Here is a 288358-nt window from a genome sequence, read left to right as displayed (position 1 = left end):
AAAAATTAAAAAATCATATGGGGAATATATGAAGTACGCAAGTGATACATCAAATCAAAATCCTAAATTACTTTTATTCTAAGATAAGAAAGATCTAATGATGCTAAAGGTACTTTTTTGAGGGTGAAGAAGGGCAGGGCATGTTTTCCTCTCTACATGACTGAAAAGGCTAGAAAGTTAAGTGGACTCATTCCAGAAGAATAAATCCCTGCCCATGGGGTAGGTGCTGACTTTGCAATGAGATTTCAGAAGCATTCAGAAGCCTTCTTCTGCTTCCTGAAACAATATTTTTGTGTGACATGTTTTCACTTTAGTGTATAAGTAATTATGTACCAAAGGAGAGGAAACAGCTTCTTGCTTACTATGCAACATTTTCAGGAGGCCTGAAGTGTTAGGAAAGCTTTAGAGCTCACTTTTGTCATCATTTTTCTTTTACACCAGGGTAAAGTTCAAGTAGTGTAGTAGCTTGACAGCTAAGGCAATACTATCCAAATTAGTAGAGACACAAGCATTTGGAAAGTAAAAAAAAAAAATTACTGTTTGAAATCCTTGAACACAGTACCTAATTGTTTTTGAAACCTATGATTTTTCAGAAGGATTATATTTTCTCAAGCTCTAGTATCTCATTTCTTCATTTAGTATATAACAATGCACAATTGATAACTTCCAATAAGACATGGAAACAAAGCAGAAAAACTATAATAATCATATGTGAAAACACTGCCTGTACAATGGTACAGGGGAAACAGTGCATTCTTTTCCAGTCATGTTGTTCAGAAGTTGGCTTATATGATTTATTTGGACTGAGTTCAAACTGGAATCTTTTGAGAGGTGTGTTTTAGCATTGATTCCTAGTGGCTTTTTAATATTTTTCTGCATTTGAAATTGGATTAGAATAGCAACTAGAAGGAAATTGCCTGTGTTGTCCAGTCTTTTCTCAAGTCTTGGTTTGTAATGATTGCTGTAGATTTCAAGAGTGTATAGTCAGAACTTTTATTAATCAGTGGTCTTTACAGGTCTTATAGTCAGAGATCAATTACTCAGAAGTAAAGTGCAAAAGCTATGCAGTGCCCTAATGACTTTTCCTGACTGATATTTGACTGTTATCAATAATCTAATTAAATTAAAGGCTCTTTGTGTTGCATTAAAAGAATTCACTTGTTTGGTTTGGTTGGTTGGTTGATTTTTTTTTATAGGGTTTTTTCTTGTTTGTTTCTCAGATTCAAATAAAACTATACAGACACATGGCACTTCATTTTTAACAAGTTACATCTCATGAAACATAGAAGTTGTGGAAGAAAAATCTTAGCAAAAAGTTCTGCAGGATGACAGTTGAGTAAGGTAGACACATAAAATTTAGAAATGCAAAAATACAAATTTGCTAATGTAGGAAACCCTCTGATATTTCTAGCAGCTTCTCTGGAAATGAGATCTAGCTTGATTTATTTTTTCAAAGGGACTTCTGTCAAAATTTTAATTTTATGTATAAAAATTGTGCTTTTTTCTGGTGCTTTTTTGGGGAAAAATTCTTACTTCATTTATTTCAAAATATTATTTATCACTGATGTCTTCTTTTGCTGGATACTAAAATGTAGCATGGAAAGCAAACATGCATTTTTAAGGGACTAATTAATCATACAAATAATATCAGAACCTCTCACTTTTGTTCTCTTACCTTCTCTGTTCAAATAGCTGTATGCTCCCTAACCTCCACCTTGGCTGACTGAAAAACTGTCCTCTTCAACTGTCATCAGTGAGCTCTCCATCACTAGACATCATCCGTATATTTTTTTTTTTTTTAACACTTCTTTTTTTCTTGTGTTTCTCCTTGGTGATTGCTTTTATGAGTAAGTGACTTGTTTACATTTATTCTTCGTGACTGTTAGAAATTGCTGTCATCAGGCAACATCAGACTTTAAATATTTAAAAGGAATACATTGTCGGTGCAATTGTTGTGAAATATCAATTAAATCTATAGGTTGCCCATATTACACTCAATGAATGAAAAAGTTGATCATTCCTTATGTGAGGAACACCCAGATAAACTCAGTATATTACCCTCTTCAAAGACAAATAATAGGAAATAATAATTATTCAGCTCTGTTAAAATCCACCAAAAATATGTGTGAAGCTGTGTACCAGGTTAATCTGTGTCAAGGGATGACAATTGAAAGACATCATCTTGCAGGAGGTCTTCCACATCTTCTCTTTGAAATTTATAGATCCTATGGAGGTATTTTTGAGGTTGGAATGAGGGAAGAAGCAGACATAAAAATAAAACATTTTTAGCAGTTCCTAGTATATTGCTATAGTCACTATTTGCTTTATTTATGAGCCTATCAGACCCAAATGCATACTCACTCTTACCTGTGACAAACTGGCAAGTGGGATATAAAAATGAAAGATTTTTTCCCTTAGCTGGTGGCAAAGGAATCATTGATCCTCCCTAAACTGACATTAATCTTAGAAAGGCAGTGAGAGGTTTGTAGGTCTTTCATGGAGGCTGAAGGCGGTAAATTGGAAAACAAACAAAAACAAAGATCCTTTTGTCCATATTCCTTATTGTTTGGAGTATTTTATAACACTGTGGTCACCAGTTGATTATAACTTCTGTTTCATTAAAGTTTCATGCTTGGAGTATGCCTATGCACTGTTTAAAATAGTTTAATCAGTAGCCTACAACACAACTGATTAGAAAACTAGACTTCTTTTGCTCCTTGTATCGCTCATAGAAACACTCTGATGATGAAGTTTTAGAAAATCCTCTGAAATATTCAATACAACAATCTCTAGTGAGAAATTCAAAAATAGTGACAGATATTATCTTATTTTATTAACAGATCAGGTAATTGAAAAGAGCATGAAAGTGCATGGAGGTAATTGGGTTTTTAGCTTTCTGAAATCAAAGTAGCAGGGCTTGGGAGCATGATATAGAGATATTTTGGGGAGTAGACTGGATGCTTTGATTGGCATATCATCTAAATTCCTCCTCCTGCATTTCCCAATGTTTAGTTCTGCATGAAAATTTCATATAACCTGTGATGGCTGCTTTGTTGGTGTGAAGAAGCATCTGGATTGGTAAAACTGGATTTGGATTCCAGTTAGGACATAGTCTTTGTATGTAGGCCATTTTTCTAAAAGAGATATTCAGAAATGTTAATGTTTCAAAATTTTGAAAATTAGTTTCTACATGGTTGATACTTCCATATGAAACAGTAAATGCACAGACCTTGCTTTTAGCACAAAAAAAAAAAGAAAAAAAAAGAAAAAAAAAGGGAAAAAAGTAGAATTTGGCAGGAGCAAATGTAATCATTCTATATGCTCTTGCCTCTACAGTAAAAACAAGCCCCCCTCTGCCAGCTCCCCAGATCTGCCACATGGACATAAACACACTTTTCAGTGTTGCAGCTTTCTTTCTCTCTGATTAGTTAAATGTGTAGGGAGAAACCTCTTGTTATTGTGTAACTTGAGAGCAATCTCTAAACCTCATGTTTTTCTCTGGTGTAGACCAATGTAATGTTTTACTGCTATTTATCTGTTGTTATCTGTCCTCTAGTACTCCGGATAACTCATGCCGGTGCATGTAAAAGTGGCTATATAATATATAGCTGTGCTTTTTTCATCATTCTGGAAGCATTCATCAGCCATCTCACAGGCTGTTGTCATTGTTAGAAAAGGTAAAGTGTTCCTGAGTAAACTCTGGACACGCTAGCTTTGTGTCAAAAAGAGTGGAAAACAGCTGAGTTAAAAAAAAAATGTCTTTCATTCCTTCCACTGTTCATCTTTGGCCCTGCTTTTCAGCAGTATGTCCACTTGATTGTAGATTTACCTACATTGCTAAAGTCTTGCTGATCTTTTATAAATGCATACTTTTAGTTTTTGAAGTGTTTGAATCTGTAGTTGCTGTGAAATAAAAACTATCACCAGCTGTGAAGATTTAGCTATCTTTGTATTTTTGAGTGTCGCTTAAGAATAGGATTTAGTTTCCTTTGTATGGCAGGTCCTGAAACAGAGGGAGACGGTATCTCAACTTGAAGCTGAACTACTTCGAGGTTCTATGATGGTTGATTAAAGGGAGCCAAAACTCGAATCATTCCTGCATTCAGTTTTGCAAACAGAATCAAGTAGTTTTCAGAAAAGTTAAAGTTCACCAATTTACTCTCTTTTAAAGAGAGAGAAGGTAGACATAGAGCCCCATCTTTGAATGACATATAAAATTTAACTTCAGGGTTGATAAACGTTGAATGTTACTGGCTTTGGCTTAATCCAGTACCTCAGGAAGAATATCTATGAACAAATATATTTGTAATTTTTTTTCACATTTGAATTTTCCATTTTCCTCATCTCTCAGACTAATCTAGTGATTAAAGTGTATGCTACAATGGGTTTAAATTATGAGCTGAAATTGAAATAATAAACTGCATGATTATACAGTAAATTATATTTGAAACTATGTAATGTACGTTGTAAGGTGTCAAGTCATGTAATCCCAATTATGAATGTAATATATCTAGCCATATAGTAACAACAGGACTAGATAAAGAAAAAATCTTAATTATAGCATGCTTATTCAATGATGTACAGAGGCTCCATTAACTCTGGAAGTGTACATATTAATAGTTTCCATTGTTCATACATTAACTAAATATTTTGATGCCGGAGGAATTACATTCTTCTGACTTACTAAGTTGGAGACAATTTTTAGTAGTGTTTTCTTTCAATTATGAAGCACATATAATGTTCCAAATTTGATCTGCAACTTCTGTAGAGAAAGGAAGATGTGAAGATCAGTCCTGTATAGCTGAAAATATACTTGATACTAGAATTTAATGGATGAAGACATATATAACGGTGTATTTTCACATCTTTTATTTATATAGTTTTACGAAGGTATTCCCATCAGCCTGCTGTGTTTGTTTCCCATATATTTACATACACTCTTTCTCAAATAATGTAAAACTGCATGGAAAAAAATTGCTAAATTATTTTTGAGAGACAGAAACTGAAAGAGAGAGAAAAGGGTGATGGAAGTTATGCTTTTGTCTAAAGTATTAAATTACAACCAAAGAAATTAAAAAGTGCTTAGTGTTCCCCTTAGATGGATTGTATATATTTTACACAGCTGCGTGGTTCAAGGCCATATCAATGGAGAAGGCCATAGTGCCTTTCCACAGAGAAGGAAAATGTCTATGTGAGATGCTAGCTTGCTGCTTATTCTTATTAAAAATATCCATGTGGCTTATAAATCAAGGAAGCCTCTGTCCTGATATTTTTCAAGTCTTCCAGTTTTGACTCGAAACGTCTTGTCAACTCAGTTTCATTTCTGTCCTGTACTCTGAAAATGCCTCTGTGCTCTCCTGGTTTAGCATACATGTCTTCCCAGTGAATTTGTAATTTGTCTTCCCTGCTATTACTGTAAACTGAAATTGTTGGTGGGTGTTGTTTTTTTTTTCCCCACTTGGCTATTCTTTTAGACATCACCAGGAGTCCTCTGTTTTAGTCATTTATCTTCCACTGCCTTTATTTTAGGTGACAGAGATCATAAATAGTTCCCAGAAACAGATTTCTATTTGCAAGTGGTTAACTTTTATCTTTATCATGGTGATCATGATCTCATAGTATTTTGGTGACAGTTCATCTTTCTGCCACAATGCAGTCTTATCACCTTCATGAAAAACCTGTATTAGCTTTTTCTACACTGCATGAGCTACAGTAGCGTAGGAATCCATGAAAGTTATTCTATTTCCTATTTCTTCTTTCAATATGTAGCAGTGTCCTGACTTGGACTGCTTGTTTTAGTGAGCGCTATTTGGTTGTTGGTTTTGGTTTTTGTTGGTTTGTTTGTTTGGGTTTTTTTCCCTGGACTTCCCTCTGAATTCTCCATGTCTTTTTGTTTCATGTCACTTTTCTTATAGCAACTTTAATTCCCAGTTGCATTAAAAATGGAACCTTATTCCATATACATCATTGTGGACACACAGATTCCTAGTTCTCCTATATATTTGCATATTTTGTGCTCCTGGGACTGTTAATTAATAGACCATGCAACAAGAGCAAAACAGCACCTCATGGAAATACAGCAGTCAAAGAAAAATAATCAATTACATATTCTGTGCTGTGAAAGGCTGCTCATGACACACTTTTGAAAGGGAAGAGAGGCAAAGTTAATTTACTGAATAATATATTGCAAGTATGAGAGAACAGAACCAATCATTAAAATGAATTGCATAGTCATTTTAAGTGTGTGAGATACAGTGGCAGGCAAAGCTTTACAAGCAGTTATTTGTCATTGTGCAGAGACACAAGCATACATGACAAAGATCAGGCAATAACAGTGAGCAATCTTTGCCTTGAGGCAAAGGCCACCTGCATGTCCATCGACTGTTGGCTTCTCCCAGGATAATACAATGCCAGGTGCTCAGGAAGAGCCCCGGGAATGTTTTTCTTCTCAGAAATAAAATGCTTCTCAGTTCTGTAGTCTGCAGTGAACATCCTGAAAGTACTGCCTTGAAGAAGAGGGAGGTGTGCAATTCTGAGAAGCTAATTAGGTTTTGGGCCAGGGTTAGTTTGAGTATATAAAAAATGGATAAAAGAATTAATAAATAGGTGGTGGAGAGGAAGTTTAGCATATTAAATGATAATAGAATTTAGCACATTTCTGTATTCGTAAAACAAGTGTGTTCTGTGGGAGAAGGTGTTTTATCAATGTTTTTATACCCCGGGGGAGGGGGTGGAGAAGGGGGCGGGCAATAGGTGCTTATAGTAAAATAGATCTACAGTCCTCTAATAAAATAATGATGTTCTCTGCTCATACTGGACAGCGTTTCATGCCTTATCAGACAGACAGAGTCTGGAGAAAAAGCGGAAACAACTCAATATGCATCTGTGAAACAAACCTGTGTCAGAGGTACTTCCCAAGGACAGTCACGACTTGAACATGTATAATACAACGATCCTTCCTTAGTGCTAGCTTTTGGTTTCAGTACTTCTGCACTACCTTCCTTTTTTTTTAGGCATTAAAAAAAGTCTGATTATTAATAAGCAGAAAATATATTAGAATTAAAGAATGCTTAGGGTTTGGCAATGTGAATACTCTGAAACTGTTCTGTTAGATATGTCATTTATGTGAATCACATAACATAATTAGAGTGAATTTCCATGCCATGAATCGATTTCATTCTCTTTTTCTGGACTGTAGCTGGAACTCTAGATAGGTATAACTGGTTATTTTGAAACAGTAATTATTTTGTCTATTTTGGAATATTGCAAACCAAGATTTTCAAGGGAAAAAAATCTTTTTAATTGATGAGTTGAAAAGTTGTCCAGACTTGCCCGTGTGTCTTGGATGTTTCTGAAAAAAAAATAAATAATAATGAGAGGACTATTTGAGGTACTGTATGTTGGAAATTACTAGTTTTATAGCAATGAGACCCAGAAAAGACAGAACAGACATCTAGGGTGACTTAGTGTAAATTTGGCAGACAAAACAGTTCTGGGTGCCTTGCTGTGTGATACCTCTGTTCTTGTCATAGATGAGTTGCTACAGCAACCTTGACCTTCCTGATAATCTTTAAATGGTCCAGGTCATTAGAGCTCAGCCAGTAGTCCCACTGTCTTTTAAGTCAAGTGCATTTGATTGCTTTTTCAAATAGAAAGTGTTTTTAAGGTACTTTTAAAGGTATTTATCGGTGGCACATTTTTAAATTATGGTAATTTTCCATAGATATTGCTCACATTGATACAAAGATACATCAGGTTTTGGCTTAAAACATGACAGTTTCTTTTACCAAGACCTTAAAAAGAATGAAGTATTCAAAAATCACAGAAATATATTCCTTTATTTGATGTAGTCTTCTAAAAGAAAATGAGAGATTGTTATTGATTATTGCTTTGTAGCTTTCTGTGGGACTTCTAATTGCAAAAGCTTATGTTAAACATTTCCAAGAAATTCATATAACAAACAGCCCTAGTTTATATTGGCTTTCTGTAATATTTTTTTAGAGGATTTAGACAGTAATAAAATTCAGGTCTTCTTTGTTTCAGAGAAAATAAAGATATCTCTTCTAAATAAAGCTAATAGTTTTGAGATATTATTTTCATAGGTGTAATGACATCTAATCATCGGCTAGGCATCATGTTATGTGCTATATGGACAGAACAAAGTCTTTATTCCTAAAGACAGAGAAACTGAGAGCATGTGGAAGAGAAATCCATATAAGTAGGGCTAATATCACGGGGAAAGTGCAAGGATTAGAGGAGGAGAGCAGATGAGAAATCTTATCTGTGTGTTATATGGCTTAAGAAAAAAATACAGTAGAAGAAAAGGGACAGAAGCTGAGTAGAAGTGAAGGAAAAGGTTAATACATGTAATTAATTCATGTCTGGAAGAAACATGCAAAATCCATTGCAGGGTGACAAGTGGAGGGTGCACTTGAAGAGGTGGTTTTTGAAGAGAGCTTATGGCTATGGGGAATCACTTTAAATTGGGTAACATATTGCTCAGCCAGAAATACAACAGAAACAAAGAAAGCAAATGTCTAAAGGGTGAAGCCAACTGAACAGCAGGAATTGGGACAAAGATGTCTTGCAGCATAACAGCAAAAGCAGCAGATATTGTTGGGGAGAGACATTCAGTGGTTGATAGATAAGATACTGGTCGCAAAAGAGTTAAAAAAAAAAGGGAGGGGGGACGACCACATGAACTATGGAATGACAAGCTCATCAGGGGAGTGGAGCAGGTAGAAGGTGGCTGAGAGATACAGCGAACCACCTTTGATGAGCAAAAGTCATGGAAAGTGACTGAGACGTGTGACAGTGAGATGGAAGGAACAGATAGGTCACACTGAAATAGGTGAGGAGCAAAAAGCAGAGTAGAAGCTAAATTAATTAAAAGTGAAGTCAGAAAAGCAGTATGGTGAGATGCTCTGGTGGGATGACCACATGGTTGACATTTGGCAGAGGTGGAGATGCCAAACCTTGATAAGTATGGGGTATGATAACCGGGCCTCAGGACTTGCTTTGTCCAGAATCCCCTGGCTTCCTGCTGGCTTGAAGTACAAGTTCTATGAGCCACCACAGCCTGCCCACCCCATGGAAACCCCAATAGAGTAAGGATGATGGAAAAAGATGAGTATGTAGTAGTTGACAGCAGTATACAGGAAGAAGAAGAAGAAAGGAGAGCTAAAGAACTTAAAAAAAAAAACCATAAAAATGAGAAAAGGAAGACAAAGTAAAAACTGAAAATGACACCAGCTTGTCTAGAGAACTACGGTCTGACCCCTAGGCACCCAGCAAGAGAAGATGACAATAAATTATTAATTAAATGAGATAATAATGCATATAAATTAATGAATTTCATAATGGGGACTGCAATTATTTAAGAAATTGTTTTTAACATAGGTGATCTGCTCTGACATGAACAGATCAGTTTATTCAGTCATTTTAAACAGCTATAATGTAGGAAGCACAGGTGTGAATTCCTTTTCTAGCTCTTTTTCTTCTTTTTAGTTACAGAGCTGATTGCAATAGCTTTTGTAAACTTGGCTTCCTCAACAAAGTATTTCAAGTTCTCTGTAATCATGTTGAACACAAGATTAATCATTTTCCTATAGTAAGATGTTACATTGAATATAATTTAATTCTGGTTGTTTACTGCATAGTTTGCTTTTGAATGTTTGCATGTAAGCAATTTCTCCTTCTAAAGTTCATAGGTAATAAAGTAGTTCTGATTTCTTTGAGCTTCGAAAGGTGGAAGTCAGCCTGATTGAATGAATTGGGACTCAGATGCTCTGCAGCCCAACAGCAAACCCAGCAGTTATTGTGGGGAAAAGACATTCAGTGGATGAATGGTAGAATTCAGCTGTGCAAAAGAACATACACTGCGTGGGGTATTTAAAGAGTTTTAACTTCTATCTTGCCATATGCCAACCTCCTAATCCTATTGGTATATCACATGAGCTATGCTGCTGCTACTAATCCTTTCAGTAAGAAAATTGAGCTACTCTTGTAAAGTCTGAGAAAACTAGTAGTTTTCACCATCATATGGATTTTCTGGAAGCACCATGACTGCATCCAAATGTTGAAACAAATTCCAAACAAGAAAATCAAATCCAAGTGCTTTCAATTCACTCTCTTAAAGCATTTAAGGCTATATAATGTATGCACATGTATAAGTAGATATTTTAGTTTCAGTTTGGAATGATTAAATAGTCTCAAAGAGAAGACTAGAGCATAAATAAATCACTGAAGCATATGCTTAACATAAGCATGCATATTGTCCTTAAGGAAGTGGCATTTGGGAATGCAAGTACGTATTAAATCCCACTCCTGTATCTTCCTTTTTATTCTCTCTCTCTCAAACTGACACTGGGTTAATAATCGGTTCTTACTAACCAAGGTTAGGACTCAATTGTATGTATCTATATTCCTGATTCTCAGATGAAGAGGTGAATGAAAGGGAAGTAAAATTACTTTCCCACTTTAATACAGGATACGTATGGACTGCAGTGTAAATTGAACACAAACTGGATGAAAGCACATCTGCAGGAAGATGGCAGTGAAAATCACCACCAAATTCTCTTTTTGTGTTTTATTCTTTCTTCAATTACATATAAATAACATGGGGTAGAGTCTTGGGGTAGTCAACAGAACTGTAGCAAAATGTTGTCCAAGTCCCAAATGTCCCAGATGGTTTCATTTACCATTCTAAATAAAAATGAAAACAGTTGTTAGCCCAGAATTTTCAACTCAGAAAGCTCATCTAAAAAGGAAAGTGAGAAGTGAAAAGATGGGAATTGAAGTTCAATTTCTTTGCAGATTTAGCCCAGAAAGAATAATTCTGTTTAAGAATAGCTTAGTGACACTCCAAATTTATGTCTTAATAGAATACATGCAGCTATGAAAAGGACAAAGAAAGGGATTATTTTTCCCACTGAAAATTTGATTTTATTTTTTAGTGGGAATAGGAATAAAGACATATGCATTGTATCTCCAGATAATTTCTTTAGGTTTGCACTTATTAAATGCAAATAATGATACTGTAATGACTAAAAGTTTCTGAAATAATCTTAGAAGCTGTCATCTTTAGACTGGATTCTTTTGATTGGCAGTATAGTTCTGGAAATAATATTAAGTTTACATATCTATTTTGGGAGATATGTTGTTTAAGCTGTTTGACAGGATTGTTTGGAGTATGTGTAAATCATGGTACTTGCTTTTACTTGTTGAATGATACTCTAAGTGCCAACTGATTTGAAAAGATTTCCTATTGCTGAACATGGTTTTTAGTATTAGAATGTTGTATTCATAGTGGTTTAAGGATATTGGGTAAGGTTGAGTGCACAGAGGCAACATCTTTTTTAAGACTGCTGTTGGAAGAAGTGGGTGAGGAAGAAGTGAGTAAGCTTTTCCATCCAACAACATGAACCGGCTTATTCAGCTTGTGTTCTGACTTCCTACAGACCTTGTTTATGAAAATATTAATCTGATGTTTCCTACAGGAATCATCTAGATACAGGTGGTTCTTTTTGTGGTACAAATAAACCAGACTCTTCATATTCGCTCCCCTTTGGTCTGGCTTTGTCACAGGTGTGAGTACCTTGGTGGCACTTCATGAGTATCAGAATTACACCAGCAGTAGCATGCCATGGGGCAGCTCCGGATCAGGAACATGCAAAAGCATGGGTAAAGGGTGGTTGCAGCTAGCTTGATGTGTGTTGCATTGTGTTGCACTGTTTGCCAAAAGTATGTGCTATTTACTGGTTTTTCTTCTGTGGCTTGTGTTGAATGAAGTATTGGGGATTCCTTGCTTCTGAAATTCCATCAGAGATTTAGGTCCCATCATTTCCATGACCACTATGGGGCTTATGTGTGTGAAGCATATACTGAATCTGACTCACATTCACAATTAATTCAAAGTGGATGGCTGCCACACATTTACCTGAAGCATAATAAGAATTTTTTTTCAGAATAGGTTTTAGATTTCGTTGTATTTTGTGTAAAGTGTTAAGTACTTGATTGCAAGTTGTGTTCAAGTGTCTGGAATGGATATTTTCTCTTTCGGAAGGTGTTGCTCTGTGGAATAAAACCACGTAATGAATTCTGCTCATTTACTGGGAAGTCATTATTCGCATCAAAGAAAGTAAACTTTAAATCTGTTACCAATGCCATAGGTTCTAGAGGGGTGATGAACTGTGACACAAGGCTCTGAATAACTTTAAGCTTAACAGCTGTGAAATTGCCTGAAAACACATTTATTTGCATATAAAAAAATAGAAGCCTTCGGATATGAATGAGATACTTCTACTATGAAAAGAAATTTCTACAAAAAGCATTAAAAAGAAAAGACACTCTGCAGAGACATTTATGAAGACATTGGAAGTGTTATCATACTCATTGGGCTGGATTGTCTCACTTACTGATTACTTGATTTACCTGGTAAGGATAATTGCTGGATTTTATGTAGGAAAACCATTGAGGTTCAATAACAGAGTGTCATTTCACTGGCTTTCAAAACAACATTATGTAAATACACAGTAATGAGTTCACACCAGGAGATTCAATGATGTTTTTTTCCTTGATCGTGTGCCTTGTCTAAATTTGAACTCCAGATTTGTTGTTGGCTTGACATGTTCTTGATAAACAAGTATTGGGACTTAATGAGCAAGTATGAAGGGTGTAATATCATAGGAGAAACAACATAAGAATATCAAAATGATTCTAATGGACAGCGAAGTCTTTGCAGCATAAATTTAACATCTTGCACGAAGAGTCTCTGTAGGTAGAATGATAATGCTCTTTGATGGTCTAACAGTTTCTCCTCCTCAGGGATACCTAGTAAAGGAATCTCTGAAATGTTTTGTATCAACCTTTTTTCATACCTCTTGTCAGTTTTAGATGGTTCTTTTCTGTTTAGTTAAATGAATTTCACTTTTGACATATACTCTAAAGTGTAGTTCTACTCCATAAAAATGACACTATTGGGTCCTATATTTATTTTACTTCAGCAACTAAATGTCAAGTATATTTACTGTTGAAAGCCTTACTTGATAAATCCCATATCTGAAAACTCAGGCTAGATTGTAATAGCTGCATGGGTTTTGTTCTTTTTTTGTCCATTTTCACTGATGCAGGGAAAGTTCTGCAAGAGAAATTATGCTGCTGGGCTTGCAGAAGTATAGCTGACCAGAAGTCATTGGACAGCTGTTTTGGTGATGCCCAAAAAGGAAAATAAGTCAGTTTTCTTTCCCTTATCTGGGACAACTATATATGGGGTTTTGTCATTTAAGCTGAGATATGGCTGATTGTCCGCAAGGATCGAAACTGTCCTGTCATTTGTTATAGTCTGTTAGAAGCCTTGTGGACAAGTATTCCTTCAGCTGCAGAACTGTGTCCAGACTCTGGATGTTACTTGCTGCTGAGGCCAATTTGTTGTAGACAGAAATCAACTATATCTCAAGCTGTGCGCTCTGCGGTATAATGCTAAGGTGTGTTTTCTAACTAGTTTTGCTAAAAAAAAAAAAAAAAAAAAAGATCTGGACCTTCTAGATCATCACTATCTTGTGGACCCTGAAACTCAGCACACACAGACTTTATAAACATTTTATAGAGCAGTCACATTTTAATTGTTGTTAAAGAGCAAAAAACGCACAGAAAAGAAAGGGAAGAACAATCAACACATACTGACACGCAAAACTGTCCCTCCCACGTCATTCAGAGAAGCCTTGGGTTTTGGCCATTCCATTTGTGGGACTAGTCCTTTCATGCTTTCTTTACCTTCCCAGTCTTGTTTTCAGGCTCTCATCTGTTCTAAAAACACCAGCCTCTCAAAAAAAGCTATACATATTAGGTGGTCTTCATGTTTGGCTTCAAATCTACAGTGTATGATTTGCTACTTGTATCGCCAGCCCAGATTGGGAACATTGGTTCCTGATGGTCCTGGACTGAAACAAACACACTTTCTTTCTGGTCGTTCCATTTGGAGAGATGGCTACTAGAATTAGTGATTCTGGGTCATTGCATTCGTTTACCAACCCAGAATACCCCAGCCTATTATAGAGATCAAAAGGCAGAAGTGAAGCCAAAGTAAAATTAAAACAAATATTCAGAAAGCAAAATGTGGATGCATTTTAAGTCCACTTTAAATGAAGTTAAAGCAGCTCAGATTTCTGTTCAGGCTGAATTCTGTTACTTTTGCATGTAGTTGTACAGTATATGCTGAAGCTGTGTGGTCACAAATTTGCTGCTGTTGGTGCTTTTGCTGCCTTGGTTAAAGAATGAAACTAGCCACAATAATTTAGTCACTTATGCAGAAATTATATATTCAAAGAAATATTTATAAGCATGCTACATCTTCTAGTAATTAAAAAAAAGTATAGCATGTTTTCCTTAACAATTATAATGTATTGTAATAAGAACAGATGTTTTTTAATGAACATACTGTGTTTTAATGTGTTTGAAAAAGCCATGCAACATCTACTTGTACTTGAATGTTTTTTTAAGGAGCTATGTTCGTTGGGGTTTTATAGCATACTTCCTACTTTTGTTTGAGTGACATGTACATTTTGGGGTTTCCCACATTTTACTTTATTTCTCAGTAGCAAAGCCTGATTTTTTAAAAGTCTGCAATCAAAACGTTCTTGATATTTTATCTTCCTGTGTTTTAAAAGTGTGTGTCAACATACAGCAGCTGCTGCCACATAAATTTCACTCTGAATAGTACATAATTGCAAATGAAATTAAAAGCAACAGGTCATATAAAAGTTTAGATTGCAACCCTTTCGAGAGGGTGTGACATTTTCATGCCCTTGTCTTCAGCAGACAGATTAATTTGGTGATTTGTAAGACTAAATATTCCTTCAAATTAATTCACTTTGTTAGGGACAATCTGTCTTTAAAACAGTTGGATTAAAAAAACCCAAAAGAATTCTGACCTAAAAATTAGATTAAAAAATAACCAGGTTGGCAGAGGAAAAGGTCACTGTGTTGAGTAAGCATTCCTGAAATGTAACAAGAAAAGAACATCAGTTTTTTCTTATCTAGGAGTAGCAAACTAAAACCAAACAAACAATAAAACCCACCAAAACCCCAAAAAATAGAAAATGAAAAGAAACCCAATAAACTGAAGTGTCCCAGCATATCTGAAACCCGGAAGAGTTTGACTGAAAGCAGGAAAACAAAGCTGCATGTTGAAGTTTTAAGTTAGCATCCTATTCTAAGATGATTCCTGCTACTTCTCTGACAAAAGCTGTATCCTGAGGTCACTGACTGGTCCCTATGACCCCTCCTGATGACCTGACTGGCCCTGGGCACTGCACTGCCATTGCTGTGTCTCCTAGGGATCATTAAGGGATCATTACGTGCAGCTGGGAGCCTTCTCATCCAGCCTGCCCAGCCTCTGCGGGCACTTCAGGGTGCCCTGAACATCCCCTGTCCTCCCCAGGACCTTCATGGGCAGCTTGAACCCCCTCCCACCCTCATGTTTCCCATGCCATGTCCTATTTCCAGTTTTGGTGCCTCTATGTCTGCTGGAATACCCCCTGTAACACCTCCTCCTGAGCAAGCTGGGGGCTGTGAAACACAGGAGGACACACCTGGCTGGATGGGACGGCCAGGTGGCACTAATAAGCCTTAATAGGGAAGACCAGGTGGCACAAATAAGCCTTAACGGCCCTGATGAGTCTTACCTGGGTCCTCCCCATCCCCATGGACTCAGGAGCCTATTTAGCTCAGCTGTGAGGGGGGCCCCCAACCCCTGTCTGTTACACTGTGCTGAGCTGGCTCTTGCTACATCTTGAGAAAAGGGGTTTCAGTTGTGGATAGTAAATACAGAGAAGTGGTAAGTCCTGGCATTTATTCTATCTGATATACTTCCTGATTTTAGTGCTTTTCAAGTTAGGTTGACTGCACTGATCTTGGTAACTTCCATCAACTTCTGTATTTTGGGAGAGTTTCTATCGACTTCTGGAAGGTTCACTGAAAGAGAGGTTAAGCTTTTCAGAAGATGAACCTTAAAGAGCAAAATCAGGCTGCTTAGGTGAAAATATTTTGATTAAATATTCAGAACTATGGGAGTGTATCTGAGGGTTTTTTATTTGTATTGGTTATTCAAGTAAAAAATGATAAATATGCACTGGTTTCTGTGAGATTCCTCATACAACTGATTATTTGATATTTTCTATATTTGTCCTTGCTTGGGGTGGAGGTGAGAGGTGGAAAGCTTGTTCAGCAACTTGCGAAGCTCAATGTATTTTCTGATCTCATATCCCCTTAGCAAATATCCTGTGAGAGCAATTTGTTGTTGGGCCAGGTAATATAACAAGCTATTAAACCAGGCTATTAGCTATAGAATAGTTACAGATTGGTAGCATTGCCAGGGGCACACAGAATTCGTATTTTCACGTTCAGAAAGGCAACAAAATTTGTGGTTATTAATAAAAAACTTACTTAATGTCCACCAAAAAACTAGCAAGTAATTCTCTACCAGTGTCTGTACAGTTCTTTTCTTACTCCTCCTTTGCTTGGGTTTTCTAGTCTTCTCTTTCCAATATGAAGTCCTTTGTGTACTTGCCAAAATTGTATTAAAAATGTATGTTAAATTTGATAGCAAATATACTTTAGAGAACAATTGCCAGCGAAGCTGCCATGTAATAAAAATTCTTGTGACCTTACTGCTTTGTGAAAAAGGTAGTTGGTAAGAATTGGTTAGTGATGTCACTGATCATTTAATATCTACTCATGATACCGCTGGAATTAGCTGGAGGTCTTAGATTGTTTCCCCCAAACACCTAGGCCTATCAGAGGGTAGCAATTCCAAATATGATCATCTTAGAGAAGATTTTACTATCTCAGTGAAAAGTTCACCTATAAATGGTGCTGTATCATTATGTAGATCTCTTTAAGAGTATCTAGAGTAATGTAAGACTAGATGTTGTAAAGGAAGATACCTACAGTATTTGGCAGTGTATTACCTAATATCTGGCTCCATGCTTATTTGAAAGGAATCCAGAAATCAGCATGCTTCTTTGTGCAGCATGAGGAAGGGGCGGGGGGTGGGGAATGCTGGTTAATGACGGAAGAAATACCTAGAAATTGCCAGAAATCCACTATATACTTTATTTCTGTCTTAGAAATTATTCCATGGCTACATAAGATTTATATAAACTACAGAGAATAAACCTTTGTGTTAGAAATGGATAAATAAATGCCTCAGAAGAGGTCCTATGTGCATAGCACATCTTCCTTTAACACTTCAGCATCATTAACTGCTTCTTTATTTGAAATTCTTTGACTACATTTTGAGTTTGAACTTGACTCTGTAATGTTCAATTATTCTAGTGTACATGGAGATTTTCCACAATGGTAAAGTTTTCCCTCCGTTTAGTACTTGGAAATCTTAGAGATTTTTCCTTTAAAACTGAGTTTACCACACAGTTTGTGACTACAACTACAGGAAGCTATTCTCCAGTTGCTATATAGTTGTTGCTATACATATCTTGTTGGAAGGAGCCCTTGGTAAAGCATACCCTACTCAAGCATCTTACATGTTAAACAGTCACTATGTGTATAGTAAGCATCTGAGTTTTGGATTCTGTGGTTCCTTTTGAATGGTCCATCCATACAAAACTTTTTATCAATCTGCTGTGCATAAACATTCTGTTTCCTCTATGAATTATTTGGAATATTTTCAAATGTCCCTTGGAACACTTATTTCCCCTCGTCATCATTACATATAAACATAAAGGCTTTCTCTATGATTTCTGGCTGAGGGGATATGTGGATGCATGGCTTTCTTCCAAAATGAATGTATGTTTGTTTAAATCCAAACAGGATCAGATTTAGAAGCCAGAGATTGGAATAATGTAGTTGCCCTATAATTGAAGGATGTAAAAGTAATTAATTTCTCATATTTTCTTTTCTTTCATGGTATTTTCTATATCTAATATATTGTCAAAGTTGCTGAAATAGAGATTAAACTATATATCCTATGTGAGGGATCATTTGAGTTTTATACAGAAATATTTTTAGCTGTTGGTCTAATTGTTACGTGAAGGCTCCTCCGAAAACTGGCAAGCAGCAGTAAACCTGTCTCTTCTTCAAATTAAACCAGCTTTAAGCAGAGACCTAAGTTTTTCTTTTCATATCAGTTAACTGTGATTTATAGCTAAGGTGTGGCTTTGCTAAAGCAACAATATTTATTCATCACCTGGATGAATAGAAAGGTAAAATTTCTGTCAGTCAAGGCAATCTCCTCTGAGTGCTTCTTTCCAGGCATGTTTCGGTAGAGACAAGGCAGGCAAGACAACTTTCTCCCCCTTCTCTCCCCTATGCTTCTTAAAAGCATTTTTTTAATGCGCTTCATTAGGTTTTTGTGTTGTGTTTTTTGTTGTTTTTTTTTTTTAAATAGTAGGAGTTGCTAAATTTTAACCTTTGTTACGAGGATGTTCAGTGCTGTCTCTTAAATGTACTTCAATTCATGGAATTCTCCTGTTCAGTCCTGGTAGTTTGTTCACCCTTAGGTGGCACAAGGAAGTGCAAATGTGTCATGTTTCTTTGCCATCTATTAAGAGTAATAGCATTTGCCTCTTTACAGTGAAGAGAAACATGGGACATGTGTAGTAGTCGTAAACTTGTTTCAAGGTATTTCCACAATGAATACATTAAAAGTGTGCCCCTATTTGTACACTTACAAAATTGCTTATTCAGTGTTAAGAAGGCAAATCTTGCTGTAATATTGTAGGTTGTCATGCGAAAATAATGATCATCAGTGTAAAAATTTAATTCCTTCATATTGCAGCTCCTTCCCAGGAAACTTTATTATATGTGAATTGAGTTATAGTATGATGTTAAACTATAGTTTATACACAGTAAAGTGATACAGAGAACAGGCATTATACCACCCATGCTTTTAATGCCACATAATGAATGACATATTTCTCATGGGGGTGAGGAGGAGGGAGGCCAGTTGTTTTAAAGCACTGAATCCTGATCCCATTAAAAACACTGGGAGTCTTGCTATTGACTTTGTTCATTCCAAGATCTGGATTATGAACAGTGGTAATTATTCAACTATTGAACAATAGCAAAATTATTTTCAGAATAAATAAAAAAACCCACACCAAAACCATCACCCAACAAAGCAACAATAAGAAAAAGCCCCAAACAGACAAAAAGATCACCCCAAAATACCCTTCAGTAATATTCTTCTATATGTATTCTGTTTCTTAACAATATAAATATTTATCACTCCCTACCCGCCCCTGGATTTGGACCTGAAAATATATGTATTCAAAGGCTATCCTAACAGATCTACGCATTTGTAATTACAGTTGGGCAGAAAACAGAACCACCCATCTCATTCTGTAAGCAAGGTGTAGATATCTTTCTTTATACAGGTAAAATACCGTCTCACCTCCTAAGTCAATGAAAAGATGGTATAAAGATTCTTTATGGCCTATGCCGGTGAAGATCTAAGACCCTACTTAACAAGGGGGCTTGAGTTTTAAAGAAACATGAATTTAAACAAATGAGCAGCTCCGTAGGTAGAAAATGAGACCGAATGCTTGCTTGTGGTAACCAGCATGATTACACATATGTTGTTGTAGTGAATTGTGGTGAAAATGTCTCTTGCAAAAATCAGTTTAAATCTCATTTCCCCTTCTGGTTTTATGCCTTTGTTAGTATTTTTCTCTTACCAGGTTGTGGTAGATCTAACTGAGCTCTGCTACTTTAGAAGTAGATGTAGGTTAGAGGTATCAGTTGAAAGACTTTAGAAAGAACGAGCTGCTGAATTAAGGCAATTCTGTATGCCCCCTGTATGCTTTGGGAAAACAATTGTATTAAAAGTTGTAAGAAAGAAAAGGGGGGGGGGGGAAATCCATGAAGAATTTGAAGGTTAGTAGAATGCTTCCATTCTTCATTATGATGAAAAATTTTGGAGGTCTTTGGGTTTTTTTAATGTAGAAATGCCGTGACTATGATTATAAAATTTTCTTCAATATTGATATGCAGGATGCAGCTTCAGGTTGTGTTATGAATTTACCAAACACAAAATAGTTTTTGTGAGTAAAAATGTTTCAAGAAACTTTGTTTTTCTTATTGTACAACTGTTAGGCTGGGAGAGCTCTTTTGAAATGTTTCTATGTTTCCCAAGGTTTCTAAGACTCCGCTAGTTTCTTAGGAAATCTAGGTCTTGGAAACTTCCAAACGTGAACTTCTAGTTTCTTTCATCTTTCCAGTTTTTCTAAATAATTTGGTTGGCTACTTCAAAGTAAGCTTTCCTTCTTCTTTATATATCTTACACACACACCCACCCCCGTAACTTTCTGCTTTGTTATATTTTTTTTTTCCCTCCAGAATAGTAGTGTTTTGGAGAATAAAAATGATAACTTTCCAGGCACACAGATACAGTGCCTCTGGTGTAATGTTATGTGTTTTCTAATAATTATAAACAGTTATAAAGAAGTTCCAAGGTTATCAAACTTGTTACTTGCAGTTATGTCCTGTGTAGTGTTGTGAGGTGAAGATGGTAGTTACTGCTACTGTTATATTATTGCAAAGGCTTTCTCTCTTAAGACTGAAGATTTCATAAAGAGGCATGCTGGTTTGTGTAAAGTAAAAAATAAATGGAATCTTTCAATGAAAACTGAACTCCAGCCCATTAAAAGAATGAGATTCTATTTTATGCAATTCAAAGAGATGGATGATGAAATTGTTAGGGAGGGGGGAAAAACATTGATGTTGAAGCCTGTATTAATTAATTTGGAATAATTCAGCATTGGTTGTAGAGTTTGTGTAAACAGAATTTTGCTGCAGATTACATGTAAAAATCTGACTTGATTATAGACAGTTTGATTTTCAGAAAGTTTGGTGAAGTTTATTTTCTAGTATCAAACTTCTTGCAATTGGCAGGCTTGAAAACTTTTGATAGCTTTTTTTACAGGCACAAGTATGCAGTTATTCCTTATATGTGGAATACACATGATATTTATCCCTTTTAAACAATATAGTGGTTTTGTTTCACATAAAATTCAGAGTTGGTAATGAGTGCCAACATGACTATTTATGCTCTGTTTGAAGTAGGATTTAATTTAGGGGTGTTTATCATTCTGTTGTTTTATTGGGTTTGGGGTTTTGGTTGGTTTTTTTTTTAATCTTTGCTGCTTATTCTTTTTGTACAAAGATTAACCAAATTGGAAACTTCAATTTAAGAGAAGTACAAGATTTTGGGACATTGTATGCATACTGGTTATAAAAATTATTCCAGAGAACTAAGGCGAGATGAACAAAATATGCTTGCTTTATTTGAAATCTCAGGGCAGGTTAGTCAACAGATCAATTCTAACATAAAATTACAGTGACTTTGAGTTAAATAATTCAGAAGCAAATATGGAAGGTTCTAATTTTGGCTGAAAAAAATGTGTTGACTGTCATTTAAGTTTTAAAAACTTTTCTATTTAGATGAGTAAAAAGGGAAAAATTAAATTATTTTTGCTGTCTGCTATAATTTTTGCTTCATATGGAATAGTTGAATAACTGGATTAGAGCTCAAATGCTTAAGAAAAATAATGCAAAAGGTAATTGTAATCTCAGAAAAATGAAAGTTGTGCTTTGAATGACTTTGTGTGCATATTGGTTTATCTTTTCATTCTGGGACAGTCTAGCAGTGCATCTAGATTATCTATGCATCTCTCCTGTGATATGATTAAATAATGTTTCTCTGTAGCTGTGTGTTCCTTACCTTCTGTTGACTTTTTTTGCTTTACGGTTTAACTGCCATAATTTTCTGATTGTCAGCTTCCTTTGTGCAGACTTTCAGTTTTCAAAATATGGTTCAGTAACTTTGTACTTTATGTTTGGGCTAATTTTTCTTTCTGTCATAAGTTTTACGCATGAATTTCAGCAAATTGTTCTTTCATAGTGTGCTTTTTCTGCAACTTATTTTCATAGTATTAACAGGTTTTGTGTGATCTCTTTTTTATGTTACAGTAAGTTATTCTGTAGTCAGTTCTGTGGTTCTCATTACCGTTCCTTCATTTAACCAGCTAGTCTATAACAGTTGAGACCATGTCAGAACAGCCTTTTCTTCTGTGTACCTTTAACCTGTTTGAGCATCGCTTACGTTATTTAAAATGCAAAGAAATTGGTTTTAGACATAATGCCTGGAGACTGTATTTTTTCAGTTTGAATCATCACAGTAACCACCACTATATTGAAATAGCCCAACTTCCTTCACTAGTCAATATGCAACAACCTTCTCCTGGTCAGGTAGTCAGTAATACCCTGACTTCCACATTTTCATTCTTATAGCTCTGGGATTTGCAGTTTATGATCTAGAATAGCTTTCTTCCCATTAGCAAGCCGTAACAGTAGATGTGTATTTAAGAACTGCAATTGATTTCCATTTTTTTTCCCTCAGTCTCTTAATTATTTGCATTGCTGAACTACATAATGAAAATCAGAACATTAATGTATTTTCTGTATGTGAACACTGCTTTTCATTAAGTTTTATGGAAATTTAATGCAACTTATGGACTTTCACATCCAAATTTTAATGTTGACATTTTTCACTTTCATTTTGCATACTGTACTTCAAGTACCCAGAAAATATAAAAGGCTAGAGATGAATTTCAAAAGCAAACTGAAAAAGTTTGTGGACCTATAAATGTTCATGTGCCACCAGCAGTTCCTTTACAGTCAGCAGTATTCATTCCTTTTTAGAATGATGGCATCATTACCTTTGTTGAAGACACTTTTTGGCAATAAGAAATCCAAGCTGTTTAGAAATGTAACAGAATAATAATTTGAAGACATGGAAGATACCTACATGTGCATCTCTTGTTCATAGTAGAATTTTTTTCTACTGAAGTACTGTACCAACAGTATACAATATACGTTCACAGCTTACGTAAAGCCCTCTGAAATCTACAATTGCAAATAATTTGCTTCTAAGACACAATATTATTTCATCGTTACCTGTTATTTTTTTCTATTCAAGGTGGGGAAACTCTGCAGGACTTAGCAAAAATCTAATACAATTTGTGATCATTTTTTCCCATTTCACTTAAAAAAACCCAAAACAACAACAAAACAAACACAAAACATTTGAACCCCCCCGAAAGATAAAATTTGGTTCCAAAGATCTTGCCATACTTCCTTGTGCAGTGTTAAACCAGTGAAATTCACTTCATGGAATGTAGTGGCCGTTAAATTTTATGGGAGTTCAAGATGTGAATAGGCCAATCCATGAGGAAAAACTGGAAGGAGATTCTGAGCCAGAATTTGTTTGGAGAACGTAGTGCTAGAGTAGTACTAATATATCCATTCCTTCTTGTTCTGCTTGTTGAGGTATCCACTGTTCAATAGTGGGATAAGGAGGTCTCTAGCCTCACAGAGTAGGGCTTTCCTATGTTATATTATTCATTCATCCTACAGCCTTTTCATGTCCGTGCATGTAGAGAGGTACGGTGGACCTCCAGCACTGCCTTGCTGCTCCCACTGACCTATTCTCTGCAAACATGTATACTTTAATCATTTCCTAAATAATGGTCATTGAATCATAGAATGGCTTGATCAGAAGGGACCTTCAAAGACCTAGTCCAACCCCCTGCCATGGTCAGGCATGTCTTTCACTAGACCAGGTTGCTCAAAGCCCTGTCCTTCAGTTCTGTTAATTATTTAAACTTCTTTCTGTGTTGCAATTTTTTGTCTCCCTGAGAAGATACTATGTACAAATTCAAAAGGAAAGAGAAGAACTGTAATCTTCTTGCTCTGTAATATTTTTATGCATCATCTTGTTTACTGCTAGCGACAGCCTCTCCAAAAAGGTAAATAAGAATCCCCCTAAGTGGAGGCTGTAATTAGTTTAAGCAAATGTCAGCAGATCTTACGAACTCTTAGTTCATAATTAGTTGATTCACCTTCTGAACCATTTCGCAGCCTTTTGAGGCTTTTATCAAGCCGCTGTCATATTTGGCTGAAAATTGAGAAAAGTAGAAGGTCTTCTAAAAGATGCAGGGCTTGAAAGAAGGAAAACCTTTTAAGTTTAATGTAATTTCACTGAGCTCTGTGCAGTTAAAACCATAGCCACATTTGGATGTTAGTATAGCAATTCTTAAAAAAAGATTCATAATATTGTTCTCAATGTTATAGTATCTTTGCTGTATTATTTTCAGACCGTGCAGGACCCACCCTTTGAACACACCTGCAGTATAAACAGGCAGATTAACAAAGTGATGTGGGACACAGGAAAAGTAATTTGAATCTTTAAACTCAAAACTAGTAAGGATGACTTCATTTGGGGGGTTTGGTTTTGTGAGTTTTTTTTGGCTGTGTGGGAAAAAGATGTAGAATGCAAGGGTTTATAGACTGTGTGTCTTCACAGGTATTTCTGTTTTTATCTTTATGTATATTTAGACATTGTCACTTCTGGCACTTCCTAGGTCTGTACCAATATTTGAAGAAAGCAATGAACTGCAAGGGGAGGTGTTGCATACATAGTGATGAAAGGTGGGGGACTGATCTCACGTTGCTTCAGCAGTAAAGCAATCACATTGAGAACTGTGCTGTCTTGCTGGAGTATTATGGTAACAAGGATATATATAAGCATTTTTAGAACAGCCTTGAATAGAAACTTTAAAGTAAAGGGCATTGAAATGCGATCAAAGCTGGACAATCACTTTTTACAAGCACTGTCTTCTTCAGTACTTAACCACTGGAATAGAATAATAACCAGAGGCTTCCGCCCAGTTCAATAGGTGCTTGCTTTTGTGAAAAATACCTTTTTCTGTCCTTTTAAAACATTTCTGTATCTTCCCACACAAGCAAATACTGTAAAATACAGACTTTCTCCTAGAAGACCACCTTTCAAATGGCTCAAGGTCATTATTAGGGGAATGCTAATGCTTACTGTCTGGTTTTTGCCAGATGTTTTTCTTCCAGGCACAGATATTACTTTGTGAAGAATATTCTTGAAAATTCTGATATTTTTTGGTGGTTATATGTTTTTTTTTTTTTCAGAAAGGAAAACTATGCTTTTCATTTATGCTGGTTGATGGGCTGTTCTTGGAATAAAACTCTATAATGACCTTTCTTTTGCAACTTCCTTTTCCAGGCTGCAGAACTTCTTGACCCTTTGTGTTTATACACCAGATTCATGTAGAAACAGTTGTTTAATGTACTGTCTAGAATTAATGCTTCCTCCTGATGGAATATGTGAATTAAAGTAATCAGGGGTCACTGGCATCATTTGTATGATTATGTTTTAGTGCAAGCTAAAGATATAAGCTATACTGGTCAACTGCAATTTTGGGGGTTTTTTTATGGCAAAGTTGGCGTTGTTTTTTATTATTGCTATTAATGTAATAAAACTGTGAGCAAAGCTTTGCTCCTTTAAATCTGATTTTAAAAAAAATATATATTTTTGCTGTGTCACAGGAAACGTATTGCTTAGAGTAAATTATTTGGATGAACGCATTTGGACAAAATGAAAATCAAATCGCTCATTTTCTAGGCATCTATTGGCAATAAACTGACTTTAGAGGTTCTAGACCATTTAGAATTTTTTTCATTACTTTTTATTTTTTGGTACACTTCTACTTTCAGATTTCAGTTATAGCTGTCACGATCAAAACAAAACAAGAGGCTTATTTTTAAGATTATTATCCCACCTTCTCCCCGCTCTTTAAATCAGAAAGACCAAGAAATCTCTTGGTCCTATTCTTGTCAGGATCCAAGGCCTTTTATATAGAAAATTGGAAGTAAGGATCTGAAGTGTTGTATGCTGTTTATATGACTAGAACATCCAGACTAAATTCACCAACGAATCAAATAGTCATAAGGAACATGAAACTGGTATAGCTTGAATTTCTTCTGTGTGGCTCAAGTCCAGCAAACCAGTCCTACCACTTAATTGTAAAACTTGAAAGATTTTTCATACCAGATCATTCTTGTGATGTGTTACGTCTGCAGATCAGAAATGTAGTAATGTATCAAAAGAACTAAGAGTATGCTAAGTTTTTTTCAAGGTAATTTGTATGTTGCCTTTAGCAATGAAAAGTCTTCTGATAACAGTCAAGCTATGCAAGCCAAGCATGGATTCGGACAGTACATGAGACTATACTTGGATTTTCTAGAATTCATAAAATCCTATAAATGGATTAAGTAACTGACTACTGCATTCCAGTAAGAGTTTAATTATGGTACATCCTTTTATATATACATTTATATAGGTGAATATTTTTGTTAATTTTGCTCATACTACTTAAATTGTATCTGAAGTCTAAGTGTTTCTTTGAGGTGAAAACGTGGAATCTCTTAGCAACATAGAGCAACAGAAGTAGTGTTGAGTGTAGAAAATGAAAGGCTGTATTTGAAAGTGTGCTGGAATAGGAGTAGTCAGGAAGCTGCTGACCTGCGCTGGATTGGGCCAGTGTCAGCAGCAGTTTAGGGCCTCTGGTTTTAGCAGTCAAGCAAAAGATAGTGCCTGCAGCATGCTCTTACCCGCTGATGATGCAGTGACATACTGGTTTGGTTCAGGGAGAAAGTAATTATCTGCAGCATTTTCTCATGCATTTCCATCTGAATAATTAGTTGATGAAATCCAAGGACAAGTGGTAGGAGGCTTTGAGGACTGCAAACCACGTGCGTAAACAGAGGAGTGACTCTTCTGTCTTTGCAATTTAGTTAATTAGTGTTTTCTATATGTAGTTTGGCGATAGGAAAAATGACATCTATTAGGTATTTAAGTCTTACATTTCCAGAGGCAGAAAAGCAGTCTGTGTGTCTTGCCCACTCTCTCTTTTATTCCCTAATAAATAGGATTTACAAAAAGGTTTATATTAGTCGTGCTGATATAGAAAGTCAGGTTGTCTCTTTGTTGCTAATTTGGAGTAGGAAGGCACAAGTAATACAGACACCGTATTTCCCCAAATGTATGAACATACAAGACGATGTGCCTGATCACATACTCCTAGATTGATGGAGAGGGCTAGAAAGAAGCAGCACCATCTACTGACTAAACCACATCACTACCGATCCGAATCGGACCTACACACTACAACACAATCCGGGTGTTCTAACCATGTGAACGTAATTACCAGACCTCCCTGGTTTATTGGTTAACTACATAACAATAATAATAGCTTTGGTTATGGGTTCTTAGTATATCTTCCTTTATAATCTTCTTCTTTTTTTTTTTTTTTTTTAAAGTGACCCTCTTTTAATTTCATACAGATTTAAAAGCTGGTCTTGTCAGCTCCCTGCCAATTCAGTTGATGATGAGGACTTCTAAATAGCTACTTGTTAATGTTATGTGTAGATTCTGGGTTAGTGGCATTGCTTGAGGAACAGAAAACTGCTGTAGTACTTCACATAAATAAGTGTTAGGGTGACAGGTCAGGTAGAAAGCTGAAGTTTCAGATCCTCAAAGGTATTTATGCACCTAATGAATATGTTGGAAACGGGAGTTAGATGACTTTGGGGAAATGGCCTCGCATAGGGCAAGTTCTCTTTGGCTTTGGAGGGCTTCAGCAGTAAGCACAGATTTGGCCTGCTGTGATTAGCCAGTAAAGCTGAATTGTGTGATCTGTGCAAAGCTTTATTCTTTTGTGTGTGGATGAATGCAGGTTGATTCTTGTTGAAATTTTTTTAAGGATATTTCTCTTTAAAGTGTTTTACAGTTGTATTTACTTCTATAGCCCATTACTACAAGGGGTTTACTGCAAGACAAAGTCCTGTTGTCGTAGTTTAGAATTTCCACTCATGCTGCTAAAAATGTTCAGATCCGGGAAGGTAATAAGGATAAGACTATTTTATTCCCTCCCACCCCCACCCTGATAAACATCTCATCTAAAATAGAGGCACAATATGCTTTAATCCAGGAGGTGCCTGAAAAAAATTTGGCAACAATAGTTTTAAGTCTTTCTTACAAAGTATTTTAAACTTCATAATCTGCCACAGGTGGTCTGCTCTTCTTTTTGAAGGTCTTGTGTAAAAGACACAAAACACTATCTTCTGCTTGATGCTCAATTTAATGCTCAATTTACAGTTTAGTAAGATACAGGAATTACGATGATGTTTGATGTGGGCGTAGAAATTTTTGGTGAGTCTTCCCAAATTAATAACATTTAGTCATAAACTGTAGTTCTGGATTTTTTTTTAAATCCAAATTGTTTTATCTGCCCCTTTAAAAGTGTACCATAACTAAATTGATATTTTAAAAATAGCTCCAGATCTGGAGGAAAAGGAAACAAGATGAGTTATAACTGGGAATTTGAAATTGTGAGAATATCAATGTCTTGCAGTGTTAATATTGAATATTAGTAGCTAGACTTTTTAAATATTCAGTTTCCAAATACTGTACCTGAATTGTGGTTCAGCTTTAAATATTTTATGGGCAGATTTGTTGAAATGATTCCTGCTGAGTTGCTTAGTTACCTGATTTCATGGGTGGAATGTGTTAAGAAATCAAAGTGGGAAAAACTCCAAGTGCAAGTAATTGATTCCTGGTTGTTACATCACTAAAATATTTTTATGTACAGTGGATTGCTTTCCCTTTTGTGTGATTGATAACTGTTTATCTCTGTTAAACAGAAAGTTTGAGCCACTGGAGACTGTCTTCTGGCACACAATTCTCTAGCCTGAAATAAAGACTTGCTTTGGAAGCACTGAATCCCTCAAGGAGTAGCATTAGTGGGCTTCATCTCTTTCAGTAGATTTGAGGCTGCCCTCAATTCACAATACAGCTAACGTCTTAAAATTTGAGAATTCTTTTTGTATACTGTCATGTCCTAACTGATTAACGTGGTGGACCTCTAAAGAGGTAATATTTCTCTTTTTTGGCCCATTCTAAATTTTAAAAAAGAAAAAAATATTAAAAATGAAGTCTGAAATTGGATTAGAGTCTATTAGGCCAAATAATGGCAGATACAGCTATGGGGCTGAGAAAAAATAAGTGGTGACTAGTTGGTATCTGTGATATGCCTAAATATCTTTGTGCTGTGATTGAAATAGAAACATGCAAATATTCTGTCAGAAGTGTCTGTGTGCGTGTGACTTGCTGGTACTTGCTTAAATGTTGTTATTTTCAGACTTTAATAATATTTTCCCATCCCGGTTCCTGAATTCACAATGACAGTTTTTCTAAGTTAGTCTCAAGGGAGTATTAAATTTATTCCTGTCCCGAATATCTGAATTGGAATTACTGGACTTTCAGTACTCCCTGGAGAAGCTTTAATTATCCTTGAAGAAACATTAATGATGAAGATCATCTCTTCACCCTGGGACAGGGGGAAAGAACCGTTTTGGTGCTTCATAAACCTTTTAGAATCCACTGGCACTAGCACTAATTGTTCATAAAATACCTTCTGTGACATTGGCCAAAAAACATAGATGATGACTACCCGCTCATCATACCCCACAGGTTATTTGCTAAGATTACATTGCTTTAAGCTTCTGTATTTTTTGAGCTCTAGTTGCAAAACTTTCATTCAGAGTAATTTTTTCATTAAAAGTTGTTTGGAGGGGGTGGGGGTGGGCTGTATTGTGGTTTTGTTTATTTGTTTTTTACATGCAATTAAAATTAGCATATATCTCAAAAGCTGTAAAATTACTTCAGGGGATTAAATTTTCAAGCAATTGGAAATTCTCTGTGTTCAATATTTGCAAGTTTAAATTTGAGCTTGGCTTTTAATCTCAGAAGTCTAAACAAAACCCAGTATTTGAACACTTTAGGAACATTTGTACTTGGTCTCTAGAACAAGTTATTTGCAAACCCAAATACTGGAAGTTGAAATCCAAACATTTTCCTTGGTTTCTTTGCTCCTTATGCTTTCCTCTTAAAGTGCTAAATAGATTCAGACATTCCTCAAGCTGCAGCCTGGGCTTTGCTGAAAGCATTGGGAGATTTAACAAACTTTCAACAGATCACTCTCCAGCTTTTGGTATATAAATAAGATGCTGCTTAGTTCTTGTGGTTTACTGTTTTGATATAATAATTCAGGAAAAATTACTTGATCGCCTCTCGAATTAAATGCTCTTACTAGAAATTGCGAAAGCCTGAGAAGTTCTAAACTAGTAGGCAGTTTGTTAAACATCAAATCATAAAATCACTACAGGAGTTCAGGTTCTTCCTTGATCACTAATTGAAAGAATACTTAGAAGTTATTTGTAATTAGCCTGTGTCCCTTGTTATTTCAGTATTATGTGGACAATCGAAACAGAAGTAATATGTTTGATGATGTAAAGAAAGCTTGAACTCTCTGAGTATAACAACTTCCCAGTAATATTTTCTCTGAGAACTTTCTCAAAAAGTGGCGTATCATTTCAGTAACCAATCCAGTATTGAAGTGGATGTATTATAACTTATTTATATACCTGGCACCTATATACTTCATTGAAATGTGCATGGGAAATACTGCTGACTTAGGAAGAGGTGACTGTGGTTTAGATTGAGCTAGACTATTTGTTCTTCTATTTTCTGATTGATGGACTGTAAAACACAAATTCACAATAACTAGAAGTGATTATCAGGTAGAAGATTTTACACAATTAGGGAAGAAATTACATTATTCATATAATAACATTAATCATTACTAGATACTATGCCAAAACAGCAGTGATGATCATTTACTCTGAAGATGATATTAACACTTCAGTGAGTAAAAACTTGTAGAGTTGTGTGAGTCTTCTGACAGCAGACACAGTTCCTTACTTTAAAGTGAAATGTGCCACATTGTTGAAAATATATATTGTAATTTTCAAATTCCACGGTGTTTATACCTTTATTCATTTCCTGACAGTTGGTCAAGTTCTGAGGTTCAGTCTGGCAAGAGATTTGTCTGAAAAAATAGCTACAGTATTTAGTCTTCTCCCTGTACCAGTGCAGGATCTCATTTCTCCAGCTTAAGTTATGTGATCTTTGGCTCTGTGAACTAAGCTCTACTTTCCTTCGGATCGGTGAAGGAATCCTGTTCTATTATGTCAAATGTTGTGGACAAGGACAACTCTTGGCATGGAGTCAGATTGCATTTTTATCTGAATATTTCAGGCAAATGCATGACCAGGAAAAAAAAGAATTGAAGATGATAAACGGTGTTTTGAGAGAATATCACTTAGTAAGACAAACCCTGATAAAATGTTGCCTTAGTATATTTTATAGATAAAATGATTCAGTTGATCTTTATAGAACAGGCGAATATATATAACATTATTAGTTTTATTTCAAACACACAAGATACTTCAGTTAGTCTATCTGTCTTCCACTTCTTAAAGTGCTTTTTTACGTGATACTTGATAGCTATTTTGAGTCTTTGAGTCCATGATCCCAGTTTCTACTTAATGTATCTATGCATAAAGCAGGGACAGGACGTACTATGAACAAAAAATGGAAATCGATACAGTCTAGCATTATTCAACATTACAGCATGTATTAATCTACCCGTCTGAGTTTTAGTTGAACCCAGATAGCTGCTAATACCATTATTCATTCAGATTTTTAACAGTGTTCTGTCTCTGGTTTGCAGGAGTAGTTTCTTTTAAACATTAATCTCATTACTAAAAATTGCTGTGAAATGCCAGATTTGAATAACTGACACAGAATAGATATTGCCATTACTTTCCTTGTCACCCAAAGCACAAAAAAAAATTTGAATGAACAGTGTAGAACTGTGCACCATTTTGAGTATCACTGAGTGGCACTCTTTTGCATTAAGGCAACTTTGGAGGGAGAACAATGATAAGGTTTAACCATAAATAAATAAATTCTTATTTCATTAGTGCCTCTGGAGCAACTTTCATTGACTCCAGTAGGAGTAAGAGTAGGCTTCAAAACTGGAGTGAGCTTGTCTAAAGACTGACCTGTATTCTGAAAATTGAATGACTGCTGTTTTTTCCTGATTGTTCCTGCCTTGCCTACCTGTGATGGAAAGTAGAAATGCTAGAATGCTCTGCTGTGAAAGGAGTTAATCTCGTAGGTATTATGGTCCTGAACAAAAGCTAGAATTACTTAAAAGCATATTTGCACAAATGGTGTGGTTAATTTTACAGATTGCAGGGTCAGATGAGTAAGGGAAGTGTTCTTTATTGCATCTCACTCTCTCTCTTTCTTGGCGTCTTTCCATAATGTTATCTATATACTTAATAAGTTTTATACTTCTAGTCTGAATAAGCCAAGTAATGCTGTTCTCCACCATCTCCCTCCTGAGTGCAGATATCCTTAAAACACCACGCTGCTACTACCATTTCATTGAACAGATTTCTGTGCAAGATGAATCAAAGCGATTCCTAGTTCTCCATTTCATGCCAAACAGAATCAGACCAAAGTAAAAATACTATAGTCATAATTTGACAATTGAGTATTTTTGCCTTTGATTTAAATGTTCATGCATATAGTTAATGTTCATTGTTGAAGTACGTTATGATTGTCAAAGTATATTTGGTGACCAGGAAAAAATAAATTGTTGCTCTTGTAACATCATAAAACTGCAAATTCTGACATTGAGAAAAAATGCAATTAAAATTGCAACACCACCACCACCACCCCCCAACTATTGCCATTATAACACCTCATTTATTTGAAATTATGTCCACAGTCTTTTGCAGAAATACTTCTGAGACAAATATATAAGAAAAGTGTCATAAAATATTTCTAAGCTACTATATACAAACTAGGTACTTAATATTATCCCATCGTACTGTTGAAAGAACTGGGGCACAAAGAAGTCCAAGTGACTTGTCCGTGCTGTTATCTTGGAAAAGATTAATAATAGGTTCTGAGTAGGGGCTTAAAATGCTGTTATATAGCCTAAGTAAACGCACAGACAGGATGGGCAGTCACTTGGTGCAATTAATAAATGTACATAATATTGAACACCTTCATATGGTCATACTGAAGATTAGATCAAAAGTTAATTCTGGTGCCTTGAGATTAATGTACTGCCTCAAACAAATCTTTTGTTTCTTGTACTAAGTGCAAGGCTCAGCAGAATGAGAGAAAATCCATCAAGACAGCCTATAACTTAATTTACCCAAGTACTCTGAGTTGCAGAACTAAAATTTTATTTTCTGCCCAAAAAGAGATCATGCACCTAAGCCTGCTCTATTTTATTAGAATATTCTCTGAAATGAATTCTGGAGCAGAAACGCAATTTTTAAATGATGTTTTATGAAACCTGTTTTTTCTTGAGTCTAGATGGGAAATGAAACTGATGGTTACTTTTTCCTAAAGCGACTGACTGAGGCACTTTGGGGGTCCAAAACTTGATGAAGGCCAGGGTAGTCAGCATCAAGATTTCATTACTGCTCTGAAAAGTGTTACTTTTGGGATCTTCCAATTTCGCCTGGAAATACAGTGCTGTAGGAGGATTTCTGAAAAAGTGGTAGGAACACAAAGCAAATTACACAGTTTTTTCTGTAGGAACACAAAGCAAAATACACAGTCTTTTCTGTAAGTGTTTTTGTATGGAGTATATCCTTTTAATCAATATAAAAGTATAAATACTTTCTTCCATTTTAAAAACAGTTTGTGTTATGGGTAAACATCTTGGTGGAGACAATTTTTAACCACGTTCATGCACTTTTGTAAAATGAATGTGTAATAAAGATTCACAGAAGTACAAAAATAACATATTGTGCTGCATTAATCAACTGATGATACTTGTAGTTCCCCCTCCCCAGACTAGACTATGTAAGCACCATTCAGTTAGGAGGCTGTTGGCATATGCGCTTTAACAATGTTAAAAAGAAATATATTTTGATAAAACTGAGACATTCCTAGTATTTAATAATTCTCCAAGACTTGGGGCACACATGTTCTGGGTTGCTTGAAAGGGAGATAAGCGCCAACCCTTTTGATTAGGAGCTTTCCTGCATTAACTCCCGTAATTGTACTGTTTTAAGAATCTGTTGTGATATTAAGATTGTTTATTATTCTGTGTTGTTGCTTAAATGTAGACATCTTGAATAAACTAGACATCTTTAAGCATCTGATGGGTGGGTGGCATTGACTGAGGATTTTAAAATTCTGTGTATTTTTGGCACCAAAGTTACCTTGTAGATTTAACACTGGTTTTGTACAGGAGCCTAAAGTGACAAAGCCTATGAATAATTTACAAAGCTGTACAGTACAACAGAAGGATAAAAAGTTATGCCTCCAGTCAGTATACATCATTCCTCTGTTTATCTAATGAGACAGAGCTATCTAAAAATGTGCAATCATGAAATTATTCTCTCACAAATGCATATGCATTATTCCTACTTAGCTATCACCTGATGTACACCTTCCAAAGGATATACTTAGATACTTTTTTTCAAAGCCTGATGATAGAGAGTAGACTTTCTTTGGATGAATAGATAAGACTTCTCTTAATCTTAGATAAGATGAATAGATAAGACGGTTATTATTTCCCCTTGGACTAGAGATGTTTGGGTCAAGTTCAGCTTTCTCTGGTTAGTCAGACGCTGCTTACTGCTGAAGAGCTTATCAAGGCAGATCATCTTAAATGGTCTGACAGCTTTCTCTTCCAGGTGCCATGCTCATCATAACTTTCTAACCTTTGACTAATGCCCTGTAACACTTTACTATACTCTTCAAGTATGTCTTACGAGAGTAACTACATTGAACAGACCAGTCACTGCTCTCTCGTTCAGTGACAGACCTGGAAACTCCTGCATTCAGCTAACTGCGATGCTGTGCAACGGGACAGTTAATGTGCTGTTTTGGATGGATGTCTGCATATTTAGCCGTGTTTCAGTCTGTCATGAAGATGAGCACAGAGACCTATTACTTCTGCAAACCAGAAAGGAGATGCCTTTGGCTGAAGCAATGGACAGCTCAGAGCCCCTGTGTTAGTTTTCCAAGTTACCTTAGCTAGGTGCATAGAAGACCTAAAATGCTGAGGAAATCCCTTCTTAGCCTACCTATGTGCACTGGTTTTAGTCTGCAGTTTAGTGTAAATATTTTTATTAGTCTCTTGCACATACTTTTTGGAACAAAAATATCTCATCCTTTCCAAAATCCTCTTGACTTACTGTTTCTGCAACATTCAATATTGAATATTTCACAGTCAGTATACATTAAACATTCAGTGTGCACTTCAAGTTCTCTTTGCAATAAGACTAGTCATTTTAAGAACTAATTTATGTAATGTAGCACTTGCCTACCATTATAATCCAAAATAAAGCTTCATCCACATTTGGCAGAACATGTTTTTTGTGGGAGGGACAATGGCAAAGACCTAAAGAAATCTAAACATCGAAACAAGAGGTAAAACAAAGAAATGCAATTCGTTAATAAGAAACCACTTGGGGCATCAGTTAGTCTAATTCCCTTCTGCTTTAGACAGTTGTAATCCCAAAGGAAGCTTTCCCTGGCTGCATTTTAGCAGAAGGCTCTTATTTTCACTATGAGGAAGTGGTCTTTAAAAATATCCTTAATTAGGTCAGGACTGACTGAGGTTTCTTTAACACAGACTACAAATGTCTGTCTTTTTTTTTCTTTTTTTTTTTTTTTTACTTTTTTATTATTGTCAATCTGTTTATTGAAATCAGTTACATAAAACCTGATGATTTGGAGATTGGTCTCTTACTCTACCAACTCTACTAAGTCATAGTTGTTTTGTCCCCTTTAGCTTTCACCTTTTCTGAAAGAAATTTTCCTTAGCTTTGGGAATTGTCAGTATATCAGTAACAATCAGCAGCATAAGGTATCTTTTGTAGCTCAGAAATACGCAATTCTGCAACAGCCAAAACATCATGATCTTTTTAAAAGTGAAGATGGCATTTCTACTGGACTTACTTTGATTCCCAGGACTTATGTTTGCAGACTACTTACTTAGATTCAAGTACAATTCTGTGTTTGCAAATACAAATGCTTATAATTTTGCAAGTAAAAGGTTTTAAGTTATCTTCCAGAAAGTAAGGAGTAAACAACAACCAGGACATTTTTGAGCAAAAAGGGGGAGTGGTAGTGTGTAAATTCTGTTGCAAATCATTCCTTAGCTTCCACTTCTCCACAAACCCAAGCTCCTAAATACAATTCCTTAAAATGTCCCCAAGTACATTTTGCTTGATGCAGATTTGCTGCCTTTTGTGGACATGAGGTAAACTGACAACAGGGGTGTCTTACTGTGTTTCCATTGCTAGACGAGCTTCCTGGTCAAACGAAACACTTATGAAAAAGCTTTAAAATCAGTCTTTAAGTTACAAGAATGGAAAGAGTTATCCTGTATTCATATGAAGACAGTTCAGCCATAATCTTTGGAATCATTTTTGGCTGCTTCACTTCCCACCTTGGGACATATCGCAGCTGGAGTTCTGGCACTCCTAAAGGTACTCTTTCTCCATGCTTTTCAGACTATTTAATGCTTCTATTCTTTCTCTGCAGGGTGTAGCAGTTCTGATACCACAATGACCTAAAGGTTATCATAAAGTAACTCCGATACCAGTGACAACTCTGGCACACACTTTCCTGAGAGACTTTTATATCCATACCTCTGATAGCTAGATCTTGTATTTCTTTTGACTCTGGAGCAAGCTGGATTTTTGTTATGACAATGTCTTCCTTAGTTTTTTTGTTCAGATACAAAATAAACAGAAACACACAGATACTGCAAATGAGTCCTAGAACTAAATATTCAGGGCTACAATACTTTTTTGTGGTTGGTTTACCTTGTCATTGGCTCCTCTTATGTTCAATCTGCACTTCATTTGGCTTTGGCAAAGACTTCATAAATCAGTTATAAATATGTTGCATCAAGCTCTTGACCTCTGTTTACCAGGTTTCTTCAGAAGTTGTATGAGACTTAGAGAAACCATAGTGACAAGTCACTGCTTAGCGAACATATTTGCCCAACTCCTAAGGGTTTCTAGTTTTTTCTAGGGTATTTCCTGGTTGTTGTTTTTTTTAATTTTAAACTGTTTAATTTGCAGTGGCAGTAGTACCACCCTTTGTTAATTAACATGTTGTTTGTTGGTAAAATTATACAGTATGTGACATTTATTTCTGCCTCTAGGAAAAAACTGAAATGACAAAACAAGCATTCAGATTACTTCTAAATGCTAAATTGAGTCATTGGTAATTAAATGAATGCTTAGACATTAGCGACCAGCTAATATGATGTCCTGCATTTGCTGTAGTAAATGCTGATGTCTTTCCAAAGGGAATGTAAAAATCTGTTGTGTACCTTCACAAAAGTGATAAGATTTTGTGGGTATAAGAGTACATAATTTAGGATTTGTATCAAACTGCACAAAGAAAATGCTGAAGAATGGGATCAGGAAAAAACAAAACCAACCAAACGCCAAACTCGCAGCTAGGTTCTTAATTCTTTCAGGAGATCCTACTGATGTATTTGCAGCTTTAGGCACGTAAGTCTTACCCTGTTACCTTTCACAACTATGCTACTGTGGACAGTCTGTGTAAGAATCTGGTTTTCCATTAACTTTTTGGGTTTTTTAGGTTCTACCTCCTTAAGTATCATCTGTAATTGAGCTTGGAAAAGCTGTAACTCTTTTAAAATGGAATGTTAAAGTTATTTTTGAACCCTAGTTCACTTATGGCCACAAACTCCCGGTAGACAGATGTGAGTTAGTTATTCTTAGTTTTCAGTTACTTCTTTTTGATTGGCTGTTCCTCTAGAAACTGAAGTTCTGATTTTCTCTGATTCTGGAAAAATCTACTTGTATTTGACTTTTCCTCAGTATGTTTCAATAGTTGTAATTCATCAACCAATTTTCTAAGTGTTTCCTATGTGCCCTCATACGTTGCATAAATTACCTAAATTGCAAGGACTTGTATGTGATCATAAATTCCTGCAATCAGTACAGCAAAGGAATATTTTAAGGAACTCCCACTCCAGGCTATAATTTTATGTCTGAATTTCTTACAGAAAAACATTTATAACTGACCCGTTTTGTCTCCAGCTGTTGCCCATAATACAAGATACCTAGATTTACAAAATGCCTTGTAGATGATGTCTTTGAAAGTTTTTTTAAATTATCCACAATCATTTTTCAAAAATGTCATCCCTCATTAAATATTACTCATTTCCCCTGTGCACAATATATTTCTGCTTCAATAACATGTCACCTTTTTTAAAGACAGCTTTCCTGTTAGTGGGAGAATACACAAGATGCAGGAGTGTCGTCATACTTTCATTTAGGATAGAACAGGCCAAATCAATCAGATCACAAGGTCTTTTTATCAGTCTTTTTGCTTCCCAGTATGGATGAAGAAGCTCAAATTGAATTGGCATAGTACATGTGGCTCTGACCCCTCATCTGAAATATGAGGAACATAGAACTGAGTGCTTGGAAAGCTAAGTCAGAAAGCATTTTGTCTCCCAGAAGGCTCTCCCATAGGACAGCCTTTGCAGCATGTAGGTTAGTTTTTGCTTTGGAGTTTTTTCCAACTCTGAGTCTTTTTACTTTGCTGGGGGTTGGTTATGGATAGACTCCATGTATGGTAACACTTGCTCTTTGATGAAATGTCCAGGTACTAAAAAAAATAATAAATCTTCAAGCTAACAAGACAGTTTATTTCATTAGAGGATTATTTTCCCCTTAATTTCAATGAGATCAGGTTATGGCCTTTTTAAAAAGCATGCCATTTCCATAGTTGCAAGTTTAAATCACATTTGATGCCATTACCTTTGTGTATGCATCTACAAAAATATCTTGATTATTTTTTTTTTAGACAGTTTCAAACAGTATCCGAGGGCAAGCTAAAAATATTTTATTTTCCAAATGCTGTAGTTCTCAAAAGCTGTCTTTCTTCTCTTGACTGTCTGTCTAGAATTTATATTCTTGAACCAGACTATTTTTTTTTCCCTTATCAAAGAGCAGAAGGCAATAATGTAGCACTAAACTGGTTGGGATTTAGTTAGTGACAAACCAACAGAGGTACTTCTGTCCTTGTCATTATATACCTGAACACTTTGGGGGGGGGGAAAAATGTTGAAAGTTTTATGGGCTGCATAGTGCATTCTTTGCTATAAAGTTTCATAGGATTGTTGCAGTGATTAAATCACAGTCATAAAAAGCACGTTTGTCAATAGTTGTATTGTGACTAATTTTTCATAAATGGGGTCCACTGTGGAACTGTGGGCAGTAACATGCTGTATTTCACTAAGTGAAAGAACATAAAGACTTCCTTGTTACAAAATACTAAAAGCTTCGCTTTACAACTACCAGATTAAAGTTGCAAGTCATTCATAGTGTACATAAGAAGCAGAGGATAATTAAGAGGTTTTTAATGGTGGATCTAACAAATTTAAGCAGACATGCAAATAGGCAGACGTGTTTATGTACCTCTAGGTACTGTTAAAAGATAACAAACTAAACTCTTCAGTATGAATTTCTTCCCACACATTTTACTATAAAATCTTTTACCTGTAGACTTACTTCCTACAATAATATCATAGTTTGCTGAACCTTCAGGTTAAAAAAGTCAGTTCAGGATTTTTCAAGGCCTTTATTCAAATAATTTGGACAAGAGTTATTTTATTAAGTTTATGTTAGTATAAATTTACTTGATTTGTAAGTTTGGATCAGATTCTTAACCATTTTAGACTATGAAGTGCAGTCTCTATGATTACTGTTTTGGGCCTGTTTCCATTAAGTTTCTTCTGATTAAAATTCTAAAATGAGTAAATTGATCAGAACCTGTTATTTTTAGTCTTACTGCAGTCGTGCTGAAAACACGAGGATCTGTTTCTTGGTGGACAGAAGTCTGTTTTATAATGACATTTTTGAAAATATTGCAATGCACTAATAATGTCAAACCATTTCTTAAAAAAAGTCTGTTCTGCAGGTCTCTACTAAAGTGAATAAATTATAAATTATATATATATAATAAATTATAAATTAATAATTAGTATTTTCCACTGATGGTGCTTTTCAGAAGTTATTCCACAGTCCTCTTACAAAGAACACTTTCTTCATAATTGCCAAGTAGAGTTTTCAAGAAATAGTATTGTTTTGGTTTTGATCAACAGTGGTCCAAGAATAATGTATTCAATTGAAATGTTTGACCTATTTGAATTGCTTTGAAAGTGATAGCACTAAATGAAAGACAAGTTGTAGGTGAGGCTGGAATTAAAACTGAATAGGAATTGAGACTCCTGTACAGGAAAACACAGTTCCAGTCTGACATGAATTTTATATGGAGATAAGTATGTCTCTGCATACATGCACACCTAGGTTTATATTATTTTCTGTTATTTATAGATAAAACATACAGAATGTAATTACAATAGACCAAGTTTATGTAAATATTATGTACTCTCTTAGTATGATAACGTATGATTGATCTTTGGATTTTTTTTTATTTTCATGCGTAATGCTATTTCCATATATTACAAGTTTTTCACAGCCAGAATAGGATATTTGTCTTTTTCTTTTTTTAAGTTTGTGTTGAGTCAACTGAAATAGAAGTATTTTGGACTGCTGAGCTTGTTCTGATAAGCTTAGTTCCATGATTTAATTACCTAATAGGCATGAGAGTAATTGACTACTTATTTCTCATAGACCCTTTCATCATAACCTTCTTGTGGAATTCTTTTACTGTAAGAAACCCTTGACTTTAAAAAAAAAAAAAAAAAAAAATCAAAACAACCTCATTTGTTCATAAGGAAGAATAAAATGCTTATGAGGTATATCCATTGACAACATGTATCAACAGTCCTGGCTAACCAGGGAGGTCCCAGCTGTCTGGAAGTCAGCAAATGTGACACCCATCTACAAGAAGGGCAGGAAGGAGGATGCAGGAAACTACAGGCCTGTCAGCCTGACTTTGGTGTTGGGGAAGGTTATGGATCACCTTGACTGCCATCACATGGCACATGCAGGACAACCAGGGAATCAGGCCATATCAGCATGGGTTTAGGAAAGTCAAGTCCTACTTGATGAACCTGATCTTCTATGACAAGATGACCTGCCTTGCAGAAAGAGGGCAAAAAAGAGGGAAAGGCTTGTGGGTCTTGTCTACCTGGACCTTAGTGAGGTCTTTTGACACCATCTCCCATAGCATCCTCCCAGAGAAACTGGCTGCTCATGGCTGGGACAGGTGTAGTCTATGCTGGGTTAAAAGCTGGCTGGACTGTCGAGCCAAAGAGTGGTGGTGGATGGAGTCACATCCGGCTGGTGACTGGTCAGTGGTGTTCCCCAGGGACCAGGGCTGGCACCACTTCTGTTCAATATCTTTATCAGTAATCTTGATGGGGGAATTTGAGTGCAGCCTCGATTTGCAGATGACACCCAGCTGGGAGGGAGTGTTGATGTGCTTGAGGGTAGGAAGGGCCCACAGAGGGTTCTGGATATGCTGGACTGATGGGCTGAGGCCAGTTGTATGTTTTCTTTAGGAAAGTTGTGTTGATGTGTGACAAAGCCAATACTGGGTAGAAACTCAAATGTCTCATGTTAAACTCCCAGGCTTGGTATAGAAATATAGTATGTCAGGAGAGCTAAATGCCTCAAAATAAATTTTGAATAAGATAACAGAAAACAAAATAAATGTCCTTTAATAAAATATGAATATAATCATGAAGTACAGAAAAGAACCCAGGTTCTCAGCTAGGCTTATTGATCCCAGGATTTAGTTATTTCCAGACGAGAAGCAGGGTGGTGAGAGGAAGGGTGTTGAAGTCGCTGTCTGGTCTGTGAGGCTAGATAGAAGAAGGCAGTAATTTTGCCAGCCATCCCAATGTAAACTGGTCTGCTGTTCAGGCCTAAATTCATTCTCTCTGTCAATGTTCATTCTGTTGCAGTTTGGGTTGTTCAGCTATTTTATGACACTTCTATAGCAGTTCAAGCAATCTGATTAATCTCCTTGTGCTTCTTATACATACAGCTTTCACAATAATATGCAGTACTTTATAAACTGAACTTTTTGGACTCAAGTTTTTGGAAGATGTAAATGAAATTTTGGTTTAAAGTTTTTTTTTAGTGCATTTTGCCTACTTGGTCAATATATTAAACTCTTTAATACAAACTTACTCATTTTGGCCATTGATGTTTTAGACACAGACAATTTAGATTTTTATTTACTGTGGGGTTTTCTTTTATTTCTAGTCATCATGGTTCCTTAAAGACTCTGAAAGGACTGAACATGTTCTGAGTGACTAGCTGCAGCAGTACTAGCTGCAGGTACTACAATGAGGTCATATGTTTATTTTTAATGTTAATATAAAGTCTGTTACCTCAGAAATTCTGTGTATGAACTTCTGTACTTTTTTTCTTGTGTTATGGAGACATAAGATAACCTTGGCACAAACGTTTCTCAATTTTACAGTCCTGTACTCTGTTGTGGTTTTTATATTCCATTGCTTTCTATCCCAGTACAAGACTTTATCGACTGGAGTTCTTTTGAGTCAGCATTACGGTCTTCAAGAATAGCCATTAATTGCTTTTACAATAACATCTAAAATGACAATCTTACACTTTTTAGAGATAAGTGTAAGAGAAGTGCTAAGTAAAACTTGTATCCATAAATTTATATTATTCAAATAAATTGGAGGAATAATATGAAGTAAGTAGAATGTAAGGCTGAATGGAGCATGCAACAGATGGGAAGAATCAACTGTATGAGTACAAGATGGGAAATGACTAGCAAGGCTGCGGTACTGTTGAAGGAGGATAAAATGGGTACAATGAACATAAATATGAACGTAAGCCAAAAATTTAACTATTTCCAAAATAGCAGACACTTTCCTGTATATAAGGATATGAATTGGTCAGGAATAGTTTTGAAAATTATGATCCTGCTTTGGTACACCTCAAAGATCCTTTCAGGTTTATTTTCCATTTTTCAAAAGTTTTATTTTTAAAATGTCACAAAGCAACACAAACTCTTCTTTGCACCACAAACACACTTTCATAAAGTACCCGTTGCATGAGTGCTACAGGTCAGTAAACCAAACTGTTCCTTCTTACCCCATAGCCTTGCTATTTGTGCTACAGTGATTTCAAATGGCATGTTCATCTTAAACTAAAGCTTCTCAAATTTATTATGTTTGTCTCTGTTATGAATTAAATTGATGAAAAATTTTTGATCAGGAAGAAATATGCTCCAGGTCAGATCAACAGGAACTGTAGGGTACAATACTTTTAAGGTTTCTCTAAAAATATTGGAGAATGTTGGTTTGGTGGTTGTTGTTTTTTTTTTTTTTTTACTTCTGATGTTATAGAATGTCTTTAGCTGTTTGGGACTAAAAGCATCTATTGCCTCTTTGCCTAAAACTAGAGGGGACTGAACTTAACGATCAAGTAATTCTCCTCTCTAGTTATATGTCCTTCTTCTGGCACAGCTCATCAAGTTTATGGCTTTGCATTATTCACAGTCTGTGGCATTAATTATTTTTTGTCAAAGAAATGAAGACTGATTTCCTCAAGTATTACTGAAGTTCTTGAGCGCATAGGCAATTTAAAAGCTTAATCAGTCATGTTTTGAGTTTTTTGTGGGGACTGGAACTTTTCCAAGAATACGCTACTGTCTCCAGATACCTTTGTGTTCCCATGGTTTCTCCAGCTTATGCATTGCAGTCATCAAGGCTGCTTCTTCTGCGTTTTTTCTATTTTGGATTTATGAAAATGATCACTACACTCTTTCTATAGTATTAGTCTTTTGAGATCACTATGGCATATATAGCACATCCTGCTGTTCTTACTTGCAGCACCTAGAACTATCCTTTCTGGAGTTCTCTCTTCAAGTCTTTCTCTGCTTAATCTCATAGTCATATTCACATTCACCTGCATCTTCGTTATAGCCATATTTTGGTTCCTTTCTTATGATTGTGGTTTCTAGTTATACAATTTTCAAGTTTTCTAGTGCTCTAAAAATACCTTAAAAGACAACTATCACCCAAAATGCATTGGGGAATATTGAGAACACATGTGCGAATGCCTTCTAGCTTAGATCCCAAAGGCAACTAGGCTGAAGAAATATCTCATTTCCACTAGCTGTGCTCAGGTCTAGGTGCAGAGCCCCATGATCTTTGTGAGGATCTGTTCAGCCTTGGCAAAACTGATGCAGTATCTGAGCCTGTCAGGGGACTCAATTAAAGAACCTGTACAGGAGGCTTTAAAAAGCCCAGCCAAGCAGGCTATCTAGGAAGGCAATTGTGACTGTGGAAATATAAGCTTCCCAGAAGTTCTGTCAGGGATGAGTAAGACTTTCATTGAACTACACTACTATGAACATGCCTGTATCACTGATTTCATTATGATTACAAGAAATTCCCAGAATATCAGAACCATGTTTAGGAATTGTTAGGGGTGGATTTACATGACAGTCGCATTAAAAAACAAATCAAACAAACAAAAAAAAAAAACCCAACAACAACAACAACCAAACCCAACAAATCTACAAACCTCTGTACAGTGTTATCTTCCTGTCATGCTAAAATATGAGATATGTATCTTTCACGGTTTCTTACAAATGCTCTATAATATATAGTTATTCTGGACTGAAAGAAATATATTCATGTTAGGAGGGTGAAAAACAGTTTAGCTCTATGTGTTATGGGCATACAAGCAATATAAGTTCAAAAAATAATGAATTTGTCAATTTTTGCCCCCAAAGAAATGAATCGAAACCCAGGAATGTTATTTATAGTTACATTTTTTTTGTATTATGATTGCTAAGTATGTCTATATAAATATATATATTTTTTTTTATCGGGAGGTTTAGATTGAATATTAGGAAAAAATTCTTCACTGAAAGGGTGGTCAGGCATTGCAACAGGCTACCCAGGGAGCCGTGCTTAGTGACATGATGGACTTGGCAGTGCTGGGTTAATGGTTGGACTTAATGATGTTAAAGGTCTTTTCCAACCTAAATGATTCTATGATTCTGTGACTGTTGTTAGCATAAGAGTGACTGATATGGTACTTAATCAGTTGTCTAAGAATTAATGGATATAAATAATTATCATATCTAAGCTCCACCCATTTCTTCACTTTTTCTGTGCCTTCATACAGCCTGGGCTGTGATATATATCAGAAAGGATGATTTAATCAGCTAAAACCCACTAGTACTGCCTGCCTTTTGTTGTATTTGTCTCAAGAATTTTGGTACTTTTCCATGAGTGACTGTGGAAATGCTACACATAATCTAAAGGTCTTTGTTAACTTGAAGTCAATATTGCAAGTAATTTTTAGCAACACTGAATAATGTGGTGGTGGTGGTGGTGGTTTGTTTTTTTTTTTTTTAAAAAAGGATATTTTACTAACAGCAGGAACTTTGTTGTGTACATAGAGAAAAGGTATCAGTATAAAATCATTATTTTTGGTCAGTTGTGATCTACACTTGATTTTCATGTTGACGCATGAATGATGCAGAAATCATATTGACTTAAGGGGATTGATCAAATATGGTTATTACATGATTTTTTTGTTCTGGACAGGAGAAGGTGGGACACAGGGTAGTTCAGGAATTCCATTCCACTTCACTGTTCCTGTGATTTAATTAAAAAACACACAGGCATATATTTCATAAAGGTGCTGGATTCTAGGCTTTTCGAGGGTGGGGTTAGAGTAGTGTACATATTTCTGTGTCCAGAATTTCTTTTGATAATTCTTTTGATTCATCTAGAATCAAATGAATTTCTATCAGTTTATAGAACTGAGGTTTGGAGGCTGTCAGACTTCATTGTCTGCTCAGGCAAAAAATGTGACCTGAGAAACTGGTACTAAGCCCCCTGCCCCCAACCAACTAATTTGTTGGTAAATTGCCAGCCATTGTTGTGCGTGCAGTTACTAATGCATTAAATCTCAAAGGAAGTGACATTCTCTTCCAGTACACCAAGTGAACCTCTTCAGGAAGATCTATAAAGAACAAGGCACCCGCTTGCTGTTTCCAAACACTTCCCCTAAAACTGTCTCTGTCTCTAATATCTCTGTTCTTAAAATGAAGATAACCTTGCAAAATACTTTCCAAAGTTGAGTCTGCAAACTAAAATGCGAGCACAATAAGGAACACCAAAATCCAGGAGCTCAGTAGAGACGTTGGTTTATGGCACGCCCTGGTATTCCTCTCCCACACTAACTTCTGTTTATTCTGTAGGCTATAAAATAACTTTTTCACCTACTGATCACCCTCCTCCTCTCTTACTGACACCACCTTTCTTCGTTCCCTTTAACATTCTCTTTACTTCATCGGTACCAATTACCTTTCTTCACAGAGATAGTCTAATGAACATGTAGCTAACTAAACTCGGAAGAATTGTTTTGAACATACATTTAGTTCTTTCAGATGTACAGAAGTGCTGGTGTCTTTGAAAGTTGTCCATTATTTTTTCAGCTATACCAGCTGGTCTGGAAAAAGATATTTCCTCCGCCCGCAAACACTGTTATTGCATTACCAACTTGCAATTTTAACCTCGTAAACTGATGACAATTAAAATAAGATGACATGTCCACAGAACTCGCAATGAGGTACATTGTTAGCATAGTACCCTTGCCTATTTGATCTTCCATCTGTTTGCCAAGCAAGAAACACTAACTTTTAACATGTGATTTTTTTTTTCCATGTGTTGAATATACAAATATGAAATTTTTTCATATATACATATTTTTTACTCATTTGCTGTCAGATAGTTTAGGTTCTTTTCTAAATTGCAGCCACAGAACTTTCTTTGATATGAAAAAGAAATGGGTCTGTAAATCTTTGAAAGATTTCCCAAAGCTCCTTTGATATTTGAACTGGAAATCTGAGATTTAAGAAACTTTGTTGGAACATTTGGGGTTTTTCCTGATATCCCCAACTGCAGAATCTCTCTGCAGAGATTCTGTGAATAGCAATTATCTGTTCTTCATCTGTGCTCCTAGTGACCCACATGTGTATCTAGCAATACTTGGCATAACTGAATTGCACAAATACACTGAAAGAGAACTTGATAAAAATCTTTGAGTGCCCAAAACCTGCTTTGGATCCATGTTGTAATGCTTGCAAAGCTTTAACCGTTGCATGCAGTAAGAATACATAGGTATTAGCTATTCTTAGGTTATGTTTTTTATCTGTAGATCTCAGTGCTTTACAAAGATATTCTGCTACCCTGTCTGATAAGGAACCGAGCTACAGAGAGACATCATGAGCTCATATTCAGCCCAGCTGTTCAGTGGCAGAATGAATTCTGAAATGCAAGTCTCTTAGTCCTGTACTCTAAACTTGGCCGTGCTCTCTCCTTGGTAGTGTGTTGCCAATGTCCAATGAACACACACCCCCTTAGAATTCATTGTACTTCCAAATATTTAATTTCCATTGGGTTGAAGATATAAGTAGCTGATTTAGATTTCCAGAGACAATGGGTCTTGTAATGGAAGCGTCAACAGTCTGTAAACTAGAGAAGAGCTGCAGTTGATAGTCTGTGGTTCAAGTAAACCTGCCATATAATATATGTATTTTTTCATGAAATATATGATATATGAAAATAAGATTAATAGGTCTAACATGTTATAGTAAATATTTTTTTTTAAAGGAAGAAGGGCTACTGAATCCAACAGGAGAGCATAGACAAAAGAAATTCGTAACACATAGCAGGAGGTGGTTGGAAAAAGCTTGCTTTGGGAGATGATTCTATTCTGTGAACATCAGTGTGTTTGAGTTATGCGTTGGGGAGTTCACTGGTGGCATCACCTTATATTTATGTTTTCCTCTGCCTTGATTTCATGGTCAGCACCAGAAATGCTAAAGAATTTTTCATCACCCACTTATCTGTTTGGTTGGGGCTTTTTGTTGTTGTTTTTGGGTTGGGGTGGTGGTGTGGGAATTCGTCTTTCAGGATGATGTAATTTCTGGCTTTGGATCTTTTGTGTCGATAGGATGTGTTACATCACAGGAGCATTTTCTTTCAATGTTTATGATTTTATTGCTACTGTTATCTGGGCAACTATTTATGTAATTCAATCCTTTTCTTACCAATGTTGATTGAAGTTTTAATTACTATATTGCTATAAAAATGCTTTTTTAAAAGAGGATGGAATGATTGAATAAATAATAGGTGTTTTTAAAGCTTGGTGAATGTTTTTATAAATGATATAAACAATTTCTTTTACTTCAGAAGTTGCCTTTTGTGTTCTTCCTGGAAAAATGTCCAGCTTGGGAACCGGTAAAAAAAGGAGTTCTGCATGCAAAATTGATTTTGTATTAATGTTTGCCCTGAATTTTTATCCTGGCCATTCTTGAAAGCTCCTTACAACTTTCAGAGTTCAGCTACTGAAAACACAGGAGCTTTATCACATGTCTTAGAGGAATAAAAATGCAGGGTGAGCAAGTCGAAGCAACAGCCGATCTACAGGTGTTAAACAATTAAAGAACTAAGATATGCTGATAAGAAAATGCTGAATAGCTAACTCTAAATAGCGAAGATGCTGAAAAGATGAATTCAGTTTGATTATTGTTCATTAATATTTTAGCCATATTTGGTCAAGTTAGAGGCAGGTCAAGGCAGATGCAAGAGAGTCAGCAAATGTAGAATCGGTGAGAGGTGACTGAATAAATTACCAAGATGCTGAAATGTGGGTTGGGATCAAGGTTTTAAATTAAGACAAACCCTTGAAAAGAGATTGTTTTGTGAGTTTGGAAGGAGCATAGAAGAACTTGTGCAGGTTTTTTTGGGGGGGGGGTTGGTGTTTGTGGTTTGGGTTTTTGTTTCTTTGGGGGGGGCAGTGTGTTGGGGGCATGTGGGCTTTTAGTTTTGGTTTGTTTTTGTTTTTTTTTTTAGAGCTAAACTTTTACTCTGTGATAAAAGGTTACAGCCACGGTGACCATGGGCACAGTGGCGGTGGGACAACAGCAAGGCAAAGTGGTGGGTACTGGGGTAAGGTGCAACTAGTGGGGCTGGCACAAGCACTAGAGGGGAGCACCAGGGAACATGTCCCCTCCTCCCCTGCCATGGAAATCTGGAAGTTCTTGAAGGCAGGGGCTGGTGAGGGAGACAGTCAGGTGTAACTGGAGGAGATGTGACCTAGAAATTGCTGGTGCTCCCAGTTTGCAGCAGTGATTTTCCTTACGGGTAAATGAAGCCTCATGCTGGGCTTGATGAAACTGGTTCTGTTTAATCTACTCTTGGGAGTTTTCAGGGATTCCCAAGATAGCTCTTGAGTCATGTGGGATAAAGGGAGAGCTTTTTTAAGAACATATTTACTCTCCAGTATTGGAAGGAATCCTGAGTTTAAATATTTCAAGAAGCTTGGGTCTTTCCTTAGCAAACCTCCTCCCCAAAATAGAGCGAGCGTGGAAGATGAGTTTCTGTCAACATTTGATCCTGAAAGATCCATTCAAGAGCAGCCTAAGTTTAAAACCTGTTCTGCCTGTGTTACCCAGGGTGCTGGCAATACTCTTCTAGATTTTTTTTTTTCTTTTTGTAGCCTCTGTGCTGTTCTACACATACATCTTGTCCCATGATTTTCCAGCTTCAGTTTTTGCCTCAGTTAAGCCCCCAAGGAACCTTAACAGAGCTTCTCTCTCTCCCTCTGTTTCTCTCAGCATTGCAGTGTTTCTTTCATAATATGTATGATGATAGTCTCATCATGTCAAGAACCAAATATTTCTATGGTTCTTGAAATGTATTGGAAATGAAAACTTTCTGTACTGTCAGTGTAAAAATATGCTGAAGACATGCATGACTGAACAGGCAAATGTAATTGAGCTACTTGGAAGTTTAATATTGGAGATGCATTGTATTGACTGACAGTAGTATGAATGGTGAACAGACCTCTGCAAACATCTACTGTCATTACTCTTCACTACTTCCTAAGAGAAAGGAAGTTGAGAACAGTGCTACAGAACCATAAAAAATCATCTTAAAGTGTCTCGCAAGCTCTTTCCTTTGTCTAATAGGACAGCAATTATCTCCAGATCTTTTTCTAAACAGGCTTCAAAGACAGCATGGACCAATCTGTGTTTGAAAAGCCTTATTCTTACTGTAGGTAGAGGGGAATTATTGTTGCAATGGAATTATTCCGTTCAAATAGATAGAGAAAGTTTCTATTTTGTTTAAGAAAACCTGACTGTGACTACGGGAGGGTGGGTGGGAAAGGAGATAGATATGCAAAATTGACTAATAGCTGGATCTATAGTAAGACAAAGGTCTAAAAATGGGATAGATATATTTGAAAGTGCAACTCTCAAATTCTCTGTTTACCCTCCCAGTCACCAAAGGTTTTATTGCAGATTGTTTTGCAATGTTATTTGCTAGGCATCTGAGGGCACTCTGCCTTTGCCTGAACAGCAGTGTCCTCTGTCTTGGCAGTGAAGAACAACTAAATATTTAGCTTATGAGGAAAAGATCTTTTGGGACTTTCCTCAATCTTTTAATTGGTAGTGGTATCCAGAAGGTATTTAATGCAAACTTCCAATGTTAGGTGATCACCTGAACCTTGAAGAGCTATTGATCTCAATACAATTAATGTCTCCCTCTGAAGAAAGGGCACCCTAGATCTCTGTCTCCAGCAAACGCATTGTAATTGATAGATCACCCTCCCTTCCCTTTCTCTCTGCTTATTCTTTGTGCTTCAGCTCAACTTTAGAAGCCCAATGTTTCCAGGAGGGACTGAGGGTGCCTCCAGAAGACATAGAGCTTCCTGGTTAGAAGCTTCCTGAGAAGTGAGGGATGAGGATTTGAATACTTGCAAACCAAGCAAGGAATTGAAACCAACATCTCTCTGCCATCCTAAACAAATACTTCAATTGCAAGCTCTTGTGTAAAAGGGTAGGCGTCATTCTTGCCAGTCATCTTTTGAAAGAGATGTATTCCCCTGTTACTGCATTTATATAATACATTAAAAATGGATTTAAGCTTCCAGCTCCTGTGTTTGGGAAGGTGAATCCTATAGCCCAATAAAGTTATCAAGCACCTGATGACCATGAGATTCTGGGCACGGCACCTTGATGTTTCTTATTGGCTAGTTTTGTTGGCCTCTGCTCTGTGAGCAGACTCTTCTAAGGGGTCTAATAATCTTGTAAATCAGATTAGACGCGTACTTGAGGCACCGATTTACTATGTGGGCTGGGACCTTAAAATCAGGTGTTGCATAGCCAAACAATGCATTGCACATGTCACCTTATAGATAATTCCCAAGACTTCAAATAGCTTCATAGAAGCAGAAGGAAAGAAAAATTTTAAAATGCCACCTACAATATCTTCCAGTGAGCATGAGGATATTCTGCAGTACTTAATGCAGTCTTCTAAACTGCCATTTTAAAATGAGCTCCTTATCGGAAAAGCGAAAAGAAATCTTGTGAAATTCTTTTGTTTGTTAGGAAAGCCCACTTGGGGTGGGGGGGAGTGGGAGGGAAGAGATTTTCCTCCAGCCATTACAGCTCCATCAAATGCAATATTACACCAGTAATGATTGTTATGCCTAATAGTCATGGACAGCAACTTTATTCATCCCAGAAAGTACACAAAGAAACGCAGCACTGCAGTCCTTAAGATACGAAGCTTTCTCTGTTAAATTTGCCATGGATGGTTGGATTCATCAGTTTGCATGAGTCTTTGACTGATAGATCATGCTTGATGCTTTAGGCAAACACACACTAATTAGTAGAACAAATAGAAAACCCTGAGGATGCCCATGCTTAATGACATTGTCCATATTCTAAACTGTCTCTACAACAAATTATTCATTTCACGGCTGTAGGCAGTGCAAGTTAATTTATCTGTATCAGTGCTAAGTTGAAGCATTCACTTTTAACAAGGCACACTGTATTATACCTTTTTAGGAAACTTTCCAACACTTCAGCTTTTAAACAAAAAAGAAACTGGAAGTAAGAGGCCAGGCTAATTCAAGGATAAAAAAGCAAGAGGTATAGAATCTATTATAAGTTTAAAGAGTCAATAGATGCTGATGAATTGGTTAACTTTTAATTAGTTTGGTACCAACCAAAAAATTGTGAAGATGACTTAAAATTAAATCCTTGGAGGAGCATTGAGTTAGAACCCAGAACTCTGGCTCAGAACAAAGAAAGGTTGTGCAGAAGTGCATGTGCGATTCCTGCTATGAATGCTGCAGTCAGGTAATTGCTTTTCAATCAATCTCAGCAAAAGAAATTAGAAGTCAGATATGGAGAAAGAGGCAAATTCACAGCCACCTTATACCAGTATGGTTATAGTTGTCACTTTCAGCTGAGTATTGGTTTGCTTCACTGATATATTTGACTTCAGAACCTTGATAAAGTGAACCTTATTTTCATAAAATGAATGAGATGAACATAGTGAGTGGTCAAACGATACCCAAGAGTCTATGATGTAGCTGAACTTAGTTTTAAGTAAGCTGAACTCAGAATTAAGTAGTCATTTAATGAACATGGGTCTTCGGAAGCATGAAAGTAAATATCCAAGCCAATTCAAAGCTTCAGTAGCAAAAGCAGACAATATTATTGCCTGCATGCTGGCAGGTTGGAGGTGAGCGATGTGGATTGAGTGGAGGCAGATGACCTGGCAGATTACACTGGAAAGCTAAGGATTGCTCTTTCTGCCACGTTCAGCAGGAGAGGAATAAAAAAAAGCAACTTGTGTTGGAAAGACCATTTATACTCGCATAGCTGAACGCTTTTCTCAGCAGTGGAAGTCTCTACAGTCAGGCACGCTCTCCAGGTGGTCTGGCAGAAGCAGCATAGATGGTACCACGGCCACTGTTGCAGGTGCCTGAGCAGGCATGTACTTAAGGATTGGATGCTACTGTTCAGTGTGGTTATAAAAGCTTTGACTGCAACCTCTTCACAAGCATATGGATGGACACTGTCAATAACTCCATGTCTGCAAAAAACCTCATCCACCTGTTAATGCTATCTTTACTGAACGTATATTTTGAGGATGTGATGGTTTACATTCTTTACAAACATGTAACAGACCAAAATATAGACAAGTTTACAGTAGCAAAGCTCTTGGCAAGGAAGGCAAGGAACATTCCAGAAAGTAAAACGTTCAGCATCCTCACAGAGACCTTGAAGAAACACCTTTATTTGGCACACAACACTGCTAAATGACTTCCAAAGCTAAGTTTGGAACCCAAAAATTTGCAAATCTGATACTAGCAAATGCCTAGGTAGGTAACAGAAGAGTTTCAAGGCACTGGTTGTTTCCCATATTTCCTTGGAAGCTGTGCTTAAATGCAGTTGTATTCATCAATCTACTATTCTTGCTCCAGAAAAAATGGTTGGAAAGGATTTGTGCCGTCTTGCACACTTGGCATCTTGAAAGTGTTCAGGTCCTGATCGAGGACATACCTTTCCAACTTTTCCCTCCACTTACAAAGCAGTGGAGGGAGAGAGAGAAGAGCAGCATTTAGGGATCAAAACTGGAGTTAGGGAGCTTGTGGGTCTGGGTTCACTTTTTTCTCCCACTGCTGTAAACTTCTTTTGTGGATTTAGACAAGACATTTAGTGTTATTGTGCCTTAGCGTGCTTTATAGAACTGTGAAATAACTAGACCTGTGCTCTCCTTGCTTTCTCCTGTTTGTATCTGCTCGGAATTTTCCAAGTGTGGGAGCAGACCTCCTGTGTTCGCTCAGGTGAACTGTGCTCTCAGCTGTCGTGTGTGCAGGGTGTGCTCGCATGTGCGCGTACGTAGCCTCCATCGCTGAGACGCACAGTTGCAGGCTGATGTAGAAATGAATCTCCTGTTTCCAGCACATCCACCTCTCCGCATCTCTCTCTGTGGTACCCGAGAAGCTGCAGCCGATGCTCCTTGCTTGTCAAGTGTGCGGAGAGCAAGAGGTTGTCTTGGTCAGTTTGTGCTGATTTAGTTGATATTGTTTATTATGCGTGCTGGTTTGAAGAAAGATGGGGGGTGGGGTGGGGGTGGCGCGGCAAATTCTTTGCGCCCTGTTATCCCTACAGTAACTATAGACTTCGGCAGGAATGCGGGTGATTAATTTCAGGTCTGCGGGCTCAGCCCGAGCGGCAGCAGCCCTCCCCGCCGCTGCGCTGGATGGCTGGGAGACAGCCGCGTCCCCCCTGCTCCGCTCCGCCAAACCCTGCGAATTCAGCTCGGCTAAGTAAACACCGCCGAGCCGCTAATCACCCGCTCTGAAACAAAACAGCACTTCACTTCGGGAGCTGGGCAAGACCAGACTTCCCTCCCTCCCTCCTCCCCTCCCTCCTCTCCCGCCCCCTCCCTGCGTTTCCCCTCCCTCTCCCCGGCAGCCGCCGAGCCGGTCCCTCCGACCCGGCAGCCTCATGCTGGGGGCCGCCGCCGGCCGGGGCTGACCGAGGCCGCCCGCCCGCGCTGCCCGCCCCTGCCCGGCCCGGCCCCGCTCCGCTCCGCTCGCCGCCGGGCACCGCCGCCGGGCTCCCGGGCACCGCCGCCGCCCCGACCATAAAAAGTTGTGCGGAGCGCCGAGGATGGGAGCGCATCTGCAGCCGCTGGCCCTGCGGCTTCTGGCGTTGACTTTCCCCTTGGTGGCGAAGGGTTTTTCTGACGAAACCTTGGAGAAAGCCGCGAAATCCGAGGGATATTGCAGCCGGATCCTGCGAGCCCAAGGCACCAGGAGGGAAGGGTACAATGAATTTAGTCTCAGGGTGGAGGGCGATCCAGAATTTTACAAGCCTGGAAACAGTTACCGGGGTAAGTTGGCCATCCTAACGCATCCCATGCTAACGATAATGGTCAGGACAAGTGTCTCTGAAACTGGAACGTGTCTCTGCCTGTCATCTCCTGTATCCCTTTTGGCGTGTGTGTGTGTGTGTGTGTGACTGCGTGGGTTAAGGCAGGGTAATATACTCCCACGCATTACTTTATTGGGGATGCTTTCATGACAAGTGAGAGGGAGTTGGATTTCACAGTATCACTTTACTCCCAAACACTAACTCGGTATTAAGAGGAATTTCCTTTCTTTTATGATGCCTCTCTACCAGCTCAGCACTAGCACAAGATCACAAGTTGATGTGATACAAAACACACTCTACCCCCGTTCACCTACTTCTATAGGATTTCTTCCTATCCCTTTAAATATAACAGAGTGAATAGGAGATGCTTTAACATTCAGCAGGAAGGAGAGGAAACTCGCAGCTAATTGTTCTTGCCCTGAAATATGAATGCTAATATAATGAGTTAGCATATGGGCAAACAGTGATGCAGCACGCTGCCAACTTCCCACATTTTCCACTTATGTTTATCCCACCCCCCCTATTTTTTTCTGGGGAAATGAACAGATGGTTCAAGCAGGAAAGAGGCAGAGGTGGTGCTGGTGACCACTATAAATAAGAGATGGAGGCATTTGCTCTTCGCTGAGCATTTCACATACAACCCTTGAAATTAACTTCCAAAGCTCATTTCAGTGTATTTTTCTAATTAATAGACAAAGACAGTTTTTGGTCACTTTTCCTGCCTCACCTTATAATGCCTTTGAAAACAAATCTTCTTGGAGTATATTGTTGACTTTGTATTTTAAAAGCACTTGAAAACAATTTAGACCTTTTTGGGTACCGTAACTAATGTACTTTATAGACATCACTTTGGGAAACAAATTTTGAGTTCCTTCTGAGTGTTTCTTCTGACCTTCCTTAGATTCAGTGTAAAGAGCAATGTTTTCCCATTGTATGAACATAGGAATCTTGGTATAGATAGGGAGCAAAAAGTGTTCACATAGCATAGTCATGTTCTCTTAAAAGTTGAAAAAATACATCTACAGCAGTGATTAACCAGCTTTGAGCACCAGCCTGTAACTTTGCGTGATTTTTGATTATTTTTTTTCCCCAACAATTGATTTATTTCAATGTGATATGAGGAAAATGTTTCCCACAAATTGCTTAACTGTTCCAGACATTAGGATTAGTACCTTGAGTCTGAAAGCTTTCATGTTGCATGTCAGTTTGATGCGTCTACTAAGCAGGATAAAGATAAGTGCTACGATCTTTGAGAGGGACAAATGTGAGTGTTCTTAAAGTGTTGGAATTTACTTCTGTTAAAGCATTATTGGATGTTTCAGTCACCTGTCAAAGAAGTTTCTCTTGCATGGAAATGTAGAGGGAAAGAAACTCCCAGGTGAATTAGCAGAAGTAATTTTCTGCAGATATTAGGTCTCGGCATTAGGAATTCTATTAATAAAATCAAATTAGTATATTGTAACTTCTTGGAAGTGAGAAAATTACAGCTAACAGTGAAAAGTTAAAAGGTAGACCAAAATATGTGCCCAGGTTTTTGGTACTTAAGACTGAAGTATTCAGGTGGCATGTAAGCTTGTCTAGATAGTCCCTTAAGGACGCGTCCTGAATGGTTGGAAGAACATTAGCAAATGTTGCTGTAGCATATACATTATCTATGGCAATAGTTAAAAATAACAGCATTACAGAAAGTTTCAAGAGCTCATTTTTAAGGGAATTTCTGCAGTACAACTGGAACTTTATTACTGTTTTATACAAAGGCTAGAAAATCCAACTAATGATAAATAAATGCATGATTATGACAGGTCTGTAGGGGTTTTTGTCTGTAAATTACTAGATGTAGAACACCACAGAAGATCTGCACAACCTCCATTGCATTGGAGCCAAATGTGCCTGTTTCCATGGCCCCTGCTTGATTTAATGCAATCTGGATCCTTGGCACATTCCCTGCTGGGCTCCTGGAATAAGCTAGTATTTATGCCATGTGGATAACACAGGAATTAACTGTCCATACAAATGCTGTACTCTACCAAATCGATGGTATAGAGGCATCCATTTATGTTTGTGACTCTTGATCATTGGTTGATGTGATGGCCACATAAGACCCTCAAGCTGCAATGCCTGGAGGAAACATTGCAGCACTCTAACCTTGTGGGAATTGGAAGACCACAGTTCACAGCTGCCCCTTGTGTTTGGGAAAATTTTTATGGCTTTCCTGAAGTTACCTTTGTATCAGACAGGGATCTGTTTGCCCTAAGGGCAAATCCTGGGTGAATTTGTGTGTATGGAAGCCTTGGTTTTCCACCTCTCTGGAGCTGTGATAGAGGAGAATGGCCCTGAGCACCAAATAATGTGTTTGAATTGACCTCCTCCAGTCTGCAAACACTGTCAGCAGTAAGGAAGGATGCATTTTCCTGTCTTAGACAATTAAAAATGAGGTAGCAGCAGGGCTGAGGAGCCATCCTCCTTTCCTCCCTCATGTCTAACAAAGCAACTATGGTTATGGGCTTTGTGGTGCCCCAGGGGCAGGTGACATGACTGATTTCTAGTATCTTATTTGTGAGCTCTGATCCTGTAGCCTGCAAGTGGCCTTTATCTGCCTGGTTGTTCAGGCTGCGGTATTGTCGCCTCTCCTGTTACGGAGCAGGCAGCCAAATGCATGTGGGGCAGCTCTTCCCGTAGCACCAGGTCTGTAGGCACACCATCCTGGGGTTGAGGTCCTCTCCTACCTGCTGGTTAACTTAGACCTTGGTGTAGTTGCTCTTGCTTCCACTGAAGGTCAAAGTTCCCATTGCATTCAAAGGGCACAAATGAGCCTTACGTTTAGGTGGTGTTATGGGGTAATGATCCTTGAAAGTACTCAGCCTAGCTTTATTGATCTTTACAGTTAGATTAATGATTGTATTAACGAGGTAAGTTTCATCCTATTAAAAATATAAATGGAATTGCTTTAAAAAAGCAATAGTATGTCCATTTCACGTGCTAATGGACACAGTTGCCTCCATAACATCATGACATTGTTATTCTCATGAAGAAAATGAAGATTTGATTAGTATAGTCCATAGATTAACCTTCTGTGTGGATGCTTTTTCCATTTTTAATGGAACTTCTACTTGTAGGTCTGTTTACATTCTCAGTTTTCAAGGAAAAGCTCATTTAATATTACACACTCCATTGCATTGGTTTGGGGACTTGTTCTCTAAGGAATGTTGAATCTTTTGCTTTCCATTTCTTTCTTTCCCCCAACATGCAAACACTCTTTTCTATACTTCAGAAACCAACCCTCATTCTGTAAGTATTTTAGCGATTCTTATGCTTCACACTTTATGGAAAAAAGTAGATATTAAAAGTGTATTTGTTGGTACTTGTGCCGTGTACAACACAGGATGTGCTGTAGTGTAGGATGAGGAAAGTCAGATTTCCTGCCTGAAACCAAAGAAGCAATTGCTTTGATCACCCCACCTTTAGCTGGGTATACTGGGGAAGGAGGAGTGTGCTGGTGGTGTGTGCCAAAGTGCGACTTGTGAGGTAATCACAGATTTGCTGGAGGGGATGGAAACAGGCAAAAGTGACTGTTGATACGTAATCTTCCTTTTAAAGTAAAATCCCTAACTTTGAGGCTTGCACTGAGACGTAAGTGATCTTTACAAGAAATTCATATTGTTCAGTGAGCATTAATTAATGTGAAGGCATTGTGCGCGATACTCAGCTGTTCTTTAAAAAGGCAGAGTTTTAACACAAGGAAGAGAACTCTCAACTCTTATTACGCAATGAGGAGCTGCTCTCTTGTGAAAACCAGATGTAGTCCCACAGCTTCCCAGTGCTGCCCGTGCAATGCTGACACACATCAGCCCAGAGCCAGTGACTGCAGAACCATTGCCATCACAGGGCTGTGCATTTAGGAGTGCTTCAAATAAAGCCTGGCACTGCAGTGTTACCGTAGCACACTGGATAGTTCAGGGAACTGACAGACAGCTTTTCGGCTCAGGTATTTGTTCTGGTCTAGCTCAGAGGTGACCAAACACGCATTCCTCTTGGTATCCTTGAGCTGAGGTTGCATGGGCACAGAAATCCCCCAAGCATGGTCTGCTCCTGTGGGTCATCACCCTCCCGGCCCCTCACTTGTATCGGGGTGTCCCCGCCACGGGCAGAAGTGCTCCTGGGGCTGCACAGTGCAGCTGCTCAGAGACTGGACCCAGCTGAACTATCCGGTTGGGATTTTTTTTGTTTGTTTTGTTTTACTTTTCAGCTGGATGTGTTCCCTTGTTCAATTGAGTGCACAGCTGTGTGGATACGGCTGCTCTAGGAGCAGTGCAGGGTGGGGGAGGCCAGGATCACTCCTGTTGGAGGAAGCATGGATTTATGCTGGGTTAAAATGACTCTGCAACCACAGCATGAGTATTGCTAACCCCAGGCATTCAAAAACTATGAGTCAGGCTTTGGAATTACCATCCTCTTTATTTTTTCTTTTTCACCCCCCCCCCCCCCCCCCTTCTCTGATGACTTTTTTAGCATTTCAGATGTTCTCTATTTTATAGGTAGGTGTTTGTTTATAAGTTTGAAAACTGTTTTCATCTGTAAATTTGTAGGAAAACGATGAAAACTGTTGAGTCAATTCACAGCTGAATTCTCCATTTGCTTGTATAAGTATATCTGGTGTAACCTTTTGCTCAGTGATTCAGAGTTTTGAATTAAGTACAATATATGGAAAAATTTGTTGCATGCAAAAACTTTATGGCAGTTAGTTTCTAAGAATCAGCGTTCATATAATGTGTTCACCCTGGTTGAGTCCACCAGCATGCTGTTCTAAATTACTGCAACTGAGAGGTTGGCTATGGATTTTCATTTAGATAGAGCTGCAAGAGCTTGCAAAATTGGACTAATAATCCGAATTATTGGGCAGATAATGAGTTAATGAATTGGAACAATACTTAAAACTGTAACCAGAAATTTTAACCTTATTATGCTACTCCTCAGTTCCTGTATATAAAATGTGAACATTTTTCTCCCTCAAAATTATAAAGTTTAGCTTCACAGTAAAGTTCCATGGAATGAAGAGCATGGGAAATCTTAAAACTTGGGGGACTTGCTATTATGCCAATCCCTGCTCTAGATTTGCACCGGTGTTTGCAGGTATCTAGGTCTAAACATGGAACTTCCAATTTTAAAGTTTTTGTGTATCTCTCCCATCCTCCTTTTTCACGTACAGTCATAAAAGTTATGTATTTGCACAAACACCACAGGTTTTAGACCCAAATATGGCTGCATAATGCTAGAAGTCTTCAAATATCTTATTTTGTGGTTTTCCACTACTGAATTTCTAGATCAAAGGCCTCTCCCTATGTTCCAAATTAACTCTGGGCATATTTTGAAATCCGTATCTTTTAAGGGCCATCTGTAATTTTTAGTAATGTGATGCAACCCCTCATGGCCTGTATGGGTAAGATGGAGTCTCTTGTGAACACTCTCCGTGAAGCAGCATTGATAGGTGCAGTTTGCTCAGGAAAACTCTGCGTGGTCTTCAGTTTTTATTGTGCCAGTCAGGGTTTGAGAGTGTGACAATGGTGTATTACAAGCAGTGCTGACTGCATTATGCTTAAAGTAAAAGCTACTTAACAGTATTATGCTTAAAGTAAAAGCTACTTAACAGTTTTCTGTCTCTTTTTCAATAAAAATTATTTTTCCTTTAATTAAATTTACCTCTATTACAGAAAAGGATTCCTATAAGGTGTTGAAAAGGGTTCAGCTATTTTAAACCTCCCTCAAAAGTCATGTCTCAAAGCTCTGCATCATTCCATCTTTCTGATAGTGTTCAAAAGAGCCATAGCTGGTGGAAATCAAGTGTTGCTGGGTGGTGCTTAGCTACTGATGATGGTAAATAGAAAAATCATACAAAAGTATTTTGCACTTGCAGAAAATGAGGGATGTGATCTTGATACTGAGCATGGTAAAATCAGGTTATTCTGCAATACGTTATTTGTTCTTTGCAGGTGGATCCAACGATGCCTTCCTGGGTCAGGGCTGGTGGGTGACGAAGGGTGTTTTGCTGATGTCTAGGATGCTTTGACGATCAGAGCTGGCAGCAAAATCTTTAGAGGTCACCTTTAGCCATGAATTTAACTTTGTGTCCTGTTCTGCCTGAGGTTGAGGGAGAAGAAGGATAGTTTCAGAGCGATGGTCTCCACCAGCTGGAGTACTACATTGAGTGTAGCGGAGCTGAGGCAGGCAATATGGTCATCTTGCTTTATTGTTAAAGAAACCTTCCATGTACTAAAATGCCTAGATTTCTGTCTATGCTCAGAGCAGAACAAAAGCTGAACCCAAACACGTGTCCCCAAACGCAAAGCATCATCAAAATAATCCTGCTGTGGATCTGTGCAGATTAGCAATCTCCTTTAAAAACAAACAAAAGCAACCCAAAAGATATGCCAAAAAATTGTGTGTGTGTGTAGGAGCTGAGCTGAGATATTTCACATCACATCATGCCAGTGTTTTCCAGTTTATGCAGAAACTTGGACTGAACAGTTCTGGTGTTCCGGCTGGCTCTGCTGTATGTTGTTAGTGCTCTGGTTTTTGTTAATACCAACTTAAAACACACACCTTTCAAGTTGAACTGTAAAATGATAAGCAAGTGGCTGATTTCACAATTAATATTATGTTTTCATTATTTCTCTTTTCATTATATCTTAGTGACGCTTTCTGCTGCCACTCCTGCTTACTTTCGAGGGTTCACATTGATCGCTCTCAAGGAAGGAAAAGAAGGTGACAAAGAAGAAGACCATGCAGGAACTTTTCAGGTGAGAGAGCCTTCCCTGACCTGTACCTCTAGGAGTATTTCTTAATCTATGCTTGGCTCAATGGGACATTTTATATGCACACATAATGCAGACTATGCTTAAGTGTAAGCATTGTGGATGCTGACATGAGAACAACATAGCATATTTTATATTCCATGCAACCTCTTCAAGAGGTCGAGGCTTTTGTACCTTGACTTCAGCTTGTTTTCACACGTTCATAAAGTTAAACATGAGCATCAATTACTTGGACTAGAGCCTAGGACACCTGAATTTGTTATTCAAAGTGAATATAAAAATAGTTTTTTTCACATTTTGCTTTTTTTATTTCTTTACCTAGATAGTTTTGTCCATTCAGATGTAGATTATGACTCTGGAAAGTGTTTGCCACAGCTGTAACGACTGTTTTATCAGTCATAAATTACATTCTGTTTTATTGATGCTTAGTAGTACTTTGCTTAACAAACACATTCAGTGGGCTGAAATGTTTATCGTTACTTAAAGGATCAGAATCCAGAATGGTGATTCACAAAATCATATTTCCAGCTATTTGAAGATCACATTTCAGAAAAGGAGTTCTGGAAGTTGAGAATACACATCAGATTTATGAAAGTAGGTAGAAATTACGTAGGTCTGTTGTTCGTTGATTCTCCAATGAGGTATTGTTTGCTCTTTGACTTTGCAAACTTAGAAATATTGTTGAATCATACAGATTATAATTTACAGGATGGGTAATAATATTGATGCTAATTTTAATAATGATTTAGAGATGATTTCACTTGCTTCAGAACAGCATTTATATATTTTTTTCAAGGGAAATACTCAAAAGTTCTTGTTTTGGTCATCTACAAGGAGACAGAAACAAACATAATCCTACCATCTTTTCCTGAAGCATCTTCTGTTCTTTGTATATAGCAAGCGTGATGCACAAACTCAATACCTATTTGCCCTGTTTTCCTACGTAGTTTTGCCTAGAGGCCTCTTTCTGCATTTCACACATTTTGTAAGAAAACTTTTCACGTTATTTGTAAGAATAAGTGACTTATTTGATGTTGGAGTGACTCATGTCTTCCTTAAAATGAAATGATTTTCTAATGTTTTGAAAGAAATCTGTTTAATATGGACAGTTGTGGTGGTGTGTTTTTTTTTTTTTTAAGAATAAGCTAGCATCAGCTACTGTTAAGAAGTAGAAATGATGGTGCTTCATCTATTTTAAAATAAACTTGTCAGCATTCATTTCTGTATCTCAGTAGTTAATGTCACTATAGCTGTGGGTAATGGGGAGGAAGTCTGAGTTTTGCCGTTATGGCCAGGTATATGTCTAACTGAGAATGCAGTGAGCTCACTAAGCTTTACTGAGGTAGAGAGGAAGTTTGAAGTCAGCAGAGTGGGGTGCAAATGGAAACTATATAGATCAAAAAAAAAAACCCCAATGGATCTCAGTGGAAGGAAGATTGATTAATTAGCTTTATTGTATGGATTGCAGTCTGAAATCTGTACTCTAATTGTCAGATTAAAGTTTCAAATTTTATGCATAGCTAAATTTGTATTTCTGTGGCACAAACAGTACTCATTGTGCTCATCCCTCATTAGCACAATTAAAGTTCATTCAGATAGTGCTTGCCAGTTCTGCCTGTGTTGATATAGATTTAAGATTCTTATTTAAGTATCCAGCAAATGCTTACAATGAGAAATATTGATGTCTCTTGTATCATGGCTAGGCACTAGTAACTAGAGAGGGGAAAAAGATGGTTAGTTCAAGGGTTTGCACTGTTTTATTATTATAATGTGAACATCCTAATGGTGTCTAAACAGCTGTGCAGAGTAAGAAAAAACTTGCGTGTACAACAACTTGCATGCCACTCATAGTTACGTATTGCCTGTGCTCAGATGGAGTTTATGTTATTCAATGAATTACCTAGTGGAACAGAACTCAGTGACAATTCCTTAATAGTGGCAAGACACTAAAATGCTACTTCTGGACTACTAGCATAAGCCTTTGCTTCCATAAGGAGACATATATACTGTTAAATAACAGTCAAAACAAAGCATGTGAATGCACTGTATGAAGCAAAGTGCTTCATGTAATGCAAGACTTTGCAGTACAGCCAGGATAGAAAGAAATGAAAGTTGATCAAATAAGACATATGCTTTCCCTCCATGCCTCAGAGATTGTAAAACATCATATTTTCAAGCCTGTGAGTGCCACTTTCAAATCGTGTAGTATGGGTTGCAATGTCTTTCATGGGGAAAACCTGAATCCACACTGCAATCGGGTCAAGATCCAATTGGGGCTGTGGCTTCTGTTTTTCACAGCTATCAAGCCTGATCAACAGGTGTAATGCCTCAAAGTACTGTAGAGGGGCATGTGCTAGGGCAGCAAGGTGTTAAATGAGGACTAACATCTTGGTGACTGATACGAAATAGTACGCTCAGGCTGGAAAAACATAGTTTTCAGCAGGTTGAGTGCTGCACCCCATTGCAAGGGATGAATGTGCAGTAAGCAGCTGCCGTGAGTTTGCCCTGCAGGGGCTTTGCTCTGCCTTTTACAGCCTCCTCATGGCTCATTTACTCTTGTCTGACTCTGCAAGTCAGCAGGTACGGTCAATCTTCATTAATCATTAAGTTTCAGGGTCTTGATCCTATAAATAGTACAGCTGTTAAAATTCTTGGTTGGACAGGTATTTTTTCTGTACTTTTTTCAGTTAACTTTATGCTTGCTATGGAGTAAGAGACCTTCAGAGAAGTGTCATTTGGACTCCACCATTCTAAACCAGTTTTCTCAGAGGGAAACAGAGACTTTTAAATCTGATTTTACTGTTTGTCTATTTAATGCAGCCAAACTTTTTTTCTTCGTCCTTGTAACACACCCAGGGCACAATTTGGCTTTACAATAAAGAAATCACACTGTCTCCCACAAACATGCAAGCATATGTTAAATAGCTAAATTAAATGTGGTTGGGGAATTAAAGATGCCAAATTCAGTCATAGAAGTTTGGGGATATAATAATAGGTCTCTTACGTATGCCAGTGGTAATTGAACAACTCAGGGGTGCAGTGCAGCACTGAAAGCTTCAGATATCATGTCCCACTGGCCTCTTTACACAAGCCATTCCCAGCCACTGTGCAGACTGCTGATCCTTCTCTTTTGTAACGTTTAGTAAAAGTCTGCAAATTGTTGGAAGGCAAATCATACTCAAGGGCAACAATCAAGCACTGATTGACTATAGGCCAGTGTCTGTACAGGCCATTTTAATCAACATAGGTATGCAATGTAATAGACTTAGTCTGGTAAATAATGTGGAATAATCGAAATTTAGTGCTGAACCTCATCTATTTTCCTTGTTCTTTGAGGAAGAAAAAAATTTTCCAAGAAAATTTTTGGTGAATGTTTTCTGAATCTGTTCTGAAGATACATACAACAACAACAAAAAAATAATCTAAGTGGCCTGTTGAAACACTTCAATAGATTATATTTTATAGAAAAATTAAGTAAAACTTCACAGATCTCTTTTGTCTAAACTGAGTCTTCATAAATAGTGGTTAAATTGTTCTCTTACCAGATTATATTCCAAAAGTAGGAATTCTCGTGATTTATTATGAGACATTTATTCTGAAGTTTCCCTTATTCTCTTTCCAATTCCACACACTCTCTGTTCCTTATTGAAATTTTCATATTTTCATTGTAGGCTGTATTATTTCAATTTTGCATTTCTGCAGCTAAATTGACTGTAGTCTTATTTACATTCCCCAGAATTGTATACAGTAGTCAGTCAGGACCCTCAGCATAAAATCATATAGAATTTGGATACAGTAATCCTTTGGAGTATCATAATTGCTTCCCTTGTCTTCATGCAGAAATCCTCTAAGCGTATGCAGCTTTTCTTTATTGTAGAAGCATCTCAGTATTTTACAAGAACTCTACAATAAACTCCTAAATCTTTTCCTGCAAATGTTGCTGCCTACATTGTGATTTCTCATTTTCTCTCTCTGCGTTTTATTCTTTCTAAGTGTAGAGCTTTGTTCAGTTCATCAAGAAAGTTCTGAACTACAATCCTATCCTTAAAAGTGCTCAGCACTCCTCCAAAAATAAGTGTTCTTTATGGACTTTGTAAAATACATGCTTGACAACAGCCAATATAAAATATTGTGTGCGAATGTGACCTGCTTTTCTAATCTTATACAGCGATAAACTGAGTCATAAAGTCTCAAAATTGGACTTTCTCTGTATTGTTTTGGTGTGATCAGCTGTCAGATTATGTCTGCTACCTTTGTGATAGTTTAGTGTTAAATGCATTCATTGTAGTAGTGATCTTGGAGGTGTACTTTTGACATTCTTTGCTCTAGTATGAATCAAAAAATCCTTAGTTTAGGTCACTGAATGTAACGACCCACCAGTGCAAAACCAAAGTAGGAACATAAGTAGGAAAGAATGAAGGTTTCATTAAAACTATGGCATTTATAAAAGCTAGGGATGTGTGCTGAATTTAAGGAAAATTGAAATAAGTAACTAGCTAAGTAAGGTAAGCGGTCCTTTTATTCTAAGTCCTCCTCTAGGTTTACTCTGAAACAGTAGCCCCAAACACTGGCTTTGTTTTTGAAGACATGCTGACTGGTGACCAGTTCTTTTGATGTTTAGGTGACTGATGTGCTTAGCAAAGCTTTTAGATTAAAAGGTATTTTTACAAGCTCTTCGAAAAGCAGTTCCTTAGTTGCTGTATTCCAGCATTTTTTAAGAATCCTACATGTTCTTAAGCAATTGATATACTGTATTTTGAAAGAAGCAGCCTCTAAAAGGCTATTAGCCATGTCTTGTGACTTATTAGTTCTTATATTTATAAGCAAAGTTCGTTTATGTTTTCTTTTTTAAAAATTGACTGCAATTCTTTATTAAGCTTTTTATATTAAAAAATTAAGCTATGCTTATGTAATCTTGATGTTGCACTCAACTGGTATGTTTTCTTTTAACCTTGTATCCCAATATAAGCACATCAAACTACTTAGTAAACAGCTTATTCTGAGATGTATGAAACGGTGTAGTTTTAACAAGTGTTCAGAACTATCAAGTATTTTGTGCATGCTTGCATGCTTTACATTCCCTTTCCCAGCATCTTATCACTGAAACTGGGTCTGTCATCTCACTACTTATAAGCATGTGGAAATAATGCATTTTTACTCTGATTTGATGTGAAATGTTCAATTACCGATGGTCCGTGAGTCAGAGGGAATGAATGTCCAGATCATCATGAAACCACATAGTTTAGGTTTTTCAGTCAAGCTTCCTCACACTAGTGAATGAAAACAATGTTTCTATCTAATTAAACTTACAAATTTTAAAAATTCTTCAGGGTTTTCATAAAGGAGGGCTGGGTCATTACAAAGTAGGAAACAATCTAGTGACATATGATGTGAGGGGAAAAAAATGAAGAATGGATACTAACTACTTGTGTCTTTAAACCTAGTAATTATGTGGCTATGACATTATATACCTACTTCACATTTATCAAAATGAAAAGAATTCAAATCTGTCTATGTTGGTTTCAAAGAGAGACAGATGCTGTACCCCCCAAATCGGGGAAAATGCAGTTGCATCCAAACCCCGAAGTGAAAATTCTTTCTCTGAAGTATTGACCAGCAGTTGTATCATCAGGAGATAAATCAATGTTAAATAGCTGTACGCAGTCATTAACTTCATAATCCAAAGAAATAATTACAGAACTCTGTTAAATATGAAAGAACTGGAATATGCCAGCTATATGATTTGGAGACCAAGAGGGTAGAGATATTTCTCAGACTGTAAAATTTAAGTCTCCTGGTCTCTTGCATTTGCAAGAGTATGACTGAATTTTCTTTCTGTAAGAATCATTGCATATATTATTTCTGTAAGAATCATTGCATTTCTAGACAGCAAAAAGTAAAATTTTGTAATGGTTAAAACAAACTCTAGTTCACCTTTCCTGTAGGGTGGAATTGGTTGTACTTGTTGAAAATGTTCACACGTTTTTCTAGAACTCTGTGACTTCCATTATGATGATGCTCTGGGATTAAATATGAGCTTTAAAAAAAGGGAAAAGGTATCTGCCACAACCAGTTCTAGCATTAATTGCAAAATGTGACCAGATTGAACGAGATTAAATACAAAATTGCCAGTATAGTGCAGAAACCTTGACCTGAAGCACTTATTGGCAAGGTTTTGGTTAAAAATTGTCTCAGGAGGTAGTTATGTCTTGCTTCAGACAGTGAAAGATAGTAATGCAAAAGAAGAGGAGTGAGCACCAGGAACTCACAGATGAGAAACAGCTCTGTGATAGTGATTATTTACTTCTGGTGAGGCTATAAAAAAGGAAACAAAACCCTGACCATATAAGGTTTTTTGCATCCTTCCTTTATGTTTATTTTGTTTGTTCTGGTTTGGACTTTTGTTATGAATGAGGCAAAAAAAAAAAAAAAGTATTTTAATATTGCCCACTTTTTGCACATACTAAATATTGGCTTGTTATAGCTTGGGAACTCTGTCAAGCCATTGTATGCATAGTTGCTCTGTCTTTTAGAATTGATTATTGAAATCATAAAATCACACAGCCAAAACCAGAAAATACGGGAAATTTCTGAATATTGCTTTGTTGTGTATTTTATTAAAGTGCATCTTTGAAGTACTAGCTAATACACATTTATGAAAAGGAAATAAATATGAAATTGTACTGGCTTGCAATGTAACAGTTAACTACTGAAGGAAAATGGGTTTCAGTTTCTTAGCCTAGGCTCTTGCTGCTTTTGACAGCTTGCTTATCTCAACTCTGCAAGTTTTCATGTAGCTTCCTGGTTTATTGTGTAATAGGGAAAGAGCTATGAGGCTTTCTGTGAAAGCCCTCTGAGATTTATGTGGCCCTGAATCCTCCATCATGAACACTGGGAGGATGAGACTCAACAGGTACAAGCTGAAACAGAGCAGGGTAAGACTATATATAAGGAATTTTTTTCTATGAGGACAGTCTGGCAGTGGCAGAGATTGCCCAGAGAAGACTACGCAGTCTCCACTTTCGGAAGTTTTGAAGATGCCTGGATACAAATCTTTGTGTTTCTAGTAATGTGTTTTGATCATTAGTTATGAATAGATGCCAACACATACAATACTTCCCAGTCTGTAGTACATACACAGTCCGCAACGGTTATGCTCAGTCTGTGGGGTGAGACATGTACAAACATTCTTTTACATGGACATTTGAATCAATATGAACAAGTTTATAACCATTGATTTCATATTGATAAAACTTGCCTATATATACCTTCCTGATAAATATTCATATCCTGAGCACTCAGACCAGAGACCTCTTTCCCTCAGCCCCCCCTTTGATAGACCATAATCACGGTTATGGAAGATGAAGATTGATTGTGCAACCCTGACTCCCTCTCAGCCAGCTTAATTTGAAATATGCTGGAGTGTCTTTTGTAAGTATTTTCTTGCTACATCACTACTATCACTTTTAAAACTTTAAATTCTTATTTTATTTTATTTATTTGGCTTTAGTTTACCTTCTGCTTTTTTTTTTTCCCTTTGCTTTTTTCCTGTCTCTCTGCTTGGCTATGGGAAAGATTATCTAACCATGTTGTTTGTAGTCCTCTTTCTTTGTTTAATCTAATCTTGTTTTCTTCTGCTTGGTTTTTTTTTTTTTCTTCTTTTTTTTTTCCTGAGGTCTTGGGGAAATGGACTTTCTTGAGAATTACTTCAAATGATTATTGTGTCACAGTAAGTGCTTATGCTTTCAGGAAAGGGTTAAGCCTAAACCTACATTTCATTTGTTGATGCTTCAAGTTCTTTTTTTTGTTAAAAAAAACAAATGCAAAACAAACAAACAAAAAACCCCCAAACAATCAATCAATCAAACAACCCCCCCTAAAAACCCCCAAACCAAAACCAGGAAGCATGCCTCTTGAGATATGTTAGCTAAAACTCCAGGCTCCTTTCCAGATCCAAGGCTTATTAGAGTCAGATTATCTCAAGTTTAACTTCTGCCCTGCCTTGCAGTCTGCCAGTGCATGCAGCCTACCTATGCAGTGCCTGACTACATCATGGTTAAGATATCAAAACTGCTTAATTAAATCTGTTAAAAAAGAATATCTACTGGTTTATTCTGTTCCTTAGATTAGCACTAAACTGCAAGACACTCTGATCCTAAGAGGCTTCTGAAGAGGCTTATCAGAATTTTTTTTCCTAAAATTTGGCACTGACACTTAACAGATCAGCTTTGCTCTGTGGGAAGAAGTAGAGAAATGAAGTGATGCTGGAAGCACTGTCCTTTTTTGCCTTGGAGATTCCAGTCTGCTCTTCAGACACATCAGTGCCGGGAGTCCCCTTCTGGGCATTTTGGGACTTGGGACCATTTGACGCCTTACAAGGGTTCTCTGTTCAGGTCTTGCTTCCAGACTTGAGGCTGGATTTGCATTTGCAATTATTTCATTCAGAGCTAAAGTCAGATTCTGGAAGTGCAGATCCCACAAACTCTCTTTTATCAATCAGGCGAAGCTGCATATTGTTCCCCTGGGCAGTATTTAAGAAGACACATGTATCTCAGTGACTCCAAAGGAATATGTTTCAAATATCCCTTTTCTCCAGCCCAAGTAATCTACCCAACTCATTGTTATTCCAGTGTCAGATAGTTTTTCTTCAGATGTCGACTCACCTGGGTGGTGTGAAATTTAGCAAAGACATTTAACCCTCGGGCAACAGCCAGCTGCTTTACAGTTACCATAGGGTAACTGTCATGGGTTATAACTCTAGATGTATGTAGGCCCCAGGTTCATTGAAATATCTGTTCAGCATCTCTTTCTTCATTCATAACGTTGCCATTGGCTTTCCTTTCTAGATTTCCCTTTTGGTCTCATTATTTACTAGCTTCGTCTAAGGCACAAGGCACTCACCAGTTTGTCTAGATTCTTTGTGTGTCTACTGAGAAAGATCAGCACTCTCACCTCATTAACTCCTATTATCCTTTAATACTCCAAGAATTACCTCTGATGTAACTATTTACCATTCTGCAGAATCAGAAAACCTTCAGTGTGTCAGTTCCAATCAACAGGACATTAGCAAGTGTCTGTACTTTGCACTTCCCCTTTATATCGAGTTACAAAGCTTTTACCAGCTATCACTGCCTGCGATCCTAACTACAACAGCCATGGGTCTGCACCACCACGCTACTCCCACAACAACACAGGGCTTTAAAAGGGAGGGTTGTCCTGGGGAAACAGGCTTATTCTGCCACTTCTCTCCAAATGAGCACTGCCAGCTGCTAGGCTGCAACGACTAGCCTGTAGAAGTGCAGAACTATGTTTGTACTTGAGTCTTTTCTCATAATGTGCTTTCTTTTCCCTTCATATTATTTGGGGAGGTGTGGGTAAAGGTGAGGATGAAGTCTGAGGCTCAACTTGACAGTTTCTCCAGCCTATATGAACTTTTCTACTACTTAAGAAAATCTTGCTGTCAATCCTCTGGACTTTTGAGGAATGTACACATATGCCAAGTAGAAAGTGTCCCAATTAAATTTAAATAGTTGTCTTTGGTTCTTTTTTCCTCCTTCTCCAGTATCTTCAGAGAGGTTCTGTTGATTTCAAAATGGCATGGATCTTTTAAATTCAGGAGTTTACCTACTTGACTCATTCATGAATAGCTGTTGTAGGGAAAATCCTTCATCCAGGTTTTATAGTCAAGTAAGGCAAGTCCTCATCACAACTCATTGCTGAATTAATTGCTGCCAGGTTAAATGTACTGTTTGCTATGCCAGTTGTCTTGAGAACTACTTTCTGAATTCAGAAGGCAATTCTGCATTACCAAAGTGACAATATATTTAGTTTTCATTATTCTAGACCTCATGCATACCCTTCTCAGACCTAAATGCAGTCCACCCTGACAGTACTCCTCCTTTACAACTGTTCCCTTTCTAGTGATGGTAGAGACCTCTCGGTGTTTGTTAAGGGATACTATTTCAACTTCCATTGCTGTCCTGAACAGTTGTAATTGATTATTCTCTTTGCTGTGATAGCCCTTTCTCATGACCTAACAACCCAGGATCATTAGTCATCTGATCACAGTGTATTTATTCTACACCAGAATGATGCAAGACGTGTTCAGGGAAATGATGATCTTTTTATTCTGGTGTGTTCAACATTTGCTTTTTGGTGCTTTATCCTAACACACCTTCTTAGGTGTTCTTAGTCATTTAACTTCATGCAGTCATGAATAAAAATCCATAGTGATGTCTTCAGAATGATACATAAGGACTCATATAACTGAAAAATACACTGTCTCATCTTAAACACATCAGATGTTTTGCTCCAATGCTAGGTAGTGTTTACTCAAGAGACTTCGTAGACATGTTTTGGATTAGGATGTTTGATTTTCTTTAGTCTGTTTTCTCTGAAAACTGCAAGGTAAGGCTAGGCTGTAGCTTTAAGAACTCTTCTTTCGCTTATCTGGTTGAGACTTTTTGGAGTCCCAGGCCAAAAAGCTATATAATGTTGCTTTTCCTCTCACACCTGCTTTTGCAGAACTCCAAGAACTTGTTTCATTCAGCACGATGCTGGATTGCTTCAGTGTAAAGTGACCTTGTCCAACCCTGGTTTGTGAAGTCTGGGGTTATAAAATCACTAGCTGAAAGTACTTGTATAGAAGAATCTCTTCATACATAGGGACCAAATTCAGTCATCAGAATTTCTCCTGGTGTGTCACCCCACATCCTGATTTTTCTCCGGTTGCTTGCTATCCACCTTAGCCTCTACTGAATGATCACCTGAATGCTATCGATTTCTATCAACATAAAGCCCTGACAGAGACTGCTCATCTGCTACATAACTGTAATTTTTTACTGAGGCACTGCCCCAATGAAAAGTCTCACCAGTGAGACTTGCATTCAGTCCCCTCTGTTCTCCTGTGACCTTCCTGTTAACTACTTAGACTGATCCCAGTCTGCCCCCTGCATCTCAGGCTGTGTGGATTTCCTGGCTGTGGTCATCACTGCTATGAGTAATGCTTTTATGGATGATTTCTCATCTGAGAAGTTATTCTTTGACAGAATTGCTCTGGTACATGTGCGGGACTGTCATCTTAATTGGCAGACAAAGCCAGGAGATCAGGTTATCTCTGCCTTCCCCTTTCCCTGACTTGCTTCTTTAGTTCTGAGACCTTCCTTAAAATAAGGACAGCCCTTGCTTTCTATGTTGGCTGAGCCAGGTCCTTTCCTCAACCTCTCATTTTTATAGGGAGACACCAGGAGACAGCCATAAATAGGTATGGTGTCACCACAGCCCACTTCTGAGTCAGGTTACTTCTCAGTAATGGATGTTTCTATCCTAGATGGCATCAGGACAGTGACTGACTTATAGGAGCTTGAATTACTAATCAAGCACTACAGATTCAAGGATATATCTAGAAATAATACACCACTTGCCGGTATAGATATGCAGTTTTGTTTTCTGAAGTGATTCTTGATTCCTGCCTCAAGTAGTTGTGCATGTAGAAGGACCTATTGCGGGGAATCACCCACAGTGGAAATCTACATATCAACAATCACTGAAAGGGGTCAGAAAAGTTACTTGTGAGTAATTACATTTCTCAGAGGTGGGTTGCCTATTTTTTTAAACTATTTGTCTCCAGCCATCCCCCCTTCTGCTCTGTCTCCCTTTTCAGTTGCTGTGAGAAAAACTGAAAATCATGTGTTACACTTTGCTTTTCTCATGGCTGTGTAAGGGGCAGGATACGAATGTACCCTACACATACTGTGAAAACAGAATTTTCTGGCTTAGGTACTTCTGATTTCGATTGATATAGGCAAGTGAGGATATAATGAATACCTATATAGGCATGACATTTCAAGAAGCTATTGTACTGGTAACCCAATGAACCTTCGATACAGAAGAGTTTTATTTTACTACATAAATTCTCAAGCAATATTTGCTGGACAAGATTTTGTATTTTTAATGCATAGTTACTTTTGATTATTAAAACAGTAGCATATTAAATTAATTTTCACATGAAAATAAATCAAGAATAACAAAGAAATTCCTGATCCAGTTGCACAAAAGCTAGCATTTGGCTCCTGCGAATGCTTTTCATGGTACTCTGTAATTAGAAAGGGAAATTCCCTGCTGGTATAGAGCTACCATTTTGTTTCCTGTTCCCTGCATTGTCACTGTGGGTAGGGTCATTATGCAATTGCTGGCAAGCTCATCCTACCAGACTGCTTACTAATTTGTAGGCTGTAGGTGTAAATTGAAAAGCCTTCATCCTGCTTCTGTTTACTTCACAAATTGAACTGGGCTCCAATTATTCTCATCTATGTGAATCGAGGCACTGTTGTTGCTCTTGCCTCTTTTTTTTTTTTTTTTTTTTCTCCTTGCGGGTGGTCATAGCTCACTTGGACCTGCATTTCTTTTCAAAAGAAACATTTAAAAGAATGAGTATGTAAGAAGTAGTTTACTGTTCTATAATGATTATATATCTCAATACAGTCAGTAGTGTAGTAGACGTTCCTTAGGGCTTTACCAGTGTTTATTCATGATTTGCCAGACATATATCTCCTAGAACTTATTTAATCTTTTTTTTTTTAATTCCAACTGCATGAGTAAAGCTGACTCTGCTTTTATGGGATGCTTAATTATACCTGATGTTGCTCATTTTAGGCTGTTTGTCACAAACTTATTTTAGCTAACCTGCTTTTTAAAGAGGAGAAAAACGGAGGAGGAGGGGACGTAACGTAGCTAACAAATGCTGAGAATGGAGAAGTACTTTATACTACAACATCTCTTTAGCAATAGGTCATTTTGATAGGAAAATTAGCTACTTGTTTTATACTGTTAATAGAAGACTGCTTTCTGGGAGCTTCAGGGAGGTATTTCAAATGGTACCTAAGACAGTGGTTTGCCTCTTACTGGTGGCCCTTCTGCTCTTGCCTCTCTGTACATGATAGTGTGGGAATCACAGATGTAGGAATAAAGCAAGAACCTGCAACTAGTAAATTATTCTCTACACTAATCCTATCTGTTAAGAAAATGTGCCCACACATTGTGATAAGCCCCAGTATTATTAAGATAGTCATAAATGTTTTCTGTATTTGCTGCATGCATAAGAGCAGTGGATTTTTTGGCTATGTCAAGTTTCTTGGCTTTCTTTGAGATTCTTTCAGTAACCTAGTTTTATTATCCGTAACGGTTATACAGACTACTTATATGAATTAGAATTGGGTTATGATATATTTAGGCAGTGGGCTTATATAATAGCCTTGGCTTCAGTGGGTTCCAAACAATAATTTGGAAGTTTTTCTTAAGAGGTTGTGTAAGATTTTTCTAAAGGATGAAAAAGACCTATATGCTCCCTAATCGACACTCTATATATCTTTGTATATCTGTATTTCTTTGAATTCATCTGGTCCTCATCAGCTCATCTGATTACAGTAGCTGCAAAATGTATATAACCCACATAGTAAACAACCAGCTTTGCATGTGGTGCAGAAAGAACATGGCGTACACCACAAAGTGTTCTTAGGTTACTGAACCCGTTTGCCTCTTAACTGCTGACTGTGAAAGAGATTTGGCCTTTCTCTTTGGGAGTAACAAATCTGATATGTTTTGGAAGGCTGGTCTTGGGATATGGCCATTTCTGTTTGGTTTTTTACATCCATACATTTCATAAGAAAAGTTTATGCCTGAGCCAAAGAAACCAGAATGACATAAATATGGGAAGGAGCGTTACAAGATTAAAAATCTGGTAAACATATAAAAGCAGGATAAAGTGTTGAATTCACTGCTGTTAAGATAGTTGACTCTTGTATACATACCTCTTGTACGAATTCAGAGAAACCATGACTAAATTATTTTTCCAATTAAATTTACTGAATCTTGTCCTAATAATTTTCTGTTGTCAGTGCTACCAGATATGCATTTACATTTATAGATAAAATACAGGTTTCAAACGTGCTCTTATATTGCCTTTCTGCTGAAGATTCTGATGTTTTTACATAAATTAAGTTCCATAAATAGTTTTGTAGAATGTGTGTTTAGTATATCCACTTTACAGAAGAATAAATGTTGAAGCAACTTACTCGAGATTACGTATCACACTAGAGCCATGATTAAACTTCAGGAGTTTTGCTCTTCACGTGCAATGTTTGCCTCCCAGGTCAGGAATGTTTAAATAGTCATCTGTCATCTTACGTGTAAATAGTGTCCATGTGTAGAATAACAAATGTTCGTAAAATGTATAACATTCCAAATGTAAGTGTAAAATATAACATGGAGATTTTAAAATATGGGAACACAGTCTAGTTCTGTCTGTATTGTGGGGTCCCTAAAAACAATTCCAGTAACGGTAGCTGTTGTGCTGGCATGTATCAGAAAGATAAGAGAGTCCTTCCTTGTACAGGATTAAAATGACCAAAACCCCTCCAAATACTCTCTTAGCACTCTAGGCTTAATCACTTAAACCACTAAATGGCTTTGGATCCATACTATGCTTTAGTTCTTCCTGTTGCTGGCAGAAAAAATAGAAACAGCAGCATTAACATGTATTTTGGATTAGTAAACTGGGTGGTGTAATGCCTACTGAGCTCTGTGTAATATTGGAAGTATTGTGTATTTTATAAAAAAGTTAAAATAATCCCAGAAGTAATAAGCATCTCATCGATTAAATAAGATTCCTGGCCTTTAACTTTAATACTTCTCTAATTACATGGTTCATGTTCTGGAGATAAGTTGTCATTTTATCAAGTGTTTGTATCTCCTGAAAATTAGTTTTTCCTTTATGTGGTTGAATTTCTGACCATCAGAAGTTGTCTGTCTTTTGGGGGTTTTTTTGAGCCATTTTTTTTTTTATGCTTTGGTAAAGTTGTTTTACAGTTTCATACCTCATAGCATTGTTTTCTTAAGTACTTGTGCAAAATTTGTAAAATTAGTCTGCAAGAGATATAAAAGCACTGAAAAATAACTGATCTGGAGTGCTGAGCTTGAGCTTTATACAGCTTTTGATTGAAATTTATTGAGAATAATTCAGAATAGCATTGAAACTACCAAATGTAAGTCTCTGAATAAACACTGGTGTGACTGGTTGTCCATAACTACTGAGATAATTTCCTGTATCACCAAAATTCAGCTTTAGAAGTGAAAGACGGCATGAGACCTCTCACAAGTTAGAGGTGACCTGCTGGGCAATATTTAGTTTCTGCAGTGAAAATCTACCTTATTTCTAGTGCTTCCATACTCCTGTTCTGCAAATGGTTACATAGACAGGTTAGACTATTTGTGTCACTTCTGTTGAAATTACATGATTTTGGGTATATTGTGTTGTCAGATAAAAGCTTTCGAAGTGGTGTACTTCAGATTCTCACACAGGGGTCTAGAAGAAAGGGACAGCTGTTTATTCCTATATACCAACACCTCATCGGTTTGAGAAGAAGGTATTGTCTAGAGTTGGATTTGGTGCTGCACTTAATTTTTTCATTATACTTAATTTTTATGGGACCCTCTCCCAAATATGTATGAAGTCACATGACTGAAAGAAGCTTTGTTCAAGGTTGGAAAAACTACCCATAACAGATTAAGTGTAGTAAACAAAGATGCGGAAGTGCAAAGAAACATTGTGCAATATATATATATATAAAATGAGAAACAGAAATTCATTGTCTGCATACTTTGTAAAATCTTGTAACAGCCTAGGTTGGAAGGGACCTTGAAAGATCATCTGGTCCAGTGTTTTGTGGGAATGGGAGCTTGGATAAGATCATCTAGCACCTTGTCCAACCCCATCTTGAAAACTTCCAGTGATGGGGACTCTACCATATCCTTGGGGAGGTTGTTCCACTGATGGGTTGTTCTCAGTGTAATTTTTTTTTTTCTTTTATCAAGATGAAACCCTTCCCAGTACAGTTTTGTAGCCATTGCCTCTAGTCTTCACCGTGAGGCTCCTTGTGAAGACAGAGCTTCTGTGCTATCTGTAGCTGCTCTTTTAAGTAGTGGAATACTGTGGTGAGGTATTCCCTGCACCTTCTCTTCTCCAGGGGGAGAGTTCTCCAGCCCTTTGATCATCTTTGTGGCCTTCCTTTGGACCTTCTCTCGTCCGTCTGCTTTGTTCTTCAAGTAGGGAGCAAAATCAGATACATTATTCCAGGAGTGGCCTGAGAAACCCCGAGTGGAGTGGTGGGATCGTGTCTCTGTCAGTAATGCCCCTGCAGATGCAGTCCAGATCCAGTTAGTCTCTGCTGCTGCAGTGGTGCCCTGCTGCCTCATGTTCAGCTTGTCCATCAGGACCCCCAGGTCCCTTTCAGCAGGACTGCTCCCCAACCACACAGGTCTTGGGCTGTGCTGGGCTCTCTGGTTATGTCATCCCAGGTGCAGGATGCACTTGGCTTTGTTAATCTTCATACAGTCCTTGCTTGTCCACTATTCCAGCCTGGCCAGGTCTCTAAGGCAGGGGTCCTCAAACTTTTTAAACAGGGGGCTGGCGTGTGGATCAAGTGGTAGGCAGTCATCTGTGGCTGCTTGGTTTACCTCCCAACCCCCGGCGGGGGTGTGTGTCTGTAAATACTGGGGGCCGGACTGAGGACCCTGGGGGGCTGTATCTGGCCCGTGGGCCGTAGTTTGAGGACCCCTGCTCTAAGGTGTCTCTCCCCATGGATGGGTCTGCCTCACTGCCCAGTTTAACGTTACTAGCAAATTGGTGTGGATGCTTTCAATCCCGTCATCCAGATAATTTATAAAGGTACTGAACAGTGCATAGCTCAGTATTGATACTTGTCACTGTGTATGTTCCATACGACGTGAGTCTCAAATAATTTTGTCTGCCACTAAGAAAAAAACTGTAGAAGTGTATATTATAAAACTTGTTGGAACATCATTTTGCAATTTAACAACTCCTAATGCAAAACCTGTGAAAGTGTCTTGGTTGTCTTCATTTTCTTGTTCAAAGTCTCCAGGGAAGTATCAAAGGACCTGAGCCTGATGTCTCCCCTTAGCTAGAAGCTCTCATCATTGACATCTATTAAAATACAGCTAGGGTTGTAAAGTGAAAGTAAAGCAGGTGTAAGCCCATGTGCTATGTTCCCACCTCACGACTAGAATCACCCATGTAAATTAAGCCCTTCAGCAGGGTCATAAATAGCATATGTCATGCATAAGATGAGCACGAGAGCGCTGTGGTTCTCGTGTGCCTGTGCCTATCTGCTTCCAGTTGCGGTATGCTGCCGTTTAAACTCTCTCTAGTCCCTGTTCTTCCATGTCCATTTCCATGGAAGTATCTGAATCTCTCTTTGAAAAGCATGAAGGAGAGCATGTACAGGTGGGGTTTAGCTACTTGGGGCCTCCTTTTTGTCAGTATTTTCAGGTGGCTCTTGGAAGTGCAGTAGAAGGGCATCATCTCCTTTAGTCCGTGGAAAACTGGTTGCCAAAGGGAAAGCGAACACTGTTTGCTTCATGCGTAACACCTTTGCTGCTGCCTTTTGCCTCGTAATTATTGCATCTCTTCATATTTGAAAGACCAAGATAATGTGGGGGCTGAATGGAAACTAAGGTTTCAGGATTTCACAGACTCACGTGTAATACCTGCTATTTATAGTAATTGGTATTTATCTTGTGACTATCTGACTATCGGTAGCACACGAACAATAGTACAGTGAGTGTATTGAAGAGATGTTTTGATCAGCAGCAGACAGTGTAGGGAGTTTTGTCTGCTTTGTAATTAATGTTACTGTTTTCTTCTGTTGCTACTATATGAAAGGCATACCCAAACAATACAGGAATATTTATTGACCCCAATTAGGGCTAGTAGTAAAAAGGACTACACAGAAGGGTCTTTTAAACAATGCAAAAAAAAAAAAAAATTAAACTGGTTGAAATGAGAAATTTTCCCTGTCAAAATATGCTACAGTGCTAACTAGTTAAACAAATCACTTGGAAATTTTCGGTAGAAAGGTCATCAGCACTTTATATGCAGATAAAACTGAAGTATACTGTTCCTTTTATTACACTATATACAACAGAAAATGTATTGAAGCAGCAGTTGAGATGGTGACAAATCAAAACATTTAATTTCAGAATGGATTGTTTTGAATACACTTAAAGTTCTCCAAATATTTTTAAATTATTATTTCAATAAAATGGCATATTTCCAGAGGAAAAAAATATTTTGACAAAATTGTATTTTGAAACTGGAAATAGTGTAAATAACATTTTTCCTACTACTTGTAGTTAGTGGTAGGAGTTCTAAAGCCTAAATTTCAGTGTAGCAAGAAATACTACCAAATCAATTAGAAACTTAGTTTATTTTAAGGTGTACCTTTGGAACAATAGAACGTCTAGGGTTGTTTTTTTGGGTTTGTTTTTCTTTTAATCTATTGCATTTGAAGTGGGTTTGCTAAGGCCATGAAGGAAAATGTTGGCAATAAAGCCAGCATAAATGTAGGTTTTGCTTGTTTAATTCACATTATAATTTATTCCGTTCTTCACATTCTTGCTTCCATAGATATTTGCCTGTTTTGCAGTGATAGAATATTACAAAAAGGTTGTTGATGCTACAGATCTGCAATTTTAAATTTTCCTTGCTTATGTGTCAAATTGATTTGGAAATGAATTTTCTGGTTTCTTAATGAATATCACAAAAAGCTGGGTTTTTTTCCTCAAAGAAAATTTACTTACCTCCCTCTTGGTCTATGACTACACATATTGAATTTCTATTTGCTATAATGAAATTTCAAATGAAACAGCTTTATAGTCTTGAAATACATATTCATTGGGATTAAATCCCTTTGAGGTTGAGATAAATTTGTGTTGTTTCTAAAGGTATTGTGTTGTCACATGTATGTATGGTAAGATGGGAGTACAAATTTTTAATTGGCAAGTCTATTTACACGCATAAAGTTGACACACATGAAGAAAGCTTATATTTCAAAACAAAACGTGCCAAACCATCAGGAGATTAAAACTTGATCTAGTGCGCATATATATATATATAATATATATATGGTTTCTCACGCATGCCTTCTTCACCTTGGTCTTAATGTGGTTTTGTCCTTCAGAAATTGGATGTCCCCTATGCGATTTTTCTTGGAAATGTACTTAGAATGTACAAATAATTTCAGAAGCAGATTTATCAAATTCAGTGCCTTTAATAATTTGGTTTGAAAAAATGTTGCATGCCAAGTACTCAACAAAATTCATGGTCCGTGCAGTAATACAGAACTAAGAGAACATTTTATTCAATACGTTGCTTGAAGCAAAATGTAATCAGTGTATCCACCAAAGATTGAAGAACCACTTCATGTGGCTCATGTCGTGGCTGGAGTAGTATTTTAGGCCCTAATGCAACAGCACAGTTAGAGCTTTTTATGTTTTACAAATGTTTTTGTAGCTTTAAAAATTAAATAAATAGTGATGTTTGCCTTGGAAGATACCACTTCTTTTGTTAGCTTTATTCCTCTAATCATAATAGTGTAAAACTTCTTCAATCTCATGCATAGAAGGAAGCCTTCTCATTGAGGCATACTTAAGACTGCCACACCAGGCTTGGTGAGGGAGAGCTGCATTGAACAAACCACATCTTTACCACTGTACCTGCCTTGGAGTTAATACAAAAGCAAGATACTGCTATGTATGTGTATAATTTCGTTTTTTAAACCTGGCAAAGTTTGTTAGTCCTTATAGTTTAATCTGTGTGCAAGTATAAATTGATGGAGTTCCATCTCAGTTTACAGCTCATTTTTTTGAGTACTTCAATTGATGGAGCTATGAAGAATTTTTTTTTATAAGCTTTTACCAAAATTCATTGTTATTCTGTTTTTTCAGAATCCCTTTCTGCATGTTTATTTCCTTTAAGAAGGTCGGACAACTCTCCAGCAAACATCTTCTACCATAATGAAATATATTGCTATGTTCGAGAGAATATAGAACTTCTCTGGAAAAAAGCAAAACAAAACACAAACAACCCTTGTACTTTTCTTTCCTGATACTCATGTCATTGTTTTGTTCCCAAAATAAACATTTTGTTCAAGGCAGTGTTCAGAAAAAGTGTCCAAACCATGCTTTAATATAGATGTAGTTTTAATAGTTGGCATGGTGAGGTTTTTGTTTAGTCACACCACTTAACCCACTTGGACTTCAGTCAGTGTTCGAAGAGAGCCTACCAAAGTCTTGAAAAGAAATCTGAAGTTTGCCTACAAGACTCTTCTTTTTGACAGACTATGGCTTTGCTATTGACTGACCACAGCGTGTCTTTCTGAAGCAGAATCCTCTCACGCTGGAAGCGAGAAAGTGTAACACTTTTTGATTTCCTTGAAACTCTCAGCAAGCAGGTTTAATTTGCCAGAAGGGTACTCTAGGTAATATGAAATTAGGCTTTATAGAAAACCTGGGCACAGAGGCAGGCAGAGGAATTGCTCATGAATAGACTATATTATCTATGATGCCCTCTAAGTAAGGAAAGAATTTGAGAATCTGTGCATGAGTAGTTCATCAGCATATCAAAAGTAAGAGGAGCCGTAACCTGGATTATTATCTCTTGACTCTGCCTAACATGCAGGCACACACTCAGACACACACAAAGAACTTGGTGGCTTTATAATCACTTACAACTACTGTCAGTGCTGACAAAACCTTCCTGACTTTCTGCAGCTCTTCTGTACGAACAGTATCCCTGATCCGACAGCTGGTGCAAATTGTTAAGAAAAAGATTTGAGAGCTCTTTTAAGGAGGTAAATGCCACCTTAATTTTATCTACATAAAGCCTGTAGTTCCAGATCACCAGTATTTTTGCTCTAAATGTGGTTTTAGCAGTGGATTAATTCTCTCTGAAATATATTATGTTCTGTTCACAGTCATCTGAAGACTACGGGAATTTGTGTGGAATCTGCTTGAACTAGGTTGGGTTGTATATTTTGGCACTGAGATACTCACGAAGAACGTGAATAGCACATGTGCCAGAGCTGTTGATGCTTCAAAGCTCCAACACCAAGCAGGACAATAATGCTATTAAAAAGATGTATTTTCTGTAATCCTTAAATCCCTTCTTAATTTGAATGAGGAGCTCCAAGTGAGGTAGCTATTCTTGGCAGTATATTCATAATGCTGAATAGTGTAATATTTTTTGAAACGAAGGATAAACGAAAAGCCTGAACAAACTAAGCAACTGAGAAATGCTGATCGAGTAAAATGTGCAGACTCACATTTTACTAAGTATTTCAAATTACTTTCGTCAGTTCTGGTGTACTTAATTGCAGAACAGGCATTTCCTTTGTACTTTACCTTCAAATGTTACGTTGTATTGTAGAAAAGTGTTGCATCTATATTATCATTGATTACATTAGTATGGAAGGCCCATCTAGGTTGAAGCCCATGTTGCACTTTGTACTCCACAAAGTCGTTGTCAGAAGAGGTGGCCCTATGGCTGACAGCGCTCTGACAAATTCAAGGGAAAGGCTGAGGAGGAAGGCAGGCTGGAACTGTCACTGCAGGGAGAACCTGGGACATGGAAAGCTGCCTTCAATAGAAGAGCTATATACGTCATTTGACCAGTCGCTATAAAATTTCTTCCTTACCTGACGTTTTATGTGTGTCAACTCAAATTTAACGTTCCTTTTCCTTTGATCGCCTGGTCTTGCAACTGCGTTCTTATCCAGGATGTTGTTCCCGAAATAGAAATGGTAGATCCTGAGTTTTAAATTGAATTGACAGTGAACCTGGAGTTCCTTGCCACAGAAATGTAAATGAGAAGTTCACCTGTGAGCAGAAGATAAGGTCTAGGTCTTCTGTGCTAGTCTACGGCATATATTTCTCTGGCATTCACATTACTTGTGCATTGTTTATTACAGTGCTAAAGATATTGGCAATATATAGTTGTGGCAACTGTACGTGAAGGATCATAATCTTATTGAAAGATAATCATGTAATCAATTTCAAAGGGAAGAGCTACACCTCAGTCACTTCACTGAAATGAAGTAATTAGTAGGTAACGACTCTCACTCAGTCCACGTGGTCTGTTCTGATATGAAGATCAGATTTTCTTGACTGTTCTTAGTTAAGCTTTCTAGAACAGATGGTAAGAATGGTAGATTTGGGACCAGATCGTGCTTTCTCTCTCAAGTATTGTTACATTATGAACAATAGTGAGAATGTCAGGGTTTTGTTTATTTACATATCTCAACTGTTTGAGTGCTTAAAGCTTATTTTTTTTGGTGAACAGAAGTTCTGGACCACTGAATTTAAAATACATTATTGGCTGGACTTGAGTGGTGACTAGAGGTCCTTACTAATGAAATATCTATTAGCCACACTAAAGGTACAAGCTTTCAAGCATTTATAGATGGTATTTTTGTGCAAAAGCATCGGCAGGAGCTCAGGCAGGTGAATGGTTGGTTCAGAAACTAAGGAAGATCACAGTACTAAAATGAAAAGTTTCATAGAGTTTTGAAAAATTATTAAGAATGTGCTTAATTCTTAATTTGCATATAGCAAAAATGTAAATGTTGACTTTTAGCTGAAGAAATGTGCTCACAGCAATATATAGGCCTTCAGCTTTCCACAAGGATGTCCATAAACGTACATCTAATTTATCCTGGATTCAGTCCTGCAAGGTACTGAGCACTCTGCCTCTGACTTGTTAATGAGCTTAAGTTGCATGATTAGCATAAGACCTGGATGTTGTTTTAGGTTCATATTTATAAATTTGTTTTGTGCTGAGACAGGATGAATTAGAATGAATTCTTTACCATATGGATTTGAATAATGTGAAGGGGGTGGGAAAAAAATTTTTTATGCATTGTTAGTTTGGTGGTTTATGTGCATGTGCCTCTGCATGCGTGAGTGGCCCACCATGTCAACCAGGGATTAATCTTTTATTCACTAAAAATTGCCTGGATTTTCAGTGCTGCCAGATGCAGCACCATGTGCATATATATATATATGCATGTATATATATATGTATCTGTGTATGTATATATGTAAAAGCTGCAGTAACAGGGCCAAAGTGCCCATGCTGACTTAAACATCAATTCTGGATAGTGACATGCTATACAATATTATCGATCAGCCCTATTGAAGGGGACACACAAGGCCACGTTTGGGGAGGAAGCTGGGAAGTCTCTTTGTCCCCTTTCAAGTGAGTTCATTTGTTTGTGAGAGTCAGAAATAAATGAAGTAGGAGTTTTGTTACTTGTTTTTAACTGAACATTTAAAAAAGTTCAAAGTTAGCACTCGGAACGTATGATCTCAGCCATGGGCTAGCAAACCAATGCTAGATGGGGTTCTCAATATTTTGGGGAAACTTTTCAGTCTCATGTCTCTCCTAGAAAGAAACACCAGTATATTGATCCTTTTAATGGAATATATCAGTTTTCACTATATTTTATTTGGAAAACTTTCCATTCAGAATAATTTCCAGTTAGAAGAAGAGGTCCATCACAAGTGACAAAAGGCTTTCAGTCTGGGTGGAGGGAAGGTTCAAGTGTCTGAGTCATTAGAACAGAGATTGCACTAGGGAGTTCTGCAGCCCTAAAGAGGGCTTCTCCATGCAGCAACAGTCTATTTCAGGACAGAGTTCTCACAGTCTCTTCCTCTGGGATCCCTCTGCTTTGTAAAACTAGTAAAACACTTCACTAGGCCAGCAAGGAAGAGGCTGGCATTGCAACTTGGAAAGTCATCAAAATAAACAGAGCAGAGATCGGAACACGCATCAGTGCTTTCATTACCTGACTGTCAAACTAGTTTTTCCCCTTAATTCACCGAGCTGTGATGCAGAATGGATCAGAAAAGAGACTGGCTGAAGGTTACTCGTTTTGTAAAAGCTCACACTTGACAGTGAACTGCCTGATTCAGAATGGATACATGACTGTCTTCCACATCAGAAGTAGTCTTCAGTGGTGATCTCAGAGCATGCTCTACTAGGATCTCTCTCAGCTTTTGCAGGATAAATAACTAAATAAGGCTTGTCTTCTAATCTCAATGTGCAGCTAAATGAAAATACAAACATTTTTTGCTAAGCAAGGTTCTATCTTGTAGCAGTATTTAAATTTCCATTTTAAATTAATCTTGCTACAGTCCCCTGATAATGTTGAAAAAGCACTCCTGTGTAAAAGATGCAACTGTCAAGCTGGAGCTCTGCCAGGTTGGTTTTTGTTCTGCTTCCTGGATTCTGTGGGCAATGCACCCAGCTGGGAGATCTTTGACCGAATTTGGCTGTTCTTTTTTACAAAAGTGAGACAAAAGGTTGGTACACAGCGGGCCATCCCAACTTTATGGCTTCTATGGATTTCCCGAACTTGAATTTCTAATTGATTCTCTAAGCCACTTTTCCATCTAATTTGAGTTACTGGCATGTCACAGAGCAGGCTAAAGATCTGTCATCTCATACTTAATCTCCTCCTAAGCAACTCTTGTTTATGAAGTTAAGAGACCAATTTAAGGTGTAACAAACTGCTAAAGATAATAAGTACGTTTTTATAGAGGATTTAATATATTGTTTTGAAAAGGGAGCTGAGGAACAGATTACGCTATAGTGATTTGAGAGAGGTTGGTCAGCGTTAAGTCATGCCTTCCAATCAAGCCTTGTATCCACGCTGCCTTATTTTCTTCCACTTTCTTTTATGACACTGTGAAAACATTTCTTTGCCTTTCAACCTTTCAATACCTTTTATCTATCTAGAAAATCAGATTAAAATGGGCTCTGAAATACTAGCTAATTGCATTATATATAACTAAATAAAATGATAGCAAATATATTTAGGAGATATGGCAACAGTGGTTTTTGGTTTTTTTCTCTTTCCAAAGAAATTTATATACTATAATCTTAAATGGAAGGGTACTAACTGTGGTGACTGCATAAGAAATATACAAAATCCTTCAGCTTTTACTGCTTTCAAGGACTGTTACCTAAAAATCCTTGATTGTGAGGTTGATTTTTATATAACACTTCCTTTGGCAAGCAACATTTCTCCCAGGCTGAAAGTGCTTGAGACACCACTTATCAAAAGTTATTTTTTTCCTGTGAAAATTTCTTATCAGATTGAAATAGCAGTTATTTTTTGCCAAATAAATAATGTTCATACTGAAAAAGTTTGACAACATAAAACTGAGTATAAAATAATGCCTCTGCAGAAGTATTACACAACAAATCCTGCACATATCTTTGTTGAAGTTGATTGTGGTTATAGTCTTACCTGAATGGACTATGGCAGTTTTGTAATTTTGGAAGAACCATTTGCACTCTGATTTTGCATTTACAAGGAGGAGAGAAACAAGAAATCCATGAAAGCTAGTGAGAAGCCGAAGTGGTTGTGCTCTGTTTTTTAAATTTTTTGTTGTTGTTGGATTTGATTTGCTACAGGTGCTATTTTGGGTTGGCCTTGGCTCAGGTGAAGGGAACTGCAGCTAGAGAACTGCTCTGATTAATGCTGCCTATTCCTGGGGGGCCAGTAAAGCATGGCCACAGCATAGCCTTGCTGGGTGTCACCATCATCCTCACTGGTAATTATTCTGTTTTAGGGCTGCAGTAGGACAGTTTTGCTTCCTAATTCTTGGAACGGAGTTTTGAAAGTGATGTTTCTTCATTTTCATCTGACTAAGTGTTCATAAAATCTATCCCTTTTTCACATTTTTTTCATGCTTCCAAATATAAAGTATATTTAGACCGTAAGTGACTCCTGATTTCATTGAAAAGCACGTTCAGTCTTTTAGGTACTTCCTGAATATAATGAAAAAAAACCCCACCACGAAACCACAAGTTAATGTGCTTGAACTGTTCAGCATGGAGTCTGCCCTCAGTAAATTTACTCTAGACTTAGGTCTAACTTGATTAAATTATATATCAAGGTGAGCCAAATGTCCTGTTTCTTTGAAACATAAGTTTTTGATTTTGCCCAGAATCCTCATACATCATTTCACATGTAAAAGGAGTTGTGTAGACTAAGCACAAGGTATGAAGAATAAAGCTATTTGTCATGCGAGGCACAGAGTGACTCATTGCTTTTGTACAAAAACGTCACAAGAAGTTCCTTTACACAATTTACTTGTGCTGATGTGCCTGATCCTGCGACTCATTTGTTTGCTGTAATGCTTATGCCGGGGTGCGCTCTTGGGCAAGAGTTAGCTGGTGTATTTTGGATCACTGTGTGCCAAGGTGTGTAAAGCAACTTTGGTCTTCAGAATAATTTCTGATGAGGCTTGTTGGATAATATTGGGTGTGTTAAGAAGCTAGAAACTTAGAAGAGGTTTCATAAGGTGATGCTATTTTCCTGATGGAACTTAATATTTACTTAACAGCCTTTTAAACTTGAAATGAGGATTTTTCTTAGCCAAAATAGCTACTTTTTAAAGAAAGTTATAGATATAACCCAGTGAGATCCACAGTGATGAGAACAGTGAGCTTTCAGTGCCTAATATAGTTTATCTGTTTGAGATTGTAAAAGTGTTATTTTATCTGGGAAAAGCTGGATTATCTGGCAAAAATACTAGTTGTATAGTCTGGTAAAGTAGCTTGAATTAATTTACCCAACTGTTTTCATGGAAATAGTAATGTTACAGTCCACAAGAAAAAATCATGAGAAACGAAGATTAAACTTTGGACCTCGTAGTCCACTCTTAGTGACTACTTAGATGAAAACTGTATCAATTCATAACAATCGATGTTCATTCATCTCTCGGACAGCTTTTACTTAATTGCACATTTTCACTGTACAAGCATAACCCTGCGTAAGCCTTAATAATTCAACATTTTACAACATTGTTAACTATGGTTCAAACTCAAGAAAAATATACAATATAACATTTTAAATTTATAACAATAACTTAACAGCATTTAATCTGTATCTGTCAATATACAACTTTTCATATATACTGAATTAAGTATAGAAGAAATTGCAGTTTTAAGCTTTCCGTAGACAGTCTCCTAGGCAGGAAAGGCTGTTTAGTGTAAAAAGCTCCCAGTCTAGTGCTTTATCTTTAATGCCCTTCAGGTTCTCTTCACGTTGAACTACTTTCTTTCTGCTTTTGTTTGAATTGCACCTTAGAATAGACCCTGCTGTCTGTCCTACAACAGGTGTAATGTAGCTCTTAGGTCTGTTTAGCATGAAGATCAATATGAAGTACAGTATGACTGTAAGATTCTTGCTAGCAAAAATTTTTGGGACACTGTAATGCATAAGATTCTCATACAAGACTCTCTCAGTAGCTTTTTTTCCTTTTGATCATCCAACACAGCCTTTTTTGCAAGGAACACACTTTGCAAATTGTTTGTTTTAAAGAAGGAAAAGATAGTTGGACAGAATTCAAATACATTTCTTAGAACATCTCATGCACAAATCAATTGTTTAGGGGTTTGGTGTCGTGTCCCGTCCCCCCGTCCCGTCCCCCCCCCCCGCTTTTTGGAAGGTGATTTAGAAATCCTTCATTGTTTTCCTCTTCTTTTGCTAATATACATTGAAGACTTGATCTGACTGTCTGGTATTACACCTTGTAGAATTGGAAGGGTCCTTTACCTGCCCCCACCCCATGATTCCAACTACCTCGTGCATGGGATGTAAAACAAGCAGGTAGATGGATGCACAGAGAGGCAGGTAGGTGGTGAGGCATGTAACTTGTGCTGATACTGCTTTCACAGAATTTACCATCATGTTATCTGATGCATTTAATCTTTAATTCATAAAATCTGTGATCAGGTAATAATTCAAGAAGTAAACTTGTTTTCCAGTTGCAACATTGTAGGACATCTATGTAAAGTTTGCGCTAGAAGTTACCAGAACATAGTGATAATCTACAAGTGCATTTTAGCAATGCCTTTGTTGAATAGATATGCTCACGTTTCTCCAGTGCTCCAAGGTATGGCTCGTTATCAGACAACTTCAGTCTTCTGGTGTGGTGTTAAAGGTGACAAATCTTACTGAGAGCCCAGCAGTGCTTGGTGGTACTACACAGCTTTGAATCATAGTCTGCATCAGATTGGTTGCTGACACTGCAAAAAAAGTCGCAGTTTTGATTCTTCTGATTCTAAGCCCAGACTCTGAAGAAACTACTGTGTCCTTTAGTCAAACAAATTGGTTACATGAAGCATATCTTTGAGGTAGTTTTTGTTTTTAAACTGACTTTGTACATCATTAGTTTTTCATTCCATATAATAAATAATCTGTTCTAGAATAATTCCTAAAGGCCAAGTATTATTGCCATTATGCAGACTCAATTTTTATAATGGAAAGTTTCCTCAAAGAGAAGATAGTTTTGCAACATTCTGGAAGTCAGACTCCATATTACCTCTTCCAGAGAAGAAAACTGCCCACAAAATTGCTTATCTTGTGAACTTTGTGTGGGGTTTTTGTTTCATTGTTTTTTAAATTCAGTTGTTCCAGTAGAACACAGCTGTTTCAGTGGGTGGAAAGTGATAATGACCCCATGGAAGGGGAAGTGGTGCTGAAGAACCTAGCCAGTGGTTTAAACTAAGGAAGTAGACACCAGGCAGTAGAGGATTTACGTAACTTCATCTCCTTTTGTACTTGATCCTTTCTTTGTGTTGTGTAGCATTTTTACTTTTTTTTTTTTTCCTTAAATATGTATACAAAATTAACAACAGACAGGACAATTGCCTGGTTTCCTTTATTTGACTAAGTGTGTAGAAATCAGAAACAGACAGGAAGCTCTGTCACTCAGCATGAAATGTTCCAATTCTGAGAAAAGAAAACCACTTGTTCATGTGTTTAACAACTAAGCAGTTATCCAGTCCTACTTTTCAGGAACAGACAAAAATCATCCTCAATCTCATCAGTGTCTGGAATATGCAAAGAATGCACAACTGAGCCTGGAGGTGGTAAATTCTCCCTTGTAATGTCCTTACTTCCATGTTTCTAGATTTACCCAAGTTCAGATGAGTTCTACTTTCTGTGATACTCATTCAAATCTGGGTTAACTCTTGAGTCTTGTTCAGGATTTACACTAGTTCCCCTGAAGGAATAAATTAGTCCAATAATATTACAATCATAATGGGAAAAAAACCCTAAAATAACCACAAAACCCACACAGAAACTAAACAGAACGTTAAGAATTAATGCCATTGCATTTGTGAATTCGAAAGAATTAGCCACATAGAGATCCCCTCTCTGAGATCTCAGATTCTTTGGCCAAGTGCTTATTTTAATTTTTAGGATTTTTGTCCAACATGTTGTTAATTTACTGGCCTATTCCTGAAAGTGTAAGGCTTCCCATTACAGATAACCTGGGGTTTAGAAGCTATAATTTTACAAATGCTACATTTTAATCCGTGTTTCTTTTTCTTGCCAATTATTTCCTTCATGCCTATGTGGTCTGACTTGATTCCAGAAGAAAATTCAGGATTATATTATTTTTAGAGATTATGTATTTGCGTGCATGCGCACGCCCCGCCCCCCCCCCCCCCCCCCCCCAGTTGGCCAGAGTACATTTGCTTTCTCCAGTGTTATGTGTGAGTGCAATAATACCGTCCAGCACTCTAAAATACCATGGAATACTATTGTATATGTAGTGAATCCATTCTGCATTGCCCATAAGAACTTTTTATAAAGACTCAAACCCCCATAGATATGGAAGAAAACCCATCTTTCCAACAAATATATTTGAGATGGGTTTATATTTATCTGAAGTCCTAGAATCTGGATAACTCCTCTGAATTTTATAAAATATCTTATAATAACTTTTTATTTAATCCTCTCAGATCAGTGGGCATTTGAGCTTTTCCAAGTAGTTTAGATGTTCTTTATTCTGTCAGCATTGGGAGTCTTTATTAAGAAAGCTTCTGTCTAATTTTTCTTCAAAGGAACTCTCTTTGAAGGACCTTATTCTTTTATGGTCAGGTTTTCCCAGGAGATACTTACTGCGTAAGTCTTCTTGCTTTGATGGTTAGTGATGCAGGAAATCATGATGTAGCCTTGAGGTTCAACCACTTCCTGTTCTTCCAGGACTATGTTCTAAAACACAACCAGAACTTTAAAATTATTTCATTAGAGACATCTGCGTATCTTGAGAACATTCATAACTTGCTAGGTTGCAGAAATTGTGTAGGCTATTTTGCAGTTTTCATCTGGGAAGAGAATATGGAACTAGTGAAACTTGTACAGTCATTTGCATTATTTCAATTTTTCTGGAAAAGCTGTCTTTTTTTAAGAACTTTCAGATGACGTTCTGAGGGCCCTTGTAATGGGAATTATCATGCTTTGATATAACGTACAATAACATTTTATTTTGTATGAGATAGTATTTTTTTTTCACTCAAAAACTTCCACCAGAATTAGGTTTTGATTGAAAATGAATTACTGAGAGATACGGATAAAAGGTCAATCAATATGGTCCTGAATATTGGGACAAGTAAACAGGTTTTTATCTTTACTTTACTGTTGCAGGAATAAGGCAGAAAGAATAAATACAGTTGATAGCCAAGATGGAATTGTAGACTAGGGATTTCTTGATTCAAATTAAATATATTATACTGCATCAAGTGAAAGGAGAAACTGTGGAGTGTGAGCTTAAGCCTACAGTAGATCCCATGCTTCCCATTAATAAAAATCTAGTGAAGTAGCAGCCGTACATATTGTGTTTAGTTACACAGATTCTACAAAGCATTAAAAAAGTTGAAAAATATTAATGGGTTTAGATTAACCTTTACCCTATTGCCCTGCTAAATATAGTTTCCCAGCACTCCTCTGGGCCAGTGTCCCTTTATTTTGCCATGGAAAACCAGAAATGTTTGTTGGCTCATCTAAAAATATTTGGGAATGCTGGCAGTATCACTGGGTGAGACAACACGTATGTCTGCTCACTAAAGTAGATCTGGTCAAACTTTAGATATTGCCACTTTTTCAGAATGTAAAATAGGGTGGGGTTTTTGTCAAAGTACTTGTTTAAAGTTCCATTTACTGCCAGAAGATTATTTTCTTAAATTGTAATCTGGTAAAACTGTGTGAGTTATTAGTACCAGAATTCTGAAAAATCTCCTTCAGAGTTGGGTCTTGTTATAAATTGATAAATACAACTTCTTTCTCAAAATGGTAAGGTTTGTAATTCATTGGCTAAATATGGACCCAACGTAGTGTGAATTGTGGCTTCATTGAATAAAAGCAGACCACTGAATAATTTTGAAGAGAAATGTAGCAATATCATAGCATTGCCTGTTTCCAAATAAAATTTGGCAGCTTCTCATGAATTTTTTTTTTTTGAGATCTGATAAACAGAAGGTTTAAAGTATGATCCATGAAGTACATATGTAGTGAGAAAGCTATTTGGTCACAGACACTTTTGAGTAAAATCCTTAGAACACCACAGGTACCAAAGCAGCCTATCTCATTTCGTATTGACATAAACCACTTAAACCCTTCTGTTAAATATCAATCAATCAGAAAAGCAAAAATGTGTGCAGATTGGACTAAATAATGGTCTCTGAATTATAGATTATTATGATTCACGTACTACCTCTTTTGACCTGGACGTTCTTTTGATACCCTAAGAGTAGTACTGTTTAAAGAAAGGTTATCTTAAAAAGCTAACAAAAAAGTAAACAGACTGACTCCCCTTTTTCTTTAACATGTTCCATCTTCCTAACCAGTTCAAATAATATATTAAAAAGTAGAATTAAGCATCTTTTATTATTTTCAGTTCATTAATATTTATAGGAAGTTCCAGTAATCAGGATCTACCAAAAAGGTTATTTGCAGACATGCTCAGAAAAGACAAACTTCTGTTCACCTAGAACTGAATTATTCTTCTGTCTTTGTTTTGTGGGCTTGATGCTTTCATTTCAGTGAGTGATCTGCATGTTACAAATACGTTTACAAAAGTAATGCTGAGCTAAGCAGAGAATATTCTAAGTAATCCTAGTGAAGGAAAACATGAGCTGACAAAACATATTTGAGAGGTATTGGCTATGTCTGTCCTTATATTGCTACATTCTTCTTTTTATGCTTCCTTAGATCATAGATGAGGAAGAAACACAGTTCATGAGTAATTGTCCTGTTGCTGTTACCGAGAGCACGCCTAGAAGAAGGACACGCATTCAAGTGTTTTGGACGGCTCCTCCTACTGGTACAGGCTGTGTAATTCTGAAGTAAGTATTTTAAGGTATATTAAACTAACCATTAAAGTTCAGTTACTAATAAATCTAGTATTTATTAGATTAGGAACTATTGGAGTTCTTAAATGCTTTTTTCTCCTTTGACACGCTTGACCAAGGATAGTTCTACTTGAACAGTTACATGCTGGGGACTTGAAAGACCAGATTTTCAAAAGTTACCCCAAGCCTTCGGTAACTGTTGGCTTGGTAACCCTAATTGGACTTGGTAGGCTATCAGGCATTTATTTCGCTTAAGCATATAAAAATACTGAATCTTTAAGATCGAAATTGCATCCATCTGGTTGAGATTCAAGTAAAAAACATGCTCTTAGTTGAGGTGAATACTAAGAATGTTCTGTAGAGTCAGGATTTTCTAAATGGAGATTCATCAGTAAAACCAGATATATTTTTTTAGGGGTGAGTGCTTTCATTTTAGAGCTGGTGATCCTTTACTGATGTTGTCCTATTATTTCTACAATCTGTTTCTAAAGCGTGCGTATTCATGCTTTTTAAGCAATAGACAAAGCTACCATTATGTAGGTGCACTTCTCTTTAGGGCCACTTACTGACTGTAGAAACTTTAGGTCACTTCTTGCTATGAAGAGTATCAGAGGGAAATGCCAGAGAACCAGAAGAGTCCTGTCTCTTAAGATTTTGCTTGTCATATTTAATAGGACAGATTAGTGAAACATGCATGGACAAGTCTGATGTCTTTGCTTGCTTTGAATCTGTCTGGGATAAGCTTTTGCAATTGCTAAGATGTGCCCTGCAGTAGACCAAAGAATTTCAAAGAATCTTATCAGTACTGAGGATGCCTTTAGAGGCACAAACCACTTCTAGACTTTTAAGGAGATGCTTGTGTAAAGGTTGTGCTGAAGTTCAGACAAATGTGTTATTAAAATTGCAACTGATTTCTGAAATCAGTTAGGCTACAAATGTAGCCTATGTACTATGTAGAAATGTAGTTAGGCTACAAAATCGCTACCAGCAAAACTGGTCCATGGCTGCTCTCCTCTCACTCTGTGGTTCGCTTTCTTCTTTTGCCGATTGCCACAAAAGGTAACGACCCTTTTCTTCCAGGTCTGTGAGGCTGACCTACCCCAGCCCTGACACTGGCTGAGGAACAGTCTCAAGTCTTTGGCAGTGAGCTTCTGCTGCTGCCTCTCAGTATCAGCGAAATAATTTTGTTTAAATTATGTGTTTTAATATGTACGGAAGCAGTTCAACAATACACTTGCAGTCTTAAGCTCAGGAGAGACAAGTGTACATTGGACTGCAGGAAAACTGTGAAACCTGCTGCTTCCTGGATGGTGAGACACATTGTGTGTTGAAGTTTGAGAGTTCCTTGAGCAATCAAGAAGATTTTTTCTGGTGTTGCTGGGCTCTGTTTATCAGTAAAGCTATTTACTTTTCTCCTCTGGACTGCCTCCCTCTTAGCTGTGTTGCAAATACTACTTAAGGCACTTACTGTGTATATAGATACAGTATACAGTATAATAATAATAATGTGATGATGTTTTGCACACGCTTTTAAAGACACAAGGTTTAAACTTTAATCCAATAATGATATGCAACAATAGAAGTTGATGGATTATTTTTTTCCTTATTACTGTCTTAAGCAGAATTGCCATCACCCCCAAAAATGAAACAATATTTTTCTCACTGCAACTTAAACATCTGTGGCTGAAGTTGATTCAGGGGCCTGCCTGGGTCTTGTCAGCAAAGGAATGTAGTAAAGTACCACCAAATGCAGGAACCTTGATAAATGTTTCTTCTCCCTCCTCTCAGCTGATCAAGTCACGCTGGATGTTCAACACACTCTTATTTTTACACTGTGAATACTCACATTATTGCAGAAGACTCAAGAGAGTCTGTAAAAATTAAGACAGAACTGCAGTTCTTATGTTAATATGGACAAAAGTATGGAATTGTTGCTGTCTTAAAGAATGTGAAGAATAAATCAGTGGCATAAAACCTTCTCGGACTGCCGGATGACAACAAAACAATGAAGTGTCCATATAGAGTTTAGCTGACTGGCAGCAGTTCCCATAATCTGTTTGGGCAGCTAAAAGAACGTCTTAGAAATTGAAGTTCATAGGGAAAAGAAAAAATTTTGGGGGTATGACCATCTATTTACACTGCATTGTGGGTATTCTAGGTGTGTATGTGCTGGTGAAAGTGAAAGTTGTAAGGTACTTTCCAGTAAAAATTATGTGAAAAATACAAACTTGCCTCTCAGTGGCTGCTTTATTGACCCCAGAGGGTAACTGGTCCGCTCCCCAGGACAGTTCAAAAAAAGAATGAAACAGTGACCCTCATTAGGAATTGCTGATGCCAGAAATTAACATCATAATGTGGTGTTTGTGCTGCAGTGCAGCCCTCAATGGCAGCATACGTGGCAATCACTGGTGTGGTTCTGGCAGGAACAACATTTACATTTTTTCTTTTGTATGTAAAGCTTTGACCACATCTAAATTAATAGTTTACAGTCAGCATCCTTTATAAACCTCCCTTATGGTCAGCTCCCATAGAATAGCATAGAAATGTTGGATGCAATCTTTAAGTGTTATGTCATTTGTGAAAGCTGTAATGATATGATAAAAACAGAAGTCTAAAAGCAGTTAGTATTTTAAATATTTAAGTCCAAAGTCATGGAAAAATTCTGAAACCTTGAACTTTGGAGGAAACAAAAGCCTTCTGTATTTTTCTTTTTTTTCTGTGTGTAATAGTGTGCAAATAGTTTTTTATTATCAGTATGTATCTATTTCAATCCTTGGAGACTGTCTGGTCATTTTCTTTCAGAATTTCCAAAACAGAATGGCAGTATTTTGGAGCTTGTCCTGAATCATAAGGATATACTTAATCCTTTTCATTATGTTCTTGTCTACTGACTTCAATATACAGAAAAGTTAAATGTAGTCGCAAGTTAAACATAGCTGATCTGTAAAATCTTGTTATTGTTTCAGTGCCAAATATTTGGGTTATTTTTAAACTTATAATTGTATAATTAAGTATAGAGGCTTCCAGGAAGTTTTTCCTGGACTAATGGTGAGGGGTTTTGGACATTTATTTTTTCCATGGTTTGTGAAGTCTGATACCTTTTGATATAAACACCTGATTGCACACATTTGGCTAGGAGTCTTCTCAGTGCTTTCTAGGAATAGTTCATGTGATCGATTTGGTTTTGATAAGCATAAACTGACACAGAGAAATGGTAATCTGTAGCTCTAGGGTTCAGTAAGGGATGCTAAGTAAGTCTTTTGGCATCAGCACACATGTGTAATGCTGGCTTCTTCTGTGACCGCAAAATTCAAAGTTTAGGAGAACAAATGTGAATTCAACTTATCATTCCTACTTTGCTTTCTAAAACATCTTTCTGTGTGAAAGTTTAGAATTGGGGAAGGAAAAAAAAAAAGAGGGAAATGGATTAACATATGATGTTGCACTGTAATTGCTTAGTCGAGAATAATTCATCCATTCTCTTCATTCCCACTAAGTGATGACAGTGAAATAGCCTAAAGGTTCAGATCCTTCCAGACTCTTTATTGAAACTGCCAGCGTACAGAATGCGCTTCAGGAATGCAAGCAATTGCTGAGGCTCTGTTTGTCCAAACATTTAAGCCTATGCCCCAGTCTCACTGAAGACATAAGACGGAATACTGCTTAGATGGTACACGCTGCTTGGGAGACCCTCAGTCTTTACGCCCTCTTCCTATTTGCCTGATGTCTGCTAGGAACACTGTATAGCTAAATCCAATTATAGGAAGGTACACAGACTCCAGCGTTACCAGCTGTTAAAATGATTTCTGCAGAGGGATTAAATGGAGAAACAGCGTGTCACTTTGGGGATGGCCCCAGATACTGCAAGACAATTTTAAGCACCTTGATTTTTAGAATGACCTAATGGAAATAGAATGCATTGTCAGCTGTGAGATAGCCCAGTCAGCCTCACCACAGCATTAGGTGCTTGACTAGAAAGTTTTGCTGTGTGGAACAAAGTTATTATAACAACATAAATCAACAGAATGCGCTCGGATCTTAGCAACCAGGATTCGCTTGGCTGCCTCAGCATCTGTGCTAGCTTCAGAAGCTCCCCAGATATCAGCATGAGCAGGGAAGTGCTTACAATAATATTTTTCCTGTTTGTATGGTTAGAAATACCTATTTAGACCATTCCGAGCTTTCATGCTGTGCACAGTCTACTTGTTTCTGTGTTCACAATGCAACATTTAGTCTTTCTATCCCTGTATATTTTCCCTTATTTCTTGTGATTGATTGGACGCCAAGGTGCTATGTGGAAATATGGGAGAAGCAGGTCATTTCCTTCATCTCCTGATAAAAGTTTCTGTTCTAAAACTTATTTACTAGATTTTTGGGATTTTCAGAATGCATTGGCTCTCTAGTATCTCTAAAACCTACTGTTAAAACGTTCTTGAGATATTTATAATTATTTTTGCTATGTGCAATTTCTATAAAAATAATCATATAGACAATTGAGCAGTGGCAGAGCCTAGTGGCATTTATATAATCACATGGAAGTAAAGAAATTTTCTGTAAAAAAAAAAAAAAAAAAAGGCTAAAAGAGATTTATCTAGTTCAACAAGGACAGTCTTAAATATGGATTTGAATTCCTGATTTGCACCATTGATAGAGAAAAGATAATAAAAGTTTATCAAAAGTTTCTTGGCAGTGATGGAGAATCACCTCTTTTAGGCTGCTTTTAGCCCCAGATTTCCAGGTTCAACTGGTTAGTTGTGTTCTTCAAGATAGTGTCTCTGTTCAGTGTGCTACTGAGCAGGTAGGTAAAGGTCTGATGTGTGATGGAAAATACAGAACAAATAGTTTTCTGCAAACACTTTTAGAATTCTGTAATATAAAACAAGAGTGAAGAAAATTTTGAAAATTGTCTTAGCTTGTCACATTAAAATTTCATGGTAGGGAGAATCTTGTTAATATCCAAGTTGATTAAATCTGTCAGCTGGTGTAGATTTCATGAAGAAGCAAGTATTGCTAGATGGTAATTATCTTTTCCTCCTTTGGCATTTGGTGGTTTTTGCTGAGCCTGAGATTAGTTGTTACTGTAGTAAATGATGGCCACATACAGACAAGTTATATTCAATTTACCATTTAGAAAAGAAGCCACAGTTCTCTGGTTGGCTCATGGAATAATTGGCTTCTCAGGCAATGGACGGGACTTGTATGGGAAATGTAACAAAAGTTCTTGCTGCCAAGTTATTTATTTCTGCTATACATCTAATCCTTAAACAACCACCAAATTAAAGTCTGGTATCTGTAAACGGTGTTTATTACTACTTGCAGAAATTCACTGTACTCGTCATGATGTCTCTGCTGATTGTTTCTGAAAATGTTTTCTGAGCCATCTCCAGGGAAATATTTTATAATTCCAGGAAAAGTGTGAAACTTATTGTTTCTCTTCATATTTAATTATCTTCATGATTGTAATTACAATGGGCTTTGTTCGTATGTAGTCAGAAGGTAGAGGAATTTTAAAGAATTTGTGGTCTTCCAAATAAAAAACTATGATATATTTAGTATATCAGGTATCTATTGGCAAAATCTTTTAGGTAGTTGTATTATTGTAGCAAGGCTATCACACCTATGAGGAAAACTTCTAGTACATGCGTCTACACCTTGGATACAATAGTTTCCAGCCTCCATGCAGATACTGGAAGTACTCTTGCTCTTCAGCCTTCAGCGCTCTGAGAGCGACTGAACTCCAGCTAGAGCTTTTTGAACACGTGCTGTTTGATTCCATGTAACTTCAAGCATTATATTTATTCAAGTCACTTGGCATCTCACTCAGAGTAAACACTACACTGAAATGTGATGTTGGAAAAACTAAAAGAGGAACCAAATGTCACAAAAATCCATGAGTTCCTAACTACATTTACATACTGAAACTGTCTTGATACACAGCCAGATCTCTTCTCTCTACATTCAAACTCACGATGAGATCCAGCCAGGCAGTCCTTAGGCCAGAAACAGAGCACAAGGCGTTTGGAAAACAAAACCCCAAAACCCACAAAACACAAGGGCAGCTCCATGGTGTGTAAATTAATACATGACCAACTCAGTAACACTGTCTCAAGAAAAGTGTTTCTGACCATTTCAAATTTGGCATTTCTGATAATGAAATGTGTTTCAGAATTAATGTTTCTTACTAAAAGTGTTGATGTTATGATTCTCTATCACAAAGACAAGTTGCACAAATTTACTCCTACCAGAAAGAAGTTCCAGTTGTTAACGAGCTACAGAGTGGGCCTGCGTCTGTAGCTTCCACACACACAAAGGAGTCTGACTGTGCTGCTTCTGAAATTATTGCCAGTCATATAAAAGGAACATCTGATAGATGATCACAGAGTTGAACTTAAAAGAAAAAAAAAGGTGTATCTTAGTTACCACTGAGGTATTTGTGTGTTACTTTTCAGGCTTGTCCCAGATTTCTTGTCAGTATCGATGAGGTGGCAGAAGGAGGAGTGGGGCAAGTTTGTACGTTATTCAGGTTGCTAGGCTAAGGTGATTAAGCAGTATAAGTACATTCTTTGCTTCTCTCTCATACTCTCACCGCCAAAACATTTTCTTTTCTTTTTTTAGGCTGTAATTTCCCAATATGTGCATTTTTCCTTGATTTTCTGGGATAATTACCTGAGTAATATGTAGCTCAAGTCTTTTTCTATATGCTTAATTGGTTGTTTCTTTAAATGCTTTACATGGGATGTATTCTTTAAATGCATCCTATTTGTTACAAAACATGAAATATGATGATTTTACATGCTCCTTTAGGACTCCTGAATACTTGTGCGTTCTTGAAAAAGAGATTTGTGGATTTGTGCTTATTGCAAAATACCGCTATTTTGAAGCAGATGAGCTACTAGTACATAGTGGAAGATCTATGAGGAGTTCACTGTAAAATTGTTCCTCTAAATATTCAAAGTTAAAAAACAAACACCCCCCCACCCCCTGCTTGTTTGAATTGGATATAAGCTTGTTATTCAGTCTTTTCCATTTCTCCTTTCAGTCTTGTGCAATTGTCCAGCTACTTACATCAACAACTCTACCTGGCTTTTATTAGAATACCAATACATGGTCAGAGCACAGTTATAAAGCATTTACTGAAAGATTTCCATTATGGCTAAATATAATGGCCAAGGAAAAATAGAGAACAATCTACCTTCCTTGCCTAGCAAGAGCTCTCAGTAACAATATGCTGTTTATGGAACAATAGAACATAACTGTTCTCATATTATAAATAGCTATTTTCATTTTCTTAGTAGTATTAATGTCTTCTGCATGCAGAGAAATGATCAAAATTCCTATACAAATAACTTAAAAATAAAAAAATCCTTGTCTTCCAGTTAACTACCGCATGACAAGAGCAGTAGCTTCTGAACTTCATTTTTGATAGAGATAATAGCAGTATAGCTTAATATTTCTTTGTACGCAGCTTAAAATATTTTTTGTAGACGCTTTATGCATTTCTACACAATTAAGATAGCAATCTGAGATATCTCTAGAAATCCTAACATTCCTTAGAACAAATACAACCCTTCATGTATAGAAAATGTAGTAATTTTCCATATACAGTTCTTTCAACCTGCTTTAATTTTCCCCCATTCTTCACTTTTAGGATTTGGTGTGACAGCATTATGCAGAGCTTTAAATGGCTAGGGACATAGATTGGAAGCGAGTAGATTTGGGTTCATTCTTGTCTTTCATACTGGGTTATCATATACAGCTCAACTCATTTCTCAGTGCCTCTGTTCTCTCAAAAGCAACTAGAGGCCTGTGACTCTTCATAAAACACTGCAAGACAGAAAAGATTGTGTTAGCATTGCACTATTCTAATTCCTTAAAGACAATGTCAATGTTTTCTTTGTCCAGCTATTTTAAAATCATTTCTTACAAAATAAAAGGACAAAAAAAATAAACTTTGCAATGTAACCAACAGTCCTATATTTAATTTTTAGGCTAAAAATCTACAGTTTACTTGTATTAAGAAGGAAGAACATCCTTCTGCATTTCTATACAGCTTCTATATTTATAGCAGTTCTAATATTAGATTGCAAAAATTGACATTTGCATTTTAATATATATAGTAGCAGCCCCCCGGATCTACTGATGAAACACATCTACATCTAAACCAAAAATCCATTTCACTTTCTTTTTCTCACAGATTTAATATTGTTCCTTTAACTTCACAGTGGAAGCACATGAATTTGGAGTGTTGTAAATGGATTTTCTTGTAATTTTGTGTTCTTCTAAATAATCTTTTTTACAGCACAATTAATATAGTAATCCTATAAAATCTAGCTAGATTCATTCATATGCTGTTTTGTTTGCAAAGTTGTCATGTTGCAAAGCAGCTTAATCATTTTGCTACTGAGAGATGGGTCTGTTCCTTAAGGAGTGCAAAGCAATGGAAACACAATGAAAAAAAGAAAAGAGTAAGGAGAGGATGATGGTCTTTCCTCTAGTGATAGGGGGAATCTAGTTATGGCTTTATTATGAAGGATATTTTTCACTGTTTCACACTGTACCTTGAAAATGCCTACGATAATTTAATATTTGAAAAAATCAGTGTTATGGCACATTTTGTGATAAATGCAAGTAACGTGCAGTTACTTTCATTGGTCCATATGGTTGGTTTTTTTGCACAAATAGTTGCATTTTTGTAAAACAAGTTCTACAAAAGTAAAAATAAAAAAAAGGTATCTTTATGTGCAACGTGGTAGGAATGCAGGCATTAAAAAAGTACAGCACACTCCTAAGACACTGATAAAAGTTCTTTTTTTGTTCATCATTGAATTTTCTCCACATTTTCTTGGGAAAAACTGCAACTAAGAATAATAATTAAAGTGAACAGCTGACAGAAGCTCAAACACAGAATTTACCAGAAGTCAACTGTATTCTCATTTGGTACTTAGCAAAAATATATGGAATATTTAAAGCTTTCAGATTTATTTCTTACCAATTATACATGCTGATTTTCTTTAGCATAGAGAAGCTATTGCAAATGATGTTAGAAGGGACTCTGGTGAAATACTGAAGTCTTTTACTGTCTGACAGCAGTATGACAATAGGATGAACTATAGTTGAGTTTCCCCTGTACGCCTCGATTCTTCTTAAAGGTGGAGCCTTGGCAGTCCCAGTAAGGAAGTAGTGCCGGTACTAACCTGTCGTTGCTACTGGTCTGCTAAAATGATTCCTCTGATGCCCTTTATTCTCAGGTGCTGTAAAGAGTGATTACATCTATTTACATATCCTGGAGAGAAAATGCAGAAGGATTTAAGATGTCTAAGGAGGAAAGTTCTCTGAAGTATCTTGCACTGAAATCTGATTTTGTCTGAATTTTGCTCCCAGTAAGTGGGGGAAATAAAACAGTAAAAATATGTATTTCTGACTAAGTCTCTGGTAGGGTCTGTATTTTCATAAATTTCAAGTAGTGTGATGAAAAAAAACCACCTCTATAATTTTCTTGTTGTTTGCTGTTTGTAAATGAAAATCATTGTTAATTTCGGAGCCTGACAGCTGTAGAACGTTTGCCAATAGGCAGCAGCTGTCAGTAGCACTCCAGTTTATTTTGCAAACAGATGTTTAATTTGACTTCAATGCCATTGTCAATTTTTGAGGGGAAACACAGAGAGGAAAGGAATAGAAATAATCATGATAGTCATAATTTGATTTCCTTTCAAAACATAAAGAGGAGTCACTATTAATGACATCAAAAGTGTTTTCATTTTTTATTACTGAATGTTTTAAATCAGTTTTTTTTTTTTTATAACGGCATGTACTGAAATTAAGCTTTCTCAATGCATGGTAACTCATGTTAAGGAAGTGTCAGGAACTGAAGGCATTATTTTAATGTAGTATGCTACATTTTATAATACACATTTATTTATGAATCAAAATGTAATACTCTTTGTACAGTTTACAGATAGAGTTTTTTGTCTCTATATTAAAGCCATGGTACCAGTGAGCCCACGGTCATAAAAAAAACATAATGTTGTTTACTGGAGTATAATAGTATTCTCATTTCACATCAACGGAAGTGAAGGGCAAGTTTGGTCCAGTAATGATGAAATGAGATAATGAAAAAGCTAAGTAACATAATGTAGTTCACTTTTAATTTTAAAAATTTAATTTTAAAAACCAATGATTTTATCCAGTATGTGCCCAGTGACTGGAGGCTTTAATAAAACATGCTGTTATAATATCTTGGCAAGATCCTCCGTTATTCAGAATGTCTAGAGAACCAGATGAGAGTTGAAATTAGCAGTGTATGGTCTTAGTCCTATAAAACTTTGGCAGTTCTTACATGTTACAAGGTCTAATTTAAATTAGTCATAAAGGTGGCACATCCTACTGGTCATTTACTCCTTTGCAGTACAATCTGTTCAGGTATTTCAAGATGGTGTTTCTATGAGGCTATGTAAGCAAACCTGCAGTTAAATTTAAGAAGCTATACTGGCTATGCCTTTTGTATGAAATTTTCTATGAAAGCAAATTTTTTCTAGCATGCTGAGTTTAGTATTTGCTGAAACGTCTGCATGTCCACAAAAAACCTAGAACGGCTCTACACAGCACAGTTTACAGTTAAAAGTTCAAGTGCAGCTATATTTCACTACGAAAGGCAAATGGCTGAATTAAAGTGTCTGATTCTGCCATCTTTACTTATATTGAACAGTATTTAAATTCTCATGTGGATTGAAATATATTAACTGGAGTCTGAATGATACATTATATCAATAAAGGTCTCAGAACCTGAACATGGTATTTATCTTGATTCTTTTTTTTTTTTCAGTTGAAGTACCACAAAATCAATTCTGATCTGTTTCCTTAAAGGAGCAGCTCCATGTGTTGTTACAATTCTTTAGAAATTATGAAAGAAAAAAACCCAAAAAACCTAGAAAAGGAATTGTTCTTTATGTAAACTGTTGAATTGATTCTTGTCTTTCTACTTACCTGTTTGGCACTTGTTTGAAGGGATTTTTAAAAGGATTGAAATATTAGATTCAACCAATAATTGAGCAGGCCATTCCTTTCTTTTCCTTGCAGTAATTAGATACCCACTTTTTCTATCTTTTCTATGTCATTAGACATGCATTAGGTACCTTTGCTATATGAACAGCAGTAGTCTGAATGCTTTTTGCTCCACTTTCCTGAAGAGATGGATTTGTTGCTCAGTCAGTTCACTGCTTCAGCAGAATGTGGTTTAAAGCCTTGCAATGCGTCAGAAAGCACACTTGATTTCTTTAACGGTTTCTGAGGTTTCATTTGCTGCAGAAAGGAGAGGCTTGTAGGGGCCTGTGTCTAGAGAAGGAATTGGCTCTGTTCGTTAGGATAATGAGATTGATGCTCGCTCACTGCACAGACTGTATGTAGCCTGGTGATAACCTTAATATGTACCAACAACTCATTTAAGTTCTACAGATTACCTATCATGTTTCTTCCCATAGATTTCTCTGGAAACGGCATATATGGTTGTTCTGTACGTAGAAAAAAGGGTGTGCTCTCTCGTGATACAATTACCTTGCAGTTGTTCGCTGAGGTAGATATGAGACAAGGAACTTGTATCCAAAAATAGAAAAAAGTTCCACACTGCAGAGAGGATGCCATGTATTGAGGTACCACCATTTCATGAAGGTTCATAAAGAAATTGTCTAGTTCGCCAGAGTTAATTTAGATAACAAATACTAATGAACAAGCATTTATCTAATTTCTCTGAATAAATTGTGGGCAAAACTTTGTTTTCAATTCAGTGAAGAATCACAAATAGCTTGCCAGTTTTATAGTAGTAGTAGTCTGTATTTCTGCCACACACAGTTCTACTCACAAAGTACTAAATACGTTCTGGCAAGTAAATGAAATAAACTCATAAAGAGGCGGCAAATTTCAGAGATAATCAGATGTGTGTTTTCTTCATTTTCTTTATCAGTAAGCCACTTGGCTCAGCAAGAATTAAGTTTTAAGTGCTGTCCTTATAATTTTCTAGTTTTCTAGTGGCTACTTGTGCATCAGAAGAAATTCAGGCTCTGATTCTTTTCTGATTATGTGAAACTGAAGTTGGTAATTGATTTCAGTAGGTCAGTCCTCAGTAGACTGTCATCTCACAGTCAACAGCAGCATAAGATTGCAAGGCACATCTAGATTTTCAAAATACCCTCAACATCATTGCATCTGGTAATTGTATGTTTTTGATTTTCAAAGCATGTATTTTTTGTCTCATTTTCTGTGTAAATGTTTGGTGGGGGCAAACGACTGCCTTCTATAAAAGGCAAAGTCAGGTAGATATACCTTTATAATTTTGTCTTAAAATCAGGAGATTTTTCCTTGTTGCTTCAGTTTTGAAACTAAACCAACTATTGGAAAAGTTTAAATTGCGCTGCTTGGGTGCCAATCTCAAAATCATAATCGATTCACCTATTTCCTATACACATATCGGAAGGAGCACCCCTGCTTGTCTCTACAGTGTCTGATCCCTTGCTCTGTTTCCTCCTGTATCTCTAATCGCACTTGGTGTATGTCAGTTTACCTACTTTAAAACATCTTCCCCTCAGTTTCTAATGAAGTATCTAATTAACTGCACTTTTTGTTCCAAATAAAACTGGTAGGGCTGGATTCCAGTTCCTAGTCTATGCCTGCTTCTCAAAGCTGCTAATAAGGAAGGGTAATTTATCATCTTAATCCTTTCCATTACTACTTACTACTGTTCACAATGTGCCTTTAAGAGTTCTATTCATGTGCTCTGCTTGCCCTGATGAGTGAGGGAGATACAGACTGTGTAGCTTTTGCTTAATCCCTGGTCCTTTAAGCATAGTTGTAATCACATCCTCCGTGAAATGATGACCTTTGTCTGGGCCAACAAGACTGCAGGAGCCCCACAGAGACAAAAGGCTTTTTGTGATAAGACACGAGGAAACGGCCTCAAGTTATGCCAGGGGAGGTTTAGGTTGGATATTGGGGAAAATGCCTTCACCAAAAGGGTTGTCAAGCACTGGCACAGGCTGCTCAGGGAAGCGCTTGAGTCACCATCCCTGGAGGTGTTTAAAAGACATGTGGTTGTGGCGCTTTAGGGACATGGTTTAGTGGTGGACTTGGCAGTGTTACGTTAATTGTTGGACTCGGTGATCTTAAAGGTCTTCTCCAACCTAAACGATTCTATGATACTGATGGGTTTTTTTTTCCCTCTCCTTGTTGCTGGATGTTGTTTTATAGAAAAGGCTTCAAACCACCTTGAGGAGGAATCGGTCACTTCCAAGTAGTTTCATTACCCCAGACTGTTCTGGAGAGCTAATGTATATAGTCTATATGAAATCACATCCACAGTCTGACAACTCACTGCTGCAGCACAGATATGACTAGACTTTTTCTTGCCCTTCCTATGCATCTCTTGGACAATTTTTTGTCCGTTTCCTAACACCTGTTTCTGTACCTTTCAACATGGCTATTTCCGTAACCCTAGGAGTGTTTTTCTTTCATGTAGCGAGTTTAGCGATTATTCTTTCTCCATTTACTTTCTTAACCCTTTTGTTTCTGCTGTGCCCTAGTAACAGCCATTACTGTTTACTTATATGTCGCAGGGCTGCTGCTGCTTCTTTAGCTGCTGAATCTCCCTTACCATCCCTTTCAGCTTCCTAATCCTTATCCCTTTGAGCCTTTAGATGCCTAATTCACAACTGATCCCTATGGCCATTCCCATGCTTATAAATCTCTTCTGCACCAACCCTTATTCAAAAATATATGTCACCCAGTCTTCACCTTCTCCTAACCTAGTCAAACCTCCAATATTGTATTCCCTTCACAGAATAATCTGAATCAGGTAAAATCACAACCTACCTAGCCTTTTGTTGTCTTTAAACCTAAAGAATTACTGTAGTCTGTTTGCGGGGCTGAGCTGCTTAGAGCGCTCCTGGTACATTACCCTGTCCGGGGTCAAGGCATGCATGCCCTGGGCACCGTTTCCATCTGTACACTTTGAAATTTCACCAGTGAGCCAAAGGTGATTTGTGCTGTAACTTTGTCCTGAAATCATTCAAAATCTTCCTCAATCCCATGTGTAGGTGTTATTTGCGAATGACCGGGCGCTGACATTCTGCTCCCATATTGATTAGGGCACAATAATAGAGAACAGGTTACTGAAAGTTTCTGAGGCTTACCTGTGGTTCGTTAATATTAATGTCCAGAGAGCAATAGAAGTATTGGAACTAGTGCTTCTTGTCAGCGATGCTGGCGGAGTATACTTTAGGAGTCATCTTACTTGCATCACGATAGGGGCAGTACCTGTGAATATTTCACTTGTGTTGTCCGAGCAGCTGCTAAGCATTCCCAGACATAGACTGAAGGGCACAGCTCTGGTATAGGTGTTTTTATCTATTGGTAGGTTACTGGGGCTGGCTTGGTTTTTTATCTGTTGTAGCAAAACTTCTACCAGTGCTACTGGTGTGGCAACTAATCTGACACAAGAAGGTTGTACGAATTTGGCATTTCTAGGGATGAAGCAGGAAGAGCAAAACCCCTGCTGTACAGATTCCCTGCTACGCAATTCTCTAAAATATCTGTGTACCAAAGCTTTGCAACAATATTTGTACAAATTCTTACTGCAACTAATTTTTGCAACCAGAACAATTCTATGAACTGTAGGCGCTACCATAACACTGTCTTCAGCCACAAACTTGTTGCCGCAGATACAGAACAAAGAGTAAGAGGAGAAGCTTGGTGAAAACCTCTCTAATGATGTAGATTTCATGATTTAATTTGATCATTCTTTTATAATTATGTGTTGCATGAGCAGAGTGGTGTTTCAGCTATTTCTCAAATGCAATTTGAATGTACCTTCTTCCCATGATCTGTTCCTTCAGAATGAGGGAAGTAGAAAAGATACAATCCCAACCCTTTTATCTTTACTGGTCCTTTCTTTTCTTTCGTTTCTCTGCACATGTGTCTTTCAGTGTAAACAACCAGTATCTCCTGGCATTAGCTGTCCGAATATTCAGTAGGCTGCCATCTCAGCTGCCAGCGAAAGCTCTTAGAAAAGCCCAAGTAGAATAGGTTCAGTTGTTATAGGTGTTAATTCTTGAAAGCTGAAACGTGTGTCTTGGCTGCACTACAGAAATGGCAGATCTCTTCTTCTGATGCTTCCAGTTCCGGTGGATTTGTGGTATCAGACTTAACCTCAAATACTAAAGGTTCTGCATCAAAATTAACCTTCCCTAAGCAGGTACGTTCATAATATTAAGGTCTCTTTTAAGAAGTAGTATTAAGCATTTTAATATCAAGTTAGCTAAGTTTCAGTGAATGTTAATTTGTTTTGTTAATTGTGGTGATTTAACCTTCAGGCTTCTGTCAACTCAAGTGAGGTGAAGATTTTTTGGGGTTTGAAAACATCAAATACATTATTCCAGTTTGGTTTCCTGCTACTGAATACCCAGTAATTAGTATTTTACCAGTGGGTAGACCTGGTTAGGATGTTGCTCTTGACATACAATTTTTGTCTGTACAAGCAATAATTTACTCATTAAAACGTGACATCAGTATATTGCTAGTTGACACCTCTTCCAAAACAGTAGTTGAAGAATGACAGCTCTGATATATATTTTTTTTTAATCTACGAATTCTCTTCCTTTGTTCCCAAATCCTCTAAGACTATTAACAATTTAGAACAATTTTTCCAAAGTTTTGGGGAATATTTTCAAACTTCATTGACTGGACACTCTTGCTGATATTTAACTTTTACTTTTTTTCCTTTTTTAATACAATATACAAAAAATGTTTGTTGGTTGTGGTTGGTTTGTTGTTTTTTTTTTTCCAATCCCCTCTACCTGGAGTAGGGGAAGGTGGCTCAAGAGGGGAAGGTTATGTGCGTAGGATATAAAGATTAAAATAGGTGTTGTAAAAGGGCAAATATGTTGTGGGGTTTTTTTTACTGTGTCATGGATGTCTGCACTTTCTGTGTAATAATGGCAAAACCAAGAGAGTTCAAGTAGTGGCAGCAAGGAGTTTGGGAACTAGTGAAGAGTAGCATGTGTGGAGGGTCTGAAACATGGCCTTTGCCTGTGTGTTTTGTTTTTTGCACATCCTGGCATAGCAGGTTATGCAGACTCAGAATGAAAATGGGGGCATGGTTGCGTCTTTCTTTTCTTGTTTCTCTTAACACCTGGAGGAATCAAGTCTTTGAGTTCCCTGTGCCAGTGGGCGAGTGTAACACAAGTTGCATAGGTCTTCTAAGTCTTCTTTTTATTTTTTCATTTTTATTTTAGGATTTCTTAGTTAATACGCAAATGATTTGTATCAGTTCTTATTGCAAGTTAGCTCAGTGAATACAGCTATCGGGTAATATGACATTGGGCTCACTAGCTTGATAAAAACTGTACTTCCACCTTTGCTAGATTGTCTCCATCTACTGTACAAAACCAGTACTTAGAACAACAAAATAAATATGTCCTCCAACCATCTAGTCCTATACCATCTTTTTAGACTTTTTTTACAGTATAACTTACAATGTATAATTTTGAAACTCAAGGAGATGGTACTTGCTACAAAAAATGGTGGCTAGCAAAATACCAGGTGAAGACACACCCCATGAATAGCAGTGGGCTTTCAGCAATGGGACATTTTCTCAGGAGTCCTAGAAAACGATTTCTTTCATCTTTTTATCTTTTGGTAGCTTTTTTTTTGGGGGGTGGTGGTGGTGGTTTACTTTTATTTTTGGGGGGTTGTAGTCTGTGGGGTTTTTTTTTCTCCCCTGAATAATGGGTGTAGTGTACATGTCAGAAACTATTTTGTCAGTATGAGTTTTTATCCTGAAGATTTTAGATTTAATATTTATGTGTTGTGGTTATTCAAGCAAAGAACAGAGAGATTTTCTGAGGACAAACACAAGATAGCAGCATATATAATTGTGTTTTCCCTTAGAGCTTTTTGTTGTATTATATATGATGGCCAAATCAGTCCTGAAGTCAGTGAGCTTCCATGTATGCGTGTGATGGTAGACCTGAGTGTGATATGAAGGATAATCAAAAGGATTTTCCTGTGGGCTTTCTCTCGATTATATTTTCTGACAGTATGGATGAAATGTTGAAAAACTAAACTAAAGCAGGATATTCTGGTGTATATCTATGCACTGAATACTTTAGAAGTGTGCAGTTTTTATTGTTTTCCTTCTGACTAACCTATTAGAGAAAAGGCACTTGTCCTGTGCAGAGATGTAAATGATGAAGTATGGCAACGTTGATAAACTTCATATCAATATTACTGTGTTTTGTTCAATGTCAGATATAAAGTCTGGTTGGTTTGCTCAAACAGTGTTAACAACATACTTTAAAACAAATGAATGAACAAAACCAACCAAAAGACAACAAAAAAATGCACCATCTGTGTTAGCTCCTAAGGCATCAAGAAATAAATGATTTCATGCAAGTTTTTAATAGTACTGACCGTTTTCAGTGATGGCTGATGACAGAATTAGATTCTGGTGTAGACAGAGTTTGCTCTTTGTTGAGACTGAGCATATTCTACTAGTTGAAAATTATTTTGAAGAAGGTAGTTGTCAAATACCCTACCAGTGTAAAAATTGCTGGGCATCGAATGGCTAAGGGGTTGTATATGCTTTCAGAAGAATTTTAATTGATTTTTAATAAGAGTCTCCTAAATATTAGAGAGAGAAGTAAATGTTGGTAAGCTTCTGGGAGTCTGCACATTTCCTGACCTTGTAAGTACTTGACAGAAACATAGGGTTGTTTTTTTTTTTAAGGCAACACAGAAGAAAAAAAAAAGAGAACATCCTAAATGATGTGTTACAATTACAAAATCCACTAGCATCAACAAAACTACAGAAGATATAAATAAGTGGTTTTCACCTCACTTTCTAGTGCTAAGGTAAATGATATTTTTAGAATTTTTTTCACTCCAAAAGACAAAAAAATAAAAAAAAAAGCAAAGAAACAACATCCTATTAAGTATATTTGTTCTCAGTACCTTTCTGGGTGGGGCAGGGGGGGAGCAATGTAAAATAATGGAGTTAATTCAGTAAGGCATGGAATAAGTACAGAAAATAATTTTGTTGGCTGGAAGGACAGGGCAAGTTTAACTCACAAATAATATAGAGCGGAAAAGGTTTCTTATCTGCAGTCCAGTAGTTTATGATTATTTCTCAATTTCCAGGGGAAACTTAGGGTATCCTCACTAGCTCTGGCAAGATCTGTTTTATTAAAATGTAACTAATATTGTACTTAATGGTTTTGATGTAAGCTTAAAAAATGTCATAGGAACAATTCTTAAAGATCCTCTTCCTTACTACTTTTGTCACATCATTACACCCACAGAAGCAATTTAAAATAAGAGTATTTCTGTTGATGCTATGATTTGACAAAAAGAGTCAGGAAGATGAGCTAAAGCTGTTTCTATGGAAGAAAGAAAAAAACCCAACCAACCAACTCTGTTTCTGGTATGACTTGGAGCATTCCCAAGGCTACTCTGGATTTTTATGTTTTATGACATTTCCTGTTCGTTAATTTCACAAATGCAGTTTATGTGACTTTGGTAGAGCTCTTCACAGCAGGATGGTACAATCATTGTGCTGGAGAGGGACCTCCTCATTCCAGGGAAGTCTTTCAGGGCAGGTCTCGCTCCCATTATGCTTAGATGTGGTCTGACCAAACCGAGACAGGACAGAGACTCTGAGCTGCTTGTATCTGACATGCAACATTCTGAAGTAGCATTGCCCAAACAAATACTACAAGAACTACTAGATAGTCCTTGATTTTGTTGAGAACTACAAACAAAAATAATAAATAATGCTGTTAGGAGTTGTGTGTGTGTGTGGTTTGTTGTTTGTTTGGTTTTTTTTAGGTGTATATATGATGTAACATACAGTTTTGCTCCTTAGTTTGGTGATGGAAAAGCTTTAACACAAACCCAGAAGCATCACTTCGAAGAAAATGGGAAACGAGGAGATTTTTTGAGTTGTATTAATTTCCTTTTTCTTTTTATTCCATGGTATGCTAATAGTCAAAGAGAGAAACAAGTCAATTAAAGATCCACTGGCGTGTTAAAATGTAGGAGAAAGCAATCAGATCTCCCCTTCCCATTAAGTTTAGATAGCACTGGATGTTGAGAGTAGTGGGAAAGATTTATGCTGACTAAGAAAGCGTAACCTTGTGTAAATTCTTAAAAGCTTTCTTATCTTTCTGTGAAAGTTAGCCATTCCATTTTTAAGCTGTTTGTATAAGCCTCAAAACCAAAGAAAAGAATCTTTAGTTCAAATCAGAACTTCTACAGAGGAATAAAAATTATGTCCAAAAAATAAATAATAAGGGAGCAAAAGTCAGTGGTAAAACCTTGGCAAATATATTGATCAGGTGCTTTGGTCTGTGTTCAATCTAGAAGCTGATTATTAATAAAATTAATTTCTTTAAATTAATTTAATACTTTGTCTGAATATCTGTAAAGTTGTGTGCCTGCTTTCAGTATTTATGCAGCCATCTAATATATCAATCCTGTTCGACTTGGAATCAGTAACAAAACTCTCATTTAGATTATTGGCTCCATATATAATTTCAAACACAGCTGAAGAGAGAATGACTCAGAGATCTGTGCAGCTTTTGTTGTTAGAAAAGGAACTGTTCCCTTGACATTTTACACTGATGAGCTAACTGCAGCAAAAAGAATAATGTAAGTACACTTCAGGTTTCAGGCTTTCTACATTTTGTTTCTAAAATAACTGCTTTTTAAATAAATACTCACAATATCTTTGTTATCTGCAGATTTGGGAGCTCCTTTATAAACCAGCAGATTTCTTGTTTGTTTGGATTTTCTAAATTTTGTTTGGTTTTGAGTAAGCTTTGGAAAACCTGTTCTTTAAAATTATATTGAAAGCACAGGATCATAGAATAATTTAGGTCGGAAGGGACCTCTGGAAGTAATTTTGTCCACCTGCGTGCTTGAAGGGGGTGTTGTTACAACAGGTAGATTGAGTAGGTTTCTGAGGCATGGATTTGGTCAAGTTTTGGGTATCTCTGGGGTGGAGATTGCACAAACTGTCTAGGCAGCCTGTTCAAGTGTCTGATTACTTCAACCATCCTCATGGTGGGAAAGATTTTCCTTGTATCTGCACAGCATTTCTTGTGTCCCCACTTGGCTGTTGCCCTGCATCCTACCACCATGCACTTCTGAGAAATATCTGCCTCTACTTTTTCTGTATCTTTCTGATAGGTAGTTGAAAACAACAAGCAGTAAGATACTTTGCATTTTCTTCCTTAGACTGAGCAAACCTAGTTTTCTCAGCCTCTCCTCAGACATCAGGGGCTCCATTCCTCTGCTTATCTTGGTGGCCCTTCACTGGTCTCCTTCTAGTAATGCAATGTCTGTCTTTAACTGGGCAGCCCCAAACTGGCTGTAATACTCCAGATGTGGTCTCACAAGTACCAAATAGAGGAGAAGAAACCACGTTCCTTGATCAAATTGCTACACTTTTGCTGAAACCAGTGGCTGCCATGGTAGCAATGACATGCTGCTGGCTCATGGTCAGCTTGTCCACCAGGACCTTCAAGATGTCTTCTGCAGAGCAGCTCTCTGGCTGGCAGGTGCCCGTTACGGTACTGCTGTAACTGCATTATTCCATCCTATGTGTGCAAGATTTTGCGTTTGACTTCTCATGGGGTTTATGCCAACCCATTTCTCAAGTCTATCAGGAATCTCCCTGTGTAAATAGTAGCCTTACCCTCCAACATGTCAACTGTTTCTCCAGTTTAGTATCATCTGCAAACTTATTGAGGTTTCATTCCACCCCCTCATCCAGGACATCAATGAAGATGCTGTTAGCCTTAGTATGAATCCTGGAATACAGCTGCTGGTATCTGGCCAGCATATAAGAAATTAAAGCATCTTGATGCTATGTGAGTTGTGACAATGCATATACATTTCAGCTCCGTTTGCTGTTACTTTGCATTTTATTAACCATACTACATGATTGTTTTCCAATTTTATGGTACAGTGTTTGAAAAAACGTGATTGATGGTGTATCAAGAATTGTACATATCTCATTGAGTCTGTGTGAAAGTATTGGTTCTCAGTTGCAGCATAGCATCCAAAAGGTCTTTAAATTTGTCTTTGGTTTTCAAAGCAAAGCTGGTAAAAACTATGGTAGCATACCGCTGTCACAGGGTGGGCATTGGGCTCTCATTCTTGCTAGTAATTGTTTTGTTTGTGTGGTTTGGTTTATCTTTCCTACTTGTTTCTTGTTAGAAACCCTAAAAAGGATTTCTCTGAAAGCTTCCATTCTGCTTCTCACATACTTGGTCAGTCTCTTCTGGCACCATTTAAATTGTCCCATGACAGTTCTCATATTAATAAAAGACAGATTTAACTAACTCTGGGTTTCATTCACTTTCTATTATTTGCTACAAGCTTTTATTTATCCCTATTGTGAACACTCCCTTATTAAGATAAGGCCTGGGAGTTCCCCTTCCTCAAATACTGGCAGATAATGCCCTTGCTTTTTGTAAAAGTCAGTCTTGCTCTTCTCTGTTTCATGCTTTTTTTTCCCACAGCTTTGGTTGTATTGTCCTTTTCCACATTTTTCTTTAGAAGATGCCACCCCTATTATGAACGAGAGTGAGCTGTGGCTTCTGCAACCTTTCGAGTTTGGTCTGGCTTTAAGAGGTTTACAAAACCCAGTTCTTCTCCTGGGTGCTTTATAATGTGAAACGAAGGATTCCCTCCTCTCCTACTCTGACCTTCTGTCTTGGCAAAGAAAGTGCAGTAAAATTCTATCTTACTTTTGATAACTTTTGATAATTTTATGGTATGGGACATTGTCAAGGAAAGGTTTACATGACTACAACACCACTTCTAAGCATACAGTCATTTTTCTTCTCACTTCAACTGGGATGAGTGAGGAGTAATTCTAGAGACATCAAGTTATTTGACTGTAAAGTTAAGACAAGAATCTGGTCCTTGTTATTTAGAGTTTTAAATACAAGTAGTGGTACAAAATGTTGCTAGAATAATGTGCTCTCTTACTAGTAAACAAAGAAAAATGCCAGCTCCCAAAGCATGTTCTCCTCAGAAAACTCTGTTCAAAGAATGTCTTTGGATTTAACAAAAATCTGTTTTCTTAAAGAAGATTAATGTTTACATGTGATTAAATTTTAATAGTTAAAAAACAGTCAAAGCAGCTAGTTAAATTTATTTAGGATTGGAAGGGGTCACCTGAGCCACTTGAACATATTTTCCATAGTAGTTGTTTTTGTTTTTGTTTTTTTTTTTTTACATTTACTACATGGTGGTTATGATAGTAATCTGCAAGAAGAAGTTGGGCTTGGTGTTTTGCTAACTTGAAGATTTTTGATGCAAAATTCAATTTATGATTTCTCAAGTGGGAGGCTAAAAATCAGCCAAATTTCAGGTGTACAATTCCAGCTGTAAAAAATGAAATTGCACAGTAATTGTTTTTTCCCAGATTGTTTCAGATTTGACCTCCCTGCCTCTGCCCAAACTGAGGCTTATAAACTTACATTTTGTTTGAACGATAAGCCTTAATAAAATATTCTAGATTTAATTAATTTAGGAGTGGCTTGTCTTTAGGAACCTTTAAATTTCTTTTGAAGACTTTAGCTTATGCTAGTTCTTTTTCTAACTTCTGCTTTACCTGATATTTTCGCTGGATTGCTGTTGTATATTGGAAGTATTTACCTCTTCAGAATGCTAGGTAGTTTCCTACAAACCTTTGCTTGCTTTAGCTGTGCTGGTTTTCTGAAACTGGATAAAATTTCAGTATTTGAGTATAAGATTTGATTTGAATATTCAGTTGACTGTCATGCATTTCAAGTGCACAGATCCTTACTATATAACTATGATCACTTCTGTAAAATTAATAATTTTCCCAGTTTCTGTAAAACATGATTAAATTCAAATGCAAGTTGAAATAAAAATACCCTGTCTGTAGTCCTAGTTTGTGTATACATATTGTCAGAAGAGGGAAATATGCAGTCTTAGCAGTCCAGTTCTGTCCTTTTGCTACTTCATCAAATATTTTCTTCTTCTTTTAAAGAATAATTATATTTAACTTTTTTTTTCTTCTCTCTATAGAGCCAGTATTGTGCAGAAGCGCATAATTTATTTTCAAGATGAGGGTTCTCTCACCAAAAAAATCTGTGAACAAGGTAAGGTAAAGTAAAACGTCTTTCTGATCTCCTTGTCATGTTCTAAACATTTAAATCATTACATCAAACTAAAATTTTGAGGCTTTGGAACAGTTTCATCCAGGTTCAAATTTGGTGTCTTCCATTCAATTATGTTGTTTCTTACCATATATACTGTTCCTCATACAATCTTCCTGGCCTTTCCTTACAAGCGATACTTGCAAATTTTACCTGGTCTTTGTGTGAAACCCATTTGTCTCCAGGGCATTTGGTCTGTTGAATCCCGGACTATTTCATCCCTTCCTAAACTGAAGCATTGCAGGTGGTTACGTGCCCCACCAGAGAATTTGTATGCTTTGGATGTCCAGAAATCTCAAGCCTATTGTGTTTTGAGATCAACTGAGGTTTCATCCATAACAGATAACCAGAAAGAAACCCATTTTGAATCTGAAGATGACTGAAATAGTGCCTTCTTATTTTAAAACGTAGTTTTAAATCATTACATTGACTTACAAGTATGGTCCAGGTATTTCAGGGCTTTAGTTTAATCTAGTGTAGTCTAACTTAAAATTAAACAAAACAAGAAAGTTTAACTTAAATTTATTTACTGGAATATTATGGCAACTTTGCTGTCACATGTTGATTTTCAGTAAATTGAGAAACTGTTTTCAATGGGTACTTTGCTGCTTTTTCAGACTCAGCCTCAGAAGGTGTGACTGACAAACCAATTTTAGATTGTTGTGCCTGTGGAACTGCCAAGTACAGGCTCACTTTTTATGGAAACTGGTCAGAAAAAACACATCCCAAAGATTTTCCACGTGAGTATCACTCTTTTACTATTGTTGTACCATATAGGGACTGAGTAGAGGGCTGGAGCTTGTTTTATGACACAACATTACTTAAAGCTCAGCAGTGTGAATTATGACATATATGGAATACTGGTAATGTTCAGCATTGAAAATCCATGGATCTTTCTGTGAATGTTATGCATTACAAAGAAATTCTGTTGATTTGCCTGACATTTTGAACTGAGATGTGTATGAGATCACATTTTCAATTTCTTTGTGGTGAGAAAGGTTGCTTTTTTGTTGTTGTTGAAAGACTGGTTTATAATTTACAGCTAGGAAACGAAACTTTAAGAAAAAGACCACAAAGGATGGGCAACACACTTAGATTTTGGTTTTACAACAATTACAATCTAGCCAGTATGTTTTCCTTCAAAGTCTTTTGAAAGACTCCAGTCAGTTGCAAAGCCTTGAATCTTGCTGCCTGAGAACATTCATTAGGTACATAGACCTTAGAATATTCTGTCGTCTTTGTTTGTTGAATACACTGATAAAATACATATTCTGAGCTTTGCCTGTCTGGTTTTTTTAAAGTTTCTGAACTACAAGATCAGTATTCTTGTTGCAATAACCCAAGTAACTGTAAAAACCTAGTTATAAAAACGCGTGTTATGCATTTGTTCTTTCCTTCTTTACTCCACAGTCTGTGGCAATAAAGTCCAGGAAGTGATTTCATAATGTGAGTCACATTTACTGGTCTTTAAACTTCGGTATGTGGCTGATGTTTATTATATAGACTTTATATGTTGGGGTTTTTTATTATTGCTGTTGTCAGAGTGTCAGCATATCATCTAACGCAAATGTAGTTTGTATGTCAATCAGCTCATAGTTTTAAGAGCATAAGAAATATTGCTATGTTGAGTCTCTTATACATTTTAAGTTGAATGTGGCAATGTTCAAATATTATTTGTCAGCATAATACATGGGAGATAAAATAAACAAATCCAATTGCAGGAAGGCTCTTTTAGGCGATTGGATGATTTATATATCTGCTGAGGGTGACACTTTGTATGCATTATTTGTATGGATTCAGCTGATGGTTAGAAATAGGGCATGACAAAATGATTGAAAACTATGAAATTACTGTGACTTAATGATGTAGTATTGGGGATAAATGTCCTTTTCTTTCAAATCCATGTCAGTGAACATGAAGAGTATGTGTGCATGTTCTGTAGTTGCTGTAGTTCGCCATGATAGTAGACTCTGTAGACTGCTACCTCTCCCCAGTTACAAAGTGGTGAATTATATTGATTTTTTAATTAAAAAAACTTGAAAAGTGAAAAGATAACCACATAATTACTACTAGCAAGATTATGCCCAGTAATAACAGCTGATAAGATTTTACACTGAAATTTCTGAAAGTTGAGAAAAAGATCTCATCCAGGTATAGTGATGTTAAAAATGAAAACTAGTCGTTAACATTACTCTTTAAAATGTTGCACTTGTGCAGTAATTATGTTAAAATAAAATGTTGTTCATGAGGGACTGTGGTAAATCACTAATTATTTGCCAAACCATCACATAAAAAATTCTTCTGTGTTCTTATACCATTAGCATGGCTGAAGTAGAAAGATCATAGAACTTACATTTTGCATCTTTTTTTTCCACTTATTTTTTGATATGCTTTAAAAAATCTTAAATTATATGTACTCTGTTGCTTAGCTTTTACCCAAAAACTGCTTTTGCCAAAGTGTTTTCTTTTGCTATTACATACAAATGCTTCTGGAAGGTATAGTGCAAAACTTTTAATTCTGGGAAACTATTTTGAGCTTTTCACAGATTCTGTGAATTAGGAATAATTTTATATTTACTATACCAATGCAATTAAAATACCTCTGTTCTGTTAAATTTACGTGTATTGTCTGTTTAGGAGTTACCACATGTGCCTGCTCTCTGTAAAGCATTGCTTTACAGCAAAACCCCGGAGCACAATCTTGTTCCGAGTGTGCCAGCCATAGAGTGAATGGAGACAGGTGTACCACAGCTGTAGAAAGGGTTCAAAAACTAATTATTAAAACAATTTTGCTTTCGTGGATCTCAGACTGACTTAAAAAAAAAATAAATTAACTGACTTGCAAGCTAGGTTTAAAATAAGTATGTTTTTCAGGTAATTTTTGCAAGTTATCACAACTCCTGATTATAGGATTACTGGAAGCTGAGTATTTAATTTGTTATTAAATCTGGCTCAAGGGGAACTATTAAATTTCCTATCACATTTTGCCAGTCAGAAAGATTTGTATTGACCTGTGCCATGTGGCTTAAAAGCATTTTTTCTCTCTGGGTATCACCTTTATATGATAACAGAAATATGCATGTCCTCCATCATGATTTGATATGGCACATCTGTGAAACATGTCAGAAGATACATTCTCATGTTCTGATGACACCTTGGTCTTTATGCAAAAACATACATATGAGAAACTACTCATACAAAAAGGAATAGAAATAACACCACTGGAAAGCTGTCAGTAGTCAGTTTGCTGTCTTAAGAAATGGATAGTGACATTGGACTGGTGATGCAAAATAGCCCTGGCCTTGTACTGCTCAGATTATTTCACGCAGGGAAGTTTCTTTGAGGTTTAGAGGAAAAGGCTTAAGAATTATTGAGTTGTCTCTTCATTCTCATAAGAAATGGGAGGTTCAAGGTGAGGAGTGAAACATGCAAGCGCTGCACAGTTTTTATAAAAAGTTTGGAGTAGATGTGGTGTACTTTGAACATCTCCTTTGGGCAAGTAGGTCGGCCAGATGTTTTCTCCACAGAGCCAGTATCTTCAGGGAGAGCTGTTGGGTGGAAGGGACTGGGGTCTGGTTGGAAAGGCATCAGATGTTCTTGTGCTGTTCAGGACAGGGAGGGAGAAAAGCTCTGCAGCACAGGGAGCAATTCATTATCATTTTGCCAAAGACAGTGTGGTTCTTGTCTGTAGTGATACCTTTTTCTTTTGTAGGGACTTTGTGGAATGTTCTCTTTCAGTAACTTTAAGTGTCACTGTGTTTTTAGGGAAAGCTGCTGCCTATGACTTGAGATAGTGAGACCCGTGTGCTAGGGAAAAAGAATGGGCAAAACTGGTGGTCTCATCACTGCAGCTGGATGACAGCATCTCTCTGTGGTTTGACAAGGTGCCAGTGTATATTTAAGGAACAATTACTAGATCTTAGATCAAGAAGCCATTTACTGACCCTGTAGTCTGTTCAGATATTACCTAGTGGGGAGGGGAGGTTTAGTTTTGGTTTTTTCTCCATTTGGGGCTCAATTACTCATTAGTTTTAATAGATTCTGAAAACATAAAGCCTACTACAATTCAGATCCCAGTAAGTGTATTTTGGTCCAAGTGTAGCACTAAGGAAACTATGGAGGCTCTGTTTGCTGTGTTGCTAGGTCACTTCCCTCATCTATTTATTCTGCTCACTACATTTTTCTAGCTTTTTTCCCCCACCATTGTGTTCATTTTTTATTTCTAATCTATTTTCTATTCTCCTGTGCTTAGGTTTCTGCATCTGACTTTATCTATTCAGTCTCTACACTGTCTCTTTCAATTCCATTGTCCAGCCTTTCACTTCTTAAATTTGCATTCCTTTTATTTACTTCATTATTCATTTTTCATTCATTTATTCGTTTTCAGGTGTTTTTAATGCTACTCTCTAACTTTTGCATTGCAAAGACAAAGTTAAATATTGTCTCACTCCATCGTCTCCTTCATCTCCTATAGTCTTTGCACTGTTGCCAGACTTCTGCTTATGTAAGCAGTTAATTTTCTCGTCCTTTTTCTTTAAGCCCGTATCTTTGCTGAGTGTCATTTGATACTTAAATGAATTCATTTTTATTTCCAGTACTGTGGGACTTCTGTGACTACTTATTTCTGCTTGATTCTCTTTTCAATTCCATCAGACTTCTCTAACATTTTTTCTTTAAACTTTTGCATATTTTTCTTTGTCTAGTCAACAAGACGAGAAACCAGAACAGGAAATTTTGTGCCTAGCTCTACAACTTGTGCCCTGTAAGAAATTTGAGCAAGTAAATTCAGTGAATATAGAAGTGCCAAAATTCACTTCTTCACTCCCTAAATTAAAGGGTACCTCTACTAATTTTTGGGGTGAGGATGGGGGAAGGAGACAATGTATGTTTGTAATTTAAGTATGCAGAAGCAGAAAAAGCAGCTATATCAGTGTGAATAAGAGCAGTTCTTTACTGTATTTCAAAAATGTCCTGGAGGAAGTGCTGGATGCCATTTGCCCACAGAAAGCAAATGCTTCAGCACTGTTTCAGCAGGAAGCTGCTGGAGGAGGTTTCTGTCCTTTATAGCCCTGTGTCTGATTATGTTTTTGAACAAAGCTATAAATGAAAATCTGTAACATTTGATGATAGTGTAATCACGCTTCTATCTACCTTTTGCTGGTAATTTGTTGTCACCACTCAAACTAGTGGTGACAAAAAACAAAAAATCCTAGTGGTCTGTTAGAAGCCAGTGTCTCTCAGTAAGAAAACAACTTGCTGTTAAATCTTTGAGTGACTGCTGAAGTCTCCCCTTGCAGTTTTCAGCCTCAAAAATATCTTACATAGAAGCCTAAAATTAAGGAATTCTTGAACTTGCTGAAGAAGTGAAGTCTTCGGTGAAGAAAAGTGTACTAAGTCTATCTGTTTGGAGGGGCTGCTTGATTAGGTGGAGTACAGTCTTTTCCACCATTTCTGCCTGTGTTGTTATATCCAATAATTACTGACACTTTATGCTCTATTTCCATAGTTCACTGGCTGGTTTATTACCCTAAAGATACAGTGTATTGATGTAGTGAGAACTGACAGTCTGCAACACATGCAAAAGCTTGGTACTGATGAAGAACTGGGTGCTTCAAACCTCTCACTTCAATAAAAAAACAGGAATTTTGCTTTAAGACTGTCTTGATGGTTGATTTTTTTTTTTTAATTTTTTCCCCTCCCCCGAAAGGACGCACGAACCACTGGTCTGCGATCATTGGTAGTTCTCACTCGAAGAACTACATCCTTTGGGAGTATGGAGGATATGCTAGTGAAGGTGTCAAACAAGTCGCAGAGTTGGGGTCCCCAGTAAAGATGGAAGAAGAAATTCGACAGCAAGTAGGTGTAATTTAGTGCATACTTTAAAAAATGAACACTACCTTGGCCTGTGAATGATTTGTCATTGACAATGTCTGTGAATGTCATTATGCTGGCTAAGTTTCAGTTCAGCAGATTAGGAGGTCTGTCTGTCTTTCTAGACTCATTCTTGCTGTGGCAAAAGTTTTTATCTGTGAAAGGACAAGTAAGTTGCAGTATTCTGAATTTAGAAAATCTATGAGTCATGCAACACATAAATTGGAGGTAGAAAAGTAAAATTCATCTTTCTGGTTTAATCATGAAGATGTTTAGAGTTTGTTCAAGGAATACCTTGAAGACGGCAAGCGGTATGCATTATTTCTTTTTGAAATGGTGATTTTTAGTTTATAGTATATTGTAGTTTATTTTGGGTTTTTTTCTGGTAAGCACCTTAATTGCAGTTTTCTGAAGATTCATTCAGGTCAGAAATGCTCTTACAGGAGAGTGAGGTGATTTTTGTTGCTTTATACAACTGGACTAATACAATTTGATGAATTAGGATTATGGTTTAAGAGTAAAATAGCCTTTACAGTATATCCTCTTAGAAGGGATTGATTCAGCCAAACAGAAATCGATCTTTCAAACAGTTTATAGATTATTTTCATTTTGTTACATCAAGTAACAAGCAACCAAATAAAATATACCAATACACAGTGATGGTGATTATTATTAGGAGGACTACCTCCATGAAATTTAAGGACTTGGCTGGAAACTGAGCTCAGTTATAAAACTGAAAGAATGTAAATATTATTATATATAATATTTATACGTGGTTTTATGTAGACATGTGTGTGGGTAAGTACATATATGATATATAGTTAGGATTGTTCCACATGGGAGAGAAGGCAGAAATTGCCCCTAACAGCTTATCAACTTGTGCAGGCGTGACAGGAGCAGAAGGGGAACAGCATTCAGTAAGAACAGTTAAAGGCAGAAAAGTTAGATCTGGTTTACTGAAGCTTCTGGCTGCCTAAGCTTTCCTGGCTTTCCCCCCAAATTAACAAAGTGATACAAGTGAGCAGGATGCCTAGTTGGAGGCAGGATAATCAGGGACTCTTGCAGCAGGGACATGCTGAAAGGGAGAGCAAAATGGGAGCCAAAGGGCTTGTTTGTGCATTTCATGTGTCTGCTTTGCTATTCCAACCTTTAGTGTGCTGTGAGAGGTGTGAATTGATGTTTTATTGATATGCAATATTTTTAATATGTTCCTGGGACACTTTCTGCTTCTGCCAAATGTACTGAGAATTAAAGATTTCAAAACAGCTAGAATTTTATAGAGGTATTTGTATTTTAGTCATTCAATGCCCATTCTTTTTATAAGGTACAAATTTTAACCAAAAAATCATATTAAATATTGTAAAAATGGAAAATAGTACTTTACACCAGTAATGAACAAAAATGTATATAGAAGTAATGAATATATATCATTAAGATGCATTTTGCAGAAAATCTAGCGTGCATTGCCTCTTGATGAATCCGATCTTGCTTTGCATGTTATACTTACATATAAACTGTTGTCTTTCCTTATTAATCATTATTTATGTATCACAACCATGCTTTCCTTAATAATCTGTTTTTCAGATAAGATAATTTATTCCTTAATTTTGAACACATGTACGAAACCCTATGTACCTATAATAATTTTTGGTACATTTGTGTGTGTGGATCTTTCGTGTATTTGATATTTCTGAAGAAGTAGTCAGGAAAACTAAAAGAAGTATTTAAGATCATATTATTGAATAATAATTTTCACTTTCGGTAGCTGCTGTGTGTTAAAGAAACAGTATTTTGAGGTGTCTTATCTAAGTCAGATTATACACACAGTTATAGACAGAGATACAAAAAAGATTCAATTATATTTATATAGACAATGTAGAACAGCCTCAGACTGCTTTGCCAGCAAGGAAACTTGTATAGCAAAAGGCTTTACATACTAAAATTAATTTGCTATTTTGTGATGTTTAAGTGTATATAATCACAGTACAAGAACAGCTGGTGTGTTTGACAAGGGACTCCCAAACCCAAGAAAAATAAAATAAGAACAACTTTTTGTTGCAACGGAGGGAAGGCACAGTCACTCAATATGAGTGATCAGCAGACTTCCCTCCGTCGCAACAACTTATAATTTAATATATGAAAGTGATACGTAAGAAATATGAAAGGGAAAACCAATTTGAATGTGAGGGGAGATGTGATGATGGGTACGTTACTCTCTTTATCCGATAATAAACTTTGGAGTACCCGGAAGTAGAAACTAGGCCTTCATCCTAGTTAACTTGGCTTTGCGTCTTTACAGAGAAGTGGCTGGATTTTATCCTAGCAATACTACATAAACCCAGGTGGATTAAAATTATAGCAGAGTATTCCATATAACACATGTAATTTATCATTTTCATTACTTGGGAAGTCAAGATTTTCTCATGGTAGGTCCACATGAAGTAAAGAAGATGAGCTTCATTGGTATCTTTGCATTAAAAGAGATAATTCTTTTTCAGTGTCTTCATAAATAGTTTACAAATAAGGGCTTTGTGCATCTGAATTGTGACTATACAAAGATTAGATCTGCTCCAGAAGCAGCAGGGGTATGGGGAGAGTATGGGATGAAGCACAAGCAGAGCTGCAGTTGTGAAAGTTCGTACCAAGCCTTGGTGGAAGAGGCTGTGAATTTGATGGCAATATGGAAACAAATGAAAATCATGAGTCTTTCTGCTTTCCAAAGCCTGGGTTCTTTGTCATTGTGTGCCACGTATTTTCAAAAGGACATGTATTGATATGCTGGGTTCAGATCAGAAGTGATTGTGACTTTTGAAGTACATAAAATAGCTAACTGGCTACAATTTCAGGGGCTGCTGAAATCACACAAGATACCAATGAATGCCGCAGTTAATTTCAGCATCAGGCCTGTCTGATTGTGTCACGCCTGCAATAACTCCCCTGATACTCCGCCTCCGTCTAATCCAAGCAATGAGCTACTGCTATAACTGTGTATTACCTGGGACAATGCAGCGTATCAGCAAACACTATAACATATTTATCAAGTTTATTTGATTTATTTGATGTTTTTAAGATGCACTAATGTTTTTGAGAGGTACTGAGGTAAAGTTCTACAACCAAGGCAGCAGAGCTAGTAATGCCAGGAGCTAATTTGCCAACGTTTCATTCAGGCACTTTTTAATTGCACTTTCTCCCTTGCAATATCCCTGCCTGCCTTGAAATTTGGTAGCATTGTTTCCTTCCCCATGCTTCTCAATCTGCCTCAGGTAGATAGATCTGTGCCTTTTCCATTTCTTACTCTACCTTTATTTCCCCTACCTGTTGTCCTCCCAGCCTTCTCATGTGGGGTGGTGGGAGGATGCAGTTGATTAAAATCACTCTCCCTAGCTGCTTTTGAGGTTTTTGAAAACACAGGAAAGGTAATTCCTGTGCTTAATAGCTGGTGCGTGGACCCAGACCTCTGTGGGCAGTATGGGGCTGGGGCCGTGGCCCTCGCCAGCAGTGTGCTCACTGTGGGTAACGCACTTCTCACAGGGCCAGACTTGGATTCTGAAATCTGGGGCGTCCACTGTGTTTTGTAGGCAGTTTCTTAGGTGAATACCTAGGCACACATTTGTGTAACCAGCATCTGTGTCATTGACGTTATGTAAAGTTTTATTACGAAAAAAATCTATCTAATGATTTTTAGGAATTATTACTACAAATCTACCATGCTTGTATGAAACAAAGAAAAGGAGGCTTTCCTTAAACAGAGCTTTTTTAGAAGTGCCCTAACAATTATGTATTAACTAAAGATTCTCAAGCATGAACATTTCTGCTGCCCATTTGACAGACTGCTGAATCATCATCAGCTTTTCTTCTTGACTGAGCACCTTCGAATGCTCTGATTTGTGTTGTTACTGTAAAGAGCCTCCGTGATATTTTTGCGTGGATGGTCCTGGGTACTGTAAACGTGCTATGTAGTTTGTTTATCTGGAAGAACTTAAAGGAACTAATCAGCCTTTTTGTTAAACTTTTCCTGGCAGCCTGGAAAGAAAGCCACAGCACATAAGTGTTTTACTAAAACAATCTGTCAAGTGGCTAATGTGTACAATAGGATAATTCATGCGTTGTACATCAGGGTTTATAAATGAACGAACAAAGAATGGAAAAGGAATTATGTGAGCAAAAGAATGCTCACTGACCTCACATATCTGAATATATTCACACTCCCACTTTGTTTTAGGAAAGTCTGATTTCTGCAGAACCTGTTGCTTGATAAACTGCTTGGTCAGAAACAAATACAGAATTTGAAAGGGGGTTTCTGCATCCCTATTATGACTGCTCCATTTAAACGAACAAACAAACAAGATGGTTAAGACATGAATCAAAAAGAATGAAGTGTAATGTTAAATGTCATATTGATGTCATAATGTCATAAATTGTCAATATTTTTGTCTAGGCAGATGAAACAAGATTAAAATAAAGACGTAGTCATTCTTCTTCAATTTAAATGTCTTGCACCTTAAGAGAATCATTTTGGTTTACCTAATTATTTTAGGATAAATACTAAGTCATTTTGTCACTGTTTTTTTAAAACCAAGATAAGTAATATTCTTTGCCTTGCCGCTGTCTCCAAGAAATTCAGTTTGTAGTCTGCTTGTTCCCTGTGGACATGTAGATGACGTTCTTACAGGTTTGGTTTCATGCTCTCTGAAATGTCAGTAAGTGGGATGACTTTTTTCTGTTGTTTTCAGTGGCCTCAGATTAGAGCTGACTATCTAGACCTTTCAGAAGAGCAAGTTCTGCTTTCCAGTAAAACGCTTGTAAATTTTTTGACACATGGTAATTTAAGTTAGGTGTATTAATTAAAGGTGAAACCAGAAATATCTGATAGTTTCTACAGAGTGAAATATGTAATTGTTATGACTCTATCCAAACACATTCACGTGTAAAAAAAAAACCAAACCAAAAAAACAAAGGGGGGGATTAAAAATTAATTTCATTGTTGGATTGATCCTGATTTTTTTTTTCTGAGAAATGTAATTTCAGTTAAATAGTTACCATTTTATTACCTGTTTTGTAATGCAGCACTATGTTCTTCTGTAGAAAAATAGGGTCATTAGATTTTTCTGACTGAAGCTGAAGACTGAATTACAAAGAGGAATCTGCAGTATATTGATTAGTTTTTGTTACAGTGCTAGGGAAATTATTATTGTGTTTGTGGAAACAGGCTCAAAATTTTGCTTTTTGAATTATCTGTTACTGTGTACTTATAGAAGTACACAACTCTGAACACTTGCGTTTCAGAGACCGTGATACTCCTAACAATGTTTGAGAATAAGGCTACTTGGCACTTGAAAGCTGTGATTGCTCTGAAGTAGTTTGTGCTTATTTAAAGTAGCTAAGAAATCAGTGAAAACACGATGGCTTGGCCTTTGTTGCAGGGGGAGATTAAAACATATACAGGATCTTAGATTGTTTTGCCACATATTACTATTGATATTTCTGCTAATGTTGCCCGTGGGAACTAGGAGGAGCTGGCCAACCTTTGCTTAACCAAACCTTCAGTGACTGGCATCAGCGTTCCCACAGATCTCCTTCCTCCTCAGTCCCCAGGATATGAGTTCCCATCCAGTTTTCAGAAGCAACAGCATGTCTCTTGGAAAAGACAGGAATGCTTGGGAAATATTAGTGTGGCTGTAAAGCGTAATATGGGCAGCACAGTCACTATTCTAACAAATAGTCTAATAGCTTTTTAGGTTTCTGTGCAAAGCCTATAGAAATTTTCAGTAGGTTTTGGATGCGGTCTAACAGTGAAACAGTAAACCACTGTCCCAGCATGCTTTCCACTTCAGTTACAACAGTTACAGCCTGACTGCGTGTTTTTAATGTGGTATTTAATCTAATTCTGGACAGACCAAGCTGCTTGTTTGTAAATTCATATTTAAACTTTTGTTGGCTGCTTAGACTCTGTTCTGTACCTACACCTCTACTGTGAATTATGGTACTTTTTATGCCTTTTGAAAATATTAAGTCGTAGATTTTCTGTCCTTTCCTTTTGGAAGGTATACCTTAGATAATAATTTAAACTCTCTAGCATTTTGGTAATTAGGAGGTTTGAAATGCCTGTTTACTGTGCTAAATTTCATAAAGTATTTCTGGCAGCAAGAAGGTTTTGTTGATTTATGTCATAAAGGGGGGCTTTATCTAACAGTAAATAACTCGTACAACAGAGTTCAGGACAAATCTTCTAGGATGGCTTCCATCTTTTAATAAACTTCTGTTGTAAACTGTAATTAGGATGATTCACAGTTTGTGTTGCTTTCTCTAAAAACCAAACAAACCCTGTTAATCCCAATTACATTCTTTTTTAGTACTTGATGATAATAAAGATATGCTTCTTTAATAAGAAAAAAAGCTGATTGTGAATGCTGTGCCAGTTTGCTCTTTGCAGCCATATGATTAATTGCTGTGAGCATGATACCAATGTAGGCCAAAATACAACAGTCATTTTGAAAAGACACGTTTAAAAGGTGACTTTTTTCCTGACAACAACTGAAAAAAAATATATAAAAAAACCATTTAATTTTCTTTTATATCTTACTAGTGACTTATAAGACAGATACTTAGAGGCCACTTCTTTTTAAAAGGAAAGCTAGAAAAAGAAAACCAACTTTTTTCTGACATAGCAGTAAATAAATTGTGTTTCTATGACTCTTTATTCTTTTGAAGAAAGTGGGGAAGACCCCAGATTTGAATTTCTTCCCTCTTAAGTTTTATTCTGTAGGTTTATATAAACAAGACAGTCACTGTACATTCCCATCAGTAAGCTAGTATTTGGTTTCAGTAGTTACTGTAGTCTCTAACTGAAGTTACATTGCAAAAGTTTTAATTTATTGTGCAACTGTTAAGCAATCATGTTTTAGCTTTAAAAAAATTACTAAATTTTTAAAAAAATTACTACATATTTTGAATATTCATTCTGAGATACCAAAAAGAAAAGAATCATTCAGCTATGGAGGTAAAAAAAAAAAAAAAAGATTTTTAGTAAAAGCTTCATTTCCATTTCAGTCATGAAAACTATTGTTTTGTTGGTTCTAATGGTCCCCATAAGTACTGGAAAATACATATAATTTGGGCTAATCCTGAACAGAACGAAGTACCTTCTATGAGTCTAAAGCCATTGAAGTTAATCACCCTTTTACAAGATTAAACTCTGACAATTAAATATGAAATGGTGTATTATTTCATGGGCCCAAACCTGAAAGTTTCAACACACTTTAATAGTTCATGCAGTCAGCCAATAAAAATGAACCAGAAAATTTGTGCTTATCTGAGTACTCTGAAAAACATCATTGTGCTGTGGATAAGCTCTTACTCACTAGAGCACAGTGCTTACGCCAGAGTTACTCAAAGTGTGGTTCTTCTATTGGGAAGATTGTGGGAGCTGGCAGATATTGGACATATTTTGTGCAAAATGCCCATTTTATGACTGTGGTAATCTCCCTGGATTAGAACACCAGGCAAAATAGTGTTTTGAAATTTTATTTAGCCTTAGGTCAAAACTTCAGCAAGATAGTGGCTTGGTTAACAGGGTTTTGTCAAATGGCTTTTTACCAGGTTTCATAACAAGACCAGAAAATGCTGTAATATTACTGGAAACTCACTCTGATGGTAGAGCTGTAAATCTTAGGGAAACGTTCTGGTTACCATTGCTCGTTTGTATTTCTGGTACATCTTTCATCCAGCAGTATTGGTGATGTGCAGCGCTAGGCCAGGTGCCTTATTGTCACAGAGAAATGAAGGTCCTTTCTGCTGTTAAAAGATTGTGAAAATCAGAGCGAGAATTTTTGCACTCATGATCTACAAACTGTTAAACCACTGTAGTTTTGTTCCATGGTGAGTGGGTATTCCCCTTGCAAAAACAGCCTTTGTGACTTGACGTGACTGGTCGTGCCACCAGGAAGAGGGCAGGTGTGTGCACTGCTGCAGTTTCAAAAATTCTGTCTCAGTATGCAAGGGTGTGTGTTGCATTACAGGACATGTCTTCATCTACTTAGAATCAGAAAATGCTTTTGGCAATTGTTCAGCACTGAACAGACTCCTGTTGGGACATCATTTTCTTACAAACTAACCTCACGTTGATTGGTGGCATGCTGCACATAGGTGTACCGTGCAAATGGAGCATCAAAAGGACTTCTCTCTCCCTCCCTGTGCTGACACCTGGCCTGTGCTCTGTCTGCGGACCCATTTCCTGCCTGCTCAGAAGTGTGGAATTTCCTGCCAGTTAAAGTGGCCTCCAGTCCAACATTTCCATTCTAAAAGACAAATAATTTTAATAAGCGATATTCTGTCAATGGCAGGGACACTGGTGCCCTCCTCAGCACTCCCAGAGGTCAGTGGAGGCAGAAGTTACTGATAATATCCTGTCTTCCCTCATTGCTTGTCAGCTGAGGACTGCTGATTGCTCTGGTAATAAACAAGTAGAGGTGATATTTAAAAATAAAAATTTATTTCTTTGCTTTTAACAGCAGTTACTATTTGATAATAAATAAGGCAGCTTAATTTTTAAAATCCAGGTTGTGAGCTCTCATCTTGCTTAATGAATTCCAGAGGTTTCACACCTCTAACTTGTATGGGAGTCTTTGAAATTTTTCCCGCTGAATAATTAGTTATTGATGTGAAACAATTTGCATAACCAAACAGTGATTTTAGGATTTAACAGTTAGTTCAACAGTTTGTTTCCCTTTCATTTACCTCAATTTGCCTTGCTGCTTATTTTCTTGCAGTTATCACAGAACTCCATTTCTAATATAAAACAGGATGAAATACAATCTTTCAGTAAAATCGAATACTCTTTAAGACGAATAAAAAAAATCTTCAAACAAGGTAGAATCCTTTTTGAAGCAGACCCATTCAAGAAAAACAATTAAGTTTAACTCAGACTGTTCTTTTTCTTTTGAATTTTGATGCTAAACGTTGCAGAAATGGAGCCAACAAAAGTTCTTACCCTTTTTAAATGTCTGTAATAGCTGACAGACCCATCAAAGCTTATAAAGATTTTCTCTGTCTCTGATAACTGCCTGGATTGCAGTAAACCAGTGCTAGAGGAGGGAGGTCGTTGCCTCTGCTTCTGGTAGCTTCATTTCATTTGGACAGTATGCAATAATTTTAGCTCTTCAGTACACAGACATAAAAGTCACTAGGAAATGGCATCTGTTCAAGACAGTATGATTGGATTGCTAGACATTATTTGCTAATTTTAAAGTCTTTTAAAATATCTTGCCTTTTCATTTCCTGCAGTTAGATTTTATCATGCTGTTCAGCTGTCACAAAAGTATTACTATCCTGTAGCAGATTCATCCATTGGAAAGATGTGATGAAATTACTTTCAAATTATTTTCTTTCAGTCTACCACTGTAGTGTTTTTAAAACATGAGCGTTTCAGGCCCACTGATTCTTCTTGTGCTGCTAATACTGAGGGACGAACTCCACCTGGTAGAATTTCAGCACTCCTGATGCCAGACATGAGTTGGAGAAATCAGTCTTATTACTTGCAGCTACTCTGGCCTGGAATGGCAGCGCTAGATCCAAACAGGCCACAACAAATGCATTTGAGGAGCGACTCTAAGGCACTCAGGAACTCTTACAGCAACCCAAGGAGAATGTTAAGTAAGACAAACTGTAGAAGAGCTAACACCAATTGTTTGATGGCATGTCGAGCAGATGCTTAGGCTCCTCCTTCTCTGGGAGTTGTTGCCTAAACTCCTGTTGACTTTAGCCAAGTCTGTTATTTAAGAGTCAGAGTATTTAAGGGTCTAAATGCTTTCATCTGCAGCGGCTTAACTTGTGATTAAAATGCAGTGGGTGCGTAGCCACTGACATTCAGCTGCCTATTATAGAGGTGCTGCAAATGCTAAAGAAGTGCCTGAACCCTCATTAGCAGCATTTGTCAGGAACCACAGGATCTGCCCCTGTTTTCTCTCTTGTTGCATTGCAAATATCGTTCAAAGGAACAGCATGATATAACAGCTGAAGCTGAAGAGTCCTACTAACTCATTTGACTTGCAGATGCTTAATTATTCAGATAAATCTTCCACTTACACAAAAACTAAGGAAAAACCCACATTGCCACAAGTTCATCGTTCTGGCATTAGCTTTTTAGGGTTTTGTTTGTTTCTTTAGGAGTCTCAGTTCAGAACTGTTACTGGGATTATATCAAATGCTTATTTCCACCTAAATTCCAGTGGAACTCGGAAAAATACCAATTAGAAATATCACACATATTTCCAAAACCAAACATGGATGCAAATATATGAATGTTACTTGGCCTGTATCACTTCCTAAGGCAGCTCCTCTCAGTTATCTAGATCACAGATACTGATTTAAAAAGCTATTTATTGCATTTACTGTGTAATTAATAGGCATTTTCAGATTTTGTTACATATGTATTAGTATGTAACGAATCAACTGGTCCATGACACTGAATAGGGAGGATGTTCATCAGCCTTTATTCCAACTTTTAGCTTTGTTTTCTTAGATTGCTTTTCCAGTCTGAATCTGAGTCTGATGTGTTGTATTTATGTCAGTCAAAAACAGAAGCAGCACTATTTATGTTTAGCTGTGTGTGTGTGTGTGTGTGTGTGTGTGTATGAAGGTTAATGCTAGTCTTGACTAGTCGTTAAAGATTGGGAAAGAATGCCATGCTTGCAGATTGTACGTTTCTTTGAAGTTCATCAGTCAAACATTGGCATAAAATAACATATGAATTAATTTAGGAACTGTAATGTATGCTGTGATCTGGAACAGATTCAAGAGTTAACACAGGGCTTGGATGAAAATACCTGCATGTGTGTGTTTGTTTTAAATGACAGAAAATACTGTCATTAATTGCTGGTTACAAACTTTCTAGACTCCTTTTTAAAAAGGAGCTGTTGGATTCTCTGTCAATCAGCTCTCTTCTTTAAACATGGCTCAACTCATTATATTCTTGCTTCAGTCAGTGATTTCTTCAAATAAAACACTATTACTTATATTGTGAGCCTTACTCTGAGAATATTATGTGGAAAAAAGCTATACAGAAGTTACTGGAAAGGAGACAATCAAGAGTAGGGTGGAATATTTATTACCTGCTTTGATATGGACTAATACTTGTTTATAGTATTGTAGCAAATGATATAAAATGTATGGCTTAAAAGTAGGAATGTTGATAACTAAAAATATTTAATAGAAAATTTGTTTTCAAATAATAATCTGTAAATTTACAAATTCCTGTACCATTTTCTATACGAAAACATGTAAGTCAATGCTTTGCCAAGCTAAACATCGAGTACCTCAAATGATTATTTTCTACTTTACGAGTGAAGAGAATCCAGCGCTGCATCTGGAGTTGTCTGAGGTGCTTAAATACCACGTACCTTCCCTATGCAGCAAGTCATCTAATTTGAGCAAGTCAGTTAATTCCTCTTTATCATATTTTGTTTTATACAATACTGGTCAATCTTGGGAAAGGAAAGAAAAAAATAGCTAAATGACTGAATAAATTACAGTATTTACAGAAATGGAATGCTACTTAAAATTATTATCTATGCTATATTCTCTATAAATTGGTAACACTAATTTAGATGTTGAGGATACAATGATTTTTTGCTTTTCTCCCCTTCTTTTATAACTGACTTTTTGAAAGCTTTCTATATTTTTAATGCATTCTATATTTTTAAACTATCTTATTTAAGAATAAATATCAACATAGAAAACAGAACTCTTTAAAATAGCTTCTGTTTTTAAATTCTATTGAAGTATGAAAAAGAGAGTTTATTAAGCATTTTTTATTATGAACTGAGTACACTTGGATTACATAGTTCATGAAGTTATTTTGATATGCAAACCAGATAAAATATTGATATTAATTGCAGGTTTGGGGATTGGTTATTGAATATCTGACAGACAGATGTACCTATAACCAAGCAAGGATTAAATAAGTGTGAGGATTAAATAAGCCTCATGATATTTTAAATTGAATGGTGTGAGATGGAATTTATTGCTCCTATTTGGATACTAATTCCCAAATTAGTTGACGGTGGTGTGATAGTGGAAGAGGGTGGTGATCTCTTGAACACTATCATTTTCAGCATACATAAATTAGAAGTGCAACTCTTCATTTCAAATACACACTTGTTAAGCTATTAAGTGTACCTAGGTTTTTTGCAGTTTGAGAGAGGAATCTTTATGTGAGGGTAAGGGGAATGAAGAGAGGGGAAATGAACAGTCTTTGGGTTTGCCCACAGAGGAAGAAGTTATAACATTGTTAATTTCATCTCTAACGAATGTAATCTTCATTTGGCTTTATAGTCATGGAGGCCGGGGTCTACAAAATGATGGTTTATTATTTATGTTCAAGTTGCTAAGAGAAGCTGTAGTTTGGGGCTGTGCAGGAGGTAAAGGACAAACCCTTATACTTCTAACATGAGCAATGTACATTCTAGGTAAAATTTTGTAAATCTATCTAATCACAAACAAACCTAACACAATACCGATTAATATCTAGGGACTGTTTTCAGGGGTTTTTTTCTTCTTCCTTACTTTCATACTCTAAAATATCAAAATGCAGCATTTGTTTTTAGTGTTCTTCCAAAACAATTAGGTCAGTTCAGATACTCGGCTGAATCATCACTGTTATTCCATCCTCACAGCCTCCGTTTCTCACAACATTCATTCCTCTTGCAGCTCAGAATGGGCCTCTAAAAGCGGCTTTCCATAACTGCGTGTAGTGCATTCTGCTGAAAACATCACTGTGACTCTTGTGCTTTTAACATAAAACCCGAAGGAATAAATAGATCTTTGTCTTCATTAGTTTTAAAGCAATATATACGAAGGGGAATGTGTGTGTGTACAAAAATGTGTATAATACACAGACGTATGTGGTCATATATATAGTTTAATGTTTAGACGTGATAAGGCTGTTGATAATAATTTTCTTATCTATTGTAAACAACATCAAAAGTCTGTAGCTAGCCATACGTATGTAACAAGATCTATCCACTGTCTAAAATCTGTTTGAGCATCTCTGGCTTTTCATCTTGTGATATTTTATCAAGGAGCTGAAGTTGTCATTGACTAATATACAGCCACAAATAGTAATGTTCTGCTTCCTTAAAACACAAGATGCATGCGTGTCCCTAATCTTTAGATTAAGAAAGGCATCCAGAAGTTCTTAAAAATAATTTGCAACCAAGGTCTGTTGCTATGTTTTCATTTCTCCTTGACTTATAAAAGCTACAATACTGCAAATACTTTAAATCTCTTGCTTATTTAAACTATATGACAAGGCTTTGTGCTGTGATACTCATGAAACAGCTTGTGTTGATGGCAAATTGAAAATGCATCATTTCTTTTTAAGCATAGGATTTTGAATCCCACACAGAAACCTTCTTAGAAATGTATTAAAGAAGCTTTTGTTTTTATTTTGCAAATGCATTTTTTCTACATCCCATATCAATTCACTTTAATAATCAACGCCTAAAATTAAGGTTTAAAGATCTACTGTGTCATTAAGTCAAATAAAAAATGTTTTGCTTGAGTTATATAGGCAAAGAAATACCCACAGTAAACACCTATACATAACATGTAACAGCTATCAGTAAATTATCTGTCAACTGCCACTTTGGATATGTGCAATTCTGCTGTGCTTTTTATCCCTCCCCCTCTTCTGTGCTTTTCACGTGCATTTAAGAGGAAGGAGGAAGAGAGACTCTGGAAAGAGCAGACAGCCTTCATCACTCTTACTACACAATTGTTAAATGTTAGAATATCATCTAGTAGTATTTATTTAAGAATCTTTAATTGATTTAATTTCCATCACTTGCAATGTATGGACTCTATGGATGTAGAACTCTGTTTCACTGCATCAGTATCTAATGTGCATTTGCCAGTCTGTTGTCACTGCCAGCCCTGTATTCTTACCTGGGTTTTAGATACAAACAGAGCTTCAGCAATGGGGTTACCCCAAAGCTCTGTATGATGTTCAGAATGGTTTTGAACAGACACAAGAAATGCAATGAGTTCAGAATACCCCAAACCCGAGTTTTTTAAGTGTCCTTTTGAACTGGGCATTTTACAGAACACTGTCTGTTTTTGTATGTGTGGACATGAGTGTCTGTAAGCAAATATACTCAGTTCGTTCTGAATCTTACGTCAGTTCAGCATGTTAAGAATGTGAAAGGCAGGTTACTCCTTGATTATTCATATAATATCCATGATAGCCATGTTTGTTAATTCAGTCAGAAGCCTGCCTGTGTTGAAGTCACTGCATCTTTGCACACTGGGGACTCATCTGCCTGGTGCAACTTTTGAATGTGAGGGATGGTTTGAGTTCAACAGACAAAAGTTATGCTGCATTAACTGCCCAGGTGGAAACTGTTGCTCTGGAGAGGTGGCTTTCTTCTATTTTAGCTTAGTAGTGTTTCAACACACTGAAAGACAGCAAACAAAGGAAGGGCACCACAGTAAATATGATCCTAGCGCAGAGTAACAGTCCGCATAGTTGATCTGTTCTACAGTAGCTCATTGGGGCTTTTGTAGGCAAATCCAAAGTTACAAGGGCATATCTATGAGAAGGTAAGAATAGAGTGCCCTGTTCTGAGAGTTACTGAGTGGAGATATCTTTCCTTGAAATTACTGTGTATCAATGTATCAATGCTCATTAGATTCAATTGAAAGGCTCTGCAGAACTGTGGTGGGAGCTGAGTCCATCCCTCACATCTTTACCCAAGCCAGGGTACTTGGTTGCAGTCCCAGTGATTTCACTAGAAAGATTCTGTAAACTTTCTTCTTGGAGTTAGTGGGTGGGTTTGGGGCATACAGATTTTTCGGGGCATGTCATCTTGTGTCACTTCACCGGCCAGAGTTCTAAATCAAAATTATTTAAAAAATAAAAGACTTTCTTAAGTCAAATTCAGATCTGCATTTCAGAGTAAAATTCCAGGGGAAACAAGGGCCCACTTTTATATGGGATAGGTAGTACGTTTGTAGTTAAGCTGGAGCAGAGTTTGTTTATATGTCTGTCTTTACTTCTATCATTCCTTTGGCCAAGAATTACCGTATATTTTGTTTGTGGAATCGTGGTTATACTTTTGCAATACCTTCAGGAGAAATGCCACTCAGTCTTAGCACTTCTGCAACAATCTTATAGAAAGCAGATGGAAAAATTCATTTTCACTGAAAAAAACAAGGAGAAAGCCTACTGTGTTCCACAGATACACAGTTGTTTTAAATGTTCCCCTTTTCAAAAGTTAATTACGTGATTGCTGCATTACTTAAGAGCTGAGAAGAACATATCTATAATGAGCAGAATCTGCATAGATTTTTAATGCATCTTTTTTAGCTCTCCCTGTGGCTAGGAGTGCTTATTGAGATCTTCATTTACAATAGATTACTGCTATTTTTTCAAAGTACTTTCCCACTCTCCATAATTGATGTATTAGTATATCCCCTAAGCATATTTTCTTTTTCGTCTTTACTACATTAAGTTTAAACAGAATGGTCATTAGATCATAAAGAAATAAAATATTCACTTTGCTACTTACTGCAAAAAAGCTGCTATTATCTGTCAAACATAAAGATTAACTTTGCCTTCAGGTACATTTTTAATGGCCTTTTAAATATAGCCCTGAACCACTGTAAGACACTGTAATAGATGAAGAACTTTCTTCATCAGGGGGAAGTATATCTTAATTAGGTGTCAGCACCAGAATTTTTTGCTCAGCTCGTGCTCTTAGCTGTGAAAGATTTTTATCCATGGTTATCTGAATACATGATACAGTTGCAACACAGGTTAAAATGAGGCAGACAATTTGTACTTTATTACTTGCTATAGACTTTTAAATAGGTTTTAATTAAAATGTTAAAGATCATAGTCTATGTATATTTGTTGTTCAAATAACAGTGGGGAATATGAGTTGGTAAAAATAGAAAATAATCCAATTTTAAGTATGTAAGCAAAAATTGCATTTGTAAAGAGGTGTTCAGTCATGAAACAAACCCAACATTTTTTTCTTAGACATTTAGGCTTGCAGACTGGTGTGTGTTTCCTCTGTTGGCTATAGTCCCATGTTACTTTTCTTCACTGCTCTTTTCTTCTGAGGGAGAAAAAGAGAATGTTTCAATTGGTGACAGTAGTTTTCAACGGGCATCAGGGAACCCAGAGGACGCTTCTATTTTATGATTGAGTAGTAACAGATTTAAAGTACATAAAATATTTCCAGCTGCATAACTGCAGAGCTGTTCTTGCCAGTAATGGTCATGTTCACTATCCACCAAAATAGATAAACTTTGCAGAAGAAATACAGTATTAATGACTGATTAATTTTATCAGGAGCAATTGCAGTCAGGTTAGTCTGTTGGTTATTAATGCTGTCATGGCTCCACAGTCACAGTATTCCCAGACAGCCAGAGCAGTATCAATATTCAGTCATTTTGATTGTTACTGGCAGAGAGATCTCTCCATCAGTACTTTGTTCTGGGCCATTTTTCTGACTGCCCTGATATTACTGAAATCATGTAAGATTTGGCTGTCATTCAGAATTGTAATTAAAAGCTTTGTGATATTCTAGCTTATGTTTATTTTATTAGTTTTTTTTAATTATGTTGTTAATTTCTGTGATGCTTAAGGGCTTCCAAGTGAAAAGCCCTTTTCCCAAGAAGTCTGGTGTGCTATAATGGCATTCTGTGCTTTTTTAATTTATTTCTGTTTGTTTGTTTGGGGGCCATATTGGGCATAGTGACCATGAAATGAGAGGTCTTGATTCTTGGAGAAGTAAGGAGGAGGGTTAGCAGACCTTGGACATCTGGAAGGCATACTTTAGCCTGTTTAGGAGACTGGTTGACAGAGTCCCTTGGGAGGCAGTCCTAAAGGGCTGGACATTCTTCAGGGAGGAAGTACTAAAGGCACAGAAGCAGGCTGTCCCCATGTGCTGAAAGCTAAACTGGTGGGGAAGAAGACTGGTCTGGCTGAACAGAGAGCTTTGACTGGAACTCAGGAAAAGAAGAGTTTATGACCTCTGGAAGAAGGGGCAGGCAACTTGGGAAGACTGCAGGGATGTCGTGAGGTTATGCAGGGAGAAAATTAGAAGGGCCAAAGCCCAAGTAGAACTTGTGGGTAATGCCGTAAAAGACTGGTGAGGCCACATCTCAAATTCTGTGTTCAGTTTTGGGCTCCTCACTCCAAGAGGGATGTAGAGGTGCTGGAGCGTGTCCAGAGAAGGGCAGTGAAACTGATGAAGGGTCTGGAGCACAAGTCTTACGAGGAGCAGCTGTGGGAACTGGGGTTGTTCAGCCTGGAGAAAAGTAGGCTTGGGGGGGACCTCATTGGCTCTCTACAACTACCTGAAAGACAGCTGTAGCGAGGTGGAGGTCAGACTCTTCTCCCAAGTAACAAGCCATAGGACAAGAGGAAATGGCCTCAAGTTGCACCAGGGGAGGTTTAGATTTGATACTAGGAAAAATATCTTCACTAAATGGGTTGGCAAGCACTGGAACAGGCTGCCCAGGGAAGTGCTTGAGTCACCATCCCTGTAAGTATCTAAAAGACGTGTAGATGTGGCACTTTAGGGACATGGTTGATGGTGGACTTGGCAGTGCGAGGTCGAACTCACTGATCTCAAAGGTTATTTCCAACCTAAACAACTCTATGATTCTATTTACAGGAAGCAGCAAAATTATATGGCATTTCATCTATTTTAAAAGAGCTAGTTTTTAGTAAAGAGGTTTTTGGAAAGAGTAAAGAAAAAAAGTAATTTTTGTTTTATAAACTGAAATTATAAATAGGATAGTTTATTTTAATACCAGCTATCTGTTTAGGTAGTTGGATTAAGGCTTTCGATTTTTAAGTCATAAAATTAGCTTTTAAGGTAACAGTCCCCTGGCATCAAAGCCACCGCTTTCTTTTAGTAGTGCTTTAGTGCTGTCAGCTGCAGATACCTTCCTGTGTGCTCCTGAATGTCCAGGGCTGGGTCACCTACCTGTACTAGCCCTTCAGTTCAGGTGCTCATCTGATTTCACTGCTGCTGCCTTCTCTCATTCTGGGAAGGAGGGTGCTCTTTTCGACTTCATGCAGTGTTTTGACTCATCTCTCTGAAGTTTGGTGTGCCTTGTCACTTGATTGGGAACACAGCTCCTGTGATGCTTATAGGAAATGTTATTTCTTCTTTTTATCAGTTTTCCTTGGGTGAAAACATTCTTACTGACACGTCCCTCATTATGTAAAGCAGGTAATTAGCTGATTACTTGTGCTCCACTTAGCAGCATGATTGGATATGTGTCAGTCTCAGCAATGTTGTAGAATAATCTTCAGAAGAGGGCAGTTTACTCAGAAGATGCTCTTCCAGTGTCACCTTCAGTGTCCTGGAAGCCTGTCTTCCCACTCTCTGCTGGACTCCCTGAGTGGGTCCCACCATCAGTGACTGGCTCTTCTCGTTATGGCATTGGACAATAACATCTGCTGGAGCTAAGGCTCTTGTCGTGTCCCTGCCTCCCCTCTACCAAAGTGGAGCTCCACTGAAAGCAAGGGCTGGAATTAAATTAACAATAAATAATGAAGGTAATTTGATCCTTTGACATTTATCTGTAGATGTTTTCTGCCAGCCTGTAGGCAGCACAATAGCAGGGCCATTTCTTATGTATTTGTTCTGCAAAGTAGAGGAAATGACTTCCTTACATGTTCAGTCTTGCTTTTACTTTTCATCTCATCTTTCCTGCTAATCTTCCTGTAATTGCACTGAAAAGCATTTTAGTAAACTTGTGTCAACTTTTCCTGAAATTGTTTTTAGGCTTCTCTTAAAAGAGCACCTCTGTTTAAACTTCTCCCGGCGTCTATGCCATTATTTGCTCAATTCTTCAGGACTTTTCAGAGTTTATGGGGTATGTATTATTTTCTTTAAATAGCTGTTTAAGTGAAGGAATTCAGTTGCAGGCCATTTATTCATCCATAATGTTACATGAGAAAATTTTTCTTCCCCCCCGCCCCCCCCCCCCCCCCTTTTTTTTTCCCTGTGTAAGGTATAATAAACTAGCTTGTAAGTCCCTTGTCAGTTTTATTTCTGCATTCATGTCTTTTTAACATCTGTTTCAGGAAGACCAGGCTTTGTTTCAATTCCAGTATTGTTTTGGCCTGTGTGTGCTGGAAAAGAAGTAATGTGAAGCATTGTTAAATTTACAAGTAAATTATAGAAATTCCTATATACTCCTAATACGTTTTGACTATCCAGATGTTAACTAAAACCCACAAGCTTTCCCATGGGCTGCTGACTTTAAAGAGAAACAAAAACAGCAATACAAAACCCCCAACAAATAGCAGTTAAATGAATTGCTTCTTATATCTCTGTGTGATATAACAGATAGTTCTGTTATCTGTTTGTAGATAGCAGGAAGAATATCTTGCTCTTTAGAGAAAACATCAGAACTTTGTGACCCTCTAAAATTTTATTTCTCAGTAGCAGAAGAGATTTGGCCTTGGCCACCTAATACAGCGCTGCCTTTGTGCTTGAAGCACCCACAGTGAGACTTCGACCTCAGAGAAAAATCTCTGGAGTAAGGATGATTGAGAGGAGTGATACCCTTCTCATCTGAATGTTTATAGCCAAAGATCTTTTTGTTTTTCTAACCTTTGGTTTCTGACATGTAATAACATAAATTCTTGTGAATATATTAGCTAGACAGCAGGCCTGATTGCTACCTTTTGTTTTTCTCTTAGATGAGCTTGCTACATTTCGATTAGTCCTGGTGTAGACCCAAGTTGTTTTAAAGGATTTAGAAGAAAGAGCTAAAACTATAGAACAATAAAGAGAGAAGAAAAATGGCCAGTTTGGGGCAAAGCAGTAGCTTTGCACCTGACTGAGTCACCAGTGCGCTTGACATTGCTCTTTCCTTGGGGTAGTTGCTTATGTCTCCTGAATCTTGGATACCTCTTGGGAAAAATAAAAGCAAGCTTATTGATACTCTTTTTTTTCTCGTTATGGTATTAGGAGGATAAATTAAAATATATTAATTTAGTACATGTTTGTAAAACATAAAAATGCAGAGGGGAGGGACTTTTGCTTAACTGATGATATAATTCCTCAATGTCATCATTAAGACAAGAATTCTTTTCCCACAGTGAAGTCCAGTAATATTTTTTTATTCCCAATAGGTTCATCTAATGGTTTCAAAGCAATTTTAAAAATATTTAATAAAAGAAACTTCTTAATACTCAGAAAAATTGGACAGAGTTTTTATCAGTGTAGAGTGGTTAAGTGCCTTGCATATGTTACAGATCAGTGACTAAACCGGGAATTAAGTTTTGGACCGATTTAAAGACAAATATATTTGTGAAGCTTTTCCCGGTTGCTATGTAGAAATTCTTCATGATCTCCCTCAATAAGTATTTTTATGTTGATGTCCTTCTGTTGTGTGTTATCACTAGACTGAATTGTGAAAGAGGAAGATTGTGTTCCTGTTTAAAACAAAAGCTAAGTCAAAGTATCTTTTCTTTGGCCAGTGCCTTTGAGTATTGATTTTGGCTGTACATGATTTTCAGGGTTGCTTGATGTTGAAAGGGCTATATTCAAAGAGTAATTTGCATGGGAACTTGATGCTTAACAGTTAGTGAGAATATTAACTAGTAAAATAGAATGAGTAATGCAGAATATATTCTGTTATTTTTTTTATATTAAGACACAGAGAAGTGGCTTGATGACTCTAAGGCAGAAGTCCAGTGGTCAGGATTCATTGGTTCTGGTAGTGCTATTGCATCCCGCGATACTGGGCACGTCAGTCTGTCTTTTGGCAACTGTGACAGGCACTCAGTATGTGAATTGGCTGTAACGTTAGGCAGAATATGTGTATGTTCTGACAGTACATGCTTTTGTAAAGCACTTGTAAAATGTCGTAAAGTACTTTTGATTTTCAAGAGAGGGAATGTTTGTGCTGTTACCCTTAATACCTCAACCCCATGCGGGAGGAGGCTGACACTGGAGGAGAGATGGGGAGTAGATCATCTGGATGTTTCTAAGACAAAAAGCAAATAATTTGATCATCATTTGAAGAGAAATAAGAGATTCTGTAGGAATTAATTAGAATCCTTTTAACAGTTTTGCCCTTCTGTGAGTGTGGATGGAAGGAATTTAACCTGTTCTTTATATAATAACTAAGACTTGATGATAATGCCTTCGTTTCTTCCAGCTTGTGAGGCATGAGCAAATAAGAGGGGTTCCAAGCAGCAGGATAATTCTGTTTTCTTCACAGTGTATGAGAAGAAAAAGGCTGCCACGTGTTGATGAGACCATCACTTTAATAGCAGCCAATTTATCTCAGAATGCTCTCTGGAGGTAAACACAATGATCACTTTTAAAATTAAAAGCATAATTCAGCTTGGCTATTCTCTTAATCCTGTTCTTATTGAGATGGCTTGGTTCAACTATCTATTTAAATAGTGAACAGTGCAGAAAAGTATTTTTTTCAAGAATGCCTTTTATACTTGTTTTAGCTTGATTTAGGATTCAATAGCAAATGCAAAAAAAAAATTATCTCTTTTTAAGAAAGAGGGCTGATCGGGCTGGGTAGAAATCAACAGGAAAAAAGCATTCTCCTTTATACTGCACTTGGGAAATGCAAAGCTGGCAAAAAGTTATTTTGAAAATGACAAAAAAAATACATAATTATAAGTTCTCATCAGGAACAACACAGATCCTTGCAATCAGTTTTGATGCTAGAAATAGTGCTGCTTTGTACACGGAATAAACTGGTTGCTAAAGGAATAGGTGGGTTGAGCCTTTTGACATTAGAGCATAAACCTGTGGGAGACTCTTTATTAGAAGCTTAGTTATAGATGAATTAAACTGAATTTAGTGATAAATGTATTATAAAGGCAATATCCCCAAACTCAAGAATGCAGTGGGCTTACAAGAGCTTAATCCAATAGTCTGTCTAATAAAAGCACTGATCGTAAACTTTTCTACAGCTGTTTTGGTTGCTGGTAGAAGGGAACCTTCTGCTTTTGCATCCGTACGTTGTTTTATACTTCTGAGGGTGGATGTTTCATGCTCCAGCTTTTGTTTCCCTTTCCAATGAGATTTTATACTTTCCCCTTGCATAGCAGCAAGGAGCCCATCTTGCTTCATTTTCTGCCAAGCAAAGAATAGGGCTGTTGTTCCCTTTCTTTTCCCTTTTCTGGGGACTCAGCTTATGCAAACCAAGATCTTAGAATGAGAAACATGGTGCATTGCTGTGAATTTTGCAGATGTGGGTATTTGGGTGTTGACTCGTAAGTGTGCTTTCATTGAGTCCACAAAACCAAGAAAAAGTACACTAGTCCTCTCAGTACTAAATGAAGGAGTGAGTTTCTTTGGTTGTATTTGTCAAAAAATAATTGCTTTAAGAGACATTTTCTCATAAAGAAAAAACATTCACAGTGGTGTAGGATTATAATTGCTTGTCCAGAATTCAAAGAAAGTTTCTAATATGTCCATCAAAACATTCACCAGGTAGCAGTTCAGGTCTTCTTATACACATTTTCAGAAATTGTACCTGTAATTTTGGCAAACAAGACAAAGTACTTCTCAGAAAACTTTCATTGAATTAGTCATCCATTTGTAGATTATTTCCATGATTATTTATTCCCTAATACCCTTCTTAACGTATAGGTCAGGAAGTTGGCACTGTTAAAAGTTTTCTCCTCTGAAATAAAATTACTAGTTAAAAAAAAAAAAAAAAATCACTTGTACGTAATTGGCAACTTACCATAGGCATTTACTTTAAGTTTTCACATTTACTTGACTTGAGTTACTGAGTTTAATAATGGTCAGGAAGCAAGTATAGACATGGAGAAAGAAAGGAATAGTTAACATTGAGGAGAAATGTATTGATTTAATTAAATTTCTGTCATATGCCCTAGAAAGAAATGTCAAATTAAAGCCAGTTATATTGGTTAGATATTTCAGATCTGACACAAATGAAGTCTTTATTAATGCCTTGATTCCTAATTGTTTTATTTGCATCACAGCACACCATAGCTCTTCAATATGGTTCTGCTCTTGCTCCCGTTGTAATTACTTAGTACTTGGGCACAGGAGAGAGGAATTCAAGCCTGTCTCCCTAATTGCTTAAGTTCTTTTAATATCCATACATTACCTGCAGGATTTATTTGATGCTCACTGCTGCTGCTGTTATTGGAAGACTCAGCTCACAATCTCTTTTATCTTACGGCACATCTTGAAGGCTAGGACATGCTCTTATCCTCAGTATGTATATGAAGAATCGGTCACAGTTAGAAGTGGTTTGTCAAAAGGGCGTGTGGGAAGTCTCTGGTGGAACAGAAAATTACTCCATTCCTTGCTATCTAAGACTGCCTCTGAGAATTTGAATGTGCTGAGGAAAAGCCAGTAAAAGCCCAGACTTCTTGGCCAGAGGCCTTAGTTTCTGCCCTGTGCAGTTGTAACTCCACTTCTGCCTTATTTATCTCTTTTCTTTCTCGTTCTTAACTCTCTTTAAAGGAGTTAATTTTCCTTTGGTTTTTATATCTTGTTGATTTGTTGGTTATTTTTTTGGTTTTATTTTCCTGTCTTCCTGGTATGCTCATGTCAATCATTTTTCTCCTTGACTTAGAATGTAATTGTTGTCTGGAAAGAAAGGATTTAAAAGAATATAGTTGAATTGAAATATTCCTGTCCTACTAGAGTTATCCAAATATGGTGCTGCTTAATTTGAAGAAATTAGAAAAGCATGCATCCTGCAGTATTGTTTTTTCACCTCTTGAATTCAGATCCACAAAGACAACATTGTTTCATAACTTCTCTCCAGTACTTTCTGTGGAGACTAGCAGTGCAAAGTGAGCAGTTTTGTTATAAGAAAAAAACCCTACATCTGTATTTTTTAATGAATTTGAGGAAAATCTTAAAATTCTGCAATTTTATGTGCAGAAGAATTCTTAAACTAATTTGTATTGGCTTATTCAGAAGATTTCATTTTGGTAAAATAGTTTGGGGGATTTTGTGGGTTTTTAAAAATAGTTTTGCTGTTACATTGTATGTTATATGGTTATCAAAGGAGCATCTGAAAATGTAGCATCACTACTATATGATGGAGTAATATACACAGTGATTTCAAACAAACAAAAACCCCCACTTCAAATCAAGAACATAAATGTTTTATTTTTAAAATTTGAATTATGATGATTTAAAAAGGTTCTTATTTTCTTCCTAATTAAATTTGTGGCTAAACCAACATTTTTATTGCAATGGGACTAGAAAATTTATTATGTACATTGAAATGACCAACAGAACGAATATGAATAAAAAATGTCATGCCTACCCTAGATGACCACCACTGGGAATCCAAACAGTTAATATGAGATAAGAGGAATCAAAAGAGTTTAGCTACTAGAACAAAACTTATGTTGAGGAAGATGAACTCCCTCTGACAGATGACGGAGGACACTTAAGGACGAGCCTGTTTCTGCTGAAGGAGCATACTACTGGAATCATGTCACATTAATGAAAAACAAAATTTTGCTGGCAAACTGCATATTTCCCATCTCTGCAGAGGGAACTCATTTTGAGTATTGATAGGCAGGATTCCCCCAAGCAAATATCCTGAACCAGGGAAGATCAGCCTTTGCCAACAGCATTGATGTTCTCAAATCAAAGCTAATAGAAGATCATTTTTCTCTTACTTTGGAAGCCATTCTTCCTTTCTTTTTCTAATGCACACATTCTTTCCAAATCACAGTTTGAAACCCTGGAGAAAACAGAGTGAAAAGAGTCTCATAAACACAGGAGAAACTTGTTAGTCAAATGCTTTGAGCTTCAGAAAAGAAACAACTTCTACAGTGCCAGACACAATTTTAGATTAAGATCTTTGAAAATGTTAGTAGATTTTTCTCTTAATCCCATGAGAGTGTTGCAGACCTCATGATCCCTGCCAGTTTTGAGCCAACAAAATTTTGAAAAACTTCTTCCAACATTTATATAGTTTTGGTTGTGGTGGTGCTGGTTTTTGTTTTGTTGGTTTTTTTGGTTTTTTAAATTTCTTGGATTGAAAGGATGTTACTGTGCTTAGCTGCAATTGTTGCACAGTGAAATTTTCTGTACATGTTTTCTTCTCCATCACTGGTGGGTTTTTTTCTGGCTTTTGTGTTGACCCTGTAGTTCAGCCGCTCTTGCTGCCCATTGTCAACCAAACAGGGGAGGCCAGTGCTGAGCCCTGCTTTTTTTCAGTGTCAGAGGAAAATGTGTATAGTAGTTATGCAGATATATCCTTGGCTGGCTGCTGCCTCACAGCATGTACAGCTCTGATCACTACAGGGATCTAAGCGTATGGAGCTGTAAGCACAACACGTCAGCCTGGTTTTGGACCTATATCATCTCAAGTTGCAGCCAGAAGTGTGTTTTATTTGTAGTTGGAAGAGTTTTTAGTGCATATACAGCTTCGTAGTAACACTGATTTTGACCCTCAGAACCTTTGTCTTCCTGTGAAATTAGACTTTTGTATAAATGTTAATACCATTTGAGTGGTTTAATGCCGTTGGTACCTGCTTTCAAATGCAAAATCGTGTCAATAGAGTAGAAATAAATTTAATAGGCTTAACGTCACCTTTAGAGTTAAAGTAGCTTGTCTGTGACCTTCTGAATCATTAAGGTGTTTGCTGACAATGCAGACTAACAGCAGTATGACGTTTATACTACTGCGTGAGGAATTACTTCATTTTAAAAGGCTTCAGCAAATTTTCATGCCTTTATTTGTCCCCATTCTGTCTGGCTGCTAGAACCTGTCTGTGCTCCAAATACCTTATCTTCCTCCTTGTCAGGGAATTTCTAAACATACATAAATCTGTGGACCTAATTGCTGTTGAATATTTTTCCAAGTGTGTTTCCCAGGAAACAGTCTGAACCATAAAAAGTCTGAATCGTAAAAATACCATAATGTGAAGTTAAGGTGTTTATGCTCTCTATACTGCCAGTCTTTTCTTTAGCTTTTGCTTTAGGAAAATTATTTTTGAAACAAATACTATTTTGAAAGTAAAAATAATGAGCAATTAGACTTAAGTTTAATCGCCCATTCCCTCTTATCAACTCTTGCGTTATCTCAAAGCAAAGCACAATGGAAGGTACATTGTTTATGCTGAAATGCAGTGCTTTGCATTATTCATATCCAGCATAACCTTTATTTCATGGTTAAAATAACTAAGTACAAAAGGTAGGTCTCACAGAGCCTGGGTGTGTCATGAGCATGTATGGATGAATTTGAAATACATGATACCGACATAAGGCTTTTCACACGTAAGGGCCGCACTGGTTTTCCAAATGGGACTCATTGGTGTATATCAGCTTTTACACTGATTTAATGTATGAATGGTGGGAAATGCAGTAAATGCAATAATTTGCAAGAGAGAATTGTAAAATTGAATACAGTGAGAGTCAATAACTAGCAGGGAATTATATTCTTCTCATGTCACACTTCTAACTGTATTAACATATGATAGCATAATTGTAGCAAGATTGAAATAATTTCTTGGGTAAACCTTAATATTTATTAATTTTATGAAAAGGTGAAAAAAGTGGCAAACACAAAAAAACCCCAGGACAGTATAATAAACGTTTCAGTTATAAGTAGTTCTTACCAATTTAGGGGAAAAAAAAAAAAAAAAAAAAAAAAAGTAGCTATAGGAATTTGCTGCTTCATAGTTCTGGAAATTCACATATTGTAGCTTGAATAGGAGTATTATCAGTACTATTCACAGAAATGCTTGTTGCCTTATATTTTCCTCAAGAGCTGCATCTTGTATTTCAGAAGTAGTTCTCAGGGCTTTTTTTACATTATCATTTTTTTTCTTCTTTTATAGCTAGAATTGATATTTTTCTCTGTTTTTCTATCCCTGACCCTATGTTTCAGGAAATCACAACATAGCCAGTAACACTGACTATGAGTGCTTGACATCGGAGTATATCTCATAAAACCCCCTCACTTTTATTTTACAAGTGTTTTTTACAAACAACTGTAAAATAATGGTTTATTGTGAAAAGTAGAAGTAAAAAATGTCTATTTCAGTTAAATAATTTATAATCGGGTGTTTCTTATATCTGTTATATTGGTTTTCTAATGGGAGTATAAAATTCATACCCAGATACTTAGCAGGCAAGTCTTAGGATTCCATGTAAAACACAAATATTTGAATGAAGGTGAGGTAGCTTCTTACATGTAGAAATTGTTTGCCGCCTAATGTGCATATATAAAAAGTGTGCAGTTTCCACACAATTTGAAAAATATATATGCGTGTCTAATCATGTTGCTTTTTCTTCAGAAAGCTTTACACTTTTTAAATTCTAAATTTAAAATATTTCTTTGGAATAATTAACACAGAAAACAACAAAAAGTCACCAGTCATGGAATTTCAGTGCACCATGCAATTTAGAAATATGGCACCTTTATTGTAACTCCTTTATTATCTTTAATCTTAGTAGATTTTTGTATCTGTTTTTATCCAAATACATATATTACAGGGCTAACGTTAATGGATTGGAATAGAATTGCTTGGAATAAATAGATTTTTCATTATGGTTGTCAAATTATGGTTGCCTTAATGCTATTTTCATTATTTAACTAACCTTCAAACCTATGTATTGCTTTATATACATCCAGACAAATTAGCACTGTCCCTAAAGTATACAGTTTTAATAGGATATTATATTTTTAGCCAGAAGAAAAAAAGGGGAGAAAAAACCTCAAAGCAATGAGATTTTCAACTTAAAAAGTTTTAGGGTAACTTCTCTGTGATGACTAGTAAATATATTTCCCTGGCCAGGTGCTATGTTACAGAAAGTGCTGAGCATGTGTTTTGGTGAGAAAAGTGCTATTTATTGTTGTTGACATTTAGTATTTACAGAGCTTTGCTGTGCTTTGAACGTAGCTAAAGACTGCAGCCACTGCCCACTTGTGCTTCTGCGAAACCAGCCTCTTGTTACTGAATTAGCATCTGACACTGATAGTTGGTGTTTAAATTCCTGATGTGGGATCAGGTAGGGTGCTAGCTAGATCACCTTTCTGCCTTGAGCAGTTCAGGCTGGGAACTCCCCAGTGGGCATTACCTGGGCATTAAAGCAGAGTTTCTTGTTGTGCCTGGCTTCTGGAGGGGCATGGAGCTGAAAGAGTCATCATGAAGCTGATTCTGCATTTTTGATAGCTCTCCCTCTAAGAGAGTCCATGTGTACCATCATAAAACAGAAAAGCCAAATGATGTGCAGTGCTAGGCGCTGTGAATCCAGCTCCCATCCTGCTGAAATGTTGCTTCCCCATGTGGTCTTCCTCTAGAGTGCTCCCTGCTCACGTCAGATTTGTCCTTCCAATTTTACGAACATAGGCATGAGATGACAAGATCATTTTGAATATGATTTTACTTCTCTGTATTACCAAGTTAAGATTTTCCAATACCATGATTAAAACAGTCAGTTTTGCAAAAGTCGTTTTAAAATCCATTTATAAGAACTAGGAAAAACAAGATTTAGAAGAATTGGAATCTTCTTTCTGTAAGTGGTTTATATGCTATTTTTTTGTCTATATGGTTATATTTCCAATTACTGTGCTACGACTACCAGAATTGGAATTGTTTTAAAAAAGAAAATTTTAAAAGTCACCAGACTTCTTGAAGTTTTAACCGAAACCTTGAATGTTGCATTAGTTTTGATAAAACTGCAAGATTTTCAACTGCATATAACCTTCCATCTGTCCATACTTTACACCCTTCTTCATTCTCTAAACTAGTCACTAAACCCAAAACTAGTCCGTGTGTTCATCACAAAGTATTTTAGGGTAAAATATGAACAGAAAGCGGCTTACCTCCTGCTGGCTCTAATATTGCATACATCTTCAGTGACCTGTGGTCGCTTCCTTTGTTGACACTTGTATTCCCTGCAACATGTATACTACTATGTTTTGCATGTAAAAATTATAGAAGCTAGGTCATGTGAAGATAAATAAAATCTCAGCTTCTCAAAGGATTTAAATACTTGCTTTTTTTATAGACATATGTATTGGTGCTTCTTTAACATGGATCTTGAACTTAACATTGTGGTTACAATACAGGAAAAGTGTAAACATTCATTTTTAGGTTAGTTTCCTAAGAAACAATTTTACATGATTGTGGTGTTTGGCTGTCAGCTGTAGAGCTGAAAACTACTGAGCAAACCTGAATAGAAGGTAGAAACTGAAAATGAATTTTTGTTAGAAGATGACAATTAGGGAAAACTGTCAGGAGGTTATAGGGGAAAGATGCAGATGAGTACCTTCCTCTGAGAGAAGGGCAGGCAGGCATGGCACTGATGCTCCCCATTGGGCTCTCTGTGCTTACTGCAGAGCAACTAAGCAAACTTGCCTTCTTGCTGTAGTCATGTTCAGACACTTACTGTGTTAATATTTCCTATCAGAACAACGTAAAAAAAAAACTTTCCTGAAGCGCCACTGAAAGATTTCTGCTTTTTCACCACACGTTTCTGTGTGGAGCTTAGGCAATGTGAGCATTTTCCACTGCTCTCAGGTTTTCCTAAAAACAAAGGTAGAAGAAGCTCATTTTGATCTTTGCTGAAATGCAGAAATGGCATTCCTGCTGTCCTTCCCGAGCAGCTTTTTTTTGCCCTGAGCTGTCAACGTTGTGGGAATACAACAGTTTAAGAGTACCGTATTGCAAGACTCTCTCTGACGGTAGCTTTCACCAACATAACGGATGCAACGCTGCCCGCACAGCATGTCCTTGGTGTGCTCAGCTGTCGGAAGACAGCAGAGGTCTGTTGGCTCAGGGTGGGTCCCCAGCAATGAGTTGCTGGTTTTGGTACATGTGACTGAGCGCAGTCATCTCCCAGCTTAACTGAAGGGATCCTAGACTTTTACTTAGGTAAGAAAACTTGAAAAGTTTTAACAGAAAATACTGAAACTTCATTGAAGGGCAGACCTGGTTCAGATTATTGCCTGCTTCAGATTGTTACCATCTCACTAAACAAGTATTGTCAGGTGTATGGCAGATAGGCCGTTAGATTGACATAAGGATTTCTCAATTGCCCCAAACCCAATAAAGCAGATTAATGAGCATCTGATCTCATCAATTGTCCACACATCAGCTTGGACACCAACAAAAGTTTTTCTATTTTCCTTGCACCTTCTGAAGAACTATGGAACATTGCTGTTTATCTACAGCAATGCAGAATGGCAAAGCTAGAGACGCTGAACTTTAATGTCATAGCTCAGCATTTTAGTATGTTTCTTGGGCTTCAGGAAAGAGCTTTCAATTTCTTTAGTCAGCATGTTCAGGTCATCTGATAATTCTTAGATATATCAGTAGTATTTGTCAAGATTTAAGTTCCTCCAGTGGCCCTATTGTGGCTGTCCTCTAGGTGTTTGAGTTTAGAGACAAATTTTCAGCCAGTGCAAAATGTAAGTACAGTGAATTACTGAAGTAATGCTGATTTAAACAAGACCAGGATTTGCTTCAGTGGTGTTGATGGCAACTAAAATTATACCTGTTAATTTCTGTATGTATTATAATCTCATTTTCAGCTTTCTTAATTTTCCTTTCTTTGTCATTAAAGTTGATGTAGATCCGTAAGTTCACTACCACCTTCTATTCCATATGCTAAGTATGCCTAAAGTTATGCCACTTCTGGTATTAGGTCTTTTGCTCTTCATTTATGCTCAAAAAACCAAACAAAAATCTTGTCCTGCTATCCTTATTGCCAACATTTGAATCAGAGATTCTTTGAGAATGTGTATAAAAAAATCTATTTTCCTAGCATCATCACCTTGTACAGGCTTTAAAACTTTTAAAGTCATTTCATAGCTTAATCATGCCCTAGAGAGTCCACGACAGTGCAGGATTTAATATCCATAAGGGCTGTATCAACCCTATTTATTTTCATTTTCTGTCCTTTAACAAATATTTTCTTCTTCATTCTTTTACCTACCTCAATATTAATAACTATCTTGTTCCTGGTTTTATCTATTGTGTTTTATATTAATTGTTCTATTTTCTTTGATATCACACTGAATATTATTCTTTATGAAATAGTTATCAAAATCTCTATTACGTAGTGCTCTTCATAACTCTTCTTTTGGTGTACATCCCATTATATATCTCTCTATATATACTCATATGGCAATAATACTATGCTTAATTTTACCTAAGACTATGAATACACACCGTCTTACATACCAGAATAAATGTGGTTTTTTCTATGACTGTTTTACTGAAGGTGGGAGTCATCATGTTTCTCTAGAAGAGAGAGCACAGTCTTCATGTAATAAGATTATCAACTACTTTTAAATGCTTCTCTGCCTTGCACCTTATACGTGTATTTATACCTTTCCAAAACACTTATTTAGTATCGGTACTTTTTGTATTCTGTTCTTTTTTTATTTTATTTGAATGGCCCTAATAGGATTAACCTGAGTGCCAAAAATTACTTGTCTTTCTGTTGAGTGCTGTCGACTAAAAGACTGATATTCCATGTGCTGAGCATACTACACAGTTTTATTCATATTTCCTGCAAAACCACTTACGGAAATAAATATTTCTAGCCTGCTTTTCTTAGATTCTTTCAAACAGGTCTGAACAGCAGATCTAAAAAGGCCAGAAGAATCTGGCACACTAGAGGTATGGAAGAGCACGTGGGGAGCAGTACTAAGTTAGAAACACAAGTTTGCTTTCTCTGCTTTGTATTGTGGCCAAATAATTTAGTTCCCTGGTTTTATTTTGCTTCTGTAAGGTGGTGACCATAGAAATCATGCAGATTAATTCATTGAAGATCTTAGTGCAGTTATATATGGTATTATTGCAGCAATATGAGTTCTTATTTTCATGGCAAGAAATAGTTAAACCAGTGCAGAAGTCACAAGGTCATAAATTAGGCATAGTAGGAATCCATGGAGGATTTCTTCTTGCTTTTGGAAATGTAGTGTGAGTTGTTCTTTCTGCCCTGCTTTCTTGCTACATGTAGAATAATAGCATCATTTAGGTTGGAAAAGAGCTTTAAAACCAAGTCCAGCTGTGTAGTCTCGTGTTTCTTCATTTGCCATTAATCAATCTAGTTAATTAAATAATTGTAAAAACCCCTCAAAACTCTATTAAGGCTTAACCAAATTATATTTCTAAAAACATTAGTCCATAGAACTCACCAGCTGAATAAAATGTAACACTTTAATTGCAGTAAGCTGGGAGGAAAAAGCTGCTAATGATTCTTTTTTGGGGATACTTATTACGGACTGAAGAATCCACTGATCGGAAAAACCACTGTGTAAAATAGCCTTAAGCAAATATTAGGAAAATTATATAGTTGGATGCTACAGATAGATCAGGCTTTCTAATAAAAGAATTAATATATTTAGGTGGAAAAAAAATTAAGATGTCATATATTTGGTGTATTAATTCATAAGAATTTAAAACCATTGAATTAACTAGAATTATGTTTTTACAATGCAGTGACTTAACTGTGCTGTTATTACCAAAAAATAAACATGGAATCAATGAAATTTTATAGCATCTCTCAGGGGATATACTAGGTAACCTAGGAATTGATTTTCTTGTAAAGAAGGAAATACTGATAAAATTTCACAAGCATAAGGCAAACCCTATGTCTAATATAATGAGCTACTGAATTTCTAATAGCAAAGCTGCTTAGTTCTGTATGTGCAATATGTTGTAAAGCTGGTGTTTTATTGCATTAGTATTAGTAAAAAATTATTTTAGGGCTGAAGCAAAAATAACTGAGGAACATATTTTCATTATTCTTCCAATTGAATATAATATTTTTAAATATCATGAAGATTTTAATAAAAAAGGGTAAATGAAAATCTGAAGAGAGAGGAGAATCTTGCAGTGGTATATCTGACATTCTAGTCCATTTCATCTTGCTATGCAATTGCAATTTTAAAATTATGTAAAACACATCAAAGCAAATTTGCTTACTATAATGTATCAGGGACATGCTCATAAAGACAAAAACTTTTAATTTTATATGTTTATTCAAAGAGTTACAAGTCTTTGAATTTTAATAGATAGAGTTTCCTATTTTTAAAAAACAGCCCAGTGACCAATAGGTCTGTTCATAACTAGGTGAGAAGTACATTTTCGGTCGTAACAGGGAGAGTTTTATGAATTGTTCAACAACGTCTGATTCTTCATCAGCTTCCTTTCAGTCAATCATAGCTCTGATCCTTGAGGTAAAGAAGATTTTTCTTTAGCCTGAGTGCAGGAAGCTTAGTTGAAGAGCTTTATTCCATCAGAGGTATCGTAACTGAACAGTTATTTTTCTACTGCATCCTTTTGTTTTGTATTAGCACAAAGGAAGCTTCTCTGAATTTCCATGAAGAAAAATGGCACAGAGCAGCTCAAATGTGCCTAACACATTTTGACAGAACAAAGAAATATTAAACCTTGCATAATAATGAAAATATGGTATCCCTATATAGCGTTCTGGGGGCTTCTGCACTGCCTGGAGTCTGATAGCTCATTCAGCGAGATTCCCATACCTCTTCCCTAGTCCGTTCTCATCTCAGTCAATTCTGCATCCCAAAATCTCAGCAATTAATTTTCATTCCCAGTAATCCTCCTATCTACTCCTGAGCACACCACCGGTCCTCCTACAGCAGCTCAGCAAGGAGATTGCTAATGCTCTACTCAGGGTTAGGAGGGAAGCAGGTACAGCATGACTGCCTGATGAGGATTACCTTAGAGGGGATGTAAGGAAAGAGGAGAAATGGGACCAAAATGGTATAAACTAGTAATTGCTTGGGTAGACGTAACCCCCAGGTCCCTGGTGTGCACCCCCCAGGAGTAGGGGAAAATCAGTAGAGTTGAATAGAAAAGCTAATTCACCATTTACAAAAGGAGAAGGTTGTTTCACAGGGACTCTGAGCAGAGGTACGAGTGCTGGGTCACCCTGCCCACGTGTGGTTTGCCCTGCCCTGCAACTTCATGTACCCTAAAGTTACAGTCCGCTCTTCTTCACCTTTCCCTCAACAAGTAATTTTTCCTAGTGCTTGGTCTCTAAAATCAGATGATAGCCATCATTCAAATTTCCCTCTCCCTACCCAAAATAAAATAAAAAAACAAAACCCAACACTTGTGATTTGTTTTAGGAGATTTTAGGAGAGCTCTGTATGTGGCATGCAGCAGCTCTCAGAAGGAATGCCAGGGGGCTGTGGATGCACGAGTAGGTGGAGTTTCATCCGTACCTAGAGGTGCTGAAAGCCATGGAGGAGAATGGGTAGATATACAGTAAAACACGTCACCTTGAAGTCCTGTGTAGAGTGGAACTAGGGAGCATTTTCTATTGCTGCCTATATTCCTCTGCTTCTCTTGTATCAAAAAAATATAGTGTAAAGCAAAATCTTGTGGGTGGAAAAAAATATTGTGGTTTTATTCTGCCGTAACGAGCAAAGTTTCCCAACTGGGCACAAAAACCCAGATCTGAAACTCTTTGAAAGTGCTAAGTGCTGCTATAGTTTTTTCCAAATTCTTTTTTTTTTTTTTTTTTTTAATGCTTTGTGGACTTTACCTCCAGCTGCAGAGTAGTTTATGGTCACAGAGGTTAATGCAGATTTTTGTGACCCTTCACGATTCGTTGCATGTTGTGCCATTCTTGAGATGGCAGCACATCTTCATTCCTGCGACAGCCAGCGGTGTTACAGAACAAGTGCCAGCTGAATGGGAATAGAGCTTGTGCTTATCTGGTGATACCTCGGGGGGAATGCAGCATTTGTGAAATTCTTCTTGGCTGTCAGAGGAGTCGAAGCATTTTCCTCCTCTCTTCTCAATTCACTTTTCAATCTCGATAGCTTATTGGAATGACAGGGTATCAAAACGTCTGGAAAGCTAATACCATACATCAAGCACCTGTGTATTGCAGAGGTCTGACAGTGCTAACAGAATAGATGGATTTTATATAATCTCTGTCTCCTGAAAAGAATAAAAGAAAAATATTATAGACTTGACCTGTGATCTCAGAGAAATAGTCTGAGTTTTGTCTGGGTGGCTTGGCAGAATTGGATGCACTGAATACTGTTCCACTTGGTGGTTAATAAGCAAAAGCGCCCCGTGTAGAATAGTAGCTGCGGCCATCCTGTTAAACGTGGAGGAAATCCTCAGAGCATTGGTCCTGTGGCTTAGAGCTGGTGTTCATTCCAGTTGCTGATCTTGTTTCAGGAATTTGAGTTTCATTACCACATTGCCTCTGACATGCAGATAAGCTGGGCATCTGAGAGAATCAAGATAACATCCCTCACCACCCAGTTTCCACTGAGACTCAGAAGCTTCCCTTGTTCCCTGTTTTCTCTTTTCAACTGAAGAGAATTATCTGCTCTATCTCCATCCACTGACTCAACACCACCAGTCAATGTGACCAAGTGTAATACACGTGCTACCTGCCAAATGCTGGGATGCTGCCCAGAAGCTCCCAGGGAGGACAAGGAGCAGCCTGGTGCTCTGTCCCACGGACAGTGGGCTTCTGGTGAGCCAGTGGCTGCAACAGGGACAGCCAGGGCGCTGAGTGGGACACAAACTTGGGAAAAGACCAGGACTATAGAAACTAGAAGCAGAGATGGTGTTGAGACTTGGAACAGACACTGATGCCTTTCAGAGTGAGTCGTAGGAAATTAGTCTGTCTTGTTCCTCCACTACATACTTTGTTTGGGGTGGGAATAAAGGGTCCCAGCAGCCACTGTCTCTGCTGCCTGCCTCTCCTCTTTTACCTCTCTGCACTGACCAGTTTCATCCAGGTGCATAGGTAATGGCAGGTTGAATTTGGTGCTTCCCCTCCAGGGACAGACGTAAGGGTGATTTTTTTAGGAGAACCAAGTTGCTCAACCAGCTCTTTCTTTCACATAACACAGCTTCTACTACTGGGGGAAGACCAGCTTGGTGCGAAGATTGTTTCAATATTGATTCAGTGTAAGGGTAGCTGGGAATTCAGAACTGTAAGCGGTAAGAGCAGATCACCTAAATACCAACATCCTAAGAAAAGTGAGTGCTGAAAATGTCTGAAAGATCTGTGTGTATGTGTAAGTTTGCAGGAGTAACACACTTGTCTATCAAAGATCCTCGTGGTGTTGAATTGAAGCAGAAACATATGTAATGTGGCTGTGAATGAGGAAGTTTGGGGAGCTGTTGAATTATGCATTTTCTGGTTAAATTGCTACTTAGTGCTAGTTGGTTTGTGAAAGATGCAAATGTGTAGATATCTATGTAAACTTTACTACGGAGGAAGCATGATGCAACGTGCATGGCGTGTGTTGGAAATGAATATTTGCTCATGCAGTGTAAAAATTAAACTGATGCATAACACTCAGTTTATCAAAATAGATTTTCTGCTTACTGCTAAGAAAGCTTGTAGCCAACTTGATTGTAGAGCCATGTTTAGCAAATATAACCATGAGAGATTCGAGGGAATTTATGTTCTTAGGGGTTTGCTCTGCAGAGTACTAGTTGCAAAGAGATGGAAGAAGTTATTAGTATAAAATGTTTCTTAATTACTTCAGCACAGAGAGTAAAAGCATTGTTTTTAAAGGAAGGAGCCTAGGAGAATTTTTCTGTCTGATCTTTTGCCCTTGGGATGCTTTGTGCAGCCTGGCTGTTTCATATCTGACTGCTGTTCCTCACCTACCCTGGCTGGTACAGCACTCAGTTCTGGTAAGCTAGTGTTAGTAGTGGTGTTTTTCTCAAGGTTGGACCGTTACCAGCATTGCTGTTGAAATGATATTTGGAAAGGCATGGATGAATTAGGGGTGTGTAGTAATATCAAAAGTAGTGATTTCTCCTCACAGACAATTAAAGCATCATAAATAATCATGTGGAGCTTTACTTAGGCTGAAAAACATTGGCACCTCTGAATAATCTGTTCCTTTGTTTCTGTTACCACCAGCATTCAAGGACTGGCATTAGTTAAAGTACTTCTAAATGGGATATTACTGCAGCGTACAGTACTAATAGGCTTATTTTTCTGCATTGCTGTTCCATTTATCCTATATGTGCTTTGCCTTTTACAAGCTAATTTTATATGTATTACGCATTTACTACATAAATTCCTTAAATGATTTGCAGAACAGCATAAACAGTTTATGCGTGTTGGGCGCATGTTGCCTAAAGTATTGTACATAAACTTATACGGAAGAAGAAAATACAGTATCTTTTATAGGAATGTATCAACTCATAATGGGATTCCTTGAAATCTCAGAATTCATTTTGCAAGGTTGTTTACATTTATTGCTTATTAAAAAAAATAATAAAATTGTTTTCTCCAGAAGGTGCCAGGCTGATAAATACAGGTTTTACTTACGTTCCACCAAATTAATGAGTGATCTGTCCTGTGCTTGAGACTCCCCCAAGCTCTTGGTTAAACTGAGGCCTTTCCTAATACCAAACAAATGCTGTGATTCATTCCTCTGGAAGAGCAATAAAAAACAAGGAAGGGAGGGGGAGAGTATTTAGATGTCTTCTTTTGTCAGGGCCACATGCTGATTTGCTAATATTTTAAATAGTTGCTCGCTTAACTATTATTTTCAAGTACATCGCATTCTTGCTGTGCACTTGTAGTTATTTAGGTTTTGTTTCTGTCTTGGGTGGGGGTCAGGAGAGGTTCTGCATATAAAGCCTGGAGCTGTTTCAATAAATGCATTTAACAATGCCAATATAAAATGAGCTTACTGCAACCAGACAGTACTCCTGGAGCCAGAGAATTTCTGTGGTCCCTAAATAAACAAAGTTTGTTACAACAAATAGACCATGGTAACTCCCCCACGGAGGCAGATTTCAGTATGCTGCAGGGTTTTCTTACAGCACAATAGAAACATATCTGTGTGTATAGGAACACACACATACATATATGAGAAGCAACTAACCTCTCCTTTGTTGGAATTTATAGCTTCCTAATTACAAATGCAGAGACACTGTGATTTACTGCTCTCTTTCTTTGTAGCTAAGTTGTATTTATGTAACGTTTGGATGGAGAATTCCTAGCTCTTAGCAACAAGTTTGATGGAGCAGCTGAACCGATTTACACTGTAAAGAATTAAAAACACAGTGCTTTACTGATAACTTTTCCAATATTGGAAAGATTTAAACAAGCAGGAGAAAATGAGTAATTTATTTATTTTAATTCAGAAGTATCCTCCTTTAAATTAGGCTTTTCCTACAGGTATATTTTTAGGATTAGATCTTCTAAACCAAAGTATTTTGATCTTATAAAACAAAGTATTTTTTTAACTTGAATAATTTTATTTAGGTGATAAATTTCTTATCTTTAGGGGGAAAAAGAAAGTAATACAATATTTACAAAGAAGTTATGCTCATGAATTGAAAGTCGGAATCTGCTTGTGGATCAGTTTCATTGTTTTAAGGCACAGTATCTTGTTTCTGAGCAGTGTCATGTGTCTGGCAGACTTTCTGATCCACATTTTCAGTGTAACATGTTGCAGCTGATTGAGAAAATACCAGTCTCTAGTGAGCAAACTAATAGAAATTTAGTACAGTTTTGAAAGTACTGTGGAATAAAAGAAGAAATTCCTGTGCTAGACAACAGACTGAGTTAAAGGAGTACTATTTAAGTCCTTTACAACAAGGCTTAGAGGGAAAAAAAGTGTGGTGGTTTTTTTTCTCAATGATTTGTGATTGTGACTATTGTTTTGGATGCAAGATTATTTTTTTCAGATATTTATGCAATACAATGTGTAGAAACATAATGGAAAAATATCAAAATAGATTTCTGAAATTTCATCTTTACCTTTGAAAAAATTAAATACTTGATAATGAAACTGGATGAAGTACTAAGCAGGCTGTATGGCAGACACTCTTTTATCATCAAATACATACACTTCCACTTTATAGCTGCACACACACAGTTTTCTAAACTTCTTACTTTGAAAACTTGAATGAAGACCCCAAAAAAAGCAGTTGGGGCTTATTCAGACTGTTAGTATCATCATTTGGTGTCACCACGTGCAAAATGGCAGCAGTAGTGGACTTTACTAAGAGTTGTATTCATATGTGAGGTAAAGTAAAATCTGTCTCATTTTCTGGAGTAGCTTTGCAGTGCTAAGAGTAAGGAGAAGCACTAAAAAGTAGTTTATTGTGTAAATGCCTCTCCAAGCACACCCAGTAGAACTGCAAATGAAAAATGGACCTATTTTATATACATATAAAACATTTCTTATCATAGGTACAGATAAAAAAAGTTATATTGGCTCATGTAGCCCTTAGTGCTTCCTAGTAAAACCATAACTTTTTGATCATTCTTGATTCAATATGTACTGTCTTAACTGCTCTTCTTTTTCTTGACATAAAAGCTTCAAAAGAGGAAAATCAACTGCAGCAATTCCCGCCCCCCCCCCCCCCCCCCCAGATTGTTTAAATCTTTACAGTGTTCTTTGAGCCCTACCTTACTGATTCGCTATTAGTGACAAAGATTCAAATTAAGGAGTGAAGAAAAAAAACCACTGGAATAGCCCATGTCTTCACAATGTTAGGGATGTTTCCTTTAACATTTATTAAGATTGGCATAATCATGCATTATTATGAATCTGTGTTACTCATCCTTTTCTTAAAATAAGCAATGAGATAATTGGTCTATATACCTATAGACCTAAACTACATACCTAATTCTATTTTGATTCCCAAAACTGAAAATACACTTATGCTGTTGAGTTCAAAATCCTGGTTGTAGCTTTCAATTTGCATAAAAATGTTTTCAGAATTGGCATAGTTTGCTTCTGCTATATATCTTTCTTGTACTCTGTTTTATACGCCTACTGAGATCCTGTACTGCAATTATTGCCATATGGGAAAGCAAGTTCAGTTTTACAGTGGAAATCCAGTGTTGGGTAATCGTATTGCCTGTCTAGAAACAGATACACATTAAGAGTGAAAATCGTTTATTTAGATCTGTCAAGCAAATCTCAGATAAGTAGCAGAGACTATGAAGTGTCTGAGATTATCTGTAGAAATACTAATGTTATCCCCGAGATTCTTTCATGCTAGATATGTCTTTTGAAGTTACCATCCTTTCTGGCTCGGGACCAAGGGATTAAAAGTGAAAGGGGAGTGGGGGAATAGGGTGGGCATTTTAGACTTTTTTGCATCTATCCAGTTTCAACTGTTCTGAAACTAAGGGAAACTAGGGTCAGGTCTGGTGCAAACAGGAGGTGGCTGGTTTTAAGCCCAGCTTTTGGTGTAGATAGGGAATAACGTCGGTCGGTGCTGGCCATGCTGGACGGGCAGCGGCCGGGGCCTGAGAGAGCAGGAACGGCTCTACCTCCATGGAGTGCGGTGAGCAGCAGCTGGTTCTCAGCAGCTGGAGCCAGGAGTGGGTCTTCTGGGAGGTGGATGGACAGCAGTCTGTTAATGTGATCTGACACACTGTGCACACGTCCTCAGTACCGTGGCAGTCACAAAATAAGCACGAGTGCTGCAGGAGAGCCCGTGAATGCTCCCTGCAGAATTCATCTGGTATCTTCTCAAAATCAACACGGCAACTTGTGACAGGTACAGTCAATCAGGCATATGTTTCTTGCCTAATTACAGGAAAAGTTGCCTGTGCACCTAAAATTAGTCAGAGAAATAAACTCTCAACATGGGGATGCTCAGCAGCACAGATGCACAATACTGGTGAACCAGAGCAAGCAGTTCTTTAATTAGTGTTGCGTGAAACGTGCTCGTGCCTGCAGTACCTGTCAGTGAGGCGGGACTACAAAATCGCTCTTTTGCAGAACTAAGGAATTGTCGGTATGAGTTAGTGTTCCGCAGCTCTGCTTGGGTGCAGGTTTCCTCCCCCAGGTGCCCTCGTGCCAGCTGCACGTACTCTTCCCACGTACCTGGGGTGGAAGTCAGCTTCCACTTCTGAAAGCAGCGTGAGGATCTCCGGTGGCGCATCAGCCCTTGGTACTGGCTCAAAAATACGTGCAGCAGTTCTGAGGAGATAAGCTATCGATCAAATACGAACAGCTTAAAGTAATTCTTCATAGCCAAACTGTGGAGTTTGGCTATGAAGTGGAGGCAGTCACTCATATTCTTTAAAATAGTATTTTGTCTTTTTGTTTCTCTTCTTATACATACACGTAGCATTGTGTATCTTCCCTTTTCCTGGAATTGTATACATTCAGGCAAGCAGCAAGGTCTCGCGTATGTAAATATGCTTATGTGGGAATAACTTAAACTTTTTTTTTCCTTTTAAAGTGTTTTAATTAATTTTCTTTAAATGTTGACAGTATACGGGAGTCCAAAAGAGACCTAAAGGTCCTCTGCAGACATATGCCTTGCTTTACCATGTTAAAAAATTGAGAACTGAGCGTCTTTACATGTGAGTAGCCCCAATTGTGGTAGCTATTTGCGCAGTAAAGTATTCCTTGAACTTTTCTCTCCAAAGCCACAAGCCCAGAATCTCGGTCAAACCAGAAGTGGTCTTATCCTTGAGTAGTTTTCAAAGCAGCTGCCTTTGACCAGATGGGCAGCCCCCGTTGGAGCTGATTGTGCAAACAGCTGCAGCGGTGTGGAGCTATCCTGCATAGCAGCTAACCAGACTGTGCTCGCTTAGCATTAACCTCTGGTTTTAAGGACATTCATTGTGGTTTAAAAAAACCAAACCATATTGTAGACTACGTGAAAGAGGACATTTCATGTAACTTGAAAAATAAGCTTTAAGTACTCTCAGTGCAGCTCAGGAAAGTGGCTTCGTTTCTGTTTAATGCGTTTCTTCAGACTGTAGAGGGGAAATGTTATGGGTGAGAGGGTTTTTTTTTTGAAGGCTCTCAGACTTCTGAAGGACATAATCAAAGCTAGATGATGTTTTCTGCATTACTGAAGAACAGAGATAAATTTTTCCTAATTGGGCCCATATTCCTTCTTCCTACTTTTAAGCACATCGCTAAGACACCTACCTCTGGAGAGACATTTTCAATGTCCTGGACAATACCATTAGATCACAGGCATATCCACAGGTTTAATTCATATTTTAAAGGGGAAAGGACAGACTGAGGAAATTTACAGTTAGAATGTTTTTCTTTCTTTATAAGAAAGTACAGACAGATCATGAAAAATGGAGCACTGTGGCTTCTCTGTGAGGAAAGCTCTTAAGGTATTAAATTATCTTCTGTCATCTGAAAGAAAAACGTTGTAATTTGTTTCTTAGAGCTTTTAAAGTTCTTTCTTTACTTTTGTGCATAGTGGAGGTATATAGCTGCCCAACACACATGCAAACATCTATATAAACATTTAATACTGCAGTCTGAATGAATTTAATTACTTTACTGGACAGATACCAAAGAAGCTCACCAACTAGTTTTTACTTGGTTTTAAAACAATTCTGAAATTTCCAGTGGCCAAAGATGGTGCAGTAAAGGCTTTTATTACCTGAAAATAAAAGAACAATCTAAAATCTGCTACTGTTGGGCAAACATAATTTATTTTAACAAAAATTATCTTACTAGCCAGCTCCAAGTTACCTACTAGCTATTAATTTCCACACAAAAGAAAATCAGTTCTCTTCATTCCTGTTCTGTCACCTGTTTATGATTTAAACTTTTGGATCAATGTTAACACGTACTGCCCCATTTTTTATGAAAACCATTAAAAACTATTTTAAAACTGTAAATATATCGCACTGTAGGCACAGGAAGTTGAGTAGGAGAGCTGCAAAGTACTTGCCGAGTAAAGACAATATTTCAGCAACGTCACTGAAAATTAAACAGTTTTCTGCCATTTCTCACTACGATGTCTCCTGTTTCTAAAATATTCTGGCTTTAGGTGTGTGTGGGTTCTAATTAAAATTTGTTAGGTTTTTTTGTTTTGTGACTTTTGTTTTAAGATTACATACAAAGAGGAATTGAGATTGCAAATTTTATTTTCCGTTCAGTTCGAGCACTCATCCTTTTGCTAGATTGGAACCTATGGCAGTTTCTGATCAGGAACGTAACCTCAAAGTGTTCTGCAGCCCTCAGCATCCTCAGACAATCTGTTTCCACCTCTTGGGCTGTGGCAGCAATGCTGCCTGTGGGGCTGTGTCAATCTGCTCAGCAAGAGTGGGGCAGACAAAGGCTGTGGATGGCACAGAGGCTGTTAGGGTCTGGGATTTGGGACAAGGCGTTCCAGGTTGGAGTGCCTTCTGCATTGAGCTGGCCTTTCCTCATCTGTTGTGGATAAGGATCCCTTCGTCCAATGCAGGAATGCCCAGATGAAGTCTGCTTGATGCATGAACTGGAGTGGCAGCATTGCAGTCAAAATTGTAAGTTTAAGAGTTGAGCTGGGTGACCCCTGTGAAGTTGAAGGGCCATTTTCTTACAAGCCCAACTATATTCAGTTCTTCTACATAAAGAATTGTAACAAATGGGAAATCAAAAGCTTCAGTGTCAAATACTGTGTAATACTGCCAGGCACCATACATTTTTAAAAATACTTGTATTCATACAGTGCTCAAGTTTTCCCTGTTGCTTATTTTGGAAGTAGCTGGGTGTTACTCACATTGAAGGCAGCAGGTTAGGTACTGCTCTGTGTGATGAACAAGGGTGAAGTATGGTCTTTGAAGTTGTAGGACTCATTTTCCTGCACTGTTTTTCCTCTCTGTTGCATTTTAGCTTAGAGACCTATGCTATAGACTAAAAAGCCCTGCAGGAGACTGAATCATGCATGAGCTTTTATACAACTGTATGTTTGAACCTGATGGGGTTTTTTCACCTTTCTCATCAGAATGGTCGATGTTTTACTGACATTGGCAGATGGGGAGCAGGAAGGGGTGCCAACTGATGCTAACCTTTCAACAACAGGAGGAGGAGGGGAAAAAAAAAAAAAAAGAAAAGGAAGGAAGACTAGCTGGAGAGTGTACTGTTTTCTGGAGTAATGGTCTTTCGCAAAGCACTCAGTTCTCCTTGAGCTCTGGCTGCTTCCAGCCATTCTTTAGTATGTAAGCACCGCCAGGCTTGAAACTTTTAGGCTCTAGGTTCCAACTGTTCCATTTATCTCCAGCTTGACAAGGTAGCGTGGTAACCATTATATTAAGTCACAAAAGGAAAAGTCATGAGGTAAATTGTGGCTTTTCAGCCTGTTCTTGTCTTTCTGTAACCATGTAGAGCAGACATTGTACAAAGTTTGATGGAGGCAGTAATTCTTAGCATACAAAGATGAAGAAGTGATGACATTTACAGTTTGTTGTTACAAATATTTTATATTAGTAAAGTTTTATTATTTTTCCCAGAAGCTCATAAAAAGTAATAATACAAATATTAAGATAATGTTAATGACTTGCATTATGTTAATGGTTCAGGCCCATGCAGGACTATCTAGAGGCTGAGAAATCTGCTAGCGATGTTGTTTCACTTACCAGACCTATTTGAAGATTATACTCCCTGTATGGCTTCCCCCTTAATAAAACCTCGCTACATTTGTTCCCTTTGTTTGTCATGAAGTCTGTTACCTCCTGAGCATATTCAGAGTTACATATGTTGAATTAAGGTCTCTGCAAACAAACCCAACCTGCTGAAAAGAAGTGTAATGTGCAGGTATGTGCAAAGATAATTCCTGCCATGTTTATTGCAATAACATATCTTTAAAACGATCCTGAGTCATAGCACAGCATTTCTCCATCATTGACTTTCTGGTCTCCAGGTAGATTAAGTTTTTTTGGTTTGAGCTTGTTTGGCTTTTTTTTCTTAACTTATGTGCAATTCTGTGATATACCAAGTAAATCTTACCCATTCCTATTTAACTGTTGCAGACTAAAGCCTGAATTTGATATGGATATTGGGCTGAGTTTTATGATGGGCTTTTTTTTTTTTTTTTTTTTTTTTACATTGAGTGATGTGTAACGATGTGTGAATGTGTGCATAAACATTACAGTTAGGAAATCAGGCTATAAACAATGCCTGCTTTATCTCCCTGACTCCAAATAGGGTTTGACAAAATTTGCTTCCTCTTATGTGTAAATTTGTTCAAATGTTCTGCTCTATGTTGCTCCAGTGGGGATATTTTTAATTTGTTCTTGGCTTATGTTGCTCCTTTCAAAATTAAAAATGTTAAAACTCCATCAGTTTAAATTTTGCAATCAAAATCTGGGAGACTTCCATCAGCATTGTAATCAAAAACTAACCAGGTACTTATGTAGCAAGAAACTAGCATCTGTTAAAGTATATGTTGTTTTGTTTTGTTTTTAAAAAAGGTAGGGTATTCTTTATTCCTTATTGGTTTACTCCAAGGGAGGTATATTTAAAGATTTGGTCATTTTTAGGAAGATTCAGGAAACTTACATCTTCTGTAGCAGCTGCGTACTAACAAAGAAAATATGCAAATCTTACATGAGCAGACTGCCATGTTCCATGGCAATTTTGAGGGGCAAACAGAATGAGAGTGTGTCCACCTGTAAAGAACTGACCAATAAAAAGGGGAAAATGCCTATCCACGTTCCGTAATGGATTCATGGTGTTGCTGAGTCTTGTGGGATCAATAGATCCTTCTACTGCACTCACTACATTCACCCACTTTTACCCAGAGATCAGTAACTTCTTGACTAAAACATAAACTTTCTTTGACTGAGTCCGATATTCTGGAAGGAATTCCAGGCTTAACTGTGAGGCAAAGCACTGGGAACCCACTGTGTTTCTTAGTAGGTTACTTCAGTGATTAATCACTTGGACAAACCTGCTCACACTTCTAAAAAAAATCTTAAGTCTCCTGAAAGGATTACACCTAAAAAGGCTGCAATGCTTGACGCTATTAATAATTTAGATCTCATAGGTTATGAACATGTCCAGTTATTCTTTCAAGATCAGGCATAAATGATACTTTAACTTAGTGTCAGATTTTATTTAAAGCTATTTATATTATTCTCCGCTAAATTCTGCTAATGTTTCAACAGATTAAATTTGGGAAATTGGATTGTAACATCTAATGTTTTCATTTTCTATCTGAAAAGTTTTCTTCCAAAGTAATTTTGAAAACTTATATTTGAACTCTAATGCTTGCTTTCAGCAAGAAGTAAGTTTATCCTGGATAGAAAGAAAGAAAAAGGTCAGGAAGACAAGTTTGTTTAAATAATGATATGCAGTTCTTAAAAGAGTTTAAGTGAACCAAAATGAAATCTTAAAAAAATAAATAAATTGTTGTCCATGGAAACGTTAACTCGGGCAAATGTGCAACAAATTAGGGGGACTAAGAAGGGAATTTTACAAATAAGTAAAGCACATTGGGGAAAAAAAGGTAAATATATGTTTCCGTAAAATAAACCTCTGGATATTACTAAACAGCTGAAGAGTGAGGGAACCAGATTTCTTCATTGCTTTTCACTACAGGCAAGATAGCTATCTGGCATGTATTCTTTGCAAGTATTTCAAGTGAAACCTTAATATATCAAGTATTATTGTCCTGGAGAGATTAGACTGATTGATATGCTTAAATTATAATAAGTCATCATACCTGAGTATAATCATTTATAACTGAGGAATGTTGCAAATGAAGTCACAAGGATGCTACTTAAATGGTAATGATAATCAGTTATCTTTCTGGAAGATAAACATGAAATTTGGGTATAAACACACCTTTGTTAATTGACTAGTTAATCTGTTAATATGTAATATCTGCCCCCAAATAATGTTAAAATAAATCATGGGGCTTACAAAAACATGGTATTTGTGTAGTGAAAACCCAGCTGAGATGATTGCAACATGGAAGCATTCACACTTTCAGATAGACAGACCGACCGACCACTGGCAGAGGTGTTCTGTTTGAGGCAAAATGTCACAATACATACCATATAAAAATTCAAGAGGTAACTGCAAGAGAAGAAATTTGATCTACAGATTAACATTCTATTTCTCACAAGTCACAGGACACACATTAAGAAAACATTTGACTTGTATACAGCTCCATGAAATTACAGATAGTCAGAAGAGAGGGCGAAGATGTTAAAGTACACTATTTTGTAGGGTGGCTAATAGTAAAATATCAGATTGTCATGTAAAACAAAACTCACTTTCTTAATTTGGGTGGCTCTTCAAAAAAATATCTAAGGCAGTTATATGTCCACATAGTGTGGAAAAAAATAATCGGTAAAGTACAATTTTTGCAAGTCTTTCAGGAGTGAATGCGTGAGTTTGCTTTCTGTACAAACTGTAGGTAACAAGTAAAACATCTTGGTGCTTTGGTCTGAAAAAGGTAAAAAAAAAGTCAGCTTTACTATATTGCATCTCGATGTGGCTAAAAGGAAAACCATAACTCAAGCAAAACTTCCATTTTTTGTTTTAAATTTAAATGTAGCACTGAGCACTGAAGGTCTTAATTATTTTTTCACAATCTATTTTGGCAGCAGTTAGTTTCTTATAGTACTTTTTTATCCTTCAGCTACTACTAGGGTCTCTGTCTTAACTGCCTCTGGAATGTTTTTTTTTCTGTGGTGAAATGAAATGAGGAAGAGTATATAAATATTCAAGAGTTCCTACTTACGTTTTTCTCAGAACATATGAATAAGGGATTAAATTAAAAGGTTTAAAATAAAAAATGGATAAGAAGTAATGTTTATTCATTGTAGTTTTGTCTGTGGAATTCATTGTTATGATTCTAAGTCCTATTCTAAACAAGTATTTCAAAAGCTGTGATTAATATTTATTTTTATATACGTTTGGCACAACTAAACTGTATAGAATAAAATAAAAATACTGATATTTGAACCCTAATTGCCTGGGTTTATGAGGAAAAATTGTCTCATAGAGACTACATAATTATCCTTCAATATTTTTGTGAAGGCACAGGATTTCAGCACACAGGTCTGGATATATTGGAACCTATATTTCAGTGCTCTTGGCAGTAATTACTTAGAAACACTGAAAGACTTCATAGTTTCATAAAGTAAGGGACCATTTTGGCATTAGCACTAGTGGTAATTGGTGACAAGTCAAATGACCAAAATTTGCTTTTTTTTCTTTGTGATTCTGAAACGTAAGCAGTTTTTTTTCTGATGCTATATCTAACACACAAGAACTGCTTATCTGTGCACACTATCTTTTTCCTTCTGCTACAATTCAGTTTTCTGGTTTATGTCCATCTTTTCCATAAGACTGACAATTTTCAACTTCATTTTGAATGTCTGTATTCAAATGCAGATTTTGTCTTTGTAGCTGGGACCAGGTAGAAGGCATCTTTGAAGAAATGCTAATAAGAGTTCTGTGATAAGGCACTGTTCCTTAGACATACCTACCTTCCAAAGAATATTTCTTTGAAATTTAGACTAAAAAAATAAACCATTTTGCTCTTATCAACATGGCTTTTAATGTGCTTAGAATAGTGCATCTACATAAAACCAGAGCAACTGATGGGTGATAGTGAGCTGTTCATTTACTGTACTGAATGTGGGAGGGTCTGCTTTATTCCAATCCATAAAGGGATTTTGAAAGAAACAGTTATTTATGTTCCTTTCCTTCTTCTTTATGATTTAGCTGATTACCATCTTGCATATACTGAAATGACACAGCAGCCCTGGGCACATGATAAACAATGGTGAAACCTGTTTTATCATCTGCAGCAAAAAGATGCAGAATACTGCAGCAAAAAAATGACATGGATGGGAAATGCTGTAAGGGTAGCTTGAAATCTAATGTATAGAAAAATCTTTAAAAAAGAATAAAAAAAAAGGATAAAAGAACGAAAGCCTGTAAATTACACTTTTGTGTGAAATTTGAGAGAACCTGAAAAACTGCAGATCCTGAAAGATTCTGTCTCTGTAAGAGAGGAAACTTTCTTCCTTGAGATAAGATCACGGAAGAGGAAAATGTCACACAGAAGTCTACTCACAAGATACTGTGTGATTTTCTGCAGTTATCAAGTTACACAACCATGCTCAACAATTGCAAGAAAGCTTTAAGGTTAAGGAAAATTCCTGATAACTTTATTATTCTCTCTTGAAAGCAGGTAAAGTTCTTTTAACTGCATTCAGTATCGTTTTTCATATGGACCCATTAGAGTTAAAGTATTTGTAGAGATGGCTCACTCATCCCAAATTACTTTTCTGTCTGATGTACAAGCCTTTGATAGCATACTTTGTGCTTGAATTGAATTTTGGAGAGACACTAAGCATGTTAATTAGATTCTCTTTGTGTTCTAAGAGGGAGGAAAAGCAGAAGGCATAATTTTTAACATTTCAGTTGAGCACTGTTTGCAGTGCACATAGCTCTTTCCTACAATGTTACATGCAATTAAAGTAGACATTTCTAGCATCGACATGTTCACTACCTAATCTGAATTTGCTAAAGGTATACGTGACCTTTGGATAAAATGCTTCTAATATAGAGTAATTCTGTAAAAATTAATATATTTTTAAAATATTGTCCTGAGTGTCTTATTTAAAAGTTAATATATCCTGTCAAAACATCAGTGTTCGTAACACTGAAACTGCAGATACTTGACTGGAACAAAAGTATAGCACACATTAGCTAAACAGGGAAAATATTTATATTAGCTGATCCTTGTTTACATAACCATGACACTTTTTTAAAAAAAATCTTTTTTTACAAATGGAGGAACAGCATTAGGGGTCTCAGTAACGACAAGGAGAGGAGGCAAAAAACTTTTTCTGCTGTACTCATAGTCACTGGAGAGTGCTGGTAGGGCCAAGTGCCAGCAGACATCGTTGCCTGTCAGCATCCACCAATGTTTACGTTGGCACTGCTGTGATTTAGAGCAGCATTAGATGCATTAGTAGATGCACCTGTGGAGGTAAGGATGAACATTTTCTTCTACAAACGTGTTTCTGTGGCCTAGAATAAAGCAGTAAAGACCTTCCTCCATCTCTTTGTTCATGCTCCTAATTCATGCTGCCAGGAGGTGTTTGGATGTGGAGTCTGACCCAGGCACTGGCTGGAGCATCCCCATCCTCAGTGCCAGCTAAGCAGCCAGCCACTGCCCAGATCCAGAGCCCACCCTGTAAGCAACAGCTGTTTAATGCTCCCCATTTAATCTGATGTGGCGACTCTCAGCCTGAATTTTCCAAAGAAAATGGTGCAAGGAAGTTGTGGGATAGCAAAAATGTTAACTGTGTGCACAGACAAAAATAAGGAAACTGAAAAGGGAGAAAAGGAAAACCTAATGAAAGAGAGAGTGGAGCAATAAAAATAATGAAAACGGTAACTCTACCAGTGAATGAACACATGAGAAGAGAGAAGAAATGAGGTAGAACAAAACCATTTTCATCATTACCAATGTAAAGAAAATCAAAATACAGTCTATGAAATGAACAAAAGTGGCATTTATTGTCATGCTTGTAAAGGCTGACAACTTTAATTTGCAGTTCTTGGGAAAATTTTAAGGTGTTAGAAAAATATAAAAAGTGCAGGGAGAAAACAGAGAGCAAGTTAAAGCCTTTGTAACTCTCGTGGAAGTGAGGAGTTAGGTGAAGGAGGTGGCACAGCTGGGCAGGGGCTTGCTTCCTGGAGAGCTGCCTTCACCTAGCAGGCAGCACATCGAGGGAGGGAGCCTAGGCATTGCCCACCAACAGAAAGATTATGCATCTGCTAGAAAGAAGGGATCTGACAGCTGTGAGAAGCTCTGGCAGTAGGGAGACATAGAAAAATTAAGGCCCAGATGAGAGCGAATTGAGGTCAAAACAGGAACAGATGTGCACTAAAAATAGACAGGCAAGAAAAAGATAGATGCAAAGGTCCTTGCAAGTAGACAGATCCCAGGGAGGAGGGAGAGACATCTTATTAAAGGAGAGATGGAAAAGCAATGATAACACAAAGGAAGAAAAAAATTACGGTCCAAATTAAGAAGCCTCTTCCCTCTCTTTTAATTCAAGTCATTCTTATTTAGCTCTAACTAAATCACCCCTTGAATCCTCAGCCTGTGTTATTACTTAGAAATGAACCTTATGTAAAGGGCACCAGGGTAGACATTACTGAATACCTCTGCAAACTCCAGATAATGACATTAAGGGAATTAGTAGAGTTAAAGTACATTCTACATTTAGTTCTAATTAGACAAAAGATAGCAGCCAAATTACTACATAAAATTTAGATAGGGATTTCCAACAAGTTGCAGAAATTGTGGAAATATATAACTTCTGAATCTAGCCTATTCCTGGACTTCTTCCTAACGTTTCTGCTCCAATCTCCTGTTTGCTCGCAATAATTTCATACGGTCTGGGCAACCAGCCCCTTTCCTGGCGGCAGGCTGGATCCCCACCTCAGCCATGCCTGCATCTGAGCCCCCAGCAAGTACTTGGCCGACGGTTTTCGTGTGGCAATCCTGGTAGTAGGAGGTTGTTTCTGGCAGAGGGTCAGGGAATGAGAGTGAAGTTTCCTTCCAGTAGCAAGGGAAATAAAAAGAGCTATAACCAACTCTGTCAAACTTCTCCAACCTTTCTCTCCCACAAACTCAAAAGTGTGTAGGAGGAAGAGTACCAATTCAAATACCCATCCTCTTTTCCCCATTTTCCACAGCATCTGTAATGAAAATACTCCTGAGCTGTAGCAACTCCTCAGATCTGTCTTTGAAACAGAAAGGACAGTGTGAGAAAAAGATTGGAGTCAGAAATCTGATTTGCCCAAGACTGGATCCTGGGAGACTGCCAGAGCCAAACTGACAAAGTGGATGGAGAATACGGACATTTCACTTTTGTGTTACGGAGTAGCTGTACTCAACAACCTGGTTGTTTAACTCACAAGTATTGGTATGCCGTAACTAGTGAATATCACAAAATGCTTATCTTGGTATTTCTAATGAATTCCTCAGAAATAGTCTTGTGATTCCCAAATATCTGATTTTCTTGTTTCACTTAGGTTAGTATTTAAAACAGACCAGCTTGCCCCCGAGTTTCCATGCCAAGAGCAGTCCTACAGAGCTAACACAGAATGGCAGCAGGCTGACCCTGTGAACAGATTTTGGTTGCTTGTTGAAGTGCAGCAGTTTGAAATGATGCTTTGCATATGCATAGCTAAGCCTTCTGTAATAACAGGAGGAACAAATGTGGGTTTTTTCTGTCTTGATGAAAGATCGTAAAGGTTTCATTTTTTTGTTTCTGTTGCTACTATGCTTTGTGCTGTGCATGATTTTCAAAGAACCATGTGAAAGTAGTATTACATGATTTCTTATGCTCTTTTTCCATTATATTCCCATGTTTACAGCAGATTTTCTCCTGTTCTTCTCTCTAACAGTTTTATTATTATTCTGCTTTTAAACTCCTTCAAGTGATTTTCAGTAAGCTGTATTTATATCCTTTCATCAGGTAGAAAGAGGACAGTTGGCAGATTATCTATGTACATTCTCTCAAATCTCTACACGTTCTCTCAAAATGTAGAAGTTACACTTTTTTTTTTTTTCCTTTTACGGCAGTGCTATAAAATAAGTGTTACATTGGTACCAGTTAACAAAATTACATTGGTAATTAATTCACCCAATGGTTGGTCTACATATATGGTTTTCATTTTACCTGGGAAGGTTTTTCCTTATTAATTTCTCTATAGATTTGTAGCAATCCATTAGCAGCCAATCCATAAGCAGTCATCCATTTCATGGAGCTCATCTTAAGGGGAGGGGTGGACCACAAAAAAAGGCCATTTTGTGGCTTCTCTGCCCTTCTGCCAGAGTTTATAACCCCCTTTCCACTTGTCTCTGAGCCCACGTGTCTTTCCCCCTATATTTATGATTGCATAACTTCTTGTAGCAGCTACAGTACTGTTTCTATGGAAAAATATGTGTGGCTATAATTATAGGCAGCCCTCAAAACAGACTAGTGCAAAAATTTGGGATTTTTTTTTTTTTATCTTCTGTACTTTCTCTAAGAGGCTACACCTGTCCATAAACGATGCACTGATGATAGAGAGGGAAGGCAGGAGGTAACACTTCAGCTTTGAGTCTCTGGCAGAGGGAGGATGAAGACCATTCTCTGCCAGAAAGATGCACCGTGTTTGCAGCACAGCCTTGGTGCTTCCCACTTCTACTTCATAAGGCAGCGTAATAGATGACAAACAAATATGATTTCTCTGTTGTGGCAGAGGAGGATGTAACGGAGCTAGTAAGGAGAGTCAGAGGGAAGAGCCCAGCTTCCCTCCAGCAGGTTGCATGTACAGGAAGGGTAAAAATAGTACCAAGGAGGAGGAAAAATGAAACTTTGACAGTTCTCCTCTCCAAGATTTTGGTAGCAACAGAACAGATGCCTTTGCTAAGGAGTGGTCCAAAATGAAGTAAAATGGGTGAAAGAATTTCAGACCCAAGAAACAATGGTAGAGCATTTGTGTGAAGTGGAGGGAGGGGACCAGAAAAATGGTTCATAGGTGTCAAGAGGATGCTGCTGTGCTTAGGGCCATTACAGAGCTTGGCAGTATTTTGCATGTAGACTAAAAATGCCTGTATTTGCACATTGATCAAATATGCATCAGTAGCAAAACAAAACATACACCAACGTAATATCCCTGAGCAGAAGACTGCATTATGGTCCCATTCACAGAATTGACTGTTCATTTGCAAATATTCCATTAGGGCCTGCTGACAAAACTTCCCATAACCGTTTTTGTGATTTATTAATCTAGGACTCGTTATTTCTTGACAAACACGTGAGAACTACTAGAGCCACATGAGTTGCTCCCTGTCACTGTGAATTGAGAGCATGGTCTGATGATAGTGGCTCTGTAAAACAAGCTTTTCTTTGGATAGTCTGTATCATCACACCTCCCGTGCCACACGATCAGATCCACATAAGCACGTAGTCCACACTGCCATTTGCAGGTGTTTCTAGAGAGTCTGCAACTTGGCATACCTGATGCTTGAAGATGCCAATACAAAAGGCACTTTCTCTTTGCTTTCTGTATCACCTATTACATGTAAAAATAAGCTAGAACCATGTAATCTAAAAGCAGCTTTCCTCCAGGCATTTCCTGAGCTGTCCATCCTGTAGTGCTACCAAATTTTCATAGCTGTTGCAGACAAAAAAGTTATGTTTCCAATAAAGCTAGCAAGAAAAATACTTAGGAGGAAGGGCGTTGACTCTTTCTGCCTCTGTTTCCTCACCCATCCTATCCTAATTAAGCAAACTTCTGGAAGATTTGCTGGACTAAAGAGTCATTTGAAAACTGAGTAAACATGTCAAGAGTTGTTCTTTTAAGCTTTTAAAATCACAGTTAGGTATGTTTATATGATGCATAAATCCTGAGGTGGACTATGGTTTTGAGCTTTAATTTGCTTCCAGTTCAAATGGTTGAAATACTAAGGTCTCCAGGCACTCAAAGACCTCCTGATCCAGAGGAACTAATTCTCCCCCTAAGTAGAGTTTATTTACCCCATATACAAGCTGAGAGGAGGCAGAGGATAGCCGAGGGCCATCTGAAGGGGCCCTGCTCAGCACTGAAGGGGGGCATGGGGAAAAGCAGAATGCTTAACCCAAGGGATCCTGCAGCCTGCAAACCCATGGGGAGCCAAATGCAGTGCCTGCCCTTGTGTCCCTGTTCCCCGAGCTGGGCAAAAAGCCACCGGCGCAGCACAAGCCAGTTGTGGGCACCACCTCTTCATGCACGATGTGTGCAGCACAGCCAGTTCTGGGCACCACCTCTTATGATGCCTCCAATCCTCCAATCCTGTTTAGGCCACTGAGCTGTGGTAGTTTTCTGCCTCATGCCTATGCTTCACTGCAGGGGCGATGGCAATCTTACATTTATTGTACGTTTTGAATGTAGCTCTGGGTGGGCTGAAGGGGAAGCATGGCCCCAAGTCCAGAAATGCAGAGCATTGAATTGCGTTTTGAAGTAAGCACCGCTGAGCAACTGGTTCACTGCTGAGCAAACAGCTAGGACTCAACCAACCTCTTCTTGAAGACAGGGACAAAAGCTACTTACCAGGAAGCGTCTGCCAAATTGACTTCACTTCTTTCCCACCCCCTCCCAGTTTTTTAGGTCCTAAACTCTGTGATATAAATGACCTAATGCTGAGCTAGTGTCAGTGCGCAGCCAAAACTGCCTCAGGGAAGGATTGATTCTCGTATTATTTATATTCATTTTCCAGGTAATTGTGCTATAATGAATATTTTCAGTAGACCTAGTCAGCAGAGTTCCTCATCTGAAGAGCGCTTGTGCTAACCTATTCCTTAAAGAAGCTGTACCAGCCTTTGGAGAAAGGGTCACTGCTCAGGATTTCCATTTTCCTTGATCACATCTCTCGGTAGTGAATTCATTCTGCACGTATTTTGAAAGCAGCCTTTGTGAAGCTCTGTATACTTCATTTGCAGGGTACGTTTTGAGAAAATTTCCATGGATTTCAGTGGAAAATGTCAATGGATTTCAGAAAACAGTCGAAAGCGTGAGGAAAGGGAGTTTAGAAATAGCATGCCATACTTAGGAACCAAAGTTTCTATGAGAGCTGTAAATATAGGGAACATATCTAGATGAGAAATCTTGTCTTAAAAGATAGAAAAGCGTCAGAAATTCTTAGTTTGCATAAGATACTGCTATAGCAAGTAGTTTTCACAGGTATATTGATAGTTTTCAGTCTTCTGAGTTTGCCACCCATCCGCTATGCAAGGTTTTACAAAAGAAATTTCCTTTAAAATGCAGTTGCATTCTGAAATATGGGCTTGTGGAGTTCTGGGCTCATTCTCATTCAGTGATTTCTGTATTTAGTATGTGTTAACTGTAAACAAAAGGCTTCCCCCCCCCCCCCTTTGCTCTACCTGCAGTTTGCATGCAGTCTCGCGTATCTTTACCTGCAGTTTGCATGTGGTCTCGCGTATGTTTAACAGCTGTATGCTCCTGTACTAAATAAGACATTCCCTGACTGAGCAATCGGGGGTTTTTTTTCTAATTATGCCCCTGATTTCATTGATCTAAACCCCTTGCTGGTTTGGCTGCACTCAGTACCTAACAAGAAATCTGTAACCATTCCTCTTAATAAGAAATAGATATACAGCAGTCGTCTCAGATCACTTTAACTGAAATAACAGAAATGATGAGAAAAATGAATTCTTAATTCTTCAACCAGAAAATTGGACTATATGCACCACAGGGAACCAGACCCACTGAGTGAAGCTGTCTGATGTTTACAGTGTAGTTTGTGAGAGCAGAGGCATATATAATTGAAATTATGTTTCAAGGGGACCCATCATAGTGGTTTTGGCATATGTAATAACATTCACTTAGTGAACAATTTGAAACCACTGTCTCTTTCATCCCGTTAAACATCCAGATGCTCTACATGTTGGTGTTCTTGTTTGTGAAGTAAAGAAACACCATTGCCATGGCAGCATAAAGTATAGAAATGGAAATGAGGTGGATATTTGCTGTCTGCGTGGTGAGTATTTGCTGCCTATTTGTGGTGAGGTGGCAATACAAATATTTGTGAGGTATCATGTAGGGAGATTTACTTTCTATAACATTTTTAGATCTGTCTGTATTAAATTGTCATAATGATCTGTTTTGCCATAAAGTGTTATTTCCATACACAGTATATAAATAATGGCTGTAAAGCATACAGAAGCTACACAAAATACTACATGTGACTGCTAATTAAATTACAAATCTGTTATTAGGGTGATGGATATATCAGGAGACTGGAATAAAACAGAAAATGCCACTGATAGGCATCGTTCCAGCTGGAATTCAGCCAAGGCAGCAGTGCTGGGAAATGGTGCATCATCAAATGGGAGATGATGACTATTTGAAAAACATGTTTTGTATCCTCAAATTCCCAAGTCATCTCCCCAGCTTTACCAGTAATGCCTGTGGTAGCATCTCAGGGAAGATGCCAATGTTTGTAAAGATGCTGGTGACACACTATTCTTTCCTTTACAAAAAACAATCCTGCTACTTAAAATTTAAGATGGAAAAGCTGGATTGTGTAAGAGAAACATAAAATGCCCAGCTCAGCCGGCCATCCTCTGAGAATGAATTTAGTGGCAGAGGAACAGTCAGAATCAAATTTTAAAACTGGAAAGTCCCCATCTTTCACATGCAAAAAACTAATATAATAGCTGTTGAATTTGGTTTATATTTAGGTCTAGAGATGTCAGTAAATGGGATCTATGTAGTGAACAGTTTCTGGAGTCAAAATTCTGCCTCTGTGTCTTCCAGGCTCAGTAGAGCAAAAGGCTTAGAGCTTTTTGGCACATGGATGACAACAGAAGGTTTGATGCAAGGGAGTTCTAAATACATGGAATAAATACAGCTGAAATAATCTAACAGTGGAGTAGGAGGCTCTAGTTCCACATCTGTTATTATCTCACCAGAAGATGCCCTTCATGGCACAGTTTCTACCATATCAAATAACTTGGCTAAAAAATGTAACATTTTATACTCATTCAGAGGCTGTGACCAGAAAGGAGCAAACTATTTTCCAGTTTGATATCTGTCTGCACAGCCCATAGAATTTTACCAAACTCTTAGAGTATACATTTTTGAGCTATATATAATCATACCCTACATACTTCGAGTGCCAATAAAACTGCCACATAAGAGCTATTCTCATGTTAAATAGCCTTCCTGGGAGAAATTTGCATCTTAATTCAGAGTTGGATTTCTCCCACAACAGCTTTCAGACATTGGATATTCTTAGGGCTTTCTTTGCCAGATTGGATAAGCAACATTTTTGGACTTTTTTGCATGTCCACAAACCCACTATCTGTGCGATTCAGAAACATTAAACTGATTCATTCCACTTCTGAGGAAACCGTTCCATTTGTCAGGATCTATAAAGTATTCTTGCATAAAGAAGAGGACTCCTGCCAATCCTGTCTGTTGGCGGCAAGGGCTTATAGTTCCCAGTTCCTTCTCAGATATAATTTTTCAAATATCTTGCTTGGCAAAGAGGTAATATGTCTTGGTGGGGCCAGAGGTACAGAGGACAACACCACGCAGGTGGATGAGTCTGTTGCTGGAGGGCAGTGACTTGTTCAGGACTTGGCAGAAAACCCTGCCGGAGGGGAAAGCAGGTCTTTGCTTCTGGTGGATCCCAGCCATTCCTGAGATGCTCCAGGAGGGTCAAGGGAAGAGCTGGGATGTCTCTGGGACTGCAGCTGGCTGTAGTCATGACACTCTGCTCTGCTCAACAGCTGAGAGTGGGACCTTCTGCTCTTCCGTCACGTTTTCTGGCCAAAACTATTTAGCATGCTTGTATTTGATCTCAATTTCTTAGAGGATTAGGGCAATCAAACCATTATATCCAGCCTTATCAAGTTCGGAAGGCGATTTTTAGTTCAAGACATAGATTAATGACTTTTCTGTGTCAGGCTATCTTTCTTGAAGAATAAGGTCAATTTGAATTTTTGTAGACCTCATGTATTTAGAAAACAATGCTAATAAAAAAATAATGTTTTCTAATTGGTGCTACTGAGCAGATGTAATATAGAAATTTGACTAATATTCAGCTTGTATTAGTTGTATAAAACCAAGCATTAAGACAAAAAGTACACTTCGTAGTCCCTGCTAACTGAATCTCTTCAGTTAGAAGAGTACAGTGCGTTTTTGCTGCCTGGTAAATAGGGGTGATATATAAACTGTCAGAACTGAGTTTCAAAGAGGTATCAACTTAAGTTAGTCTAGCAAGGAGAAGTGTATTAGGTGCTTCTTTTCTTTCTTGCCAATGATTAAATAGGGCAGCAGTCTTGATTTATACTTTGAAATATCTAGGTGAAAGTGGAGGATTCTTAGAAAAATGTATATAGGACTTGTGTGTATCTAGAAAACATAAAATTATGTTAAAAATAATTTTTAGATTTCTGAGAGATACTGATGGGCACATTTAAGCTACATTAGATGTAGCACAAAAAGAAAAGTACTCATTTTGTGCAGTTCTTCTGTGCTAGAATAATCTTTACCAAGTTTCTGCAGAAGTGTTTTACTGTAGTGTCAGTTACGCCAGAAATTCTAACTTATTGGGACTCAGCTATTTAATGCTCAAGTGATTCCTGGAACAGCAGGGAGATTTTCATAAATACATGATGAGGCAGATGTACAGATACCTGCTCAGTGAAAACAGATTCCAAGTTTGGCTCCCCATGTCTGCCTGTTTGAGATAATCGCAGTGAAAGTGAGTGGTTGTGACGTGCCGTTAAGTCTGGTACTGCCACATGCTGGGGATCTTTATCTCCTGCTACATTTTTTTAATACTATAAACTCAGAATAAAATCAGGGGCGTGCTGTCTGCAACAGTTTGAAAACAGTCTATATTTCTCAGTTGCTATGGTGTACCGTAAAGAAATATGGCAGTGGTCCATGGCAAATCCTATTATCAGAATAATGATGTGATACAGTCCGTTTGGTTGTGCTTAAGTACTGCTAAATAAACATATACTTTTTATTCCTTCTACTTTCCCACCCCTGCTATGAGGTTTAGTATTCAGGGCGCTCAGATGTCCAGCTTTATATATTATGAGTCAAAACAGGTTTACATAAAGTTAAACCAAAGCGAATGTAGAAAACCAGCAAAGGAGTAAGCTTATCAGAAAAAAGCACCTGAAAATAAGAAATCTGTTACTAGAAAGAAATACTTCTACAGAGAACATAACAGGATTCATAACCATTTTGGCTTTGTTGAACAAGTTCATCTATGTAACTTAGAGCAAGGTCACGTCTGACGTGTACAGTGAAGTCCAGATCTGCTGTGTAAAGGCCACTCACAACATCTGCGTTAGGTTGTTTTGCAGAGGCAATCTCCTCTGGAATGGTGCCTTCTGCTCCCCAGGGACATGCCTGAGAAGCAGAGGAGCCAGGGAAGTCCTGCCACACATGCATGCCTGCAGCTCTGTGCTTAGATCAAGCCATGTGGTTCTGGATCTCTGGATCTTTGAAGGCAGCAGCTGATGTTTTACTTCCACCTATGTTAAGGCAGAAGCTTTGGATTTTTGTTCTTCCTTTGCTTCTGTTAGACAAGGAAAAATATGTTAACCAAGCCATGTGAGTGCAAGTGTTCATTTGGGTCTTAATCTTATTTTTTTCACTGCTCTGGGGACCTAGAAATGAAGAACACCTTTCTCGTTGAGACACTTTCTGCAAGGCAGCTTACCTTTCCTCCTCTCCTTCCATTCCTTCCTTTTCTCTCTTCAGCTCTCTCTTTCTTTTGAAGAGATAGAAAAAGCAAAAGCCCCTTTGGAGACTTAAAAATACACTTGGGGTGATAAAACAGTGCTTGGAAGGAAAATTTGGAGCAGAAAAAATTTCTTTCTTAGCCCTTTAATAACTGGAAAAAGAAACAAACTTATGTGCCAGCATCTTACCCTGTTACTGGCTGGGCATCTGTCTGTAAAACTCAAATACAGGTCTTCATGTCAGACAACGTTCTGGGGATTTGAAAGATGATATGCATAAAGGCATATTTGCCCATCCTCAGATTCTTAATGTGCAAATAATAAGCTTGCTTAAAAGGCACATGAAGATGGGCTTGTGATAAGGTTTCAAATTAAGAATTGAGGAGATGAGAAGGGATGTATTGCAACCAGCACACTGGGCCACTGTCTTTAAAAGCTGATTAAAACTTTCAGGTCAAACTTAGATCCAAAGATGAGTTTGAAATTTAGGAATTTGTATTCTGGTGACTTAGATTTGCATAGTCCAGAATTATTTCTCTAAAGATTTGATTCTATGAGAAATGCAGGACTAGATCACAAGTTCAAAAGTACAGTGATAATGACAAAAAAATAAATCTTATTTTTTGTTGATGTCAGTGGCAACCAGAGAATGTGCCTGGCTTTTTATGTAGACTTAAGCTTCTTGAATCACAGAAATAATGTTTGGTGAGACAAGGGCAGAAATAAGGAACGTGAGGTCAAAAAGATTATATTTCGGTCTTTCAGAAGGCTAAAATGAAGTAATTGGTATAATTTATAAACCCTGTAAACAATAGTTTGTTCATTTAGATCATGAACTTAAAGGAAAACTGCTGATGAAAACCCTGAAAACATGGCTGCTGAACATGATTAATATTTTCCTGGTACTAGCAGAAAAGACGGGAAGTTCCAAATGTTGCTTTGAACGTAGTTTCTGATCAGTCTGTTTTCCCCAGTTGATGTAGTATTTATTGTTAGCTCTTCTTTTTCTTTTGTGTAATTCTTTAAATGGTGGGTGCACAGACAGGCTGAATAAATTAGTATTTATTTTCCACATATATTTCCACACGGGAACTTAATGAAAGAAAAACTATCTTGCTCTTTTTGCAAACTTTCAAAATACTCTCTTAAAAGAAAGGTGAGTTTTTAGTGCCCTTGACTATGAACTTACAACTCTCAGAAAGTATTTCTTTCTTTACAAATGCACTGGGAAAAGTCAAGCATTAAAAACCGCTTTATGAGCTTTTATCAAGCTTTTGTTATCAACTCTTACCCGTTTCATAATCTTTTAGCTGGTATATTTAGTCCTGAATACTGACTAGTATTGGCCTAAACCTGTTGATTTTCCTCTTGTAAATCACACTGTTATTAAATAACAAAACTTGATACTAATAAAACTGAGTCTTCACTTTTAAAACAACAAAGCAAAATATTAGACAGTATCAAGGAGCCCAGAAAGAGATGACAACAATCAAGATTTGTCTTCATTAATAACTCATGCTATAAAAATGGTTCCTGGAAAAACAGCAAAGAAGTTGCAAAAATGGGGAATTACGAGGCCAATGAAAAAAATATATTTTCTTAATATCTTTTTGGGCTCATTTTCAGGCAATTAGGCTGCAGGTACATTTATTTGGTTGGTGAACATTTTAATTTAAGATTCTGAAATTGATGGGCTATTTTTTGAAGTCATTCTTTCTAACTGGCAGTATAATTATGCAAGGGATTATTGTCTCTTCATTTATTTTTCTGGAGTGATTGGCTTAGATGCTATAGAACTCATTTATGAGACTGACTTATATTTATAATGTTTTAATTAAAATTGGATTGGGAAGTAAATGGGAAAATTTACATTCAACATATATGATTGTGTCAAACATATTTGATGGCAGTTACCTTTTTATTAGCTTAGGATAATTAATTGGGGTATTTATGTACTAATATTACCTAATTAACTCAGAAGCGAGGTAATAAATTCCATTAATGGCTGTCCAAGAAAAAAAATAGTGTAGTGGTATAGCCAGCTGTTTTCATTTCACTGTATTCTTCTTGCTTAAATGATTTTTTTCAAATAGATATTGTCTTTTTGAAAGGATTCAGAAAATATAAGTATATTATTGGAGAGAGAAATGTTTGCATTTCACCCATGGAAAAACAAGGTACAGTATAGAGCAGGGAGAGCGCAGAGCAGTTGGGTGGTCTTCACTTTCAAAGATGCTGTTGGATAAGGTACTGCATCAACAGCAACTGCAGTTATTCCTCTGCTTTTAAATTCAAAATGCGTATTTCTTTTAAAACATGCCTTATTGTAACATTGCTGAATATCTGATGTATGTAAGAGTCAGACATAAATGTTGGAGACTGAGCGGAAATATAACTAAAACAACAAAAAAAAGACACAAGTTCTCCTCTTATTCATGGGTATACAAGTCCTTGGGTGAAAGAAAAGTTTAGTTCAACCTTTCCAAGAGATAGTTTTAGGATGAGGCATGGAGAGTTATGTGCAAAACATTCTGTCTTGCTTTCCACATGCAGAGTAGAGTTTGCTGACGTTTCAGTGATGCACAAGGTATCTGGGAAGTTTCTGTGTTTGTATTTTGGCCCATGTAGTGTGTGTGCCTTAAAGTTTGTGCTAAAGCTGCCCCAGAAAAAAAACCCCCAACCAACCAGAACCAAAAAACCCGTATTTTTTTTGCAAAATATGCATGCTTCATCACATTATTTCTACTGAAAAGAGTGAGTTTAACAATGCTTGGTGAAGGACTATTCTTGGAGTCTCATCATCCAGAAGACTTACTAGTGGAAAAGTCACGCTGAGTAGTGACAGTGACACACCACAGCTGGGAGGGTTCAGAGCACAGCAAGGCAGCTGCAGTGGGTGAAACCAAAGCTCTGCCTGTGGCAGTGGCCCCGTCACCCCTCTCCAGCACAAGGCTTGGCCTGTGTGGCCAGGAACAGTCACTGATAGCTCCCAGTGCTGCGGGAGGACTGGGCACGGTTGTGATTCCTCCCTCGGATACTCTCTCAGCTCCCAAGTATTTTCAGCTTGACGACTTCCCAAGCTCTGTATTGTTTCTCATTAGGCATCCCCTATTAATTCCTTTGTAAACTTGTCCTGTCTTCCCTCGAATGATTTAGCAAGTCCTGTGATGTCCTGTGACACCAGCCATGCATTTAAAGTCCTTCAGGTGTCATATCATGTCTTTGTCAGGTTTGAACTTTAATTCCATGAGCTTTGTTTTATCCCCTTTAATTCTTAGAGAAGGTGATTGCCATCCACTGACCAGACTTAAAGGGTTTAATATATGGTTGCTGCACTGATCTGCTCCTGCAAAACTGTATCTCTGTGTTTCCTGCAAGCCTTGCGGGATGGTGGTTTGGAGTGGGGTTCTCCTAGTTTACTTGCTTCTATTTAAAGAGTATTAGATTATTTTCCTTTGCTAACAAGCTTGCCTAAATTCATGTCACATCAGTTCTTAACAATTCTGTTCTTTAAGCTTTCCTCACATTAATCAAGTGAGTAGACCCAGTGGGACATAAAAATGGAGTGAATTGGAAAAGCACCATACTCAAATGCCTAAGGTGCTTAAAGTAACAAGTCATTGAACTCTGAGAAGTGGTTCTGTGAAAAGGATACAGGCATCTCTCCCTCAGAAGGACATCTGGTGAGTTTTGGGGAAAGAATAAATATCCAGTCAAATAGTTTATTGACTGTACAGACCAAACGGTCATGTCAGAAACCTGCAGACTGCCCACTTAGACTGAAGCAGCTCCTTTACAGAACACTGCAGAAGCTTTAAAAGACTATTTTCCTGTGTCCTTTCTACCTTCTACCATTCAGTTCCTGTACATGTGTGTTTCATTGCTCCTGTTCTTGAAAAATTTGCTTTACCGTTGAGTATAATATAAATCCTGTTGATCGAATGAGCCTACTTTTCTGTCAAAAGGCAGTGCCACAAGCTGAACCGGTGTCAGCTTTAGTAGCCAGTTCTTTGGAAAAGTTACTGTCTTGGAGCTCTCAACCTCCATGCTTTTAAGCATTTACATGACCTCTCTCACACCTTTCCTCACAGATTTTTTTTTATTTATTCTGCTGAGTGATACACAGCAGAGACCATCTCAGTCTTTGCAGCTGTTTTAAATATCATCCTGTAAGCAAACCACGCGCTAATATTTATCTTTCATGGTTTATAATCAAAAAACATTTCATCATGCTTTTTTATTTGTAGATAGCTAGCTCCAAATGAGATGTATGTCATAATAACTTATATGCCATCATATCTCAGTACCTAATTAAAAAAAATGATGACTTAAATTCATCAATGTTTTGGCATTCCCTGAAATATCCTCTTACTTTTTGTCATAACTTAACTGAGAAGTGCCTTGGTTTATTCATAAGCCGACTCGTAATCTAAAGGAGTGCAAGTGAGAAAGTTATATTTCTAATTTATTTAAAAAAGGATAGAGGTGGGGAGATAGTTTCAGAATGGCAAGGATAATGCTTCAGTCTTCTAACTTGACCCATTTGGATCTTGGGTTTTTTTGCCTACCAGATTTGAGAACTAGCTACTATCTCAAGTATTTTTACAGTTAAGGTGTAAAAGACAGGAATCAAGACATTCCTTAACATTCCTGTAAAGAAGCTTAATAAATCACATGTCCTGCGTCGCTCATTTAAAGTCTAGTTTTCCATATCTGGCTATTTTTGCATTTTTAGAAAACCTTTTCTCCCTCTCCCACCTGTATTTTTGGGGGTTTTAATTCTTTTTTCTGTGTGTGTAAGCCAGTACTAGTGTTCGTCCACATAATATGGTGAAAAATGCTGTAATTTTCCTTCTCCTACTTGTTATTTACCTGATTATACACAAAAATCTGAATTAGTATTCTTCATGGTTCATCTTACTTGATTAGCCACAGTTTCCTAAGCCATTTCCAGAATTAGTTTTTTAGGATCCTGTTCCTTTGATTATATATTCTGTATGCTTTGTTCCTAAACTTCAGGTATTATAATTAAATGTTTTTATAAACCTCTGCAGTGAATGGGCCCAGCTTGCAAAGTGATCTGTGCAGTACAATTGATCTGTTCTTTACTTTCTGCAACATGTTGCCAGATTTTGCATTATATGAAAATTTATTAGCAAGGGTTCTATATATTTCTTCCCAAATTACTGCTAGGGTTATACATAGCTGTGTGCTGAGGACACATTCTTATGGTACCCTCTAAATATGACTCCATGATTGATGATTTTGTGTTATGTTTAAAAATTTCTGGGAGAAGGAGAAAATCTGCAGAACAGAGTATGCTGTCTGGGTCAGCAGACAACATTCTTTTGTAGTATTGAGTTTGAGAAGACATCATTTATATTTATTAATTTTAATAAGTGTGATCAAAGACACTATGTATTATTTATAACCATCTAAAGTGATTATCATTATAGTATTCAAGTATCCCTCATACCAAATTTTTAACAAATTGCCATATTCTCTTGTTATTAGGAAAGTACCATTATTCCTACTTTATTAGCTAGATAAACATTTTAGTGATGACAGACAGCATATGTTTTGTACTGCCAGTGAAGCAGAGGTTGTAGGATGTGATCCTCAATAAGTGGTAGCATCAGGCGTGAGTGGTATCTCAAAACTTTTTTTATTTTTCCATACATTTTTCAGAAGTGTCATCATCACTGAGATCACGGAGTGTTTAAAGAGGAATACTGTACCTTAGAAATAAATTATCCAGTATCAGAAAGGCTAGAAAATAAGAATTATCTGAAAAATATTTTAGATAACCTCCTACAAAATAAGGCATATATTCCTGTGTAGCCTTTAAACGATGCTTTTATTCGGTATCCCCATCTCCAATGTGTATCTAATCATGCCAGAGGAGCATCCTTCTGCATGTCTGTCACAAAAGAGAACCTGAGCAGTCTCCTTCCTAACCCTGCTTGACAGCCACAGGACAAAAGTTCAAATAGATTTAAAGTCATGTTGTGGTTGGGGTGGGCTGGGAGTGGGTAGAGCACGGGTTTTATTTTTAAATAGCAGTGGTTGACACCTCCTTTAAATGCTTCCAGTAGCACTAGCATATGAACACAGTGACTAACAGTGCCTGACAATTTCAGTTTTACTGCAGTTATTGCTTTGACAGGTCTTGACTTTCTGCCAATTCAGTTGGAACGAGGCTTTATATCCCTTTTGCCCCACTGGCTTTCCAGATTCTCTCGCTCTCTTTTTTTTAATAAGCACACATTTCTTTCTCTTACAACTGATTTCTCTGGAGTAATGGCCACAGTCACCTCTCTCCCCACCCCATGGCCACCTGTGGTGTCCCTGCTGTTAAATCATTAAGACACACACATTCTGAGAAAACAGGAGAGAGATAATTACAACATTAATTGATCTTTTGCCTCATTAATTTTTTAATAAAAATGTCTGTCTTTGACTTGATCAGGAGCTGCAACTGCTTGGTACTTCTCAACATGAAGTGTAGAGTCAACGTGTCCATTAAGAGCCTTCACCCTGTCCGTGACCTGCTGACCTGTCCCACCAATGTGGGACAGTATATTTCTGTAGTATGTCGGTCTCTTTAGACTACATATGAGCGCACAGCGAACAGCTGGAGATGCTGGGTGATGAACAGTTGAGATCTACCTTTTTACCAGTTCTGGCATGGTGTCAATATGAAGCAGATAAAGCTGTCTTGAACTTATACTTATTGAAAGAACACGCTTTATCAAGAAAATAAAGGGAAAGTCAAGGACCAAGACTAGTTTCATACTAGTTCATCGTATTTTTTTTTTTTTTTTTAAAAAAAAGTTTAAGCTTATTACTCTCTATAAATCTTTATAATTAGTTACTGGGAGGAAGTAAGGTTACTGAATTATCCTCAGAGTACTTAAGCTGATGGCTCCCAATTCAACCTAACCCAAATGGGTAAATATCAGGAATTGTAACTATTCACAAGTTGGACTAAAATGAGCTGCTGATGTCAATTTTAAAATAGTCAAGTATGCGCAACGTGAAATCTCATTGTCTTTTCTGTTTGGCTTTATGAGACTACAAAGACTACCTTGGCACTGGGGAATGAAGTGTTTCTTTGCTCTGAATAGTGCTGCCAGGTGCAGGCTGATGATGTACTGGGCATTAGAAAAATGATGCCACCTTTTTGTGTTCTCCAGCTTGTTGATGGCTTAGAAAAATTCAGTGTCTGCCACAATGAATATATAGTGGAGATGAAGTTCCCTACCAAAACAAAAGCTTAAAAAAAGATCTGTCTTTCTTCTGTTATCTCCTTACTGTCGTCTTATAGTCACCTGCTGGCAGAACATTTGTGAGAAATATATTTTGTCTGCAGGTGGATTGATAGCCAGGATTTATTATTATTTTTTTTGACCACATGCATCAATACTTCATTATTACAGAGTAGCTAGTTTGAACATAGAATACTAGGATAAAACAAAGAAACCAACACAAAAAACCCTACAGATGGTACTGATTTCTGAGCTTTCGTAGTTTCTTTTAAGTTAACAGAATGATTTTTAATTATGTCAGAGGTATAGTTGTCAATATGAATATTTTCTAGAGGAAGTTTTTATACCGTGGGCAGAATCCACAACAGCTAATCATAGCATGAGTGGTCAGTTGTAAAAATTTCTCATTTTCCTTTGACAACCAAATATCTGCTGTAGAGTTCTCAGATCTTCTGTAATGCAAGAATGGATAATGAGTAGGTACCTTATATGAGGAAACATTGTAAAGCCTGTAGAGAAAATGACTGTGTATTGGGGAAAAAAGGAGTTTTAGAGTAAAAAACTGTATTAAATATTGATACTCTATAATCATTATGCTGTGCAATAACCTAAAAACTACCATCTGGCACAAAGAATAATGAATACAAATGGTATGCTCATACTTAGGAAGTTTATTAGTATCATTCTGGTGAAATGGCTGGAAGTGGCTTCTCATTTGCTATATTTTTTTAAATTGCCTACTTTCTAGTAGCAATGATAAAAGTACATGAAAACAAACAAATAGGAATTTTAACAAGATAATTATCTTTTCTCAGAAGAAATCTGCTAGGTGTGCTAAGATATTTTGGGCAACATACTCAAAACAACTGTTGATTTTCTTTTAGGATTTCCCATCGCTGAGGGACACTTAAATCATGTCTTTACTCAGTGCCTCACTACTGTCAGTAGATTTTGCATCCATACAGGACAGTCTCCAAAGGATGGATGCAATACCAAAGTTTTTTTGGATTCAAGTAAGATTCAAATAATGTTCTGTTATCTGGAGATTCACAATCTGAGCTAATCTTTAAGCGTGTGTTGCCTTGACCACCTCCACTCTATTAACAGACACTTGAATTTACAGGACATTCTGATGGTGGCCTTTAAACACACCTGGCTACATGAAATGTACCTGTATGTCTCATTCACAGAGCTACAAAATGACAGATTTCTACATAATTTACTTTAATTGGCTAGAAATATTTTGTCTTTTATTTTTCCCGATGTAAATAAGATCAGATAAAAGCCAGCTGACAGTAGTCATTCATGGATATTCTGGAATTCATTCCAGTAAGGGCCACTGTGGGTTTGAAGTATTCAGTGTTAAAAAGGCATAGATTTTTCTGTGCAAACCTCTACCTGTAGTTAGAACAACACTTAATTCTGGTTAAAGATATTCAAGAAAAGAGTTACACTTGACTGATTTTTCCAGGCAGTTGTTATATTTGGGTAATCTGAAGAGCCAGGGGGACAACGTTCATTCACAGATCTTCAGTATATTGAAAAGATTCTGAACTTTTAAACTGAGTTAAAATAGATTGTTGTGTGCAAGTTCCTCAATGCATAGTTACTGAGATCAAATGAAGATCTCTGTGTACAGTCACAGAAACTTTAAGACGCTTTGTTGTAACTGTACTGTAAATAATGATACTCAGGCTACTTGTGCCTCATTCCATGTGGTGTGGGGAAAAAACCAGAAACATTATCATGAAAAAATAGCAGGACAATTATTTTCAGTCATATATGAAGCAAAATATTATCTTCAATAGAATGATGATAGATTTTTTCAATGAAATTTTTTTCATACTAAATGGAATCATACAGAGGGCTGACAGACACATACTCTAGTTGACATTTGATAGTAACTGTATATAAAATATTTAATTATGACAACAACTCTGTCTATAACCTTTTTTCAGCTGGGTTGATATCACTATTTCTGTCTTTGATAAGAAAATTGCGTTGCTGAAGTGTGAATTTAAAGCCTTTGAAAGTGTCCTCTAGTTTTCATCTGCACAAGTTTATAGTCAACTCTTGAATATAACTGTGTGAGATTTGCTAGGCTTCTGAGGAACGTATTCCATTATTTTTTTCTGTGTCCGTCTACAGGAACAGGTCACCTGCGGGATGTGAAGAACAGAGAGGGCTCCGCAGTGAGAGCCATGGGCCCAGACCCCGGCAGGGTCAATCAAAAAAAGTTCAGGGATGTCAACAGTCAGGGTTTGAGAGTCTCCAAAGAGAGATCCCACAGCCTTTCTGGGCAAGTGGTGCCAGTGTTTGACCATCCTTGTAGGGAACCAAAACAAACAAGCAACCCTCCCCACACTGATAAAAAAAATACACCACCCCCCACCCCCCCATTCTTTCATATTTTTAAATTAAATTCCGTTTGTGTCCATTATCTCTTCTTCTGTCACTGGGCACCACTGAGAAGAGCCTGACTCCATCTTTGACCCCCTTGAGCCTTCTTTTCTCCAGGCTGAACAGTCTCAGCTCTCTCAGCCTCTCCCCACCTGACAAATGCTTCAGTTCCTTAGTCACCTTGGTGCCTTTCACTGGACCCACCCAAGAGTGTCCATATCTGTCTTGTACTGGGGAGTCCAGAACTGGACCCCCAACCCCAGAAGTGTCTCATCAGTGCTGAGGAGAGGGGAAGGATCATCTCCCTTGACCTGCTGGCAATGCTGTGCCTAATGCAGCCCAGGAGGCTGTTGGCTGTCTTTGCCACAAGGGCATGTTTCCACACCATGGTGATCTTGGTGCCCACTAGCACCCCCAGGGCCCTTTCTGCAAGACAGCGTTACACCAGTCTGCCCGCCCAGTCTGTACTGGTGCCTGGCGTTGCTAGTCCCCATGTGCAGGACTTTGCATTTCCTTTTGTCTTGTTCATTTCCCTTCATAAGGTTCTCGTTGGCTCAGCCTGTCAAGGTCATTCTGAACAGCAGCACAGCCATGGTGCTGCCCAGCCCCGCCAACTGTGTGAGCAGGAATGTGCCACTCACTCACTTGCCTCTCAGGACTATATTTTCGAAGCATGTAATATCCTTAGAGTATTTGCATAGAAAAGATTTCTATGAGATAGAAGAGGTTTATGCTTACTTTTTAGAAACTAGTTGCGATGGGAGTAAAGCATAAATACCTTTATGAATACTGCTGTACTTTGAGCAAGGTAATGTTCTGATGTGGAACTGAATTCTATAACTTGGTTTCAGACTTAACTCTCAGATACATCTTCCTTCACTAAAATGCCATAGTTTTGGTCTTGAGTGCCCTAATTTTCATAATATCTTATGTTGCTAGTACATCAGAACTCAAAAGCTGTGAAAAATAGGAGTATTTACACACATGAAAGCAGTTAACAGACTGAAAGCATATCAGGTGTGAGACTGATTTCCTTGTAGAAGACTTTTGGAGGGATTTTTTTGATTGTTTCTATTCTTTCACTTCAATCTCACACTGTCCAGAGTATCCGCAAGAGAATATTCTGGTTTATGGCTCATTCCAAGGAAAAGAGACGTTTAACGTGAACATGGTTGCAGTTTATAGAGGAAAGTACTCCTTAGTTCCCAGAAAGAGAGAGGGTGGTCGTACATGAGAACGGTTTACATTTAAAAGAGAGCTATTTCAACTATTTCAAAGTGGCTCGTGTCCTTCTCTGGCTTAAAGAACCAGAGAGGTCACTTTCAAAAGTATGCTGTAGAGAAGATACGTATTTTTCTTTGAATGTACTTTATAGATATATACAGTAGATGATTTTAGAAAAGATCCATTAAAAAATTCCTCCACCTGCAAATACCTATGTTACATCCAAAAGCACAAAAAAAGCTTTGTGCTCCACTGGTATGTCATCATACGAGATAAAAACAAGCCTTAACCCATCTGCTCCTTGAAAATATTGTGCTCGTCTCATTGTAGCTAGAAGATACTGTGTAGGGCAAAAAATAAATAAATAGCAGCCATCAAAATCCCCAAAGCCCTATTCCCATCTATTCAGTATCTCTGAGGTGAATTAATGGAAGTGTTTGTTACTGACAGAGACCTGAGAGATAAGCAATAACTTCAGGCAAAAACTGTTGAACTTGTTCCCTTCTTAAAGATGCTTAAAGAGCTCTGGCATCTTTAGAATGGAAAGAACCATGTGAGGGCTTATAAGAATATAACAGCCCCTAGATTTCAACAAATAACTTGGTGACACCTGCAGAACAGAATAAAGGAGAAACTTCTCACACCAGTCAGCTTTTCTGCAAAGACTACAAAAATTTTGCCATTACTTTATGTGTTTTTCACAAAGTGTTGTCTCTAATTGGTATCTCATATAGTATAGCCTCATATTAACGCACAGCATCTTCCTTCACTGCTTTTATGGTTGAAAAGGAACCTTAGCTCATTGTGGTGTTTTGTACATGCTGTAACAAACAATAAGGGACTGTAATATAACAACCTACATAACAAAATCTTAACAATATAAGAAACCCTATAACAATCATCATTATGGCTAAGTGGCTAATGCACTGAAACCTAGCAATAACCAAATTTTGGGGTCACTGGTAATTATGAAGAAAAATATTCAGAAATGAAGACATTACTAAAACAATTAAAAAAAATCTCAAAACCTATTGCAGGTTGAATAAAATTCAAATCAACCTCAAAACCTTTGTGCTCTTTCAGTGTTTTGTGTTAGGGCTTGTTCTGAATGTGCAGGCAAAGCACACTCAACACAAAAATGAGAATAAAAGTGGGAAAGTGGACTTCGGGGGATATGCACTCTCGCAGTCTCAGATCTGCCAGGGCTCAGGCTGGTGGCTGAAATGCCCCTCTACTGGGTCAGATGACTTGTGTGAAGTCACAGAAGCTACCAATGAATCTGATATATTCTAAGTCAGCATATGGTTTATTTTCCCCCTCCATTGTTTTTGTTATGTTTGTTTTTCTACTCTTTTTTTTTTTAATTGTGAGTTTTATTTTGTTTATATGTATGGCTCATCACTAATGTATTTTAATGTTGGCTGCATCATCAGGGAAAAATAGAATTTTAAAAGCTGTTTATAAGCATATTACTGAGTATAGCTCTTTGCCAAGGGAAAAGCATCCAAGATGCTTCAATTGACAGTTCGGTTCAAGGGCATGCATCTCATTTGTGAACATCTCCATGTATGAACAGCACTCACATTTACTCAGTTACAGTCACATCTTCACTGAATCCATTTGCAGCATTATAAATTAGTATACACATGGATGATAGGTACAGTAAGCTTAGCGGTGAAAGCATGCCCAATGAGCAAAGTGCACAGCAATAATCAATGTTCATTTTCATGAGCGGTGCACAATCTAATAAGTCACAGTGCAGAACAAAGAAGAGGTTGTCTTATGTTACTCAGTGAATGACCAGCTATGAAAAATGTAATTTTCAGTGGTTTTACAGAAGTTCAAAGTAGGGGAGTATTGAGTTGGAGTGTTCAATTTTTTTTCCTTAGACTCAAAGAGTTGCAAGCCAAGATTTTTCATTTTCTTCAGAAAGCAGAATGATTTTGACTCGAATGAGGGAATTAAATATTTAAAGACTGTCAACAAAACACATCTGTAAGCATGCACACATTTGTTAGAATTTGTAAATGTAACTCATTCTCTATTCAGCATTAACCCTGACTTTTACTCTTGAGAGAGTTTTGCACCCAGATGTGATAAGCCAGTATTTGGGCCGACAGGGTATAAATGCCTTTTTATTTCATAGCAGAATGATGCATTACAATCTTTACCAAAACTAATATTGTGAAATATTGTTTTCGTTAAGATTTTAACTCATAAGAAATCTACGTTCCCAAGTGCAGCACACACATCTTTCTGTTTAACTAGTACATACTCTTAGGGCCAGATTTTCAGCTAAACCTCCATATGCATACATATAAGCTGACCGTACAAATAATTTTATTTAGATGTACATACTCCCCATTACTGCAAACTTATATTAAGAAAACTAAATATGTGGGTTTAAGTACTGAAAGTCTTATTTTACACCAGCCAAAGACAAGAACAATTGTACTTCTTTCTGCCTCCCATATCTCTTTTGCATCCTCTTTAAATGAGACTATTGCCTACTTTTTTGACATTTTAAACCAAATTATCTAGTGGCTTAATAACAGCTGCTGTTCGTTAAAACATACTTAGAAATCTGTTTTAGGATACTAATTTGCCTAAGGGTGGAACAGAACTACTTCATGATAAAAGCTCTTTCTGCATTAATCAACAGTAATAGGCTATGGAAATATAGAGGCATGGTAGTGTTTTTAAAGAGGGACATTCCTAAGCATTTGTCATGATTTTATAAAATGCTTTAAGCATTTTAAGATGCTCTTCCAGCATCTCAAGTATTTTGGTCATTTGGTTTAAAAGTCCAACTCACTCTGACATCCATGGACAATGGGAATGGTGGCTGAACTCAGAGACTGGCCTAAAATAAACTTGCAGGTCTGTAACTGTTCATAGCTGTTCAGTAGCACAATATTTGCTTTTTCAGTGAACTGGGATATTTTTTCTAGTTCTGTTCAGCTGTTTTGTATTGGGGGGTTTTGTTTGCATGTTTGTTTTCCAGAAGTGAGACAGTACTGGCTGTCTTCAACTCCCAGAAAATTGGCCAGGGTAATGGAAGAGCCTTAAATTCAGGCAAGGCTCCCAGTGTTGTAAGAACCTTATGATTCCCCTTGCAAGAAGCCTACGATTCCCCAGCTTGCTCATCTGGGCAGCTGCTGCAGCCAACAGGCAGCACACATCGCAGGCAGCTTGGAAACCCTGAGCTGCAGCGGGGACTATCAGCCTCATTTCAGCTCTGTGGCAGGGAGCAAAAAAAATCCTAAAAGTCATGGCTGGAGCAAAAATCTGAGTCTTCTTTAGAAACATCTGCAGCGCCCCTCTGGAGTTGTCAGACCCTGAAGTACCAGTCATGAGCCAATTAAATGAGATCCCAGGCTCCTAAACAGTTTGCTAGATGGGAAACCAAGTGCGTTTCCAGCAGAAAGCTGCCCAGACTTTGATGGAATTCATCAAAACAAATATGTATTTCTACAGTCTTTTTCTACCTCAGCAAATTAGTATTGTTTCACTGAAAAATTGTCATCCAGCTGTAAGGTGATTAACCCTTCTTTTACAGTGTCTGGCACATTTCAGAACAGACTTCCTGTTCTGCAGTTAATACCACTGACGAAGGTATGACAGGTTGCCCTAAGAAAAGGGTAACATGTAACATATTGCCTTAACATTGTGCTTCAACATGTTGTGTTAATCAAAATACCGTCTCTTCTTCCCTCTCCTCCCTTTCTCCTCGTGTTTCTCTCCACGTTCATCATTCTGGGGTAAGAACTTGTTACCTCCTGACAAGCAGCATGTGGTTGGCGTTTTAGATGAAATGGAAAAATCTTGTGTCTGTCATGCAGATGACTGTCTCTGGTATTTAACAGCACGATAGCTGCTTTGATATATTAGATAGACTTTCCGTCCTAACCACTTACCGTACCGCTGACCGGTAACTGAAAGGAACGTGTGGGAATAGGGCACATAGCAGTGCTCCCTCTGAAACAGCAGTGGCTCTGGGCACAGTGTGCAACATGCAATGGCCCAAGATGACTCCAGACCCCCGGGAGGTAGGTGGGGACCAGGTACCCCCCAAAGTCAAGTACTGTGAAGTGACACTGACCCCTGTGTGTCTACCTCATGGTTCGGTGATTGTAGCATAGCACAGAAATACCCAAACTAGTTTTAAACTAGCTAGCTATGGCAACAAGGGGATCTGCACGAACTAATTTATCCTAGAGGGAGAAACCATCACCTGTCCCTCCATGTGAATCCTTTTGGACAATCAGAAAGGACAAGGGAAGGGAATTGGGAAGGAACTTCGTTGCCATACCTACCAAGCTATTAATTCCTAAATGGTTTCACATATAACAACCTTCTTTCATTTCCGCTATACCAAGTCTTATTGATTTTTGCTGCTGCAGCAGTGCCTTAAAAAGACCTGACCGGTGCCTCTAGGCATAGATGTGTTATATTTTTATAGGCATGTAAGGCAGAGATAATCCATGCCCTAGGGAGCTATCAAGTCGGAAGACAACAGGATGTTAAAAATATATGGGGAGAAAAGGGGAGCAGCAAAACAGTAAAAATTGCATGTGAACCAGTAGGCAAGAAGAAGTAATACTGAAACAGGAAGATGAAGTTGCATTATTATCTCTCCCATACCGTGTGTGAAAATTAACTAATGTTAATTACCGCAGCACTTATAGGATAAAGCAGTGATTTTACTTCTTGCGATGTGAATGTGTTCATTAACAAAAGACTTGCTTGTTCTTGCAACAGGCATACAGCAGGTCACTACAGACACACCCAAAACCATCTTGTTAGTGAATCAACACTGGTGTGCTTTCATCGTGTTTTCTGATATTAATTAGCTGAGACAAGGTAGCAGACATAGCATTTTTAATGCTATTGAAAGTATCTAAAACAAAAAACAAGAAGTCACATTTTATTCTGCACCACAGCACATATTCAAAGCTGAAAGGGCTTCTACTATGACTGCTTGAAATGAGGCTCCACAGATCAAGGTAGTGTAATTTAGCAGGTTAATTGCAGCTAGTGATCATTGTTTTGATAACCACTGCATGTCTCATGCTTATACAAGCCTCCGAGGTCAAATCCACTTCTAGAAATCCATGTTTCAGTCGTCTTGCTCAGTAATAGAGAGAAATCTGCACCCTTTAAACTTCTCACTCTGCCTTAGAGCACTGGAATATTGATTTTAATCTTTGCTTTTCATTTATTCAATTAGAGTAATTTCATATGAATTTTCTTCTTTGTCTTCCTTTTTCTTCTTGTAACATTCTCACAGCTCAGTCAATAACATTGGCCTTCACTGGGAGTACTGGGGAGGTATCTGAGCCTGAACATCATGACAGTACAATCACAGATGGGTCAAGACAGTCAGTGAGTGAATGTTCCCGCTGAAGCAGGCATTCCCTGGTCTTAGACTGTCATCCCTGGAAAATGCTATCTGGAGAGATAAAAGTCTATTTTTAAGCATCAGTTATCAGTCCTGTGCCTAGTTTGTATATATCTTTGCACTTCTATTTCCTGCACAGATTATCTGTGGATTACAGGATATGTTAGAAACTAGATTAGGATTTGTAGATTTTAAGTGTATATACACAAGCTGCAGCTTTAGTTTATAGTAGCAAATAATTTTGATGTTCGCTTATTTAATGTGCTCATTGAATTAATATATTCTTTTTATTTCTGTAAAAATCATACCTATTATGGTCTAACAGTTTTCATGCCTGCTGTGTCCAAACCTTTATTTTCCGTGTTCCCATGGCAAAAGGAAGAATCGTTTACTGAAGTTCAACTTGTACCAAAAGCTTACTACATTAAATAAGAAAGGCAAATACTTGAATGAAGACATTTATGCTACTCTTCTGTGAGGTACAGTAGAAAAGGAACCAGTCGTTTTCTATTATTATTTAAAATACCACCATTTATGTGTAATCAGAAGGTTTTAGAATCCTATTTGTACAAACAAAATAACAAAAGCATGCACACATGCTATAATTGCTGTGTGATAAAATTACGTATTTAAGCTACATAGTATATTGGCTGAATGCATGTGAGAAACCACAACACTTCAACTGCAGGTTGAAGTGTATTATTGAAAAAGCTGATGTATTTTATGTATAAAGTAGCAGAATTAAAATAGTAATGCTAGCTTTTAAATATTATTAACAGCTAACACTATTATTTCAATAAATAGATGTCTGGTTCTTCTAAAATAATTTCTTAAGCTATTGGCATGATTATTTTCTTTTTAAGGCAATGTGTTACAAGTAGTATATTCTACATTAGTCTGTACAAGTTTAGCCGTAACTCAAGTGTCAGTTCTTCATTCATCAGACAATAAGAACTTTATATACGCAGATGTGTGTGTAAAATTAATTAATGAATAATTTTTGCCAGATAACAACATTATATTCTTTATTGTGCTAGGACCCCCACATACAAAACAGCCTAGAAATGTCAAACATTTTGATACATAAGTTCTTACTGAATTTTAGTTCTCTCAAATCCTACATACATTTAGAGATACATACATGAGAGAAAATATGGAGCACCGCTCAGGCAAGTGTTAAAGAAAAATTGCGTGGGTAAGAAGATAGGACTGGAAAAGGTGTTAACCACTTTCATGCTAATTGATGAGTTGACAGTGTTGAGAAGAGATTGTTCTCCAGACACCAAGACACCAGCTGCCTGCTGATCTAGATGGAAATCAGTATAATGAATGTGGTAGGGGAATTGTTTCAGGCATTTTGTTTAACAATAAGTCCTTAAGTTATAATGTGTTCCAGAAGAAATAATGCTTCAAAGAGGAATAAGCAACTGATTATTTTCACTTCAGTTATTCTAAGAAAAGCTATCTCCTTCTAAAATGGAATATCCCATCTTCTAGCATTACAAGCTAATAACTTTCTTGGACTTTCTTCAATCACACCTTATTAATAACAACAGCTTGTGGTGATTTTAAGAACTAGATTTTCCAAGGCCAAATTCCTTGTAAAGCATTTCAATTTCACAGCTTGGGACAAAAGCCCAAAAAAATTTTTTGAAAGACAAACTAAGTACTAGGGCCTCCACAAGTAAGATATAGGCCTCTTGCTTCTCAAGAGAGTGCCGATTCATCTAAGGGGCTTTATATTAAAATACGAACATAAATTACTAAATGGATACAGCAGTGTGCTCCAAGTGATTCCTATCAGACACCTCTTCTAGGAATTTACTTTTCTTCTGTGAGATCTGGAAGGTAGACTAATGGATTTCTCCATCTCTGGTAGAAACCAACAGCATGTCCTACTGCCACCGGCTCGCCAGTGGTGAGGCTGAACGTTATTATGGCTTTTTCCCAGTTGCTTTCTAGAATGGTCCTTTTTGACTCAAGGAAATCCTTAGCAATGTATTTCACGGGTTTCACTTTGAGATAAATGGATCAACTGTTTCCCTCCCTTTAGAATTTTCTGAAACAGATGTCAGCAATAACCTTAATGCTTCTCTGAATCTTGTTTCCTTTTTCTTCTTTTTCTCGTAAAATGAATCAAGGTCAAATAGTTTTAGAAGCTGTTCAGAACATCCAGATGTAGCATAATAAAAGGGAGAAGAGGGTACAAGCTTGAGGAATCTGTTGTAGTTCTTTTAACCATGATGATTGCAGATAGAACTAAATTTCATGCATGTAGCCAGGTGGTTTGTTGCACTTGCAGTACCTGAGTGACTATCATGTAGTATCTGACCATCTAAAGACCTGAAAGCTGCAACATCCTGAGCTGCTGAATAGCCCTGTTTTATTAGGCTTGAAGCCCCAGATACTCCGGGTACTTTTCAAACACAGAGACAGTTCCTGTCTTTGACTTTGTGTCATTACTAACAAAAAATCCATGACATTTTGTCAGTTTTTCTCACTTCGTAGAACCAAGTATTATGGTGCTGAACATAAATCAATGTGACTGAAATTCTGCATTCACTGAAGTCTGCACAGAGCTCTTTTTTCACCTTCGATGCATTGTTCTGGCATAATTTTTTGCACTTGCTGAATGTCCTTTTTCCCCTAGCATGTTAATGAAGTAGAATGTGAAATTGTGATGTTTACATTTATTTTCTTAATGATGATGCTTCAGGTAATTAATTCATAAGCCATTTCTAGGCCCTAGAGATTTCTGTGACCCATCAGAGCTAATGTTGTTGTAAAGATAATGGATTTAAATGGTACATAGATGGTATATATTCTGAAATGCTGGCACTGCGCATTCATGAAGCCTTCTGTGGGCTGCAGAGTGATGGAACTTCTAAATATATCTTCCTTTCTTTGCCTAGGTAAGCAAACAGATGAAAATCCAAAACATGCCGAGCTAATGAGTACTGTGAGAGCTCCTTGCTCTAATGCTAGCAAGAGACCGCAGCAGCAATGAATGCTTAACCTTTTGTTTTTAATAACAAAAGTTAGATTCTATCCTCAGAAATGCATGTATATCTTTCAGTTTCAGCAGATAAATATTTACATCTGAAAGGGAGAGTTTAGACCCAAAATTGGACTGACTACGTGTTTAGCATTTATCTGTGGCTACTTTCTACTTTCAGTCCATAGCTGAAGAGTGTAAGTGTGCCCTTTGAAAGAGGTCAGAAAACATGTAAAACCAGATCATCACTGTTCTGAACGTGGCTGCAGGGGGAGTGGGAGGGTGCCTACAGTTTGAACATCTCCAGAAAAGTAAGGAGATGACTGTCACAACTTGGTTCCCACTGCAGTTGTGTCTGGTTAATGGATAAATGGAAGAACTGGTTGTTAATGCTTTCTCGGGGTAGTCTGGCAGGGCTTCCCACTTTGGTTTCTTCCTGGATCTGCTCCTTCGGAGTTCAGTGGCTTAGGGGGACAAGGGTTGCAAACTGCTCCTTGAAAAATTATCTCAACCGATATTTTTTGGCAAGCTCACACATTTCTGTTATTGAATGAACAAGGCCCAGATTCAAATTAAGACCTCCACAGCAACTACTTTGCTGTTATTTGGTCATTAACCTAGAATATCTGCTCCTTCCCTTTCTCCCCTTCTGTCTGTTGTTTTGAAGATTACTGCTGCAAGGAACAGAAACTTCAGAAAGATAAAGGTAACTAGGAAAAAAATAGAAAAAAATCACACCCTACTATGAAGTTTTGCACTGCACTGGGGTTTTTTGGCAGATACATAGAATCAGAAGGAATCGTGGGTCACAGATGTAATTGTGGCTACTTTTCAGTTCTGCATATCATGTACAAAAATAATGATACAAAAATGTGCAATCCCCTGTCCTTCGTTCAGCCAGACTAATAGTGGCAAGTAGTATAGAAATTGAAAGCAATTGCCTGCTCTGAAATCAGTGGACATGTTTATCATTCGTGGTTATAATGTTTCAGTGTAAGGAAAGAGCATCAAATATTTGATAAGATTACATAAATATTTTTAATATCTCATACTTCATGCTTGTGTCAAAGAAACAATATACAGTGCATTCCCAGGACATTTTTTCAAGAAATATTGGTTAAAATCAACCCAACAGAACATGGATAAACTTGTATCTTCTGCATTCACAAATGTTTTCTTGCTTCACATTTCCATTGCAGAGAGTACATTTTTGCAATGGATTGTGATGGTTTTGTTTTTACTGATTATAATCTGTCTCTGGAGAAATACCAGCTTACCAATGCGCTCATTTTTGCCCCAGATACCACATAAATCTGCTCCTGCAGACAAGAGAAATTACATACACATAGCAAAGGACAAAGTGGACCCTCAGCTAGATCAAATCCCTAGTCTTTAATTTTGGTGAGCATTGGATTCAGAACTTGTCTTTGCAGCTGAAATAGAAAACCGGTAAAACAGTCTCTCAGGCTTTTGGAAGAGAGACAGAAATAATCTTATCTTTGTGCTGTCCCTGATGGTCTTTTTAGCAAGAATCTCCCAAGAATGCTCAGCTAGAACATACTTCAAGGAAATCATCACACTGAAATGTAAAAGATTTGGGAAGTGTGACAATGTTTTAATCAAGAATGTTATTGTAGGAAATTCTTTTGTTAAGGAGTTGTGAATTAACTTGTTTTCCTTGCTCAGATGCTGAGGTTTCATTTATTTGAGCACTGGCTTTAAAGAAGCTGTTAAGAAAAACAATAGGACCACTCTTCTAAAATAAAATAATGTAATTAAAAAGTAAATCACTGCTGACACCAAAGTGTATTTAAAAGCAGCTGCAGTCAAGAAGATGGTTAGATTTTAGTTCACAAAAATGAAAGGCATGCAGCCACATGGGACCAATAATGCTGGATGATTTATTGTAGAAAAAATGTGCAGAACAAATCAGTAGAAATGTGGACCTGAAAGCAGAAAAAAGCAGCTGTGAATGTTTAAAGCTTTTTGTAAATTCTTGAGGAGCCCTAGGAAGTAGTGATTAAAAGAACAGTCTTTGAGAAGGGCTGGTATAATCAGGACTGTATTCCTGATCAGGAGGAGGGAGGTATTCAGAGCAGTTTAAAAGTCCCTGTATCTGGGAAAAGTACAAAGAACTATATATAAAACAGGTGGAAAGAAAAACCCAATAATCCTAATTACTCAGTAGTCTTATCATCTCATATGAGATGTTAAATCCAGATTGATCTGGCCATACTTATAGTAAGTAGTACCTTCCTTCAGAAAGAGTTGTAACTTTTGTATAATTCAGTTATTTGAGAGGTAAACTAACTAAAAGGTTATATATGAATAGTATTTGTACTTGCAAATGTTCTTGCCTGTTGTATAGAGCAACTCTGACTCAGAAAATGAATAATTGGTGAGGTGCAAGCCTATGAGCAAATCTGGGATCTTTTCAGTTCTTTGTGTGAGGAAGAGGTTTGCTTTCATCTATAAAATGATCAGAACATTTTGGAGAAACTGAAACTGGGTGGTCAAAAGCATTAAACCTTGGCTCAGTACTACTGGGTTTTGTTCCCAGAGTTTTCACAAATGTTCATCTGACAGGAGGAAAGTTTACAGGAAGAGGTAATGCTCAAAATTTAAAGTAATTCTAAAGTCTGACCATTGCCTGTGTTGAATTAATCAGACAGCTGGATGGTGGGGAGGAGAAAGACCACGTAAGACAGCGGGAACTGTTCATAAGCAGAGAGTACTGGATGTTCATTCCTAGGCTTTGAAAAATGTTGTAGTTTTCCTGACCATCAGAATGTGTCTTACTGGAGACTGGATTTCCCTCTTTCTTGACTGTGTGATTTCTTTCTAGGCCATAATGCATTTTCTTTTTTATTTCACTTGCATAGTTCCTGCAAAATGTTATGACTTCTGTTTGGCTTGTGGCATGGTACGAAGTCTGTTGGTGCACAGAAAACTTAGTTTTGACGTTACAGTTGTTAAGACTGGATGGTGTGGCAAAAAACTTGTTTGCATTCTGATGGGGTAGAAACGGATGAAACTGAATTAGTAGTTTGAGATACATTTTTTTTGGAGAGTTCATTTGTTTTTTTTCAAGCATAGATTATAATGCAACGATACCAGAACAGGATGAGACATAAAAAACTTCCAGCTTTGTAGATGGTATTGGGGGAAAATTCTCATCTATCATCCTTAGACAAGTCCTCATTTATAAGCCTGTTATAATCAGGTGCATATTGGGAAGGCATACATTTGTTCTTCAAAGCCAGCTGCATGCCTGCTTGGGTTGGACCATGCCTTTTAGGTTGCTTTCACATAGGTTTTGGTATTGTGAAAGATGTGGTTTGAGCCATAGATTATCTGTTTGTTAGTCAATACAAAGTTAATATAGTTAATGTATTTCACAGACAGCTTGATCGTGCTTGCTGGATTAATCAATGTTTTAACCATGAATTCAGACTGACAGTCCAGATTGTAGATGGTGCCATGTCTGTAGGTAATTACTCAGATTATCAGCAGGTGGACCATCAAGTCATTCAGTACTGTAGGGAAAGCTTGGGTGGCCCCACCTTTGCTTGTGGATTAGCAGGTGTCACTTCAGAGTTACAGATAAGACCAGTGGCAGTACAATTGTCAGTCTTCATTCTTGCAGGCATCTTGTGCTGGAAGTCAATGAACATACTTGGAAAAAAACTTTCTGAACTGTAAGTGGTTTATTTGGTCTGCTAACCTTGCCATAGTGTTTGTGTCTGTACGTCGGTGCGAATGATTTACAGGAGAGCTCTAGAACTTAATTATTGTTTAAAAGCATTTTTAAATTCCTTGAGGCAAAGTGCCATGAAAATACAAAGTGCTATCTATTAATTGCCTCATCAGACTTTAGAGAATGCCACAGTAATTGCATATTTAATAGTCTTTCAGTAGTTACTGTGGTGCAACAACTCAGCAATTCCATTGTAAGTGAACACTTCCATCAGTTTCTTTCAGTGTACAGTTGCAGCATCAGGAGAAGACAAGGTGGAACAACCCTGTGAATGTTGCATGCTTTTGTATTAGAAACATGAATGCTAAACATTCATCCTGATGAGCCAAAGGATGACGTATCTTTAAAGTTATTCCAGGAACAGAGTCCCAGCACTGGCTTTGTAATGAAACGTGGCATTTACCATGCTTTGCTGCTCTGATTATCAGCCACTTGGGAAATCTGCCCTGCAATGATGGAGCAGTTCTAATCTCTTTAGAAATCAGGAAAAAGAAAACAACCTAATTTTATTTTAAGGGATAGTAAATTATTTTAATAAAGCAGCTTAACACCTGGAATTAGGATTTAAGTGGGGATTGGTCTGGCCTGCTCCTTTTGTGCAAATAAAGAAGGGAGTGATGTTTGTGTTCAGTATTCTTCTAGAAATCCCCCAGCAGAAGTCTGGTATGAGAGGGGACTCGAGAGAAAAAAAGGATGAAAGAAAATAAATGTCTGTAAACACTATCCCTGATTTAAAAGGACTGATCACGATTCTAATACTGTACAATTCTGACTGCAGAGTTACTAGAAAAGAAAGAGTTTATTAGATGCCTAGAGGAGTACAGACAAGATGATCACTACAGGAATATGTGCTTTACTACTGGAATGAGAAGGGTGCTTTTTTTGGCTCTGAACATGTCATGGAATATTCAAAACGCCTGTTTCATGCATAATAATGCATTGTGTCATTTCATGATAACATGACTAACAGCTAAACTCAAATATTTAAAACTAACTTCAGCACATAAGCTTAAGAGATAAGCATATAAATAGGTCAGTGTACACATAATTTCAGAACATCCATGGGAAATAGCAAGGGACGTACATCACAATAAGAATTTTTAGAAGTACACTTAGGTACACAGCTTTAAGGTGTGTCCCTACCAGTTAGCGGTATTTTACAGCTAAACTGAAAATACTTACATTTACCCCAACCTCACTGCAGTGATTGTTTCTCACTGTTTTTTTACTTTTAGAATTAATATTGCAGCATGTGAGTACGTTGCAATATGATCAATACCTTCTTTTAGAGTGCAAGCCTTTGTTTATGTTCCTTGATTTAGATCTATTCTGATCCTAAAATAACTACAAGTGCTACACTCGGCAATTTGATGCCCTAGGGATTTTCCAGAGTACTTTAGAGACATTCCCTAAGACAAACACATTTCTTCATTTCTGGCTTACAGAGACAACATCACCTGTTTATCTCTGAATATTGTAGGATGGCATACAGCATTGTGGCTACAGGGTTTAATTCTTATTTCTGTGTTCTGTGTTTGCTGTTCTAAGTAAGCAACTAAAAACTAAAATGGTACTTTGTACAGTGGAATTAATAGCTCTTCCATGGTACGTTAATTACACCAATTGCAGATGTCACTCTAATAGCAGCTCCTACTGGTTTTAAAGCTGTAAGTCTTATATAATTCCTCTTCTAATATTAATTCTGCTCAATGGCACATGTAAAGTATAGCCATATTAACTGATCTAAAGATCAGTTTAATCTCTTTAAGCTCTTTAAGCAACAAGTAGTGTGGACACCAAGTAGAGATAACCTTCATCTGACCTTCCACACCATTCTCAGGGAACAGGTAGTGCTAAATAGCTTACAAAAAAAGAAATAAATAAATCATGCCATTTCCCAGCTTTCAAACTGCTGGAGAGCCAGAGCAAACCACCAGAGATGGGACATGATGTTACCTAGCTCAGGCCCTGAAGTTTCTAAAAAGTAGCAAGAAAACTTTTCTAGGTCAGTCTCAGTTTCTGGATTTACTGCTGTTGTCACGGATGGAGTGATGAACTTCACTCGCAAGAGAGAAGCGACAGTATGTTTTATTGATAGAAGAGTGTGAGTTAACAAAGTTCAATGGTAAATGCGCCAGTGGTGTAATAAGATTCGACGGCAAGGTACACTTGAGTATTTACTGCAGAGTAAATTGGCAGACAAAACGGTCAGGGAGACCCTCCCGCTGAGGCACGAGGTTCAGAAAGGGACTCACTTGTGTTCTAAACTCCTCAGAGGGGATTTTATGTGCCGCTGGATCTAGACTTAGTCCTGGACTTGGTCAGCAGTTTATGTCTAGAGGATTATATATGCGCAACCAATCCTTTATGTCACTTAGCTAAGGTTTCAAAATTCCAGCTCTCTTATTCCCAATTCACTTACTGAATATCTGACATGATAAGGATCCTCTCAGCCTCAAGGAGTAACCTTGAGAGGCATCCCTGCTCCAGGGGAGATCCTGGTGTGCAGCCTGCTGCCGTGCAGGAGAGCTCAGCGGGCTCTGGGCTGTCCACGGTTTATGGAGCGAGATGACTGACTTGTATTTGCACACTAGCTGTGTTTCAGCTGGCACATGCTCAGCTAGCACTCAGGGGTTGAGCAAGATTCTCAGCCCTTAGCTGTTGTGTTGTTACCCGTCTCCCCAGAGCCCAGCTGAAGCGGGGTCAGCAGTCAGGACTGCCGCGGGAAGCTCGTGCTGCCCTCGGGGTGGGTAGTGCAGTCAGATCCCTGCTCTGTCCCTACAGGGCTGCAGAGGCAAAGATGAGGCAAAATTAAAGTACGGAAGCAGAATCAGGGGTATCAGACTGGAGCCACTGTCCGTGCAGGACTATGTAGTCACAGAGTGAAGGCTGAGTTATTTTCTCCAAGGGAAGGGATTTGCAAGGAAAGGAGGTGGTAAAGGCAGCCCCTGATGAGAAAAATAGCAATGTCTGCACTCCTTGGAGAAATCTCTGACATTCCTTTTAAAACCCTGCTCTCCTAAATCCTGTCAGAGATTGGGATGACTTTATTCAGAATCTGAGACAAGTGTGTTTTGGTCATTACATTCAGAGACAGGTTAATGTCAAAGCATAAACCGTGAGACTGCACAGTGCCGGGGCAGCAACCTCTTTGTCATGGCCATGGCTGAAAGTGTAGGTGGGAGGAAGAGATGTGAAACTGGTTTCTCTAAAAGAATACTCCTTTCCAGACTACAGAAAATATAATTCATGATAGGAACCTCAGTGCCTTAACTTGTTTAAAGGCTACATTTTTGGTTGGGTTTTTTGGTGGATTTTTGGTTGGGGTTTTTTGGGGGAAGGAAAGGTAAAGGATGGCTTAGATATGACATCTTTTCTGCAGGGGAATTGAGCTGTTGTGATTGCCTCTGTACAGCAGCTAAAGCACTTTCAGTATATTTGTGTTGTACATTCTGAATGGGGAAAAAACCCCAACATTGATTTGTCAAAACACTATCAAGGGTCAGGAAAGTTCATGTCCTGAGCTATTTTACTGGTCTTATTTAAAATCACTTGCTATTATCCAAATAATTATTTCTCCTCTGTTCAAGCTACTACATTTACCTAATGTCTGAGAGAAGCAGCATGATGAATAATTGTGATACCTGGAGTCTCACTGCCAGCACTTACCAGAAGACAGAATTGTTCTCTGTCCCTGCTCTCTGTGCTGTTTCCCAGAGCAGACCCAGCCTTCTCCTGAGGTTTCCTGCTGATACTGAAGCAGTGGAAACTCACTTATTCATAAAATGCCCCAAACCTGTCTCAGTGCTTTCATCCCTGGCTGTTTTGAAACTATCTGAAGGAGTCTGAGCAAAAAATGCTGTAGTTATGTGAATATGAATCTGCTGAGTGAACCTAGTGCTTAAACACTTTTATCATTTTCTCCAGTGAATGCAGTCTTTGTATTGGTGCTTGCAGGTTGCCATTCAGTTGCATACATCTTCTTTATCGTACACAGAATCAGAATGCCTTGTTATGTTGGATTGGGGGTTTTAATGTGTGTTGTCCATCCCATCCCTTCCCATCCCTGTTTCTTTCCTGGTGTGCTCGCTGTTTCTAAATGATTAAAATAGCAGTAGCTTTACAACACTTAGATAGAGGTTTAGAGGCTAGTTTAGTCTAAAGGATTGATGAAATTGGGAAAATTAAGACAGAAGGAGAGCAAAGAGATATGTATTGGTTAAAGCTATTAAGCAGAGGGTGGGTGGAAGTTGTACCACTTATGGTCAGCTTCAAAATCTAGTTTCATCCCCTACTTTTAAACAGTAGCCATTCCTTTGTGTAGTAAAAAGATCTTCCCTTGGTTTTGGCAAAGTAATTTAGGATCCCAAGATGTTTCTGTAGTCCTACAGCAAAGCATTTTATGTAGAATGTAGAATGAAAAATGTGCAGTAGAAAAATCAACATGCAATCAAGATGTAGATTCACAAGGGAGACCCTTTTCCTACAGATTCTTCTCAGCCACAGAAAATGAGAGCTCCAATACTCAGAAAGTACCTAGGGCTCATTAACACACACTGCTAAGCTTTATACTATGCAAAAATAAATTATTGCTTTATTGACACACCCTAGATTATGCAACTGCACCTTAATGGAAATAAAATAGAGCATATGATTTTCAGTGTTGCCATTAGCAACAGTTCTGTTATTAATTTCAGCCTACATTCACCTCCTGGAACAACTGCTTCATTGGAAGAAAACCCTATGGGACAGGTAATGCACAAGGTTGTTAATGCAAAGTGGATCGGTGCTTTTGGCATACATAACTTCTTTTTGCATCCCATCCTAGTAATTTTTAACAGAATCAGGAATTATAATTCCTGTAATTCCCTTAACATGCTTTTCAGCTAGCATCTGTGCAGTCACCAACCTGAAATTGTAGCTTTAACATGTATTTCCATATTATCTGGGAAATACGAACAATATCCACATTTTGGGAAAATTCTCAGCCTGATTATCTAACAGACAGTTTTTTCTTTGCAAAAATGAATACAAAATTGCTAAGTATCCAATTCTCAAAAACTTCCCTGTGCAGCACAGCAGTTAATCCAGGACTGTCTGAAGTGCTGGGTTACTTGCTATCCTGAAATGGGACCTGTTCAGACAGTAACAGTTCAGGATTCGATTTAAATGCTCATCTTCCCTTCCATTTTTTTCAATTGCACCCCAACAATATTTTTCTATCTATCTTAGCCCTGAAACTGTGCTTTTGTAATTGAGTGGATATTAAAAGCCTGGAAAATTCCACAAGACTTTCATATTTGGTCACCTGAGAAACACAGATTTTATATTCCCTGAAATGTCATTAATGATTTTTTTTTTGAAGAAAAGAAATAAGGCTTTTTAATTAAAGGCATGGCTATTTGTACAGGGAAATGGTGAATTTGTATGTACTGTGATTAAATAATGAATTCTATTCAGGCATGTTTTGTATATTTTACAATATGTGTGGTTTTCTCAGCTGTCATAAACATAGAGAAGTCAAAGTAAAATGGGCAAACACAATCCTGGTATAATTCCACTGACTGAGATGTTTTTTTGCTATTGCTTAAAGTAACCCCAAATCTGTGCTACTGGCTTTTAGTGTAATCTGCCAGAATCTAAGTCAGTCATGGAATTAAACAGAATTTAGTTGTCAAATGGTAGAAATAAGTCTTTGTCTTTAATTATGGGCTTTTTTTTCTTCCAAAGTAATTTGTGACTTAACTGTTTCAAGAATACCCTTTTAAGTGGAAAAGACAGCTTCTACATGTTCTTTCATAAAAAAAAAAGTATCTCTGTGTGTTAAAAAGAACTGCATCTCAGCACTGAGGCTTAGGGCGACTTCAACTCCTTTAGCTGCACTCACAGGAAAGTAAATGTGTTGCATGATGTATTACCAGCTCACGACAGCAGCCTAGCAAGGAAGGTTTTGTAATGGCCATGTTAATAGCTATGGGAAAATTCTGACATGCTCCACGCAAACAAGAAATCCTCAGAATTAAAGCAGGCTGATTCTCACGGAGTTACTAAAATATACCCATTTAGTATGCATTGCAGGGGATCACATTCAGTTACTATAAAACAAATGTGTATATTTATGTGAAGATGAACTCCAGAGCAAATAAAGCTGCTCTTATCCCGGAAATACCACCACAGAGCAGACAACACCTTCCCTTTTCTTTTAAAGTTTTTTACAAACTTCAGTAATGTGCCTATGTCAGTGTCCCCTTGTTATTCAGATACATCTGTAAAACTGAGGTAGGCAAGATAGCTACAGATTCTATTAACTTGGAGAAAACATGCCATATTTCAACTAATACCCATGGAAGTCTGTAATGTGTTAAGCATTAATTAACTAGGTATTTTGTGTTAGTTAATACTTTAAAGACAAGATTGGTCTTTATTTATCTCTCAACCTGGACAGAAAGTGTGCATTTGTATTGGGGTAAAATTCTACTTTTTTCTTTTTCTCTGGTTTTGTAATGTACCCTCTGGCATATCTATTGCTGCAGTGGAATTCTTCATAAATTAATATCATGCAATTCAGCTTCTATTGAAAGCTATGCTATTGAGTCATAAAAATCCTAGAACATCAAAGGAGGTACATTCACTCATAACTTAAGTAGAATTTTACATACGCTTAAAATTACAGTCACTTCCCCTTTACATGATAACATCTTTCTAGCATGAAGTGCTTGTTAGATAAAAAAATCATAGTCCAGAGCTCAGAACTCCTCCAGCAAGTAGCCTAATCATGAGTCTTGCATTCTGGCCACAGGACTGAAGCCTTTTTCCAGGCTGTGGTAGTTTCATCAGTAGACTAGATCGCAGTGTCACCTAGCTAGTCTTTTGCGCATCAGCAAAGACAGTTGCAAGATAGTTGTAAACGTTAACCCCTTGATAGAAAATCGTATCTATATAAATGTATAAATACTAGTAGAGCATTATAGCGAATGCTGCCACCGTCCCTAGTTTACAAGGAAGATGTCTGCTTTCGGAAGGGATCCTCATGCTGTCAGTCCCAAGTAAACGTGTCCTTTTAGCAGTGAGAGAGGTACCTAAGCCCACGAGAGGAATAGCTATAGCATCTTCTTGACTTTGGTGCCAAGTCCTCAGTCTTCCCTGTAGACTACCTGGCTGCTACAAGCGTGCAAGCAGGTGTTTATGTCTTCTCTTAAATGCTTCCTCCTAATACTGCTCTGTAACAAGACATCTAACTATACAGCATATGTAGCAACAAGGAGCCAAAATTTGAGGGTTTGACTTCTGTTAGCCTGAAACTATTTTCAAGAACGGAAGAAGTCTTAGGGATACTGAACACATGCTTTTCACATCCTGAATTGATCTTTGTGTGTCTGCATAGGGTGGAAGTGGAGTACGGTCTATTTATACTAATCATAGAAGACAGATTGTCTTTTAAGAGCACCCAACAATCCCTCCAAAGCACTACATCGTTCTCACCTTCATAGCATTTGATTCCCCACAGAAGACATACTGTGTATCATTCTTACCTTACCTCGTTTTCCTTTAATAACAAATTATTTTTTGAGGGAAAGCATGGCCCTGCAGTGGAGGTGATGTCCTAAAACTCAGATATGTAGGTTTGTTTCCAGAAGACATTGGATTCGTCATCTGTGAATTGAGGATAATGTTGCTTTTTCTGCTTTCTAAGAATCTTGTGAAAATGAGTCCACTGTGGATAGAAAAGCATTCAGATACTATGGGGATGAGTGTTGTGGAAGGAATTAAATGTTCTCTGTTCTAAAACAATTGAGTGAATGCCAAGCAGCGGTAGTGTGAAATGAGTGAAATTAAGCTCTGGCTCAAAACAGGTGTTTTCCATTCCCACAGTTCATTGAATCTGACTCTGATTTTGATGTCAGTTAATACACTGTCAATTGTTTAGCTGAACCGAATCAAATCATTATTTCGAAGTGCTAAGTGATCTGCACAGTAACATTTTCTAATATTATTTGGCACATGTGAGGTAAAAATAGTAATAAAAATTACTCATAAAAATAACTTCCAGTACAGAAAAGATACTAATCACATCGGTTACCAGAAAGCAGCAGGAGCACGTGAAGTAGTTTGCATGGCTTTCCAGATCCTACTGATTTCTCTTTCATTCATAAGGTATTCAGATGATACTTAAACTTTTTGCTGAAAGCTTTCATTTCTTTTTAATGGATGTTACCGTTCAAACAAGTGGTTTTAAATCCCCTTGGCTGAGAGGGAAGTTGAATCAAATTCTATCTTTGGTGCTGCTTTTCTGAGCTGTGTCCCACTTTCTGTTCCTGAAGATGAGGAAATGTTTTAAATCTTTTGTAAAGTGCACAGCTGTACGATCTAATTTAGCAGTGGTTTCATACCACGGGGTTCTATTTGTTGCCATTTAATGACTTTATTCTGCATGCGCATTCATTTGTACATTGCAGGAACATATGGATGTAAAGTAAATCTTTAATTGTTACCGACTTCAGAATGTCAGTGAGGCTGTCTGTATCAGAATGATATTATCAACTGTTTAAAATCATACTATTAGGAATTTTTGGAGAACAGTACTTTCACAGGGAACTGCTCTTGATTCAACCACCCCACCCCACCCCAGCTTGAAAAGCAAATGTAGAAAGTGGTTCTGGAGAGAAGGATAATTGTTTGCTGTTTTTGCATGTTTTAATTTAGGCTGCGATCCAAGAATTACTGAAGTCAATCTAGAGATTGCCTATCTGTACTGCATTGCCATGGTAGTGATGTGCCCAAAAGAAGCTGAGCAAAAACTCAATTGCAAATTCCCCAAGTATCAGTTCTGAGGTTTGTACTCAAGAAGGAAACTCCCTTAAATGCGAAAAGGAAAGAGGGTAGCAACTTCTGTAGAACTGTAGAACGGTTTGGGTTGGAAGGGACCTTAAAGATCATGTTTCTCCAATCCCCCTGCCATGGGCAGGGACACCTTTCCTCCTGTATATCTCTGCCTCTCTAACAACTGACAGGTAGTACCAAATTCTCTCCTTCACAACTTCCACATGCACAGAGGCATAACATGGGCTTGATAATTTTCTTCCCTTATATTATTATTTTTTTTCCTCTGGTTGTTGGAAGAGGTGCATTTCAGACTTTACCTAAAGGATTTTCAGCATTTTCAAGCAAGAGCATTGGTGCCCTTCCCTTCAACTTGCTCGACATTGTTAATGTTTTGGCACTCCACCATTCTGCAAATGATCTAGTTTTGTTTTTCAAACTCTTAACAGTTTCATTACTTGGGAATGATTTCTTCCCAGCCAAATACATACATGATGACAAGGCAACTTGAAACATACACCAGTGAAACATCCTAGCTCTTTTTTGCCATAGTTTGATGTTTGTTTACTTGAAAAATCAAAGCAAAACTCTGGCAATATGAGAGGAGAGGAAGATGGGTACAAATGTAATACAGCAAGCCCTAAGAAAATGTTAACTAAAATTCATAAAAATTATATGATGTTTTATGCCTCTACTGTAAAGTCTGTGCAATTGGGTTATTCAAGGCAGTTGGGTTATATCAACTAGTTACATATTATTAATTTGTGGGTTTCTCTTCAGGCATTTCATATCCTCTCAGTTTCCTCCATCTGCCAATAAATTATTGCTAAAGAGATTGCCCAGCAAATCCAAGCACTGTATCTTTTCTGCAGATTGCTTTCTACCTACAAATTGTTCACAAGGCTGTGAACTTGTGTGGTGGACAAATACTGTTTGCCTGCCTGTTTCAGTTTATCAGGTTCCCCTAGAAATGGGAAGGTCGGCTGGAGAGGCTGGAGGCAGGGGAAGGTCACGGCTTTCCTGGAGGAGCGCCCTGAGCCTGCTCCCGGCTGGAGAGCTGCAGGCTGGTGGCACCAGGAGTGGAGCTGGGTTCCCTGGGCTGGTGCAAAGCCTAGCAGCCAGACCTCACGTGGCAACAGCCTCACAGCCCCGGGAGGCGGCAGGCAGGATGTCCTCTGTTGTTTTCCAGGAGTTCATCTTCTTGGCATAAGCACATGTCCAAGGAATACTCTTTAGCACACAAAACACCTACTCAGGTATCTGTCTATCAGTGCGTATAGAAGTAAATATGCACTGGCATTAATAACAGTGTAGGTGTTACATTTTTTGATATTTTTTTTAAATCAGAAATATTACAAATCTGCATGATAGAGATGACTGCATAATTACGATATCAGTCTGGAATAACAGTGATTTAATTCAATTTGCGATGTAATTTTCAAGGAGATCGTGGTACCAAAAATGTGTATTTTCATTCCAGGCCCAACAGAACGCTGAATTCTGAATATTTTGATTTTTTTTTTACTGTTTAGGAAGTGGCTGTGAATTCTGCTCTTGCATCTGAATTTTCATCTCCCTTAAAAATTCAGGGATTTCTGAATGCACCATGCTGTGTTCCTCGTTTCCTTCCCTCTGCACCTACTACTAAGCTATTAATCATAGTTCATCCACTGTTAGTATGCATTTTTAATTTGAATAGCATGTTAAAATGCTTTCAGACATGAGTGATTTGGGTGTTACTGACATAATTACTGTCTTCTATTAGATAAGCAGTGTATTGTTTTAATAAATGTAATGATCTATGCTTATAACAGACTTTCCTTGGGATGTACAATACACAGTTAATTTTGAATGCAAATGTGTTCTCAAGGCAAGTAAATGAAGATATGCCTGGCTGGAAAGTCTTAGGATTTTGAAACAAGGAAAATTAAAAAATAAGGCAAATTTCACTGATAGAGAAAGACAAGTAATGTCTTTTAGCTTCAGACTTTCTAACTTCATTCATTTAGTCTGTTTCCTTTTAAATCACTTTGAGGGGAAAGCTGTCTCTTCCTCTTTAGAAGGCATGGAGGTAAGAAGGTGGTTGCTGTAGGTGACCCTGGCAGTGATGCATCGCTCCTGCATGGAGTGTCTCTCCGCTGGGTTCCTCAGCCCAGCAGGGAGGCTGGGAGAGGGTTGTGCCGGTGGCTGCGCTCCCAAGGCCTGCCCCGGTGCACCCACCTGCTGGCATAGCTCTGCTGCGTGCTGTTTGATTGCTCCCTTTCATCATCACATTCTCTTTATTCCAACTATATTAGTAGTATGGGATTTTGATTAAATCCTTTCATACTTACTTGCCTTTATAGAGTCAGACTTTCAGCTATCTTAGCTCAGGGCATTTTATGTATTACAGGCTTTGGCCAAGTATCTGTATTTATAAAAAGGATTTTCAAGAAATGGCTTATCCATCCACTCAGGTTGAGGGAGAGGTCATGTCACATACGTATTCCTCCTGTGTTACAGAGAGGGCCCATCAGCTCTGTAATGACCTTGCTTTGGTAAAAAGAGGGAGTCAGAAAATATTAAGAGTGGTAGAAAAAAAACCAGTGAAAGTTGTTTTCTTTAAACTGGGCTCTGTATGGTCTAGAGCTAGTCTGGGGTATCAGAGCTGTTGCCATCAAGCAGGAAATGGCACTATTATCACTAAACTGAAAGGTCAGCTCTGTTGGAAGTGCCAATTACTGGTAATGTATGAGGTGGGTTTCTTAGTCTAATTGGGAAATATTTTAAAAGACTGTAGAAATCATGTGAGTTGTGGACTTTGTGTTCCTCTAGGTGAATTACTGGGGTGGATTCCTAAGGGAGATGGGGAAAATGCTTCTAAAAAAAACTGTGATAGACGTCTTTTGGTCTTCAGAGCCTTGTTAACAGTCTCCTGCCTTTGTCCTGGGTTTATTGTACCAACATAAAGTTCAAAAGTGCTGATGCAGGAATTCCTACAGACTTTAGGAAATAATCACTGTACAATGCTTTGCCACACTGTGGGCTTCCACAGGTGACTGCTATGTTTCACCCTATCATTTTCAGGTGTGTAAAAGGAGAGCAAAGAGAAAGTGCTATCAATGGCTCTACCTGGAGGAGATTGCAGTGCATCCACCATGGACTCTTTGCATCCTTACATATATAAGGATAATAAATAATATATTACACATGCTCTCAGGGTGTGTTAGATTGCATAGAGCAGCAGCCTCTAGTTTCGGTCTGCCTCTTGACCCATAGATCTGTAGCATATTAAGAGCAATTTTTCTGTCCTTGCATTTTTTAACCTGGTATATTCCTCTGACCACAAGGATTGTCAGACAGTCACAAAATTGACAGCCCAAGATACACTTTTTGCCAATAAACTACTATGTATGGACTAACAGCCCAGGATAAAGCACAGTTATCTTTCTGTGATAGTGTTACCAGAACAAACTCAGTTTGTTCATGTTGTTTTGGGATATTTCCCCGATGCAAAAGTCCTCCTTATTTATACAGGCCATCACAGCACCACTCTGAAAGCTTTCCTTTCAGCTCATGATGCAAAAACACCATGGTCTGCGAACTGCTGTTGGTGTTTTAAGCTCACTTCAGTTCCTGCAGAAGACAAAGCAACAGTGCCTAATGTCTGGCTGCCTTTGCTCGCTGCTTTTGCCTCCTGCATTCATAGAGGCTTCTTGATGAACCCTGTGCAGCTGAGGACACAAGGTGCCCAGATAAAAGGGACAAAGCATATTTCTCATAGTCAGAATTTTGAGGCATAGTTTGGTCTAGTGCCTCTTACTTTTTTGCTATAAATCATATCAGTCTCACTGTAAAATTGTCCCAATCACTTTCTTGTTTTGTCTCTTTCCACAGAGCGATGAGGTTTTAACAGTCATCAAGGCAAAAGCACAGTGGCCTGCCTGGCAACCTCTGAATGTGTAAGTAAGTAGGGAACAGTATGTCTTAGTAGCCTTGTGTGGAGGGTTTGCTAATAGACTGCTCTAAACTAGTCTCATATAAACATTCACTCTTGTAAAGATATAATCTAAAAATATTTCAGTAGATGACTTTTTCATCTTCTTTTTTGTGGTTCCCCACCCAACAACAACTGGTTCTCTCTTTCTTTCCACTTTAGCACCTCTTCATTTTTTACCTGCTTTGGTTCACTAACTGTTACAAGGGAAGGATTATCCCATGGAGTTTGTGCCTTCATTGAACAGTGATGTTTATTCAGTGCTTGCTCAAATACGTGTTGTACTATTCTATATGTAGTATTTTTTATATCCTGTGTCACACACCATAACAACACACTGTATCAATACAGCAAATCCTCAATCCACCAACAAAAAACTCTTAAAAGACTAATTCTTTAAAATATTTATTTGAAACACTCTGTGATAGCATCATGATCCTGATGGTAGTATAACCACGGTTGTTTTACCGAGTGAGACATCAAACTAGCATCCCAGGGCCCTAACTCTGGGTTCTCTGGCATTCAGCAGAAAAAGGACAAAACTTTCTTTCAGGATACTCTTTAAATATACTGGTTGCCTTTTGAAGGGGGTGGGAGGGTGTTGGGGTGTGGTTCCTGCATAACTTAGCTGTGCTTGGCCCAAAGTTCATACTGAGTGTCCAAGCCCAAATGACAGACTTACAAGAAGTGAGCAGAGATGAGAACCTAGTATAAGGGGTCATCCCATTAACTGGCAATTAGTTTCCTGCAAGATTTTAGGCACCAGGTAGTTGCTTCCTCTGTAAAACTATCAGGGAAGCAGCTAGGGGAACATGGTGTCTGTTTTTGTCATCTGTATGTCAGAAAGTATGTGAAAATTTGGAGGTTTAGTCAGAAAAAAGCTGCAAAAGAGTTCAGTTTTCAGAAAACATCCCCTACCGTAAGAGGCTTAGAAACTCTTAAGCAGCTTAGGACTTAAGCTATTCAGTTTATCCCCTCCCCCCTGGAAAAAAAAAAAAAAAAAGGTTAGGAGGTGAGCACAGCTTAAATAGTGAAAAGATTTCTGATAGCTGATCCCTCTTTAATCTAGAAAAAAAAAAACACCTATGAAATCCTTCGTGGCATGGAAGCTAAGGAAATTAGTGACAAGGAAATTCTCACTAAAGGTATGGGAAAAGGCTTTTAACAGTGTGACTAACCTTCAGAGCAGCTTATCTGAACATAAGATGGATTTTCCATCACTTCAATATATTTTAACCCCAAGGCAGAGTTGTAGGCTGTGCACAGGAACTGTGGCTTAGGCTTTTTTTGGCTGGTGTTATGCAAGTGGTCAGTCAAGGTGACAGTAATGGCATTCTTTATTTATGGCCTTATTCTCCTGAAGTTTTCAGTATTTGGATTTGGTAGTGTTTGGCATGTAGTGGCTGTGGAGAGCATTTTTTCCTTGCTGCCTTCTTACATTCACTGCAAATTAACACTTTAAAATGGAAACGTTTGTCCACTTCTTTGTTCTAATAATGGGGAGGTCTCTGACTGAAACAAACCATTTATTTTTTCATTCCAACTTTGGTTACTTTCCTAAAAAAACATTTATGTATGATGTTTCTATAGCAAAGAGAACAAAACTACTAGGAATTGACTGCTCTGGGTGCTTGGAACGTTTAGGTATTGACAGGAGAGAAGGTTTGTACTTTGTTCACAGAAAGATGGAGAGAGGATCTCCTGCTCCAGAGTCTTAATCAGTCATCTTTCAAATAAACTGAATGTATTATATAACAAAAATCAAAGCTAATTAAAGTATGTTGCCCCTGGTCATACTAGCTAGTTTAACATAGCACTGAGAAACTCCACAAAAAAAGTTGAGTGAACAATTTCACATATTTTTTAGGCATAATCCTTCACAGACGTGCCAGCAAATACTTCTGCAATATCCTCCAGGTGTTCTTCCAGTCAGTTCTTACCTTTCCTATATGGCAATTCTCACCTTTCAGCAACATCAAAAGGATTAAATCTTACGATTTGTGTTTTTAAATGTTGTGCAAGAGTTCCCTAAAAAACGTTACTTCACTTTACAAGTAGCATTAGCATTTTGGCTTTTTAAATAATTTTTTATCATATTTTGCCATGATGCTCTTCCTTTTGATTCCATTTAAAAATATGATCTAAGCTTCCAAAGGAGACACAGTTTTCAATAGCCATTAACTTCTGGTGTTAATTTCCCATTTGCTGCTATGGATGGTCCTTCCTGGAATTTAGATGAGAGTTGTGCAAGTATTGTATGACTCCTTCAGGATAAACATTTGGTCTCTTATTATGCATAACACAGCAATCAAGAATTGACTAGAAGTCATGAATAACCTTCTTTTGCGTAACTTAGATATCTGACATATAATATGGTGTGATAGTGGTGCCAAAGTGGCATTACAATGTGTTGTGATAAGCACAGCTAAAAAAACCTTCCTGAATGTGTTTTACAGCAATGGCATAATACTAGTCAAGCAATTTACAGAGACCTGAAGTGTCACAAGTCGGCAAATGCAGCCTGCTCGCACTTCAGAGATTACCTCCCAACTCCATACAGTGATTTTTACTGCTAACCCTATCCAAGTTACAGCAACTGCACTTAAAATCAGCAGGAGGAGAAGAACAGCTACCTCCAAAACTTGTGAGGGGGCTGTAAGGGTATTGATCTGTGTACCTGCTGGTGTGGAGAATGCAGGATGAGACCCCACGGACACCAGGCTGCCAGCCCAGGGGAACGAGGTACCTGAGAGTAATGACCCGTGGCTCATGGGGCTGGAGTGCAGGGACGTTCACAGAGGTGGTGGCAGACACCACCATGGAGGGGAGACTTACGGGTTTGCATCTTGCTCATTGCAGGCATCAGCTTCCCTTTAAGGGAAACCTGTACCTTTTAGGGGAAACCTGGGAGAAAAGAAACCAGATGGGAGCAGCTGCTGAGGCTCAGCACAGCGCTGGGCATCAGCCCCGCTGCCCACTCCAGGTAATCACCAGCCAGCCAGGATGGGCACCGTGCCCACCCTGGGGCTGCTGGGTCGTCTCCCATCTTTCCAAAACAGCAAGGGAGACTGCGGCATCTCCTCTCCTTACAGAGGCTGTAGCGAGGCAAGCCGCTCATTCTTACCCACATCTTGAGCAGCTGGGGAGTCCTTGCATTGCCACTCTGCTCACCTGTCATAACACGTGGGAGGGTGGTCTTGGCTGGGCACCTCTCACAGATTCATCACGGAGTTAAATGGCTTTTCTTCTACTCTGTCGATGCTGGTCAATGAGGCTGTGACTCCTGAGGCCAGTCGTACCTCATTAAGTAATGTCTCAAGCACTGTATAGGCTGAGGGCACGAAGTGTCTAAATCTGGCGGTGATGCTGAAAGCCTTTGGTTCATGACACCAGAGGTAAGAAGGGAAATATAACCGGGAGCTTCTCTTCTGCTCAGGGAGAAGAAAATAGAGACTTCTCAGTGCAGATCCAGTGGGTACAAAGTGCCTCCCCAGGGAAAGTTCTTTGGCTTCAGACATGAGTTCAAACACAAGAAGTTACAGAAGGGACCGAGACGAATTGCCAGCCCTAAGCGTGGAAGGGTGCAATGACACTGAATAATTTTCTGAAATGCTTCCTGTTAATTACAATGAAGGCTAATAAACTTGTCATCTCCCAGTACAATATAATGCTGTGGAAGGTATATCCTGCCACACTTCACTCTTTGCTTTTCATCATTCGCATCATTCCTCTCCTCAGTTCCTATATGTACCTGCTCTTTGTCAACTTCTTTTGGGGGGTTTGTGCTGTTGGGGTTTTGGGTTGGGGTTTTTTTTCTTCCTTTTAGTCATCTTCATTATCCTCCATTCAGTTTCTTATCCAGGGCATCAGCACACAAAAAAACTCTCCTGAGTTGTTGCATGCAGGAGACAGTTTTGGGTGATCTTTGTGAACTAGTTTTATGGTTGGCCAACTGAGAAAGCAATATTGGTAGCTTGAGAAGGGGTGCCTGCAAAGGAGTGCCAGACCAGGTAATAAAACGTTTTGCTGTTGCTTATGTTTGTCTTACCAAGTTGTGTGTCTGCAGTTCTGACTTTAAAGTACTCACAGGGAATGCATTCTTCCTTGAACGTAATGGTATCTGAACAGATATGGTATTCTGTCAAATGAAAGTAGTTTTTCTTATCTTACTTGTATAAACAAGAGCACAGCTCATTGCTCCCTTCCTCTCAGCTGTGTTTCAGGCAGAATCAAATTTTACTTTCATACTCGGCTGCAAATCATTGGCCTTTGGCAGTATGGACGATAAAATACAGCACATACAGATAGTACAGCTGGTATCCAAATCTGCATATCCAGCACCTGTAAAATAGTCAAGCCATGACAGAAAAATCTGAGGATAAAGAAGGCAAGACGTTTAAAGATAGTATGCATCAAATTCCACATGAGCTAATACCTTTAAAACTCTTGCCTTGAATTCCCTTCCCCCAAATATACATTTTTTGTTCGGCTTTTGTTTTTTCCTTTCTTTTTTTTCTGTATGCATTATGCCTTTGTTTCAAATCCATACATCTCTATTGTGACACCCACCTTTTTCATTCAGCAAGCACTTTTATCTAAACCAGAGCTTCTCAGGATAATCCACCAAAAGAAAATAAGCACAAATCCTGACCAATTATTCCCACTCTATATTGCGAGTTACAGAGCCAGTTACAAGAAGAAAATTGGGACCCTTTGGGGAGGCGTGGGGGAGAGCCAGCTGTCAGGAACAGAAAAAACTGTCAATTCCATATCTTGGCATGAGCTGGATTCTTGTTAACACGGTGAAATCCAAGCCTCGTAGTGTTGTCAGGGCACTTGGTGTTTATACAGCTGCCTGGTTTTTTATGGTCACTATGTCCGATCAGATCCCTCACCATCAGGGAAAGGCGTTATCATACGTGCATCTTTCTTCTATATAACAGCATGTTTGTCATGATGGTTGGGGAGTAGGATAAAGCAGATTCTTCAGGCTTATGTCTGATTTTCCCAAACAGCAGGACCTCCAAACCAAGATTCCATATCAGAACAAGGAATATTGTTTCACCATATAGTTCTCAGCTCTCAAAAAAGAGTGGAATTAAAAATGGATAGTTAGGCAGGAGTCACATGTTAATAGACATTTCTCTGGGTAGTTTCTGATATTTCAAAAATATGTCCAGTATAAATATATGGGCCTTTCTTAATACAGGCAAAGGAGAAGTATATGAATGGTAATTCTTGTGTCTGATCACTTTTTTGTAGTTCCTGTAAACCCAGAAAGCATTTAGTCCTAGGCAACACTGTCTAATAGGAACTTACATGTCCATATAGCCTAAGACTGATAAATACAAACACAGATGAGACATAGGATGGAAATTATTCTCCAGTGTGTCCTGTATTCCGTTATTAAACATTCAGAACTTATAAATTATTAAATATGTACATAAAATGTATAAATAAGTACAGATAGCGTGTCTTTCCAAGTATTGCCATGTATTCATTCTGGATTTTCCCAATACATAAAAAGGCAATATTGATATGAAAAAAATAATAAATTAATTGAAAAAGTAGCTTTAGCTTTCCATCCTAAAAACTTTCAGATTCTAAAAAACTGGCAAGAAGAACTCACTTCCCTGCATAAAATAACTGTCTATTTCCTATTCCTTTCCTGCCAGAGTTTCAGTCTACAGCCCTAGCTAGGGGAAAGAATGGATAAGGGTCTCCAGCAGTAGGATTACAATTATTACTAAAGCACATCATATGCTTTCTAATTATTAAATTTTTCAGTTTGCTTCATTATTTTAGATTTAGTAAATCAACAATATATTTCAATGCAAAAATTCAAGATTATTTTATCCAGGAAAGTAACAGGGAGAGTACCTGACACAAGCATTACTTTTCATACTTCTCTCTCATTTATGTTTACTTTTATGCAAAACCACCACTGCTTTCCAACCTTTTAACCTCCTCAGTCCATTCTTAGTTGCAACCAATGCACATCAAAATGAGAGGCATTTTTCTTTATTAGAATTCTGTACTATCTGACGTTTGGAAAATGAGCCACTCCTTCCTGATGTCTCTCCTGTTTCCATTTCATCTCTCTGTGTTGTTTGTGTGTGTAGTCATGGTCCTGTGGTTTTTCTGTGCCTCCTGCCTGTGTGCAGAGCTTACTCTTTTTCTTGTCCATTTAAGCAGCACTTCCCCATTTATTTGGAGATTACCTGAAAACACTCCAGTAAGCACTCCGAAGTGAAGCTTAGCAGAAGAGGAGGCCTATTCCTTTACACTTCAGATGGGTAGAACTGTTTATTCCTAACAGTTTGTCAGTTAGTATGGTTGCCTCATCATCCCCTACAAATTTTCCCATCAACCCTCTTCCATTTCAAGTTTTACATACCTTTGATACGCTTTCTGCCTACAAAGATATTAGGGCTGTTTTTCCTGGCTTGCAAGGTGGGCATGGGAAAATGCGACAGGAAATTCCCAGGTAGGGTTTTCAGCATTGATATAGACAGTATGACTAATCTGGACAACAACGTAAACTGTTCCAGAAATCAAAGAGTATTCTATAGCAAGGTGATGGGAAGCGCAAAAATGCTCTGGCTCCAAAATATGTTTAAGTTGATGGATCATACTACCTGGAGAAAAAAATGCTGACCACCTTCTGCATTTTCCTTCCTTTATTCTTCAGTGAAAGCTCCTTCAATCTTTGCTTTCTTCCAGAATTATTTTACCACAATTTGTGCAAAAAAATGTTTTTTGTATGTTTTTATCCTGCAGTGAATTTGCTGTGATCAATGAGTCTTCATTACAGCATTTGGAAATTGAAAGCCAAGCCACAGAGAATTTCATCTGTTTGGGGTTTCAGTGTTTGTTTCCTGGTTTTACATCTATTTTACTTAAATTTTTTACTGTTTGCCTTTTTTACTTTACTGTAATCTTCTGCTATTCTTGTGCCCACAACACTTCTCTTCCGTAAAGTAGCCTCCATATTTAGGTCATTGAATGATTACTTTTTAGATGGAGAACCACTTAAGTCAGAAATTGAACTCCTTAGTGTCTTCTGAAATGTAATAAAATAACTCCCGCTCCTCATCTTATGCTTTATTGTTAAAGATGTCTATTGAGTTTGATATTCTACTCTCTACAATTCACACAGCCTTAATGTGATGGTGTCTCACTGATAAATATCCTTCTGTAAAACTACCCAAGGTTATGTATACAGTTGCATACTTAAAAGAAGTCTTCAGCAGGGAAAACAGCTTTAATAACAATTTGTGACTACATTAATGTTACTGATATTATCTAATTGGTTCCATCAGATGGCAGAAAGCTGAAACATAAACATTACCTACATAAACATTACCCACGTAAACGTGATGTCTTGCTGAACCTCTCTGTTGATCTTCTCACATGTTGCAACTTTTGTGAGCTTCACAAAGAGAGGCTAATTTACAAAAAGACACTGGAAGACATTTAGACGATCATTTGCTGTAAATACCTAATTCTCAAACTTCCAGTTCCTGAACTTTTTGCATACTGAAATAGCTATTAATATATTACTAAATGCATAAAAATACAATCAGCTTTGAGTATTCCCAAAGCTCACTACATTTTCACAAGGTAACAGATCACAACCAAACCATATTAACTTCCATAATGTAGTTTTTGCCCTGCTGTTTGATCAGTGAGGGCCTGACCTTCAAGCAACTTTTCACTCAAATGCACACCCATATGGTCAGCCAAATAAAGGGAATCCCCCAATGTGGAGATGACTGTCCTGGTATTTGGAAGGTCTGGGTTTAGTTCTCTTTCCTTCCTGATGAGATTTGAATGGTAACACATACCTCTGTAAAATTCAAACCAGCCACCTACGCAGTGGGAGCTTTTACTATCACATATCATGTTCTTCTAGCTCAAGCCTTGCTATTTTGCATGGAATAATTAAATATTTATTAGCCAGAGAAAGCAAGCAATGGCTTTAGAAAAGTGGTGAGAGACAGAAGAGTTCTCCGAAGGACATTAATCTCTAAAATGTTTGGTAAACAGTGAGTTAGCCGGCTTTCTAAGATGGGGAAGGGGTATGTTGGTATGTTCAGTTTTATGTTCTCATTAATTAGAAATCACTGTATCTTTATTTTTGTGGCACTTATGCAATGATGATAGCTTTTCAGTTCCCTGGCTGCCCTGAAAGAGAGACTGTTCTTGGCTAACAATAATATTTTGTTCTATTTCCATGTTTTTAGCCTTTTTTAAAAAAAAATCTTCACATTATAATCGAATGCATGAATTAAGTAATTTTTGAATACACTTAGCTTTCTTTTTTTTATGGATATTTACTGAATTCAATTTAAGAAACAATGTTTCTGTTCATCCAAAAATGCACTTTTAACATAAATTATAATTTCCGTAGATTTAGTTGAAATTGATTTTCCATTACTTGCTTAATTTTTATGTGCTGGAAATAGGACAGAATTACATAGATTCTCATTACATTAATGATAAATGGAGTAGTTTTTTAGAATGAAGATTTCAAGTAGACATTTCCTTTTGTATTGTCTTATAAAATAATTATATTATTTGAGGAATCTTTTTAAGCTTTTCTGAAAATCTTTCAGAAGTAATCTTTTTCAGGATTTATGTAATTGATCTTTATACATACCTATTTGGAGAATTGAGAAATTAATTTACCTATTCATCTGTGTGAATTAGCTACTTCTTTCTAAACTGCCTATGTGGATAAAACGTACGTTCGCATGTGCCACAACTAAAGCTGGCATTTTTCCTTTAATAAAACCTATATTAAAAATATTTATAGGCTGTATTCAAAATCGGTACCTTGTTGTGCTTACCTACATTTGGAGCAACTTGTTTTGGAGAGCTTAATGCGGAGACTGATGGAGGAAAAAGAAGCAGATGTACAGAGTAGTTCCATAGCCTTGATTTGTGATCTTACTGGAGAAAAATGAACCAAAAAAATATTTTTGTTTCTCCCTGTTTACTTGTTGCCTCTGATTTTGGTAAACCCAAGCTAGTGTCAACAACTTGTTTATTCCCTTGTAATCATGTTTTAATTTTGAGAGGGTTCACTGTTGTTAATTGTTATAAATAATGATAAAATAACGAAGCAGTTTATGCCAGTTACATTTTTTTAAAGACATTTCAGATAGCGTTGGTATGTGCTGAAATGACGTGTGACAGCAGCACAGGGCTGAGCCAGCTGGCACACGAAGAGCAGAGAAGGTGCAGTTGTGCACCCTCAGACAAGGTTAGCCCCCAACAGTGCTCAGGGTCCCTGGCACAGACTCAACCAACACCTTAGCTGCCAAGCCTTGCATCAGCTGCTGCTTGGATGCACCAAAATAAAATCACCTTAGCTGCCTATATGCTATAGTTGCACCTTAAATGACCTTCCTACAGAAATGCTGTCACTTTCTGTAGGGAGTGCTTCCCTTTCCGTAGGGCCAGGAAGTACATGAATTGTTTGGAGCCGATGGTGTTTAACTGGTTAGGAAGTCCACAGAACTCAAATGTGGTCCGTTTAGCCATGTGGTTAGGAAGTTAACCCACCTGTTTGCACAGCCGTTACCCCAGGGGTGCTGGGTGCCAGCGGGAGAAGGTGAGCACGTCTCATTAACTTGCTGCCACCCCCTGGGTCCGCACAGACACATGGATGCACCCAGCCCTACAGAAATCCTCTTTCTGTCTTCCTCTGGAGCCAGACGCTTGCTACATCTAACTCAGAATCCCCATGGCAGTGCCAAACGCTGTTCCCCACTAATTCTATATTAATCAGCATTGAGAGGGGAAGATGCAAATCAATGCACCTTTCAGCTTTGATAACAGAGAGGCTTTAGATAAAAAATAATGAAATGCCCAGAGCCCTAGGGACTAGAGATCTGACAATGCCTGTAAGTTAATTCTGTGAATTAGTCTTCCTAAAGCATCTTATTAAGGGTTCATAGAATTATTCTCAAGTACCACACCAAACTCCTCATAGCATACAAACTAAAATTAATTGAAAAGTACCTACTAATCTTCTTCAATCAGCTTCAGCAGGGAAGATGGGGTGCTGAATTTTGCAGTCATTCCATTTTCTATCCATCCACTTAAAATATTTCATAGGATATGAAATTGTACCTTTAGCTCTTTTAAAATATTATGTAGTCTCCAAAGTTTTGGTTTGTGTGTTGTCTAGGTGAGTAAATTCTGAGGTTAGTTGCTCATTTTCAGTTGATGTAACACTTCTGCTGTCCCACTAAGAATGCTGAAATTATTTCCTGTCCTGCCATGCAATACACTGCCCATAAATAGTTGATACTGGTATTGGAATGTAATTTATAACAAATATACATTAGAAATGAGTAAATTATTCCATTGCTTAATTAGCCAAGTCCTCATACTAGCCAGCTGAGATTTGAAAAAAAAGACGTTTGAACATGCATGCTTGTATTTGGGTTTAACTGTCATTCTGAATGGCTAAATACAGACTGAATTGCAATTAACCAGCTGTAATGGGTATAGTTTAAATTTTATTTGTTGTTTTCTCCAAAGTGATAAGAAAATCTCATATCATAGTTCTTTAATCATCTATCCGCTGTATGTCATTAACATTTGATTATACAAATTGCTTATAAACAACGTTCCATCTAATGGTTTGAAAAATAAATTGTGCATGTATAATTTAACCTAGCATGACTAAGAGTCAGCAGAGGGTTATATAGAAATAAGGAAGCCTATTATTTATTGCTACTTCTTATATTCCTTATAGTGCTTATTCTTCTTGCATACTTGTTAGATATTTTTTCCTAACTGAATGCTGCACTTACCTTCCCTTTCCTCCATGCTGTTAAGAAAGTAAGGTTCAGGTATTTTCTTGCTTTACAAGTTTATATATCCTTCCATAGCTGCATATAAACCCATTGAACACCTTATGGTGTAACCTTTAAGTTTCTTTTAATAGAGAAAAGTGAGTGTAGTTAACTCCCGTGTTATAAGACAAAAGTGTACTATAAAGCCAAGCAGCTGTTAAAACTTGGTGAAGGAAGGGTGAAGACATATGAAGCACTGGGACATTATTTTAATTAAAAGAAAATAATGTAGGTCATGTAGGCAGCTATTTGTTATACTGTGGGTGCAACCCAGTGACTTCAGAGTGTTTGTGACACAGTGGAACTTTTGGTGGCTCTGCGTTTAGGGAGCTAGGGTGTGAAAGGTGCAGGCAGAGGTACCTAGTCGTCTTCTAAAAAACACATTCCAAGTTGGACGACCAATAATGTTTTCATGTCACAGTAGATTTGTGAAAGACATTTTCTTTCCTTTAATATGGTAGCAGAACTGTGAATAGTATGGTCCTTTGCAGAATATGTTACTGGTTGTATCATTATATAGAATGCATTATAAAATTAAGAGCAGTACTACTGTAGAAGCAGCAAAACAGTACTGTAAGGTTCCACGGAGACAGTGTCTTTATTCACAACCTTCAGTACTCCTTCCATTTTAGATCATTTTCTTTAAAAAGATCACTTAACATCTATACTACAGATAAATTCTTCTGTCAGTGCGCGTTGCCACTGATGCATGCCATCGATGTTAGTTGATTTACTCCAGAGCTACAGTGCAAATAATTTCAACGGCGTGTAAGTATTCATTTAGCCTATGGGAGAACTTCCTACATTTGACTTTCATGTAAATGTGATTTGTGAGAGTACTGTCTCTCTCCACACAGTAAAGTGGAGAGAACAAACAGTTCAAAAAGAATAACTGATTAAAAACAAAAATTAAATAACTATAATGCTAAGATAGTGTCAAATTGTTGCCTGAAGCAAACCTTAATGACCATTTTAGAGATTCTTAGGGAGAAAAATAGCTTATGTTATTAACTGCAGCTGTAAGCTAATTGCTTACAGTATCATCAGATCTTTGACCATGGTAGTGTGAGCATTACTTGGCTAACACATGGTTGGGAAGTCCGCCATAAAACCCGAACTAGTCATTGCCATTAGAACAGCAACATTACCGTAACTGAAGGATACTGAATTCACAACAACAGGATTTCAATCAGTAACAGCTGCATCCAGGGAAATAAAACTTCCAGCAAAGAAATAACTAAATTTGTAAAAGGCTGTCTCATTGATAACAAGTCATCATGAACTGAAGATAAAAGGATATAAAATTGCTAAAAACTAAAGCATGAGGAATTGAAACAGGGAATATACTGATGAACGGTTAGAGTTACAAATTCATTCTCAGTGACTTGCCATTGTAATCATAGGAATCATGGAATGGTTTGGGTTGGAAGGGACCTTAAAGACCATCTCATTCCAACCCCGTGCCATGGGCAGGGACACCTTCCACCAGCCCAGACTGCTCCCAGCCCCGTCCCAGCCTGGCCCTGAGCACTGCCAGGGACGGGGCAGCCACAGCTGCTCTGGGCAGCCTGGGCCAGCGCCTCACCGCCCTCACAGGGAAGGGTTTCTTATATCTAACCTAAACCTGCCCCCTTTCAGCTTAAATCCATTCCCCCTTGTCCTATCACTACATGCCCTTGTAGAAAGTCCACCAAGCTGTCCACCCATCAAATCTGCACCTCTCCCATTTAGAGACAAGGATGTTGTGCGAGACAGCATCACGTGCTCTGCGCAAGTCCAGGTAGATGACATCGGTTACTTAATGAAGTGGGATGAGTGAAATGTGGTTGTATTTGGCATCTCGCTGGATGTGCGTTACCTTAAAAGAAGATATATGAGTTGTTTGCTGAGGAATTAATGATGTGCTTTTCTCTTGACAGATGAGTTGATTTAAGTTTCGAGATGCTTGAAAGTATTTTTTAAATCCCTAAGTGTCTCTCTCCAAGTACAGATATGCTTTTATAAGAATGAAAGTTGTAATATTGTATGGCCCATATTTTGCCTTAAATAGGTGCTCTGGGAATATTTTAAAAAGGTTTTGTGTGAGGTATGTCTTGTCTAAACTTAAACCCCTACTTTAATTCTGTGGTGAAAGCATTACGGTCCCTATAGTGTATGTATTTATAACCATGAACAGCCTTCATAATTAATAGCTATACCTAAGCTATCTACATCTGTCAGAAATATGCTGCAACAGGAGCAGACCTATAGAGTGAGACAGTGCTGAGGAAGTGACAAATTTTGGGGATGGGCGATTGCTCTGGGTGGCCGCCACGCTGGCTGCATAGAGCGTGGCTGCCCACTGGCAGTGGGAGCACAGGGGAAAAGCTCCAGGCTAGATCAATTGGAAAGAAATCAGGTCTGCACTCCGGGATTGCTCCAGAATATGAACAAAGCACAATGGGAAATTCACCTCAGAAGTGCACCTCCGATCTCAGCACCCATATATACGTGTCCCTCTGTGCTCATATGGGATGCTGCGCAGTATCATTATACATGTTACAATTCATTGCTGGCACAGAATAGTAGAAAGTGATTTCAGGATTTGCCCAAACAGAGCTAAGTAGCATGCTCAATCATTGTCTTGCCTGAATGAATTTGACCAATGGATTCATTTCTTTAACACGTGCAAAATGTGGGAAACGTTATATATCAATTATAGTTCACCTTGTAGGATGCTGATTACAATAACTTGTTTTCACTTGATTTCATTTCACTGCATGTTACAAGTATTCGGATTGAAATTTTCATGCCAAGTTAGAGGAAAACACAATATTTTACTTATCTTTAGAATAATAGCTGTTTAACTATGAAGGTCCTGTATTGCCATCTTTTGGAAAAATGACTTTATAATCAGCGAGTTGAAAAACTCGTCCACATCTGACCAAGTTTAATGAATGTGGAGGGATCTCAGTATTCCTGTGATCACTTGTTCTGGTAGCTCATTATTTCTTCAAAAACTGACCTTATTTGCAATGCCACATAAAGGGTAAACAGATGAACAAAAATTTTGAAAAAGCCATAGTGGAAGCCAGTGAAATGCAGCAAGAACAAAATCAGAATGCAGAGTTCAGACTGATGGGGGAAACATTTTTGGACTGAAGTCTTTTGGAATGCAAAACAATTTGTAATATTTAAAAGTGACATATTTTGGTGAAACTGCAGGAAGAAGTGGAATAATGCAACACATACAAATTGGCATTTGCACACTATATCATTGGCCAATAATATTACTCTTGCAAGAAGTAATGAGGACTTGAATTTATATCACACAGAAGTAAATGTGAAACGCTCATTCTTTAGCGATTCCACAGTAAGTGATATTTTCCTTACATTAATTACAAGTAAAAAAAATTATCTTGAAGACCTAAAATGAAGAAATGGTCAAATTCCAACCTATTTACTTAGAAACTAACTTCTTTGAAGTAAAATATTTCATAGAAAATACAACAAAAGCAAAAAGAAGCCAGTTATCAGAGGAAAAATGTATTATCTGTAGGAGACATGCAAGCATGTCAATTAAATATCTTTCAGATTTGCTCACTCAATTTTTTGGGTGAGCTCACTTGTCATAGTCCTATACCGAAAAAAATGCTTTCTCAGAGAGTATTTCTTATGTGGTGATGGTGAAAATGAGTTGCCTTTAAAAAACCTCAGTTTTCATGGCCAAATGCTTACAAGGCAGCAGGAGTGTAATTTTAATAATTATTTCTGGGTTTAGAGTTTTAAAAAATCTAGTTGGTCATAAGCATATTATGGTAGTAACGATAAATTCTTGCAGAACCTTCTAGCCATTCTACAGTATCTGCTACTGCAAATAGATATAGCCATTAAAAAAAAAAAAAAAAAGCAACAACAACCCAAAACCAAACACAAAACCAACCCAAAACACCATGTTCTGGTAGCTCTGTGCTTTTTAAGTGTACTTTTATATTAGTGTGCAGGTACTATTTGAGCCTTATAGTTAAAAGTCCTATTAACTTAAGTAGTTTGATGACATGCATTCCAAAAATAGAATATGATGAGGCATGCAAAGATTTCCATTGCTTCTCCCCACTCTGGAAGAGAGTGTTCTATAAAGTATACATTTTTATTCTTGTATGGCAACATTTTATTTCAGTAGTGCCACTCTAGCATGTGTGTGTCTTTCTTTACTTTTTATTTCTGTAAATCACTGGAGGGTGTTTTCCCCCCACAGATCGTTATCTCCCACTGCCGCATTGTGCTGTCTATCCTAAAAAGGGGGTAAAAGCCAGTATCTGTCAGTCCAGATGTAAATGAGGTTTCCTTCCACAAAATGACAGTATAGTACTAGGAAACATTTTCAAAGTTTGGAGATTTTCTGTACAAAATGAGCGGAATGAGAAGGCCAGACAGAGTCACTTGTTTCTATGGCAACATGATGGTGTGTCTAACTCAGCTATTTTCTCCTTTCATGATTTTACAGATAGCTGGGATTAATCCAGTGAAGTTTAATATTGTCAAAAATAAAAGCTTTCTAACCTCTGGTCTAATCAGAAATAGTAATGCATAAAGGACAATCTGATATACAAAAAAATATGTAGGGAAAAAGTCAGTTGTGACTTTTGATAACATGAAGACAAATATATAAATCTCTCTGGAGCTGCAAAACAATTCTGAGTGCTCCAGCTTTGCATTTGGCTAATAGTTAAACTATATTTTAGGTCAGAAAACTTCCTGTGGTATATCCTTCCTTCCCGTGGTTTATCACTCCTCCATGCTGTTGATGTGCTGTCTTAAGGAACACCATTTTCCCTAAACCTCGAGGTGATACTTGTATGACTTGAAATATTTTGGGCTTTCATGGAAGTGTCAGTAAACACCTGACAGCTGTACGCAGGAGTAATTTACATTGAACGAGTAGTTTATGCGTCAGCAGAGATAATCAAAACACTTTTGTTAAAGGCTTTGACTTCAAAATGAAAGTTTTCACATATGAATTGGATCTAAATGGTAACTCCATGGTTTCACACTGAAAACAGAATATCTTCCTACTCTGTTTAGATTTTTTTAAATATTAATTCTAAATTTTATGCAAACAGCAGAAGTATTTGTTTTGCTAAACCCAAAAAAACCTACTTGAAGTAAACCTCAGACAAAACACATTTTAAAAATCCATACAAAATAATTGGCATTTTTACCAGTTTTTATAATACATCTAATTTTCAGGTTGGGTGTGATTGAGCTCAAAATTCATGTATATATTTGGATAATTAATATAAGCTAAAAGCTTTAGTCATATGAGTTACCATTCTATTAATATTTTAGGAACTTAATGAGAATGAGTAAACCCAACAACGTATGCTGCCTTTGCAACTTGGTTACTCTATGTTAATGGCTCTACAGAGCTCCATTTAAATAAGAAAAGAACATAGCCTCTTATTTGTCACAGAAAACAGGCTAAAAAATGCTGGGTTGTATACTAGCAGCACAAGGCTGCAAATTTCTACTTCTGCTAGCATGAAGTCACGTGTTATTTTAAAGTACAGTTTACCTGATTCTTTGCATTTGTAGTTATATACATTTATTAAGTGTTGATGATAAAAAAACTGATCAGAAAACTACATCATGCTTATAAAAAGAATTAGTATCTTAAGTGTTATGTGCATTATTGAGACTTAGGAAAACTTCATTGTTTGACAGATGGTCTGACACCCACATTAAGAAATTCATAATTCAATTTAAAAAAAAAAAGTAAGGAAGAACATATGTGTTTGTTGGAAAAGAAAAAAAATTGTATCGATCTTCTTTTTTGTCAGAGCAAGCACATATGGTAGTTCCATTTTCTATCACTTACCATTTACTTTCTATTTAAAATCCAAATGTCACTAGGCAAGATAAGAAGTTGGGTTTTAAAATATAGAAAAGATCTAACTAAGAACAATCACTGCAAGAACTTAATACTAATTGTTCATGGAAATTAACAGCCCTCCAGTTAAATCAAACTTAGTCATCCCATTCTACTCTTGCTTTTGTTTTCTTTACATGTTCCTCCCATTGGCAGTTACTGTTTTATGATTATTTCCCAACCATCTGTTGTCTTTCCTGGAGCCAAAATAATTTCCCTTTATAATTTCATGAGTAATCATGTATGCATTATTTTCATGCAATTATATGTCTACTTCCTAATTCTAACTCCTCATTCTTGTGTAAATACTCACCGAGTAACTGAAACGATTTGCCATTGAAATGTCTAGTGAGCAGAAGTCTATATGCAAAATTTCAAACTTCCAATTGTTATCTCTTTGCATTGCTATGAATGTAATGATAAGTAAACTTCTACTCTTATTCACATCTCCGGACACCAAAAGGCATACGAAGGTTAGATGGATATAGGTGCTGAGTGAAATGGAAGGTGTATCTTTTTAATAAAGGTGGTGAGATGTGGGACATCTTCAGGGATTACGCTGGGACCGGGGAAATGTAAAACGTGATTCCAAGCTTTTGACACTTGCAGAATAAATAGTTTTGAAATGCTTTGCAGTATTTTTTAAAAATCCTAGAAAGGAATTTGAAGGAATATCTACATTTTGTAGATTGTCCAAAAAATAGCCTCATAGTAATTTTTGTTTAAAAGGATATATTTGTTGTAATCTAATATTCAGAATAAATTAAACTGATAGCAAACCAGAGTTTGTTGCTAATACAGTTTCATGAATAACTCTCTACTGTTTATTTGATATTGTTAATATGAGAAGAAAGGGCCAGAAGTCTGGCTGTGATGGTTCTTATGCCAGGTTGAAGAACTGATCTCACATCACTGTTTGTCAGGACAAACAGGGCAGTGTCAGGGCTTTGTAGATTAGCCAGGTGAAAAGTACATACAAAGCAATAGTGCTCTTACAGCATCCTATATGGTTTCCTTTGTAAATACAGCTGTGATTACTCTGGGCAGACAACTTGTAGCCCCAAAGCTCCTGAATTTGTACAGTTGTACAAAAAGTCCTTTGGCTTTGTAGTCAGCCTGGCCTGGGTAAAATGCAGTAATGCCATATATTGCAAAAGGATACCTGAACCATGGTTTGATTGAATGCACAGTAAGTGATCTAAGCAATGACGTGAAGTTATTCTGAACAGGAGCAAATGTTGCCAGCACCATGTGGGATAGCCACACCTAACTGGTTTGTGACAACCTGCAAAGAACACGCATAAAAAGCAGCAGTTTTCAAAAACTGCAATCCTAACTTGGAATATCTGAAATTTTTTTTCAGGAAGGACAGCTTGTTCACATTTGTGAATCATATCATTAAGGTATACCCATTCTGAAGGTATTAAGTCAAATAGCTGGTATATTAATGAACAACACATCATTATCTAAAGTAGCAATCCAGATCTGTTTAGATGACAATATGAAAATGCCTGAAAGATGCCCTGCACAAAGTCCCTTCCTTTTGTACTGCTTTTTAAAAATACTGAGATTAGTATTTCAGAACGGCATTTGTTCTGATTAGTGGTTTTAATGTCAGTGGTAATGACATTGGCCATTAGTTCTATATGAAATTACATATCTGTCTCTTTTAGCTGGTTATAGGCAACATTCTCATTTTAAGAGCCTACATACAGCAAAGTAAGAGGTTATGCAGGCCTTTTTGTAGTCAAAACAGTAAGTATATAAGAATTTTTTGTGGCTTGCTTTATTTTTTCATTATGAAATAAAGTAGCCAAACCCTTACTGTCACCTCCTCTGATCTGGTGCTCAGAGACAAAAACATCTTGGCGTTATAGTGCTTATCAGCTTTTTATATGGATGTCAATCAAATTTCATTGACTCAGTGGTCGTTTTATTGTAGTTTTCTTTTCCCTGGCTCTTCTGGGACATGCACACATTTAAATTATTCATTGGGTTAAACGCTTACCTGCCCTGCATTTGAGCAGAGCTTCAGAAGGATTCTCCCCCTCCTCCTGTGGAAATCTGAAACTCTGTTTTTATGTTCAGCTGTTGATACCTGCATATAAAACTTCGTTGTCCATGTAATGGTCCTAAATTCTTTTGCATCATTTCATAAATGGTTTTCTTAATATGTCATCTAAATATGCTATCTAATTTGTTCTGTTAGTTGTGGAGTTCTAGGAGAGTATTATTTTCCACTCAGTTTTAGATCTTTATTTTCTTAATATCTTTCCTTCAAAGCACTTTTCAGGATGTTATGGTCTCAACATGTATTCAATAGAACAGATGTTGTGTAGGTGCCGCTGGTAGGCAGGAGGTGCAGAGTTGGAAGTTCAAGGATGTGAAATGTGTTTCCATGTTCATAATGTTATTTGTATCAATAGCAAAAAGTTCTAAAGATGAATAAATAAGTTTTCTTCCCAGAAAGTGTATGTGATGCAGTGTAAGCCTATAAAAAAAGAGGGATGTAACTTTTGCTGACTAGAGGTATAATGGGCAGTAAATTAATTATTTGTCTAAAATACGCAGTTTTCACGGTCTATGTAATCAGCTAAACTCTCAACTTCAAAAACAACAGTGTTTTCACATCATCAGCACACCCAGAACTGACACTGAATCAGTGGAAATGTAGTCCACAAACTCTCAACTACCTACCACTTCTGACGGTCATCAGACCCCTGGTTTCTCTTGGTTTTACACTTCTTTCTTCCTATCTGAAAATGCTACTACTGTATCCTTAGCACAAGCAAGATCAGATAGATTCATAGAATCATTTAGGTTGGAAAAGACCATTGAGATCATTGAGTTCAACCGTTAACCCAGCACTGCCAAGTCCACCACTAAACCACGTCCCTAAGCACTGCATCTACAAGTTTTTTAAACACCTCCAGGGATGGTGATTCCACCACCTCCCTGGGCAGCCTGTTCCAGTGCTTGACCATCTTTCAGCAAAGACACTTTTCCCAATACCCAATCTAAACCTCCCCTGGTGCGACTTGAGGCCTTTTCCCTCTGTCACTTGTTATCTGGGAGAAAAGACCAACCCCCACCTCACTACAACCTCCTTCCAGGTAGTTGTAGAGAGCAGTAAGGTCCCCCCGGGTCTCCTCCAAACTGAACAACCTCAGTTCCATCAGCTGCTCCTCATAAGACATATTATATACTCAAATGAATCTACTGTCCAGGCTTAGCTCTGCTAAGGAACTTGGAGAAGTATAAGCCGTTTCAAACTACCATATGCTCCATATAGTTACTAAATCCATGGAATCAATCAGATTTCCTAGCATAAAACATATATGACTATCTTAATCAAAATTCTATTTCAAACAGCTATCATAACACTACTTTCTGCTCTCCTTTTCTCTCTAATATGCCCACTTAATCACAACAATAATTTTTACCCACAAGCAAAGTCAGAGCTTGGCTGACTGTGAAGCACCACACAAACTCGGTATTTCTGAAGCTGTTTCAGGCTGTTGGCTTTTCCTCCACTACTGCACAACAAGCATCTAATACATTGCTTTAATTTATCTGAAAAAATATTTGCATTTGTGCTGCCACAGCTAGAATAGCTTCCAGTAGCCAGACTGGTGAGTTTAACAACTAGCAAGAGATTCTCTGCACTCCACTGTGCAGTAGAAATCCTGATGTTCTTCCTGTTCAGATCTGTCCTTACATAATAACAAAGTATTGCTGGAAAATTCTTTATGCATGGGTGAGGCAAACGGCTTTCTTCTACAAATATAGTACACATAGCATCCAGTAATAAAATTCACATTGATTCCGATGGTACAAGCTCAACCCTATAAACGGTGTTACTGGTTGAACTAGCTAGTATCACAGAGACAGAATATATGCTCAGACTGCCTTTTTCTACTTCTTTTACTTGTGTGCTAATCAAATGTTAAACCAAAAGTAACCTCAAAGTTTTATTCTGCAAAATACTATTTTCACCATTTCTCTCCAGTTCATCTCCACAACCACCTTCCTTTTATATATATTTATATTTATACTTTTCAGGGATATCAGTAGAACACAACAGTGTTGATTCAACACTCAAAAATACATCTTGCAGCAAGTTGAGTTGTCTGTTGGTTTGCCAAAGGCCTTCTTAACCCCTGCCCACAGCAGTGATAGCAACTAGATTGTCACTTAGGAAAAAAACTTGTAAAGCAAAATCATGTTTGTGCTCTTTTAGCCTTAAAAAAAACCAACCCCAAACAACAAACCACACACACACCCCAAACAAGGGAAAAAAAGAGCATTTTCTTATGCTGCTAAGTATATGGCATCTCTATAGCTGGAGATCCAAATCATGCTGACAAAAAGAAAATAGAATAAAAATAAAGAAAATGGAAAACATTAGGATGCAGGAGACTATTTAGTACTTTGCTTCACTCTATGCTATGTGACAGGAATTGCCAGCAAGCTGATCAGGCTCACAGTGGAAAAGTACTGCCCGCTTCAGCCAGCGAAAGCAGGATTCCCCAGCCCTGTGGGGCTCTCAGGATTGTCACCTAGAACTTAATGTTCCGGATTTACTTTGCAACTGGTATTTGCCACTGGTTTTATGCATATGCACGTGTAGGGGAAGGAAAAGGGACATACTGGTCTCTTACAGCAAATTCACATCATTTACAAACTTTAGGCTTTTCCTGTGGGCACTGTCAAACTTGTTCAACCTGTCACAGAACACCGTCTTAAAATTTTAAAGCCTTTAAATGGTAATGTATACTTGTATTGGAAGCAGAAGTAAAGATGATGATATATATTCCTATTTTACCGGGTGTGTTGACAACACAGAAATTAAAAAGGTCAGTTTTAGGATGCACCTGGGTACATTTTTACACTAGCTTCCTTCAGGGAAATCCATAGGCCATTCTTGGGACACTTGAGCCAGATGTGTTGAGGTATGCATGGAAAGGTTTAGGTTCCTGCCAGTTTCGTAAATCTGTCATTCATGTGGATACTGGAAACATTTGAAATTTGTCATTTTACTAAAAAATGAACTAACAAGCAAGCAAAAAACCAAAACCCACCAAAGATCTGTAATGTATAAAGCCAGCCAGTGCCTATCCTTATGCCCCGGCAGCAGTTACTGACTGTGCCTTAGATCAGCCTGTTTCTCCTCTGAACGTTGGGCAATATTACACAACCGTGGCTCAAATTTGTGTTCATACTGCTTACAAGTATCCATACAGAAATTAACAGAATGAAGTAGGAAGTGCAAAAATCGATTTTATGATACTTATATTATTATAATTTATTATTATTGTATTTTTAAATATTTGTTTTAAATACTGTATTCCTAAACACTGCATATAATTTTTTTTAAGATGTTCAGCCTTGCATGTTGTGCTGCACACAAAGCGTGTGAGCATTGTGTACCTGTCTGCAGAAGAGTGGAGGAAGGAAGAGGAGAAAACATGCCTCCATTTGTCCTCTAATAATCTTTGCATTTATGTGTTGAACAGTTACACGATAAAATATAGTAAAATGGGCATAAAACTATTTGTCTTAAAGAAGGGGCAGAAGATAGGTAATTTTTTGCCAAGTGCTCTGAAATTGTAAAATTACAGGAGGGTCAGGTTTACAGCTATAATTTAACACATACAAAGACTTGTAGGCAAGGAGTCTTTGTAGGCAAATATCTCCTACTGAAGTGTTCCATTACAGTTTCAATATTAATATAATGTAAACACACAATTATTTTTTTTATATTAATAACATCATTGATACTTCCTTTCCTAACAAAGCATTCAAAGCCTTAACTGGGCATGCCTCTCACAAGAATCACTTGTGACGGAAGTTTTCCATTCCTATGTGTCTAAAGTAGTCAAGTCATTTCCAACCCTCTGCCTTTAAATGGTGCGATCGTTGCTGCCTCTCTTGTGGTTTCTGAGAGCAGGTGGGCACAGAGCACTGAAATGTCATGTCACACATGTCACACACGTACCAACGCACTCAGCATCAGCTCAGGTGCCGGACACAGCAGTGAGCGGCTTCGCACCGCCCTTGCCCTTCCCTGCAAGAGCTGACCTCTGTCTATCCTGCAATGTCCATATTAGACATACTCTTAATCTAAAGATCAGGTATACAAACACATGTGTCTGACATTTTTACTATGTACTGTTTAGACTTCTGCTATGTACTGTTTAAAATATTAAATTCCTATAGGGAATTCTTAGAAACCTTTATAATGCAGTAAATCCTTTAGTTAATTGAAGTCAGTTAGCACGCTTTTTCAGACTAATCACTGCTACGTACTTGACAAATATATCAGGATATTGTATTCGCAGAGTGAAGTTGATGCCATCATTCATTATTTTATTACTTTACATTAGACAAATTGTTCTATTGAAACCAGAGTTTTATCTGTCATAAAAAAAAAAGGCATTTGCATCCTTTTTCTGGGGAAGGCAGGATTATTGTCATCAAACACTTAGAAACTCTTCTACTCAGAGTCTAATTCAATGTAACTTAATTTACACAGTAAGAAACAGCTTGTAAAGACTCTGGAACAAAAGTCGCCAGAACATTTTGCCCATGAACAAATGCCTACTTCTGCAACTTGGCTCTTGAAAGGAAAATAGATATGGTAACTTTCAGATATCTTACATTTAAAACTGTGTGATAACTACTCAAAAATCATTGTCTTTGGCCTGTTCTGTTTTTTCTAATGTGCCAAGAGTGCTATGAGCCAGAAAAAATACACAAATTAAAGACCACATTTTTTACAGAGACGCAAGCATTTATAGGAAGAATAAACTAGAAGAATGACTAGAGAAGTATAGTATATGTGCATTATATATACATACAGCTGCCTAACTCGAAAATGGAAGATAAATAACACTAAAAAAACCTTACATTAAAAATAAACATAGTTTTTAGATGCTCATAAAGCAGTGTGTTTTGGCATAAAATTGAAAAAAGTCCCAAGTCCTGTAATTGAAGAAAACTTGGGTTTACATCAGATCAGTACTTGGTAGAGCAGAATTGCCAAAATTGTATTTGTTGTTTCTCATGAGAAAGATCCCATGAAGAGGTCCAGCTTTTCATCTGTGAACAGAAACTCCAATTCAGGCCTGACTTTCTTTTCCATTTGCATAGGAATGTGATAGTTGCTCATCAGAATCACAGAGCACTGCATGATTCAGCACGATTTCTTCCTAAGGGAATGGCTGACAAAGGCTGGATGAATAGAGGCATTTTCACATACACTGGCAGAAACCTGCAAAAGTCTTGGCTGAACTCTCTAGTGCTGGCAGCAGCCATTAATCTCTTACTTAAACGAGCACTAAAACTCTATTAATGAGTGCTTTTTCGCACACATACACACAGTAGCACTTCCAAGCACTTTAGGCATTGAAATTTGTATTATCTTTTAGGGCGTAAAAAGTACCCAGCAATCAAAATCTCAGGGTATTTCTCTGCTATTTCATTTGCAATTTTTGTCTCATGAAAGATTTTTTGATTATTATCATACGACTAAGACATAAGCGTGCTGTTGCAGCTCACGTATTAAACTGTAAATCTCCTTGAATGATGTCCAAGCTGTTTCTCACATGTTAAATGGAGACTGAAATGGGACAGCCCTCTCCCTGTCCTACAGAATTCCCCATCTCTGCATACAGCCACAGTGGCATGCCAGTGTCGGGCATTTCCCAGTTTGAAGCACCAGTTCCATTGCTCTCTAGCAGCAAACTCGAGTCCGTGATTTCATGTCCAATTTGCAGGAGAGCTGCTCCCTCTGCTGAGTTTTCTGTCGATCGCCACCGGCACCTGATGTCCTTCCTGACCATGCTGGGCCCCAGTCCGGACTGGAACGTGGGGCTCTCTGCCGAAGACCTCTGTACCAAGGACTGCGGCTGGGTTCAGAAAGTCGTTCAGGATTTAATACCCTGGGATGCTGGCACAGACAGCGGCGTTACCTATGAGGTACGCAGACTATTTGGAATATATTCCAAAGATAAAGTTTACCTTAAAGCAGTGAGGAATGAAAGCTATTTGATCCACAGTAGTACCATATATGCCTTTATATGAGTAAAAATTTTGCTTGTAATGAATTAAAAGCCATTTAGGTAGATGCTGGCTACAGTTGCTGTTGGTCGTTGTGTCTGAATTCCCTCAGCATTATTATTAATGGGATAATACTACGTTCACCTGAGATATTATAAACCTGTTGAATAAATGGAGGACTTAGTATGCTGAAAACTAAGCATTAAGGTCTCCAGCCCCTTTGATACAGATGCGAGCGCCATTAGCAGCCACATCAACTTGAATTCTTCTACCGTTTCAACCCGATACCAACTATTCTGTTTGGCACAGAAAATGTAACTATTCCTTACAGGACAGACTGAAACTCTAGACTTCTCATCACTGAGACTAAAACCATCAATTTTCTCTGTCTCCATCACACTCCCAGTCTAGGAAAAGATTCACATCATCCTCAGGTAAAGTCCTGGTTTTGACCGAATGTGTTGGGTCAGGTTAATGAACTGATTAGGTCTCCATAGGTGACAAGCATACCTACGCCGTGTGTCTATACAAACAGCACAGTACAGACCGCTGAAGTTAGACAAGATTAGTCACATCCTCAAGGACCACAGATACTCCCTTTTCAGATGACAGAATACGTTTGGCTTTTTCTTTCAGACCTGGTCTCTTTAGAACCTAAGGAATTTCTCCAGTTATAACGCACCTCTGGAGGCATACTGAATATATATTTTTTAAAATGTATGTAGTTAGCTAACCACACAACAAGGCATACATCTTATTGTGAACCCAGCTTCAGGGTTTAATCCCGAAGTGTTAGAGAAGTGGTGGCTCCTGACAAAAAAACCCACGGACCACCTTACCATTAAGTATGAACGTACTGAGTTCATCTTCTATTAGAATTTCCCAATTTAGCATTTTGGAGAAGTTTTAATTTATGCAGATGAATTGTATTATTAATAATAATAATTAGGTTCTTTTAAAACTTTTTTTCCCATTTTGATTGCAGTCTCCTAACAAACCTACAGTGCCTCAAGAGAAGATCAGACCCCTTACAAGCTTAGATCATCCTCAAAGTCCATTTTATGACCCAGAAGGAGGATCTATCAAGCTTGTAGCCAGAGTTGTCATTGAAAGAATTGCACGCAAGGTATAGTATATATACAAAAAATTCTGAAGCAAGCAAAAAACCCCACTTCATAAACCAAAAAAACCAATTTTTCCTCTCCCTTCCCTCCAAATCTACACTCCTTAACCTACCCACAACAAAGATAATGGTAGAAAAGAACTAGAACTGTCTTAGGGTGTTACTTCTCCAGGATTTTTTTAAAGTGTGCATAGGAATTAGAAGAGAAAAAAGCACTGCAGATGCAGTAGTGCCCCACAGTACCCTTTTTTAGCCTCTCTCACTGTGTACAACTATGAGTTTCCTATATCCAATCTCCACAATACTTTTTTTTGCAGGGGGAGCAATGCAATATCGTGCCTGATAACATAGATGATATTGTGGCAGATCTAGCACCAGAGGAAAAAGAAGAAGGTACATTTTACATTTGTTTGTGCTTACTAATTTATGTGTTGTTCCACTCTCCACTGTCATTTCTAGATAAAGTACAAAACTGTCTTAGGAGCAAAAGTCCCACACAATGCCAAACAGTGATTTAGGTTTTCATCTTTTCTGGTATCTACTATTAGCCTTCCCTTATACAGCAAAGAAATTGCATGTATACCTGGAAGATGGCAATAACAAGAAAAGCGATAAAGGAGAGAAGTCTTTTGGGTTTTGGGTTGTTTTGTTTTTTTTTTTGTTAATTAAAGTTGGCAATTGTTCTCTTGGGCTAAAATGGAGAAGACAGAATGCGGGAGGAAAGAATGCATCTATCCCATTAGCATCTAAAGTAATCACTAGCCAAGCAAAGAGAAGCAAATGGAAGACCGCATTTTAACATTCACTGCCTTTTCTTACTTTTTAGATGATACCCCTGAGACCTGCATATATTCAAACTGGTCCCCATGGTCAGCGTGCAGCTCTTCTACCTGTGAAAAGGGCAAGAGGATGAGGCAGAGAATGCTTAAAGCCCAGCTGGACCTGAGTGTGCCCTGCCCCGATACCCAAGATTTTCAGCCATGCATGGGTCCGGGCTGCAGTGATGAAGGTAATCAAGAGGAAAGAGGAGAGGAGAAAAACACCTTGTAGGGTTTACACTTGCTTTAAAGTTTTTAAAGCTGTTGGTTGCCGTAGTATGACTTGGGTTATGCCAAACAGAGGACTAACTGCTGAAGAATAAAAACTGAAACTGTCTCTGGTCAATTCTGTAGTTCATCTGAGTCAGTGCATGAAGCACACAGAAGCATAAAGGAGTAAAGTAAGCAATAGAGGAGAGGACAGAATGCGAAGGGCAGCGTAAAAGTGAATCTGCACACGAATGGGCAGCTACAGATTTATGAGCAATTCTGCTAATATTAGCAATTAAAATGGTTCTTTGTATTTTAGATGGTTCCACTTGCATGATGTCTGACTGGATTACATGGTCCCCCTGTAGTGTTTCCTGTGGGATGGGAACGCGATCTAGAGAGAGATATGTAAAACAATTCCCTGAAGATGGCTCTATGTGCAAAGTGCCTACTGAAGAGACTGAGAAATGTATTGTAAATGAGGAATGTTGTAAGTATTTTACGTGGCTGTGTAAAATCCAGCCAATAGCAGGAGCACTGCCCAAACCATTTTTTCATATGAGCTCTACTAGTGAATGATTTTCTCTGTCCATTTTGAACAGCCCCTAGCAGCTGCCTTGTCACTGAATGGGGAGAGTGGGACGAATGCAGTGCTAGCTGTGGCATGGGGATGAAGAGACGACACAGAATGATCAAGATGACTCCTGCTGATGGATCTATGTGCAAGGCAGAAACTATGGAAGCAGAGAAATGCATGATGCCTGAATGCCGTAAGTGTCCATGATTTTATCTCCACTGTTACAAAGAGAGGCATCATTTCTGACACATTGCTCCATCACGCAAAGAATATAGCTAAATCCAAGCAATGTTGCTTTTTCTTGTTCTTAAAACCAGATCCCCTAGGGAACATGCATTAAGTATTATATATCAGGATGACAGTATCAGTAAAAAAAGTAAAAATTGGTATCCTATCACTGTATCACCCATACAGTGATGTATATATTAGCAAGCCATAACTAAGCAACTCTGATTTAAGGAATATGAGGTATTTTAATCATAAGGCTAGAATAAAACAGTGCCTTCTCCTTTTAGTCCATGAACAGTTCAGAGATTGAGGTGCTCCTTTTACACAGCCATCTCGCCCTTAATGTGACTATTAATATTGTTTTTAATTTCCTAAGAAATGCAAAGATTTTCATCAAAGACAGAAAGAACAAAGTTTTAGAAGATTTTTGGTAGATAAAAAGAGGAATTTTCACATTTTAGACTATATCGATTTGACTTCCAGTTCTGTTCACTACAACAATCCAGGGTTTTTTGCAGGAGTTATGATTGAAATATACCTTAAACAATATATTCCCTGGAAGCACCGGGACTGTGCAGATATGAATAAGCTATAGAAAAAGACAGCAAAGAAAAGGTATTAAAACCAAGAAAATCTTTCAGTGTAATGTAGTGTTTTTTGAGCTTCTCCAGCAAAATCATTCAACTTGTGATTCATTTTGTCCAAAGTAACAACAAAATATAATTGATTGATGACAGATAAAACATAGTACATTTCCCACCTATATTATTTTCAAAATGTATGCCTTCATGATTTATGTATAGCAAGAACTCATTACCTTTTTATTTTCATATTAGATACCATCCCCTGCCTACTCTCTCCTTGGTCTGAATGGAGTGACTGCAGTGTAACATGTGGGAAGGGGATGCGAACCCGGCAAAGGATGCTGAAATCTGCTGCTGAGCTTGGAGACTGCAATGAGGAGCTGGAACAAGCAGAAAAATGCATGCTGCCGGAATGCCGTAAGCATGGGAACCTCACTGCAAAGAGGGAAAAGGGGGTGAATTCTGAGTGTCACAGTCTATGGGTCAAAACTCTCTCAGCATCACTTCTAAGACAGGAGTGATATCAAATGTGGACTTTTCAGGTTTTGTTGGTTGTTTTTTTTATTGTTTTTGTATTATTATCATGCACTTTCAGCTATTGAGAGCTGGAATATGACCACATCCTAATTTCAGCTTGCCTTACTTAACCCTACACTGATTACCAATATTGCTTTGGTTATATGGTTTCTGCATATTTCACACACTACAACTTCAGGCAGCAGTTTGTGCACTTCCTGACTCTAAATTAGTCAAAATTATAAAGCCTATTTTTTACTCATATGCAGAGTATGTGCTAGGAAGGAAGGAAAGAAGGATTAAAATCACCTGTGATTCTTTTAGCTCACAGAAAGAGCACAGAAGAGGCTTACTCTTTGATATGTCTGAACTGTATCATAGCCTTTTCACTGACCTACAGCTCTTTGCAATCTGGACTGTCATATGAGCCAGTGGCTAGCATGGTCACCAGCGCATCGATTTTTTGCCTTATTCCACTAAAATCCCCCACTTATTGGGTGGTGCAAATATCTAGTTGCTTTGCAGTCTTTGTGAAGCAGGATAGCCTGAGGCACTGCTGAATGAATAAGATATGATTGCTTTTAGCATCCTGTTGCCAGCTGGTTTATGAGGCTGTATAAATAATTACATTATTTTTCACAGAAAGTAAGGCTTTTACATTGTAATTTGCTAATTCAGCTTTTCTTAAATAATGTGAAATATCATTTTGATTATTACTCATTGTGGCTGTACATTTTAAGCAGAGGTGAAAGATGAAAACTTTTAAGACATAATGGTATTAGTGAATCTTTCTCATTGCACAATGCTACCAGTAAAGCAGGGCTTAGATCTGAGAGGTATCAGATTCTTTATAAATATAATTCAATTTCTAACAGCTTTTCATTATAGAACAGACATATGGGTGAGAAAATTCAGGGCGGCACAAGAGAATTATTTATATGTTCTTTGTAATTTTAGCGATCTGCCAGCACCACTCTTGAAAAAGCAATTGAGGAAGATGTAAAACAATCGTTCTGCTAGAAATGGACTCAGAAAATTTTGGCCTGTAGCCTCACAACACTGGCTGAAAAGACTGGAGCCCTAAATTGCATTCACGTATTCAGCATGTAAAAACTCATTAGGCACATCTGTGTTTCTTCTTCACCGTATGTTTAGGTCTCACAGCTTTCATGCAATATTTTTTATTCTTTGCAGCCATCGACTGTGAACTAACAGAGTGGTCCCAGTGGTCTGAATGCAATACCTCATGTGGAAAGGGCCATATGATTAGGACAAGAATGATCAAAATAGAACCACAGTTTGGAGGAACAGCATGCCCAGAAACTGTCCAACGTACAAAATGTCGAGTAAGGAAATGCCTGAGAGGCCCAGGTATGGAGAAAAGGCGCTGGAAAGAGGCCCGAGAAAAAAGGAGAAGTGAACAAGCAAAAAAAAATATTGATAGTGAGCAATATCCAGGTGAGTGTGAAACCATTTCTCATTATGCTCGTGTCTGTTTGTCTTTTCTGCATCACAGGAGTTTGTGAGCAGCTCTACTTCATGCTTTGAGAACATTTTCAGCATTTCAGTCTAGGGAGAGTTTTAGCAATAAAGCATAGCCACTCCTGGTGTTTTCCCATCACGAAACATGTGCGAAGAAGTTTAGAGCACAATGGAGGACACACCTGTCCATGTGCTATCACAGAAAATATTTTAGCTTCTTCACTACAAAGTGTGGAGTGTGAAAAAATCTAGAATTTAGACCTGGCAAAGGACAGATTGCAATTTCTGCAGACCTGCGTGATAGCCTTTGCATCCAGTTACATTTGAACTTTGAAAGTATTTGTTCCCAGATCCAATGCTGAGTTTCAAAACTGAAGTGATTTCCATCGGGGTACTCTGATTCAGACTCAGACTGCTCCGAGAGATCTGCTTGGACTGCTTTTTCAATAAGGGACAGTATTATCAAGCATTGATGACTCAAACCAATAAACGTAACATCTTGTGATACAGTTTACATTATATAGATATTAGTTACTACTAAGTTTTGGTTCATGCTTGCCCAACATTTAACAGTTTTTTTAATTTGTCTGTCTTTGATAATGTAGACAATAAATTTATTTTTAAATACATTTTTTTCAGTGCTTGACAAATGCACCTTTGTTATACTTAACTGGGGTTTTGTAATTCCTACTGTAATGAACTAAGCAATATCTGTTTAGATTCAAAAGATGTAAATGTGCACACTTGCATAGTGGAACACATACTGAGATATGTAGGTTAGACTGCAATATTTAATTACTTGATTACTTTAATTAGTACTTAATTAAAAACTTATTCAAATTTCTTATTTTTCCAGTTTGTAGGCTGAAACCATGGACTGCTTGGACAGAATGTTCTACACTCTGTGGAGGTGGAATTCAGGAACGCTACATGATGGTAAAGAAGAGGTCCAAAAGTACTCAGTTTACTAGTTGCAAAGACAAAAAGGAGCTAAGAGCATGTAATGTTCATCCTTGTTAACAAAACACAAGGCTTCCAAGTGATGCACTCTGAGCTAAATGGAAAGTCAACCTTGGTTTGGTTTTTAAAACAAAAGATATAAAGTGTATATTAGTTTTCATTTTTGCAGTGTGGTTTGCTTTTTAGTCTTGCTGGTGCAAGAAACATATTTTATATTTCCTCACAGATTATGCTGAGAGTAAAACTTTGATACTCCAGCCAGCCCTTAATGCATAAAAATACTAAGTCATTTAACTAAAATACAGACATATCTGTGGACATGGAATAGCCATATAGAAATACGACTTGTAAAGACATGGGATGCATGCATATTAACATAACTAAGTTAAAGTGACATGTTTCATATGTGGGAGGATTTCTCTCTCGATTTGATTTTGAAAATCCAAAGCAGTGCCTATGTGATTACACAACTATGCCAAGGAGTAGTTTCAGTAATGCTGGTTCAATAATATTAACAGTGCATGTTTATCTTTTTACACTACCAGGTTAAGCTGATAGTTACGATAGTTATCCTATATACTTTTCTTCACATGGATGCTATGGTCCATGCAAAATGGTCTTTGTTTCTTTAAAACTTAAAAAGGAAATAATTTGTGCAGCTCAATAGTGGTGTCTGCCCACTACACAGTCACAGTCAAAACTACACACAAAGAAAACACAAGTGTCATAATATATTTAGATGCCGTATTCTTATATGGGTCTGTCCTCTGCCTCTCGAGGTAGTTATGGAACTAATAGAAATTGGTCTAAACAGAGAGCTGCAACAGCTGTCGTGGAAAGACTTCCACATGAGAAAGAGTAAAAAAATTAGATTCAGTTTTGAAAGGATGTTAATCACAGGCAAAGAGAGAAAGAGGTTTATAATATAATAAAAATGGTAGAGAAAAGGCGAGCCAGGTTCTTATGCATCCCTTATAACAAACAAAGGGAATGGAGCCTCTGAAATGAAATGATGGCAGCATCTTAATTAGAGCTTGACATAGGAATATATTTATAGCAGTGCCATTTATGGTTTTTTACTCAAGAGTATAGAAGGATCTAAAAATTACTAAATTTGTGAGAAATTCTCATTGGTAGATATAGTAGACTGGATAAATGTCTTTCCTGACCACTTGAGTGATCAACAAACTGCCTGAGATTAGAAAACAGCTCCTTATCATTCTACTTGCTATTTCACACCATCTCCTGTAGAGTTTAGCTCTCATCCCTACACGCAATCAGGTGTAGGACCAGTGAGACCTTGGGCTTCACTTGCTATTGGAATATAATACTGTCCTGTAAGTTTAACAAGATAACATTAAAGATGAGAGGTGAAGGTGATGGGTTACCTTTTGGTCCAGGAAAGGCAGCATACACCTGTGTCTCTACATAAAGTAACAGCAATGCACTGAAAATAAAGACTGTTGATGCTGAGTCTTAAAACAAGCTTGAGAGAAATGAATGGAGAAAAATTGATTTTATAGTCTCTTTAAACCAGCCTTAAGTAATTTACTCCCTTCCTTAACAACTGGTCAGAATCCTGAGAACCTGGCACCCAGGTTTTAAGTGTCTGCATTTGATGTGAACCACAATCCACTGAGACTGTTCAACTTCACCATCACCACCCTGGAATCCTCTCATTGCCTCTCTGTGCCTGCACGGGCTAGGCGGGCTGGCTGCATTACACTGTGGGGCTTTTCATCATCAGTTCTCCACTGAACACTGCAAGGGCTGCTCAGAACTTCCACAGCTGTCACATCCCATCCCCTCAAGGTATTTTACTGCTTCTTTTAAGATCTGGAATGAAGGGAGGGCCAGGGAAATAATGGAATCAACTACAGTGTTAAGCCTCTCCCACCGCTGCTAAATGGAGTGGGTGCAAGCCCACAGAGAACCAAACCACAAGAAAAAAAAAAAAAAAATACAACAAGGTTTAATGCTAAAACCAAACATTCTATGTTTTGCACAGCTTGGCTCATTTAATAATATTAATTCAGATAGTTTTCCTCCTTGTGTCTGGTGAAAAGTTCTGCAGTTTATGCCTCTCTCTGTCCCTAATTAACGTATGTATGATATTACCTTGCACATTACCCTTTTATGACCAAAAACAACCTAAAAGCCAACAAAAAAACCCAGTGGAATGATACTGATACTGGAGGAGTGACCAGCTGAGCATATTTCAGGTGAGGAAACTGATGGCTGCAGAGAAGGGCTACAGCAATTATTGCCAGGTGCTCAGCCAGGGCAGAGCTACACGTGCAGTCAGGACCCACAGAGCACCCACCTCTGTGAGATGCTGTTGCTGAGTCTGACAGAGGCTATCCCAGCTGAGGCTAACAATTCATAAAAATAATCTAGAACTATGAAATGTGTGACAGTGGTTTTTGTAGGTTTGGATATGTGAAATTGGATATTGGGGCAGAAGGAGCAGCAGAAGAAAGTTTCTCCTGAATGGAAAATGAAAAAAAAAAATGCTGTGAGTTTATGGACTATATTTTATGTCATCAACTCTTACCACTTGTTCAAGCTAATCTTGCAAAGCTGTGCCTGTTTCTGCAAATAATCAGTTGAAACCAATGTTGTATTTCCATTTTCATGTTTGTTCCAGTTCATCAAGCTGTTTTGTCTTTTAATTACTCCCTTTGCCAAAGGCTACATAGTCCAAATACACCTTTAGGTATGCAGGAAATATACAACACCTTTCTGAACATGCCCACAAAACTGTCCATTAAAGCAATCTTGGCATTCCTTTCACTGTGGTTCTTACTAATTTGATCGTCCATATACTCTTTTTTTTTTTTTTTTTTTTTTTTTTTTTTAAACCTTAGGAGGCTGTTCAGTGTAATTTCCAGTCATTTCTCTTAGGCTCATTAAAGTTATGATTGTTGGAAAATTATTTTTTCCCCACCTTGTTAATACATGCAATGACAACGTAGATTGCACTGGATCAGAAATCATTCCTGCTTAGGTTCAGCCTTTCACACTGTTCTTCTGTTGACACATTTTACAAATCCCTGGTCTTTCTTCTAATTTGATACAAAATGAATATTTAAGCTTGTTACATTTTGTAAAAAAAGACACAAACAAAAACAACTGAAGAAAAAATAAGAGGTTGATTTTCTATTCAGAAAAAATAAAAAAGCTCTGATATACAATATGTAGAAGTATTGCATTGTTACTGTAAACTTTCTAGTAGTGTAATAGCCACTGATTATCAATCAATAAAGATGAGAACTGTTCTTTCTCTTATCTCCTGAATAATATTGCTGAACTGAAAGCACAGATGTCACTCCAGTTTTGTAGACCTCAACTATCAGATCTTAGCATTGTGTGTATGGGTTTTTTTCTAACATACAAACTGTAGAAGCTTTACATGTAACAAAAAAAAGTTAGGGGCTTAACAAAAGTACAGTAGGACTCTCTGTGTGCAGCATACAATTTAAACAAATTTTTGTTTGATTGCATTTTTAGATTTCCTTCATTGTTTTTGTTTGCTGTGGAATTATGAAAAAGCTACCATGAACATTTCTTACCAAAGTCTTGTGTAGATGTTTTGTAGCTGTCTGGCTAACACATTATTATTATTTTGGAATAAAGACATCTTTACTATGAATTTTGCACTTGTATGAAGTTCTGTTCAACTGATACGATTGTGTACACCAAAATCCCCATGCATTTACTAATGTACGGAGTCAAGTCATGATCCTAGGTAAATTTTACTCCTGTTCAAGCTAATGGGATATTTGGATCGGGCTGGATTTTGTTAGAGCCAGTCATTCTTTTTACTTGGAAGTTTTTTTTTTTTTGTCAAAGAAACCTCCTCAGGAGGATGGGGCAAGGCTCTTCTCAGCAGTGGCAGGACAAGGGGCAACGGGCACAAACTGCAACAGAGGAAGTTCCAGCTGAATATGAGGGAAAATATCTGTACCCTGAGGGTGACCGAGCCCTGGCACAGGCTGTCCCTGGAGGCTGTGCAGTCTCCTTCTCTGGAGATGTTCAAAACCCACCTGGACATGGCTCTGTGCAGCCTGCCCTAGGTGACCCTGCTTTAGCAGGGGGTTGGACCAGATGATCCCCAGAGGTCCCTTTCAACCTTGACCATTCTGTGAAATAGCCTGTTCTTTAGAAATCACAGGATAGCTTCGGACCATTATTCAAATTACTTTATATTACTCTCGTGTGGGTTTTGCTGTGCTGCTGTTGGTTTTTAGTAAGAGCACCCATCTAAAAACACATTTTGAAGCCTGGCGATACATGAATGGAAAACATTTAAAATGAGCTTTCAAAAAGTCTGAGACTTTTGTGAAACTTTCAACTGATATTTTGTGCTACTAGAAAGCTATTTATGTATGTTGTGAGTGTGAGTACATTACTGATAATTACACAGAAAAGTACAGCAGTTGGGTGGTTATTTTGGGGGAGCCCCTGAGCAAAGCTGCTGCTGTAGAAACGCAACTATAAGTAACATCTTGCAGCCAGACAGAGGTGACCAGCCCATTCGCAAAGTACCTCTATTCTACAACTAAAGCGTAACAAAGCTAGGTGGACCTGGAGGTTGTTGCCTGGAAATGCCAAGCTAGGAGCTGCTTGCCGATAATTGAAGGTGGACTCTGGTCCAATGAAACTCCATTGGCATTTAGCTGTTTGTACTCACTAGAAAAATGCTGGGCATTTCCAAGCAGCTGTTTCGAGGAAGGTTTGTCAGCGTGCACAATGGCAGCATGAAGTACCCTGGCAGCGCTGCTCACTTGCAAGGAGCTGCCTACTGACTGAGCATCCCTGCTGTGGTGGCACTGGGTGACTTGGGAGGGGACAGTGCCTACTGCCGGGGCCCCGCACCCTGCAGATCCTCCACTATAGCATTGTTCAATCTACATGGCCACTTTGGGAAGCACAAAGACACCTTTCTGTAACCCCTGCTTTAGTTTATCGGTGAATAGTGGAATTTCAGCAAAAAATTCTAATCATTTTGTCTTCAGGTAAGACCAAGAGCCCTGAACATGCCTAGCTGGAGCACAACAGTCACCACAATGCCAGTAACAGTGGTCTGGCTTAGCAGGACAATTTGGCTGGGCACCTTCATGCCGTGTATAATCTATGGACAGAGACAGGCTTTTCAGAAGGACAATTTACAGTATCCAAGCGAACCAACTAACTCTTTCTCCGCTAAAAATGCGAAGCTAAGTCAGTTTATTATGGAGCAATTTAGTGTTCTGGCATACCAAATGGCAAGACATCTGGAAAAGCAATCGTGACCTTATGGCCCATCAAGTTGTATCAGACCAGTTTTTCCTCAGAAGGGGTCACAGAATGCCTAAGTCAGCACAGTGAACAAATGGCCTCTTCAGATGCTGGTTATCCAAGTGACTGCTAGGGACCTGCTTGACAGCATGCCTGCCCTAACTTTAAGATGCGCTTTGCATGGCTAACCCCTCTAAACCCTATCCAGCATGGCAGAAAGGTGATGGGTAAAGCAGGTCCTCAACTCCGATTTGTAATATGGGTAAACCAATTAACTCTCCTTCTAGAGGTATCACCTGTCATTCTCATGGCCACAGATACTGAGTTTCTGGGGTAGAAGAATGGAAGAAAAAAACCAACCAAACTCCTGAAATTACGCACAGCTCTTTGCTAAACTCTGAAGCCTATCACTCCAGACTATTTGGCAACTATCATTTCCATTTCTTATGTAGTTAATGCCACAACATACTGTCACGTGTCCATGTTCTTAACTGCAAAGAAAACTATAGAGTGTGTGTGTGTATATAAATGCATATATATGGTATACAGTGCATACATACGTAATTTGTTCATGTCCTTCCCACTTAGAAAGCAGCATACTAACCACTAGGGGGGAAAAACCTTTACCAGTAAATTGAAATGTGCTTAAAAATCTCTTGTTACCAAGCTTCAGGCACTTGGCGTTCTTTGCTCCACATGATAACCCATTTAGGATCTGTACTGCAATGCTTTCAACTTTGGGACTCACTCACTTCATGCAGTGTTGTGCAAAACAAAGCAATTACAGGCCACCTGAATTATATTGAGTTCTGTCTCCTCTGGTTTCCAAAAGACAGAACAGTTTGTGCCATAACTGATGGGCACATTAACTGCTCAGTAGGCAATGACATTTTTCACATGTGGTCTAGATAGCTTAATGCATCTAAAATGCTAACACTTGGAGATCTGTTTTCTTCTTCTTTATAAAAGGCCTAGGGAACGTGGTTTACTCTGCCATCAGTAATAAACCTACAAACACTGAGACAGGGAAGTCCTCCCTTTCTACTTCCTTATCACATTTGCACAAATGGAGAAACTGAAGCCCCATAACTCCCAATTTGCTTCCTTTTCATTAGTAAATGGCAGGGTATTTAAAGTAGGTCTTTTAAAAGACACATTTGATTTAAGTTTCAAAGAAAGATCAAAGGTTGTTTCCAAACACAATAAGCATCCCTCAGCACCCCTCTCACTGCACCCTTTGAAACAGCGGCAGCATTGCAGGCACAGCCAAAGAGCAGCTCAGACAGATGTCCCTTAGGGACCCTATTAGGAGTACATGGCAGCGTTTGGAAAAGCACCCACTGCCTTTGAAAGGCCCAAACCCCCTGCATGTCTGCTCCGTTGTGCCAGCTATCGCCTTAGCGCAGTTCACAGGCTCAGCCCCAAGGCCATTCCAATCACCACAGTCATGACAGTGCCAACTCAACAGCCTCCCCGTGGAGCCTGGACATGCCATGAGATGATGCTCTAGAGGGAAAGGCCAAGGGCGCAGTGCAACACCTGCCTCTTAGGGCATATCAGAAGTTCTGGCTTAGACACAATGGGTGGGACTGTGAATCCCCAGACAAGGTGAACAATCCCACTGTTGGTACCCACCCATTTGCACTGGAAGTAACCAAGGACCGTCAATACTCCACCCACCCAAGGCCCAAATGCAGAATGGACTCCATAGCAGCATGGTGTGTACCAAACCAGCTTTACCTAAGCTGCCTTTTGTCTGAAAAAAGAGAGCAAGCACACTTGTATAAAGAAAAAGAGAGCAAACAGGACATGTAACTAAATCACAGAATCTTTCCAAGCAGTGTTTTCTCTGCCAGCTTTTAGCTGGATGCTGCTTCAAGAAAGCCATCCTCTCCCTGTACCTGTAGTGTCTGGGGCTAGCACAGAGAAGGTGCTACGATTGAGACTATACAGAAAGCACCAGTACCTCAGCAAATGTTGCTCTGCCAATACTGCCTGCAAAACCAGACTGTACAGGAGTAGTCCCAGGGTTAGGTTTAGCAGAACAAACAAGTCCCAGAGCTCACTGTCCTGCGGCACAGTCCAGCCTTGGGGAGGCGGTGAGCATCACCTGTGGAAAGCCAGTGGCTCATCCCTGCATCTGAGCAGCTTAGGGCTCAGGTCAGCAGAATGAGGGGTCACAAAAGCATCAAATAGCTCCTGGGAAGACAGAGTGAGGACAACATACAGAAGTAGCAGTGGTACATCCACAAAGCCTCCTTAAGTAACTCCTCCGGATAGTACTAATGACGTTAGAATTTATATTTTTGTTGTATCAATATAAGCACTAAGCCAAGGGAGCTGGGCCAACAGCTGAAAAAATGTAAATAACAGATCCCACACTTAACCTATAAACCTTGAGGTATTACATATTATTTTCCCACAATACTTTTTCAATGTAAGTCAGAAGTTAAACCCAAAAGTTTTTTACTTATAGAATTCTTAAGCCCACTTGACTAGTGAGGGAACCAAACCAGAGTCTAGAAAATAAAAGGGGTGTAGATTACAGTTCAAAAATGTGAAAATTATCTACACCATGAGTTCAAAATGCACAAAGTATGAATAGCATAATAAAATTTGTATACCACTAACATAAAAAGATATATGGAGAACAAGATGCACAAGTATAAGAACAGTACTTCCAACTGCAAACAAGCATCTATACTATTTCAAAAGGTTAAAACATTTATGCTTTCTGTCAGAAGTCTCCATTAAAGGAAAAGATGAACATTCGTCATACGATCTACTTGCAAACATATAGTTCCGTTTACTTTTCTGTTACGTTTCAATTTTTAGTTTAGATGTACCTTAAATGTTGGAAATGAGAAAAAATATCTATAAGTGGATCACTCCTGAAGGACGCAGCAGTGTACAGAAAGGAATATTGATATCGATATATGCATATATACAGAGTTGAAACCCCTTTGCTGGACCCCTACCCACTCGACTAAAAGCAGAGCCCACTAGATGGCACTGGAAGCCCAGAGACAGCGGCGCGTTTAACACCCGCGGTACCCCCCGCTGAGCGGGCGGTCCGTATGCGGGTATCACCGGTGGCGCAGGGTGTAAATCAGCATTTTCCTCTCTGCCAGCTCACTGCTGCTGGCACCGAGAGCCTTACCCTCGCAGACATGCCAGATACCTCCCAGGGAGGCATGAATCTTGTCCCAACTTTCCTTAATTAGCTGCAGAAATGCTAGAGGATGCAAATTGGTTGGAAACAGGGGTGGGGAGAGGGAGGTGGTGCAATGAGCTAACAATCTGTTTTCTGCCCATGAAGCCACAAGCCCCTGTGGACTGCTTTTCCAGAGAGGCATCCTCACCTTCCCCAAGAGAAAAAGCATTTTTATGAATCTTCAGAAGCTGCTACACTGCAGAAATCCTACAGCCCAGGCAAAAAAAAACCCTGGCCAGGCAGCAGGAGGCCTAGGGCATCAAACACCCCTGCAGGGCAGGGCAAAGGAGCTGAGGTTCAAAGCCAGCCTCCCCAGGGACGGTGCTGGGGCTGGTGACCGGGCTGAGCCCGGGGCTGCAGGCGGCTTCCCCAGCCACCCACAGGGCTGGCACCGAAGGAACACATCTGGCCAAAGCCAGGGTGAGACCCACACGTGGGGTTTGAGGCTGCTTTGACACAAAAGTCATTTAGGTGCCTAGTTTCTCCTGGGGTAAGGTTTTCTGTACTCAACTCAAGCGCCAGTAAAGCACCTATTATAATTGGGGTGGCATTAATTTATTCACCGCTATTACATAAAGATAAGCACTTTTTGGGTGAAAATGGTTTAGAACTGTTAAGAGATTTGAAATACTCACTACAGCCCATGCACAGAAAAGCAGCCTCAGCCTTCACCTAGTTGATTTGAGGGCAGCTACACCACACAATAGTCCTGCCTACATAGAATCTCACCTGTGCTCATAGCTTGCAGGACTGGAAAGCTTTTATCTTCTTGAAAGGTTTGTCTTTGTGAAAAGCCATCCAAGAATAACTGCGTCATATGAAATGATCCACACACCATTAACAAACAGCAAAGTACTCTCTACCATTTAACATAAATAATGAAAAAAGATAAATCAGTAATACTTATTTCGTACAAGTTTAGTCATGTCCAAAGCCATGTCCAGCTTGATGCTGCCAAGTAGCATCACTTCCCTGTCCTCCTGTAAGCAGGATATGCAGCGTGCGCCATGCTACACATTTCATCAGACACATTCCAGCCACTAACAACCTGTACTAGACCAAATCCAGCACCGTGCCCCAGCAGGAATTTCAAGCTTAGGACAGATGCTCCTGCAGTGAAGCTCATTCAGTGCCCCCTGAATACCACTGCTGCACAGACAGCAAAGCCAGCGGTCAGGAGAGTGACGGGCACAGCGCACACTCGCCAGGATGCTGAGAAACTGCTTTGCTCTGGGAACCCTTGGTCCGCAGTTGGACAGCTTGCTTAATAACATGTTTGTATTGCCCAGTACACAACCCCCAGACCTTTACGGTACCACACTGCTCTCCCTGTGGGAAACTCTGAACTTGTGAAGGGCAGGGACCAGAAAAGGCATTTTGTGTGCTGGCCACGACATCAGCTGCAGCAGAGCACCAAAGGCAGAGGGCTGGACAGCTCGGGCAGGAACAAGCACCAATGTAGGGACAGCTGTAGGTTTGCCCTTCTTTCAGATTCAGATCACATAAAGCCATTTGCTGTGTAATCTAAAAGAGATCGATGACAGAAATACACCTTTAAGGTTTTGGGTTTGATGGATTTCAAGAACGGGGAGGGCCCATGTTCAAAATGCTTATGTCTGTCTTAGAAAAACAAACAAAAACATCAACTTACGCCACCAGTCGGGTACAATACATAGATTTTTCACTCAGATTCAGAAAAGGGAAAACAAATCTGAAAAATGAACCTTTTGAGGGTTAAACAGAACTTCAAAAACTTCATATGCAAGTACTATTTAGTAACATTATCACTGCAGTTGAAATTAGATATTTTAAACGTGTTTAATTTCACATGAGCTAACCAATTCAAAACAGCTTTTTCTCCTTTTTTACATTAAAGTACATTCTAAAATTGAGTCTTACAAGTTAAGAAAACAGTGGCCTTGTCTATTTTGATATATTTTGGAAAATGTTTTTAGTGTGAGTCAGCTAACAAAGCGGAACATTCCAAATTCTTTATCAAAAAAGATAAATCGTTAACTATTATTGTTTTCTAATTTTGCCAATTAGAGGGAAAAATTCTCAAAAATTCAATTATCAATAAGAACAACAGGTATGTATGTGATACCAAATAACAGTTGCCGAACTAGTTCTCATTTACAGCAGGCACTGCTCTGCTGATCGAGGTACAAAAATTTTACACCGGTGATTAGAATACACAATACACAAAGAATACTCCTAACAAATTTTTATTTTATGAATTGTAAAAAAAGCTCATTTACTCAGATTATAATTTAAAATGTAAAATATAACTGCCAGACAACTTAGTAATCCTTTAAAATATTAGATATGTTGCCGAGGTTTCTCTTTTCAGTTTATACTCTGACCATTAGATGAAAATTTGTGGTGTGCACTGACTTACAGAGCATCCTGTCTGCATCGTTTCAAGAAGGGAAAACTTGCTGAAGGAGTAATTTGTGAGCAGAACTGTACTTCCAGACAGCCTCCTCTAACCACAGGGCTAACAGGACACGTGGGGAAAAGGTTTACCCTTTTCTGTACTGCTAGAAGAAGCTGAAGTGCAGCATTTATTCTAAAGTATAAAAAAACCACATCTGGAGCTTGGTACGACTAACTTCTATGTGTCTGTTTAATATGTCTAAATACACTCCCAACTGATAGTTTGCCTTCCTGGAATAATTTGCTCTCAGATGCAGTTTTAAAGCTTTTCATTTCTATGGTGACCAAACCCAGATTGGCCTCTCTGAATGGGGACAGCTTTGTTATTTCTGTCCTGCTGCAGTGATCAATTTTGTTTTCTATTTACAATTAAAAAGAAAAATTACAGGAAAAAAAAATGGAGCTGATCACACAGAACACACCTCTAACAGACACAGAGTGTTGATTCTTGTGTTTCACTAATTCCAGGAAAATTAACTGCAGTTAGTTTCTTGTGTTCTTTCATTTAATTGCTTGAAGCTATTTTCAAAAGAAGGAAACATGGAGAAAGAAACCTGTAACCTCTGCATCCAGACCAGGCTGGAATCCCTGTCCCAGCCTCCGCCGGGTCTGCAGGCGGCAGCATGAGAGCAGGTTTCAGACACAGGAGCTGTGCTCTGCCAAGACACCCGAGCTCCAGCGAGCGGCTCAGCCACAGAGCTGGTGAGGAACAGGAACAAGCAGAGCTCCTCCTGAATCAGCAGACTGCCTTTGGCTTTAAGAGAGGTATGAAGCTAGACCTGCTGTGAGATGCTATCAGGCTCACCCGCACGAATCCAGACCTGCCAAGCACCAACAGACAACAGCAAGCGTGTCGGATGGTGCCGGTGGAAGACGATGGGCAGCTGCAGCCCGATGGGGCTCTGGGAAGCCAGATCAGTTGTTCAGGCACCTACTGAACATAGCTCCACTCAGAACAGACTCCTTACGCTCTCTAAAGTATCACCATCTCCACAGAATGTGATTTCTCTTTTAATTAAGACAGTACTTCGGAGCAAAATCACTTTGGTGTAGATCCTGAAAAGAACTGCTAAGATCATCAGCATCTCCATGCTTAAGCTTTTGGTACGTGGCTCACAGAACATACCTGCAACAACAATTCAGGCACCTGAAATCTCTCGTTGAATGTTTTGGAAAAGCCAGCCCCCTCAGAACTGATCCCATCAATAACAGCAGGGAACCGACTGCTCAGCCCCCAGTTTTCAAGCTGCTCCTTTAGGCCTGTTGCCTTCCCGAGCCGCTCTGGGTGGCAGGAAGCACTTCTGTTAAACTGCCTGAAACGGCTACAGAAAAGCCAGAACAAAGCACATTCTGGGCAGAGCAAACTTTGCTTGTGATACAACAAAAACCTGTTCCCTCTTCCCTCCCCTCAAATCCCAAAAGACCAGAATGTTACAAAAGCGAGAACTAGGTTGCTATGACTACTACAAATTAACATCAACAACTTATTCTTAACGCTTTCCTTAAAAATCTAGGTTTTAATCACATTTTTGAGTCTTAATCTAAAATTTTCCATATCATGTTTCTGATTTAAAGTATGCTAATACTGTTCAGAAATTTTAATAATTCATTTAAGAGAACATGTGCTGCTTTGCCCATGGTTAATTTTTACAACCCACCGTGCATTGTAGCAGGGGCTTACGTTTTGGCAGGGAGGATGTCCTCTTACTGATAGTGAGAGGAGACTCATCTTTCTGTCTTCACAAAGAACTACATATGGATAAACAAGACAGCTTTATAAGGAATCAGTATACACCAACAGGCTCTAATTATTGTGCTGATGAAGCTCCCCTGGGGCTCCCGGGTGTACCCCCACCCACAGGTAGCAGAGGGTTTGCTGGCCAGGGAGCTGCATGCAGGCTCAGCCCTTGCTCTGGTCCTTGCCAGAGCTTTGCTGTGGCAGCCCTTGCACCACGCTGGCCTTGAGTTCCTGGTGGTGACGGGCTTGTCTAGTGATCTGGGCTCACAGCTGACCCTGGCTACTGTCACTGGACCTGCTCTGCCCTTCTTGTTTGGGCAGCTCCGTTGTAACCCAGAAAACATTATGCCCTGAGCACAGGACAGCTACAAAGCAGCACAGCCGTGAAAAGCCATGCAGCTGCAGGTGAGCTGGGGTGATACACAGCGGGCAGCACAGCAGAGCAGCACAATGCCACCGCACAGCTGCTGCTGGCATGGTGGGTCCCATAGGGTGGGTCACTTCCAGCTACAGTGCTTTGATGCCCAGCTCTCCCTACATGTTCTGGGAGGACAGACAAGAAAGTTGGGCTGCAGAGCCAAAATTACTTTGTGGGACCGGCTCTATATACCTCCATGCTTCATTTGTAAAGAAGGATCAATAACAATTTCTCCTCCCAACTTTTTAACTGTTTGACTGGGGACTGGGTTGGATCAGGCATTGTAGCGTAATGGGTCTTTACACCTTTCTTGTTCACTGTGTATTTCCTCAGTGTAGTAATAATAATGTCTGAAAATCTGATCTCTGCAAAAATGCCACTTTCCTGTAGAAAAGAGGGCTGACAAAGCAAATTGATCATACTTTCTTCCCAAAATAAGTTTAAGGTCGTGCATGTTTTGAATCTTATTAGTAAATTACATTACACAAGCCAACATCTCTATTTGCCACAGTGAAATTACAAATTAACCCCCCTTAAAAGTAGGTCAGCACTGTGTGATCAATCTTAATATTGTTATCAAGTAATCAGTAGAAAACTGTTTGGCAGACAATGCACTTTGACTCCATGCCCAGGGCTTCTGCTTTGTGATTAATGATTGTGCTATTCCCCATTTGTTCCCTGATAAGTTACACCTGTCCACCACTTATGCAGACTTCATCTAAAATTCATGGAAGCATAAAAAAATCACCAAAGAGGAAAGAAGAACAAAAGAAGGAAAATGTTCTGTAATTCACTCTTTGACAAACATCTACCTTCAGAGTGCTTCTGATTTAATGCTTTCCAGATATATACAATACTTTATATATACATGACTCTGAATGCATGCTTGCCATCAAAGGAGATTTTCCCCATTATTATCCAACCCACTACAAGAAGAAAACCTGTGGTCTGCAGGTAGGACTAAATTAGGCTACACTTCTCCAAGTACTAGATGATAAACCTGTGTTACGTATGGATAGTGGATATTTGTGTGATGCCATTTACTGAAGGTATGTATTTTCATCCCATAATATTTTCTCAAAAGGTTATTGACTGAATCATTGTTGATTAACTGCTGTATGTGAACCATGTCTTTTGGCTGCTGCCAGTGCTGCAGATCCTTTAGACACAGGAGGCCAGCAGAAGTCTCTTGGCTGCTCAGGATCTGTGTCTGCCCTTCAAGGGGGGTTTATACATGACGTGGACTCCACTTTGGACTAAATGCAACTGTGAATATCATTAATGACTAATGTAATTATGAGATAGTTCACTCACATTGCTGTTTCATACAACGTAATGCCAGGTAGCTTGAAAGGCCTAATGGCCTAAAAAAAATGTGCTTCTTTTCAACTAACTACGGGTCCACACCACCAGTTGAGCTGGTGCAACCATTTGTGGGATCAAACTGTGCTCAGGGTACCACTGGCTTAAAATAAAAGCAAAAACTGAGGGGCTGCAAGCTACTGCATGAGGACAGAGACAAATAGTTTTAAACTGAGATTGTCTCAAAACTCTTTGTTATGACTTCAACAGACATGTGGTAGAGAACACCCAACATGCAGAAGAAGAGTTCTATAAATGCCAAATATAATTTAACAATTAAAGAACACCCATAGCTGTTTGCTTCATCTACTCCAGCATCTGTAATAACAATAGCATTTGAACAATGTAAGGACAGGAACAGAGAGGATTTTTATCTCATACTTGAGTTCTGAGACATTGCAATGTTATGCACAGCTGGATTTTGCTTCGTTTATTTTTCCTGACAGAGAATATTTCCTATTAATTTTTTCCAAACAGTTTACTGGCAAAAGATGGTGCCACGTATTGGCATTGTAACTGTGGCCAAGTCACCACGCAGTGAACAGAAGAGCCTACACCTATGCTGCCCTCCAAAAGTCCTTTTTAAAACTAAGAACTTGACTGTTCAGAACTGGAAAAATGTTTCTTCCAAAATCCTCCCAAGAAAAATAATGAGTGGGTGCTTTTAAGGTAATTTGGTGTTTTCTCAGGCAAAAGCTGGGAATAGGCTCATCACCTAATTCAGCACATTTCCTGCATGAGTCTAGGGAAGTCAAACCGCCCTGTAGCTGGTGCAGTGCTGTGTTTTGGATTTAGTGTGAGAATAATGTGGATGACACACTGATGTTTTCAGTTGTTGCTAAGTGATGCTTGTACTAAGCCAAGGCACTTTTCAGTGTCTCAGGCCCTGCCAGCGAGGAAGCTGGAGGGACACAAGACATGGGGAGGGGACACAGCCAGGGCAGCTGACCTGAACTGGCCAAAGGGATATTCCACACTGCCAAGGGGCATGCTCAATACATAAACTGGGGGGATTTGGCCCATCGCTGCTCTTGGACTGGCCGGGCGTCAGCCAGTGGGTGGTGAGCAATTGTATCATGCATCACTTGGGGTTTTTCCCTTCCACTTGGATTTTATTCGTCTCCCCTTCCCTCTCTTTTTCATTATTATTGTTATTGTTGTTATTACATTTCAATTATTAAACTATTCTTATCTCAACCCTCAAGTTTTACCTGTTTTTCCCAATTCTTCCCCATCCCACTGGGCGTGTGAGGTAAGTGAACAGCTGCATGGTGCTTCGCTGCCAGCTGGGGTTAAACCATGACACCCAGTGGTTTCAACAAGATTTCAGTGTGTCAAAGAGCAAATAAATTTGAAGGGAATTTCTTGGAGCTTCTTTGCTCTTTTACAAACTCCTCAGTACCCTCTTGCATTCTTTGTTTTTAATATTTAAAAGAAATTTTAATCTATCTCTCTGGAAGCCCTATAAAACTGAATGCATCTCTGGCTGCAATGTAGTCAGTAGAAATTGTATAAACATAGCATTCACATGGCTGATACTTAATTCTTCAACAAATTCATAACTCTATATCTCCTAGTTACACATTCCTGCAGCCAAGAGGTGACTAAAATGATTTAGCTGAATTTCACAACTTTGCAGATAATAACTGAGAACAGCAGGCAAAATTGCAGCAGAAAAGCAAACATCTTTCCTCCCCTTCTCAACAGGACTCTATTTCAGAGGCTTGCTTCACAAAGTAAACAACCTTCACAGTACAAAAAGCAGTATGAATCTTGTGATTTTACATTCAAGTATGTGAGGGTTTTGTTTTGGTTATTTTAAATCCACATCATAAAACATAATATTTTTAAATGAAACAAGTGTCCCATGTAAAGTTCTCTCTGCAGCCTTGACTGACCTTGTCTTGTACGTGCTAGAAAAGGGGGTATCTAAATGCACAGGTACCTTCCTCTGCCAGAGGGAAGGAGGGCTGCAAGCTTTATTTACAAGCTAGTGATATATGAGATATATATATATGATAGTAACACATAGAGAAATACAGACCCCATTCCCTTCACCCCACATTAAAAGGCTGGCATCTGAACCAAGCAAGTTCTCTTGCAGAAGGATGGGAAAGACTCTGTACATTGTCCTGGCATAAGCAAACAGGCGGCATATCCAAAAAGGGAAAAAAACAGCTGAGGAGGTTCGGCTTTGCATCTTGCTCTCCCCAGGACTGAGGAAAAGGGCTGGGACTACATACAGCCAGATGGAGAAAGAAGCTTCCATGGAGCAGCTTAGCAAATGGCTCTGTCACCCAAGAGCGAGACTTCCTCAGCTCAGCCCTCTCTACATGCCTTCCAGCCATGTGCTGAGCCCAGGATTTGAACCATCTGTGCTACATCTTTGCAGTAATAATCTAATGTTTTAGTTGGCCATGAAGTTGAAAAGAAACAACAAAACAGATAAAATTTAACAAAAGCTAAAGTAGTGACAAAACAAATTAAACGTCTGGAGAAAACAGAGCAAATGCATAATAATCTTAACATCTCCATGTGCTTGTAATTTGACAGGCAAAACCAAGGATGACTCAGATATTTTCAACAGTTTTAAAAACTGAGCTGTTGTTCACAAATCTGACCTGATTTTATTTTTCTAGAGATCCTTTGCTTTGTTATGTTGGGTACACACTTCATACAGTGATGGTTTTATTTTACACACAAACAGAAAACCAAAGGTGCCAAGCCCTGCTGATCCCACAGCAGACTAACAGTTTTAAAGGCAACAATATGAGTTCCCATAATCTGCTGCTATACCATGAGAAGTTTTAGTGACTACAAAAAAGAAACAGGGAAAAACTGAGATCCCATTCAAGTTTTAGTTTAAAAGCCACTTCTTAGTTACTGTCAAAGTACCGTCAATATGCATTTGGAAACCCCTTCAACAAACAGCAGCTGGAGGACATGAACACCAGTAACATTCCATGCAAATACAAAAAGGATTAGTCTATTCCTCTTTCTGCGCCAAGGGGTTGTTATTATTTTTGAATGTATTATCAATGCTACCTGTCTTTCCTAGGCCCATTATTTTACGTAACAACTGAAAAATGAACAGCCTTGTATGAAGCTTATTAGCACCAGCTCTGTGTTTCTGCAGTAGGCAGGTTCACAGGAGCACCCTCCAATCAATAAGCATGATACTAGTAAATATTAGTTAAATAAGCTCTCTTCTTTTTTCTGTATGAGATACGGACCCAGCTGCCTCTATACAGTATTTTACTATTACACTGTCAGTGCCCTCAGGAATGATGAATACCTTGAAACGCTACTCTTCGATGGCTTTTCACCTCAGAACTGTCTACTTTTAGGATGCATTGAACAATGCCTTTTGTATGTATTTAACTTCGTGTAGGCCACCCACTTTAAGAAGTCACAGTCCACGTCCACCACCCATGAAGAGCAGACCCGTATCCTCCTGTAGCCACCAGTGGTAGATTGCTTTTGTTGACATCAATCACCTGCTTTTCCAAACCAGATTCACGTGCCTCCGCTGCTATTCATGCAAGTATGTCATGCCAAAAATCCCAGCCTATTGCTCTTCTCCCCCTTCCACCTGTTTGCCCCTGGATACAGAAGAAGATTCCAGAATTAAACCTGGCCCTAGAAGGGTTGCCGATAAAGTTTAAGAGGTTTGCAATTAAGTCTTTAAACTGATATTCAGATTCTAATCCAGTTAATTGAATAAACAGCTAATAGTAAGACAAACGTTCATAATATACTGTTTAATTTGTAGATACTGGTTTGGTTGTTTGGGTTTTTGTTGGTTTGGGGTTTTTTTTTGGTTTTTTTTTTTGGGGGGGGGGGGTGGGTGGGGGGCGGCAAAGGGTTTATTTCTTTGGATGTTTTTTCCAGAGAGAAGGTAGGCGATGAGGGCATATTGCTCTTCTCTCACATATTTTTCCTCCTCACAGGACGTTTTATTGTTGATGTTGCACACGATGTTTTTGTTTGATACATTAAAGGCTCCCAACCTTCAACATCCCAACGAGGTAAAATAAAGTTTTGGCCTCACTTTATTCATAGCATAACTCCACTGACTCCAGTGGAAAACCAGCAAGGATCAATTTGTTCTACAGCATTCTTTAAAAAAAAAAAAATATTAAAATATCACATACCTTTTTCATGAGTTGTAAATCCAAACATGTAACCAGATTGTAAAAGGAGAAATCATGTAAAACCTTATAAATCCTGATATAGACTCTAATTCGTAGGTGGATCAAGTACAGCTTTTTTGCCAGCAGTTTAGAAATCCCGTTTCCATTCAGATCACTCTGAGGCAACAGAAATATTTTTTTTCTTCTATGGTTAAACTGTTTATCCTTGTCTCGCTTCCCAGAGCCACAAAGCGCAGGGCAAAAACTGCATCCTCTTCATTAAAAATAAACAGAAAATCTCTGCAACAATATTCTGCTTTTCCCTCAGAATAAAAAACAGAAAAGGGTTGCTACTAAGGCCAGATACTAAGAATTGTATAACTGATGCACCCCATCCATCTTTGCCTTTTGCCAGCTCTGTTCAATCTACGTTTTGGCCCTGCATGTGTTACAATCCTGTTAAACTGTGAGGAAACATGAATACTGGTAAAATGCTACAAAATCAGTCATTCCAAAGAAAATGGGAGGTGGAAAGAAGAAATTACTTCCTTGCAGGAAGCACCCGAGAGGCGAGAGTCTGTGGAAGGAGGTGGTGGAGATGTTTACTTCCAGTCAACAGAAGCACAACAAACAGGCAGCGTCTCAGACATGTCGCCCACTCCGCGGACCTGCCTCCCACGTCTAACAGCAACCTAATTCTACATCAGGATAAACTTTTCAGAGTAATGCCATGCAATAGTCAGACCACTGTAAATATGGTGCTTATTGTCAATGAAACAAAAACGGGTTTTATACAAGACAAGAGCTTGAGCTTTCCCCCCACTCAGTGATGTGATCAGAGGGGAAAGGGCTTCAAATGAGGAGAGAATAATTTTGTATTCTTCAAATGCAACACAGGTCTGAGTGCAAAACTTAAGTGTCTTAAAAACAGAACCATAATTTATGCTTCTCTAGAAAAAGAGTTGGCAGAAGAGAGAACTGTTTTCACAGAACAGTATCAGCATGGAGACAGTATAATCCTAAAAAAGAGGGTGGGAAAGAACTGAAGAAAAATCTCATAGTTCTCACTAATAAAAGGCCACAACCAGGTATGGCAAGTTAGATATTCTTTTCATGCCTTTAAATCCTAGCTAAAACCTGGTTCTATACATATGATTCTGGCATATTCAGGTAAAAGTGAGTCTGTCTGCTTTACCTTCCACTGCTTACAGCAAAATTGTTTACTACTGCAAAGAAATCAGATGCTGCAAAGGCAGGGGAAGAAAAGGAAAGGATTATGCTAAAAGGAATATATGAACCTATAAAGATTTTATTTTCATATCAATATAAGAACGTACCAAAAAGGTTTGAAAATAACAGAAACTAATTTATATAAATTTTGGTGATGTTTCTCCTATAAGAGTGGTCCTGATGTATTCCTTATCCTGCTCTACAGATATTTTTAATCTATCAAAGCATTAATAGATTTCAGACTGTCAAAGCCATAGTACCCATATAAAGCTTCTGTCAAAGTACATATCTTCACATACATTCCCATAGTTTTTGTTCAGTCTGTTATTAAATTAATCAAACATAGTAGCTAGTACTAATGGCTTGCTTTAATAAACTGCATCCATCAGCAAGCAGGCAGGGTTTGTGTACACTGCCACAGTTACATATGCTGAGTTCAGCTGTGGGCATGTTCATACTGCCCTCCTATACAGCTCACATTTATTCTCTCTTGCCACTAGTCAACATCTCGTATTTATCACTGACAGGAGATACAGATGCAGGCAGTGCTAGACTGAGGCACTCACTTGCCAGATTTGGTGCAAAAATAATGGCAGAAATTTCACATTTGGTAAACTGAAAGAATAGATTTTGTAGCTTTCAGAAACGCCCAAGAAATGCCATCATACTTTCCCAACTGTTTGAAGTTATGTTTTCCAACACTGAAATGGTTCTTACAGTGCTATAGAAAAGCATGCCTATAAGATTATTTTTGTGTTTTCAAGCACACAGTAATTCTCACATTCTACACATTCCCCCTGTTTCTAGTGCAATTTGATTTTGGTAGGTAATTCGTGTAGCTGTGGCTTCAGCTTAACCCTTTTGAACGCATCCATCATTCTGGTCAGGATGACAAGTAACAGTACCCTCTCAAAAACTAAATAACACACTTGATCGAAATATTAATCTGTTATGTATATATTTTCCACTCAAATGGCTTCAGCTAATAACTCATAAAAGCCTTCAGTACATGAAAATGATGAGATTAAACAAGATGCCTTTCGATATACTTGTTCCCTTCCATTTCAGAATAGTATTAGCTAAAGCCATTCATTTTATCTAAAAGGGATCTCTCCAATGCTTCATCTGCTAAACAATTTCATTAAATTCTCCCTAGTAGAAATAAGGTGTGATTGCAAAGAGCCAGGGATTTTTAGCTGCTTTTATCACTACTGAGATGCAGTAAATCCATATTTACTCAGTCTAATATAAATCAGATTATCTATACATTAAAAGACCTCCCAGGATGTGACTAGCTTCTCAGGAGGTTGGATTCATGAAGAACTAAATGGCCTTCCCTCATCATTGCCATTTGTCACAACATTTGTGAAACACTGGGTACCAGAGAAATACCGACCAGTATAACAATAGATGTAGTTGCATAAATGGAAAATAATTTTCTAAAGCAGACCCATATCATCATCAAATCCCAAGACCCATAACATACTTTGCTCTTTCACAGACATTGGTTTCAGACGGCTGAAGAAGAGATGAGGCAGCTTTCATCGCACCAAGCAAATTAGGGAATACTTCTCCTACCAAACTAAGAAAACAGGAGGTAGAAAACTCTCTGCTGAGGTACAAACATCCATAATTCTGGCATTACCTAAATTTTCAGAGATTGATTTGCTTTAAAAATGCATGCTGTAATGTTGTGTAAGGAAGGCTCAAGGGGAACTAGCTGATGGTTTTGAAGATAGACAGTGTTAACAGAGAGAAAACACAGGAGGCAGAAACAACTATCTGCTCTCCAACATTTTAAAATCATGATATGCTGTGCATTCACGAGAAGTAAATTTTTACTTGACTATGAAGATACTGCATCCTTCAGCTCACAACCAGCAGGAAATAATATGTTCTGGCAAAAATATTTGTTAGAAATCCAACTGTCTGTTTTTCATAAAATGGGTTCAGCATTCATACATACATATTGGCCTTATGAGTACCACAGGCAAGATTACATATAACAGAGGCATTTTTGGAATCAAGATAGACAGTCCACACTCTATGGCCCTTGTACCACACAGCCACTCATCCGGCCCTTTTATTCAGGTTATTCTCGTGGTGCGCTGCATGCATGACCTTGGGAGGCAGAGTGGGGCTGAAAAGTGAGCTCCGGCTTTCCACAGAGGATGTTATACGACAAGGAGACCCAATGCATGCAGAGCAGCTCTTGATCAGAGGAGAAAAAAAAGGACTATGCCCCCTACTCATAATCCCCTGTGGGGTTCTAAGGCTGTTAAAATATTCTCATCTCATTGACACAGGGCCTGTTTGGTGGTTTGTTGGTTTTTTTAACTTTTCTTGGGTTTTGCTCTTTCTTTCTGTAAATCAAACACTTGACTTTGTTTCTGTTACCAGTCTGATGTACACAGAAAGTTTTCATGATGCCCACACAAATATTTTCATATTGAATATTTAAATGCAGTAACAGTATTCACATCAGTTATTCCAGCAAATCATGTCCTCATAAGAGCACACAACACTTTCTTGGGATCTAGCAAACAGTTTCAGTCAAGTGAAGTTTTACAAAGAATGTAAATACCACCCTTAGAATGAGTTGCAGTTTTAGTCTAACAAGTGCTCTTAGCAGTAGGATTTAAGAAACTTCTGTATCAGTCAGACTGTCTTCAAGGAAAGCCCCCACATCCTCAGCAGCACGCTGGCTGAAGCAGTTTTCCATCCACCCATAGACAAAAACCACATTGATGTGAAATGCAATGTGGCTACACCATTGAGCATTAATGACCCCTGGAAAGCTTTTGAAGGGGCTTCAAATAAATGATGTTAAACAGAGATTAGCAATGGAAGCTTCTATACTCCACTGAGGAGCTGAGTACAGCTGACAAAAAATAGGGTTTTTTTCCTGAAATGAGAGAAAGAGAGTCTTTAGAAAAGCTAGTTAGCTGGAGATACAAAGACTGAAAAATACTTACAATAACTGGGTTCAAGGAAATGAGAACCGCAAGAAAAGTGCTATTCATTTGCACGCACACACTTGTTTTTTGAAACATTTAATCTGGAGAAAAAAAAACAGCTTACAAAGAATAGTGTTCTCCTGGGCCAATTTTTAAGATGCTGGCTGAAGGTCAACATGATGCATGGCACCCTAGCAACCCAAGCTCCAGCCAAAAGACATTCCCACTACAACATGGAGGAATCAAAGTTTCTAGTCTTATGCAACTTGTGTAATATGCTATCCTTTAATTTTCCATCTAAAATGATATATTATTTGACATAACACTCCTGTATTTATTATGTGTCTAGGATCACTTTTTGCTCATAAATATAATTTTGCATAATGAGTTTAAGAATCAAATTGCGACCTCAGTATGGGTATATTATTACTCTGCGTAGAACAGAGATGTCTGAGAATAGAAAAGATAGGCTTATACAGTAGTTGTACAAGGTCTTTCATATCTGTGCCTTTCAGTCAGAAAAAACCCTTTTTTTTCCCCCCAGATGCTTTTCAGCTGCTGATATCCTGACAAGCATGGGAACAGGACATTTATTGCTCTCAGAGCCCGTATGCTGGAAGCGAGCCTATATCTGAGGTGATACACTGGAAACGCAGACCTTTGACACAGAGACTGACCCACCACCCACACGGTATCTCAAGCCCAGCGTAACCATTCCTGATTCTGCGCTAGGGAACAAGGGCCACACAAAGCTCTTCCACTCAGCAGTGTTTTATCTCTTGGTGCTGAAAGTACCAAGTTTTCAGACTCACATGCAGCCCACCTAGCCCCAGGCACCAAAAGTTACCTACTTTGGAAGTCATAGGCTGTATGAACAGTCAACTGGGAAAGACAGGACCCTCCAGGGCATGAGTCATATCTGCCTGTTCACTGTGCAGAGCTCTGTAAAAGGCATCTAAGTCAGCTCTTCTTAACTGGGTATGTTAAGTTTGCTGGGATAAATCCAGGCCTTGGTCCTAAGATAACAGGAGAGGAACAGACTTGCACCACACCAGTTAAATCAGGTTCTGAAATCCTCAGCTGTAGGTGAAGCTGCTCAAGAACAAGAAATCATCTGCCGAAGGTCACAGAGCCACTGGGGATGCCTTTTTGCACCAGCCTGTTGCCCTGTCTGCATCCCTCTACCCAGCTCCTCACTCAGTCTCGTCTTCTGCTCTTCTTACATTTAACCCGTCCTTGCCTTCCACCATTTTCTACTTGATTCTATTAGCCATCCTTTTGCATTCCCCGTGTTTTTTGTAGCTAACCAGTCTCAGTTGAAGGGTAAAAGCACCTCAAACAGATCAGGATCTTACACTGTAAATCAGGACATCCTTTGTGTTCTTCTGCCTTCCAACCTGTCTGGTATATTTTTCTGTGCCAGGTTTAGTTACATATACAATAATGTATCATTACATATGTTTAATGTAATGCAGTAATAAAACTCCTGCCTCTTACATCAGTGTCCCTTTCACTCATTCCTTCTGCTTTGCTTCCTACTCCGCATTCCCTCTAGGTGGGGGAAGGAAACTATTTTAGTTTTTTCCCCCCTCCCTTAAGAAACACTGATTCCACCTGTAAAATGATGTTAACCTGCCATGTTTTGACAGATATTTAAGATAGCAGAGTTTAGCTCAGTCAAAATTCCATTGTAATTCAAACTTTTGTATGTGAAAGCATGCCGTATAAATAGAAACCTAGCATGTAAGTCTTTGGTGCAGCAGGATTTCCACATTTTAAAGTCTAAATATTTTCTGAAGGGGAAAAAGCTTTCCTCTTCATGATCAGAACTCAAGAGTAGCTGTTGAACCTACACCAATGAAGCACAGAGCCTTTAAAACACTTAATTATGCCTTCTGAGCACTGCTCAAATACCAGTATTTACCTCTGAGGCTGCAGCAAAATTGCATTTCTGATCTGGCAGAAAGAGCTTTCCAGAGTCAATATTCATATTGCTGTGTGGAAACACATCTAATCTCTACATAATCTCTGCAAAATTTTTGTTATTATTATAAGACAATAGAGTGGGTAAATAACAGCAGCTCCATCTGCATGTGGCATGAATGAGAAGCTGATATCAGAGAGCAGCAATTCATAAATCAGCCTCCTTAAAACAAAAGAATGAACACAACAGCCTCCCACCACACTAAGCAGACCAAGATCCGTGGAGCCTGTGAAAAGTGTTCTTTAAACATCTTCCCCAGGTTAAACACATGCCTGTGGGCATAGCACCAAGTAGTTCCCTCTCTTCAGTTCATATACATAATTTTTACCCAATAAAATACTATCCCCAAGCAAGATCAGGAAGTTTTTTTACTTTAAGCACTGGACAAACACAGCTGGAAGGAAATTGCACTCCTGCAAATCCTCTGTGTAGACCAACAAGCTAGGGAAAGAATTGTAGGGAAAAGCAGTGCAATGCAATACTTTTGCACAAATGTACAAATGAAAAGTATGTTAAAAACTTTAGACTTCTTAACAGAAAACAAAAATTAATCTTTCTGTAGCTGTAGTAACGTTAAAATATTATGGTGAGTTTTCATTAAAGAAAAATTTGAACCTGAATGAACACACTGATCGAAAATATTTAATGAAGAATATTAAGATGACAAAGTGTCTACAGAAGTATTTATAATTCCAATCCAAACAGTTTTAACAAAATTTTGAACGTTTTCTAGCAATCATTCTGAAAAAAACACACCTTAAGCAGTTGCGTCAATTCCAGTGAGATCAGTCTCATCGTTAAAAGTACACACTGACATGGAGATGGCTTTGGCAACCATGCATGCCCTGAACAAAGAAAATAATGCCATTTAAGCTACGCGCTCACATGTGTGTGTGTGTGGTGTTGTTTTGTTTTTGTGGCATTTATTTTTTAATGAGTTAACCTATCTCCGAGGAGTCTGATTGCTCTGAGACCATTAGCAAAACAAAGCTCACACCCCAGCTAAGGAAGATAAATACTAAAGCAGACCTTTCCTGCTTTGCTGATGGGGGACCCGAGAGAAAGAAATATGAAGGTTATAACCCCACAAAAAATTAAATTCCTGTGCAATGACCTAGAAACTGCCCTTTGACTATTATCAGAACAGCCAGATGAATGACGTGCATACGTGTCTGTCTTTATAAGGGCAGGACCTCCATATAACGCTAGCAAGGGGTCATGCAGTTTGTGCAACGGAGAACCTGCTTTTAGTGATGTTTTTAAAACATCACTAGGTTCTTTTTAATAAAAGCATGATTACACCTCAGATATGCCTCCTAGCCCTGATCTGATGAATAGTCCTGATGGCAAAATTATACTAATAATATTCTTTTTCTCCAATTAAACATTTCATATTTCATTAACATTATAATCACAATAATTTAAAAAAAGATGGATAGAAAATTCAGGCCAGCTAGCCTGGAATGTAAAGGAAGGTAAACAGTCATTACAGCAATTTTATATAATGGGAATTATTAATTTGGCAATACAATTGCTCAGTGGCAGTGTCATTAATAATCAGGTGATTACAATAAATCATATACTCCCATCGCAATTGAGTGAGAATGAAAGAGCCCTACAGTGAAAAAAACAGAAATATGGTGTTTGTACATTCCTCAAATTTCTGTTACAAAGTCAGTTTATAGCCTAAATTTTGGTAGTAATTTCTTTTATATCTGTATCATATGTGCCTGTGTTCTCTTTTTATTATTACTCTTAAAAGTACATTATAAAAAGGACAGAGGAGATGTGAAGCTGGCAAATTTGATGCCAATGCAAATTACATATTGAAAACAATAATATCTTATCTTTAAAATTATAACTTCCACATTAAACTAGTGGTGGTGTGTCACTGCTTTGCCTTAGAATAATAAAACCATGGAACAAACACGCATCTGTTTAATCATCACAGTTTCTAAAAACATACACACACTTAATTGAAAGACTAGTAAAACTTCAGCAGCGCTATCCTTCATACTTAGAGGTACACCAGGGATTTTTTTCAGGTGCAGGGTCTCACACCATTGTTCTTCTATCGTGAGGTTGTTATTTTGCTTACACATAAGCACACGCACATGTGTGCACAGAAACTGTATAGTGCACAGGCTGAATGCGTGCACCTGCAATAGCTAAAGCCTCCTACTCCTTTACAGGTATTAGCCTATTTGTTTGAGAAACTGTTCTTTCTTAGATACGACAAAGATGGAAAACCCCACAGTTTCAATACATCTTCCAGCTATACCAGATGGTATAATAAAACAAACTACCTATCCCTACAGGGCTCCCTGTTCCTGGATCCTTATATGATAGCTGCAACAGAAAATTACTCATTTCAGATATTCCAGAGCTTTATTCTCTACAGATACACTGAAGGAACAGGAAATACACTTTTAAATTGCAGTTAACGTACCAGGCACAGTGGGTTCTTTTGGGATGACTGCTTACAGAACACTAAGGCACCCCATTAAAGTAAAAATGAAAGAAATCTGAAACCAACAGCTGTTTTTCTCATATATGCAATGAGTTTCAAAAGTTCCCAAACCCAAGAAGCTGAAAGAGCAGGTGCTCTGAGCAAAAGGCAGTGACTGGATGTGGAAGATTGACAGAGAAAGACATAGCTTGCCGGGCATGGGTATTGATTGTTTCATGGTCCTCTCCTTTCCACCTCAGCCACATTAAATGGTTACAGGGACTTTAAGAAGTTGTCTGCTGGATACAAAAATTCATTTTTCTATCAATAGACCAGCAGATCATTATTTAGATTCACTATGTCATTCTGCTCCCATATGCCAGGCAACAGAGAATATGCTGTAATTACAAAAAAAAAAAAGGAGCTTCCTATGGAAATGTGAAGTGTTGTCTCATTAGTCTATGAAAACAACAGAACATATAATGAATGAATGTCACAAATTATTTTATTAACATTATCTATATTGTTATAAAAACTACATCCTTAGCCTAGCTAAGATTTGGAACAAAACTAGGTATAAAAGAAAATACACTTATGATCATTTAAGATCACTACTGTCTGCTCCTTTTCTTATCAAATAGGAAAATATTAATCCAATTTTACAAAGCCAGACTTCAAGGAAAAGTCCTTCATGACCAAAGAGTAGAAGCCCTGAGTTCTTGACTCTTAATTGAGCCCACATCTACTGGGGTAGGGGAGAACGAGGAAGTCCCTTTGGTAAAATGGCAATACTACTGTAAAGCAGCAGCCATCTCTTTTGGGTTGATACTTTTCCTTATGAATAAATTCAGTATAAGTGGTCTTGCAATTGAATAGCTCAGCAGAAATAAAAATTTTGTATGAATAAAAAGGATTTGGATCATACCTCCAGACATTTGCTGAATGATAAATGAACCAGTTTCTGTCTGCTGGAACGAGCTGAGAGCATATATGCTGAGAAGCATATATTCCTCATCACTGACGAAATGGAAGCTAAACTCGGATTGTGTCAAACAATTTTCTGAAAGGTTTCAGCAAAGGTTACACAAGATTTCAAACACAGAAAGTAAACAGGACAAGGACTGGCATTATTGCTGGCATTTCCAGCGTTTACTAATTTGAGTGCCTAAATACTGAGAAATGTCTGCATAATTTCACTATTTTAAGTCCATTGATGGAAAGTGCCTTGACATTTTAGGTCAGTCAATATGCTTCAGAAATAAATTTTCTTCAAATTCTGCTAAGAGAACTGCGCGAAAAAAAAATAATCAGGAAGAACAGATGATTTGTGATTTTGCCTTCTGTTCAAACAGTTTTGTTTGGGTTTTTTTTCTCTTTTCATAGTCAAGGAAAGAGAAGATTATAATGATTAGAACACACAGCAATGACATGCTGCCTAGGTGGTGGGTTTCTGGTTGGTTGCGGGGGGGTGGCTGACCTCAAGCAGGTCACCATTTCAGTATAGCTCACATACTCTTCCCATTTCAGGATTGTGATGACTTAAGTAGGGCACCCAAGTATAAGAGAACCCTTGAGAATGAAAGCTCCAAAAAACAGAAGTCTCTCCATTATCTGTAAAGGCTCACAATAAATGAAAACAAAGCTCATCTAAAATCTCCTGGATGGTAAGGAAAAAAGGCAACATTCTACTCATTTATTAAAAAAAAAAACCAAAAAAACCCCCAAAAACAAAAAACAAAAACCACAAACAGAAAACACAAAACCAAAAAGCTAAAACAAACCCACAAATAAAAAAACCTAACAAACCCACAAAAAACTATTACTCTTACAGCATGAGGCAAATTTTGTAAAACTTGGAGATCAGCTCTGTCAGTAACGCAGAGCTTATACTTTTTTCAGCGAACAGTTTTTAAAGGCCATTTATATGATTTTCTTTGATCTATGTAGATTGTCAGTCTTTCATCAAAGCCTATTGGAAATTTTTCTGATGAGATAATTGTAAAATTAATAGATTCAACATGAAACTTGATTAAGAACATCCCATTTGATTTCAAGAACAGAGACACAATAAATACTTAATTGCCTTGCTGGAATTCATGCAATTTGGGGGGGAATACTTTGTATAAACACAGTATTAACTGGACCCAAAAAATTCTGTTAGGTTTACAGAGTGAAATTTCCTTGTAACGAACCCATGAGGGACTGGACTGGGGGAAAAGCACCAAAGAGACAGGGCATCTGAGAAAACACCATTAGCAGCCTCTTTGTTACCACCCAGACCACCCTGTATATGTGCATTTACAAAGCACAGAGCAGACAAGATGTATTTTTGTTTCTGAGAGGGAAAAGAAAAAAATAATCAGAGAATTGAAGTAATCTCCAACACTTTCAGTTCTAATTTGTAAGATTATCTTGGCTCAAAGTAGATAATAAGTCATGGCCCAAAAATTCTTTTTGTCTTAAGAACCCTCTTTCAAAAGTTCTTTCTTTCTGATTAAAGATTTGAATCTTTAAATCGCCCCGATTACAAACTGCCACTCAACTTACAGAACCTAACCAAAGCATTATCAAGAACTTCATTAGCACAGCATCCAGCATGAATACAAACCCTGCAGTAGACTGAAAGACTTGACAAACGCAGCAGGGCAGGGGAGGCTGCCAGTAAAACAGGTATTTGGCTGAGACAGTGCCCGTTTATCCTGCCAACGGCAACAACTTCAGCTAAGAGAGGATTTGTAGTTGTGGAGTGAGCTCACTTTTAGCTTTAAATCATACGACCTTTTCTTTTACGAGGTGAACTCATCCCTATGCCATCGCTCATGTGCGTTGTGCAGGCTGTATTTTGCAAGACACGTGTCTGACACCGATGCCAGCAAAGACAATAAATCCATCTTTCTTCAAACAGCATTTTTTAAAATAAATTAAGAGAGGCTGTTTCTTCTGGCTGAAGATTCCTGTCCTAATGCACCACCTAAGCTTTTCACTTCAACTGGCTGTTTAGCAGTAGGAGCCTTAATTCAAGTGGGAATCATGTCGTGAACAGTCTGGCTGCTGTAAATCTACTGTACATGTTTATATTAAAAATACAAATGTGATTCTTCTATATATAATAGAAGCCAATTGCCTGGAAGAAATCCTGCAGTTACCCACTTTACAATTTACTTAAGCATTTATTTCCAGTGAGAAACAACACAGTAATTTTATGACAAAGGTGACTGTGGAAGTGCTTAAGTCTGTATGAGGAAAGGTTGTTCTGCTGGGTACCAATGAAAATAAACAAGAGTTTACAGAAGGGAGTCTGGTGCATGAGGTGTATTTTACTGTTATATAAATTACTGAGTCTCAGTATCTGAGGTTTAGCTATTATAATGCTTTTGACATTCACCACTGTAACACTTGAAAACAACCTCTTTTATTAAAAGCTAAAATATTTCTTAGTCTTGGAAACAAAAAAAAAATAAATTCTGATCCCAAGCAAAGCTTACTTTGAACAAGAAGGAGAACAAAAGATTCCATAACCTCCCTCAAAGATTCTGCCTTTGCCAGTCCGATTTATATGAAAAGCCCTCAGACGCACACAGGGTGCAAGCAGAACAAAGGCTAAGACGACACTGGTGAGCATGCTTCCAGACCTGCAGCAGGAAAACCACAACATGGGACATTGCATACGTGCACACATGCAACACTCACCCTTGCGCATCATTTTGATCAACTAAATTTACTCTGAGTTTAAACCATTTGAGCCACACATATAAAAATAAGCAGAAAATAAGAAAAATAAAAAAAATAAGTAAAATAAAAATAAGCTGTAAAAGTCTATTCCATATCTTGAAATAGGACAATCTTACCAATAAATAAATTTTTAATGGGACAATTGAAGTAAATACTACCAACCTTCAGCTCTCTATATAGCGATTCATACACCCATTTTTTGCAGTTATTTTCAGTGTAGAGTTATAAGGGAAAATTAGCAGTAACCGTGATTTATGATACAGAAATGAAGAGGGGAAAAGGACTATAGTTTACTGTCACATTGGCAATCACGTGAGCACAAGCACATTAGAATAACTATACTCTGTTAGATCCTAAATCCATCTACTCCTACCTTCTGCCTCCAGCAATGGCCAGCAGTGGGTAACAGGAGTAGGAATAATGTTCAAGCAAGCAGGCAGCACTGCTTTCTCCAGCATACTCTGCCAGCCTCGCCTATGTAATGAATAAAATCATGAGATAACTGGGTTTTCTCCACGCTGTAAAGTGGCATCTTTGGTTTTAAGATGCTGCAGAATATTATCCCCAAGCTATGACACTCAATGATTTTTGCATTTCACACATCTAACTTCCCATACATATGCTTAGAGCAGGAACCCAAAGAGATGTGAACTGTGTGTTGTTAAAACAGAATCCAAACAGCATCCAAACTAGAATCAAATTTTTGGATGAGGGTCAACATCTACTTGCAGGTTGTGTCTTAGCTAAAGATACAAAGACACTTAAAATAATGAGCTGATCAGCATATCAGGGTAGGCTTGTATGCATCTCAGGGCTGATCTACATAAAGTTTGGTATGTTAACAGGGGCCAACGATATCACAGTAAAGCTGAAATCCCTGCATTGCCATGGCTTTGAACAGAACTGAGACCTTTGCACAGACCTTGAAAGGGTTTATAACATTTCTGCCTGCTGAATGAACCAGCTGAATGAATCCAGGGTTGCTGCTGACAATTCTCAGCAGTAAAAGTAGCTGTTAAAACTTGAATTAATTTGAAGCCAGGCTCATTGAATTTGGAAATGAGCTACAAAGATGTTTTTGAAAAGTATGAATGAGTCCATTTTTAATTACTCATCAAGGAGGGGGTTTCAGGAGATGTCTTCATAGCTATGCAAAACAATAAATATAACACATTTACATCTGTTTTCATTTTCATGAGAATTTGAAGAGAGTACAGAGATCAAAAAAGGCTCGCTCTGACCAATATTTATGTAATAGTCTGTCTTCCAGCATAGAGATCGAAAAAACCCACAGACATAACATTCTGTTCTTCTTAGAGGAAATTCATGTATTTACATTCAAGCAAAAATAACAAGACCTTCTGTTCAAGTCATCTTAAAACTTCCTTACATTCCAATCATACAAAGGCAGGCTTTGGTCAAATTCTGGCACTTGTACAGCAAGTTCAGCTGCTGGAAGATTCTGCAGGTCATATTACTTGTAACTCGTTGTTCATTCCCACATTAAGTCTGGCTGCATTGATCCAATGAAAGTAAATCAATAGCAACAAATCAATAGTGATCTACTGAAATTATCATTCATGCCAGTACGTTTTAGGGTACGAGTGCATTAGGTTTTGGCTTGCTTCAGATCTGGAATTTTCCCTGGGTGGCTGCTGACATCCTGCAGCAACTGCTCTTGCTGACCTGCTGCGGTTTCCAACCACAGGGCATTGCTGCCTGATGAGGCTGTAGGAGCAGCGGCAACAGACAGAGCAGATGCCTACACCTCCGTCACCGAATTTTGGGAGATGACTTCCTTCCCCCCCCACCTTTCAGCAATCCCTCCTTTTCTGCCATTGGTAACCCAGAAATCCTTTACCCAGTGCCTAGCACCAATTTTAACATCAGCAGAAGCTGCAGCCTTTTTTGTGGGTTTTTTTTTTTTTTGGTTGTTTTTTTTTAAAAGTAAACATCTGTCAAAATATTGTGCCATAAGCAAAGTACTGCCTTATGCCCCATCTCATCATGGGGGCATGCTCCCTCATCCCACCTGCCCCTGTGATCAGGAAACCTTAATACATGCTGAAATGTAAATAAGCCACATCACACAAACCCTTCAATATCCAAAACTTGGAGGTTTGGCTTTATCAAGGGTTCCCCCTACACTATGGATTGCTTACTGCATTTTAATCTGACCAAAGGATATCCTTGAACTCACTAAAATCCTTTACACAGTCATAATCACAGTACTGGGTGGCTCTCGAGCTCCATCCCACCGCCACCAACACCACACCTATAGTACCATGAGCCACTAGCACCAGAGTGCTCTGTGCAAGGCAGCAGAATAATCACGCCCACCATGGAGTAGCACTGAATTGTTGTTTTCAACAGAAGTCAGGGGATTTTTATTTCCAGAGCAACAGAAAGTGGAGATTTCAAGCCTCAGCAAAAGCATGTTAAAATGAGAACCTTTTGTTTCAGTATAATTATTTTGTCTAAAGTTAGATTAGCTTCAAAAACAAATTACTGGGGACAAAAAGACTTCCAATAAACCTAGGAAAGATGTGACACGACACTTTAGCACAGAGAAAGAAGTAATCTGTGAGAGAATGGAGAAGGGAACATTAAACATTATTACATGTTATTACACATTCTATTATATGTTATTATACTGACATAGCTGAGCTCCCCAATTACACCTAACTCTGCAGTCTAACCCTGACTTTCACAGGACAGATACTGTCCTTCACTCGCCTTCTCTCTTTTGAACACACAAACAATTGGTGTCCTTCTAGATCAGGAAATCTGGATGTATGTGCTAGCACTCAGCAAAGACATTACAGAGCCTACTGGTACCTACAGTGCTGTACACCATATTTGTGAAACCCCTACGTATTCTGAAATGCATTTCAATGACAGGCTGGCTTAGCAAGGTCAAAACCAGTTTAGTTGATTATTTTCAGTACATATTCCCCCAGTACTTGAAAGATTTCAAATTCTGACAACCTATTACTGAGAATGAGATTCTTTCAGATAAGAAGATTTAGGACTTTGAATCTGGAGCATTTTTCATATTACTAAGTTTCTATATTACTAAAACTAAAAGAATTGAGAAGTTCCATTAATTCAGTCCCCAGTTTAAGGTTTCACTTTTTTTTTAAAATTTTTTTTTAACCCTATCAGTAACGCAGCAAAATCAGTTTAAAGAAAATGAGAAATAGTTAACTAGCAGAACTTCAGCTTTAGACATAGTGCCAGATTTCACAATCTGCAACACTATTGTGGTTTGGTACGTGGGAATCTATCGATAAAGTTCTCTCTTATGAAGTTGCCCGTCTGGAAAAAAATATATCATAGAATGATTCATTAAAAACATATCAATAAATAATTCAAAAGGTAGTCCAATGTCAAAACTAAGTACTGACCATATTGCTGCCTCCTACTAGAAATTCTGAAGAAGCTGTCAGAAATCAAATAACTCTTAAGGATGAGCTCTGCTACAAAGAAAAGTCATCAGGAGCAATAATTTTGAGTTTTGCTCTAGTTAAGTATCAAGGCATTTTTATTATAAAGCCTTAAACTTGAAGACTTTAACATTTCATTCTAAAGGCTTACCAGGAGTTTGAGATTTTTAGGTTCAACTTCAAAGACCAACATCAGGTCTTATGAAGAAGAGTGCACTCTGGCCACTTCTTTAAAAGACAGACCAAAGGTACCCACCTTCGGCAGACAGCACAGAAATATGCCCTCCAGGTGCACAGAGGCGAGCTCCTGTGGGTCTGATTTAAGGATAGGAGTTAATTTTCATTCCTGCCCTCTCTCAGCTCATTCAAAGTAGGTGCTCGTAGACCAGTCTGTACTCTTGCTATCTCAAAATGCTCTTCAGATGTGACCAACCTTATTCTGCAGTGTCTTTTCCACTGAGATTTAAGTTCATGCAGTAAATGTCTCTGTCCTAAATCAGAGTTCTGGATTCTGTGCTTGTACAACTAATGTTGAAAAGGTGAGTGTCATAACACTTACATTCAAGGTAACCTGGATTTTCATTTTACCTCATTTTGCAACCATTGACTAATCTATGTCATTCTTTACATTTTAATATAAAATTCTTAATTCAAATTACAAAAAAACCCCAAACCACCATAGTTTAAAAAATAATATAGTATTTAATATATATATTTAGACCTAATGTTGATGTATTCTTTCAAGACATATCCAGGAATCTGGCAATTCTATTTCTAATCCCAAATCCACCAAGATATTTAGGTCCCTAACTCTTTAGACACCTCATTTAAACCCAGATCAGTGGCACTCAATGGTATCTGTATGTTCACCAAACAGACCCTTATTATGATTAAGTTCCTTCACTTCACATGAATATTCAGTACCTGTCACACACAGAGATTGCTGCATATCTCATTATAGCAGGGAGTTGTGTATATGGAATATTTCTGACTTAAAATTCATTCAGAGCAACTGGTTACATTCACTAAATTCTTAACGTGCCTATACACAGCTTATGTGTACTCCTTAAGTATGTAGGTCCGCACACATTGCACGCACTTTACAACCAGTGTATTCCAGTGAAAGAGAGCACTTTGGATATAATAGCATCTGTGCACAATCTATTTATTAAGTTTTGGCTCGGAAGCCTTACTACAGGGAAAAGCAAAGTCATGCCAGGATGTGGTTGGTTTGATAAATAATGGAAGGAGATTTCACAACACAGAACCCTATTATCCCTTCAGCATAAAACGCAAGAAAGGAGAAAAGCTACGGACAAAGCAGCGTAAATGTCTCCTAATGGAGAGACAGGTGAATCCTTCCCTCAAGGAAGCAGGATTAGGGTTTGTACAAAATGAGGCAGGAGTAACAGCTATTAGTTATTCCAAGTTTATCAGTCGGTGGAAAACTGAGCACAGCCTGCCTTCACTTCTCACTCAGCGTGATGGTGGAAGTAGCAGGCAGAAGGGGTAGCATGCAGCCGGCCAAGCTCCCAGTCACCAGAAATTCTCTAGCCAAGCTGCCTGACAATCCCCTGGGCCAGCTACACACCGCTAACAAGGGATGACATAGTGCACAAATTGCCATGATTTCATTTAAAAACCAATCAATACATGGAATTACATTATTCTTTTTGAGCACTGAGACCCCCCCAAGTTTTTGCTGTTTCCAGAACACCACGCTGCTAGGCAAAGAGCTGTAACAAATACAGGAATCTGTGATGAGAATTAAACTCATGTAAGATTTTTAAGAACCCTACTTCATTCAGCCTGTACTTCTGTTTTCTTAACACCCCCGTTAAGCCACTGTATATTTTGTCAGTTCTACCTCTTCAATCATATATCCACTGCCATCAACTTCATTTCTGACCGGGGAACATGGGGGTGTGATGCAATCGTGTGGCATAGTTGTTTGAACAATTCAGTGTTACCTGTGTATCCCTTTGCCATCTATCATCTAGAATTTTATACTGCTTTCCGGAACACCCAAGGAGTTAAAGCTCCTCAGGACATAATTTCTTTCCCTGGCAAAACCAGAAAGAGAAGTTCAATCTGTTTTCATTGAAAATCCAAAAAGTATTAGACTACACAATCACGCTCAGACAGCTATACATATGGGTGTCTGACTCCATATATCTTAATTTTCTTTTCCTGAAATCAAAAGCAATCATTGCGTGGGTGCTGTATATAAGCACATTGAAACAACCTCACTCAACTGAAGCAGAGATCATTTCCTTTTGATGCAATACAATACAATCAACATCTGTGGGAAACAAAAGCTTCACAGCAAGGCTTACACAGCACACACAAAAGAGTGACCCGAGGGGCAAATAATCAGTTTATGCAGAACTTACTGTACCCGTGTTATCAAGATGGAAAACAGCAGCAGAAATTAGTCTGAAATGAAATTCCATTTTAGTATTGCTCAGTATGTGACCAAGGAGACCACACTGCATTGCGAATCACTACCCTTAGAAGGCCGCTGGTGAACACCGTTGATGCTTCTCATCTCAGAACGTAAAGGGAGGTTAAACTGAGAAGGTATTTTCAGGTTCAGTTTTACAGTTCTTCCTGTCACTGGAGGCAAACAAAGCCCTTGAACTGCTACTGCTCTTACAAAATCTCCCAGGAGAATCTAGTAGCAAATAAAAGGACCTAGAGGATTAGGCACGTTGGAAATAATCTACGTACTGTAATTTGAAACGCTGACTGCCATCACCTCTGCGGCAGCGGCCGCTCACACTGCTGCCACCGCTGAGCCTGCATTCGTCACCATCCTGCCCCCATGACATGGTGTCAGCAGTGGCAGCAGCAGTGGAAAGCCCAGTGGTCCGCGAGCAGAGCGGCAGCAGGGAAGGTGTTGGGAGCACGAGGCAGCGGTGGGCTGGGGGTGAGGGGCAGTCGGGTCAGTCGTTCATAGCAAGGGCTCCTCAGCCCGCACCAGCTGAACGGCCAGGGGTGGGGAGGCTGGCCCAGTGCTTCGATTTTACAGAAATGCTGCTTTGCAGTTCTTTGGCCACAGACAAAATGTGGAAAAATGGCAGCCTAGAACAAAAAGTAACCCTGTTTTCTCCAAAGAGAAAACACTTTTCATCTGAAATTTAGTATTTGACTCCAAAATTACATTCCATTTAATTAATCCTTCTTCTCACATTTAAAACTTAATTTTGGCAGTTTAAAAATGAAGCAAATCTCAAAAGTGAAGGACTTAGTCTATTTGACCCACATCAGTGAATCATTTTGGTTCAATAAAAAAGGCCTTTGGTTAGTGACCTAAGCATCCTTCGGTTAATTAAATATTTGTCCCAAATAACTTCCCTGGGTCTAACCACGGTTCCAGGGGATGACCGCTTCCATGCTATGAAAAGCTCTAAAGTACTGTTCTCTGCCTGTCCCAGTAGCATCACATTATAAAATAAAAAACTTTCTACTAAGCTTTCAGGACTGTCTAAAGTAGCCCATTATTTTTTTTTAATATAACTGTATGATGACATGAAGCATCTATTGTTGCATTAGTCGTAAAAATGCTCAAACATTTGTAATAGATCAAATGTTACTAATCTAGTCTGACATAAGAAGACTGAGGTCTAAATGTTTTCTCAGAGGAATAAATGCCTGTAATTAACTGTATTGTGTTAAAAGATCTAAGAGTAGCCATTTTATCTCTATGACCTGTCCAGTGCCTGCCTTGAAAGTACTCCCCTGTAAAGAGGCTTCAACAGCATTTTCTTTATTCAGCAGCTAGTATGGAAAGAGATTTTTTTTATCCCACATTAACTACCGTCTGGAGACATTTGCTTGGAATGAATACATCTAATTTAAAAAAAGAAAAGCCTTAAAAGAAGTAACACTGTCATATTTAAAAAACAATTAGTTCAGGAATAATTCTGCTGATATCTTATGGGTATTCTGTTACTCTTTGCTTAATACAGAAATTGGACTTCCATTGCATTCAGGAGGTGTCATGGGCCAGCAGGTGTTATTCTTAGCAAGGACTGACAAAACACACGTTGCCATTTCACATTACAGCATCCTCACTGCCCTTGCTCTATATTCTCTATTGCTATCACCAAAGTAATAAAGAATCTGAGATGAAAGGTGGTAAAAAATTCAGTATCGTTGCTATGAAATCTTCTGTTCCAGCTGCTTGCTCCTCACTTTAAATTACAATCC

At 37.9% G+C, this 288358-nt stretch overlaps 1 protein-coding gene across 1 annotated transcript; it reads left to right on the top strand.

The window, feature by feature from the left end:
- Window positions 1–54118: 54118 nt before the first annotated feature.
- Window positions 54119–253419, top strand: SPON1 (spondin 1). Its single transcript, XM_005231472.3, has 16 exons — window positions 54119–54557; window positions 61286–61392; window positions 93333–93466; window positions 116579–116652; window positions 117327–117449; window positions 122417–122565; window positions 218330–218394; window positions 242987–243188; window positions 244255–244395; window positions 244710–244785; window positions 245219–245401; window positions 245740–245910; window positions 246023–246190; window positions 247062–247226; window positions 248520–248783; window positions 249664–253419. The coding sequence occupies exons 1-16, from the start codon at window positions 54335–54337 to the stop codon at window positions 249825–249827; spliced, it is 2409 nt and encodes an 802-aa protein (XP_005231529.1). The 5' UTR covers window positions 54119–54334; the 3' UTR covers window positions 249828–253419.
- The last annotated feature ends 34939 nt before the right edge of the window (window positions 253420–288358 follow it).

Source organism: Falco peregrinus, chromosome 9 (assembly GCF_023634155.1).
Source record: "Falco peregrinus isolate bFalPer1 chromosome 9, bFalPer1.pri, whole genome shotgun sequence".
In the NCBI taxonomy this organism is placed as follows: Eukaryota; Metazoa; Chordata; class Aves; order Falconiformes; family Falconidae; genus Falco; species Falco peregrinus.
The sequence above is the reverse complement of the archived record's forward strand: the minus strand, read 5'-3'. Positions and strand labels throughout refer to the sequence as shown.

What these genes read in the sequence shown, in the direction of transcription:
- SPON1 (XM_005231472.3), top strand. Translation starts at nt 54,335, where the DNA reads ATGGGAGCGCATCTGCAGCCGCTGGCCCTGCGGCTTCTGGCGTTGACT. An exon ending in ACAGGCTGTGTAATTCTGAA is followed by an intron (nt 93,467 to 116,578) that starts GTAAGTATTTTA and finishes TTCTCTCTATAG; the next exon opens with AGCCAGTATTGTGCAGAAGC. An exon ending in AAGAAGAAATTCGACAGCAA is followed by an intron (nt 122,566 to 218,329) that starts GTAGGTGTAATT and finishes CTCTTTCCACAG; the next exon opens with AGCGATGAGGTTTTAACAGT.